At 45.1% G+C, this 202,732-nt stretch overlaps 2 protein-coding genes and 1 long non-coding RNA gene across 3 annotated transcripts; all 3 read right to left on the bottom strand.

The window, feature by feature from the left end:
- Positions 1–27,706: 27,706 nt before the first annotated feature.
- Positions 27,707–169,896, bottom strand: LOC119177636 (uncharacterized). The gene is made up of 2 exons (XM_037428905.2): positions 169,537–169,896; positions 27,707–28,411 (listed from the first exon to the last, which is right to left on the bottom strand). Exons 1-2 carry the CDS (start codon positions 169,629–169,631, stop codon positions 28,078–28,080), a joined length of 429 nt encoding a protein of 142 aa, XP_037284802.2. The 5' UTR covers positions 169,632–169,896; the 3' UTR covers positions 27,707–28,077.
- Positions 36,720–57,213, bottom strand: LOC142781549 (uncharacterized). Its single transcript, XR_012888395.1, has 3 exons — positions 57,141–57,213; positions 52,283–52,374; positions 36,720–36,877 (listed from the first exon to the last, which is right to left on the bottom strand). It is a non-coding gene; the product is annotated as an uncharacterized LOC142781549 (long non-coding RNA).
- A 3,692-nt stretch (positions 169,897–173,588) lies between the features above and the next one.
- On the bottom strand, positions 173,589–195,581 carry LOC142795340 (uncharacterized). Its single transcript, XM_075886041.1, has 9 exons — positions 195,260–195,581; positions 192,289–192,345; positions 191,867–191,987; positions 191,230–191,382; positions 187,276–187,422; positions 178,963–179,182; positions 177,897–178,061; positions 177,066–177,400; positions 173,589–174,195 (listed from the first exon to the last, which is right to left on the bottom strand). The coding sequence occupies exons 1-9, from the start codon at positions 195,579–195,581 to the stop codon at positions 174,045–174,047; spliced, it is 1,671 nt and encodes a 556-aa protein (XP_075742156.1). The 3' UTR covers positions 173,589–174,044.
- Between the last annotated feature and the right edge of the window lie 7,151 nt (positions 195,582–202,732).

Here is a 202,732-nt window from a genome sequence, read left to right as displayed (position 1 = left end):
ATGAAGGCAGTCATCGGAGAGCTGTGCACAACCGTTATTGACGTGCTAAATCTTCCATAGCGTGCTGACCTACTGGATTACGTAGGGGCTGGTGGTACTGACGTACTGCATTGTCGTGCATAGGCATGTGCATAGGCATGTGCATAGGCAGGGGTTTGCAGAAGGGGGCTTCTTTTCTCGTCGTCTGTGATTTAGATTTCTTTTTTCCCACCCATTTTTCAAACTGTTTGTTTTTACTTTCGTGCTGCTTAAGCTCTAGACTTTGTTCACATTTTTGTCTTTTTTATTTGCCCCATGTTTCTCTGTTGTAATCCTCACAGGCCCAAACTGACTATGTTCATTGCCTCTCCAGTTTCGTATTTTGCATATTGCAAGTTTAGAATATTACAAGCTTATCTCAAGTTGTTACTTTTATCAACCGACATAGCACTCATTCATCGAACAATCTTCATCTCATACGTCAGATCCTGAGAACATACCCTTTCTCACTTACCTTGATGAAATAATTTACCATCTAATCGTTCACGGATCATTATAGTGTAAACTTAAACGTCGCTCACAAGCTGAAAAAATGCTTAAACTTTATGAAAAAGGATATTGTCAAAGTATGAACAGGGAGCTTAATGAATTTTGGCATTTTTTATCAGTTGTCATCTCGTCATGGTATGTTGAAACAAATTGTTTCCTTTTTAAAACAGAAACAAACAGGCTTTTCGAAAAGTACATTCTCACAGTTTCCTCCGTTCAAGACCGTGAATTGTCGCCCTAGTTTAACCGTAAGCTAAGAAGGCTGAAGAATAAAAAAAAAAAACAGACATTTCGAGCAAGCAAAAACCTCTAACGACTCGCGCGCATAGGCAAAACATCGCACTACAGCTAAGGCATACGACACCACCTTTGCCCAGACTAAGCGCTATTTTTTCTTACATTTCACTCTGCCTCAATTTTTGCTTAATAACCCCAAACAATTTTGGAAGATTATCAATCCGAAACAGCATAAACCCTCCGTATATCTCGAAGATGGTACTGGTAATGCCAATCCCAAAGCCGCAGTGGCGAACACTCTAAATTCCATGTTTTGTTCTGTTTTCACCAAAGAAATTCATAATCACCTTCCTCGATTTGTGCTCTTAAATCACCCCATTATGCCTTAAATTACAGTTTCACCCGAAAACATTGTCAAATTAATTTACTCACTAAAGGTACTTCATCTGCAGGACCCGATGGTATCGACTCTAAAGTGATAGAATTACCAAGTGCATAACCAGTTATTATTCTGTCCCATAATTTTCAACAGTCATTGTGATGCAGCACCCTGCTGATGGGAAGTTGGGTAAGATTGCTCCAGTCCCTAAGAAAGTCCCCTCGAGCTACTGCCCGATCTGTCTAACAAGTGTTTGCTCGAAAATCAAGGAACATATCATATATACCCATACTGTCATTTTTTCTATCTTTCTGTGAACTTTTTCAATCAAGGTACATGGGTTTCAAGAACTTTTCGCAGCAAAACCCAACTTGCACTTTTTCTCCACGATATCCATGTTGGCCTTGATCAGAACATACCCGTACACGCACTTTTCATTGACTTTGAAAAAGCTTTCGATAAGGTGCCCCACATAAACGCTTGCTATTTTCTCCACGATATCCATGTCTCGCGACTCGACTTAGATCCTCAAGTTTTCCGTTGAATTAACGAGTTCTTCTCTAACCGCCCGCAATTTGTGCATGCAAATAATTCATCATCAAATTTAGTTAGATTTAGTATATTTCCCTAAGGACCCCAACTCAGGGGGTGTTAAATAAGGGGTGGGATTACAAGAAAAAATCTAACAGTGATGATTCAATTAACATTGCAGATAATCGGGGATGCGTTCTTGAAAAGCAGATGATGAGGCAATGTCGACGATGTCGATTCAATTAACATTGCAGATAATCGGGGATGCGTTCTTGAAAAGCAGATGATGAGGCAATGTCGACGATGTCATAGGGTAGGCCGTTCCAGTGTGAAGCTGCTCTGAGGTATAATGAAACTTTATTCCCTGTATTATCTGGAGTGCCACAAGGCACTGTATTGGGTCCACTCGTTTTCTTCATTTACATCAACGACCTTCCCAGTAACATTTCTTCAAACATACGCCTGTTCGCCGACGACTGCGTCATTCATCGCCTGATCATCGACGTCACCGATAACTTTGCGTTTTAAAGTGACTTACTAAAATAAGATAAATGGTGTAGTGAGTTGTTAATGGTCGTGAATACTAACAAAACATCCCTGGTTTTATTTAGTAGACGACATAACTATCCGGCATTCAAATATTCTCTTAACGACAGCGTCATCTCCCCAGAACCTAGTGCTAAATAATTGGGTATTACTCTCCCTAACAACCTCACTGGGGCTACTCACATTACCAATATTATTAATGCCTCTAACCGTACTTTAGGCTATACTACCTGAAACATAATACATGCGCCTCTCTTCCGGTGAAATTACTAGCTTATAAAACACTAATACGTCCTAAATTAGAGTATGCTTGTTCTGTCTGGGATCCTACTGAACGCGTTCTAACCGATTTAATAAAATTAGTACAAAACCGAGTGGTACGATTTATTTATTCTGATCATTCTGACACGACTTGTGTAACTAATCCAAAGAAGAAGGCAGGTCTAACTACTCTTCAGACTCGGCGCCAAATTGCAAGGATTTCACTCTTTTAGAAGTTTTCTTCATGTCCTACGTAACTGTTCTCCCATCATCAATCCAGATCATCGCATTGATCAACGCATCAGCCATGATGAAGCCGCATACCCTCCCCCTGCCGATACTGCACCGCATCTGCAATCATTCTTTGTTAAGACTGCCATCGACTGGAGCAATATCTCCCCAGACATCGTCTTTCACATCAGTCATGCTAATTTCAAGGACTACGTTGAGTCACACTTTGTAAATATTATAACTTGTTTGTTTCTCCTAATCATGGGAAACCCTGTGATGGGTACGGGGTCTTTGAATATTTTAAATAAAGAAATAAAGAAATAAATAAATACCGCGTAACACTATGTCATTTACTAATCTCTCAAATCACACACGGCAAGGATGATGACGTGCCTTTGGCAACGATACGACCACCTATTGAAACGTCGGCCAGGCTATTTCAGGCATTTATTCCTGCTCAGCCTCTAGAAGAGTGACAAGCGGTCAACAGTTATAGTTTTGGCATCACTACGATTATTATTATTATTAATAATTTTTCAGTAAGTAGCAGCATTTTCGTTCGTGAGGCAAATCACTGAGCTCTGGACATCGTGGTCGTCTCGCGGCAGCTTCGCCGAATTCGATAACCTGGGCTCCCCTGAGGCACCTGTGACGTATCTTTGTAAAGGCACCTGTGACGTATCTTTGTAAAGATAGGTAGGCGCGTCGCCATCCGGAGTTGCGTGGCCCTTTCGAGGTTTGCTTTCTTTCTCGTCTCAACACTTCCTCAGCGCTGCACAAAAACCAAGAATAACACTGAAAGTGTGCCATTTTTTCATGACCCTTCCATCCTGTCAACCGCTCTGTATCTGTAGCCCTGTCTGCAGTCACTTTCGAGCGCGTATGGCCATATCCTCTGATGTCCACCCAAGTTTCGACAGCGGAAGCCGGATCCGAACGCATCCAGTCGCTGCGATAAGAGCCTGCCATCGGCTGGTTTATGAACTACCCGGCCTCTTGCTTCGTTTCTGCTGTTTTATTCTGTTCCTCTTGCTCTCTTTCTGATCTCTTCGTAGAGGGCTGCCCTTATGTGCAGCTTTCTATTTCTTGTTTCGCTACATCGAGTCGACACTTGATGCGTTACGTGTTCGACGAATCCGCGTCCCAGGTTGCTCCTTGGTGCACCGAACGCAATCGTAGACGGCCGTGGCTAATGGTTTTCTGACGTTGTAAGGGGAGATGGCCGAAAGAGCAACGCGCCTCTTCCACTGCCTGCTTGCTGCTGCGTGAGCTGCCCCACTGGTTTCGCTACACCCTCACCCCTAAAGTCTTCGTTCCACTCTTTTTTCTCGCAGAAAAGAGTAAGCTGCACCCCCCATTGTCGTAAAAGGCCCTGAAGGGTGTGCAGTCACATTCATGTTTTCTTAAGACTGCTGGCAGTCTACTGTACTTTATGCACCACAATGACACACATGTCTCGTACGTGGCCCATCCTTGCATACTCAAGGGAACAATCGTCACAAGCTACACACATATCGCAGCTCTGCTTGACTATAGCAGGAGTGCGTGGGAAGGAGACAAGAAGGGAACAAACATTGCATGCTTACACCAATCGCACAGTGTTTAGGAAGAGTACAAAAATTCAAAGGCCAAGAAAAAAAACACTCAATAGGAACTACATAAGGATAACAAGATAACTATAGAGTACTCATGCTTTCACAAACGCTGATAATCACAATGACCCATAAAAGCACCATTCCAATAATTAACGCAGCGTAAAAATTCTTTGAGTATCTCATCATGTGACTTAAAAAGTGTGATATCTCGGTCGTGACTTGGAGTAACATAGTAGTTGCAATATAAATGCTGCGATGCAGTTATTGTAGAGTTAGCATAATAAACCTAAAAAGAAACAATATGTATGCTTCACGAGAGCCAAAGATTGAAGGTTCCAAGAAATCAAGGGGGCACCTTCTTGATTTTGGGAGGGGCACCCCCTTAGAATGGCCATTTTTCGCTCTCTATGATATGACGAAAAAAATTCGGGGGGGGGGGGAGCATGCCCGGTGTGCCACCCCCTGGCAACGGCCTTGATTACATGTGCTTGTGAAGAACAGGGCGGTGATCACTTTTTTGAATGGGTGTGTCTGTGCTAAGTTCTAACCGCCCCATAGTTGTCGCTGTCGTGTAGAAGCCGTGAAGCGTACTGCGGAGGGCGCGAAAGGCAGCAAGTTATGAGTGGTCAGAAGTTGTTGACTTACCAGACCGCTGTCATTGGCGTGCCAAGGTTTTGTATTATGGGGATCCTCACTCCCTCCTGCCCGCATTTCCTCCCCTTTCCTTTGCATTAGTTTAGTCAGAAAGAAAGAAAGCTTCAGAGTACATGTAGAAATGAAATTGAAGCGATGGCGTGCTTTTTACAATGAAGTGCCTGAGATTCTTGGCTTTCCGGTTGTAAAGGCGGGAAGTAAAGTGTTCTTGGAATGCAAGGTCTCAGATCGTCAAAAACTTGCGCCCCCACAACCCATCACTTCAAATAAGACTGCTCAGATACGACAAAGTGATGATATAGGGAAGCCCCCTCACCCAATCATCTAAGGGGTGGGGGGAGCCTAGTCTTGCCCCCTCCTTTCTATAAGACGGGAAGGGGGGTGGTCCCCTTAACGCACGCCTGTGGTGGTATCTGACCTGCAGTGCGAGGATATCTCCTTTCATGATTAAGGCGAGAACCTCAACAAGCGTGAAATAAGTTGACCGTCGGTGGCGACCATCCCGCTGAGTGGAGGACGAGTGATGCAAGAAATCATCATGTGATGACATGATGTCATCATGATGTCACAGCGAAAAAAACCGTGACATCATCGGGACGACACAAAGTCTGCCGTCATACGAAAGCCACGCGATGCCGGCCTAGCGCCCTCTTTTGGACGGTGAACGAGGACCGGAGAGCTCACGACCTCAAGAGAAGAAAATGAAGAAGGCGCGTGGCATGGCTCGTGTTCCCTTGTACATCTTGTACCGAGAGGAAAATGAAGAAAGTGGCTTTCGCCTTCGAGCCATCTTAGGTGAACGCACAGGGGACCCTGGGAGTTTTTCTTTTTAACACTAATAGGGGGGGAAAAAACTTTTTGGAGTCGCAGCAGTGCAGCTTTAAAATTTTGATTCGTGTGGGTTTCACATGCACTAATACGAACTTCTTCGCAGTGCCGCACCACAAGAACCTATTCTATTAAAACTTGCACTCCGATGAGAGCTTCATGCATGTGAGGCTCTCCCAAAGTGTGCCTTTGTCTGAGCTAAACTTAACCATATATACAGACCCTCCGAAACGAGTTCCAACACTGGGAGTAGAGCCCGATCGTTTCCTGAAAGGGTTGCTGGAGAGCTTTCCATTTTAAAGCAGCCTTTATGCTGTGCACAGTGTCTTTCCGCTGGGCATCGACCGTCTTTGTAAAAGGGGACAGAACCACAAAATTCCACCTGCGTTGGATTTCTTATTCTTGCGTTCTATATACCATCAAGTGTAGAGCTCTTTCTCTCATTTTTTTTCTCATGGTACGCAGTTGCATGAAAATGATTGCTGTGTATTGTTGATGTACATATAATATTCGACCCGTATTTGCAACAGCAAATCACGCAAGCTTTGATCTAATGAAATACACGCAGACAGGAGGGTGACTGTTCAGCAGTCAGAATCGCAATATGTTCGTCCTCAACACAGCCATGTGCTGGAATAGGACGCTTACGAAAATTAGCCTGCCGATTCGGACGATGTTTCCAGAGCGAAGTCAGTGGTGCGCCTATCGTCATGTCCGCTACGCTAGATGGCACTGTTGGTGTAACTCACTTTATGTTGAACACAATATTTATCAAGACTAATGAACAACGATGCCAAGGAAAGTATATACGGGATGTTTGTAGTAATTGTAACGTAAATGTGAAAGTAGAAAAGTGGATGAAAAGATAACTTGCCTCTGGCAGAGACCGAACTTGCAACCTTCAAATAACGCGTCGGAGGCTCTACCAACCGAGCTACAGCGGTGGTAATCCTGTCGTGCACTATATAGGGCACCTATACAGGGTGTTTCAAGAAATGCGTTGACTATCATTAAGAAATTACTGAGAGGAAGTATCTGCGTGCTACCTGTGGCGTTTCTTTCACTGTGGCAGAATCCATCTTCAGATGCTTACGAATGTTAATTGCGGTAGTAATTATGGAAACTAACGCAATTAACTTTTTTGACCAGAGGAAGTAAGTGGTCGAGTCAAATGGATGAATTCAAGTCCTTCCTGCAAATATTTCATAGCGTTAAAATTTCTGAAAGGTGCCCACTAATAATCACTACAGAGCGATGAAATCTGACTTATTTAGCTGGCGAAACTGAAACCGATGCACCAAAGAGTACATCTGCCATTCAATTCGAAAACGCCCTCAATGACGACAGTGTTTCCCTCGCACCTGAAGAGGAGGATAAGCGCGCGTCGATAAGGGGCCACGCGGCAGGAAAGCGCTGCCACAACAACAAGTATGTGGACCGGGTAGACGGTCGGTAACTGTGAGGGAAACAGCCTGTGCCACTTTTTCAAAGGTGTTTTATTTCGTGTAAAGAAAGGGCCAAATTGAGCTTTTAGACTGCAAATTACCTTATAGTCACCATGTTTTGACACCACTCAACACTAGCAGACGCGACATCACAAAATATTGATATTTTGGTTCACAATCTTAAACGGCGTACCACATCTTGAAGAGACAGTGTGTGTGTGTGTGTGTGTGTGTGTGTGTGTGTGTGTGTGTGTGTGTGTGTGTGTGTGTGTGTGTGTGTGTGTGTGTGTGATACACTACGCAATTTAAAACTATGAATCCTAACCGACTAGGCAACGTGACTTAGCCATATTAACCAATTAATTTTAACTCGAGGAAGCTAGCCAAAAAACAGCTAAGTCGCCAATAGTTCTTTCCTGCCGCCATCAGTCTTAAAAAAGAAGCCGAATTGGTGCAAAGTCGCCAAACCTGGCAACACTGGCCAACAGCGCACAATTTGCTATGAACACACCTCACACACATAAAAAAAGGCAGCACGTCACTCTGAGTGAGACGTCTGTTCCTTTGCGTCGATAACTGAAGCCGCTAGCTATTGATTGCTTCCAATCCTGAACAACCGGAGAGGCGAAGCGATCTAAGCCACGCGAGGGAGCGTTTCTATACAAACCTCCGGAATTCTTGATCCATACCGCGACCACTGTGTTGTGCTGGCGTATATATGTTTCCTTTCTTTCTTTTTGATGCTTGTATGCGGCTGATTTGGCCTCACATATGGCTTTGGGGGCGTTTTTCTTTTTTCTTTGTTTTTCCGGCCCAGATCGTCTGTAGGTATTCGAGAAGCGTGTCATCAGGGTTCGTATATGAGTGGTGGTAAAGCTAAAACACACACGCAGGCACTGATCCAAACGCTTGCAATGATCTGCCTTTGTTTGCATTCTGACGCTATCGGCTAAAGTAAACTTCTTGATGGTACTTTTTCACGGAATGCTTGCTAAAGCATTTATTTATTTATTATTATTACTATAATTAGTATCATTATTATTAATATTTATTATTATTATTATTATTATTATTATTATTATTATTATTATTATTATTATTATTATTATTATTATTATTATTATTTGGTTTGTGTACATAGAAGACACAATTATTTATTATTAATACTTGGTTTGTGCACATAGAAAACACGGAGACACAGAAGAAATAGGGAGGGATCAGGCTGACAACTGCCACCTATAGGGCGAAAACGCCTGCCTGCTCCTTCGGGAAGAGGAGACATAGAGGAAAGGAAGGCAGGAGGGAAGAAGAAAGAATAGATAGGAGGAAAATAAAAAAAGAAAGCAAAAAATCACACACGTGCAAACAAATAAATAGTCACATAAAAAATGTCATACGAAAAAATCCTAGTCAGGCCTAGAAGCACACCCTTCTGAGAACAAGCAATTGTCAAGGCTCGTGCACCTAAGTCCAATCAGTTCATGGTCCCTTTTTTTAGTAGTGCACTTATGGAAGCCTTCGCCGAATAATGCTTATACAAAATTGAAACGCGTAATGGCTCAAACTGAAATGCCACAACTGCTCTTCAGATTGTTTGATAACAAGGTTTCAAAAAAGACAAAATGACGTCCAACAACAACAACAACAACAACAACAACAACAACAAGAACAACAACAACAACAACAACAACAACAACAACAACAACAACAACAACGACGACGACGACGACGACGACGACGACGACGACGACGACGACGAAGCAAATGTTTTGTTTACATTGGAAAAAATTATGGGATTGTACGTTAGAGCCAGTTATTCCATCATTATGATAGAAGTATTGAATAACACACAAAGACAAGAACATATTGGAAGTTTGTGATCGTATTACTATGTTCGACCGTTCAGCATTTAGACATTTTGTGCAAGTCTAGCAAGTAAAAATGTTTGTTTACAGGCACCTTTCCATTTTTTCGCTTCTTTTTACGAATTGAATGTTTTGAAAAAGTGAAAAAATTGTCAAACAGGGTGTTTCTGAAGCTGACGTTTCGATGATTGCCCACGAGCACAATTTCCTCTGAAGATTTAAAGAAATATAAATTGGGTGCAGATAGCACATAAACATTTTCTTAAATTAGGGCTTCACGGCAGTTTGTTTCATACTGCCGTGAAACGACCTTTTCAGGCTGCTCTCACACTTAAAGAGAGAGGGTTACTATATGAGAAAAGCTGAGAGGTTATATGAGCGGACTCTATCGGTGATATGATCCCGCTGTATGAATTGCACTATGCCCATAGATTGTGCTCATCCATCATACGCCCTATATGTGCTTCTAATATTTTTTTCCTCGTTTATCCTCTTTATTTTTATCTTTGTGTGTATCGCGTAAATTACTAGCATCATGTTGGGATAGCCGGCTCTGGCGTAACCTACCTTCCAATATTTTTCCTAAATATCAATAAAGAAACGGAGAGGTCAGCCTGTATTATTTTCTGACCTGACACTCAGTGTTAGGTAAGAGTAGGGGCCGGGTAGTAAAAACAGTAGAGAGCAGGTATTGATGGTGATGGATGGAAACGTTGAATGCCCAAGAGTTACTTAGTCTTTTTTTTTTTTTGCGGTTCCATCTCACGCAAAAGGTTGTTTAACGCTTTGAAAATATTGCCCCAATGACGACGTATGACTCAGAAGAGAACGTTATTTTCTGATACTTTTAAATGCGAAGTATTTCTTAGCGAACTTCGGCGACATTAAGCGTATCTAACACATCAACAGTAGCTCACGAGGGGTGGGGGTAAAGGAGGGATTAAAAGGATAGAATTAAAAGTTAGAGAGATAGAGAGGAAGGAGATAGTGAGGCACAGGGACAGCAAACGACGGAAGCGAGAAGAAGATAGGAAAGATGGAAACACGGTCGCAGGAGTCCAAGGACGGGGCACCACTGGCGAGAGCTCTTGTCGGCGACAGGAGATGGCGTAGGGCGAATCTAGTCGGCCAGAGCTACGCTGTCGTCGTCGTCGGGGACCGGCGTCAGGAGGTGGTGTAGGACCAGCCCAGCCGGCCAGAGCTGCACTGTCGTCGGAGATCGCGAGGGCACAACCAGTCGGCACGGAATCCAGCGAGCGAGTCCGTAATCGCTGCACCACGGCGCACATGCACGAGTCCAAGCTGTACACTTCTATACCGGACACTAAGCAGCGCTCAGGAACGTGTTATAATTTGTTCACAACAAAAACGACGTTGATGCAGTGTGAATATTTTGCAATGACTGCGATTTCTAGATTTTTATTCATGCCTATTGCGATTGCATGAAGTGTTTAAAAGAGCCGTTTATTAATATAATTAATGGCTCTCTCTTTTTTTGTGTAAGTGTGTGTGTGTGTGTGTGGGGGGGGGGTTACTCATAAAGAGCATTTGCGCATAAGTAATACAGTCGATAATGAGGTAGCAGACTTGGTCGCTGTTTTCAGTCCACTGTGCCCGTCCGCTGTGCGCTCGCCATTCGGCTTCACCGTGAGTGACACCTTCCGATCGCTCGTTTTACGAGCTTCCTCTCACCTCGCCACCTCAACACCGCCGCCACTTCGCCGTTCGGGTGAAACGAGACGCATGCATATTTGACTAGGCGCGTCGGCCGTCTGTCCGCCCGTTCGATAAACTTTCAGCGGCCGTGTGCTGCGCTCTGCGATGCGAGATAAATGTCGATGCATGTCTCTTAATGTTTCGGCACATTCCGTAGCGACTGTCGTTGATGGCGTTTTGGTTCTACAAGTTGAAGTACAAGGACAATCACACGTGGAGGCGGATGCGAAAAGATGGCAAAAATACAAATTATGCCCTTGGGCGTTTCAGTTTCCGAGAAGCCTTGTTTCGACATTCATTCGCAGTCTTTACCGCGATCTTCTGTTCCAGGCTAAGCCGCAGGTCGCGGGATCGAATCCCGACTGCGGCATTTCCGATGGTGGCGGAAACGTTGTAGGCCCGTGCGCTCAGATTTGGGCGCACGTTAAAGAACCCCAGGTGGTCGAAATTTCCGGAGCCCTCCACTACGGCGTCTCTAATAATCATATGGTGGTTTTGGGACGATAAACCCCACATATCAATCAATCAATCTTCCGTTCCACGTGCACGACGAGTTTGTTTATTGCTGTTCGCAAGGGTATAGAGGAGTGTCACTTCACAAAATTCTATTTGCTTGAATGTTTACAACTTTTTAAATGTTTTATCAGTGTGTGTGTGTGTGTGTGTGTGTGTGTGTGTGTGTGTGTAGCATCTTTACTCTCGACATGTTTCTGTTATAAATAGGTAACACGTTTTTAACGTTTTTACATACCTAGATGTTTCTTTTTGAAAGTGAATGAATAAAAAATGCACATTGGCCACTGAGGAGATTAGTAGCAATGCGGCAGTTTGGCCACATTTTGAAGAAAACGTAAATTGCATGGGAAACACGGACGAAAAATACCGCCCATACACGCACACAGCCAACCAATTTATTGTTGCAATACCACAGCTACTTACAGCACCACCTAATCGGCTCATATCAGTACGCAGAAGTTCGAAGCACCCAAGAGATGATACGTTCAAAATGACGTTATCACACTCACCAAATCATTTTTTTAGCAATCGAAGGCATGCCTGTTTACTTTTTGCGATCTATTGTGCCTCGATAATCTCTCTTGTCAGCCGATGTTCGCCTTAATCAACAATTCTGCGCGTGTGCAAAAACGAAAGACAGCCACACCTTTTACAATGTAGCGCTAAAAAACCTCCGGCCACTTCCTTGAAATTGCAAAGCGGTCGTTGCTGTAATGATCGCTTATCTAAGCACTCTTTCAATTGCAAAACCAAATTCGTTGGAAGTAGCGGCTGCGTGTCTTTATATATGTGGGTCTTCTTTCGTACGTGTTTTTTGTGCGCTTTTAGCTTCCTTCAAAAGTAGTATTTTAGGTGCGTTCGGAATTCACAGTAGAGGCGTGTCTTTCACATTAGAAATTCCCTTTGAAAGAACGGTTCATCGACTTAAGCCTTCTTGTGATGTGCCGTTGTGGTCGTCGGATATACATGGGAACCTAGGCGGCATATAGACTGACGACCAAATACTCTGGAGACCAGCTGGGGCTGGCTGACCGTTTTCTTTATCCGTGAAAGCTCTTCGAGCGCGTGGGAGTTCGGCACCGATCTACTTCGTCTTCTTCGCGCGACGGCGCTAGACACGCGCTGAGGGTCTTCTGCTATCGCTCGTAACATTACGCTATCAAAAGATTAAGCACCAATTACGTACAATGACATCACACGATACTTTTACCTTGAACACATTTTCCGCCCCCAAATCCCAAGCTTAACAGACTGCAGGCGCTAACCATGCGCTTAATACAAACGCACACGCATGTATGTACATACCCAAACCTTGCCAAGCTTCACGTTTCCCAGCGACACGTGCCCCTCGTGCAGACACACGGTGACACTCGCACACAGAAACGCTTATCTCGACTCAACGTCAAACACGTGGGAGGGGTCCCTCAGAAGCCTACTTCGCGCCGACCAGCAATGGGCCGTCCAGCACGCCTAAGTAGCGGCTGCCAGGTATACTTCCCTGTCGGTCCCTACGTGAGAGACACCCGCTACGCGCTGAGCACGTCCTGCAGGACAAAAGTAATGTTTTTCCATTCCATTGCATGGGTGCTAGTTTTACTCACCAAGAGCTAAAAAGAAATTTTACCGCACAACTTTACGCACTCCAAATTTGTAAAAAAACGTGCAGGCCTGCGCGGAAGGCGCAACACGGTCACAGCGAAAGCTATAGAAGAGCAGCGCCTTTTAGAGCCTCTTCTAAACACTCATTGGGTATCTTCTGCAAGCACACTTGCTTGATGCCCCGTACGGCATTATTAATAAGAAATTTAGGGTAGTAGGCCGGCATTTGCTATGCTATTTTTCGTCATTCTTCGGAGAAGCGCGGTATCCGCTTAACTATAACGAGGAATATTGTGCCAATTGTTCATGCAGTGGCTGAAGACGATGAGGAATTATGCCTGAAGTAGGTATGCACCACATTTTATAGCTGAACAAAAACAAACTCAAAAACAAACCCACCCGTTACGCTATTCGTATTGTGCAGTGAGTGCTTGTTCTTTCGCTGTTTGAAAACAATTTATAAGTCGTATTAACGCGATTGCTTTCCCGACATCAAGGCTGTCTAAAGCAAATTCGCCAACAAGTCCCAAGCACCAGCGTACCCGGGTTTGAGCCCCACTGTGTCATTGGTACTAGGATTTTTTTTAATTTCGCACGATGTGTTACGGACGGTGGTGGCCGCGGTGGCGGACAACTACGGCACTGCGCGAGGCCCGAGTTGTAATCTCACTACAGATTTCGTTGTAAAAAAAGAACTGTTGGTATACTCTGACTGGTGTCTGCAGACAAGAGCACCCGTGAGCACAAAATACAGGTCAGTTTCGAAAGGCAGTTCATTAGGCTTTCAAAAACCGAGTACTATCGTTCGGCCCTGATGTCCGAGGCCGAATCGGCACTACAAAATATGAAAGCGGGCACACCAGCAAAGGGTGACATTGGGCCGAATGGACTGAAATAGTGTCATGCGGGCATGAAATTAACCAGAATTGAAAATATTAGCTCCACTGGGCAGAAGTTGATGAAATATCGAAGTTATAGTGGCGTGCAGTGGGGTTGAATGAAGTGTGAATGACTTGGCATATCACTGAAAAAAGAGGGGCAGCGGGAGAAGTAGTGGTGACTTGTGGGAGGAGTGGCACATGTCCTTAGTGGGATTTACCCACTTTCTGGGGGTAAATCCCACTACCACGTATACGATGTACGACGGCGTTCTGACATGAAATGCTCGACCAAGAACAGCTTCGCGGCTATGAAATGTGGCGAATGGGTATACGGCGTGCCTATCGCGTTCTCTACTTTCAGTAGGTTCGCCTAGTGGTGTCTCCACTTTTTCGTGCTAAGTGGCATGTAAGGCCTACTAGCTGCAGCGTCAACGGTACAATGGGGGAGGACGAGAATAACACTAAGAAGTAGTTGAATGAGAATGCACATTGAAAACCATGCGTATGTTCGTCGATCTTTCCTAATATTGAGATATTTGTTATTGAGAAATAAAAGAAACAAACAAAAATTTCTGTGAGCTTTTGAAAAAGTTTTATGCCAAAGAAAAGAGTAGTATCCGTTTAAGTGAAGCGTATGTCACGCGTGACAACTGACAAAAGTTTCAATTAATCAACAAATTATGCCTTGAAAATAGGGTTTGAGCAGTTTGGCTGTTCAAAAATAGTATAACATATTCCTAGATACTGCGGCCCTCCTATACATATACATGTATAATAATATAAGACAGTGACAAACAATTGTATATGAACCATCGCAGCAATGGAAGCAGATACATAACCCGATGATGGTAGTTTTCCCGCAGTGGCCACATAATTGTTGCCACTATAAAAGCACGAGTACACTTTGGCTAGTTCATTGAGTCAAGCTGCATATACTGCTGGATTGTGGGTGCCATGGTCAATACAGTCAAGTCGCAGTGAGACCACGCACGCCATCGTCAGTGCAGGTCCTGACCAGGTCATCTTCAGTACGGTGTGCCCTGCATTCTCGACTTACAGCAGGCCTCCAGCTTCGCAACTATAAAGAAATGTGTCAGGCAATAAAATGAAAAACAAACGAGAAAGGCGCTAGATGGCATTGACACGTTTATTCGTTTTTCTTGAACATACTATGCCATGACGGAGTAGAAACAACAACTTTACAACCACAGTTACAAATAGCGACACAGGCAGATGAAACAAACAGTGACTTGGACCCCGTCACGTGTGACGTCAGCAATTGTAAAGGCCGCGACGAGAGAGCCACCAAGAAGCATCCTTGGGCCAAGCATACAAAAATACATTCACAGCTCTCGTCTGGGCGGAGCTGTTCATTTTTGTTTATTCTCTCCCTTAGGGTACCTGTGTGTATGTGCAAGTGCGATTTCGCGTGCATGTCACGTGGTCTATAGAGCAAGGTGCGAGTGTCAGGATGCGACGTTTAACAGGAGACGCACATGGCGACACTGAGCAAGCGATGCGTCACTTGTGCGAAAACTGTCAGCAGATTATCAACAGAATTTTATTGTGTTGAAAGAGAAAATCAGCCTTACAACTACTCTCTTAAGGCGAAAGCCCCAACTGCGTCATTGGAGGACGGCCTTGAAAAACGTGGCCTGTGCTACAAAAGTTCACGTGGCCTTGATAAAAATCAGATAAGAGAAACTAAGGTTGATGCCGTAACCAAACCTACGTATTCTGCGCGTCAGTCACGCATTCTACCACAGAGACACGGCAGTGTTTGAAACGACTCTGAGAAAACGACATATACAGTCGTCATGTCGGGCAAGTAGTCATGTTAACAGATGAACTATTGTGCAGCAGAAGCATTAAAACATTATGTAAGTTGTGTGACGAGAGAGTCGTTTAAGCTGCCAACCCGCTACCAAAGGCGGAGGTATAATTCGTTATCATTATCATCAGCAGTTACAGCATCATAGTCTGCTCACGTGACCCTTCAAGCATCAATGAAAGTGATGTCACGCCGAATAGGTTTCACCTTCCACCGGAGGAACCACGTGAGCGGTTCTTTTTGAACTTGATTAAAATGTGCTAGAGACAGTGACAGGAAGTTTATCAGAATTTGATTAGGTCTGGTTTGCACTATTCTACGAGGCTTTCAAGGTAAGTGAATGAAATATATTTTATTCGGAGATGGGTGCAGCTCTTGGCGGCTTGACAAACGTATCATGCTTAGAACAGGCGTACAGAGGGGCAGTTTCACGGCACCGTACTGCGCTCACTAACAAAAAGGAAAGACGAACATGGAGTGAGCGATGCCGACGCTGTAGCTCTCGCAAAGTACTTTCGCAAACCCATTCGCTTTCCAATGCAGTGACGCTCCGACTACGTACGCAGATGTTTGGCATATGCATAAATGAAGAGGGAAAAAGATGTTAGCAAGAGGAAGCAGCCTCGGAGAAATCGTTGCCTCGCGACGTGATTTCACAATGATCGAACACCGCACAAAAGGAAGCTACCTTCTCCAGCGAAGAGGGAATAGCGATCTGCAGCAAGAAAACGGCGGAGGGTGATTGGGCGCTGCTCGATGAACCACCACAAAAGGAAGGGCCCTCACTGCTCGCGGCAAGGAAGCGCCTGGCTTTCGAGTGTCGTTTTCCAGGGGAACAAATTTACGGGCGGTGTCACGCGATATCCCAGTGTGGTGTTCCACCTCTGGTTGCCAATGCTTTTTTTTCTCTGCTCATCCAGCTTGTCCCATCGCGTTGCTTCCGAGCAGCTAGAAGTGCCTTCGTCTGGCAACGTTGCCTCGGGACCGGCCGCGACAAAGGCATTGGTTTTACGGTCTGTGGGGGTGTCGCTGGCGGAGCGTAGCTTTTACGAGCTCGTAAAAAAATCTGCATAACTTTGCCCGAAAACCGGCGATACGTGCTGATGTTCTTTTTTTGTTTTGTTTTCTCGTGACCTTCGTGGGCAGCGCCGAGGACACGTTCGCTGAAATTTGAATAAATTTTTTTTTGCGACATGGGCGAGTCCGGATGTCGGGACTAGCATCACCCTTCATGTTCACTTGTTGCGAAAATTACGCTTGGCCACCTTCTTTACGTGTTTTTAAGCTCGATGAACACAACTTACACCACTGAAGAAAGTTAACTTGCAATGAAAACAGTATATTACTCGCGAATAAAAATTTACGGCGTTTCTTAATGCATCGTCGTTAAATACTTCTCACCTTCCCCATTAATCAACGTGCTTCTTTACGCGACGGTTAACTGTCTAACGTTTTTCTTGGTGAATTATTGAAGTGAAATCCTCTGTTTCATGTGAACATGACCTTGAAGAAAAAGCTTGTATGAACTAAAAAAAAATGGTTACGGATATAAAGTGGATGGTAAAAAAGCCGCACAGCATGGCCGTTTCCTTCGAGTAGATAACGAACCCTGCGAGTACCTGCCGTGTCCATAGGGTGGACATATGAAATTAGTCTTAGTCGAGGCATGCGCCAGCCATAACAAATTGACCTATCATTGCAGACATGGAACGGCGAAGCTTTAAACGCAAATGGGGAGAGACCAGGTCTGAGCGCCGTAACAGAACACATAGAGAAAGATTACATGTGCTTTCTTACTTTGTAATATAACCTTAAACTTCAAAAATTACTATTGTTGACTTTTTAATATAGTAATAGTTACAAGAACAACACCACCACAAAAAAAAAAAAAACTTACATACGCTGCGGGGGTGCTAACACTTTCTGTAAAGTTGCTTGCGCCTCGGGGCGCACGTGTTTCGCGCATAGGCCGCATTTCGGGTTCACAACTATCGTGCACGGTAGGGGGGTGTTGTGCTCGCGAGCGTTTATCACCACCACCGTCATCAGCATGGTTGTTAGAACGGTAGCACCGGCAGTGACGCCTGGCGGCAAGCCTAGGTGGCGGCACACGATAGAGAAGTGGGCCTCCTTTTGGCGGTTGGCGCTAACGGTTCTCTCTATAGCGGTGGGTCCCCGGTGCGCGGCACCGCGGGTTGCGCGCCGGGGGGCCTTCGTGGTAAGTCAAGCGTTGGCGAAGCCGCGTTGAGTGTGTTCTTGTGTTTATGTTTCTTGGAATGTTTTGTAATTTTGTGTAAGGTTGTTCAGCGTGTTGATCACAATTGATGTTATAACAATTCAGCTGACGATATTGCTGTTCTAAAAGCAGTTAAATAAATGTGTGTTGTTTTGGTTCAGTTTGACAGCGTATAGTGTGTCCGTTTACTCCAAGAGCGTGGCGCTTTCGATACACAACGAGACCCCACAACGCACGTGCCTTGTGCGCTCGCATAACAACAACGTTAATTGCGGTTAAGGTGATACGTAATGGCTCGCACAGCTGCGGCAAGTATCGTACATACTGTTGATATTTTCTTTCGCGTGACAGGATAGTGTGTGTGGCATCTTGCTCAGTCAGATTAGTGCTGCTGGAATGTCAAAGCCTTTAAGCTTTTTTTTCTCCCCTTTATCCCTTCCCCAGTGCAGGGTAGCAAACCGGATGTGCGTCTGGTTAACCTCCCCGCCTTTCCTTGCATCTTTATCTCTCTCTCTCTTAAGCTTTTTTTTTATTCTCTCTAACTGACACATTCTCTTTGCCGTATCACTCGCTTCTTTGTATGTAGCGGCATATGTAGCTTTCACTTTTGCCTAGCACTTCTTTTCTTTGATCAACTTTTACCTTCGCCCTCCTGAAGTATTTATTTTTCTAGGATCTGTCGGCTTGTTATGACAGCCCCGAGCTGTTTGTTTCTTCCGGGATAAATACAGGTTCTCCCCCCCCCCTCCCTCCCGCGAATTCCACAAATTTCATTTTTCTGTTCCCCGCTAAAGTGCGTTGGGCCGGTAAACACTGAACCTCCGAGCAACGGTGTGCACGAGGGAAATAGATCGAAATAAAATAAAATAAAGAGCACGCAAGACAGAAACTACCGTTGGGCTGACGGTTGTAAACACTTGCAATGTCAACCGTAGACGGAAAGAGAAAAAAAAGATATCGGGGAAGAGCGACTACGCCAGAGAATTTGCTCAGCGTGCCCGATGATATCATGGAAATAAATAAGATTTAAAAAATGTGGATGCGGCTGAGCTGCAAGACATTCTCAGTGCTTCTTTTCATTGGAAAATGTCCTCTGTGCAGCAGTCTTCCTTTTGTTGTCCATTTTTCTCGTGTCTGATCAGAGTTTGTGCTTGTGTTAGAAACATGCGCTCTATATATAAGCATCCTATAATAATTGATGGGTTTTAACGTCCCGAAACCGCGACATGATTGCTCTCAACATCCTAGACAGAGCTTCATTGTGAGGGGGATGATCGTAATAAGATAAAGGTCGAGTGATAGGGAGATAGACTATTGAATTCCCCGTGACGCAAACGGGTAAGAATGTCAGCTGTTTTTTCGAACATTGAATTGGACTTCGTAAGCATTCCTGGGTCCGGCACTTCTGCCTTTCAGTACACTTTTTTGTTAAATTAGGCGTGAGAAGGAGATGTAAAACATGAAGTTTGGAGAACTATAACGGGAAAAACTGAAGTGAGAAGTCAAGCGAGTTTTTATTGGGGGAGGCACGAGGAAGAATGCCATCGATTGGACAGCGCACATAAAAGCATTACTTTTTTTTCTGCGCACTTTGCGCTTTTCAGTTCACGTAATTCCTCAAGCAAACGTCAATAAAACAGGCAACTGGAGACGATAGCTGTGCCAATACCACGGAAGCACACAAACGAGAAAGAGAGAGAGAGGGAAAGAGAAATCGCGAAGTCTGCACTTGATGGCACAAGGCTGGAGGAACGAACAGCGGAGCGTGTGTGCGAACCATTGCTAAGGATCGCCAAAGTTTCGCTAGAGATGCTCTAGACATCAAGTGTTGCTAGTCTCGACTATTCTTCAATTTCCGTCGGTTCCCCACAGTTCGCACGTGTCACGTTGTATCGGCGGGAACACGTCACTTTGCTGCTAGTTATGCAGTGCTACGTGTTTTAGTCACGTGGTGTTGCGGGAGTTCAGTCACTTGGCTAGCTGTTGCGCGATGTCGCATGATTTTAGTCGCATGGCTAGACGTTGCGTGGTAACGGTGGGAACATATAGTTCATATAGCTCACATAGTTCTGACAGGAACATGCGACTTGTTATTACGCGATTTATGGCGGAAACATGCGACATTACTAGCTGGTACGTGATGTCTCACGATATTAGTCATGCGAATAGTTTCGCAGAATTTTTGTAATTGTATATATAGTCCCGTTACTAGATAGTGCCTGATGACTCGCGATTTTAAGTTTCGTCACTGACGTGAGCAGTTGTTACGTAAAGTTATGTGTTTTAGTCGCATGTCTACGCATGTTAACTGGTGTTACATGCTTTTAGTCTCTTGAATAGCCGCGTGATTTTTGGTCACGTGACTGGTTGCATGATGTTGCTTGATTTTAGTCCCGTCACTGGTTATATGATGTGGCGTGATTATTATGTCACGTAACAGACTCGTCTATGATAGTAATTGTATTCTATGTCGCACAATTAGGCGCACATGTTGCGATAGTGGAGCTTAAGTTGAAAAAGACGTAGCCAGCGGGTCCGTTATGATGCTATTCGCACTGCCCAGCGCAACGAAAAACTCAGAGATCCGCTCTTAGAAAACAGGAAATAAAAGTTATAATAACGAAAAATGACAGCAAAAGCCAAAATGGAGGTCTAACGCGTTGTATAATAGAGTTAATAGATTTAGATACAACTTCGTTGGTATTTTATTTTTTCGCATTTGCCAATTTAAAGTTGCCATCATCACGCGCCAATATCCTACGCAGACGTCACCTATATATAGAAGGGAAAATCACGGACGTTCGCCCCGAACACTTGGGTGATTGTAGAAGCTTTTGTAATTGATTGTGTAGACTCGTAAATTATATATTATAATATATTGTAATATATTATAATACATTATATTATAATATATTATAATGAATCGTATTATATTATATCATCTAAATTTGTTGTAACGAAGTGGTGACATTCTGGGAGCGCCAAAGTAAATTGGATTTACGCACGTGTCAGAAATCGGAACTATCATCGCTGTATATATGTTTTCGACTGGGCTGGAATTCGAACCATGTTTTGATTTTTTTTCTGATATTTAGAAAAAAAGTAATATTTTGCTTTTTTAGGTAGAAAAAGCACTTAATAATATGAAGTTTGCTCTGACACAGCGAAAATATATTCGTCTGTGACATCGAAGTGTCTGTTTTGTAAGCACGTATTTGTGAAATGGATGATAAAGGCCAATGGGATTCCTTTAAAGAAGTCAACAACCGGTTCAATAACGCTTTCTGTCGAAGCACTATGTTGTGCGGTATGCTTCTCGTTTACAGCAGTAGGAATAACTGCAAAACTGTGGTCCACTTTTGCTAGCTTACTGTGCAAGAGTAAATCAGTGAAAAGTTCACTGCAACCTTTCGAAAAAAGTCAGGCGGGGCAAGCGTGCATGCATGTAGTAATCGTCTCATTGCAGAAACGATGAGCATAACATCTGTAGGACATGTCATAACAGAAGAGAGGTCATGACATTTATTGCCTTTACGACCGTATATGTATGTAACTGCTAATGCCATCTTCCACGGATTGACGTCACGTGTTGCGTAATGTCCAGATTGATTCATTTTGTGGGCTAAATGGCAGGCCGGCATTCGACAAAGGCTTTTACAAGAAAGGCTATACGAAGTCTCCAGGACTAATATGCTTCGCTAATTGAAGAACATGGGTACACCGTAATTGCGAGTACGGGAATCTTTCGGTGTGAACCCTCGCGAGAAATATCAGCGTTACCTAATGCTGTAACCTACATCACCATTCTAGGCATACGAGAGTTGCGTACAGCTAAACAATTTGACCAGATGCGGTGTGTAGAGATACGTCGTTGCGTTTTATTGTAGCAGAGCTGTGAAAGCTTTAACTGGATGTGTGAATATCAAATTCGCAGTACCATTCGTGGCCAGGAGATATACGCATCAGTGACGTCGGCAATTCTTCTAAGTTTGCATAACGTAGACTCTTTTAATTCGCAGCCGAGTTCCTTTATCTTACGCAACGTATCAGCGCGGATCAGTCACAAAACTTTGTGTTACGCAACGTATTAATAAATATGTCATTATGCACACGGTTGGAACGTGCTGCGTCGGTAGCACGCAGCGCGCCATTCACATGGGATACCATTTTATTGTGAAGGCTGAAGTGATCGCTCGAAACACTGTCAAAAACAAGACAAAAAAAGGCACTCTGTGTACCTAACGCTTTTAGCAATAGCTCTCGCGAGACAGTAATTAAATAGCTTATAGTCCATTCATATCAACTGTTCTTTGCCGATCGCCTGTAGTCGTCACAGCCATGCTCTGAGGCTTGGTCACCGGGGTGTTATCTCTCGTTCGATTCACGTTTACTTCTATTTAATACTTCATTCACTTGCATGCTAGAATTTATTTTATTAGCTGTGTTGTTCATGTTCAGGAATACTTAATACACCTTCTATTCTCTATAAATCACCTTAGTTCACATATAATTCACCTTATGTACTGATTATCGCTAGCCATATTCTTATTATACACATTTGGATTCTTTTACACTACCTTTGAGGTCGGCCCACCTGACTTTTAATATCCATGGTGTTCGCGTTGCCCAATTTTTTAAAAAGTAATGAGCAATATAAAGCTTTCACCTTTTTCATCATCAGTGACAAGCATATGGGTGTGAATACTGTAATTGTTTAACGGCCACCAATGTAAAATCAGAGACACAAACGATCGCCTTAGACTGCAGGGACATTTGTGTAAGCCAATAGTTGGATGCAGTTTCGAGCAGACGCGGCTTGCCAGTGTCGCCATCCGCGTTGTGGATGTACAATAGCACAACAATTTGTCCCGATGAGCACTCGTGTATTGCGGTCACACATGCGTCGGTCGCAAGGGGCGCGAGTTGGAACACACGGCACACTGATCACACAAAGTCGAAGAGGAGCACACACACACACGAGTGTTTCTTCACGAGGCGCAGGAGAAAAGGCTGCGGCTGAGGGCACGTCTTCTCGCACCGGGTCCCTCGACGCGCGTTCTTGAATCGATGTTGTGGTTGGTTGATTCGCACACAGCTGAACTTGCCTTAAAAATTCGAGCAAATGGAGCTTTGTGCGATGGATGTACACTATCGTATGTTGCAAAAACAATACCTTATGTATCTTTATACCCGTGTTGCGCACGCGACAGCATCAGTCATCGACAGATGTCGTATTGTAATTGTAGAGACGCGTCTGCACCAAATAATATCCGGTAAAGACACGCAATCGCATTTTTAGTCCTGCCAGTACGGGAAACCTCGTTGGCAAAATATGTGTGGCTTTTCATCTTATATGACGTATTCGACAAGTTCAACGGCTACAACGTTCAATGGCAGCTGAGGTAGCGCATGTCTGCCTCGTCGTTTCAAATTATTGCCACTCTTGCCACCATATAGCAGGAAAAAAAAACATAAACACCTGTTTAACCTTTTTTGTATTTACGTGCGTCAATGAGAGACGCATATGACCCTGGCGTTGACATGAATTGTCGCTACTACATCAAGTTCAGCAAGTGAGAGATATATCCTTTAAAATGGTCTTGCTCTCATTAGCAGGGATGCCGTTGGATGAAATTGAAGAGGCATGACCCAAGCCAAACGTAACCAACGTACTTATGTCCTTTAATATTGCCCCCAAATTTGTTGCTAAATAGAACAGGAGTGGTATTATGAACAATCTTTACTATTTATCAATAAATAAAACAATTTTCAATGAGTAAAACCAGAAACCTAAATGTAGCCAGTAAATAGCCATGGTGCCAACTGGAAATTTTTGTCGCCAAACGGGTCGAAAAGTAGCCAATTTGGTTCAAAGTAGCAAACAACGGCAACCCCGCTCATGAGCATCTGTGCGCGCACGCTAAAGTGAATCCGAACGAAAGTGAAATGCCTATGTTTGTGAATACCATGCATATTTCTTTGATTTGCCCTACTATGCAAGGTGAACTTTTGTTTGACAATATGCTAAATAGATAGACAGCATACTTGTTGTATTTGGACATACTTACCTCGTACTCTGCGCATCACTTGCGCTTGAGATTCAATAACGCTTTGCGTTTAGGACGTTTCAATAAGAAATGCTTTTATTAATTAGTTTTCGGTGCATTTTTCGATTGGCGAATTGCAGTGTTGAGACTGCGAGGCGCAGTGTTGAGCGAAGTCACAGAGTTGAGACACTGATTCCCAAAAGTGTGCGATCAATCACATGGGCGTCTTTGTTGCTTATGTGTTTTAAAACAGAAAAATGGCGGGTCCTTCAAGATATATATAACAAGGATGCATTATTCTGACAGGTACAATATTTATCAAAGCCCGAACCCGGGCACTCTCACTTTATTTTTTCAACTTGATTCGCCTTGCAAGTTGCCATCAACCATTCTTTGATATATGTGCCGCAAAGTAATGATTTAGAAAGTTAATTGGTGAACCGTAGTTCATTGCAGTCGATTTGGCAGCCACGCATTTCGGTTTTTCATTTCTAACTATTTGTATCAAGTTTTAGTATTCTCCATGAAACAACCCATGTGGTTCCCACGGCTACGACCTGGTAATTACAATTTCTTCCATGGTCGTTCGGTAGCACTTTACAAGGAAGCATACCAGCTCTGCACGTGAGAGGGGCTGTGGTGTGACTGCACTTAGTTGACCGTGAGAAAATTTCGGGTGAAGAAGCGTGAAGCTGCCGAATGATTACGGTGCCAAGTAATATAATTCCCAGCAATAAAAACACAAACACACCTAATTATTGTTAATAACGAAACAATGTGTCGAACAACGGCACCTTAAGTATAAAGGACACGCCTTGAAAGACGTTTAGCACTGATCTGAGGTACGAGAGAGTTCTGGACCCCGGTCCACCTGAGCTAAAGTTGTTCATAAGAGTTCATCATTCCAGCCATCCTGATGCTGGACGTGCTAGCTAAGGTGGTCGTCCAGCGGTAAGCAGAAGGAATCATTTGATGAATTTATCTACAGCGTTTACGTTATTTCAGCCATATATACCCGTTGTTTCAGGAAAGCACATGCACTCGAGGGCAAACGGGGGGGAATGTTTCTGCCCCACAACAATAATTGATGTCTAGCTCGGTCGCGCTTACTTTCTCAATAAATGTGCGTTTCTCAATTTTCGCTGACGGATACGCACGCCAGTCGCGACAGCGCGAGAAAAGCACTCGATATAGATGGCGATTGGTGTTGAGTGGGAGGAAAAAAACGCCCGATATGCGTAGTTTTGGTCTTAACATTTCGAATAGCGCAACGAAAGAGAATAGGACCTTGTTCAGAACGACGGAAAATTGAGTCAGTTAACTCTAAAAAAACAAAAAAAAAACAAACTGTGTCATTTTTCGTTTAGAGTTGTGGCTGGCCACGTATATATATATATATATATATATATATATATATATATATATATATATATATATATATATATATGTAAATGAACGGCTATTTGGGCTAGTTGGTGAAATGTTATTGTAATAAGGTTGCAGTGCAAGCACGAAAGTGCAATAAGAAAAGTGAACGGAAGGCGAGGAACGGAAGGCACAGCGCTCGTGTTGTCATCTGTGCCTTCCGCTCATAGCACTTTCGTGCTTGCGCTGCAACCCTTATTACAATGAAGTATGTCAGATTGTGTGAGTTGGTAATTCATGATAATTGAAGTACTAGCACGCAGTTTTAACAGGAACGTAGGCGCATTCTATAGGAGCTAACTATTAACTGCAAGGCAATGCAGGCCTTGGCAAGGTGCGCTTGCCCTTGTTCCTTTTTAATCCATCTTACGTAATTGCGCACCGCTTAAAAGAGATACCAACAGGCCCAAGCAAGTATCCCTGTTCAAGTTACACCCTCATACTTAAATTATCTCTTTAGCGACACACGCTAACTATCTTGTGGGTCAGATGAATCTGCAGAAAAACGCATAATGATCCCCTTTGAGAGTTCACGTGCCCTTTTAGAGAGAGTAATATACGTGGCAAGCCATAACTTTCAAAAAAAAAAATGAGTGAGAGCGCTGTTTCTTTTATTGGCATGTTAACAGAGGTTCACTCTATTTAGGAAATTCAGACGTGCTAACACAAACACGAGATAAGAAGACAACGCAAACGCCTGGGTTTGCATACAGATTATATTTTATCGTGTCTGTTTGCACGCCTCATTTTTGTGTACAAGGAGGTGTTGTTAATTTGTTATTAGCAGTAATGAGCGAGTGAGTTTCTGTCACCCGTACACATTTGTGGGATGAAATTACCAGCTATATTTGGACAAGCTACTGTGTCCCTTTCGAAAATGGCAGACAAAGACCTAAGTTGTAGAGAATAGGCACATCAATTATTCGCACCACTGGAAATTTTCTTAGATGAATTCAATCGAGCTTTTTACCCAAGTTCGGTACATTAACTATAACTGTCATGTGGATAAAAAAAACATGGAGCAAATTAGCAGGGTACTGAGCATCGTATATGTGGGCTATGACAAATATGCATATTAGCCGTTACGTGAGAACACTCTCACGTCCTAATTAGCATAGACCAGCTGCCATGACGCATTGAGCTTAACACTCGTAGTACAAAGGGACACAGCTCTCCACGATAAGGGCGCTTAGAATGCGCAAATGAAGTGTGTAGGAGCTTAAGCATTCAGCCTTTTAATTAGGCATGCAACCGCACGGCAAGTCGTTCACTAAGTTTGCTCCTCGTTACAACGCAGGACACCCACCACAGAACTGGGCTACATGCGCAGGCTGCCAAAGTATTTTGACTCACCACGTAGTTTTCATATTTCAAAACCTTATTTGACTAGGCGTATATGTGAAACTATAGGAAACGCCTTGAAATGATTACTTCCCTAAAAGCCCTGGCACTTGGCGTAGGGCTGAAACGAGTCTATTCAATTTTTCCTGTGACGCCGAAACAAGAAACCTTATTGACGCAAACTGTAAACTCATTCTTGTCACCGAAAATTTATCATTGAAATGTGCTGCCTGACTCTGAGTGCACGAGCAAAAAATTTGACTTGTGAAAGTGTGAACAGGACGCCTCTATAGCTGTAGCAGCAATTTTCATTTCGAATAGCCACACACAAGTGAATGTTTCTTAACGCAAACAAAGAAAGTAGAACTTTCGTTTTGTTTGCTGAAATAAATGCACAAACAATCTGCAGCCATAGCTGCAGCAGCATCTGCAGCATCTGCAGCCATCAGTGAGATGCTATCTTCGCCAATAGAAGGAAGACCTCAGATATTTCGCGTACATTTGTCAAGGGATAAGCAAACGAGGCGTACAACGGAACTCGCCCTCAATCTGTAAACAGGCGCGCTCGCTCGCCAAAGGTCGTTAAAGTTGGACACATTGTTTGCTCAATGCGTTCAGATCTCCGAAACGCTCAACACTGTGTGGCAAGAGACAAGCTTGCGAGTAAATAGGCATTGTTCCGACACTGCCCGAAAAGCAAGTTTGCACTTTCCATAATCACGAAATCGTCGTACGCTATTCCATTATTTGTGCCAACAAAATCCAGCCATTCCTATATAATGCAGGGCGTTTGCTTAGCGAAGGCGACCAGCCCACTGAAAAGGGCAAACGACAAACTTTGCGAAATTGGTCTTAATACCTCAACTGAACTGCTGGATAGAAAGATGCTTTTTACAAACATTAGAAGGATCAAAAAATGCTGGTACGTACAGTACTTCGCAATCTCAGGACAGCACAACCGAACATGGCGAATTATTACCGCCGGAAAACGGGGTCGGTGCATGAGCGTGCCTATGAGTTTGGTGAGCAGAGCGTCCTCTTTATTGATGTAATACCTGCCATAAAAAGAAGCCTCGTTAAATGCTCAGGAAAACTTTTAAGCAATGTAAAAAAAAAAAACAGTGAGGCACCCGAATTACGTATAAATCTGCAGCATGCTTTAGCTAAACTCCGGATTCACCATGTGTCTCCAGACTGTTCTCGTGTGACCAAGGTGCAGCATACCGCTCGAGACGTACGACGGGGCCTATTAGGCTTACGGAAGTTAGCTCTTGCCAGACGTGGTTCATAAGCGCAGGGAACACTGTAGGGACCCGGTACGTTACGACTGTGCCTCTGCGTGCATCTGGGGCAGGAATGAGGAGCGCATGGGCAGCTCCCAATCGCTAGACGCCCTCCTGGGGCTGTGTGGGCTTGGCGGGCCGGCACTTGCTCTTGTAGATGAGGAACAACGTGAAGAGCGTGATGATGGCGCCCAGGGTTGCCGCGATGCGAAGTCCCGTCATGGGGTCGTAGGCGGCGTAGTACTGAGACCGGGCCGCTTCGGGCGTCAGCGTGGACGTGGTGTAGAGCGCACGACCGGCGTGGTACAGGTACGGCGACGGCGTCGAGCTGCTCGGAAAGCCGTCCGACGCCGTCACCGCGTCCGACGGCAATGGGTCACTGGCTTCCTGGACGTCCGTCCAGTTGGACCCGCTCGCGCCATCCATCGGAGAACGCCTGCGTATAAATAAATAAATAAATAAGTATTTATAAGTATGAAAGTTGATGATCTTTAACATAACAATATATAAGCGCTTATAACCTTGCGGCATATAGCCATATATATATATATATATATATATATATATATATATATATATATATATATATATATATATATATATATATATATATATATATATATATATGCCCCGCCACGGCGGTCTAGTGGAGGCTAAGGTACTCGGCTGCTGACCCGCAGGTCGCGGAATCAAATCCCGGCTGTGGCGGCTGCATTACCGATGGAGGCGGAAATGTTGTAGGCCCGTGTGCTCAGATTTGGGTGCACGTTAAAGAACCCCAGGTGGTCGAAATTTCCGGAGCTCTCCACTACGGCGTCTCTCATAATGATATGGTGGTTTTGAGACATTAAACCCCACATATCAATCAATCAATTTTCAAGCGTGGAACAACGAATACGCATGAAGGTGAAAACCGACCAGTATTGAAAACATGTGCGTTGGTATGTGATCACTGTGGGTTGGTGTATTTTGGACGCTTATATAGGTATGACAAAGGCATTGTGCTTATTTGATGCTGTTTTTCGTATACTTGTAGATTTTTGTTTATATCCTTTCAGATGCACGCGTTGCGAAAATGCAACAACGAACCCCGAGTGACTAAAATTGAATGATCAATGCATTAATAGTATAGGCTCAATAAAATCCACTGATATGATCGTCACGAGACAGGGTTGTACACGCGTGCGCCACAATAATTAATCTCTTTTTCTCTTACTTTCGCTCCCACTTCCCCGGTGCAGGTCTGAGTCTACACCATGGTGTAAGAATAAGTCTATACCTAGCCTAGCTAACCTTTATTTTATTCTTTTTCTCTGAATGAGATGAAGAAAAAGCTTTCATTTGTCGCGTACTGCCGTGATGGTCACGGGCTTTTAGAGGTTGAAAGATTGAATCGAAGTGTTACTTGATGCATGTGCTTTCTCTTAGTGTCAAGCTAGTCCTTTTTTTACGAGTACATAATTTGTTGGTGCCAAGTCCATACTATGAAAATGCGCGCGCATGGCTTTTTAGTTCGAAACACGGTTGATGAAGCTGCATTTTGTACAGTTGTTCATGAGCGCACGAAAATATGCGTAATTTTGGTCCACATTTCGACGGAATTTTTGAATATAATCACCACGCAGAATGAATACTGCGTACATTCTGCGTGGTGAAAATTGAATAGGTCGTTTTAGAATGCCCTCTGCAACGTGATGAGAGGCACGTGAGGCTTAACTGAAAATCAAAAATTTGCATAATTGATCTTAGTTCATTAACAGACCGCAGAATAGAGAATGCCCCAAGGAGCTCCACATTACGGCTAACCACACGTTATTTGTTTCATTCTGCTGCAGTTTGCCATGCTTTTATTTTTTAATCGCCAATTCTTGAGTTCACTTTTAAACCTTGGTCCTTGTTACGTAAAACGTACAGTACTCACGGACACAAACGCCACATCAAAGTTATCAAGTATAACGACTGTAATTTAGTTTTTAGTATAATTCCTCGAGAAACTGCGTCATGTTGCGACGAATCTGATCTCTGAAGATAATGTGGGCATTGATGTATGCGTTCGAGTTGAAATTACGCTGATATGACCGCAACTGATATAGCAGAAACGAAAGTGTGGGCGTTACATAGCCCTAAATTTCCCTTTTTCAATCCGTGAGTATTGTACAAGCATTATTCTTCCACGAACCTACAATAGAACTCCGAAATCCCAGTACATCTGTAGTTCTATGTAGAAAAGTATTTTGGTTGGGCAGTGCATAGCCACAATAGATGAATAAGGCTCTCGATACTCGTCTAAAAATAAAAAAAATTCTACGTTCTGCAAGAGGATCGATATTGTATAAATCATAGCTCTTGGAACTATGACCAAAGCAAGTATTTTTGCACCTCTGCTGACGAGCCACTTGCTCCTGTAGCATGACCTTCAACAATATTTTTACCCCGTCGAACGACTAGGGTATGGAACTGCATTTCGAGGAAATAATAGTTCTTCGCGTCACCAAAGGCTTCGGTCCCTTAAAATTTCTTGTTCGATAGGCTATAAATTTTTAACTGAGGTCTGTGAATTTAAGTATCTAGGTGTCACTATAAAATGTAATTTAAGTTGGAACACCCATAGTATACCAACACATGCTCTAATGATCTTCACAAGCATTGCTTGTTACTTCACATACTTATCGATTACCCACCACATGTTCGGCGTCTGGCTTATGAACACTTGTTCCAGCCTTAGCTTGAGTGCGCTTGTATTAGGTGTATGGGACCCGTAACATTTGTATCACCACGCTTGCAAAAATTCAGCGAAAGGCTGTAATATTAATATCTGGTGTTTAACTTCCAAAAACAACCGTATGCTTATGAGCGACGCCTTTGTAAAGGGCACCGGAAATTTTGACTGCCTGGGATAATTTAACATGCACCTAAGTGGCGTTCCCGTTGCCGTCGGGGATGTTACCTATAGACATGCAAAAATCAAACGACAAAATTTACACAGATTAAATGACACTTCAACCTGGGTCCCCTGCGTGGCAGTCAAATATGCTACCAGACACACACACACTTGAAACTAATTTGCAAGAAGACCCTATACAGGCCTCATGTCGAGTAGAGAAACACGTTAACCCACGCAATAGGCAGAAGGGCAAGATTACAACCACTCATCACACAACGCTCATTGGGCAACGATTGTGTAGGTTAATGCTTTCCACCCACTGCAAAGTGTTCAGCCATAATTATTTATCGTCATCAGTGAGATTCAGCATCAATAAAGTGCACAAGACACCTTACAGACGTGTAGCGGGTACCTCGCTTATCTGCAGACTACTTTACTTGAGAAATGTGGGCATACCATATTGGGGTGTTAAACCAATGTTTTCTTTCTCTTGTATATTGTGACGTGAATTAATCAGGCCATGAAGCGTCGTATGCACCAACCCAACCATTTTCATGCCTATGCATCTACCGTAGCACTGTTCGTTTAGTCGTTATACATGCGAAACATAAAGGTTAAGGGCTCGATATGGCGGCAGTGAAACCCATCTGTAGAAGGTCTATAAAAAGACGAATAATAGCGCATTGGCTGCTGTCCTACTTCACGAAATATTACACCATCTCCCGCTAATGGAAACCATGCGTAGATGCGAAGCAGCGGGCACTAATGCTTACACTGGCAGCGGCGTTAACACTGACGTTCATCGCTGCGTTGCGCAGGAGAGAAACCTGGTGAGGCGCAAAGCACGCAGTTATGTACCAGTCTTTCCTACTGAAACATGCCAATCGCTGCTAATGGGCAATGAGAGACGGAAGAAGTGGATTGGACACAAAGTCACAGTCCGCACTAAGACAATGTGCACGCTGCGAATTTTCAATGTTCAACAACGCACAGGAGAAATCTCCCACTGGCACTATCATGGAGGTCAAGATCCAGTGTCTATATACACGTGGTGGCCAGCGAACGGTTGTGCAGTGCGAACGGTAAATTTTTTTTTCAATAAAAAAATCTAGCCAGCAGACGCTACCTGCGTCGGCGTTGCGAGGTGAGAGAGGGGTGGGGGCGTAGGAAAGGAGGGGGAGTGGGTGCGCATGTGCATTGGGCGTGTGATGATAGTAAAGAGGGATGCCTAGAGGAGATGAGGAACGAGCGTTAGCTAGCAGACGCTGCCTGCATGGGCAATGCAAAGCGATAGAGGGGGGAGCGTAGGAAAGGAGAGAGAGGAGGGAGAGGACGCGCATGCGCAGTAAAGGTGGTCACGCCGCACACGGGATTGAGTTCGACCCTAAGAAGCTTCGCATCTAAAATTATTTGGGAAAAGCCGAAACTTGAAGCACAGTTGGCCTTGCTCTAACAGGACGCAGCGCTCAGTATTCGCATGAGGCAGTATCATACTGATCGGTGAATATTTATTATTCTTTCTACACTGCAGCGTAAAACAAAGGGGCCGCCGCGGCGGTGGTTCTCGCGGACAAGCGAAAACGTTATTTGCGTTCACTTACTGTTTGCCTTCGCTTGGAATACAGTTACTCTCAATGGCCAGGGGTTATCTGCCTATAAGATACGTGCTCGGCCCTTGTCCGTGACTAGGAGACAGAAAATTTGGTTGCAAGATTAGACTAAGAGGTTTGCAGCTATAACGTCGCATCTGGAAGCAGAGAACCGGCTAGATTGACGGAACATAGGAGAGGCCTTTGCCCGGTAGTAGGCGTAGCCATGACGACGATGATGATGTAGCTTGGTTTATTTACCATGCAGGTTATTGCGCTCTACTATATTGACCCAATTATTGCGGAATCAAATCCCGGCCACAAATGTCGCGTTTAGATGGAAGTGGGATGCTGGAGGCCAGGCACTTAGATTTATGCGCATGCAAAAAAGAAAAAAGAAAGGAAGAGAACAGAAAAGAAAACCCAGATGGTAAAATTACCGGAGCCGACATTGCGGCGTCCCTCGTAATAATTTCGTATAGCCATGGAGCGCAAGACCCCGTTATTATTGTTAGGTTGTTAGGGACGCAAAGCTCCAGCAATGATAATTACTATAACGGTTTGGCTTTTGTTTCCAGAATGATACATCCATATAACTGTCATCAGCCAACCTATCCTATTGAACTGATATTTTGCTCACCCTATACATGGAACCCTTGTGTGAAGTATGTTATAAATAAATATGTAAGTATCATCACAATGGCACACCTTTCGGCGCTCGGCGTGACTTCTGCGGTCCTGTTCCCAAAGCAGAATGATGTGGCAGGCTCGCTGCAGTTAAGGGCTTTGCGGCACTGCAGCAATATAAGCATGTGCTATGGAAGCAAATTGACATGCCAGTGAATAACAAGACCCACTGCCGGCTTAATGTTTCGGGCTCCGAAAGGCGGACGGGCAGGTCAGCATGTGCTCGTGGGGTCCAAAACTTTTCGTGATTGACCGTACCGGGTGAGTTTAGTCAAACGACAATCTGCTAACGCCTCTGATAATGAAAGCCAGACTTTTGTTGTAGTTGTTAAGGGGTACTTGTCGTAATCGTGTTCTCGCATCAGTGTTAGTGCAACTGTAGCAGACTGACAGAACCATTTCTTTTACACGTTGATGTGTGTCGTACTTCGCAAAGAAAGCCAACACGATTCCGTGAGGAATAGCAACTCGTGGTATCAAAGAGAAACAAACAAGGGCCGTTCATTCGCGTCGCTTCGCATATACTGTACTTTCTTCATATGCGCTGGTGTCTTCTTAACGCGGCCCATTGTGCGGCTGTCTGGCCCCATTCGATTATTCCCGGCGTCAGACACTTCTCACGAGGACGGGCGAGGCCTGCCGCTTTTGACAGGGACGAACTGGCGCGCTGCCGCCGACTGTTGGGGCGGAGAATTAGTGCCCGCGGGACGAGTGGTCGCCGGCCACCTGCTTAAGGTGGAGCACCGGTGTGAGGCTGGTTTTGGGGGTGGAGAAGGGGTGAGGGTGGCGAATCCGATGCCGTGCTATATTTAACCCGGGACGGTCGATAATTTTGCCCGCTGGAGAAAAAAAAAAAAGGGGGGGGGGGTGAAGACCTGTTTGAATGCGCCGGCGGCGGCCAGCCGCGAGGAGCGAGCGGTTGCGGCGTCCCGGTGAGCGTGCCCCGCAACCCGCTGTTCCTCGGTGAGGCAGTGAAGGGAAGGTCCGGACACGGCGTAAGAATACCTGCAGTTGCGTGCAGTACAGTAGCGGAAGAAAGCGAAATCGCGAGACGTCTAGAGAACGCACGCAAGGTGTCACAATAGAGGAGTTCGCGAAAAATGCACAGATCAGCAAAATTGTTGTGCTAAAGCTGCTCCAAATAGTAGTCAGTCACTTGACCACAAACAGAGGGTCAGCAAAGATGGCTCGAAAGCGTCAGTTACACTACTTGACCTAAGTAGTATCTGATGCTTTTTATGTGTGTGTTCTTTTCCTATGCTTCCCTGTGTATATTGTTATTTTTGTATATCTCTTGCAATAGCGATGAGAGATCGCAACTTATATCTATTGGTACTTAAAACCTTGAGATGGTTATGTATATATTTGTTTACTAGAAATAACGCTTTATTACCGTTGTATGTGTTACAGTATTTGCACATGTACCTTATGTATTTTTGTATATTTTTGTATTTTTTCTGTATCCTGCAAAATTCTTATGTCAGCCTGTCTGCCTCACTGTATTTGGAGCAAAGGCCCTTTGTCAGGCTTTCAGCCTTTTGCCTTCGCTCCATTTTCTGTACTGGCACAGAAAGAAAGAAAGAAAGAAAGAAAGAAAGAAAGAAAGAAAGAAAGAAAGAAAGAAAGAAAGAAAGAAAGAAGAAAGAAAGAAAGTTACAAGTATAAAAGCCTCGCAATGTTGATTTCTGGATCGCGAGCCTCAAAATAGTTCGCATATACAGAGGAGTGCTTTAGAAAAAAGAAGGAAAACAATGAATAATTAGGCTTTCGTTCAGGCAAGTTCGTGCGTGCGACATCTGCAAACAGCCCGAAGGACGAGGACGCAAGAATTGTCCTTCCGAGTTTTCTTACGTTCTTGCCTTTCATGCTGTTCAACTTTACATTGGTTAAGCGTTGTATAGCGGGTGCACTACTGACGAAGGCTACCTATCGAAAAGTGAAGTTCAATACGAAGATGATTCTACAATTTTTTATTATGTCCCAAGTCTCAATTAAGGAAGAGTGTATCTAGAGTGTATGTGTCTTAAACGTCCTTTCTTGTACCGTTTATAACGTGCAGTAGTTTTAGAGCAGTAGGTGTATCCATCTGTAACACGGTACAGTTATTCTGCCTTCGCTGTGTTCACAGTGGAGACGGAGGAATCACAGCTGTATTTTGCTGATTGGCGTGGTCGAATGCAACATTGAATTTACCCGAAAAACCGCGGAGAAAAATGATGTGGCTAAATGCCGGCAAGCCATGTGCGCCACAGACGGCTGAATCGCGTCACACTGTTGTGCGTATATAAAAACTGTATCGGCTAACTTATTGGTCTGAGAATCCGACTGTTGCCTATCACATTGCTGCCGGTACGCTACTAATTTATATTCAAGCGAGTTGCATTTGGTCTATGTATACTTAGGTACGTTTTGACGCGTAATTTTAGTCGCGGCATTTAATGTGCACACGAACAGACACAATTCAAAGAAGCCATGCTATAACAAAAATACTGCAAACATGCACCTAGCCTTAGTACACCGGCCTCAAGCATTTTCACCTTCATCAAAAATGCGGCCGAGATTCGAACGCGCAACCTGTGGGTCAATAGCACCCTAACTACCACCCTGACGGGTTTCTGCGAAAACGAAGGAGGGTGTTATTCTCTCCCAGCGTATCTTTGCCCTGCAGTCACATGCCCGTACTGCCTTCTCTCGCGTGACTCTGACGTGCGATAAACTGATTTGACATCGTTTTCTGCGTTTGTGACTGCGCAAGCGAGATAACAGCGTGTAGTCAAAAGGTGCGAAACATTGGCTGGGTCAACGTCTAGTGCTGACATTGGACGTGTTTTATGAAGAAATAATTGGCGAGGAGGATCGAGCTCGCTAAGAAAAATACTGTCTCGCCTTTAACTCGGCGGCAGTGTTTCGATAAAGTCTTTAGGTTTAGGGGCCCTTCAAGGATGAAGCTTTAGCGGCTAGAACCGCAGAGAAGCGTTCATGCTTGCTAGACGCAGACTGCAAAAAAGTTCGAAATTCCAAACAATTACTACGCGACAAAGCGAGCACTCTCATCTAACAATTTGCGCAATGACAGACATCGCAGCTCAACGCGCTCATATACTCCGTGGAACGTGCGTGCCCGAGTTTTTCTATAAGCGCGGTTGATATACCATCTCCCGTCTATTCTTGCGCCCATGGATCGCGGAGGCGGTCACTGCACGCAACTGCGGCTGTTGCGTGGCGCTGCATAGGCGGGCTTTCTACACGCTGCGCCGCGGCTGCTTCGGAGATTAGGCTCCCTATATAGGCTGTGCACGCCATCGTCGTACGTGCGTCGTGATTAAGTGCGGCTCCTAATTGAAAGGGTCTTTAGACAAGACACTTCCCGAAAGGGAGCTACCGTTCTCCGTTCCCTTCTCCTCCCCCTTTTCTTCTTTTTAATCAACGCAAAAGAGGGAGAAAGAACTTCGCGTCCGTCTTCTAGTAGCTTTCTCAAGATCGAACAAGCATTTATAACTTGCACCATTTACGCCTCGCTAACATTCATGGTCAGGTTAGTCACCGTAGTCAGGCGGCGGCGCTTTCTAAGGCGAAAGTAGGGTAACCTAGCGAAAGCATCTCATGTCCGTTCGTCCGTCCGTCCGTGCCTTGGCATGGTTTCAGGAGTCGCCTGAGCGCGCCAACGGATGTCGGTCGTATCGTTCATGTCTCGCGTCGGAATACAGCGCTTTGCTTGCGTCCTTCGCTGTGCTCAGCATGTCTACAAAGACAAGAACAACAAGAGAGAAGGCAGGGAGGTTAGCCAGGCACATGCGCGGTTTGCTACCCTACGCTGGGGGAATGGGAAGGAGGCAAGAAATAAGGGAGACGCGTGCATCATTATCCATTTTGACTGACCAAGTCTCATTGGCCAAAGGCATTCACCGGACAACGGCCGCTGAATAAAATAAAAATGGGCAGATCCCACGTACAATGGGAATAGGCGATTTGCGAAGAGCGAATGAGGAGGGTTGACCAACGTTATGAGGCCGACGTAAATATTGCTGGACAGGACTTCCATGTCATGATTATCATGTTTGGACGCGTCCTTTACCTTCGTCGTCTATTCACGTCACGTGATACGAAACTTGGTATATGTGGAGCTAGCGAAACGGCCTCGAGCGCGCTATGAGCGTAGCTTGTAGTCAACTTTTAGATGACACGCATATCATGTTTAGGTGTGCCATTTACCTTCATCCTCAATCACAGTCACGTGAAACTTAATTGGTATATCTGAAGCTAGCGAATCTTATGATTATCATGTTTGCACCATTATATACCTTCATTGTCCATTCACGTGCCGTAATGCCAAATTTGGTATATTTGAAGCCAGCGAAACGGCTGCGAGCACTTCATGAGCGTGGTATACGTTGTCAAGATACTGAGGGAAACAGCGCAAAAAAAAAAAAAAAAAAAACGGGACGGAGAAAGATTGAATACACGACACAAGCATGCTTGTGTCATGTGTTCAATTTCTCTCCGTCCAGTTTTCTGCATTGTTCCCCTCAGTATCGTGTACCAACTGGCCCTTCAAGAAACCCTTTTGTATGTTGTCATGTTCTTACATGAGACGTGTGTCATGATTATCATGTTTTCGCCAGTCATATACCTTCTTCATTCAATGACGTCACGTAACACCAAATTTCGTATAAATGAAGCTACTGAAACGACCATGAGCGCCCAATGAGCCTGGCGTGTATTCATGTTCCTGCATGACACGCATGCCATGGTTATCATGTTTTCACTAGTCCTATACCTTCGTCGTCAATTCACGTCACGTAATACAAAATATGGTACATGTAAAGCTAGCGAAACGATTGCGAGTGCGTCGTGAGCGTGGCATGTAATCATGCTCTTGCATGGCACGCATGCTATGATTTCCACGTTAGAACCATGCCACTTACGTTCGCAATGCAGTCTTATCATACCATACCAGTTTCTTTATTATGTTATATAAATGAAACCACGTGCCGCAAGAGCAGCAAAACTATAAAATGCAAATTATGACATTCAAGACATACATGTCATGATTTTCATGTTATGACTAGCCACTTATACTCACCATACAGTCATGTTATGGCATACCGATTGTGGCAAAGATATCATTATCGAAACGGCCAGGAAAGAAAAAATTATTAGATAGATAGATAGATAGATAGATAGATAGATAGATAGATAGATAGATAGATAGATAGATAGATAGATAGATAGATAGATAGATAGATAGATAGATAGATAGATAGATAGATAGATAGATACGCTCAATGTCGCCGAAGTTCGCTAAGAAAGGTTTCGCATTTAAAAGGCCGAACAAACCTTGGAATTTGTTCTGGCCCTGTAGTATTCAGAGCTTTTTCACTAAGTGAAGATGGAAGGCCATCAGAACTGTTGATTTTGCGTATTGCTCACCATCGGAGTGTCCGGCTAAAATGCAAGATACGCGAGTCCAACCAACATCACAGGATGCTGACGAAGAACATCGCTAAGAGCAAACGAACATTCCGCCAGTCTACGGTAAAGACGAAAAGGCCTGTCGGCGTCTCGTCCCTCATAATCAAATGGTGATTTTAGGACGTTAAAATTCACATACCAATAAATAAATAAATAAATAAATAAATAAATAAATAAATAAATAAATAAATAAATCAGTCAATCAATCAAAATGCCTGTGCTGAGCCGGTTATACAGCCACCGAAGCTTCTCGGGCAACTTCAACGGGAGTTCAGCTGGAAATTCATTTCGGTACTCGTGTGGCGTGTGTGATTGTCTGCGGTTCGCAATACACATTTCCACGAACTCTGGCGCGCTTGACAACGCAGCACAGCCTGACGAGTAGCGAGCGGCACAGGTCCGGCTCGAGGTGAATCATTGCTGCTCCGAGCAAGTGACGGTGTGCGGGACGTGTCGCGACTCGTTGTGCTCAGATTCCCCACCAATACCATGGGGTTCAAAGCCGCGATACGATTAAGAGGCATGTCATAGTGGAGGGTTCTGGAAATTTTGACCACCCGGTGTTCTTTGACGTGCGCTAACATCGTGCAGTACACGGGCCTCTTCAGCATTTCGCGTCCATCTAAATGCATCCGCCTTCGGGTCTGCAGCTGAGCACCGCGCACGTGAAAGGGCTCCCACTTTTAATATTTCTTTTATCCCGCCAGATGAACTTTCAGCTCTGCGTCGCCTAGAGTGTGACCCGTTTGATGTCTTGCTACTGCGCATGATGCGCCCCGCCACGGTGGTCTAGTGGCTAAGGTACTCGGCTGCTGACCCGCAGGTCGCGGGATCAAATCCCGGCTTCGGCGGCTGCAGCATTTCCGATGGAGGCGGAAATGCTGTAGGCCCGTGTGCTCAGATTTGGGCGCGCGTTAAAGAACCCCAGGTGGTCGAAATTTTCGGAGCCCTCCACTACGGCGTCTTTCATATCCATATGGTGGTTTTGGGACGTTAAACCCCTTGTTGGGACGTTAAAGCATTTGTTGTTAAACAAATCAATCCATTACTGCGCATGATGTTTACTGCTTCTCAAAGGCTCCAAAAGAGCCCGGAAAGAGCGGGCGCTTTATTATCTTCTGCCATGCACCGCACTTCCGGCGCAATTCGTGACGCTCGCAGTCTGGTCACTTGTGTCGTGGTGAAACAAGCTCTTCATTGGTCCATATGTGAGAGATATCGCTCTTGAATATCCGCTGCTTCGCCATGCAGCCGCACGCCCGTTCTGCCTTGTCTCATACAACCACCATGGGCGATCACCTTATTTCACTTGTTTTGGGGCAATTTCGACTGCGCAAGCGGGGATAGAAGCTTGTAGAACGACATCCTCGTATGCGCCACGCTTAATGCTGTCATCTTTCACGTGTATTATGACAAAATAAGTGGCGAGGAAGAGGTGCAGAAATGGTAGCGAAAGCGAGAAAGAAACCACCGTATCTGATTTTTGAACTCGGATGTACTCAGGGAACCCTTATAGACATTGCAAATTTGGTTCTGCCATACAATGATCGCGTGAGGGCGCGTAATTGGTCGGTCAATCAGTTGGAACGCGCACCATCGGCAGCTAATAACCTCAAATAAATCGTGACAGTTGCTGCACAAAGATAAGGAATGAGGGAACCATGCGCACCGGCTATCCAAAGATGGCGACACGTTGCGCAGTGCGCGCGGCCCACCTGTGCTCTTCAAAAGGGTAAGCCTGCGGGCTTGATTGATTGATATGTGGGGTTTAACGACCCAAAACTATCATATGGTTATGAGAAACGCCGTAGTGGAGGGCTCCGAAAATTTCGACCACCTGCGGTTATTTAACGGGCACTCAAATCTGAGCATACCGGCCTATCATTTTCGCCTCTACCGAAAATGCAGCCGCCGCAGCCGGGATTCGATCCCGCAACCTGCGGGTCAGCAGCCGAGTCGCTATAGACCACCGCGGCGGGGCTAGCCTGCGTGCTGCCCAGGACAGAGGTGCCTTGACTGCCAGGAAGGACGGATGCTGTCACCCGAGCTGGCTGATTGCTGCTTCCCAAGAATCATGGTCACTGCGTAGCTGTCTCGTATCTTTGGCCGACCCTCACGTATGCCTTGTTCGGTTAAATAAATTGTTTCTTTTCATATGAAGAGGAGTCGCTTGCTGGATTCCGTGCCGACCGGTTGTGTGTGCGCGCGCGCTTGCGATCTCCGGCGTCAGCGTAGCTCTGGCCGACTGGGCTCGTCCTACGTCACCTCCTGACGCCGACGACGTCGACGACAGCGTAGCTCTGACCTACTGGACTTGCCCTACGCCATCTACTGACGCCGACAAGAGCTCTCGCAAGTGGTGCCCCGTGCTCGGACTCCTGTGACCGTTTTTCCATCTTTCCTATCTCTCCTATCCCCTCAGTTTGTTGTCGCTCCTTCTGACTTACCACCTCACGTCTCTTCCTCTTTTCTACACCTTTACTCCTACCCCTTTTTATCCCTCCTCACCCCCATGCCTTGTGAGCTACTGTTGAAGTGTTGCTCACTGAAGCAGACAGTTACGAGGCTCACTTTTCTCTTCCTTTCTCTCTTAAGAATCACTTCTCTCTTTCATATGAAGCCTCCATCGGCCCTTGCATTAACTATTAACTACGGACGGGATTCAACAAGCCCGATACCCACAAAAAAAAAGAAAAAAATAGCAAAAAATGCCATCGGGAATATGATAATTTGCTTATGCCACCTGACAGTGAGGGTAAACTAATGACGACCGCGTGACGCAGGCTTTACTTTTGGAGCACCTGGCATGCCAGTGGCACTTGAAAGGCCGCGCCGCGTGGTTGTCGACTGATTGTGGCTGAATTAAGTCAATTTCTGTGGTTCGTGCGGCCTTTTCCCGGATTGCGCGGCTTCAGACAGATGTGTGTCGGTTCGCCTTCATTTATCGGAATCAGCGTGCCACAAGCCACACTTCATAATTTTGCCAACAGCTCTTGCTCGACAGACCAGTTGCTTTTTTTTATATTTTCGCTGTGTTTTCTGTAGTTCACGCGCGTTTTTCTTTTTTCAACATACTGGACTCGTTATCCTCCCTTTGCCTTGCCTCTCTGCACATATTTTACAGGCTTATTCTAATGTGTGTACTATACGTGCCACCTGGCCAAACCGATCAATATGCGAACAGAAGCCAATCAGAGCGCCCGCGGTGAACGAGGAGCACTTAGTTCAATAGGAGCAGATAAGGATTTGTTGTGTACAAATACATTTCATTAGAGCCGACAGAGTGGTTTTTTAAATTGATAAGTGATCCCCACATATACGCCCGTGATTCGCAAATTTCTTGTGCATCTATTTTTTTAAAAGCTTTTCCGTTATATTTTATAAACGGAGTGATTCACAACGTCTGCGATGGGGAACCAGAATTGTCATCTCATCATTATGAGTCATTCGTGGAGCGATAACGGTTAGACCACAAGAAAGCGCAATACTAAATGCTGAACGCTGGGGTCGACTGCATCTGATGGATGGCATGCAGCGCAAGTGGGAGCGTTTCGGAGGGCGCGCTGCGCAGCCGAGGAAAGAACGAGTCCTTCGTTAGCGATTTGCAGAAGAGGGTCGCTTCGTGTTTGTCGGAGGCGTCATGGGGTGGTAACGCCTGGATTATTTTTACTGTCTTTATCAAGCCCTTAGGGGAAAACGTCTGCAACGTATGTCCTAATAACTAAGATAAGTGTAAAGGAATGATTGTGCAGCCGTTCGCACGTACTCACAGGCAACAAACACGGTCAGGGCACGTCACGATTCTTTGGCTGAGTCTGTATAAATGGATCTCGATGATAACTCCAATCTAGACCCTCCTATCCGCACCATCAAAGCTCCAGTTTATTAAGTGCAGAGGCCTTTAAGGGGGCCGAGCTAATAATAATACCCGAGGTTTTACGTCTTAAGGTCATGATATGATTATGAAACGGCGTAGTAGAGGGCTCCGGAAATTTGAACCAGCTGGCGATCTTTAAAGCGGACTAATATCGCACAGTACAGGGTCCTCAATATTTTCGGCTCCATGGAACTGTGACCGCCGCAGCCGGGATCGAAGCCACGAACTGTTGTGTGATGTGGTATGCGGTCCACGTCGACAGCTTGGCGTAATGCTCAGTGTGTAGCATACTGAGCGCGTGCTCGCGCCAAGGAGAAAACTTCTTGTTCTTTGAGTGCCATGATGACGATCACTTATGATTATCAAACGTAACAAAAACAAACTAGTTTGCTGGGCGTAACAAGGAAAAAGCACAGATAAAATAGAAAGAAAGAGGAAGCAAGCGGGAAATAAAAATAGAGACAAATAGAAAAAAAGGAAAAGAAATGAAGTGAAATAAATAGAGAAGATGAAATAAATCGAAAAAAAGAGAGGAAGAAAAGAGGAAAATGCATGGCAGTGCATGCAGCGGGCGACGTTTAGGGCTTGTTTTGCACTGTAATATTTTTTTACGACTCACTTTTCATATCTGAATAGGCATAATAGACCTTCAAGTTTTTACTGAAAACACCAAATTGTTGGGTGACCATGTCAGGCCCTTCTAAAAAGACTAAGAATATTATACTTACATGGTGCGTATGCATGGTAGGAAAGAGTCTAAGTTTACAAACACAAAAAAATCACAGCATATCTACCCAGTGAATGATAATGAGTAGGCGAAGCTCCGGAGGTACATCGATAAAACTGTGAATCCTCCATAAATCTTGCCTAGTCGATCATGTAACGACGGCAAGTACGCGCTGCAGCCGTTTTCCGAGCCCTTCGCTCCGCCGCCTTGCCTTCGTCGCTCATACTCAAAGCACACAGACTGCCGGCGAAAGAGGAAGCACACCAAGATCGAACGCGGTCTCCTATCAGACGAGAACACGCATCGGAGCATAAAGTCCCTGGATATTTTTAGGGAAGTACCGCCATTCTTTCAACCAAGCCGCCGCGCCGCGCATCCTCCTCTCCCGCCTCTCACCTCTCGGGCCGTGACGAGCATCGCGCGTGTTATCAGCGTGACATAGCATTCTTGATAGGAAAGTGGCGCGAGCCGGCTTGTAGGGCCGGCCCCCGCATGGTGGCTGTTCGGGAGAGGATGTAGATTAGGTTTGGACACTTAGGAGAAGAGGGTTGGATGGACACTTTGGAAAGGATATAGATGAGAGTGTCGATACTTTCTCTATATGAAGGGGTTTTAGTGGAGCGCGCGCCGCAGCACCGTCTAGTGAGCGCTCCGAGTACTAGCGGTGGCTACTACAACGTGGGACTCGCCTACGCCTTAAGGAGCGTCGCTCCTAAAACGATTATACATTCACAACCAAAAGTACCAACGCGCAAGGTAAAATCACTTGAAGTTAAGAGGCCGCAATGACAACGGCAATACATCAAAAGAAGTGCAGCTGTTGTATTCACAAAGGGCGCCCAGCACCAAATAGGATAGATCGCTTTATCGAGAAAAAGGTCATGCGCGGGTGATAAAAAAAGAAAGGTCCCGTTTATACAGTGTCTCGGCAGACGGCGATATCTCGGAAGTCTTTCAAGATGGATTACCACAGAGACGACATAACTGCGTGGCACAGCGACAAATGGGACGACGGCACATTTGCGGTGGCTTTGGCACGGAAAACAGGAAGATGTGGTCTCGGATCTCAATCCTTGTCTTCTCTGCGTGTTCGGCATGTCGAAAGGAGCGCTTCGTTTCACTTAGAGACGCATTGTACGTACATGTGTCCGGTGCATGCTAAAAACGCCATAACATGCTCTCTGGAGGGTGTACGAATAGCATTATGGGTAATCCTTCTCGAGTGCCGAACAAAGCGGCTGAGTTTGATCGCACGGCCACCTCCCGATGAGACAGCGTTTTGCAAAAAAAAAAAAAAACCGCTACAGATCGTTCTCTTGACCTATACAACGCCGGAATGGAACCATTTCTTTGTTGTTCAAAGCTGCGTATAGATGCTGTCGTATGCCGCCTTTTCCCGTCTCTTTGTACATACACCGACGATCCAATCATTTGCTCATCTTAGACAAGGAGCGTTTGCTTTATCACTGAGATGAAAGCGGTACTATGATGTGCACTGGAGGCTAATAAGCGTGTTTTTTATCACTGATGGCAAATGAGTGCTAAGTATACAGCGAGCGGATCGTATGCTATAGTACCCGGGTGAAGTTTTGTGCCTTTGCCTTATGACAGCACTGTCTATATTTATTTTAAGAAATGTTATGTTTTAGCATTTTCTCCCCTATGTTCCTCATCACCCTGACTTTCCTCTACTATAAATGGCTATATTTCTACCTCTCCCTTTCATCCTCCTGTCATCTTTACACCCCCTCACTATATACTTGGCTATAATATCCTTTAATGCCTCTCTCATTTTTTCCGTCAGCCTCACCCTGACGATCTTTTTCAACCTCCCTGGTATACTATATATACAACACACAATGCTACATAGTTCTTTTTCTCACCCCTTATCTGCTATATTGTACTTGGTTGGTTATGCTATGGCTCGCCCTCTAACATTCTCCTTTTTCTGCCCTGCACACTGTCATCATTCCTCCTTATTCTCACTTCCTTTCCCTATCTATTTGCTAAACTACACTATACAAGGCTTTGCTATGCTTTACTCTCTGCCATCCTCGATTACTTCTTCCTCACCCACCCACTTCCCCTTCTCACCTATTCACTATATTATACCATGCATGAATATGCTATGCATAAATCTGCTTGGTACATTCCCACTTCCTGTGGCGCATGCCCACCCAGCTTTGCGCGGATGGTCTCGTAGCTTTGCCAACAAAAGCACCGCTGTTAAAAAAATCTTGCGTGAAAAGTTGCCGGTTTTGCGCGGAACTCTCAGCACGGTCACAGCAAAAGCTGGACAAGTGGCCTTTGAGGGCACGCCTTCCTAAAACACTCTTGCATCTACTACAGGTACACTGCATGCATGGCACCCACTACACCATAAATCATAGTAATTTTGTGAACTATACGGAAGCACACACTACGCAATTGTTCGGTCTTCAGAAAAGCATAATACCCACTACACAGCTGTAAGGGAATAAGTTGATGCTTTATTGATGCTATGGCTGATGACAATAAATAATTATGGCTGAGTTTTTTGTAATTGGTTGGAAGCACTCAAGGATCCACTTACACAATCAGCATTTTGTAGCACCTGGTTATTTTGCTCTTTTAAAACTCTATATTACATTTGTTAACGTGACTCTTTCTTCGACGTGAAGCCATCATAGGTTCTGTACGCAAAGCATGTCCGATCACCGGCGTGACTCTATGGAAGAACACGGCACTGTCATGCAAAAGACACGGGCTCGAATCCCATTCTTCCAGGATATTTGTTCTTATTTTGTTTTTTTTATTCCACATTATAGTGGTCACGAACACCGGTGGCGGACAGCTACAGCGCCAGAAACGGCCCTTGTTGTGACCTCGAAACAGTTTCTGCCGTAAAACACTTCTTCAGAGCGTATTGCGGCTAATTGGAATGTTGGACATATTCAACCCTTAACTTTTAATATATATGACAGTCATATGACACGTGCGATTGTTGCCGAGTGATTTGACCATATTTTATGTAGTGCGAGATGACCAATGGGCAAGAGAAGAAAATGGGATAATTTGTGCCATGGCAAGCCCGTCTTGAGCTGAAAAAGTTTGGCACACGAAAACTCATATATCAAATTTGTTGATTTAACACATTCGTGATTTATCGTGTTTCACTCTCACGTAGAAAACAATATGTCGGCCAAACCAGCACGTGCACGAATGAGTTTCTGAGACAATACAATTACACATCAAATAAACAGGCGCTTAAAAATTTTTTCACAGCATGGTGTTTCTCGGTTAATATATGTAAAGAAGGTATCACCCGCCTGACTGTTTAAGCCGAGCTTATCGATGCGCTTGCTAATTTGTGTAAAGTCATTGTCGCTCAAAGAGTTGGGCACTGCGAGTAACCTTTGCATCCCCCCTCCCCCATCATGGGAAACCGAGCCCACGCCTTGAGACCATTTTTTTTTACGTGCAAACTCGGGCCGGGAAAAGTACAAGCCGTACCCACCGAACACTGATAACGGCAAGCGATGTCGTGGGTTGCTGGTAATCTGATCTCAGCCAAGGCGCATCAGCATTTATACACTTGATATCGAAGATCACAGACCCATCGTTGGTGGAAGCGTTACTTCCAGAATAAAATCAACCGTTCTTATTGCGCGCCCAGCCTTATTCATCATCATCATCATCATCATCATCATCATCATCATCATCATCATCATCATCATCATCATCATCATCATCATCAGCCTGACTACGTCCAGTGCAGGACAAAAGCCTCTCCCATGTTCCGCCAGTTAACCCGGTCCTGTGCTTGCTGCTGCCAATTTATACCCACAAACTTCTTAATCTCATCTGCCCACCTAACCTTCTGTCTCCCCCTAACCCGGTTCCCTTCTCTGGGAATCCAGTTTGTTACCCTTAATGACCAGCGGTTATCCTGTCTACGCGCTACATGCCCGGCCCATGTCCATTTCCTCTTCTTCATTTCAACTATGATATTCTTAACCCCCGTTTGTCCCCTAATCCGCTCTGCTCTCTTTTTGTCTCTTAAGGTTACACTTACCATTTTTCTTTCCATTGCCAGCCTTATTAGTAGATTCTAAAATAGTCTGGAAGGTTCTCAGACACTCTAGCGTGGTTTGAACAAAGCAGTGGTTATACATGTAACAGACCGGTTACATAAAATATAAAGAAGTGCACGTGGCAATATTAGCGAAGTGTGAGGAACAATGACAAAAGTAGCTATGAACGTAACTGCTCGTGTTGCCCTCTCTTGATCTTCATAGTGGTCTAGAGCCCGAGAAGCCCCGTGAACTTCAGGAGCAATCAATGATCGCGCTAAAGGGATAATTTTGCATTAGGACAATTCTGGGTTCTTGCTTGTTGTCGGCGCGGGAAAATATCTTCTCGTGCATTACATTGCGTCTTCATTATCATTACTTCAAAAGTGCCTGTCTTCTGCGAAAAAAGATAGCAGGGCATGAAAGACGTTCTCTGTGTGGCTATAGCTACACGCTTTCTCGCACATTTCTTTTTGTGAAATGAAGCATGCGAACGATATATCCCAGCGAATATATATGAATATGCAAAGTAATTTATGTCGCTTGTCTGTAACTGTGAACGTCCGAATCGACAAAGTAAAACGTCACATATAGTTTTTGTAATCACGTTGCAGGCGTAGTTTCACTTGACGGCAACTCGTTAAGGTTAACTGAACGTAGTCTGTGCATTCGTCATGTTAAAAGGAGAAAAAAAAAGGAATTGAAAAAGTCAGTTTCGCCAAAAGGACGAAGCAATGAATGCGATAGCAACACATTGGGCTGTTCTATGAATTAAGACTAGGAGATTTAGGAACCATACGAAATGTAGGGAACATGGCCTATTCTGCTTGAATTGAAAGTAATGCAGTAACCACAGCATCTAAACAGATGTTCTTGGTAATACTTAACTGCGTGACGTCCGACAGGAAACCAAGTCCAAGTTCGGCATGAAGAAACATGACAGGCTACAGTTTTTCACGTCGAAGTACATTAACGTTTAAAATTTCAGTGACTCATCAGCACATGCTGTAGGCACAGCGTATGGATATTGTGTAACAAGAAGTTCATGACGTCAGCCCGCAAGGCTCGTGGTGAAATGTGCACTGTTGTGACGACAAAGCCGTGCGAAGTTTTAATGGCGCAAGCGTCACCAAAACTTGTCTGGGGCAGCGAGTTGAGTTTGTTCGTCTAAAGCAATAGTGGCTCTGCGCATTTCAACGGGAACCGAATCCACAGGCACTTGATTTCATGTGAGCGATTTTTCCTGCTGCTTCAATGTGAAAGTGGAGCCACAAACATTTTTAAATGTCCCTTTTGTCCAACTGTATGTGCTTCAGTGAGCCCACACCTCCATTGCTCAAACCACCGGGCATGTCAATGTTTATGAAACGCTTGCATGGATTCTCCAAAGTGCATGCTTTGTTCAAGAACGCTTCTTTTAAGCCCATTGACAATAAACTAGTGGCAAGCGGTGTATATACATAGCTCGCCGTCAGGGGAATGGACAGTATACGAGCGGCGTGGTCTACTTGGTTATTGCAGTGTGCTGAAGAGTAAGGGGTTCGCTGGTTCGATTCCCCATTGGGTGGGAGAGAGAGAGAGAGAGAATTTTATTTGCACTGAAATTTTTCTTTTGATTTAATTTTATTTGTGCCTTTTAGAGATATATACACACTTAAACATATTTGGAACATGACGGCGTCTGCAAAAACCAGCAGAAAGTTTCCATACAGTTACTATCGCAACAAAATAGGACAGCACGAACGCAAGTCCGGTGCTGGAAATGGTCGATGCGTCCTGCCGGCTTTTGACCCCCTGCCTTGCTTCTGGACGGCGTACATCCTCTCCTCGTGGCTTCTCCCCCTTGGAGATTAAAATTTGTCGCGTTGTTCGGCAAGCGTGCGTCAACAGACCTGCGGGCGTTGACATTCTCTGGAAGAAGGGCAATCGTCCGTCGTTGCAATTCCTCGGCATGTTTGCTCTTCGAAGTACTGTACCAACGTTCCGCGGGCGACCCGCTCCAAACTTCGCAAGCAAGCACAGAATCGCAACGCAACTAGAAAAAAAAATACAAAATACAGAAGACAAATACGCCGAGAGAGAGCAAAAGAGACGCACGCGAGGTCCGCGCAGGAAGTAGCATGAGCGCCGATTGCCGCGAGCGCGGAATGGTGTTTAGAGAACGCTGGCCGCTGAGCCAGCAGCCATGCAGGCGCGCCACGCGTGCGTGCAACGTGCGGACACACGCATCCCCCAACCCCCCTCTCGAGCTCTCACACTTCAAGCTTTGTTTCCCTTCTGCGCAGCTGGCCGTTGCTGACGCGCGCCTCTCCTTTGTTTTGCCGTTAGGACTATACGAGGTCGTCGCCGCTCGGCGGGGTGCCGCGAACTCGTGCTCCCCACGCCGACGACGTCGTGGCTGGCAGTTTCCTCTCTCCTCCTCTTCTCTCCTGCGTAAATAAGCGCAGACTCTGGAAATATCCCGCGATGCTATGGCGACCGAGATGAGTGGTGCCGTCCGACGCCTTTCGGGGGCGATTGACGCCCACGTGTCTGGAGGAGGCAGGCGGCTGTCATACATATATAGGGCCACGTTTGTAGAGCACAGTATACCTAAACTCAGGAGGTCTACTTATCCCACACTTGAGCACGCAGCGGTGCTACTATATAAAAAAAGAAGCACCAGTGATGATTTTTTATTTTGTGCATAAGCGTGGTCACACCATGCTGCGCGGATGAACGACGTATAGCGACAGTTTGTTTTCTAACGAAGCTTTCAGTTCAACAGGGGCATCGTGGCTGGATTTGTAATGTACATTAAAGAAAGAGTTGAAAAGAGAAGACAAGTATGGTGTACATGATAAAAACGACTTGTTGGATACCCTGCGGTGGGGCTTTCAATGCAATTGCTGAACGAACCCATTCGGAAGCTCTAAAAACAGTGGTGTCAGGACCTCTTCATCCTCATACGAACACCGAAATGTGTGTGTGTGTCTGCGTGCGCGCGTATGTTGTGCGGCACATCAGGGTTACCGGCTTTAAAGTGGCGTGGCTCATTATCGCCATAAATAGTATACTCGCGGAAAACCTTTCTTGGCAATGAAGGGAAAGCTGCGGGGGCGGAGCCGCAGGTTGATCGCAGTTACAGAATGCGACATGTTGCAATTACACACAATAAGAAACTGAGGGGAAAACTTTCTAAAGGGAAGGGAAATTGACGGCATTACGGGCTGAAACTCGATGAACGCTGAGGTATTAGTACACCAGGTTTTTACGCATGCCGCACACGCTACATGATTAGTATTAAAGTGCGCGCTGACAGTGACGGATGCCTCCTTTGGTAAATTTCCGGGAGGCAGTGCAATTCTGAAACATGGATCCCCTTCTGCCTTCATAACGGCACCCAGCTAAAGAAAATATGTGCCAATAAACAGGATAGGCGGGAAACAGTCAATAAGGGCGCCATAGCATGACTGGAAGAGAAAGATGTGAGCCTGCGCTGGCGGTAAGGGGAAGGTGGAAGAATGGGTGGGTTGGTTCGTCGTACTTGAACTCGTACTTGCACTGAACTTCAGCTGGGATTTATTGGCAGAATACATCAAATATGTATACTTGCGCAAGCATGCTATCATGCCATGCATTGCTGTCTGGCAGCTCAGGCTGAACGGCTTCTGCGTGCAGGGTACTACGCCATTCAACTGTCATCTATAGCTGAAAAGCTATTAAAGCATATAAAGAAAGACTGCATGGAACTCTGATGCTCATCCAGAATCTAACACCAGAAGATACGACGTGCATGATTTTTCCCACCCACTAAAAAAAAAGTTTGGCGAGAAATGTTGCGTGAAATTGGTGTTTTCGGTGCCAAATAATAAGTTTCAGCGGCTTTGCAATGCAGTCAATCCTTTCAAATCACACACCACTGTTCGCTCAACGCCACCCAAAACACCGTTTGTACCCTGTGAAGCGAGGGTTGTTTACTTAATACCATGGCCCTCTAATGTGGCAAAATAACGTTATATCAACCAGACGGGGCGCTGTCCTAATAAAATGCTAAAGGAGCGCCATTAATTCTGCACAAAAGAATCTAGGGACACAGTGGTATTCACTGCCGCGATTGTCGATGCTCACCTTCGTTTGATCAACGTGAAGTGGAAAATGTACTCGTCACGAAGTACTCAAGAAATAAAAAATATCGCATTGTATAACACGAGCTGGAATCACATGTATACCAGCACCCCTTCGTTGACTTTATCAGAACATAAACGTATTTTTTTTATTGAGGCGAACGGTCTATGAGACCTTGGTTTGTGACATTTCGATGGCGCTGTGTAATTTTGGCGTTATGTTCAAGTGTTTTTTTTTATGTATGCGCATGTCTACATAGTTCATGCATCTTGAAAATAAAGTTCGAACAAAAGTTAACGCTCTGCAGCTCCTCTTGTGTCGGTCTACTTAGGCGTTGTTTTCGTTTCCGTAATGCGTTATACCAGTTCAAGTACAGGGAAGGCTCATCGCAGCCCCCCGCCCTGCTTGGTCAATGTATGGAGCAGATTATTTTGCCCCCTTAATAGGCGAGTAGCGGGTGGCCACCCCCCTGCCACTTTCCCCTTCCCTCCAAGTGCGCACGCTTACGCCTGCACCATCCATTTGGATTGCGTAAGTGTGCCTGCCTACGGAATTTGTAGAATGAATAGAAATTTCACCCCCGAACGCGAATACGATATGTAGAGTTGGATGGTTGGCAAACCCATGTTGTGAGCTGCACCATAGTAATGGTATGCGCCTTACGGAGTGGGAACTACATGCGAACGATAATGCAATCTGTCTCGTATGTTATCTTTATAGGAAGTTGCAATAAGGAGCCTCTACGGGTATCTATGTTAAGGCTACTAACATAGCATGAATTGCCATCTTTATGAATGTAAGTTCTCAGCAGTGGCCATTTTAGACCCCAACTTCACAGAAATTAGGGTTTTTACTTCCAAGTTTAACTTCAGCCGAGATATAGCGCGTTCGATAAGGTGCACGCGCTCTTACCCAGTCCTCTTCAACGGCAAGTGCACGACGCCTCCAGAATTTGGGTGTCGGGCCGTAGGAGTCACCAAACAGTCGCCGTTCCAGTATTGCATCTGTGTGCATAAAAAAACCAAAAGAAAACAGAAACTATTGTGTAAGCTATTATCAATGCTACGGCTGACGTGGCCAGCCAGCACTGCGAGAGCGCGCGCATTAAATTTTGAAGGATTCATAGACCCCGCTGGATGTAGAAAGCAAGCCCCGCCGCGTTAGTCTAGTGGCTCAGGTACTCGGCTGCTAACACGCAGGTCGCCGGATCGAATCCCGGCTGCGGCGGCTGCATTTCCGATGGAGGCGGAAATGTTGTAGGCCCGTGTGCGTAGATTTGGGTGCACGTTAAAGAACCCCAGGTGGTCGAAATTTACGGAGCCCTCCACTACGGCGTCTCTCATAATCATATTGTGGTTTGGGACGTAAAACCCCACATATCAATCAATCAATCAAATCATCGGATGTAGAAAGCAATGTACCAGTAAGTGTTCCACCGTAATGCTTAAAATTCATATTCACATCCATGCAGAATATAGCTAGCCAGTTCAACACGCACTTCGCATTCACGTTTAAAGTTATTAAAAAAATAGAGCACATGACGTCTGTGCAATCATTGGGCATCCCGGTGAATATTCCTGGTGAAAGAGGTATCTCGATGCTTACGTGCAAGATATACTCTGACTGAATGTGCCGTATATGCATGCTCTTCTGCTTGACCCATCGAAAATGTGAAGCGTCATCGAGATAGCATTCCCTTGAAGTGCTTTCTAAAGAAATGGCGCGGATAAGCAGTGAATGAAGTGTTTATAGTGAGACGATGGCATACAAATAGTGTAAATCGTCCCACACCTAACATTACCTCCTGTAGTTTCGGATAGCTAAATAATTGTTGGGGTTTAACGTTTCAATATTGTGAGGGTCACAGTAGGAAAGGACTCTAGAAATTTTCACCACCTCATGTTATTTTATTTTTCATCGTGCACCTAAATCTAAGTATACACGAGCCTTAAGCACTTTCTTTCGCCTCCATTGAAGATGTGGCCGCCGTGGCAGAAATTCGATTCCGTGACTTTCGTTTCTGCTGTGGAGCACTTAAAACGACTGTAACGGATTTTCGAACAACTTCCCCCGGCTTAGCAAAGTGATGCTTTGGGTTATAGTAGGTTTCACATTATGAAGTGGGAAGAGTGCGATATTCTAAATTGAGATATGAATATTCTGTCGTATCTACTCGAATTAAATGCGAAGTATTTTTGCCACATTTATGTTACCTGACGTGAACACTCGCGTTACACTCGCATAATTTAATATAGGAAGAAGAAAATGAATTTTGCCTTCCTGGAAAGGGGAAAAAAATTACCCCTCACGGTACAATCATGAATCATGGTGATGCTACAATCGAGTAAATACAGTGTATCTTTTTACCTCGACCATTTTGATTCTTACTGTTATTTAGGCATGAACTGTTTGCCAGGCAGTTCATGCTCATGCTCATTATGCTGCATAAAGCTCATCAGCGTTTATACGTGTTTTGGGTGTATGTGCTGGAAGGCAGTGCTGCTTGCGATCATTGTTGCAGCGTGCTAAGACACCTGCTGCGTTAGCCCGACGACAGATTCTTGTCAGAACAGTCAGTGCTCGGAAGCCGACACGATCTGTCTTCGCACAGAAAATCAATGATCTTTGCGTGGTACTGACCTATTGTACAGATTATATCACCCCAGCTCATTTTATTTTCATTTTCGTGCGTCTATTTTGTTCTTTGCTTTCTTTCCCATCTTTGCTCCCCATTTTATTCTCTTTATATATATATATATATATATATATATATATATATATATATATATATATATATATATATATATATATATATATATATATATAGCACGTACAAATGTTCGTTAAAGGGACAGGGGCTCTATATCAGTCAGCCACAGACCTAATGCTAGCTAATAATATTCCTTCCCTTCAGGATCGTAGAAAGAAGTCCCGCCTTGATTTTCTGTCTCTTTTATATAATCGCAAACTTTCCCTTGATCCAACCCCTTTTCTTTCTCCATTAAACACAAGACCGACAAGACATCACCAACCAAATGCACTAACTCCGTACTTCGCGAAAACGGACACGTTCAAATTTTCATTTTTCCCACGCACCATTTCAGACTGGAACCAGACAATCGAATGTAGTACTTGCGATACTGAGTAACTGTGCACTGTTTTGTTTTTGTTTTGCGTGTATTGTATTTCTCTTTGCATTACACCATGCCCTCCTGCTTGGACCGAAGTGTGGTCCGCAGTATGTATTAAATAAATAAATAAATAAAATTGATCAAAATATATTTCAGCAAAAACTGGAAGAGCCCAGAGAAAAAAGCTGCTTCCACGCAGCTTGACGAAGCTCTGGCCACCCTGTCGACAGAAGCAACAATTATTTGTTTGGTAGCTCCTAAATACAAACACGGTGGATAATTTTGATGTTCGCATATTTTACTATATACACACGCATACAATACACAATTATATAGTGCCAATGGAAACATTTTACAAAAATATTTCATGGATGTGGCCATTTAACTTGAGTTATCTCCATGCTTCTGGGCTCGGGCTATGACAAGTTGATTACTGCACAGCAGTAAATATAGATAATAATTACCGACTTTCGCTGCCCAAAAACTTACATTAACTGATTCACAATAATTAAAAAGTCGGTGAATACCATTGAGGTATGTAGTTGTAAATCAATGGCACGTTTCGTAGCCAAGAATAGCGCATCAGCCCTAGAGGTATCTGTTTCCATGTAAAGAACATTGGAATTTGGATACGACGAATGTATAGCTGCATATGACGCACCGACCATAGACTTACGCGTTTCACGAAAATCTGGGCATGAGCCTTCCATTTAGAAATCCTAGGAAGGTCGTTTGAATATGAATATCTAGAACGAGCTCTGTGACTTTCATACTATATACACATAATAAATGTCTCATTCCCCAAGCTTCCAGAGAAAGCGCAGCAGCCGCTGCTGTGCAGAATGCAAGGCGCTTTTGCACTATAAACTTGGTAACATATAGATGTAATTTTGTGCACCTATAGTAAACGTTTCCAACTTTAGAATGTGTACGCTCTAAACATGATAAATTTTACTATAGGTGTACGAAATCACGTCTGTTCTTTACCATGTTTAGCTTGTACAGCAGTATCCGGCGCATCACACTGGTTGCTTCATAAAGATCGGGGATCTGGTGGTGGAAGTCTCGCAAATCGATGACGGACCCTCATTGTGGCAGTAGATGTCTAGAGCACCCGCGTGGTTGCTATCGCAACAAACTGTAACATAATCATAAAACATGTGACATCACGCCCACTTGATGGTGGCAGTTAATTGTCTAGGTAGATATTTCTCGTGAAAGATTTTAGTGCACGGTTGTCCAGAAAGTACCTGGAGTAGTAACGGAAGAGCGCTGTGACTATATAGGAGAGATGGTACTCGCCTTTTTTTCGAGACACCAAGTTGATGTTCGTTTCCTGAAAGTGGCTTGGTAATAGTGCAAGAGATGCTTCGGCACAACAACTGTCAGCCAAGCACGTCAGGCTGAGCCCGCTCACTGCTTCGCAGCATATACAGTTCACATAGGAGTTTAACAAGGGGAAGTAAGGCGTGCCACACATTGCTTAAATGCTATTCACAAGTGCACCAGTGCACCAACAGGAATTATGAAATTGCCTCGGCCGAAATTATACTTCCTTACTGTTTACCAGTGACTGAGTAACCTCAGTCACCCACTCGAATAATTAGTGGAGCAATGAGAGAGGCACTCCAAGAATTCAACAGTGATATTGTTGACCTTTCCAATTGCAGCTTAACAAACTATACACTATCAATAGCAAAAGCATGTGCGACGTTGGATCAACAAAAAATGCGAATTTCTCCTAAATCAGTGTTTAACGGTTGTAATGAAACTGGTGAATGTGGAGGTTAAAATGCCAACTGCCGTATGAAGCATTTATTTTGAAATGAAATAAATGTTTCACATAATACACATAAAGTACGTTCCCAGACAAAACGGGAATCAAGCTTTGTCGAACATTTTACGTCCTGCAAGCTTTTGCCGTTGGTAGTACATCTATTGGGCTAGCTTTTACAGGGCAGCTTATACAGGCTATATGCGCTTGTCCCGGCAATGAAAAGCGTCGCCGTTGACGTTGCTGTCGATGGTGGTAGCACTGAAAAATTAATCGATAGATATGAAAAAAATGAAGTGAGAAAGAATACCCTGGGTAGAATGAGAATTGAACCCTCTGCATGGCAGTCGGATATTCTACTACTGATCAACGCTGGTGCTTAAAACAAAGTTGAAACTTGTTTGCAAAAAGATTCTATGCAGGTGTCATGTTGCACAAAAAATATCGTTAACCTATGTAACATCACCTTACAGAAGAGTGAAAATAACAGCTAGTTATCACACATGTGCTCTTTATGCAACAAGTGTGCGGTTTAGTGCTTCCCACCCACTGCAAAGTGCTCAGCCATAATTATTCATCGTCATCAGACACGTGCAGCATCCACAAAAACGAATGTCCTTGATGTGAAGCAACAAATAAAGTCCACATAAACAGATCTTTAGCGGGTGCCTCGATTATCAGCAGAAAGATGAATGCTGACGTCGTGCGTGCTGTACTACTGCTTAACAATTACGATTTATGGCGTAGCCAATAATACAGTGCAGAAATCTAGAACTCCAAACATTGTTCATAACCTCCTGGTATAGTCAATATCTGCAGTCAGTGCCCGTGACATTGTTGATACACAGAAATGTAATATATTTACACATTTTAAGGCGAATCATCTTGTGCACTGGTGGACTGTTCATCGGAATGCACGACTGCTACCACGATGGCGCTGCACCGATTTAATGAGAACGATTGTACGTGCATAATAGCCGCATTACGCACCGAGTTCTCTTTCGCTGCAAGTGTCGTGGGAGATAAATAATCTGTCTCGCTTACTACGTTCCTCGATTGTACCACTTCGCATGTCTTTGTCGCCGAGAGTCGCCTTTGTCCCACGACGTTGACATTTTTGCTGCTCATACGCCATGAACAGGCGCCTCCAAAAGTAAACGGCGCACACGAGCTCTTGCCGATCGGCCTCTCCTGGCACTAGCAGCTGTATGACGAGCTGCGTAGCATGGAAAATAAAATCTGTGGCATACTTCGGTGTGCTTTAAATACTGCTGAACTAACGGCTCGGGTGAAGACGTTAATAAACGCAGCAGCGTTTATTTTCGGATCGTTGATGAAAAGAGCCTAGTTGTCGCTTCGTGATCCGACGACTCTTGTTTAAATATTTCCGGCTCATGAAAAAAAAAAATTCAATATAAGCAGTTGGTTCGTACGTACTGAGATGCGCACGATCACGGTAGTAAAAAAAAATATCTGCTTACGATTTTCAATAAGAGCAAATATTGACCGTGTACATTAATTGATTGCAGCTTTTATTTGCTAGAACAAAATCTGTAGCCTTAGGTTTTACAAGCAAGAAAAAGCCTCTTAATTTCCCATATAGATTAGGGAATTCGGAAATAAATAAAATGCTTTGAAGTTGCAGTAACATCCGACCTGAACTGAGAACAACACATAGCGGCTATTTGTTCAAAAGCACAATGAAAACTGTAGTTTGTCAAGAGACCACTAAGGAACGTACCTCTTGAGGTTTAACTAACCACGTATTAAACAATAATTATACCGGCACCTGAAAGGGCCGACATAATGTGGAGTCCCCATCGCAAATTTATCACAAATAATTGAGCGAGACGAAAATTTAGCAGTCAGATTTGTATATTCAAGTTATTCCAGGCATACCAGGGTAACCGATCTGCGTAAAAAGAGCTGAACTGTGTTGTCTTGAGCAACAGAGAATAATTTCCAAAATAAATTTTTGGTATAATTCATATCATGATTATTATAAAGTATCCAGGACAGAACATATCCTCGAACCCCGAAGACACTGCTTAAGAACTAACCACAACAAGACAATACGGCTGCCTAAAAGTCACGACAACGTTCATAAAACTTTTTCATCATCAATAGCATACTGGAATAGTCTACCATCCTTTGTGGTGAAATGTGATTCGGTAGGATATTTTGCTCAAGAAATGAGTGGTATTTATTGATCTAATTAGTGTATTACATTTTTGTAATGTACTCACATAGCATTGTATCGTTGAAGTTGTTGTCAACATGCCACCCAGTATTTAGCTGCTTCTTTGGGATGTGTTCGTCACTTTCGACATGCACGAAAGTAATCATTTTATGCACTACCAGTCTTGCTCATAGACCGAGAACGTCTTCAGTATATTGAAATACAATAAATAAAAAAAGTAGTTTTTGAACGAGGCTGCTGGCTGATCTATAAAATTAATAATCCAAATTTAAATCGGTGTATTTGAAAGTGTTAAATTCCGCACAAACATATAGAGATAAAAAAAGCTTACGTTTTGATTGCTGCCTTGAAGAAGAAAAGGGCTCTAGTCAAGACGTTGGGGCTCCAAGCGACAATTCGTGTTTAAGAAGTAACGAGTATGGTAATATGTGTTGCGCGTGTATCACGTAAACGCCTCCAGCAGTAAGTATACTTGCCCCTGATGGTACGCTCACAAACATCTCCTAGCGTTGACTGTTGGAACGAGCGATCCTTTGCCGGAGCCGGCGAAAAGGCAGTCGTAAAAAATTGCCCGCAGCTTCCCTCGGGGGAACACTGAGGAGGATGCGGAGCATATAATTGGTTAATGGGGTGTTAAAGTGCGACTTACTTGGGTCGATGGCTAAATTGGTTAACGTGGTTGTGAAATGGGGTGTTAAATTGCGACTTACTTGGGTCGATGGCTAAATTGGTTAACGTGGTTGTAGGAGGGTGTGTTAAATGAGTGAACACGTACACACGTATGCGAAAGGGCGGCGCTGGTCGAAGGGACGTCGATCATTGTGTTTGTGGATTCGTTGGAATTCATTTCACCGCGACCTTGGACGTCGACGCGCCGTACAAACCAACAGACGAGCGGCAACTGAGCGAGCGAGCGCCGACCTTGAGTATATATACAGCGCGACGGCGCATGCACTGTCAGCTGTCGAATGTTCGAGAAGGGGGAGAAGCGCAACGGCGCATGCGCGCGCGTCAGCTGCCGATGTTCTCGAAGCGTGACGGCGCATGCGCGCTACATTATACAGCTAGCGAATGTTCGTGAAGAGGAGAAGCGCACGCGGTGTGTAGAGGAGGAAGGGTGCACAGATGGTGGAGGAGTGAAGCGCGCGCGGTGTGTAGATGAGGAAGGGATGCACAGATGGTGGAAGAAGGAGGAGGAAGCTTGCGGACGGCGCCGCACTACAAGCCTCGAGTATTAGATGCTCCGCATCTAAAAAACATATCGCATGACGACCAGAAGGGACGTTTTGCGCTGCTGCCGCGAGTTCGCGGAGATGTGGTTCGACCACCGCTCGCTCGCTCAATTTAGTTTTCTGGAGTACGTGAACGTTTGAGCAGTTTTAGTTTGGTCTATATAGGCGCTGCCTATACGTCTAGTTAATGGAAGCGAAGATCTCGCGCCGTGGCCTCTGTTTCATCATATAAAACCAGGCGACGCTGCTGGCGTCTTTTTGCCAGCTGCTCTCATCACATTACTTTCCTAATCTCTTTGATGGTCGGCAACGTTGTAATCTGCTTTCGTGTGCCCCATCGCGTTTTGAATTTGCCAACTCTTTCGACATGGATATGTCGGAAAGATTTGCAGTGGAACAGCGAAATAGATCGGAGAAAGAAAAAAGGACTCGAGGGTACGTGCACATAATGAAAAGGAAGAACATTCGTCGTTCCTTCATTCCCGTGTGTCACCGTTTCCATTGTTCAGAATGAATGGAAGGGCTTTGCGGCTGCAGACAAATCTTGGCTTCCAGAAAAAAGGTAGACGTCCTGATTCGTGACATTATGACCGCCGTATACGAGGATTTCGTAACGGCATTATCCGTCATAACTGCAAAAGTGACGCTTATTTAGTATAGTGACCACATTATTGTCTAGCAAAAGAAACAAATGGAGTTCTGTTTACTATTTTGCTGTTACACAGATTAATCTCCTTCCCTTTCTTTTTGCCATCTCTCCCTCTTTCTTGCTTTTACAAATTTTCAAATTCTGGCTCGTTAATGTAGGAAACGTCATGCTCAATAGAGACAAAGCGAGAGGGAGGAATGTTGAGGAAAAAATATCCCTGCATTAATAATGATACCTGGGGTTTAACGTCCTGAAACGAGAGTATGACCATAAGGGACGCAAAGGGAAGGGTTCGAAAGTTTTGACATCACAAATGCACTGACATCACATAATACACGAGGTTTTATCATTTAGCCTCGATCAAAATGAGACTGCCATGATCCGGGATCAAACTTTCGTGTCAGCATGCAGCTGAACACCGTAACCGATACACCCGTGGCAGATATACCTGCATTACAGCTGGTAAATGAACATGCACAAAATAGCAAGAAGACTAAGAGTGCTCATGAAAAGGAAACGTCAGACAAGCAAAGGTAAACGCTGGAATAACGCAATCATAAGTTCTACATATGATAAACATGGTCCTACAAAAGTTCGATGCGACATGGGGCTGAAGTAGCAATCGTTGTGCACGTGTAAATGCGCCGAATCCGGTGTTGGGCCCGCCTCGCGATACCTGCAAACTTCTTAATTTCGTCTTCCCACTTTGTTTTCTCTCTCACTCTCACACATTTACCTTCTCTTAAAATTAAGTCGGTTATACTCTTGATGACCAGCGGTTATCCTGCCTACGCGCTACGTGTCCGGCTTACGTCCGCTTCTTCTTGATTTCAACCTTGAAATGTTTTCGCGTTTCATTACGGACAGTCGTTCAGTATGGTTCGCGCTAGGCCGAGCAGCAGCGCTTTTGGGCACACTTCAGCAGCTGTGATATGAGAGCAGATGCTTCCAAGACCTTTTTTAGCGCGAAAGGTTTTTGTAAGAGCAAATACCTTTCGCGGGGTGAACAAAAAAATTCATAGTTTGCAGCAGTGTCGACACTCCACTTGCCCTCCTTCTCTTAGGAACTCCCCCCCACCCTTTCTTGCAGTGAGGTAGCCAAACGGCGTTCACATGTTATCTCACTCTCCCTCTGTTCATGCTCATAATGTTGTAGTAACCATGTCATTAGCTTGTATTTAATGACATCGATGCATAAAGATTCGAACTGTAAATCATATATCGCGATCGCATTGCAAAACATAGCATGCATTGTTATTCTGAAATAAATAGACTAAGTTTTGTGCGCAAGTTTTTATAATGCTTACATAAAAAGCCCTACTAATTATTTCCAAGCAATGATCACTTTAGCTGAAGGCACTATGTCGAGAATGTGAGGCCTTACTTTCAGAGTTCGAAGCGGATAATAACTTCGGTAGGTAACTCAGGAATGTGCGTCACCTACAAGGGTACACTGTACAGACATTGCCTGTACTACAAAACAAAATTTCATGCCCAAACACCTGCTTAATCAAATCGCTTACCCTGCGGCAAGTGGAAAGATAAAGGCACGTATTTGATTGGACGATAGTGAAGTGCTTACTAAGAATTACTTGTGCACGCACGCATGTCATCGGGCGTTTTAATCAATATTGCTGTTTGCATCCGGTACGTGGTGAAAACGCACTCGAATGAGAAGCTTGTTAATAACATATAGAAATGTGCCCTAGAAAAGAACAAGCTTTTTTTTTTAGTTCACCAGTGTTTCTCTGCACGATACGGCCACGTCGCACTGCCATTAAATTTTCTCCCAGAAAAACAAACAAAAAAGTATACACATGCTGACTGATATAGGCCAGGATATATATTACTTCCTCGCACCCGTTCAGAACAAGACACTTAATCTCAACCCTCGTCGCCAGCTGCCGCAGAAGTCTGCGCAGGGCTGCGCATTTAGAGACAAGGCAGCTGGCAAAGACACAATGAAAGAGCACTTGCCGGAAATATACAATAACAGTCTGCCGTTGAACGCAGTGCCCGTTCAAGAAAGGCTACGTGTAAAATAAACAAACAAATCACAGCATATCGGCAGAGTGAATGATGATGAGTGGGGTGAAGCGTCCGTCGTCCCGTCCGCGCTTCCGTCCGTCCGTTTGTTCTTGCTTCCGTCCATTCATGCGTCCATCCGTCCATCCATTCGTCCATCCGTCCATCCGTGCGTCCGTGCGTGCGCCAATGCATCCGTCCTTGCGTCGGTCCGTGCATCCGTCAGTGCGTCCGTCTATCCGTCCGCCAATGCGTCCATGCGTCCATCCATCCCTGCGTCTGTCTGTGCGTTCGTCCGCGCGTCAGAACTGCGGACAGACGATAGACGGTGGCAGCCAGTGGATGATTCACGGTTTGCCGATGAAACCCTCCGAGGCTTCGCCCCACTTATCATCATTCACTCCGTGTATATGCTATAAGGTGGTTACTACATACATGCAGACACAGCTGATGACCAACCCACACCTTAAGCAGCTTCGCCCCTAAAAGTGCTCGTCGATAAATTTAATGCCGTAGCTGATAAGAACCAAATACAGGAAGCGCATGAAACCGGGTTATGGGGTTGTCATGATGGGATGAGCGGATCATCGAATCAAACCGCAGACGGCCGTAACGTGCAGCTACAACATGGAGTAACATAAAAAAAGTCACAACTTTATCGCAAAGGCGAATCAATGAACGTGATAGCAACAAATTGAAAAGGTCCCAGATCGAAACGTGCCCCGTATTTCTCACGCACAAATGACGCACGAAGCGTACTGACAGGTACAGACGAACGCGAATAAGACTCTCAGTTGTTACTTCGCTGTGTCTGAAAAGCGCGCCCTTTTCGCAAACAGAGATGTGCAATGATTGCAGTTACCTTTGTGTGCCCGGTAACTACAACAGAATCATTCCGGTGAAAGACTAAGGCCAGCCAAGACGTACGATCCTCCCCACCGCGAGATAAAAGCGCGCTAGTAAGCGTTCACCCCCCTCCTCTTCTCCGCGGGGCAAAGTACGCGTGGGCGATGAGAGCGCGCGCCGCCGCGTCGTGACGATGTGGCCACGCACGCTCATTGCGCCTTCTTGCTGGTAATGCTGAAAATACAATAGTTTTTCTGAGGTGCCCGTCCCCAGGAGTAAGTAGTAGATGTGAATTCACTGCTTTCAAGGAAAAGCACGAGCTAGTTATCTACTACAATACCTCTTGTAGTGCATTACACGTCAACGTGTCTTTGCGACTGTGATTGTGACTTTCTTATCCGTCTTTATCTCCTCTCATGCACCTGGTCGGGTAGGATTTGACATGAATCGGATGTGAGAGGAGTGAACATGGCGTCCACGCGCCGGCAACGTTGTCACGCTCTGTGTTCACGAGAATTTAAGGCAATGAAGAAGTACGGACAGCAGCGGGGAGACGCGATAAAAGGTGTCCGATAACGTGCCCGGCGTGCGTCGTGGTCTTCGCTTGTTTCGACTGCATGCAGCTTGGATGCTGCTAGCTGTACAAACGCCATCATTACCTTCTAATGTGAAGTGCGTATTGCATTCATCATTGAAGCCTTGAACTAACATTCCTCGCATTGTGCTGTTCGCCACAGATAGCTTTTTTTTTTGTGCTCTTCACTTCGTGTATTATATTCGTGAATTGCTTGAAACGCAAAAAAAAAAGACTGTTTACAATACTGTGTAGCACGTTTGCGAGAGAATCGTTTCTTGGCTCTAGAAAGTGAGTCGCCGTTCGCGTTGTTAGGTTTTTTTTTGTGCCGGTGCATGCATTCGAATTCAGTGCATGTACGAGATGGGATGGAAGGTGCAGATATGTTTAGTATCGTTATATGTGGCGTTCGAAAATTGCTTGAAGCTCCACTGAGCGCAATAAGGGAGAAGTAGTAAATCTAGAAAAATGTTTGTTAGCTAAAGCTAGGGTGTAATCTTTGAGCAAACACCCCTGTTTTTTTACCAACTTGCATAGCATCTAAAACTGCTTTGTTCTTGCTGCGGAAACTGTTTGTGACTGTTTTTCACGAAGGGACGTTTGTGAGGTGAGTAGGAGAAAATTTGTGCGAAGGCAGCAAAGAAAACATAGCCAACATTTTTCTCTTCTGTGGATGGTTGATGCTGGAGTCAAGTGCTGCGGCAACTACTGCCGTGTTGCGTTGTGCACTGTATGCGTATTTGTGTGCATTTATTGCAGTTTCACTGTTCTGCAGGTCTTCTTATGGTGTTGCCTATATGTCATGTTCTTGTGTGTAATTCTTGCAGTGCAATGAAACTGTCTCTTCATGCCCGCATTCATCAAACATTAACAAAATGGGCATGTGCTTACCAAGAAAATCACTTGAAAATGAAAATTTTCGCTCCTCCAACGATTCTTTTTATATTTAAAATGTGTGCATAGAGACATAGTGCCGTCGTGTGCTTGACACTCTGGCGGTGCAGATTACACGAAGTCGATCAATCCATGCAATGACACGTTAAAGAAATAAAGTTTGGCTTCAGAGACGAGCATGCACATAGAAGGTTCTCGGAGGCTGTATAATATATATATATATATATATATATATATATATATATATATATATATATATATATATATATATATATATATATATCGTATAATATTGCTATAAAATAGCCTTCGAGACATCTTTTTTGCGGTCTCCTATCTCTGAGGCTGCAAAGGTTCCAAATGGCCGTTTGGAGCGCTGCGAACACAAATCAGCCAAAGAGGAAAGGCCAGAGAGGAAAACCAGGCAATGGTAGAGTGTATATCAAAGGACATTCAGGAGTTAGGAAGAGAGTGCGAGATCATTATACTAGGAGACATGAATGCGCACATAGAAGATATAGATGGGTATACCGACCCGACAGGCAAGATGATCATGGATATGTGTGAAAAGCTTGATTTGATCATTTGCAACAGTACCGAGAAGTGTGAAGGGCAAATAACATGGGAGGTAGGAAGGCTTCAGTCGACGATAGATTATGCACTGATGTCACATAGGATGTATGATAAGCTCAGGGAAATGCACATAGATGAAGGTGGCTCCAGAAGTCTGGGTAGCGATCACAAACGTATCAAGCTAAGTTTTGGAAGAGCAGTGAAAGTGGGAAGGAGACAAGATGAGCAACTACAGGAAAATTTTTATCCAGAAAGGCAAATTGAAATAGCCACTAAACAAATTGCGAAAGTAATCACGGAGGATAATAAGACAGTGTGGACATACACGAATCTAATTAGACTCTTTGAGATAGAGCTTGCTAAGACGCGTGACAAGTCACCCCGGAAAAGAAGACACAAACCCAAAAGTTGGTGGGATGAGGAAGTTAAGAGAGCCATAGAAAAACGTCAGGAAGCCTCTAGGGAACACAGACATGCTAAGCAGCGGGGTGAACCGACAGATGATGTGGAAAGAAAATGGATAACCTTTCTAAGCTGTAGAAGGGATGCATCCCTTCTGATCAATGAAAAAATTAGAAGGAAGCTCAGTGGCTGGCAGAAGTACATAAAAAAGATAGAAAGGCAGCTGCGAAATTTTGGAACCATCTAAACTCCCTAAGAAATGAGACGAGCCTAGAGCAGAACTTTATAACTACAACCCAAGGTGCTAGGCTAGAAGGGGACGAAGCTATTGAATATATAAGAACAAGGGTGACAGAAAAATTTCAACAAAGAAGTACTTTATGCACCACAATAGACAAGGACGAATCAAGTGGTGCAATGGCTCCATTCCCCGATCTAAAGGGTACAGCCACATCCATCCATCCATCCATCCATCCATCCAGCCACAGGGGTCTATGGGAGTGTCCCCTCTTAACTTTTATATATTTCTACAATGTACCACACTTAGAGCGGCTCATGTGCCTCCTTTTTGTACGATTCGGCAGCATTGAGTTACGCCACGTTCATTCGCTGGCTGCTACTTGTTCAGTCATGTGAATTCTGTTATAGGGAAAGCATCTCCTGTGTGGGAGGTATTCTGAGGTGACTCTGCGCGAGATCTCACGAGATTATAGCTTCGTACTTCTACATGTTCCAGCTTCTTGGTACTCTGCTGTTGTTTGTAAGCGCTGGGGCCAGGAACATCGTCGCTGGCAGTCTTATCGACACCTACCTCGTGAAATAGACAGATGTCGCCAAACGTGATAACCTCTAAATACGACGCCAGTATTTCTTGATTGTTTTGTGCAACCTGTCATGATCCCGTATCGACTTTGAGCCACATTTTTCGGCCAAAGTATACAATAATGATAGTAACTATCGATGTTGAACGTCTGAAAGCTAAGATATGATTATTAGCCACAGCGGAGGGCTCAAGAAAATTCGAGCACCTGGGTTTTTTTTATAACGCGAACCTAAGCACACGCTTCCACAGCCATTCGCCTTCACAGAAATGCGATAGCCACGGACGTAGGACGGAATTCGATCCAGCGATCTTCCAGTCACAGTTCAAAACTATAACGACTAGATTACTGACGCTTAGTCGCCAAAATATACACAAGGTCTTTCAGCGCTCATTGTTTGCCAGGAACAGCAGGAAGGGGGGGGGGACCATATTAGGACGAAAGTCTGTCTTTATCACACGATTTACTGCAATGTTAGCTTCCTATTAACTTGAGTGTGATGTTGCAAAAAGTTTGGTTCTTGATAAGGTTACCGTCTTCCGCAGCACCGTGCGGCCAGGACCCTCACCAGGCTTTGCACAAATGCATGAGTGCCCATATCGCTCGCGTCTTTACCATTTTTGTAGTTGATAGATAGCGACTACATTAGACGGAACGCCCACCCGAGAAAGCTGAAAAGCTTTCTTTGTTATTCTTTTCCCAGTTCCCGCTCACTTCCCAACATTTTTCTCTTGCTTACCTCGCGTCGTAGAAACATGATCTGTGCACTTTGACAGGCATAATTGATGAAGTCCGCTGCGTGAAGCATATATAGTTAGGCCTTTTACGTCTAATTTGTAGCATATTTTATGTGATTTACTGTTTCTTAATGCTCTCTTACTTACAACACAGCTAATGTATGTGTCGCTCGTGCTTTCATTTTTGCCTTGAGACATCAAGGTAAACTTGGGTTCTTTTTTATTTAGTTCTCACAGCAGCACATATTCTGGTGCTCTTACCTCGCTGCATTAAGCCATGCGTCTGGCTACTTCCTCTCACCCTATCGAAATGCGTATTACGAGCATATTTGCGCACACTACACAATAATAAAAGCACAAAAGAGATGCAGAAAGCTTTAACGAGTGTTGTCTGCGTAAGCAAATAGCTGAGAGGTTTCAGTAACCTATACCCACTTTAATAAGCAAGCGCCAGCGTTAAGTCCATTTATTTTTTACTAAGATGAGGATGTAGTGTTCAGTGTTCTTTATGCGTAGTTCTATAAAGATCAAAGCCCTAAATAAGTCACGTTAATTGAAGTAGGATGAAGGTGGCTACGCGTGTATAGGCTGGTTAGTAATACGCTTATTTTCACCAACTTCTTTGATACTGAGAGGCGTAATTTTTGGAAGCTTAAAGGTGTACCAGTGCAAGATATTTATCGCAACCTTGACTCACACAAACACTCACACATCCTCCCGAGTAACACACACGACACGCAGCGCTCAATGTTACTCGGGTGGATGTGTGAGTGTTTGTGTGCGTGTTTGCGAGAGTCAAGGCTGCTCTAAAATCTTACAGTGTAACGAATAACCAACTAACCCGACAACTAGTTTGTTGAGCTAAACGTGCACCTATGCGATTTTCGAAGCTGAGTTTACGATAAAAATCTCTCGACTGCAGAGACGGCTTTAATCAATATTATCATTTCAATTTTTACGTCTCAAATCAAGACACGGTCATGAGACACGCCTTAACAAAAAGCTCCACAAATTTCGACCATCAGGTGTGGTGTGCATTGCACTCAAATCGCACATGGCTTTGAAATTTCGCCTCCGTCGAAATGTGACCGCCACGGCTGGGATCGAACCCGCGACCATTTGGTTCGCAATAACTATTGTTCGACAGGGGCGGGCCACTTCTGAAGCTTTTGAAATGCATATATTTTATTTTAACTATAATATTTTGGTTGTGGATTTCAGTTTAATTCAACTTTTTACTTTAACTTTAATGTGAATTTTCGTATGGTACACCTACTGAGGCCGGTACTAGAGTATGCAGTACAAATTTTGTTGACTTCACGCAGCACCATGAGGACGTCACGTATATATATATAAAAAGGAAATGGCTGCTCGCACTTACATGCATTCCTCGATAGTCTGCTCTTTCAGTGTGACTTCTTTTTCTTTATTGATGCAATGCAAGGAGATTTTGGCGCAAAAATAAGGTTGCGGCTACTCCTATACATTTAGAGGTGTCCAACAAAAAGCACGTGGAGTTCAAGTTTCCAAGCGTAAGAGGTCTACAGCACATAATTATAACAATACAGTGTGCAATATAAAACATGTGATTTAAAAAAATGTATTTAACAATGTCAGATATGTGCATATGCGGTGATGTTAACAAACTGAAGAGTAACCAATGCATATACAGCCAACAGTCACATAATTGTCAACATAATAGTCTACAGTCACATAAATATGTTTGTTAGGTTAAAAAAAGAAAAAAAAACACTAATATTGACCAAGAATGCCAGTGTCTTCAAGAAAAACTTTCAATAATTTTTCTGCACTCTTTTGTAAACCTCTTGTTGGCGACGGGGCCAAGAGACTGAATGGTTTTCGATCTAAAGTCATTAAATATGACTGAAGTCGCCGTCTGGGTGTTACTTGATCTGGGCATTCTAGAAGGAGGTGACATATGTGCTCATCTACAAAACCACAATCACATTCAGAAGTTTCAGCACACCCAATTTGTGTAAAAATGCTTGGTGTAGGGAGTTCATATTCTAATGGGTCCATAAAGGTGTTAAGATAACGGAATTTTAAATTCAATTTGCAGTTCTATATGATATGAGAGAAGTGGTTATAAGATGGAAAAGAAGAGAAAAGTGAGCCCCGTAACTGTCTGCATCAGGGTGCGGCACCTCAACAGTAGCTCACAAGGGATGGGGGTGAGGAGGGATTAAAAGGATAGGATTAAATGTATATATAGAGATAGATGCGCTGGGACAGTGAGCGAGGACATATGAGTGTTAGGAGAGGTAGGAAAGATGGAAACACGGTCACAGGAGTCTGAGGACGGGGCACCACTTGCGAGAGCTCTTGTCGGCGTCAGGAGATGGCGTAGGGCAAGTCCAGTAGGTCAGAGCTACGCTGTCGTCGGAGATCAGCGTCAGAAGATGACGTAGGGCCAGCCCAGTCGGCCAGAGCTACGCTGACCTCGGAGATCGCGAGGGCACAACCGGCCGGCACGGAATCCAGCGAGCGAGTCAATCTATATGATATGAATAGGAGTTTTCTTGAGTTATGCAAGGTATATAGGTATAGATGATTAAAAAGCGTCACACACCAAAGGATTCGGTCACCCACCAAATTGCGGTTTTCAGCGCAAAATAGAAGTAGAGGGTATATTGTACGTATATAAAAATGGCCTGTAAGAGAATGTTTCATAGCAAAATGAGCCCTTGAAGTAGCTGGCTATGAATCTCGCCCACCACAGGTGACCGCCATTTTGCCGTGGTATGTGTGACGTCACGCGCTACACGGAGCTGAGCCGTCGTATTTCACGTGAGTGTCAGCTGCTGCAAATCATTTAGTTTTAAATGCCAAACTTAAGGAAGCTGTAGGAGTTTCCCTATACGCACAGCTGACCACGCAACAATATCGACTGGACTAAAGATATTCGCGAGGCAGCGGCTCGTTACGTCCCAGCTCGCGAGTGCGCCAATATAGTGAGACTATCGCGGTGCTCACGTGTTCATAAAAGTGTTCGTTATAAATTAAGTCTTCGATCAAATGCGCGAGCTTCGCCAGATTCTTTGCGAACACGTACGGATCAACTGTGCACACGAAGTTCCAATTTGTAGCTATCGCATTCGTCGCTTCGCTTGTAGGCCGACATTTAGTTTTTGGCTAAGCCGTCCCACTTTTCAGGAGGACGGAATTTTCGGAAAGTGGTATAAGCCAACATCCCCTAGATTTCTAAGGCCTTTCCAATGGTTGTGTGACGTCACCCAATGTGTCCCCGTGGGCGCTGCGTTCCGCTATTCCTAAGCGTCGCGCTCGCTTCTACTTGTGTTGTAAGAATCTGGGATGTGTGCAAAATTCTGCGTCCTGTCTTAACCTTTCTCGGCCACAAGTGAAGCATTCTGCACCAAGTTTTGCTCTTTCAAGAAGAAACCATATGGCACCTGATAAGCTTTATATATTCAGGCGCAAAAAAAAAAAGGGGCGGCTGTGGTAAGTGCGCTACACATGAAACACACTTTGCGTAGATATAACCTGCGAATAGTTGTTCCGTCATTAATATTTAGCTGTGGTATACGCACAAAGTCGTTCAGAGAAAGAAAAGAAAAACGCCACAGTGTTACGCGTGAAACCAGCTTCAGAGGCGGATTATCTGCAATGAAAGAAAATTACATTTTTGTTTTTTACTACTTGTGTTTGATTTCTTGCATCGCATCGTGAATTTGAGATTTTTTTCCCCCTCAATAACTTGCTACATGCGGCATTGGAGGATGGTTGCAAACATCAACATTCATAAAACATAACACAGAGACCAAACCAGGCGCAGTGGCAGTAAGAGCAAAATAGAAGTTATTTTAACTATACTGTGAGAAGCTAGGATATCCTTCCTAGAACTGTTCATTTGCATATGCATCCCGCTGCTCAGTGAATATTCACGAGAAATGTATGCTTCTTCATCGCCGTGCTTAAATATTTTTCCTTATTTACAATAATTACAGCTGTTGCAGCTATTAAAGAAGATTTACACGCCCGACAAAGCAATGTTACAGTTCTTCTCGTTCGAATGCATGGTTGGCGTGAAATCCTTGCGTGAAATAGCTCGAACAGAAAAAAAGCGCAGCTGCCGGACACTTGGTATGACGTAGCACGCTGCGAAATGAGGATGTGAAGAGGCGTGAAAATATTTTACAGGGTGTTGGAGAAGCCGTACCTTCAGTTACACATTGTTTTGTGTCAAAATACAGACAGGAGCCAACTTCACATAACTCAATAAAAAAAGTGTAACAGGGTGTTGCCGATGCTGTTGTGCCTATAAATTTTAAGGTTAAATAATTGTTTTCTGGTAATATTGGTTGTATCAAAATGGTCAGTTTGATTTAACGTAATTCAAGCCCCCACACCGATTCACGTTCTTAAGCCTCAAAAATTAATTATTTTCAACGCCTCGCTACATAACTTGGTTCCATCACACTTATTTAGCGCTGTTACAACTTTTATCATTACTGTGCCAGAAACACCTATATTTTCTTCCTTGAGAGTCATAAATATATCTGACTTGTACATCATTGCGTTCTTGTATATACTCTATCTGCTCTTCAGATACTATATGCGGCTTTTCTATTATGAACATACCCGCTATAACGGAAGAAAGCACCGTATGCACAACTATATTTTATCAAGCGCTCGTAATAAAGCTTGAGCTTGTGAGCGGCATTCTCGATCATTTGAGCATGTAGCTATAAAACGCCAGAACACGCTGCACTGCGTTTAGGTTCTGAAATATATGACCCCACGAGCCATTTCGTCGTAAATACTCCGGGTCATTTGTGTTCAAGCATGTCGCTTTTCATTGAGAGAAGGATCTACGACGTGAAGGATGGCGGCTGGTCTCGTGGCCTGCTCTCGAAGGGACTGTAAATCGTTGAGTCCACAAGACCTCGTTTTTTAGACATTATTGATGATTGGTCTGCGCTGATACTAAAAGAGCAGAAAATGAGGTCAGTGGTAACCCGTGGTCGCTCAGGCAAACCAGATCACTAAAATAAACGGCCCATTATTATATTGATGAACATGCTTGGAGATACTTGTGGTAAAAACCAACTTACGTATTAATTTTAATTCTAGAGTTTGTCCTGCAGAATGTCACGCAGCCACTCAAGCGTTCACCTAATGCCACTCTAAGGCAAAACGAAGGCAACATTCCTTGTATTCTAAGTCCATTGTATTGATTCCTTCTCCCACACACTTACGTGCGCACTTACAAACACAAACACACACGCGCAGACACAATCGCACGCGCACACACAGACACGAACACACACGCGAATACTTTTCACGTTTAATGAGGCATGAAAGACTTTCACCTCAATAACCACGACATGATTATCGACCACGACGTTGGGGGGGGGGGGGGCTTCAGTCTTTTGTTGTAACTGCTATACTTCAACATTCACCGCAGTCTTAGTACCCTGGCGGTTTCGTACTTCTCCCCCATCGAAGTTCCACCTTCGTGGTCGACTATTGAAAACACACCTTCCTTCTTAGCAGCGCCGTTGTGGGTGGGTTTTCACCACAATTGTTGAAAATCGGCCGCCCAGAAAAGAGAGAGAGTGAACTCGCAGGCCCCTTATGTATTCGTCCAAAAACAGCACGAAAGCAAAAGTCGTCGTCATCGTCGTCGTTTTCTTTTTATTCTAACTAGCTGTATTCATCCTCCCCCGCACCCCCTTAAAAGTGTCTGAACGAAACGTGGTTTTACATAGCCCCCAGGATCGGATATGTGAAATGTGACCATTTTCTCGTGGTAAGGGTTGAGTCAATTGATTACAAACTCACAAGTAGCGTGCAGAAAGCATCTAAATTGATGGCCTGAAAAAACAGCAACTGACAATTCGGGAAACGCAAACACAGAAGTAGCCACTATTATCGAGACTCCAGGACACGAGACTCTCTCTCTCTCTCTCTCCCGAAACAAGAACGGCACACTGCGCGGCTCGAGATAAGGCCCGTCGAGCCGCAGTAAAATCATCAGGATTAATATGAGTGCGTGCCATGGAAGTACTCAGACATCACGACCCGTCGAAAAGGAATTGCAGCAGCCAGATGAGACGCTAAGTGGTCACTGGTGTATAAGAGCTTTAACAGTGAAATAACGGTGACCTAGAGATGACTGCACGCTGAAACTTGCCTTGTCTATTCCTCTCTTTGAGCCCTCAAAAATGTCACCCGATGCCTAACTCCATTCAAATATCTCTGTTAGGTTTTCCCGAACGGCGTCTTGTAATTTCAAATGCGAAGCATTTTTTTTGCGTACTGCAAGCACTTTTGGCGTCTATCTATCTATCTATCTATCTATCTATCTATCACTGAAGTTTTACTATGAAAAACACCATTATATGCTCTCATCACAACATGACTCAGCCGACTAAGCTAAAATTTCCTAAAACGTCCCAAAACCACTATATGATTATGAGAGACGCCGTAGTGGAGGGTTCCGGAAATTTAGACCACCTGGGGTTCTTTAACGTGCACCCAAATCTGAGCACACGGGCCTACAACATTTCCGCCTCCATCGGAAATGCAGCCGCCGCAGCCGGGATTCGAACCCGCGCCCTGCGGGTCAGCAGCCGAGTACCTTAGCCACTAGACCACCGCGGCGGGGCGCAATGAACTGGTTATAGACACATCTACAAATCTTCAACATATGTCTGCGCGTGCAACATTTACACGTATATTTAGCGTTACTTCATGACGTGCCACTCAGTAGAAAAATTGCAACACGGTCATCTGGCGTGATTAATTGTGCCGCAAGGACAGGAAACGTCGGGAGAGAGCAACGTGTACTTACGGAGGCTTTTAAGAGCCCTTTGAGTTTTCTGCATAACTGGGGAAAAATATACATAGCATGCGTATACTCGCTGAACCAAGCGCGTATTTGCTTTCTTTGCCTTTGTATCTCATTACCCTGTTTTTCTACAAAGTCGCGAACTTTTGCTGCTTTATATTTTTCTTAATTTACTGGGCAACCATTATATAACTCCTATAGGCATGAATATGATGTAGTGTCTTCAAATGTTGCAAATTTGCATAGAATAAGTTCAAGGCATTCAGTATTACACACCAAAACATGAAAGTGTACCAATGTGTTATTTCGTGTGTGTTTAGGCACTGAGTTGTAATTAGCATGGAATTAAATGTTTAACTATTCTGCTGTCAGTAACAATCTCATTTTGGCATGAAAATCACCGCCATATCCACAAAAGGAATGTTACAAGGGATTTTTCAGAAATGATCGGGTAAACCACAAATCTTCCGCACATATCTTCTACCATCAAATAGACGTGACACTGTTGTTATATATCCTGAGATTTCACATCATGGTCTTGGTGGTGAGCCTGAGCTGCTGCTGCTGCGTTGCGAGTTTACTGCGCTGCTACCTTGGCTTCTGGGGTGTTCGTGCGGGTGAGCGGTAACGAAGAGTGCTCACTGCGTGAGCTCCGGGCGAAGAGGGAGGAAGCGCACGTGCAGAGAGGGGCGTGCCGTCTAATACGTGCTCGTGAAATCTCCAGAAAGTCGACGCTTGAGCCGCGGTGCGCTATCTATGGTCAACATTGTTAGAACCACCGGAGAGGACGCCTTGAACATGGCCTCCGAGATGGCGAGTGCGCACGCTGCGCGCCAGCAATCTCGTAGGCCAGGGACTTTAATACCTTGAGCGCCGGCTCGTGATCTAGTGACAATTTCTGAAATCACTAGAGAAGTGTACACGCCGCCGCCTCCGTCGGACAAGGCGCGAGCATAAGAAGCTTGCCAAAGAAGCTCTAAAAACGATGAAATCATGGGCTACAAATGTGTGCAATTCGATTTCGATTACATTGATTTAGAGAAAAGAAAATAATGATTTTGATCTTGGTTTTGAAAAGCTGCCCGTCGAAGGACCCGTCGAACAATGTAGTACCTTTTTTAAAATGATTGGCTACAGTCATACGCAGAACACTGAGGTTAAGTCAACTGTGAAAAATAGCAAGGTGTGCGTGTAAACGTTTTATGGCTTTGTGAACTGCTGCAAGCAAACTGTACATTGCCCGGCCGCGGTAGTCTAGTGGCTAAGGCACTCGGCTGCTGATCCGCAGGTCGCGGGGTCGAATCCCGGTTGTGGTGGCTGCATTTTCGATGGAGGCGAAAATGCTGTAGGCCCGTGTCCTCAGATTTGGGTGCACGATAAAGAACCCAAGGTGGTCGAAATTTCCGGAGCTCTTCACTACAGCGTGTGTCTTAATGATATGGTGGTTTTGGGACATTAAACCCTACGTATGAATAAATTCAATCAATCAAACCGTACATTGACATGTTATTTGATCTGGTTTCAATGTGCTATTATGTGTTTTTTTGCTGATTGTTCCTTTGGGGTACCATTCATTATTATTTCGTTTTTAGCTGCAGAACTTTTAGATATGGAGTAGCCGAGGTAATATGAACCTCCTCAACCTCTCCACAGTAAAACAGACAGAACAGAACAGAACATACTGACTCTGTAGTAGGTTCAATTCGTAGAACGAGTTACGTATCTGTATCTTGCTCTGTTTTCGCCACAAGTGGATACAACTTACAAACAAGTTGCGTACGCAAACGTATCCACGGCCACTGAGAGATATAAATCTCTCATTGGCATTTTACTAAATTTCTGTTCGCCTTTCGTCAAAAAGGTGCTAAGAATTGACAGCATTCTCTTTCTCCTGGCCTTAATTCCTCGCCGTCAGGTGCTATTCTCTCTGAAGCCTGCCAGATCTACCGCCTGAGCATGTCAGTTGCCTAAGGTTCTTTTCACCGCGTGGCACTGGCAAGCAGCTCCTTAATCATATCTGACAGGTGCGAAAATGCATCACTGAAAAAGGAAGTGAATGAAACACTCAAATAAAAGCACAAAGAGCGAACGCCGATATTATGGCAAATGAAAAATACGCAGTAAAAGAGCAATCAGGCTCATTTTTTTGTGAGCGTAAAAAAAAGCCAGATGAAGTGCGAATGCCCAATAAAACGGCTCCCGCTCCCTTGTCTATATATCCGCGGTTTTGCGAGTAATCAGCAAGACGAATGGTTCTGCAGTTCCAGCAGAGCCGCCGCCGCGATCGAAGTTCTTCGGCTGCGCGCTTGGCGCCAGCACCTTCAGCCCCACTCCGAGTGATATGGGTGAGCGCCGCCGGCACGAGCTTTCTCCGCAAGTGAATGAAATTCAGCTCGTTCGGCAGGTGCCGGGGCTGTCAAGGCACGAGCGACGTTGGCTGTATCGGTGGTAATCCATAACTAGCACCACCTTCCACTTAACGAACGAGTTACCTTGGTCATCCTGTTTGCTATTTTGCTTCTCGAGATTGTCAAAGCAGCAAACTAGCTGGATGTACGGAATCGGAGCATTCCAGGAAGTATTGAATAAAGTATTATTGAAATCATTATTTATTTTTTTTATAGTAAGTATGCCTTCATGTGAGCTAGCACTGGCTCCGATGTCTTTCTGGTACACATTCGGCTGCTCTCTGTAATTGCGTGTTTCCTTCACATTGGCGGTGTTACCCTACACTCCCCTTTAGCAGCAGAACAAATGATTTGATTGAGATAGTAAGCGTTCTTTTATTGCCATACGTATGCAGAAATATTAGTGTTAAGCTGCTCTGCCAGAGGAGGTATCTATACTGAAGAAATGCGATTACACTTTATCCTGTCATATTGCCGCCAGGATCTCATAAAAACAATTTGTCGCTAGACTTAAAAGCCTAATTTTCACATTTATTATCAACAGGTGACTATTAATAAATTCTGCCCGTATTGTTACTACGGCTACTTTCAGAGAACTGTTCTATAATGATAAGAAGTGTAAGACGCAGGAAATATTGCAGGTTCATCCCTCCTGAAAAAAAAAAAAGAAAACTGCTTGTAAAAAGAACTGCATCGATGGCGCGATCCAAAATCCGAGAACCCTCGAGCCTCGTTTTTCGTTTTTCGTTTGCTCGTGCGATTCTTCTGGTGACTTATAACTCGACCCGAATCCAGGAAGACTTTCAAGATATATATATATATATATATATATATATATATATATATATATATATATATATATATATATATATATATATATATATATATATATATATATATATATATATATATATATATATATATATTCATCCCTCCTGAAAAAAAAAGAAAAACTGCTTGTAAAAAGAACTGCATCGATGGCGCGATCCAAAATCCCAGAACCCTCGAGCCCTCACAAACTTCGAGACAGATCTAATGCTTGTAAGGAAGCTATGCAACAGAAAGTGTAAAAAGCTACAGAGGCAACTGTCGTCTGTTTTCTGTTTTATTTTACTACCCCGAGTACTCTAAATCGTTAACCACTTATTCTAAACACACTACCCAATCAATTGTGCCATGCATGACATGCCCAACAGCACAGCCGGGAGGCCCCCACTACACGCGTAATCCAGAAGGGGGCAAGGAATTCGCATGGCGCCCGCTTACCAACCTCTGCCGCAATACGGGGCACCCCTCTTTTTACGACGAAATGTTGACAGGGCGCCCAGTAGTTAAAGGCTTAGAACTTCCTAAAATGCCCGCTCACCAGCCTCTGCCACAATACGCGGCACCCCTCTTTCTACGACGAAATTTTGACGGGACTCCGAGTAGTTAAAGGCTTAGAACTTCCTAAAAAAGCTCTTGTTTGCCCCACACCGAACCACCAGTGCCAGGAGGCGCCGTCTGGTCGGAAGGAAGGGGTTATGAAAGGAAGCATACACAGACCGCTGACATCAGAAAGGTGAAGGGGAGAAGGGGGAGAAAGATGAGGGGGGAAGTGGTAGGAAGAGTGGAAGGGGGGCGCCCGAAGGGAGTCCACCGTATATTATTTTTCTCTTCTATTCCTCTTTTTTCTTCTTTTTCTTTTCTTTTTTTCCTTTTTTCTTTTCTCTTTTTTCTCTTTTTTCTTCTTTTTTTCCTTTCTGTCTTTTTTCCTCTTTCCTTGCCCTCTGATTTGAGATTGTATAAAGCTGAGCACCAACAAACTCTACCTTTATTCCTGATGAAGGCCAGACTCTAGGCCGAAACGTCGAAATAAACCACGTTGTGACCGCTCACGGAGGATCTACTGGACTATATATATATATATATATATATATATATATATATATATATATATATATATATATATATATATATATATATATATATATATATATATGAAAACGCAAGAAAGAAAAATGATACAGAAAGAGTCCGGCCCACGGAATCAAACTTCCGACCTCTGAATTTTTAGCGTGAGACGATAGCCACTGAGGTATGAAGAAGCACCCCTTTCAGCGTTCGAACGGCAAGATATCTATACCTACCACTTACCGCTGGCGATTGGCATCTTGGGGGGACTATCGTGTTTTCAGCATTACCAGTGAGATGGCGCAATGAGCGCGCGTCGCCAGATCCTCACGACGCGGTGGCGCGCGCTCTCATCTCCCACGCGTACTTTCATCCGCGGAGAGGGGACGCTCCCGCGTGCGCTCGCTTATCTCGTGGCGGGCACAATAGTACGCCTTGGGCTTTCACCGGAACCATTCTCTCGTAGTTACCGGGTCAACAATTAAGGTCACTGCGCTCGCTACACGGTCTCCGTTTGCGTGGAGTGCGCGCTTTTCAGACACAGCGAAGTAACAACTGAGACGCTTATTCACGTTCATGCATCTGTACCTGTGAGTACGTTTCGTGCGTCGTTTGTGCGTGAAAAACGCGACGAATGTTTCGATCTGCTTACCATTCTTCGTTTGACCTTCCAATGTATTGCTATCGTGTTCATTCCTTCGCCTTTGCGGCAAACTTGTGACCGTTTTGCAGATGTTTGTCGAGGTTAGCTGCGAAACATGCCTTTTTAGCCAGACGCCTCTGCTTAGTGTTTCTTTTTTAATTAAATGTATGTAAGGAGTTCTTTTACTGAAACACGCATGAATGAACGCACGCGGGCGCACTTGCCCTACTTGCGGGTGCACTTGCCAGATCTTTGTCGAGGTTAGCGGCGAAACATGCCTTTTTAGCCAGACGCCTCTGCTTAGTGTTCCTTTTTTAAATTAAATGTATGTAAGGAGTTCCTTTACTGGGACACGCATGAACGAACGCACGCGGGCGCACTTGCCCTACTTGCGGGCGCACTTGCCAGATCTTTTTCGAGGTTGGCTGCGAAACATGCCTTTTTAGCCAGACGCCTCTGCTTAGTGTTCCTTTTTTAAAATAAATGTATGTAAGGAGTTCCTTTACTGGGACACGCATGAACGAACGCACGCGGGCGCACTTGCCCTACTTGCGGGCGCACTTGCCAGATCTTTTTCGAGGTTGGCTGCGAAACATGCCTTTTTAGCCAGACGCCTCTGCTTAGTGTTCCTTTTTTAAATTAAATGTATGTAAGGAGTTCCTTTACTGGGACACGCATGAATGAACGCACGCGGGCGCACTTGCCCCTCTTGCGGGCGCACTTGCCAGATCTTTGTCGAGGTGAGCTGCGAAACATGCCTTTTTAGCCAGACGCCTCTGCTTAGTGTTTCTTTTTTAATTAAATGTATGTAAGGAGTTCTTTTACTGAAACACGCATGAATGAACGCACGCGGGCGCACTTGCCCTACTTGCGGGTGCACTTGCCAGATCTTTGTCGAGGTTAGCGGCGAAACATGCCTTTTTAGCCAGACGCCTCTGCTTAGTGTTCCTTTTTTAAAATAAATGTATGTAAGGAGTTCCTTTACTGGGACACGCATGAACGAACGCACGCGGGCGCACTTGCCCTACTTGCGGGCGCACTTGCCAGATCTTTTTCGAGGTTAGCTGCGAAACATGCCTTTTTAGCCAGACGCCTCTGCTTAGTGTTCCTTTTTTAAATTAAATGTATGTAAGGAGTTCCTTTACTGGGACACGCATGAATGAACGCACGCGGGCGCACTTGCCCCTCTTGCGGGCGCACTTGCCAGATCTTTGTCGAGGTTAGCTGCGAAACATGCCTTTTTAGCCAGACGCCTCTGCTTAGTGTTTCTTTTTTAATTAAATGTATGTAAGGAGTTCTTTTACTGAAACACGCATGAATGAACGCACGCGGGCGCACTTGCCCTACTTGCGGGTGCACTTGCCAGATCTTTGTCGAGGTTAGCGGTGAAACATGCCTTTTTAGCCAGACGCCTCTGCTTAGTGTTCATTTTTTAAAATAAATGTATGTAAGGAGTTCCTTTACTGGGACACGCATGAACGAACGCACGCGGGCGCACTTGCCCTACTTGCGGGCGCACTTGCCAGATCTTTTTCGAGGTTAGCTGCGAAACATGCCTTTTTAGCCAGACGCCTCTGCTTAGTGTTCCTTTTTTAAATTAAATGTATGTAAGGAGTTCCTTTACTGGGACACGCATGAATGAACGCACGCGGGCGCACTTGCCCCTCTTGCGGGCGCACTTGCCAGATCTTTGTCGAGGTGAGCTGCGAAACATGCCTTTTTAGCCAGACGCCTCTGCTTAGTGTTCCTTTTTTAAATTAAATGTATGTAAGGAGTCCATTACTGGGACACGCATGAAAGAACGCACGTGGACGCACTTGCCCTACTTGCAGGCGCACTTGCCAGATCTTTGTCGAGGTTAGCTGCGAAACATGCCTTTTTAGCCAGACGCCTCTGCTTAGTGTTCCTTTTTTAATTAAATGTATGTAAGGAGTTCCTTTACTAGGACACGCATGAATGAACGCACGCGGGCGCACTTGCCCTACTTGCGGGCGCACTTGCCAGATCTTTTTCGAGGTTAGCTGCGAAACATGCCTTTTTAGCCAGACGCCTCTGCTTAGTGTTCTTTTTTTAAATTAAATGTTTGTAAGGAGTTCCTTTACTGGGACAAGCATGAATGAACGCACACGGGCGCACTTGCCCTATATACCATGGGTATGTTACGCCTGTGTGGCACTACTGAGAAAAACACATCTCGAGATATAGCTGCATGTCTGTTCATAACGAGGCGAAAACAGCGCACACTTTGCGAGCATGGACCAAGGAAACACAGCGCCTGTGTCATAGTTTTCCTTGGTTTGTACTCGAGAAGTGTGCACTGTTTTCGCCTCGCTACTGAGAACTAAAGGGGTAGTGGAGTCTGAAAATGATAAAACAACAACTACACCAACAACGAAATTTGCAGATTCTACGTACAGTATAGGAATCGATGATATGCGAAGTGCGAATTAGGAAGGTTGCTATGTCACTTTAAGATCAGCACAACGTTACGATGAGGACGTATATTATGTCATACATAACTTACATGTCATGATCGTCATGTTTGGACGTGTCATTTACCTTACTCCCCTTTTCAAGTCTCTTGATACCAAATTTGGTATATGTGGTGCTAGCGAAATGGACCTTAACAAGGTGAAATGGCCGCGAGCACGCTATGAGCGTAGCATGTAGTCATGTTTTACATGACACACATACCATGATTATGATATTTGGACGTGTACTCTGCCTTCTTCGTCTATTCACGTCACGTAATACCGAATTTGGTATATGTGGAGCTAGCGAAACGGCCGCGAGCGCGCTATGAGCGGGGTTTGTTGGCATGTTTTTACATGACTTGCACCTCATGAATATCATGTTTGGACGTGTCATTTCGTGTTCCGTGATACTAAACTTGGTATATGTGAAGCTAACGAAACGACCGCGAGCGCACCATGAGCGTGGCATGTAGTCATGACTTACATGACAAGCATCTCATGATTTCCACGTTAGGGTATGTCACTTATGTTCGTCATACGGTCATGTCATACCGTGCCAGTTTTGCAATATGTCATGTGAACGAAACCACCGTAAGAGCAGCAAGACCATGAAATATAAATCATAACATTCATGACATACTCATCATGATTTTCATGTTATGACTAGTTACCTATGCTCGTCATACAGTGATGTTATGCCCTACAGATTTTTGTAACGATACCATTATCGAAACGGCCAGGAGAGCTTAAAGGCGTAGGTGGCTAGACAGACAGACAGACAGACAGACAGACAGACAGACAGACAGACAGACAGACAGACAGACAGACAGACAGACAGACAGACAGACAGACAGACAGACAGACAGATAGACAGACAGACAGACAGACAGACAGACAGACAGACAGACAGATAGACAGACAGATAGACAGACAGATAGACAGACAGATAGACAGACAGATAGACAGACAGATAGACAGACAGATAGATAGATAGATAGATAGATAGATAGATAGATAGATAGATATAGACATATAAATATAGATAGATAGATATAGATAGATAGATAGATAGATAGATAGATAGATAGATAGATAGATAGATAAAGATAGATATAGATAGATGGATAGATAGATGGATGGATAGATAGATGGATAGATAGATAGATAGATAGATAGATAGATAGATAGATAGATAGATAGATGGATAGATAGATAGATGGACAGACAGACAGATAGATAGATAGACAGATAGATAGTTCAAATATGTTACATAACGTGTGTAAATGCGAGATTATCGACGGTATCTCGGATCACAAGGCAGTGCTAGTTTCCTTGCAGGGTTCGATTGCGAAACGGCAATTCGTGGTCACATCCTTTCACGATTTTAACCGCGCTGATGACGTTTCCGTTCTCGACTGTTTAGCCGATAAATTTGAACAATTTTTAGCACTCGCCACACGCAACGATGTTGATGCTTTAGTTGGTTTCTTTGAACAGTTGGTGAAAACTTGCACTCTGGAATTTGTACCGATCAAAACAAAAAAGAAAAATACTAATGTTCCCTGGATGAACCGTGACATCTTGCATCTTTCACGTCGGGTACGTAGGATGAGGCAGGCGAGGTCACGCTGTTCCTCTTATGATCACTGTAGATTTCTTCAGGCAAAGGAAGAACTCCGGGTCAAAATAAACGCCGCAAAAAACCATTTCTTTCGAATAGAACTACCGAACCTGTTATCCAATAACCCACGCAAGTTTTGGTCATCAATATTGCCCCGCGATGCCGCATCAGCGTCATTTTCCATTGGCAATGAAACAACCAATGATCCTGCGGAAATTTCCGAAGCTTTCAATAGGTTTTTTTGAGTCTGTTTTCACTCGCGACGACCTTGAAGTTCCTCTTTTTCATAGTACAAGCTCATTCTTATCAATACCGAACATTATTATTAGCGAAGAGGGGGTTCTCAACCTAATATTAAACTTAAACACTAAGAAATGCAAAGGTCCGGACGACATTCCCAATGCGTTCTTGGTCCGTTATTCCGATTGGGCTTCCAAATATCTTACTGTCATATTTCAGAAATCCCTTGAAACTGGCATAGTGCCTAGCTCATGGAAACTGGCAAAAGTAATTGCGTTATTTAAGTCCGGAGAAAAGCATATTATTACTAACTATAGGCCAATATCACTGACTTCCTACTCTTGTAAACTACTGGAGCATATAATTTATAAACACATCATGGACTATTTAGAACAACACAACCTATTATCTCAGTTTCAGCATGGATTCAGGAGTGGTTTCAGCACGGTTACGCAATTAACAGAATTCGTTCACGACATTTCTTGTTCACTTGATTCCAGAGAGCAGGTCGACGCCATTTTCATCGATTTTTCCAAAGCATTCGACACGGTATCTCACACTAAACTGATATGCAAACTAACTGCCATATTAAACAACCCTGTCTTGGTCAAGTGGATAGAAAACTTTCTTTCAGATCGCGCGCAATTCGTAGAATTTAATGGTTCCGTATCCAATAAATCTAACGTAACTTCTGTAGTTTGCCAGGGCTCGGTCCTTGGACCACTGCTATTTCTGATCTACATAAACGACCTGCCTGGCAACATCAATTCTAAAATCCGTTTTTATGCGGACGATTGCGTACTATATGACACCATTAGCACACCGCAGTGTCACCAAAAACTAAACGAGTCGTTTTCTAGGTTTTGCGCGTGGTGTAAAACGTGGCAGATGTCCGTAAATTTCCGCAAAACAGTATCCATGTCTTTTACTCACAAACGTTCCCTGTCTAATTTCACGTACTCATCCGCTGACATAAACCTCCAAAGAGTTACAGAATATAAGTATCTTGGCATTATTTTCACAAGTAACCTATCCTGGTCGAAACACATCGAACACATCGAATATGTATGCACAAAGTCACTTAAGAAACTGGGTTATCTTCGACGCACACTCAGCCAAGCACCGAAAGACACCAAACTCCTGATGTATAAAACACTAATCCGACCGACACTCGACTACGCATGCTCCGTGTGGAACCCTTACCGAAAAGGCGAAATTAACAAAATTGAAGCCGTTCAAAAGAAAGCCATCCGATTCATCTGTCGCAGGTATGACTGCGCTTTTTCACCAACCACAGCCCTCGTATCTCTAGAGCTAACCACCTTAGCTGCCCGTCGTGAAATTGAATCACTAACCTTTTTTCACCGCATCATTCACTGTTCATATCGCCTGTCATCGAACAAATATGTCACATATGCAAGCCCCACTCAGACCAGAAGCAATCACACCCTTAACGTTTCCCCGTATCATCCCCGCACAGACACGTTCAAATATAGCTTTTTTCCGCGAACAATTGAGCGTTGGAATTTGTTGCCTGGCCACGTGCGCTCTCTTGACTTGCTTACATTTCCTTCTAAAATACAACTATTGTAAACTACGTACATATACCACTTTGTTTCCTTTCCCCCTTTGTACGAGTGCACTTTTGTACTTAGATGTGTATATTAGGTCGATCTTATGTAACCCTTTACCATGCCGCTAAAACTGTACACCTCCTTCTATGTTGACTATCGAACACCTGGTTTCGTCGTTACTGTGTTTTCTTTCTTTCTTTTTGCTTTTGTTTCATTATTGAACTTGTTCGATGCACGGTTTTGTGCGATGTACCCACTCCTGCTATAGCCCCAAGAGGGGCTGCGGTATGTTAAAATAAAAAATAAAAAAATAAAAAATAGACAGATAGATAGATAGATAGATAGATAGATAGATATAAATAGATAGATATAGACAGATAGATATAGACATATAAATATAGATAGATAGATAGATATAGATAGATAGATAGATAGATAGATAGATAGATAGATAGATAAAGATAGATATAGATAGATGGATAGATAGACAGACAGACAGACAGACAGATAGATAGATAGATAGATAGATAGATAGATAGATAGATAGATAGATAGATAGATAGATAGATAAATAGATAGATAGATAGATAGATAGATAGATAGATAGATAGATAGATAGATAGATAGATAGATAGATAGATAGATAGATAGATAGATGCGCTCACAGTCGCCGAACTTCGCTGAAAAATGCTTCGCAAAAAAAAAAAAAATAACCGAGCGATCATCCGCACTCTACAGCTGTAGAGAGTCGCGACATTCAATCCGCGAAACGATTGGGTCGCTCCAACAACACCTCCCAGCGCGACGAGGTGGTTTACGCCGAATGCCTCTCGGCTTAGAGGAGCGGACGCTCCGGGGATCTTGTCAGCGCGCACACACTTGCTGCCTGCCGGTGAAGCGTTTACTGCCTCTGCAGGAGGCGAGCACTGTTTGCGCTGAGCCGGCGCTGTTTGTCTCTGAAGACGTCTTATTTCGCGCCTTGGCTCATCGTATACGGAGTGCGCCCCTTCTCGCCGTCGTCACTGTGGTGCTTCTAGTTTCCCCGAACCCTCGTACGTTGTCTCGGTTCGTTACCTCTGCGAGTTGCGATCACTGGGCAGAAAATGCTGCAGCGCTGAGTGGTGCTCCAACGAGCTCTGATGTTTGCGCACGCGTTTGCTTTACTACTCCCCTCTTCGAGTCTTCCTTTGAGCGACAAGGAATCTCCTTTTTTGTGTGTGCTTTGGAATGAGCTAGTGCTAAAGCACCCGAATCGATGGTACTGCTCACCTTTTTGTACAGTGAATGAGCAGACGACTTGTGTCACGCGTCACAAGTTTGTAAAAGCTGCATACGTTAAGATCTATTTATAAAAGAAATGCGAATAGATAAATTCTGCAAAAAAGTTGCTTCAAAGTGTGGAGCATTTTGGGGGTCCAGGCTGTCGTGCGATGTTGTCGACGCGTAGCGTAACGCAGGCAAAACTACACAACGTACATATCCATCTGTAGCGTATTGAGCACGCACTCTTCTTGTTAACTTCTTCTTCCCAGTGACATTAAGTGCGGACAATACTACAGCTAGGGAGATGCGACAACACAAACGACGTATAAAAATTGAAAGAGGAAGCAAGCGAGAAACAGAAAGAGAGAGAAGAAAAAGAAAAAAAAATAACAAGAAGGTCAGAAATAAATCGACAGAGAGAAAAAAAAAACACAGGAAGAACTGAAAAAGAGAACAAGAGGGAGAGGAAAAAAAATTCACAGAATATCCACGGGGTGAATGATGATGAGTGGGCGAAGCTCCTGAGGGGAAATCATCGGTAAAACCGTGACTGTTCAGTGAAATTTCGCCCACTACATCATCAAGAAAGACGTGAGAAACACTGTGTGTGTATATGTACGGCAGGGTCCTCGCGCCGTTGCCATGACGCTTGGGCCTCTCGTTCTCGAACGCTGGGATCTTGGCGGCGGCGTCGCGCAGCCAGACGACACGCTTCGGCCTCCCGCTCTCGTACGGCACGATCTTGGCGGCGGCGTCGCACAGCTTCACGGAGCGCTTCTGCCTCGCGGTCTCGCACATCGGGATTCTGTCTGCGAGCATGCGCTGCCGCCACTCGGCGGCCTTATCTATCGGGCAACCCCGAGCGCGCGCCAACAGCGAACGGATTTTATTACAACGCTCCCCGCCATCTAGTAAACAATCGCAGAACTTAACTAGAGGTAGCCACGCCATCTAGTAAACAATGCAAGAACTAAACTAGAGGTGGATGGACAGACCTACGCCTTAAGGAGCTTCGCCCCTAAAAACGAAGGCAGGGACGGCTGCCCTGCTCCGCCCTTCCTTCAGGCTGTAGGTCGAAAATGACATAACCTATTTTACAACACATCTGTGATGACCGAGGTTTGCCGTGAGTTTGTAAATAGCAAACTATTATCTCTGTGAATCGGCACATGCTCAATGACCATTCACGCAGTTATTTAACGTGAGAAGCTGAAACATGTCCACCAGCTCTGCTGCGACCGAACCTTGCGCGACTTGACGCAGGCTGTGCCATCCCTCTCAGTCTTTTGGCACTGCTAACTATAAAAAATAAATAAAAAAGTGCTACATTTGAGAATGCGCCTTTATTGTTTTTTTAAATTCTAAGAACTTCGAGTCATAGAGAGAGAGATTCAAGGAAACGCAGGGAGGTTAACCAGACGCATGTCCGGTTTGATACTCTGCACTGGGGGAAGGGCTGTAGGGGAGGCTGTGTGTGATCCCCCAACTGTGAGTGATATTTTGCATTAACATATCCTATCTCAAAGTATCATTCTATAGGAGATTTTTCGTCGTGCTGATTACAACACGCAGTCCTGTAGATGAACGACAGGTATTATCCAGAACTCAAGTTGATGAAAAAAAGAACAATAAATGATAACATTTAGCGAAATGTTGAATTGATTGTGACAACGTAATGAGCATGTATATCAATAATAGGCCTGCCATTTTTTCTTTCACTGCTAAAACGAAGCTGAAAAAAGAACGCTTGTGGCCGCCTATGTAGCTCTCTTTCAGAGGATAGACCTTGTAAAGAGAAGATTACTTCAGATTTCACGCATTGTGCGAATCGATTTCACGCGATGCAGACTGCAGTCACCGAGGAGTACCGGCCTATGGCGAATAATAATAATAATAATAATAATAATAATAATAATAATAATAATAATAATAATAATAATAATAATAATAATAATAATAATAATAATAATAATAATAATAATAATAATAATATCTCCCTCATCCAAGCCGTCGTTCGCCAAGAAATAGCAAATCCTCTGTTGACGATTCCTACACGCCGCAATATTTTGGACCTTTTGGTGGATGACGTTACCGTTACAGCCCTCATAGACACTGGTGCACAAATTTCAGTCATGAGCGCTGCTCTCTGTATTAAACTGCGAAAAGTGATCACGCCTCCTATTAAGTGTGTAGTAATGCTTGCCGATGGGAGCACATCTGCCGTTCTCGGCATGTGTACCTCTCGCGTGTGTATTGCTGGGCGCCAGACCGTCGTATTATTCACCGTGCTTGAGCAGTGCCCACATCACGTGATTCTTGGCCTCGACTTTCTCTCTGCGCACTCCGCTCTTATCGACTGCTCGACGGGTCTTCTTCAGTTGGAACTGCCTTTTGACGCTGCTGTTGCCCATGATGCTCAAAGTCGCCTTTGTGCCACCGAGTTCCTGCATCTTCCGCCGCAAGCCGCGACTTACGTGCAGCTCGTGTGTGATCCGCCTGTGCGCGATGGTGAATATGTCGTTTCACCTATTACCGACGTTGTGCTAAAGCACTCCATTGCTGTCCCGCACACCGTGGTGAGAGTACGCCACAATCAGACCCATCTGTCTCTTTTGAACTTTGGTTTCTCCACGCATGTGCTGCCTGCTGGTATTAAACTAGGCGTCATGTCGTCGTTGCAAGAGTGTGATATTCCTGAACTGTCGGCTCAGCAACCTACTCCGCACGTCAACTTGCTCACTGCGCCCAACCTGTCAAGCATTGACATTGCCAAAATGATAGCGCCAGATCTTTCACCCTCTGAAGCACAAGACCTCCACCGTCTGTTGACATCCTATGCGGACATATTCGATCTTGACAACCGCCCTTTAGGCCAGACATCAGTTGTGACCCATCACATCAACACCGGCGATGCCAACCCAATTCATCGCCGCCCTTACCGCGTCTCCGCTGCCGAACGCTCTGTCATCCAGAAAGAGGTCGAGAAAATGCTCGCCAAAGGCGTCGTCGAACACTCATCTAGTCCGTGGGCATCCCCGGTCGTGCTTGTCAAGAAGAAGGACAACACATGGCGGTTTTGCGTCGACTATAGACATCTCAACAAGGTCACTAAGAAGGACGTTTACCCTTTACCAAGAATAGATGACGCCCTTGACTGCCTTCATGGCGCAAAGTTTTTCTCGTCCATTGACCTTCGATCTGGTTATTGGCAGATCGCTGTTGACCCACGGGATCGAGAAAAAACAGCATTTGTAACCCCCGATCGGTTATACCAATTTAAAGTAATGCCGTTAGGGCTTTGTAATGCGCCGGCCACCTTTGAGCGCATGATGGATTCCCTTCTGCGTGGCTTCAAATGGTCCCCTTGCTTATGCTACTTAGATGATATAATTGTTTTTTCACCGACGTTCGCAAGCCATCTAGAGCGACTGTCCAGTATTCTCCAAGTATTTCGCAACGCTGGTCTCCAGCTGAACTCCTCCAAATGCCGTTTCGGCCGTCACGAAATAACTGTACTTGGTCACCTCGTTAACGCATCTGGGGTACAGCCCGATCCGGACAAAATTCGCGCATTGACTCAATTTCCCGTGCCCTCTTCTCATAAGGATGTCCGGAGCTTCCTTGGTTTGTGCTCCTATTTTCGCCGCTTCATCCGAAATTTCGCCGATATTGCGCGGCCTCTCACCGAGCTTCTTAAAAGAGACGTCCCATTTACTTGGAATTCGCCTCAGAGTGCTGCATTTTCGGCGCTCATTGCAGCCCTCACGACTACGCCAATATTAGCACACTTCGATCAGACTGCCCAGACAGAAGTTCGTACGGACGCGAGTGGCCACGGAATTGGTGCTGTTTTAGCTCAGCGTCAGCATGGACGTGACTGTGTCATCGCCTACGCCAGCCGCCTTTTATCCCCTGCCGAGAGGAACTATTCCATCACCGAAAGAGAGTGTCTTGCTCTTGTTTGGGCTGTCGCTAAATTTCGCCCGTACCTCTTCGGCCGCAGTTTTACGGTTGTAACTGATCATCATGCACTCTGCTGGCTTTCCTCGCTAAAGGATCCCACGGGACGTCTCGGTCGTTGGTCTCTACGCCTCCAAGAATACACCTTCTCGGTCGTGTATAAATCTGGTCACCTCCATCAAGACGCCGACTGCCTGTCACGGTATCCAGTGGATCCACCAGACGCCACAGAGAGAGCTACGGAGGCTTGCGTCTTATCAATATCAGACTTTCTCGATATTGCTTCTGAGCAACGCCGCGACCCGGATTTACTTCCCATCATAGAAAGCCTGAGTTCCGCTACTCCACCCACTTCTCTGAACTTGTATTTCCTTCATGAAGGAGTTCTCTACCGCCACAACATGCGCCCTGATGGTCCTGACCGCCTTCTCGTCAAGCCTTCCCATTTGCGTGTAGATGTTCTCCGACAGCTTCACGATGAACATGCCGCTGGTCACCTGGGAGTCACCCGCACTTATGATCGCGTCCGGCGCCGTTTTTTCTGGCCACGCCTATATCGCTCTGTGCAAAAGTATGTCGCCAGCTGCGACCTTCGTCAACGTCGAAAACGACCAACATCGCTTCCAGCCGGCCTTCTTAACCCTATTGAGATCCCTGCTGAAGCCCGAGGGAAGTTTATCGTTGTATTTCACAATCATTTTGGCAAACGATGCTTGGCGCCTCTCTGAAGGCAACAGTGCAAGGTGATGGCAGGGAGCACGTGCGAAGTGTCTGATGTGCGTTCTCAGGACTTCTACAACAATGTGAGTTTGTATCGGATAGTCATTGCGGTAGCGTAGGGCTCGACCTTCTCGGGCCATTTCCCACTTCTGCATCCGGGAACAAATGGGTTGCCGTGGCGACCGACTACGCGACACGTTACGCGATCACCCGCGCTCTTCCAACCAGCTGCGCTACCGATGTCGCCGACTTTCTGCTACATGACATCATATTGCATCACGGCGCTCCTCGACAGCTCGTTACTGACCAAGGCCGATACTTTTTATCTCGCGTCGTCCAGGATATCGTACGTTCCTGTTCCACGAACCACAAGTTCACAACGGCATACCATCCACAAACTAATGGACTTACAGAGCGCCTGAATCGCACTATCACGGACATGTTGTCAATGTATGTTTCTCCGGACCACCGTGACTGGGACGCAACGTTACCCTACGCCACCTTCGCTTACAACTCCTCCATACATGACACCGCAGGCTATTCCCCGTTCTACCTTCTTTATGGACAGGAACCCTCTTTGCCTCTTGATACACTCCTTCCCGCTGGTTCAAGCTCCCCTGTCACATACGTCCGCGATGCCATAGAGCGAGCCGACGCAGCACGACAGATTGCCCGAGAACGACTCATGCTTTCTCAAGCCTCTCAAAAAGATCGATACGATCGTCACCACCGCGAAGTTTCGTGTGCACCAGGTTCTCTCGTACTCTTGTGGACCCCATGTCGTCACATCGGCCTCTCAGAAAAACTTTTATTTCGCTATGACGGACCATACAAAGTCCTTCGCAAGATCACCACCGAGATACAGCGAGTCGTCGACGAAGCGCACTCAATGCCACCACCATCCACTGTTGTGCACGTCGTAAGACTGAAGCCTTATGTGTCACCCAACACTCCCCTTTCGTGACAAGCGCTGGGTTGGCGCTTTAACGCCGCGGGGTAGTGCCACAAGGCAGTAGTGGGATTGGGGCATAAAGCGGTAGAGGGTCCCTGGCTGAAAGAAAAGACTACGAAGTGGATAGAGACTGGTTCCAGCCCGCCAGTGCGCCAGGCATTGTCATCGCGTGCAATCGTTGTAAATATCTGTAAATATACGTTTCCTTGTAAGATTAATAATAATAGTAATAATAATAATAATAATAATAATAATAATAATAATAATAATAATAATAATAATAATAATAATAATAATAATAATAATAATAATAATAATAATAATAATAATAATAGTAACAATAACAACAACAATAACAATAATAATAATAATAATAATAATAATAATAATCAAAGGTTGCTCATGATCCGATGTGAGATTACTACACACGTTAAAACACATAGGTTAGTTTTGACGAAACGAAGTGTACGCTACAGTGCAATGAGGTGCATATCACGAGCAATGGTTGTCGGCATAGTTCTGCGGAGTCGTTCAACGCTTCAGTATAGCCTGCTGCATCATAGAAGTAGATGTTTAATGTTTGTTGCATTGTTATCAAGGTGGTTACCAGCACTACAAAGAAACTTCGTGTTGTTTTGTGTTAATTGCTTTATAAAGACATTTTGCCAGAGTAGTTTAACGGGCTGATGTGATCTTGCAGTACCTGGCTGTCACAAAGAATGCTTCTGTTCAATTCCGGTAAGAATTATGATTTCTATTATTTGCGTCAATCAAAGTTTTTATGTTGCACAAACCACCTCAAGCTGTCGTGTGAACCTTTATGAATGTGCTGTAGCCGTTGCTGGATTGTGTAGACCATGTATGGCACGTACCCGAATTTTATTGGCCGTAGTCAGCGTTAGTGTTCCATCCACACGTGACTGAAGGAAATAGTATCATGACGTGCGCTACAAGCACGTCAAGATATCCATTTTATTACCTGCTAATCACCCCGTGTACTCAGATTTGGGTGCACGAAACGCTTGACCGCTATTTCCCAACTGTTCAAGTTCCTGGCAGGAAAGACGTGGGGGATGTCAGTAGGCGCAATGATGGAGCTCTACAGGGCCCTGTTTCTCGGTTTCCTCAGATATAGCTTGCCCGTGCTTAGCAATACCTGCAAGACAAATATTCGTGTTCTACAGACAGTACAAGCCCAAGCACTGAGAGTGTGCCTCGGTCTGCCCAGATGTACGTCAACGGAAGCAACAATTGCAATTGCTGGTGACTATCCGATACAAACTCACATTGTTGTAGAAGTCCTGAGAACGCACATCAGACACTTCGCACGTGCTCCCTGCCATCACCTTGCACTGTTGCCTTCAGAGAGGCGCCAAGCATCGTTTGCCAAAATGATTGTGAAATACAACGATAAACTTCCCTCGGGCTTCACTCCTGCATCTAAACCATCCATACCACCTTGGTGTCTTATTCGACCCACAGTGCATCTTAGTGTACCAGGGATCTGGAGGAAATCTGAGCTTTCGTCGCCCATGCTGAAACAACTGTCTCTTCTTCTTTTGCACGAGAAATATTCAGACAGCATACATGTATACACCGATGGTTCCACGAACCACCAGTGTTTGTCAGGGGCAGTATTTATCCCAGCAAGAGGTGTCACCATCAGCTTTAGGACTGACCACTCCACGGCATCTGCAGCAGCGGAACTAGCTGCTTTGCGCGCTGCACTTTGTGTGGTCAATCGGGAACCACCGCAACAATGGTCGATTTTCAGCGACTCAAGGGCTGCCCTACAATCTGTGCTCTCAGCACTGCGTCGCGGGTCATACGAACAGCTTGTTTTCGAAATTCGATGCCTTCTCTACACTTCACACGAGAAAGGGCATCATGTGACGCTTCAATGGCTGCCAAGTCACTGCGGCATCATAGGGAACGAACATGCCGATACTGCCACGCGGGCAGCCCTTGAAGGAACACGAGAAGAAGCCATACCACTTTCGAGGACCGATGCTGCCAGTAATCTTCGACGACTTGCGCGTGAGATCACGTTTTCACTATGGTGCCCACCAAGCATCGATACGAATCGTCAACACCACCTGTCCTCTTTGATGGCTCTTCGCATGCCCACTGGACTCGACCGAAGAGAAGCCACCCTTCTTCATCGCTTATGGCTAGGAGTGGCATTTACAAAATCTTACTCCTTTGTCATAAGAATGGCCGACAACGCTCTCTGCGATGCCTGTCATTGCGAAGAGATGCTACACCACATCCTGTGTGACTGTCCGTTGTATGAAATCCAGAGACAGTCACTGGCGTCCGCTTTTGCGCGCATCGACAGCAGCCAAATGTCTGTGGACACTATTCTGTCAAGTGCCCGAGAGAAGACATTGCAACAGAAGGCGACGAAAGCGCTGTTGAAATTCCTACGCGACACCGACTTGAACAAGCGACTGTAACAGCAATGCCACACACTGCGAAAGACAAGACTGGACTATGACTGAGTGTGCGCGCGCGTGCTGCCGAATGTGCTGTTTCTCTCTTCCCTCTCTGCTCTCTTTCATCTCCCCCATCCCTCTCCCATGCGCAGGGTAGCAAACCGGCTGCCTATAGGCTGGTTAACCTCCCTGCCTTTCTTTTCCCTCTATTTTCCTTCCTTCCAGATTTGGGTGCACGTTAAAGAACCACAGGTGGTCGAAATTTCCGGAGCCCTTCACTATGGCGTCTCTCATAATCAAATGGTGATTTCGGGACGTTAAACCTCACACATTAATCAATTACCTGCTAATCATGTCGACGACAGCGAAAGTGCTCAGACGCAGGCAGGCAGGCAGGCAGATTAGATAGATAGATAGATAGATAGATAAATAGATAGATAGATAGATAGATAGATAGATAGATAGATAGATAGATAGATAGATAGATAGATAGATAGATTTTTTCACCGCAAGGGCAAAACAATGAATGCGACAGCAACAAATTGGAATGTAACGAGAAGAACGGCAACCAGATCGAAACGTGCCACGTGCTGCTCCCCCCCCCCCTCCAAAAAAAAAAAAGAGAACGCATATAAAGAACGCACAAAGAATGAGCGAGAGCTAAAGTTCCCAGCTCAACACTCAACGCACTGCTCAAACACAAAGGACACGTGAAACATATGCGCACAGGTATACGTCGCTGCGTTTGAAAAGCGCTCTCTTTTCGCAAACGGAGAGACTGCAGCTAGCGAAGGGACCTTTGTGCGACCTTTAACTACAACGCAATCGTTCTGGTGAAAGCCAAACACGTACGATTCTCCACCGTGCACTGCAATATAAGCGCACGTACGCACGGGCGGCCATAGGGCAAAGTACACGAGCAAGCCGCCGATCGCGTCCTTTGCGCCATCCCACAGAAAAAGCTAAGCACGTGCTGATTATCTCCCCAGATAGGCATATCGCCCGTGGTAAAAGGTGTATATAAATAGCTCGCCGTTACTATAGGCCATACGTACGACGGAGGACGTGCGCTTGCGTGGCTCAGTGGCTAACACCACGTGCTGCAGAGCGAGAGGTCGCGTGTCAGAAATATTTTTCAGATTTTTCTTTGCGGGTTATATGCAGGGTGTTTCAAGAAATGTGTCCACTATTGTTTAATAATGTATAAAGAAAGTATCCTCGTGCTACCTGCAACGTTTCCGTTACTGTGGCAGGATGCATCCTCAAATGCATACGAACAATAATTATGGCAGTAATTATAGAAATTAACACAATGAATTTTGAACCAGTGGAATTAAGCGCGCGAGTCAAATGAACGAATCCTTCCCGCGAATAGTCTTAGCCACTCGGAAATTTCTGAAAAGCGGACACTGGTAATCACCGAGGGACAATGAAATGTAGCCAATTTAGCACGCGAAATCGAAACCGACGCACCAAACTGTGCATCTACCGTCTACTTAAAAAGCACCCTCAGTGACGACACGGTTTCCTTCACCGTTATCAGCCGTCAATTTACATACTTTGTTTCGTGGCAGCACTTTCCTACCGCATGGCCGCTTATCGACGCTCGCCTATCTTCCTGCCCCGATGCGAGTGAAACAGTGCTGTCACTGAGGGTATTTTCGAAGTGAATTGCAGAGTTGTAAGTGCGCTGTGTTGCGTCAGTTTAGGTGTCATCTGCTTAATTAGTCATATTTCATTTCGATGTTCATGGCATCCATCCTAGTTTCGAGGGCGTCACGTTAATGGCTACACCACTCCAGAGACTGTGTTTTGGAACAACGGATGTTTTTTTCGACCTTTTGAAAAGACACTGCCCCTTGCTTGCTGATAGTATCAAGGTATCAACGGCTGTTTTCAAACCAGTCACTCAATGCTACAAGTTTTCCTATTCTCAGCGAATTCCCTGTCATAAGTTCAACAATACCGCAATAATCACCACCAGCGCCGTTTTCATCCGGAACTCGACTTTCATCGAACCAACCGGCCCACCACCTATGCATCCCTGCTCCCGTGCAAGGTACAACAGACTTGAACCAGTCCGTGCAGCAGCTCGTTCCCACTGACGTGTCCTCAATGAGTCCGCCTACTAGTCAACCAGACTATCTGCGCGATCAGTGCCCACTAGGAGCCAGACGACGACCTAGACCACCCCAACTACATACGCAAAGCACCTCGTGAACCAGTCCGCGAAAGACTCGGCGACAGAAAAACAAATCAACAAACTGGCTGGGTAAGACTTCTGCCAAAAAGGCGATCACCCCAGTGCATTCTTGAAGTTGAAAAAAAAAATCTGTGAAAAAACGCATCTGAAATGAACTTTTCCTACGACCCTTAGTGCATACTTGGCAGCTCGTGTTGCGCGGGGCTAAGTGTTTCTGTAAAAGCAGCCACGAGTGATATATCGGCTGACAATATCACTCAATAACATGACATCTTTACAACGGCCTTCTTGAATCTTGCCCGGGTAGTTCAGAACCATTACCAGCATGCTTTGAAAGACTCTATAAACAAGGAATGAGAACTGTACGCGAGGGGTGACCTCAGTACGCATGCAATTGCCGAATTGGAAAGATAAGAAGCGAGGAAGGTATAGGTGTGAGATTTTGACCGAAAGTTTAAGTTGCTCCGTGATGGCGTGCATTGCTCGTTGGTTCCAAAGCAGGTACTAACGGCAGTCCAGACTGATACGTTTCCTGAAAATAGCACACCACCGTCCACCAACGTAGTGTTTACCGTAGCTGTGGCATTGCATGCACGCGTCCGCTTTAGCTACGGGAGGTGCGGGGTTCGATCCCCAGTGCCGGCCGGCCACTGGTTTATAAACAGGGTACAGGTGGGCTTCGAGGGGCTGTGACGCGTCGCCCCAGTGGTGAAGCTTACTCTGCCTGGAGGACTCCCAACCCATAGCGTGAGACCCGCTACCACCAACGTAGTGAACCGTTCGCATGTAAGCTTAACTAAAGACTAACTGCTCGTTTTCTTATGGGGCCTCACCTTTTGTCCTGCAACTGGCGGATATGATGATTTTCATTGCTAAGTATTTAGAAAATTATTCACGTAACATGTGCCAACGAGAACATTTCCATAACCATCCGTCCACTGCGACAAACAGCCTGTTAAGTTCAGCAAAAACCGCTGGACGCCTCCAGCCCAACGTGACAAATATCTAGACATGTATATTGAAGCCGTCCAACGCGACGTCTTTAAAACCTACGAAAAGCGAAAGTCGTTTAAACATATTTTTTTTTACAGGAAAGGAAAGCTATTGCGTCCCTGCATGGTTAAACACAGTGATACCGTGATAAAGGCAGTCAACAAAATGGTGCCGTTGTAGCTATGAGCAAAATATATTATATGAGCGAAGCCCATAGACAGCTCAAAGTTCCGATTGTGATCCCACTGAAGGGTTGAAAGTAGTCGTACAAGATGCTATCAACGATCTCGTGAGAGCAAGTCAATAAGGCGATAAGGCAGTATGTTCACTCGTCCCACTCGGTCCCGTACCTGGCAGATTATATTTATTGCTTAAAGCACATAAATAAAACTGTCCACGGCGCCCCATTGTTTCAGTCATTGGCACTGTTACGGAGAAACTTTCACGTTACATTGATGTAATAATCGCTAGTTTTCCATGCAAATTTTCGTCCTATCTCAAAGACACCAACCGTTTTTGTCTGACATTGATGACCTCGTGAAACCAGATGATTCGCTGCTCGTGACTTTAGACGTAGCTTCACTGCATGCCAATATACCCCATAACGATGGCATCTGTGCAGTAGTTCATGCGTATGAAGAGTCGTTTGATGAAAAAAACCCATTGGAAGAAACACACTATAGCTACTTCATTGAAATTTGGTTTTGTTCAGTTCTAACTGTTTTGCTGTGAATAGGTTGAGGTCCATACTGCCTCAGCTACTCCATATTAATAAGTTCTGCAGCAAAAAAAGAAAGAATAATGCTGAATGGTACCCAAGAATGAACAATTCGATTAAAAAACACATAATAGCACACCGAAATCAGTTCAAATATCATGCTAATGCACAGTTTGCTTGCAACAGTTTACACTGTCATGAACTGTTCACACACACACACACCTCCCTTTTCTACTGTCAGTATATGCAATAACACATTTCATATATATAAATCCCTGGCTGCCTATCACAGGCGCTTTATCCAGTACAGTCTCCACTAAAAAGTCTGCCAGGATGATGTTCGTCTTTTTCTGAAGATGCATCTCAGGCCATGGTCCGAGTATAATTTCTTACAGCTTAAAAATTTCAATTTGATATCTCTGGTTATGTTCAAGTAAGGGGAACATAAATGGGCACTCACATTAGACGTAATTATACGCTAGTATATTCAGGTCGGTTCTGAAAGATGACGTCATTTGAAATCGGGCGTTAAAGCCTCTTCATTATAAGTTATTCATATATGACATTCTTCTTATATGGCCCCATGGTGGATGTGAACTTCTATTACTCATAGCTCATCTCAACACTGTTCACCAATCCATTTCGTTTTCTCATGAGTATACTCTCGATGTACCGGTAATTTTCTTGACGTCACGGTTTTCATACCTCACGACAAGCTATAACCACTAAACTTTACAGGAAACCTACCGACAGGCGCCGTGATCGTCGCTTTAAAAGTTCGCATGTAAAACATTGCGAAACCAGTATACCTTATAGCCAGGTGATCCGCGGAACAGTCCGACTTTTCATGAAAACTGAACAATTACGCGAAGCTGTAATGTAGCAGGAATACCCATCCCGCATTGTTGAGGATGCCGTTAAAAGAGCCGATGTACCGAATTGTCAGAATTTGTTCCGCGCTAAAGCCAATAATCAGTTCAGGCACAAATCAATCTCGTCCTGGCAGAATCAGCATTGGTGTCAAATGTTTCTTCAATTCTTAAAAAGCATTTCACCATACTGACGCAAAGCGCCAATTTTAAAGTAAGCTTTCCAGAGCCGCCTCGGGTAGTTCACAGGTTGTCTGGCAATTCGCACCACATCCTAATTTCATCTTAAACAAGGGATCCCGTTGCTGTCGGTTGCTGGCCTTGCAAGAAGCCACGACGCAAGGTTTCGCGCATATGACGACGTCACACATCGCTAAAAGCACTGCTTCCGATTTTTTTCTACAATATTAAAGGTATACAGTTTCACGTGTGACGCTAACAAATGCATCTATTTGATCGAATGTTTTATCTGCAAATTACAGCGTGTACATTGGAGAAACCAAAACGCCCTCCAGATAGCGATTTAACAACCGCAAGTGTCATGCTGCCGGTATTCCTAACCAGCCGATATCAAAACAAGTGCGAATTCCGGGCCACCCGTTTGATACTATTACTGTTACAATCATTCAATCTGGTTTCCATTCCCACCATGAAAGAGAGCTTCGAGAATTATATCTAATCTATAAACTCGATTTCATTGATTGATTTTGGGGGTTTAACGTCCCAAAACCACGCTATGATTATGAGAGATGCTGTAGTGGAGGGCTCCGGAAATTTCGACCACCTGGGGTTCTTTAACGTGCACCAAAATCTGAGCACACGGGCCTACATTTCCGCCTCCATCGGAAATGCAGCCGCCGCAGCCCGGATTCGATCCCGCGACCTGCGGGTCCGCACTAATCTATAAACTTAAAGCTGTTATTTGTGGTAGCATGAAAGTGCTGGCACGCTACTTTCTGCCCATTTATAGTTGCTCTTGACCTTACCCGCTGTTTATATGGCTAGCTTTTTAACGCAGATAGATTAGTCCCCTATTTCATTTAATTTTAGTTGTTCGATCATGACCGGATGTTGCGCATGCACTGATGTTGATCGATAATGTGCCCACAACGAAGCTTATGAGTATTGTTTGTGGCCCCACCACGGTAGTCTAGTTGCTAAGGTACTCCGCTGCTGACCCGCAGGTCGCGGATTCGAATCCCGGCTGTGGTGGCTGCATTTTCGATGGAGGCGGAAACGTTGTAGGCCCGTGTGCTCAGATTTGGGTGCACGTTAAAGGACCCCTGATAGTAGAAATTTCTGGAGTCCTCCCCTACGGCGTCTCTCATAATCATATGGTGGTTTTGGAACGTTAAACCCGACATATCAATCAATCAGTATTGTTTGTGCAAGTGACATATGTTGTGTAGCTTCATTCTTTACTCCGTTTTCTTGAATGACCATGCGCAGATTCTTTTCTTGCCTCAGCACGCGTATTTTTTCCCCACGTGCTTTAGAAATCTCTTGTCAGCAAGTAACAGTGCTATAGTATACGTCATTGGTTGTATTATATTACGTTACTGTCGCATGTGCACATGTGCATCTGCATCACTCCGACGAAGGCCATACCGCGGCCGAAACGTCACTCTTTTCCAGAACAATTTTTCCTACGGGCCTAATATATATATATATATATATATATATATATATATATATATATATATATATATATATATATATATATATATATATATATATATATATATATATATATGGGGTGTTTCAAGAACTGTGTCCAATATTTTTTTTTTCAAAAATACCAAGAAGAGGTATCTGTGTGCTACTTGCGGCGTTGCCTTACTGTGGCAGAAGACATCTTCAGATTGGTACAAACATTATTACGGCAGTAATTACAGAAATTAACACAATTAACTTTTTCACCAGTGATAATAGCCGGTCGAGTCAAATGGGCGAATTCAAGCCCTTCCCATGAATAGTCCATAGCCACTTCGAAATTTCGGAAAAGCGGCCACTATTAATCACCGAGGAGCAATCTATGCATTGAACTTAATTTAGCTGGTGAAACCGAAACCCACGCACCAAACAGCGCATCTATCATTCACTCACTTCGTCAACACCGTTAGTGACGATACTGTTTCCCTCGCATTGGGGGAGAAGAATAAGCGAGCGCCGATAAGCGGCCTCGAAGTGAAGTGTGTCAGTTAACGATTGATAACGACGACAAGGAGGAGGAGGAGGAGGAGGAGGAGGAGGAACAAAGGTTTACTTTTCGAAACGGTGTAGTGGTGTAGGTTCCACGTACACCCTAGGTGGGAGGTCTCCTGATTCCATGAACCCTCTGGCCTTCGCTGCCTCCTTGGCCCTGGCGACGAGACGTCGTTGTTGGTCCGGGTCCCCTAAAGCGAGCTTGGCCTCCCACGTTTCGAAAAGGTGTTCGCTTTCTTTACCAGCGTCGCAGGTGTTGGGCGGAGGCGATAGATCTGTATTTGTATTACATGGGCACTCGAGGATCAGGTGGGCCAACGTGTCAGGTACGGTGCAAATCGGGCAACATGTTCATGTAATGTTGGGTTCAATCGGTGCATATATATATATATATATATATATATATATATATATATATATATATATATATATATATATATATATATATATATATATATATATATATATATATATATATATATATATATATATATGCACTGCTTTCTCGATGGGTCCAAAAACTGTGATGTTATTATGATGTTAAAAAAGCGGGTGTATGTTCTTCAAAGAAAACAATAAATTGTAAAGGTTCGTGCCGCTCAACGCACTTCCGTCCTATTGTACCCACGGAAAAAAAACAAACAAGAACAGATGCGATGAAATGATCTTGGTGCGGTTCATTGGACGTCTTTTCTTGTAACGTTTTCTCGTCGAAATCGGCTGCGACGCCGACGGTTGAGAAGCGGCGCCAAACACGTCTCGCCTAAAGATCTGAGCGAGGGAAGCGATTAGAATTGAATTGCTCCAGCCGTAAAGCGCGCCGCCGGTGATTGCACCGGCGAGGCGCATAATGAGAGCGAATATGGAGAGATGTTCGCTAAGCCGAGTGTCGAAGAAGGGCGCCGTTATGCGCGCATTCGTCTCCAGAGGCTCGCGTTCTCATCTATTAGAAACGGCATCGATTTTTCTACGCGGCCCCGACAAGCGCGCGGGTCGACCGGCCTGCAGCGGACTCTGTGGAGATGTTGCGCTTCCATGCCGCGCGACTCGCGCACGCACATGTGTGCCCAATCGATACGTCGGGCTTCCTTCACGGCTTTCCCGGAGAACCCACGTAGAAATGCAAGGCAGCAGAAAAAGGAGCATGTCTTTGGCAGTCGCACCCCGAGCGGCTTTGCAACTGCGGAGTCCGCCCTCTTTGCTTCAATAAGGTTCGCAACGCTCGAGTTGAAATCCGCGCCCGGCCAAATCCTCTTACCCAAGCACCGAAAAGACTCGGTCGTTCCGCCGACACACCCTCCGCAGTCTGAGTGCGTGTCTTTTCGTTTTCAATAAGGCGCGGCTGGTGGCAGGTGCTGCCGCTGTCACTATAAGGGGCCAGCACACCGAGTAGCGATGCATTTCTTTTTATTCAGTTTTTTATTTCGCTGAATTTGTCCTATTGACGTCGTTGCCAAGGTGCTTTGAACTGCAACACAGAAAGTCGGCCAGAGGCAACATCTGTATAACTAAAACATCCTATAAATAAACATCGAATGACTCACAAAGTTTGAAACTCTTTTATCCAGCGGTAATTCAATACGTACGTTTAGGTTTTGTGAAGGCACCGGTATCAAAGCAGATGTTTAAATCATTGTTGTACGAAATGTGACAAAATCAGCTCTTAACCACAACACAAAAAGGAAATTCTACGTCGGCGGCAACAGCAGTTGACTTTCCCATTCACACTTTTCTTCCCCTGCCCCGTGCAGGGTAGCTGGTGGTGCTCAGCCCTGGATAACCTCCCTTCCTTTCCTTAAAATGCCAGTCAACAAACTCTAACTTTTTTTCACACCTTCCAATGAAGCTTGGTAATTAGTAGAGTGGGCCGGCGATCACGTTTTCCGAATATTGCAGCGCTGCGTGCCGCGCATTGCTTCTATATATATTTCGAAAAAAAAAACGATTCCCGCTCACTTTACCTACTTCTGACCGATCTTCATTTCACGCGCAAGGGGTAAACAACAAGAGGGAAGGCAGGGAGGTTAACCAGGCACATGCCCGGTTTGCTACCCTACGCTGGGGGAACAGGAACGGGGCATAAATATGAGAGAGAGAGAGGAAAGTGAACAGAGAGAGAGAGAGAGAAAGGAGGATTGTCAGTCAATCGGCTGGCGCGTATGCAGCGCTGGCACTACACAAAAGTTAAAGGTGGTCACATAGGCCTGTAGTCCTCAAAAAGCACAAGACAGCTTTGACTGCTGACTGCTTTTTGAGCCGACGAAAGGCTATGACGGTGTTCCAGTAGCATCTGCACAGAGAGTGGCCGATCGTCCGATTGTCGCAATGCGTCCGAAAGCTTCTGTCTTTCAGAGGCAAATCGAGGGCAATGGCATATCAGATAGTCGATGTCTTCTTTGGTGCAGCAGACGTCGCATTCCGCATTGTCGGTCAATCCGATGAAGGTTCTATATGCTTTTGTGAAGGCAACCCCCAAACAAAGTGACGCAAAGTCGCCTATGGGCGACTTGACGTACCACGCAGCTCGCCGATTGGTCTAAACCAGTCCCGACGACGGGCTACGCCTTTCCCTCACAGTGAGGGAGAAGGGTGGGGAGGCTGTGCGAAAATTTGAAACCAGCTGAAACCTATGTTCTAATCCCTGTAACTTTCTTAATATAGCACGTATACGAAAACCTTTTGCGGCAGCATGTTCACAAAGTAAAACCGCACATGACATACTTGTCTGTATAATAATTTTTGGACGAAGTGTCTCTTGACACTCTTATGAATATTGCCGCGGATTTCCGACGACTTTAGTTGAGCGGGAACACCTTTTCCAACATGCTCGCTTTCAGGTATACGGCATCATGCACTAGTGCCTCATCGAACAAATCTCTCCGAGAACACTGCGTGTTTCGTCCCGCCTCATGTTTCATTAATATTAGTGCTGCTGAAATACACTTCCCTAGCTGCTTTGTCGTTCTCACCCTGCTTTCACCACACAAAGTTTCTTTTCCTAGCAACTGTATTTTGAAAAAGACGTCCACACAGCCTTATCTTGTTCTCGTTAGAACACAAAACTAAGTCCAGGCATTCGTGAGAGTCGTTAACAAACTGCAACACACAGACAACCAGCTATGAAGATGTTACAAAGTGAATGACTCAACATGACTTAAAAAAGAATGGTTCTTGTTAAAATAAAAACAGAAAATAGGCTGTTTGGCAACGAGTGCAGAAACAGCCTCAACTTCTTTTCGAGGCCGCTTTAATGCTGCTTGTAGGGCGTCTCATATTTACTGCTTCGTTCTCTCTGCGGTGCATTACGGGGTCATTTATAACCGGGTGCAGTGAAAAATTTTCCGGCTAGCGGCAGTGACGCCAGAAGCGCCACTCGGGCAGGGAGGGGACGGCAATTGTGCTCTGCGTCTTCTCGACGTCGCTTCTCCGCAGTGATGCTCAAGCACGTCTTTGAAAATGAAGAAAGGAAGATGATAGGCGCAGGACATCGCGGCGCCGGCAAGAAGAATGGAGGTCATTGCGAGACAAGAAACGGGCAACGAGAAAGGGAAAGAGACGACACAGGAAGTGTGGGATATTCCGTGACCTCCGCAATCTTTCTCTCAAGCTGCGGGCATACTGACGAGATGCATGTAATACACTTCCACACACGGAAGACACACAAGAGAAAACCGCAACTGTTCATTCCGCAACGTAGTTATGAAACACATATGGGCGGAGGGGTCCACTGTTTAAGAGAACACCGGAGTGCGTGTCGTCTGCTCGGGGCCACCACCAGTCGGCTGCGGCAACTATAGTTTCTGGAAGGAAGAGCGAGTGCTGTGGGCGGCGCTCGTTTGTCGTCTGCTACAGTAGCGGCTGCTCTTCATCTCGTCCCGAAGGGTGGCCTAGGTCACAGAAATCTTAAAAATAGTCGCTTTCTTTTGAGCTAGAAGGAAAATGACGAGAATGATCTGTAATGACCTAATGTCACCAGACACATCAGCTGGATGACCGTCTTTCGTTCGCCTTCTCGTTAGATCAAGAATTGCCCGCTTTGAGAAAGCTTTCCGGTGACGTCTGTTAAAGACGCTTGTCACATGCTTTGTTGAGCTTACGCACTGCATCACCTCGAATCTGCATTAGTGCGCATCAAATACGCACTCCACAAGGAAAAATATTCTTTAACATAATTATCGTATAAAAAGACGACTGTAAAGAAAAAGTCACGCTTCTTTAACCGCCAAAGCTATCAATGAGGTTGGATTTTACATAATATATTTTTTTTGGGAGGGGGAGGGGCTTAGCAACAGCTTTTCATTGATTTGTGGGGTTTAACGGACAGCTTTTCACCTGAACGTGGCCATGCAGCGTCGAATTTCAAAGCGCGAGCACGGCTTGCTTCGCGACCAGCTGAAGCACTGACGAAACTGTAGCAGACGACAAACGAGTGCCGCACACAGCACTTATTGCTCCTGCAAGGACTTTGGCACCTTAACTACAACATTCGCAACATATATATATATATATATATATATATATATATATATATATATATATATATATATATATATATATATATATATATATATATATATATATATATATATATATATATATATATATATATATATATATATATATATATATATATATATATATATACTTTATGAAAGAGCGTACATCTGTATACTAAAACAAAGTGGTTCTTCTACTGACCAAGGAGGGAACTAGACCGTCGCGTCTGGCTTTATGAACATTACGCACTATATACGAGCGAAAAGCGCGTATTTTTTTTTTCCCCATCTCAAGCCTCGATGTCACGGCAGTGGCTCATTGCAGCAGCGAGATAAGCGGTCCTGCAACGGCGAAATCGCGTTGCGGAGCGGCCCCTCTATCGTGTGCAACCAGAACTCGCTGCGCTCTTGTAAAGCTGCCAGCTAGCTCGCCCAATTCGGTGCACTGTATGGAGCACACAACGAGTATAGCTACTCATCTCACTCCGACGGAAAAGCTAATATTCGTTCGTCTGGCCGCTGTTCGTCTCTACTCGTGCATTACCTTCCTTCAGGTTCCCAGGCACTCGTTCGTACGCCTAAGCTTGAAATTTATGAGCCACAGCATAGGCGTAACTCGCTGACATCGCGCCATCCTCTCCAATCTATACTGTGCGCGTATATCTCGGCTGCACTTCACAATAATGCAAGCTTAGAATCACACGCACCTAGTCAAGCCAAATGCATGCGCTGAATTAAGGCTGCATCCTTCCCTGCACTGTACACGTGAACAAAAAAGCAAATAATAAAAAAAAGAGCAGAACGTTTGCTTTTACAACCATGTCTGGCTGCAGGAGGGTCGAAACAGTCGAAATGGAAAAGCAGAACAGATGATTTCCTGATGAAGCCACTTTCAGTGCCAGCGACTGTTGAACAGCTTGCGATGTTCGGTGGCAGTAGATTTCTCATTCTGCACTTCCATTTTCACGCCCGTATAGGCAAGAGGTTCCCGCGGCTCCTTCTCAGTTAACTTTTTAAGTGCAGAGCACTTTATGGGGGCAGGCTGTCGTATGGTGTCGTCGCCGCTTGGAATAATGCAGGCAAAAGCACAATACATTTGCCAGATGTAACGTATTGAGCACGCGCTGACGCGAAAGAGAAGCATTCTTCCTCTTATTCTTGGAGCGGCTTCATGACGACATAAAGCGCTGGCATTAAAACGATGGCTAGGGATACACGACAACATAAACCACCCTTAAAAATTGAAAGTAGTAGAAAGCTAGAAATATAATGAGAGAAAGGAAGAAAGTATGGGTAGAAATAAAGAAAAAAACAGAAACTAAAACTTAAAGGAAAAGAACAAGAACGAATCAGACGAGGAAAGAAAGAGGGAAGCAAAGGAAAACAAAGAAAGCTGCAAAGCTCTGCTCTTCCTTCAGGCTTGGTGACACCAGAGCGAAACAGGCTATTTGTTTTTTTCTTTATTTACTGTCCGTTTACGTAGTCGGCTTCTGTAATTCAGTCAGAACGTCCCAGTAGGTTCGATTCGTCGTCACAGCAGGCATATTATGATAAAACGTGGGATGCGATAACGCTTCCATGTTGAAAATTTGTGACATGGTCGAAAGCTTCAGCTGGTCGATCGAACTAAATATACCCCTTGCGTGGTAGGAGCCTTGAGCGTATACATAATCGGGCCCGCAATTATTGGTGGCGCAAACCGATGGATGAATAAAGGAGTGCTATGCAGAAGGATCGAACAACGAGGCGAGAGCTGAACACGGAGATTCGAAAGCGCTTAACCTTATTTTTCGGCACACGCGCAATCACATTGCCAAAAATAAGGCTGTTCAACAGGCCATGCAAAAAAGAAAAAAAGGTTTTACCGTTGTTTATCAGAGCTGCCGATGAACTCCCACCGAAGGATATATTAAAAGGTTCCGCCAGTTCCCTGGCTGTTGTATTTTCGCTTCTACCCAAGACGTTGATCTCTCGAAAAGATGGAGCACATGGGCAAACTTTACAATGAGTGGGTGAATGCGTGTTACGTCTACTTTTATATTTTAAAGCTCGCGTTTCCTCCCATGATCGTTATCACTTCCCACAAGGCAATTCCATGAACGACTTATTGAAAAGCTTCGCTGGAAAAGAGCACAACGAGAGCGTATACATATAATAACGCTATAAGGGCTCAGGGTCCCCCAGCTGACTTTTACAACAACGTACCAGCTCACCTCGTGCCTTCAATAACGAATGCGGATACATGCCGGGCTAGAGTTAGGCTAAACTTATAGTGAGGCTGTGGCATAAGAGGTATGCTAAGCCTGCTATAGATAAGCGAAGCTTACCATGCACATTTATAAAGTACAAAACGTGTATCAGCTGCTGATCAGTCGCGCTATAAAAAGCAAAAGCAAGTGTGGTATCTGAAGTGCAAACGCGTTGATTGTGCGTTCATGGGGAAGGCTTGGCAAGCAGGAAAGAATAGTGTTTGTAGCTCTTCGAAAACGCTTTTTAGTTATGCAGTGACCATTACTGCCTCATGTATGCTACTGTGTACGTTAAAGCTTAGTGTTGGCTGCGGCGGCTGCATTTCCGATGGAGGCGGAAATGTCGTAGGCCCGTGTGCTCAGATTTGGGTGCACGTTAAAGAACCCCAGGTGGTCGAAATTTCCGGAGCCCTCCACTACGGCGTCTCTCATAATCATATAGTGGTTTTGGGACGTTAAACCCCACAAATCAATCAAAACTTAGTGTTCTGGCAGCGCGCATCAAAATAGAGAGAGAGAGCACAAACAGACGAGATTAGACAAAATACGTGAGCGCCAATGTATATTGTATATTCTTTTCCTATGCTAGCGTCGTCTTTGTTTATAATGCTCGCTTTCGCAAGCCATCACAGCTAACCAACTAACTAACCAGTGCGTCTTAAGCTTTGCAAAGTTCAGAAACTAGTACGTAAAAACTGCGTGTTTTTTCTTCGCCTTTCACTGCTTCGCCGGCATCTTCGGGAACCAACAGAAGCGGCGTAAGCCACTTTCGGGCCGAAGCGGCTGACAAACAACTCGGACAGAATTTTATTCCAGCAGCGTCGTGTCGAGGATACGCTGTGCGTGATGGGCACCGCCTTCGAAAAACCGCCGGGTCGTCTTAGCCTTCGTGGATGATCTCGGTCGTCCCCCATGTGCGCAGGCCAGTCGAGGAAACAGGCCGTTTGCCTGAGTTATCGCATGTGTTGTGTGCTGGCTTTTGCGTGAGCGCGGGGTTTCTTTCCTTTATTTTTCTGGCGTTTCAGTCACATGCAAGATGAGAGAGACAAGGAATAAACAAAGAGAAGGACGTTTCATGCAACGGTCGCTTCTGACAAAGCAGCAATATAATGGGGTAAGGCTTTTGACGCCAAAATCTGACCACTTTTCGGACTTACACGGGTTTGATTTCTAGTTTACGGTCTGCAGGTCAAAAGAGAGTAGTAGCAGTTGCGTACATCTCTTTCGTTACAAATTATACATCGTCTTTAAATGCACGTATTCTGGTTAGTTCGTACCACACGACCAACAAAACGCGTGACGAACAAACGAAATTCTCTATGCTGGTCTTGTTATGGTGTTCGACTGCTGACCCAAAAGTCGCGAGATCGAATATTCACCGTGGAGGCCGCATTTTCGACGAAAGGGAAAACGACCCGTGTACTTAGATTTAGGTGCACGTTTACTGTCTACGTTTACGTGTCTACTTAGGGCAGGTAATAACCGCAGAGCTGAACCACGAGATTGAAGTAACTAGAAGAATAAAAATGGTGTGGAGCACATTCGGCAAGCACTCTCAAATTATGACAGGTAGATTGCCACTATCCCTCAAGAGGAAGGTATATAACAGCTGTATCTTGCCGGTACTTAGCTTCGGAGCAGAAACTTGGAGACTTACAAAGAGGGTTCAGCTTAAATTGAGGACGACGCAGCGAGCAATGGAAAGGAAAATGGTAGGTGTAACCTTGAGAGACAAGAAGAGAGCAGAGTGGATTAGGGGACAAACGGGGGTTAAGGATATCATAGTTGAAATCAAAAAGAGGAAATGGACATGGGCCTGGCATGTAGCACGTAGATAGGATAACCGCTGGTCATTAAGGGTAACTAACTGGATTCCCAGAGAAGGGAAGCGGGTTAGGGGGAGACAGAAGGTTAGGTGGGCAGATGAGATTAAGAAGTTTGCGGGTATAAATTAGCAGCAGCAAGCACAGGACCGGGTTAACTGGTGGAACATGGGAGAGGCCTCTGTCCTGCAGTGGACGTAGTCAGGCTGATGATGATGATGATGAAGAAACCAAGGCGGTCGAAGTTTGTGAAATCCTCCGCTACGTCATCCGTCATAATAGTATCGTGGTTTTAGGATGGTAAACCTCAATAATTATTTTTGTTACAAACAGAGGATACAACACGGCGCTGTGTGGCTAGATGCGCTGTGAAAATCGCGCTGTAAAAACTGTTACGATGTAATTTTTAATGAATCTCAAGGATTTTGTCTCACTCTTATATATTTTGCCCATATTAACATGAAAATTGTTTTGGTTTTTATTATAACATGTTGCGTACTTTTGTCAGCTGTGGTGTTCAGCCCGCCACCGCCACTGCCTTATGTAAATATAGGGGTGAGGACTTAGTCAAGCGGATAGTCGCATGTATTATCACCTCCCTTATCACTGTGTATTAGGGGAAAATAAATTATTATTATTATTATTATTATTATTATTATTATTATTATTATTATTATTATTATTATTATTATTATTATTATTATTATTGCTGATGAGCTTACCTGAATAGTGCTGCTTCCACTAAACCCATTTTTTATTTAACTAAACGTGGTGCTATTTAACTTTGATAAATACTTCCAAAACGTGCATCTTGAGGAAGCAGGGGGACCTGCGCAATCGAAATGATGGAAACGAATCCTGATTATCTTGCTGAAACAACGGGGATGAAGCAGGCGTCCAGCGAGCATAAGCTACATTTTCGTAGGGAAACTGTAGGGAGAGAAAGAGAGAGAGATAGTGGTAGAGGAAATACAGGAACGTCAACCAGAAATGTTTGATTTGTTACCCCTCTACAAGGGAGGTGGGAAAAGTTGCGCGAAAAACGGATAAGAATGCTCTATATCGATAGCGAAAGTCATGGCAACAGAACTGTCCAAAATCGACACGCCTAGCGAGACAGTTGCGGCAGAAACAGCTAACACGGTGTATTCAGGATGCCACCGGTGGCTCCTTTATTTGCTTCGAGTGTTTGCGATGGCAGCTCGATTTCCGTCTTTGTCGTCTTACGGGTTCGTTTTCTCACCACGCGTGCTTGCTTGACGAAGAGGCCTATGACTGGGCTTGAAACGTTGCTGTTTTACTGTCCATGTCACACAGCGTACTTTCCGTGTCTCGTATTTCATTTCATTTCATTTCATTTTATTATACTGTCAGCCCTATTTGGGCTATAACAGGGGTGGAAAAAAACCAATATACATACAGAAAAATAGGTACTCCCTATACAACTTCTATTATACATGACAATGAATGACAAGAAATAGCCAAAGCACTCTGCTCTTGAGGACATAGAATAAGCAAAATATTCGCGTGTTTTATGGCAACAATCGCCACAAGTATTGTCGGCGTGACGCAGTAGGGCAACGCTGCAATGCTTCCTTCATATTGACACATTCTTTTTGTGCAGTGATCGCCAGTTCACCTGCACTCCGCCCTATGGCGTACTTCGAACAATTTCTTAGCGCAATACAAACGCAACATATGAAAATGATATCCATAAGGGACGGTTGTCCCATGTGTATTTTCCTTGTGTCTTGCGCTTTTCACGAGCCATGTAGTTTTTGTCCATACACATACGCACGAACTAAGCATTAAAAGTTTCATTACACACTTCAGTTTCGTCCTCCCGAAAGTCCCAAAAGAGCCATGAATAGAAAATAATTTACAATTATTTCCACTCATTTTATTATATAATTCATCAATACTTAGCACATTCTCCATCAGCATTTGTAAAATGGCGTTAAATTAAGAAATAAAATGAAATTGGAGGCGTGAAAGACGTCGTCCTTCAGTGGACGTAAAGTAAGCTTATGTTCCTGCTGCTGATGATAATTATAATGGCGGCGATGGTGATGGTGATAGAAGCAGCATTGCACCTTCGTTGAATACAGTGATTCTTGCAGACGCGCAAGTCAGAACTTCAATCATTGTGGTTTCTTGTATTGTTCTTCCGTTGAATAACACCAACCTTGGGCGCAGTATCGTTTCATATAAAGTGGTGGATAGTGAACTGTCAACCCGAGCCAAATTGTGTTAGTGCAGAGTAAGACCAACAAAACTTTACTAAGAAGGTATACATGAATCATTTGTTGCAGGCTTTCAAAATCTCTCAAAATAAATTTGATGTCGTTCAGTATGCGAACATGAATTTTAGATTGACACTATTCCTCAAGAGGAAGGTATATAACAGCTGCATCTTACTGGAACTTACCTACGAAGCAGAAACCGGGAGAATTACAAGGAGGGTTCAGCTTAAGTTGAGTACGACGCAGACAGCAATGGAAAGAAAAAAATGATAGGTGGAACCCTAACAGATAAGAAGAGAGAAGAGTGGATCAGGGAAGGGTGTTAAGGACATCATAGTCGAAATCAAGAAGAAGAAATGGCCATGGGCAGGGCACGTAGTGCGGAGGCAAAATAACCGCTAGTCATGGAGGATCACAGACTGGATTCCAAGAGAAGGCAAAAGGGTTAGGGGGATACAGAAGGTTAGGTGGGCAGATGGGATTAGGAGGTTTGTGGGTATCAACTGGCAGCAGCAAGCACAGGACCGAGTTGACTGGCGGAACATGGGAGAGGTTTTTGTCCTGCAGTGGGCGTAGTCAGGCTGATGATGACGATGCAAACATGTATACTGATAGGACCTTTAGTGTTCTGACAAAGACAACTTTCTCTTCCTTCATTTTGACATGTCATCATTATTACGTATTTAGTTTTCATTGAGGAACATCCACTGTTTACTTGCACTCGTTTGTTACTTTCTCGCCGTCGTTCATGGCGTTTTTCGCAACTGCAACACGTTTGCGTCCTGAACCTTTACTCGAATACAACTTCGGCATATATATTTAAGCACTATTGCGATTAAGTATAACACTTGATGCGGTGAATGTTTCTCGCAGAGTCATGAGCGAACCTCGAGCAACACTGCTTCGAGCTCTGCAGTTCTGTTAGGTACCGACGGTATTTGGCTAATGATCTGTCGCATGACTAAATCATGATGCGTCTGTAGTTTACGGGTAGTTCATCTTTTTAACAGCCACATACATCAGATAATGAACTCAACACCATTTTTTATATGTATTCATGTTGATGCTTGCATGATCTACAATATAAAAATTCCAGGTGTACGATTTACACACTGAACGACTTTGATGCGATTCGCTTTTCATCCTTCCCAACTCGCGAGAAGAAAACTCCCCGAGGGGTCGTTCTTTGAAATTGCGGCACGGAGCAGACGTCACTCAACGGCTGTTATTTTGAAAATCGCTCGGGGCGGACCCGTTTCGCTTTTGACATCACTCGCGATGCTGTTGCACGGTTCCTTTTCGCAGTCGTGCTGTCCCAGGGATTCGAGCGAGCAAGCGATTCCGTCTCCTTTTCACATCAGTCCTCTCCCCCTTCTCCGTACTTTTTTGAGAACTGCCGCTCGGTGCCCCGCGGCGCTCCACACTCACCGGTCGGCTCGAGTTTCCATCTTTCGAGCAAGAGTAAGCGATAGGGTGTGATGCAGAAAGGAATAAGAAATCACTCGAGCGGATCCCTTTCGACGTGAAGGTTGTGTTTGACGGCCATCGATACTTGTTCACACGAGGCTTACAGGTCTGGACGCGTGGATTGCCCCGTAGCTGATCTACTCGGCACATTTTTGACAAACGCGAGGAGCGAGATGTGCAAGCGAGATCATGACGTTTAAAGAACAAATAATAATACGTAAAGAATAGAAAGGAGAATATCTAGGTCCCAGACTGTCAGCCTGACACGCATATTTATTTCTCATCCTGCACTTCACCGAATTCCTGTTTTCTGTAGTGGCCTAGAAAAACAAACAAGGGACCAAGTCCTCAGGGACGGGTGGAGGAGAGGATGTCGTGACGCATTTAATACGTTCCAAGGATGTGACCGCTAGTAGACTAAAGTTTATTTTGGCTACCACTGTTTTCCTCAAGCTATTTTGCAATATGTAAACACATCGTTCTGTTTTTTTTTCTTCTAGGAAATTGCCCTACAGAAAGGGAAAAAAGAAAGGCGTAGAAATGTGCTATTGCTAATTTTAGTCTTATGTAACCTAGTGCACGCTCAACATTACGTAGAGTCGGATATTCAATTCACAGCAACCCAGGCTCTCGGGAGCAGGAAATCATCAGAGGTCGCATATTTATAAGTGAAATGAGTCCATATATTTAAATGAGTCCAAATGAGTCCAAATGAGTCCATTATTTTAAATGCCTGCTGCATAGCGAATGCAGCACACTGAAGTGTTCAATTGTATCACAAAAGGCACATGATGGACTGCATTGCAAAAGTGTAGAAAGGTGGGCTGGTTGGTAGTTCATACCGAATTGAGAACGCGGGAACACACATACGAGACAAAGAAACACCCAGCACGAGCGCTCACTAACTTCTAGGGGCGAAGCTCCTGAAGGCGTCACCCGATCGTCCTCTGTAGTAACCACCTCTCTCGGGTATGTGCTACAGGAGAGTTTAGTTTTTGGAATGTTCCCTAGATGGCGGTACTTGTATATAATCAATATATAATGAAAAGATACGAGATAATGGTACTTGGAGTGTTCACTAGGTTGGACGGACATACAGACAGACAGACAGACGGACAGGCGCACGAATAAACAGATCGACCCACGGTTGGACGGACGGACGGACGCTTCGCCCCACTCATATATATATATATATATATATATATATATATATATATATATATATATATATATATATATATATATATATATATATATATATATATATATATATATATATATATATATATATATATATATATATATATGATTCAGAAAAGAAATTCTTATTCTTATATATATATGTGACGCTATGATGAATGGGTGACGTGGCCTGGCTCATACACCATGTTTATTCTGTTCTGACTACTTCTTTCTCATCTTCTACCAATCATCGCTTCATACGTCACACGATTCCCCCTCCCCCCGAAAGAAGGCATGGATTACGAACAAGGAAAAGTACACAAGGAGAGGTTGAGAAGTCACAAATGTCAAAATGCACAATTGGTTTCATGGCCCCGTGGTGTTCCGTTAGCTCGCAAAACTTCAGGAAAGAGTGGATCAGTCCGGTTAACGCAGGAGTTCTGGTGGGCGAGGCTGATGGTTGCGTCCTGGATAACACAAGAATGCTTTGGACGTGGAGATAGCGGAAATCACAGCCGGCATTCTTGTGAAGAACAAACGAGGTTCGAACACCTTGCAGAATGGACAGTTCGGATATCGTAGGCATGGGATTCTTCGTCGTGGCACAGGTCGTGCAGGCAGCTTGCGTGCGCGTTGATCGAGGTTGATTGGGCGCTGCCTGTGTTTCTGCCGAGTACAAGGGGTGCTTTTGTGGCTTTTGGAGATTTTTCTATGGCGATGTCGCAGATGGGTTGATGGAAGGCACATTCTTGATCTTTGGTGGAGAATGTATCCACGACGATGGGCCTTTTTGCAATGTTCTTTGAGCCTTAAAAGTGGTTTCGATGAGGTTTCCTTTCGTCGTTGACAATGTTGAAGTATACGTTGACGTTGTAGTTTCTTGGTTTCGTCGACTTGCTGGTGGTGTGACATTGATTGTGCTGTGTCAGGATTCTTAGCAAGTCCTTCGCAGGCTTCTACGACGTGAACCAATGCAGATATTTCCGGCACAAAACAATGTGCGGGGTTTCGTGCACTTGAATCTTCTGTATTCATAAATCGTTCATTGTTGGTGGTTGCCTGAAGATTACTTGTGTCATCAGAAGTCGCACCTCTGCTTTTGTTTTCATTGTTGGCAGTGAGGTTGTATACTGGATTCTCGTCACTTCGATCTTGTAATTGATTAACACTAGACGCTTCTGCAAAAGACTTTCCTTCACAAGATGCTGGTTGTGAATGCTTCTGTCTTTGTGGCACTGCTGAGCTGAATGCCAAGTCGGTTTGCAAAGTACGCATGCGGCATGAAGTATTAAATGCATCTCGGTCATTAATAGCGGATTCAATTCTTTTATGCAGCGGTGAGTTGAGCATTGGTGATATATCCGCGGATGAGGAACCAGGTGGAAGGTTGGGAACACGACCACGTGGTCTTTCCGTGAGCATGTGGCTAACTTCACCTGATGGGAATTGTAAATTCATGCTCTGTGCTCGAGTGCGTGAAGGCTGCTTATGACTGCGATGACTGTGTTTGAATGCACTGAGAGTGCGTGTGCTAATCGAATCTTCATTATAGTCTTGAAACCAGATGATCATTCCTTCTTTTATCTTTTGCCAAGACTCGTCGTTGTCGAATATGTGGGTGAGGTAAAACTTAAATGCCTCACCAGTGACATAGTCGCTGAAGTTCGTAACCATCTCCCGTTCCGACCACGATGCAGCGGTAGCGTGGAGCTCGAACAGGTCGAACCAGTCCTGTACAGGTCCATCGTTCACTGCTCCGGTGTACTTGGGGATGGGAAGGTCGGTCGATGGTTCTGCCATGAAGCCGGTAACTGCTTGCGCCTGAGATCACCTCTTCTGTGGTCGATATTCAGTTGAGGCGTATTGCTGGTGGCTTCGTGAATGATGTGTGGCTGGTTGATGACGTGGCCGCCAGGTCATCATCCTGCCGATGAGCCAGGCCACGTCACCCATTCATCATATATATATATATATATATATATATATATATATATATATATATATATATATATATATATATATATATATATATATATATATATTACTGAGAGATCGTGCTGTGTGGTTATTTCGGTCTTTTGTGTGTTGCCGCGCGCTCCCACTTAGCTGAACGAACATGACGTACTGTTCACACGCCCTTGACGATATAAACGTTCAAGCAACAATGCACAATAAAGCCTTAGCAACGCAGAGTAAAACCTTAGGTTACCTTACGATGGGGCAACCCACGCCCACGATAAAGAAATACCCGTTTGCGACACACTGCTCTGCGTTTTGCTTTGGCAGATGTTGGCGGATTAGCAGAGCTGCGTTGTCAAACTTACATGCAATTTTATGTTTCTGACCTGCTATCGAGGTTACTGCCGCTGGTGCAAGAAGCAACGTTTTTGTTTATATCTCTGCTTCTTCCTTTCGATTTTTTTTCCTTTTTTGGTGTTTTAGTGACTTTCTTCGAATTTAAGTATGTTTACCAACTTGCCCATCAAGCAACACTCCTTAGTCCTACATTCTGTCACATTACTTGAGGCTGCTCAAAGCATCCCCACCTGCACCTGACAAACACAGGCATGACACCAACACACACGTTGGAGCAGTGGGAGGGAGAATGTCCAGGCCTGATCTCGTCAAGAATCAATCGCTGATCGCCCATGTTGAGTGGGCAGATAAGGCCAGTTTTAGTTTCAGTGTTCAGTTTATTGAGTGTATTTGGGTGGAGGGTCACATATAGAGAGATGTATACAGAAAAAAAGTCCCTTAGTGTGAACATTGCAATGAGACCTATTGTTATGGTTTAGTTAAAGAGGAAAGGAAAACACGAGCGGAATCGCGGGAAACAGGCGTGACTATCTGTACAAAAATATTAGGCGTGGCATTATGGTATGCAATTATAATTCGAATATTTGACATAAAATACACTTAAAAATAAATTCATAAAGTAAAACCTAAGAAAGTGCAACAATGTAATCGTTATAGCAGTGTACACTAATAAATATTTCACAACAAAAGTAATGAGAGTGTATAAAGGAAGCGTCAAAAAAAAAACGGCAACGGCAGTACCTACGCATAAATCAGAAATTCGAAGAATAATGAAGATAAAGGTGAACCAACTGTTTAATGGCATTTAATGAGGGCGCAGTTTTAGTCCCCAGAAGCAGAGTGTTTTATACTTTGATTGTGGAGAAGCTCACTGTTTTTACTCCGTAATTTCTACGCGCCTTGGGCAGTACAGTATTGTTTTGAAGGGAGAAACGTGTATTACAAGAGGAAGTTGTAAATTTATTAGCTGCAATGTACAAAAGATTCGGATTATGTGCCAGTAGGTAGGAAATTACAGCTAAGTTAAAAACAATCATATATGATATAGGAAGAATATTCAGTGAGGAAAATAGTGAAGATAAATGAGCGTGATGATTACTGCGTTTTTTATGGCACCCTTGACAAAGGCAATCAAACGACACAGTTCATAAAAGTTTCTCCCTTCTGTTGTGTTCTTGGCAGCCCCGTTTGTTGGGAACCCAAGCTTAATCGAGACAATCAATCTCTTGTTATCGAGCAGGGGCCACGCGAAAAATGTATACACTGACAAATGACGACAAAGTATAAAATAATGAGCTAATTTTGACGTTCGTGAGAAACGGACACGTGCTATGTTCACTCGCGTTACATTGGCTTCACTTGTCTGTGTGTCACAAAAAAAAATGAGTGTCTCACTCCATTCCCATTTTTTTCGTTCATTCAATGCTTCGCTTTTTTGTACTTTCTTTCAGTAGGGTATATTGTAAGCAACACTTTTTTTTTTGCTTGTGAGAAAGACAATTACGGGAAAAGGAGTTCTGTGGAAAGACGTTTACTGCTGCTCACTTTAATTTCATGGGGCACGAGTGAAGTAACGCTGCATAAGTGTGATGTCAAGCTTTTAATATGTAACGACACTGTCTCGCTCTAGACACGATGTGCGCATCGGCGTACGCGATTCATTTTGCGGACGTCATATCGCGAAGGCCATGGTGAGGCCCTGTCATTTTTGTTTTAAGATATTCCCTACGTTGTCTCCTGAAGTTGCCCTCCCACGTGAACACACACAAAAGTAAGAAATGGCGGGAGAATAAAGAAACGTGGTCGGATTTCATTTTCGTCACGTCATCTTCTCCTCGGCTCCTCTGCTCACCTAGAGACTGTCCAAGCAGGCTTTTCGTACGTTTTTTTTTGTACTTAATGTTTGGTAGTCGGGAGTCGGTACAGGCTTACATTAGAATGCGACCTCACGTCGTAGCTCCAGCGTGCAGGTTGGGCCGATGAGATGGTTTGCGCCTCTTGATAAGATTATGAGACGTCGTCTCTTCCACCACAGCATCAAACGCAAGCACGTTCTCGCCCTGAACGGAGCACTTGAGATGTTGAACTGGTATCGGCTAGGATTTAAATTACCGAAAGGGTTCGTGTAACATAACGTGCACTATGTTCATACCTCGCTGTTTCTTAATTTTTGTTTGCACGAACAACTCGAATCGTATTACACATTACTGGGGCAGCGAATCAGGGCCTGGTTATAGCTGTGACGTTGTAAAAGTAACCGTGTCGCTGCAAGGGTGAAGCAATGAATTTCATAGTAATAACGTGGAATGTTATGCTGGGAACGGCAAGCACATCGAAACGTACAGCGCGCTGCTCATAAATGACACCCGAAAACAACGCACACTAGACGAGAGTGAACTAACACCGTTTACCGCTTGCCACTTGACGCTCTGCTTAAGCAAAAACGATGCACAAGAGGTAATCACAGGCACAGATGAGTGCAAACTAAGAAGTGTCCTAGTTGTTATACTTCGCCGTTTATGAAAAGAGCGCTCTTTTCGAAAACAGTGCCTGTGCAGCGAGCGAAGTGACTTTTGTGGACCCGGCAACTAATAGCGGTGTCACGCGAACACTTCTAATCGCAAAAAGGGTGATCCGGATCGGTTTCCTTGATCGCGATGAAGTTTATGCCCGCTGCTACACTGCCCAAGCTAATCCGGTTCGGGCTTGGATCAGATGAAATGCACCAGGTGGCACTTGTGTGCCGTAAAACATGTCGTTGACAAAACTCAGCGTACGATATTTCAACAGAGCCATTTATCAGCAACTTGTTATTCGTTCAAGAACCACTCGAACGTCAAAAACTTTGCGTGCCACTCGAAAAAGTAATTTCATAAGTCTGTCATTCGGTAGAGTTTTCTTTGCACTCAGCTGCTGTGCGAGAATTTCAATCTTCACTTTTATTTCTGATGGCACCTGCTCGTAGCCGTCCAGTCGCAGCGAAACGGCAATCTCGTTGTACAAGCCACAGTTTGACTTCTCACGCCTCAAGCCCCCCAGTTGCTTCTGCCAGCGGTTAATTACTTTAAAGGTGTCCTCATTCGACCACGAAGTACGCTGTGACGTAGTCGACAAGCTAGCGTCACCCATAATCAATTTGCTTCGAGGTGCTCAAACAACTGCGATATTGCGAGGGTTGAACGTGTCGTCTGCTTATCGTCTGTTTCTCCCATAACTATATGTGGTAAATACGAATCTTAAACTATGCAATATTTCGGATATTTTTTCAATAAAAGATTTTGAAATTTCTTCTAATAATAAATATCTAGCTTTTCAAATCTGTTTTTACAGAACTATGCTTGATATTTTTGTTTCTTTTGCTTTCAATGGACTCGGCCATGGGGTGCAGACGACACGAAATCGCGATCTCTCAGCCATATTGCGATGTGCATATCGCGATAGTCTTGATACCAATCGAGCCTGATCCCGATTAAAAGTGACCGTGTAACAGCACCTAATCCGTATCGTGGTTAATCCAGATTGGTACTGATTGCAATTAAAATGCCCGTATGACACCGGTAGAACGCAATCATTCCAGTAAAAGCCGGAGGCATACGATTATCCCAACCAAAGGATAAGTGCGCGCGCACAATCATCTACCACCTCCCTCCGCGGGGCAAAGTATGCGTGGGAGATAAGCGTGCGTTGGCGTATCGTGACGAGCTAGGCAGCGAGCACGATGGCTTTTTTGTTTCTTGAGTTTTCATTATAGATACGTATACATATAAGATGAATGACAATGGGGGAAGCGGCGGCGCAAAAAAAAAAAAAGCAGCCGAGACTGTCCATATGATTGCTATCGCAATCAAAGAAAAACAGCAGTGATGCCAATGCAGGCATTACTCGCTTACCCCTAAAGAACGCAGAATGAAAGAAAGAGGCCAATGCTGCAGCACACATAAAGCATGGCAGACCACGGTAATGGAACATGCCCTGCCTTCGAAGGCTGCCTTATAGCAATTCGACAAGGCGCGGATAATTCCGTTGGAGCATATAGGCTGCTTATACGACGGCCAAGAAGATTCTGAGAGTTGTCTGAGTACTTGCTCGGCGGGAAAGCCAAGCTCGTAGGGAAACAGCAGTCGCTCGGAGGAGAAACGAAGCTTGTTGCGGGAACTTCGCTTGCGGACAAGCTGATCAAAATAAAAGGATATCTATGGTTGTCCCAGAGCACGCTAGTCGGCTCACACACAGGATGCAGTCGATCAGGAATCGATGGCCGGGCGGGGGGGGGGGGGGTTCTATTTCGCGAGGAAGATCCGGTTTACCCATTAGCGTGGCCGATGCTCGCGACTTGCCGGGGCCTATCTCGGGAGCCAAACGGGCAAGAACACGCCGAGTTGCTTTTACTAGCTGTACCGGCTGTTGTGTTCGCTTCCTCATATAGCGCTGTTGTCCTACACGTGCCCTATTGTATGCTCAATCCTCACGTGTGATGCTTCCTCTGATCACGTACCGCACTCCTGCGACTCGTTGCCCGTGAAAAGAAGGCTGATGCGCCTGGCGAAATGCACCGTTGCGCAATGGATTAGCCGCGTTCTATTACTTACAACGTTAATATTTATGCCACCTCAGCATCCGAGCAGAAAATGACGTGTAAGCAAATTTCCAAACAGCCGCTCCCCCGCAAAATCTTCAGGTAAAACAAAAACGAGAGCAAAAGAAAACCAACAGTGAAAGCCACTTTGTGGTTACTTCTTCCCCTGTGCACATCGCGACTTCAGTATATGGGGGTACTTCACTGGCGATTATTACTATCTTTGCTTACATTTTGAACGAAAGTGTCCAGAGAAATATATGCTGAGCGGCTCGCTTGAAAAAATATTCCAACTACGTCGTAGTTAATTAAAGCTTCCACGTTGCCTTGAGTTTTCGCTGTTCGTGGAACGTTGTATTAGCTATACGAGGCCACCTTGCTGAACACAAGCCACCACGATCATAGGTAAAAGCACTGTTACTCCTGCGTGGCCTGAATAATGAAACATAAAGAACAAACCATTGCAAGTAGCACGTTCACGTAGTGTGACAAGAGAAAAAAAAAGAGCAGGGTACGCAAGACTGGGCTGCCATTCTTGTCATTTGTCAAGCACTACGACGGCAGCGACAGCAACAGATACGCATCTAGAATACGAGGGCACAAAGGCCAGCAGCGGGGAGGGGAGAGGTCGACAACAGTGTTGCCAGGATTACAAGAGCCCTCCGTCTTCCGTGTCTAGGATCACTGGCTTTTACGAGGCTGTCTTGGGCCGCGTCCAAACAACAACCCACGAAAACCCCGCAGAGAGCACTTAGTGACAGGTGACCACGTCGTTGCGCCAGTGCTGCCATCGATCACACGGCCACTCTTCCCATTCCTTCTCCGGAGCCACAACGTTGCTTATGCGATTAATGTGGTGACTTCTTTCGACGTTGAAAATCTGCGTTGCGGATTGCATGCCACAAGCTTGCGAGAGGAATAATCTTTTAGCGCCATGTTCACAACTGTGTAATCCACTAGTTTTCGCTATCTGTATTTTCACGTGGTCTTGACGGTGCAGAAGACTTCAGCGGGATTCGAAAATGGGTAACTCTTTATTTGGCCCAAGAAGGTTCTATACTATGTCTTCTGGAGTGGAGGTGCACCCCGATAAGTGACGCTGGTCGCCGCCATATTGGAAAAAGAAAGACTCGGAAGCAGACGACAAAGTGCGCTTCGTAGCTCCGCCCTCGCAGTGGCCTTTGGAGACTGTGACATGCTTTTGTAAAGCAGTTAAAGAATTTACAAGGCCATGGTGACTTTGTGCGTCGTTTTTGGCTGCACAAATTGCATCAAAAAGACGCCTGGGATCACTTTTCACGTGTAAATATTCTCGCTTCATTCGCTGACGATCGCCTCTTTTTTCGCGTATTTCGTTAAATTAGAAACAATATCAAAGGTGAACATGCGTGTAATACATGCGTATAATTGTAAGGAAGGTAACTTTAGCCTTTAAATGCTCGCTGACACGACGTTATCTCCGAGTTTTAAGTTTATGAACGAAGGACTTGCGATCTGTGGCTGCCCGTGTCAAATATTGGAATGAGTAGGACGTCTGAATGCCCTTTGAATTCCAAGTTTTCTGGTGTTGTCTTACAAGGCAAGACTGACGGCGTGCATGCATATTTTTTTGGCGAGTGAATATCGAATCGGGTGCGTGTTTATGGAAGAATTCACAAACGTAGAGAACAATTCCATGCCGTGGTTATCCGTGTTACAGGTTTCCGAAAGACAGTGCGCTGCGTTCTGTTTTGGAACGTGCTGTTCGACGAAAGCTACGGCTACGGACTACGGACGGTGGCCACCTCTGTTCTATTCGCTTCAAAGAATGCTGCTTCGACAGAACGGGGCAGACAACCTGACTGCGGCCTGGCAGTGCACCTTTGATTTTTCCTGCTTTCCGAGCGCATATCTGCAAAAACCTGTTAGTTTCTACATACTTGACGTAGCTGCAATAGAATGTAGTCACAAAAATAAGCAATTGCGTCTAAATCAAGATGAGACACATTTGAAATCAGTTCTATCTTGCCGGTGAAACCGAAACCAAAACACCGATAGACGAAGTTGCCAAAATGAGTGAATGGCGTTATATCAAACATCAAGCTACCTCCTTTCTAGGCTCCGAAGACTGCGCTTGCCATGACAACACATGTCGCCAACGGAAGTTGATTAATATTATGCATAACTAACGCCACTGCAATCGTTCTTAGAAACAGTTCATTTGGGGTACGTTTCCTGGAGTTCGTTGGTTGCACGCGACATCGGTGCTACGGTTTTGGTTCCGCCTGTAAATTGGTTGAAATTGGATAACTCTAGAAAAAGTACTGGTGACTCCTAGTTTACTTAACTACCTTTGTTTTCTAACTTTAGCTTTAGTTATTTCAACTTCCTTACTATATTCTCTAGTAATCTGCCGACACACACACAAGCACATATATGAAAGAAACGAGCAAATGTCGCGTTCCTTTTGATCTTGAGAGTCTGGAGGCACATTTCTTAACACACCCAAATTATACTCTAACCCCTTTGGACCGCAATAGTGCGCCAGCAAGCTAAATATGCGAAGCATCCCTCGACAACAGATTGATCTGAAAGCAATAAGCTGGCAATGGGTGCATAAATTAATTTGTTTCATAAACAAGAAGAGCCATTTATTCGTCAGTGTAACCTAAAAGTGGTTTTCATCGATTTTTTTTATCGTAGAACGGCAAACTGACATGCGCAACGCGCGTATTCCATTGCGGTCTATGGCGGTTCCGCCCTGTTTTTACTCTATAGCAATATGGCCGCCGTCGGCTTCACTTGCTCCCGTTGGCGGTGGCCGGGACTGCCACTCCAGAAGTTCTATAGAACCTCCTTGATTTGGCTGGATTAGTGGCCACAAAACCAAAACCTAAACTGCAGGACAGCAATGCAATATGCAGGAGAGCAATGCAATGCAATATAAGCGGCGAACAGAGTGTCGGCCACCAAAAAACTCACAAGCGGTCTGGCGCGTCGGCATTTATGCATGTATTATCGATTGCTGTCGGTCGCGTACGTTCTGGGACTAACTATGTATTGTTCGTGTCGAGCACGTAATCGCATCGGAATGTTTCAAGATTAACTAGATAGTACCCAGTCATTCTGGCACGCTCTGCGTGAGGCAGCAGATGTAGATTGCTACAGCGGTAACATGAACACTGAACGAAAAGAGTTTGTGTAGCATCGCCCCCCCACCCCATCTGAAAAGGCATCGTCCCGATGCTTGGGGTGAAGTACAATCAGCAATATGTACGAAAAATAAAGTACAAGAATAAAGAAACAAATTACAGTCCACAGGTTCGTTAACGTGCGTGAAACGGCTTGATGCGCACGACATGGACGACTTCAGGTCGCACATGGCACCATTTAGAATTCTCAATGTCGTCTGGGACGTCCTCGTATTCTAGAGCCATTCTAGGGCCATATAAAATCAAAGAATTTTATATGGCCCGAAGTACCTCCGGAAAAATTTTTCACACATTAGACGTTGGTGCAGCGGCACCCAGATCCCAGGCACGGTCATCGAGCTGGTATTCTACTGGCGACATCAAAGATTGTAGTGATGACTGATCGGTCTTTTGTTGGCACTAGGCGCGCAGATGGGTGAATTGTCGGGTTTCATTGGCATGATGTAGGTAAGCGGTGATGTCGATGCTTTCCTCGTTGTCCTCATCGGTGGTGTTTGGTATAGCATTCCATCGAGCGTCGTTGCCGTGCTCCATCCGCAGACCAACTTGTACGGCGTCATCTGCATCATTTCCTGCACAGCCGTTATGTATGCGAAGGTCACGTACGGAAGGATGGCCTCCCACGTCTTGTGCTCGGCGTCGACGTACATGGCCGGCATGTCGGTAATGGTCTTCTTTAGAGGCTCGGTGAGGCCATAGGTACGTGGGTGGTATGCGGTGGCCTGGCGGTGGCTTCTCTGGCGATATCTCAAGATCGCTTGAGTTAGCTCCGCAGTAAATGTGCTACCTCTGTCGGTAATGAGAGCTTCTGGGGCGCCATGACGCTGGGCGATGTCCTCAACGAAGGACTTGGCTACTTGGTTGGCACTGCCTTTGGGCATATAGGGCCTTTGTGTTGGCATAGCGGGTGACATAGTCGGCATCTGCGGTGATCCACTTGTGTGATAATGATTGGCGTTTCCTTCGAACGAAAGATTAAATATCATGCGGATTTGAGTCAGCTAGACGACTCTCGATTGCACTGGAAAAACCTATGACAAAATGAATAGCTCACATCTTGATGAATAACGAATTCTTGCCTAGACCAATGATGAATCCCATTTGATGCATTAAGGTAAAATGGCCTACCGAAATCGGGTGCTCGAACAAACTTATTGTGAAGGATTTGCATCTTCAAAATCATAAGCAAGGGCATTTGTTCCTGTTTTTTAGAGAATAGCATGGTGCCTACTCGTAAAACGTAGGCAACTTCAAGTGGTTAGAGTCCCATCGCCACCAGCGTTCTTACAGTTGAGACGTGACGCAACCAGTCAGACAATTTATACATTGTCTGTAGTGTTGGGACTGACGTCTCAAGAGTCATTGCACTCGGAGAAGCTTACGCGATTCACGAGCTGGCAAAGCGTTTTCGAATGCACATTTCACGACATCATTCACAAAATCTAAGTAGTTATGCATGTAAAACCAGTGTGAGTGGAAGAGTGGTGGCACGAAAGGTGGCATGTTTCGTCGTCGGCGGCGGCTCACTTCAAAGGGAGTGGCGCGCCTGATTAATGAGCATATTTATGCGGGAACACATGGAGCACACGTTGCGTGGGCATTCGGAGTTTTAGTACCGTGGAGCCGGTCTCTATGTACTCCGGCTCGGAGCTCAACGTCAAGCGAAATGCTCCTCTCTTTCGGAGCGCGCACCGCAATGTCGGTGCAGCACATCGTCCAATTACGAGCCTCTCCTGCCACTCCCTCGGGCGGCTCCAATTATGAAGTTCCAGACCGCCGCGCAGCGCGAAGCAAGCGTCGTCACGCTTTCTGCCTCGACAGCGAGTGCGTTTTGTGTGTTCATTAAAGAGGAAAAAAAAACCCAAATAGATACGAAACACGCGTTCACAAATTAGCGGCTCGGAGAAACGGCTCACGTACCGGTCATATGTACACTCTCAGCGGACGGCGGCAAAATGTCTGAGCTCGTCTATGAGCTGTCGCGTCTGAATCGCTGGCGGAAGTGTGTTAATGAAAGGTCGAGACTTAAATCACGTATTTATCCTTGTTGTTCGAGGCGTGATGATGTTTTACTTGACCTGGACGAAATAAAGCGAACTTGAGAAATCCCGAATAAGTGCTGCTGTCCCTCTCGTCCGTAAGCTTTTGCCTGTGGGATTCGATGAAATGAGAGAGCAAAAAAATTAAGCGCTTCAAAAATTTCCGCAGCGTCTAAGCTTTAATTAACTTCATTACTCTGGAGTGTGACATCGAAGAGCAAAGTCTTGGAGTAAAAATCACGAATATTCATGCCTGTGGTTCTGTTTACTGCTATCCGAGCACAAGAAAAAAAAACAGTCGTTTCGCGTGCGTTTATATAAGCTGTTTCATTGTTTTATTATGTAGTGGCTTCAAAACAGGACACGTTTAATGTAGTTTTCATTCGGAAAAGACTGCTTAATATTTACACCACATGACTGTATTTCGTATTTCGGAGAAGGTGTCCCTCTGCAGATACACATTATTAGGCACATAGTATACCTAAAAGAGGCACATTTAGGGCGTATCACACGTACAAGCATATCACTAGCGCAGTTCAAATCACACTTGGGAGTATTAAGGAGCGTGAAGTACTATTTGGAAGTAGTAAGATTCGTGCTCGTTTTTACGTGTTATCGTTCTTCTGCGCACCCCCGTTCAAAAATGAGTGACCAACTCGCCCAGCAGTTCGTACTTCGCAAATAAAAAGACATGCTAGCGAGAGAGGCCATGTGGGCAAGCGACAGAAGCTCCTTGCGACAAATGGCACGCCAGGAACTACGTAGAATGCGCTGTTAGAATGGTATAAGAAATAGCTTTTAGCTTCGCAAAGGTATAGGCTGCGATAGTGTCTGCATGAACGAGAGAGTGAGAGTACATCTGCGAAACCCAAAGAAAAATACTAAACTGTTGGCTGTTATCCATACACTAGCGACACTCGATTTGTGAGAGCTAAATTGCTGTTAGAACTTTAGATACGAACATGCGTTCGGTACTTGAAGCTTTTGCTATTTCGATGACAGCAAAGGTTTGCGTTAGTGGCCCTTCCGTCAACCTGTACAATCGAGTGAAGGTGTTTCCAGATACACACCTGTACTTGCTCATTTCATTTTCGACTTCGCTCTTTTGCTCTTGGCGCCGTATTTTTCCTATTAAGTGCGGAGCACTTTAGGGGGTCAGCTGTCGTGTGCTATTGTATGTTGTCGTCGTCGCTTGGTGTAACGCAGGTAATACCACATCTTGCATTGCCAGCTGTAGAATATTGAGCGCATTCTCGTGCCAAAGAGAAGCCGTCTTCCTCTAGTTCTTCGAGTGCCTTGAATATGATACGAAGATAGGAAACATGACAACATAAACCACGTATATAAACTAAAACTGAAAACAAGTGAGGAATAGAAAGAAGGAGAGAGGAGTTCGTCGGCGAAATTTGTGGAGCTGAGTCAAGCTCGCTCATGATATGTATTCTGCACGTAGAGCTCACTCGGACTCACACTCACCGAAATATTATTCGCCCGGACTTACTCAGACTCACGGTTTGATCTGAGTCTGAGTGAATCCGAGTGAGTCAACAATTTTTTTTTCTTCTCTCCATATGTCGGCAAGCTGAGTCGCGAGTGATTTTACCGACCTATGGGAACATAGAAGAAAAAAGCAATAGCAATAAAAATATAAATAAACAGAAATAAAAACACAGAAAAACCAGGAAAAGTGAACAAGAAAGATAGAGAAGAAGGCTGTTCAACTCCACACTTCCTTATCGATTCGGTGAGATTGGCCATGAACAAACTGTTTGACTTGTCGTCGCGGTCCAATTTGGGAACCTGTCCTTTCATTCGCGCACTGAAATGTTTCTATGCTTGCATAACACAAAAGATTATTAAGGAGTTCGATTGCAATTCAAACTAAGGAGAACAAGAAAACTTCGCTAGTTCACGCATTTGAATCTCGTAGCTAATCGATAGGTTGAGAACTCGTATTCAGCCTGTGTTGGGTGTATTACGACGCTCATTTGATTGAAATGCGCTGCTGTTCACTGAAGCAAAGAAATTACTAGCGTATGCGTGTATAGTCGTGATATGTGACAGTCTCCTGTGCTTCTAAATTTATAAGTATATCTTTTGTGCTTTATCTGTGACGCAAAGATCAGTTGGCAGCGCATATAAAGGTCCCCCCCCCCCCCGCCCACACACACTTTTAATACAGGTCGTATGACTAAAAAAAGCGTAGTTCAAAATATAAAACTATTATTAGTCTTTCGTTAAATGACACATACGTGCTTGTTTTTCCTGCTAACTTATCAATGCTGGTTAAGCATTTCTTGGACGTAAATATTTGCAGAAGCTTAAAAAGTAAATGATGGGATAACATTGAGCTTTCTACTGATTAATTATCTCAGCGCAGAAAAGCTAGATTTTTATTTTTTCTGTTATACAGTTTCCATGATAAGTTTCTTAGCTTCGTTGGGCAGTGCTTTTTTAGTTTTAGTGTTGGTCAAATGAATGGCTCTGCAAAATATCATTGAAGCATGCGCACCCACTCTTTCACCGCAGGAATTAGAGCGGAAAGACGCGATCGACTGACCTTAAAAAGGAATATTAGATGGATAAAGAAGTAGAGAAAAAGAAAACACGCGAGCACATATGCGGGAGAATCGATAGGTCGAAAAGCACTGTAGTTATCTGTCTGTGCGTTGTGTTCAGCAGGCCGCGGTGACCAGTCGGCCCGAAAACGAAAAAAAAAAGGACAAAGAGGATTCCCGGGAGCTTGGTCGGTTTCCTCAAAACGTATCAACTTGTGCGGAACCGATTACAAACGGACAATCGACGGGGACAGAATGGCGGAGTAACTCGTATAAAAAGGAGGCAAGAGAAAAAAATAAAATAAAAAGAAAATCAAGACGGCGCTCGAACCAGATTTGGACTGGGGCCAACACATCCTCGCTCTGCTTGGCGTGCATGGTCAAACAGGGAAAATGTAGCGCAGAGATAAAAGCAGAAAAGGATCGTAGGGTAATGAAGGGGAAGAAAGGGAGCGAAGAAAAGGGCCGCTGGTGCGGCAATTTCTGCAGCGCTGACGCCACAGTTAGATACGCCACGTGCGAGTGGCGGCAGCATTCCGAAGATCTTAGGCGTGCACCGCGTTGGTGGGACATGCGCCTGTTATCGCTTCCATCCTATGCCCTCCCTTTGGTACGGTCACCCCCGTGGCGCCTCCGTTTGGTGAGGGTAGAATCACTGACATAGACGACGAGCTGTTTTCGCTCCGAAGGACGCCACAGAAATCATCGCTCCGGTAGCGATCGACACCTATCTCCTCGATTCACCATGTAGCTCGTACAAGAAGAAGCAGAAGAAGAAAAAAAAGGAGGAGGGGGAGATGAGGATGAAGGCGGGCGTACGTCGCCTCTCACGCAGTTTCCTGGGAGCTCCTTCGCGTTATCGATCTTGGCTCAGCCGGCCCAGAGCTACTGCACACTTCGAACGCGTGTGTCACGTCACAAGAGCGGTCGGGAGGTGCCTTTCTCTTTGTAGTCGTAACGCTTGTTGGGACCAAGTAGCTCCGGTATGTCATTCTTACTATAAACACTAACTCACTTAATTCGGGCTGCTACGTACGACAGGTTTGGTACTTCTTAATTTGCCGTGGTGATTTAGATCGACCAGGCATACCGAAATCATCGCCGGCAGCACCGTAGCTGACGCTTTGGGCTCTCGAATAAAAATATACGATGAAGAGATGCTCGCATTTTGATCGAGGCAAACTGCTATAGAGGCTAGTGTACTGCGGGATGTCAGTGCATGTAAAAGAACACCGGATGGCCGAAATTTTCGGAACCTTGCTCTGCGGCATTCCTAATAATTATATCGCGGCTTTGGCGCATAAAACCACAGAAATCGTCATCATCATCAACGTCATCATCATCATCACCATCACCATCATCATCATGTTGTTGTTGTTGTTGTTGTTGTTGTTGTTGTTGTTGTTGTTGTTGTTGTTGAGCGTACGTGGTAGGGTCAGCACGTGTCCGTGCAAAAGGCTGAAACTGGACAGAGAATGATCGTCACTCGATCAGAAAACGGGAACGAGTAGAGACGGGGAAAAGAGACGGAAATGGTAGCAGCAATAAATGGCCCACTACCAGTGTCTGGCACTTCCCACGAAACAGTTTCCAAAAAGTCCGTACCTTAAAGCCACAGCCGAAGTGGTTATTGCTAGCGTTAAGAATAGCAGACACGATTCATTCTTAGGCGTATAGCTTGACTGGCTGAGCAAAATTGGTCTGCCACTGCTATATAGCACGAGAACAAATAAGTAGGAATGAGAAAAATAATTGCTGTTGTATCGTGACAGTAATAGACCTCTGTGATCGCCCTGTTTCGTAAACGCGAATAATCATTTTAGCTTCAGCTGTGCACTGAAGCGTACGGGCTGATCGTAAAGCACGCCATCTGAAGATCGCCTCGTATTCTTTAGTGGGCGAGTGGCGTTCTTCGCTGGTTTGAGCAAAATAATAAATTTGGCTGCTTGCATTCGGCGTTTGTTAACTTCAAACAGCCAATATAAACAAAAAGGTTTCATACAAAAAAAAAAGCAACGCTACTTCGTAACGCGGAAAGTTTTGGCGGTGCTACGTGACTCTATCACAATGGGCGCAAGCTCTCTGATCAATAATGGCTAGTGAAAATAAAGTGCTGGTAATGAAGTCACAGCAAAAAAGAGAGAGAGAGCGAATTGAGTCGAGGCGCAGAATGATCAGCTGCTCCACGGAGCTTTCCTAATTGGTCGTATATAGTTATTGAAATGTGGGCAAGACGAAGGCAAGACACGCGTCTGACTGTCCCAGAGGAAGAGCCTTGACTTAAAAAAAATAAAAATGAAGTGGGGGAAGTAGGCGTCAACAGCCGACAATTCTTTACTCTGTTTCTTTTTTTTTATTTGGGTGCCCTATATCGACTTGTCAACGCAGCCTGTGCTCCCTGGGCTCAGTGAGTACAAGCTGCTCTCAAATAAAACGTTTACTATTAATTTTTTTTATAAATTCAGATTGGGCAACCTCATTTAACTAACTATGTAGCTCATAACGAAAGCCTATATATATATATATATATATATATATATATATATATATATATATATATATATATATATATATATATATATATATATATATATATATATATATATATATATATATATATATATAAGCTTATATATAAGCTGGCCATACCGAGGAGGCGCTGAATATACTGAAAAGCCGCGCGGCCCGAGGCGCCGGTATGGACACTGGCGGTACAAATGGTCCGCTTCACCGCAGTGGAAGCACAAAGGCCGGCGATCAGGAGTGCGCCAAACATCAGATTTCCGAGGCGAAGCACGTCTGTCGTCAAGGTAGTGCGCTGGTTGTTCCGCAAGATGCACAGGGTTGGCGTAAACGAGGGGTGGGGGCGCGCGTGTGTTCTCGTAGTACCGTAGAGGCTGCGCCGACTGAAGTGAAACTGTAGGAGGTGCCTGAACAAACAGCGGGGAAGAGGAAGCTGGGCGCTTCAAGGCTTCCGCATAAGTCGCACGGTGGTAGCCAGCCGAGGCCGGTGTGGCGTTATCCAGACTCACAGGGTCACGCAGGGCATGATGCAGCTCGTCCTTGACGATAATTGCAATAGAACTCACCGTAGGTAGTGGTGGTGTGGCAGCCTTTTGCAGCTCCTCGCGTACTATAGAGCGGATGAGGTCGCGCAGACACTCGGTGTTGTTCCCAAAAGTCGTGGGAACTTGAGCAGTGGACGTGCTCACTTGCCGGTCATACAGGGTGGATCGATGCTGAAGCATCTTTTCCATCGTGACGGCTTCAGACAAAAACTCGGCGACCGTGCTCGGAGGGCTCCGTACAAGGCCAGCGAAAAGCTGTTCCTTAACTCCCCGCATCAGGTGACGCAACTTCTTTTCTTCTGTCATACCTGAATCAGCCCGTCGGAACAGGCGCGTCATATCTTCCACATAGGTCATGACAGTTTCGTTGGGCATCTGGATGCGGGCCTGGATCGCTCGCTCCGCTCGTTCATGGCGATCAGCACTTCTGTAAGTGTCCAACAGCCGGCGGCGGAATTCGGGCCACGATGTCATCTGTTCCTCGTGATTCATGTACCAGGTACGTGCTCCATCCTCCAAATAGAAGTACACACGCCGTAGTTCGGCCGTGCCGTTCCAGTCGTTCAAAGCAGCCACGCGTTCGAAGTCGACCAACCAGTCCTCGACGTCTTCGAGCTCGGTGCCATGAAACGGTGTCGGAATCTGTGGACTTTCGAGGGTGTACCGAGTCACCGGGGGGTTTCCCGTTCCTGTTAAAGTGGTTTGAACGGACGTGCTCATCATACTGGTGTGAACTGTAGGGTCAGCTTCGGGTGGCAATCCCCTGATCCTGCGGCTTGTCCGATGAACGGGAGTGTGGGCTCAAACTGGGCTTGTGGTGCTGCTTCCAGGAGGGGTCTGAAACATCCGTGAGGGGCTACCCAGCACCTCCACCAATTGTCACGTCGCTCCAGGGGATGTCGACAAGGTCTATTGATGTCCGAGACACAGGGCTCTAACCAAGTGCGTCGGTTGGGCTTGTTTGCTAGAGCGGGGGTCCACGCGCACTTCTTTCTTCTTCGTGGTGTGAGCCTTCACCTTGGCATACGACCCACTACTAGAAGTAGGTGGCAATATATATATATATATATATATATATATATATATATATATATATATATATATATATATATATATATATATATATATATATATATATATATTGTTACGTGAAGGAGACTGACTCAGAGGGGTAGTCACCGATGTATTTACAGACGGTTAGGCGAGCAGCGCCAGCCACACAGATTAGCTCGTGCCAGTCTATCTGCTTCGTCTTCTTCAGCTCCATGCACTGGCACGTAGCATGACCCCCGGCGGCGGAGGCACCGTCCCGGTGCTTTAAAGGTCGTTATCTGACGCATTATTGTAGGGCTTGATCCGCGAGACGTGTACGATATCACTGGGCCGCATAGTAGATGATGATGGGCAGATGGGGCTGATCTCGTAGGTGACAGGTGTTACTTGACGCAATATACGATAGGGTCCCGTGTAATGAGACAGAAGTTTTTCGGATAGGCCCAGCCGACGATGAGGGGACCAGAGTAAAACGAGGGTACCGGGAGCGAAATGTACGTCTCTATGTTCCGCATCGTACCGACGGCATTGGTTGGTTTGCGACGCCATCAGCCGAGCGCGAGCGAGCTGACGGGCATGATCGGCTCGCGCAATCGCGTCGCGGGCATACTCGCTGGTGGACGAGGTGTGAGCTGAGATGACTGTGTCCAGTGGTAAAGTCGGCTCTCTTCCGTACAATAAGTAGAACGGCGAAAAGCCCGCTGTGTCGTGACGGGATGAATTATACGCGAAAGTTGCGTAGGGTAAGGCAAGGTCCCAGTCTCGGTGGTCGGGCGACACGTACATAGCGAGCATATTTGTTAAAGTGCGGTTAAATCGTTCCGTAAGGCCGTTTGTTTGAGGGTGGTAAGCGGTTGTCAGTGTGTGTTGCGTCGAACAAGAACGCAGAATGTCGGCGATGACTTGGGATAAAAATGTACGGCCACGGTCTGTGAGAAGCTGTCTCGGCGCACCGTGAATCAATATAACGTCCCGTAACAAGAAGTCAGCGACGTCGGTTGCACAGCTGGTCGGTAGAGCTCGCGTAATAGCGTAGCGTGTAGCGTAGTCTGTGATAACGGCTATCCATTTGTTTCCCAATGTTGATGTGGGAAAAGGACCAAGCAGGTCTAACCCAACACGGTAAAATGGTTCCGCGGGTATGTCAATTGGTTGAAGATGGCCAGCGGGTAGCAGCGATGGTGTCTTACGACGTTGGCATAGGTCACATGTGGCGACGTATCGGCGTACCGAACGAGCAAGGCCTGGCCAGAAAAAACGGCGCCGGACGCGCTCGTACGTGCGGGATACGCCAAGGTGTCCAGCCGTGGGAGCGTCGTGAAGTTCGGTGAGAACACAGCGGCGCAAATGCTTAGGCACAACAATGAGAAGGTCGGGCCCGTCTAGTCGGAAATTGCGACGGTATAGCACACCCTTTTGAATGACAAAGTAGCGGACGGAAGCATCATTTGTGGAGGATTCCATACGGCTGATGATGTCAAGCAGCTCTGGATCACGCTTCTGTTCTTCCCCAATATTAAGGAAGTCGGACACTGACAAGATAGAGTTCTCCGTGGGCTCGTCAGTGTCCTCAGGATCGTCGACAGGGTACCGGGAGAGGCAATCGGCATCACGGTGTAGGTGGCCAGATTTGTAGACCACCGAATAGGAAAACTCTTGCAGGCGCAAAGCCCAGCGACCAAGGCGGCCTGATGGATCTTTCAGAGAGTTCAGCCAGCAGAGTGCGTGGTGGTCGGTAACTACCGAAAATGGGCGTCCGTATAGATAAGGTCGAAATTTCGCCACCGCCCATACAAGAGCCAAGCACTCACGCTCTGTTATCGAATAGTTACGTTCAGGGGCGGATAGGAGGCGGCTGGCATATGCAATAACGCAATCATGGCCATGTTGTTTCTGAGCCAGCACTGCACCAATGCCATGCCCACTTGCATCTGTACGGATTTCCGTAGGGGCAGCAGGGTTGAAGTGTGCCAGAATCGGAGGGGTAGTGAGAAGAGCGACGAGAGTCGAGAACGCAGAAGCCTCTTCGGAGCCCCATGAAAACGGGACTTCTTTCTTGAGGAGCTGCGTAAGCGGCCTCGCTATGTGCGCAAAATTTTTCACGAAGCGTCGGAAGTAGGAGCATAGTCCGATAAAGCTGCGTACATCCTTCGCAGATCGTGGTACAGGAAAGTTTTTGACGGCGCTGATTTTTGCCGGGTCTGGTTGTACACCGTTGGCGTCTACTAAATGGCCAAGCACTGTGATTTGATGGCGTCCAAAGTGACATTTGGACGAGTTGAGCTGCAGGCCAGCGCGACGGAAGATTCCCAGGATGGCTGAGAGGCGCTCTATGTGAGTTTCAAACGTTGGTGAAAAGACGATGACGTCGTCCAAGTAGCACAAACATGTGGACCATTTGAATCCTCTGAGCAGGGAGTCCATCATTCGTTCGAAGGTGGCTGGAGCGTTACAAAGGCCGAAGGGCATGACCTTGAACTGATATAGGCCATCGGGGGTGATGAATGCCGTCTTTTCACGGTCCATTTCATCTACCTCTATCTGCCAGTAGCCGGAACGAAGGTCTATGGAGGAAAAATAGTGGGACCCATAGAGGCAATCAAGCGCATCATCTATTCGTGGCAGAGGGTAGACGTCTTTTTTGGTAATTTTGTTTAGGTGTCGATAATCCACACAGAAACGCCATGCACCGTCTTTCTTGCGGACTAGCACTACAGGAGAAGCCCAAGGACTGCAAGATGGCTCAATGATGTCCTTGGCGAGCATTTTGTCGACCTCACTTTGGATGATGTGACGCTCGGCCGCCGACACCCGATATGGGCGCCTATGAATAGGATGCTCATTACCAGTGTTTATGCGGTGGCTCATACCGGTAGCTTTCCCCAACGGACGGCCGCTGATGTCAAATACGTCGATATAGGACAGCAGAACCCGGTGGAGCTCATCAGTCTGCTGCGGTGTTAAGTTGGAAGCGATCATCGAAGTAATAGCGCTGTCGGAGCAAGTGGCAGACTGATGTTGAGCGTGGGGTTCAGAAGGGGCGGCCATCGCAAAAACATCTACCGCATTGTCTTCTAAGGTGCAGAGCAACGCTAAAGAGATCCCTTGCGGCAAAACTTGAGGTGTCAAGCTAAAGTTGACAACTGGGAGGCACGTAGAATTTCCTGCGACGGACAGAATGGTGTGCGGTAATGTAATGCCACGGCTTATGAGAACATCGGTGATAGGGGTCAGAACATAGTCACCGTCGGGAACTGGTGGTATTGAGACGAGCTCTATGTAGGTCAGTGTCTGTGGAGGGAGGCGCGCGTGTCCCGTTGTGCAGAGGCGACTCGGCCGTTGTGTAAGAGGTTCTGTTGCGGGCAAGTGTAGACGGAGCGTACTGGTCGAACAGTCTATGAGGGCAGAATGCGCGGATAGGAAGTCGAGGCCTAAGATTACGTCGTGGGGGCATTTATCAAGGACGGTGAAGAGAACAACTGTGTGTCGATCCGCAATGCTCACACGAGCGGAGCACATTCCAACGATAGATGCTATGCCACCATCCGCAACACGGACGAACTGGGTGGTCGCAGGTGTGAGAACCTTCTTGAGCTTGCGGCGAAAATCACTCGTCATCACGGAAAGTTGGGCGCCGGTGTCGACAAGAGCAGTGACATGTAGGCCGTCTACTTGTACGTCTATGAGGTTCCGTTTTGTCGGTATCGTCAAAAGAGGATTTTCGGTCAGTCCGAGCGATGCAGCGCCACCTCCGGGGGCTGCAACGCTTAGTTTTCCGTCGGAGAACCTCGTGGGAAGGCGGGGGAAGATGGTCGGCGGGGCTGTGGAGAACGAGACTGGCGACGTTGGGGGGATGGAGAGCGGGAGTAGCGGCGTTCAGAAGCAGGTTCCTGGGCAAAATGGTCGCGGTTGGTCTCATGGCTATCGCAGGACGTGCATATAAGGGACGAGAGGACGGTTGTGCAGGAGGACCCCCGGTTGTGCAGGTTGTGCAGCGCCAGCCACACAGATTAGCTCGTGCCAGTCTATCTGCTTCGTCTTCTTCAGCTCCATGCACTGGCACGTAGCAATATATATATATATATATATATGTATATATATATATATATATATATATATATATATATATATATATATATATATATATATATATATATATAGGAGTGTATTCGGGGCGCTTTAGGCACCACATTTCCACACAGAGAATTTCGAGCTATTCTTGTAACTCGTTTCGTTTCACAATGCCACCATTACATATGCCTCGGACTCACTCCATGCGTAACTTCTATAAGATAGAAAAAGAAATAAACAAGTATGCAGTGTAACCACAGGGCAGAGTCACGGGGTGAGGCGCAGCATTCTCACCTGTCCGCGACGACGCCTGCAATGTTGTGAAAGGTCGAACACCGAAAATACACAGACTATAAAAACTGGGCTTCTCCTCGAGACGCCAGTGCGCTGCAGTATCTGATAGTTTTGAAGCACGGCCGTCTTGTTATTTTTGCGCAACGTGTCGTCCTGTTTATCGCCAGCTTTCCCCCCCAAGAGCCACTCGTTATCCATCGCCGTACGCAAGATGGACGGCACTTCTAAGGCCACGCGTGGGAACGTACAATTTTTTTTCTTTTTTTCTTACTTCTAGCATGGGACACTCGCGACGCTGCTGTGAGCTGAGTCGCGGCAAAAGAGGGGAAATAATATGGCCGTGTAACGCGGGGACGAAAACAGGAAAATGGGATATTCCACAAGCCGAAAGTGAGCGTAAGGTAACGGGAGGAAAAGAAAAAGAAAAAAAAACAACAACCCGTGGAAGAGCACATATGAAAAAAAAAAGAAGAAAGAAACGTGAAATCTTCGTCGCCTGGGGGGGAGGATCACGTTGAGAAAGAGCCCGATGAAAAATGGCACGCCAAAGGAACGTCGTTGAAAAGGTGAACATGGCGCTAAGAAGCAGTTGCTCACGGCTCTGCTGCGCTTTGCTTCGGTATCTTTGATATCTGCGCGACAGACGTGTGAGCATCCCTTCGGACTTTTTCGCTTCGTTCTCTTGATATATACGCCGCCTTTCTGTGGTTCTCGCCAGAAACCGCAGTAAACAAATAAACACAATTCATCTGCAACGCGGGACCTGAAAGTGCCTTTCAAGATAACGCCTCGGCGCGAAGCCCCCTTTTCCCGAGACGATCTCCTTTTTTTCCACTACGCAGGTGAACTGACTTTCACTGAGGGACATCGGATAGCGTTTTATTTGTGCATCTTGTCAGAACACGTGATCTGTACTCGGCGTGTCTCAACAATATAAAATAGAAGAAACTGAATTATTGGAAAGTTCTCGCTGCTTATATGGCTCTTCCAATTTGTCTATAACGCTACTTTGATAGCCATCGAAATACACGTTGCCCGAAAGCCACAGTAATTATTTTGTAGCGCGAAACAACACAAAAAAAAAACAACGACAATACAACTAACATCAACAGACATCGCTCTTTCTTGCGGTGTCATTTCGTACTAAAATAGTAAAAATAAATATAATGTTAGTAAATAGTTCTACCGAAGGCATTTGCTCTTCTGAACGCGAAGCATCTGACTTAAGATGTAAGGTTAAAGTAAAAGAAAGAGGAATTTTACTTGCTGCACTAGGAGCAATTCCTTGCCGAAACAGACCACATGAAAAGCTGTGTGCGAGGTCTTATGACGAACAGATCGCGGTAACATCCCCGTGGCCACCTTCTAGAAGTATGAGTGCTTTTTGCTGGGCTAGTCAGTTCGTGTTTATGCACTAGCCAGAAAAATGCGGCTGTTTCTACGTGATGAAATAACGAGGGCAAAAAAAAAAAAAGCGTCATTCACGCTTCCCTTGACCTTTGCCCCCGTGCTGGCATCTTGCGAAAACCGCCATATTTTTGTAGCTTGTACATGAACACGAATAGCCTTATTTTACCCGACGAAAGACCAGCGTGTCTCTACGAAAAAAAAAAAAAGCATGTTATCGTTTGAAAACTATTTCACGACGAAACCACTTCAAAGCAAGCAAATACACGTATAAAAAATAAAAAAATAAAAATAAAAAGCAAGCGAGACGTAAGCGAATAGACAAAAAATAGAAAGAAAAATACAATTAAATAAAAATAAAGAGATTGTTTACGAAAGAGAAAGAAAGGAAGGATACAAATAGGGAAGTGAAGAGCTGCCCAGCTCCGCACTTTCTTCAGGCTTGGCACCTCTATAGGGAGAATCTGCCTTGATGTTTGCTCAAGATGGCTGTTGCACACGGCTGCCGCTTGTGTTGGGGAATGATGCATTTTTTATGCGCTGCCGCCGCATTCTGTCAGACACAAAATTGTCAAGTATATGTTCAATGTGAAGTGAATAGATTATTCATTATTTATTTGATTTGTATACACAGATACACAAGGACACAGAGGAAAGAGGGAGAGAGTAAGCTGGCAACTGCCACCTGGAGGGGCACAACGCCTGCTTACTCTTTCGGGAGAAGGGAAGAAACTGAGGAAACAAAGATTACAGGGGAGAAAGAAGAAAGAAGATGAGGAAGAAAAAAAATTACAAAGACTACGATGAGTATTAGTGGAAAAAAGCATAAATAAAATAAAAAAGACCGTCTATAAGCGGGTGGCCAGATCCGCTTGGTTCATAAATGTAAGGAGAGCTCGGTGGGCCTGGTCGCGTCAGGAAGCACAACCACTCGGAAAGAGGTAGTCGTCTAGGGTTGCGCACTGAAGTCCCAAGAATTTATATTCCTTAATCAGCAAAGACCGCTGCGTAGCGAACGTGGGACAGTTCACTACGAGATGCTCAAGTGTTTCGCAGGATCCACAAGCTGCGCGCAACAGACTGTCCACACGCCTTTGACGGTGTAATCGTTCACGCACCAGCACAGAACCAACTCTTAGTTCGTACAACAGCGCTTTGGAACGATGAGGCAAGCCACGGCCACGAACACGGGGAGGGAACGATACATTCGCCACATGGTGGTCTGGGCGCTGCTTTAGGAGGTGCCGGCGTATGAGCAGACGAGCGTCGTCCATCGTACATGGAATTCCCAGACAGTCACAGCCATCATGGTTGCACGACGAAGCAAGGCGACCCGCTTCTTGATTGCCCGCAATACCCACGTGCGAAGGTACCCACTGTGCAGCTAGGCATACCCACGTGACAGAATATTGTTGATGGATTCCATGATGCTGCTTAGAATAGGACTGTCGGTCTCCTTTCTGGTTCAAATGAAGTCATCATGCTTGCAACTAGAGAGGCCAGAAAGATCTACAGCTAATTTTGCGCTGCCACATTTCGAAAGAAAGAGTCTATTTTCTTGGGCTGAGACATGTTCGCGTCCTTCTGAAAAAGCGCATAGTGAAAAAAAAAAAAGAAAAAGGCAATCACAGAACAGGAAAAGCCGGACGCTGGGAAATGTATTAGGGGAAAACTTGAACTCTCCGGTGAATTGCAAATTCTTTCTTGGGTCCGATAAGAAAACTTGCTTGACAGCACGTTTCTCAGGATTTTTTGTCCACCTACTCAGTTCGTTAAGCGTTCTTGTTATTTGAGGAGTTACGCATAAGATTTACATAATATTTGTGTTCGTTCGCAGCTGAGCAGATCAAAATTTTCCCGGAAAACTATAGTTCATTCGGATACCGAAGCCATTGTCGCGAAAAGCAAAAAGCACACGTTGACCAACACGTCCACGAACAGGGGAGAGTCTTCTAAAAAGGCTAACGATACGAAGAACAAAAGCGAAAGTCTGTGCTCTCATGAAGCACTCATTTGAATGGCTGACTTTTGATACAATGCCTGTTTACACCAGACTTCTTTTTTTATTTTTAGTCGTTAGCAATATAAGGCTCTCACCTTCATAAAATGGAAAGCTCCAAGACAGTACGATTTCACTTTCCTGGTGTTATAGAGCGTATAGTGCTGTCTCTAAGCAGCTGTGTCAACCCCCAAGAGATCTCATACAAGTAGTGAAATCAGCTAGTTGGAACATACTCAACACGATCAGCGCACAAAAAAAAAAAAAAAGCACAAGAGACCGAAGAAAGTGCACGACACAAGCACTACCTAGTGTATACCGCATCTCATGTGTTGGTGATCTGGCCGTTGTCATTTAAAATGCATGAATGCATCCATGATGATTACGAACCATCATGGTGTCACACATTGTCCCCGAGCTAAAGCAACTTCTTGTTTGTTCGTCTACATCTCAGATTTCTATCGCATACTTTAGTACCAGAAGCTTACCGAAAAACTTAGATGATACGGTTGACTTCCCCACGCTAACAAGTCATCACTTTTCGCTCATATGTGTGTCGTAAACATAGTCAATTGTAACTGATGATAATTTGTTTTCTTTGCCGAGTTATTACGCTGAATTTTTTCATCGCCTGGATGACCTTCATGGTGGCGCAGCCATATTCATTTCTAAAGCGTTATCATATACAAGACGTACTGATATCGTGCCTCCTGTGGTGAAACGCGAATCGGTCTGGCTCGAGTTTCACCGTGGCTTCTTTCCATTTAAATGAATTGTCGTTGGATCAATGTATCTCTCCCTAGTATTGTCTTACGGTGACTTTTGTGTTGAACTTAATAATATTCAAAATTCGTTCCTATCATCGTCTTACGGTGACTTCTGTGTTGAACTTGATGATATTCTAAGCTCGTTTATGTCCGAAAATTACAATGTGATAATATTAGGCAACATAAACATTAGTATTACCAATATTAACGATAACTTTGTGTTCAATACTCCAACTGTTTCATGAGGCATGGTTTAGAATCTCTTCTGGATTGCTTCTCCTGGCAGGAACACACTTATTGATCATACACTCAGTAACGTGATGTCTGTTCAAAGGGCTGGTGTGGCCAATTTCAATCTGACAGACGGTTATTTGATTGTTATTCCATTAAATGCGCCCACTATTAGCAAAACTAAAATGGTTAATGAGTGTGATTACGATTCTGCAAATTTTGTTGATATGGTATCATGCTCCGACTGTGGGGATTTATCGCAAAATTATTGCGTCAACAAAGCGTTCAATGCCTTGACCGAAAAACTTACAGGTTTCATAAACCCGTGTACGTCTGTGTCCATCACCTCACGTTGGTACTCAGCTCCTTGAAACCCAGGGATTACGCGAGGACTGCTGAACAGCATAAATAAAAAACAATCTTTACAGAATAGTAAAACTCCAGGCATTCAACTTCTGTTCGGGCGCACTTTAAAGTGTATTCACAAACCTTTTATTGTCCTGGTTAAAAACAGCCAAACGAACCTACTATCGAAATAAAGCGCTTGCAAATAGAAATGACAGTAGAAAAAAAAACTGAAACGTAAGTAAAGATTTTTTACATCTTGATCAGCCAGACACACTTACAACAAAATTTTTGAACGGCTCCAGCACTCTAACCAACCCCATCGTTATCGACAATTCGTTTAATGAATCATTTTTCAACAACTCTGTATAGACTGTCACTACCTTGCTTTCATTAATTGCCTCGCTTGCCTTACTCTTTTTTCTTGAAACCTACATCAGCTGATGAAGTTCTACGCACTATAAAAAGTTTGAAGACAACAGGATGTGGCCTAGATTCAATTTATCTTTCCAAAATCAAACTTTTTGCTCCCGATTTATCGTCTGTGCTTTCAGATCTTATCAACACCGCATTTCATTCTGACGTTTTTCCTACTATTCTCAAACAAGGAAACGTAACGCCTATATTTAAGTACGGAGACCGAAAAGTTTTTTCTAATTATCGCCCAATAACAATCTTTCTATTCTTTAGTAAGTTTATTGAGAAGATCATTGTTAATCGCCTTACGGACTACCTAACAAAATGTAATTTTTTCTCACATAAGCAGTTTGGTTTTCGTACTACCGAATTAGCACTAATAAAACTTATGGATAGCTTATAAGAGTTTATTGACTAAATCATTTGATACCATTAACCACTCTAACTTCTTTTCCCTGGGAATCAGGGGGCCTAATTTAGGCCTTCTACAAAGTTACCTCACTAACAATACCCAAGTTGTCAACTACGGCGGCGTTTTATCTTTTCCAATAACAACTAAACAGGGAGTTCCACAAGACTCAATTTCGCGATTTCTCTTGTTTCTCATCTACATTAATGACTTACCATCATCACTTACTTTTTCTGACCGCATCGTTTCTGCTGCTGATAGAAGAATACTTTTCAGTGATAAAGATATCACCCAGATGCAATCAAAAATAAACAGAGATGTTGATAATATTGTTTCATGGTGCATTAATAAATGATTTCAAATCAACGCTATTAAAACAACATTCATGTTGTTTCACTCACACAAAAAACGTGACAAGAAAATTGGAATTATACACATAGATAACCACGTCATTACCATGTCAAAGTTCATTATTTATCTAGGGGTCACATTAGATCCTCACCTTCAATTTAACTTTCATATAAATTATATCACAAGAAGACCTCCTTTGGCATGCGCGTACTCATTCTCTTAAGACATTGTTATCAGCAACACATTCTCAAGTCACTTTACTATGCGATAATTCAGTCATCTTACTTACTGCATTTCATCCTGGGCCAAAACGTACAGCACTCATCTGGCATCCATCATTCACCTTCAGAATATGGCAATCTGGATCATCACTCATAACTGACACACTGCATCAGCAGCACCCCTCTAGAGCACTCTGGAAATTCTCCCTATCATCTCCCCTTTTCAACACAAACTTGGTATTTTATTATCCAGAAGTAGAACAGATGGCATTCCCACTGAGACAACTTCACAATAGTGATAACACATGGTTTCCTGAAAATATTAACATTCTGCTTTCAAAAGCAAACACTGACTACGGCGAAGTGACAGCGTTGTTTACAGCAATTTGATCCCAAAATTCAATTCCATATTATTATATCAAGCACTTCATTACGTTATTTCTGGCGCCATCTAAAACAGTTTGTACTACCCACACGCATCACCTGATCATATTTGTGCATTTATATGCAAATTAGTTTAAATATACTTGTATCTATGTATGTGTATATGCTCATTGTGTATGTATATCCATTCGTAAGTATTTACATATATGCTAGTTTGTTATATTGAAATGGTTTCTTAGTTTTCTATTTTCTTTTTATGTTATTTATACTTGTTCTAAAAGGACAGTTCTCACAGGTCCCTGACAGTTCTTACTATGGGACCTCCTCCTGTTGTATGCGCATTTTTTTTTCATTGTATTGTATTAAACAAACTATTGAATAAAGTTTGAAGATTGGAATGCAAACCATACCATTGTATTTGTGTGCTTTGGTGCGTTCTTGTTCTCAAAAGTAAATCCGGACATGTCTGTTCTAAGAAGCGAAGGGAGAGGTGTCATCGGGTGTGGACTACGCTTTACAGAGAAATCGGCATTCTTTTAACTATATATCGTCCGTAGCGTCGATTGCTGACAGTAGCCCAAACTCCCCGACGAGACAAATGGTCTCAGGCTATCTGCTTTAAGATCTCCTTTTATTTTTCCTCTTGGGACTATCCTTTGACGAAGAGTCACTGCACTATGTTTCTTTCCTTCGCCTTGCAGCGTAGTCCCAACTGAAAGTCGTTATAGGTCCAGTAATTACTACCAAGCGAGTAGACACTGGTTTCATCATGATCCGCGGTGCTTTGAAGCTCATTACACTTCCTTCGTTCCCGGCGGGTGCACAGGAACGCCTAACTTGCATCGGGGCCAGAACTGAGGTGACGATCAAGAAGCCAACGCAAAGCATTAAGGAACTGACGGATCTGTAGTCACACGAATTCTGTAACTCAAACACCTTTCAACAACAAGAGTTAACCAGTTCAACTCCTTTTGCACGACACAAGGTTTAACTTGTCGACATGCTTTTATCATTACATATTCACCATCAGTTTTATTTTCTGTTTACCTTCACTCACGCTACAGTACAGTCTTTACAATTGATAATCGGCTTTAATGCTGAATGGTTCCCTCCCGTGACCATCATTGAGTGTCTTCTTCCACGAAGAAGGGCTTTTCTGATTTCGCCTTAAAATTTTGCGAATATTTTTTGTTAAATGGGCCAGAGCAACCTTCAATAGATAGCTTAAAAAGTGTTGAGGACATTACGAAAGGCTCTAGATGGTATGAGTTGATTTGTCTCGAAAACAGTATAGATACTAAGTGCTCGGGAAATTCCTGACACCATCTTGAAAAGGTCACTTTAGCCGCCCCTTTCTCGCGTGGAGTCCGATTTTCGAGCTACAAACACAAGCGCGTAGTATATCCACGTAACCTACAGCCGCCGCATTACTCAGCTCCACTTACAGCCCAAAAGTGCAACTCGAGGGGTCGAAAAACCCACGTATCTTTTCCTTCTCCGTCAGCTTAGTTTTCCCTACGAATCGCACAGCTGCGTTAAAGTGGTTTCCTCGTAAAACCAAGTTCCCTCGTCGGCCTCTGTCTCCTTCGGTCCAAAAGCACGGCAACGGGCTTTCAGGCCGAGCAAAACATGCAACAGCGGTGATAGTGCGGAGGCTCCAAATTCAATAAAGTTGGCACGCAATGCCGTTCCACTTTGCGAGTTCTCGTCGAGGCTGGCGTGCCGACCTCTCTGTATACTACGTGAAATGTTGAGCAGCGAGAATTTCATGTCCCTTTGAACTCCTATTCGAAGCTTCTGTATTTGCCTTTGATGTTTAAGTCCATTCTCTTGCCTTCAACTTTTAGGATCTGCCAAATGTAATAGGCGTCGCAATACCCCCCTTCCCCTCCACCCCCCTTTGTTTTTTGGTCTCACCGGTACTTCATTGGTGGTACACATTACTGGATATCAAACTCTCTGCTAGCTCCACCATTTCTTGAAGGGAAATGTTTTATTCAAATGAAATATTTATTATGTTTTTATAAGAATTTTTAAGCAGGTTTACATCCTTAGAACGGTGTCACGTCGAAATAAAGCATGTATGTCAGAAGTTCTTTCGTTGTTCGGGTGCGCCATCTTTTATTTAAAACTTTAAAAAAAGAAAAGAAAAGTAACTCAGCCTGGAGCTACCCTGCCTAAAAAGTACTGCCTTATTATTATACAAGGAAAAATTCTTTGGTGTGATAGTATGCTACAATGGGCATAGGTCCGCCAGAGGTCGTAAAAAATAACATTGGTACCTGACAAAAACGTTTCCATAAAGATTGTTCGTTGAGAACGCAAGGTGTTGTTGCTTTCAAAGTTACTGAGTACACCTCATCGATCGCTTGCGTCGCAGACTAATTGCGAGGAGTACACCCTGCCCACGGAGGCACACAGATTGCTGGACGTATCAGAGATGACCTGCGACTCTTTCCTCATTATCGATGCGTAATGGAGTTACAAATGAATTAGACACCGCTAACTGCCTGAGCATCAACCGGCTTCGGAGATAACACATGAAACTAGACAGCCTCGCACGGCACGTCAAGGCTTAGCACACGTTAATGATCATTGCTTGCGCATATGTGCCAGATTTGCCAGAATATAGCGCCCGGATTTCCTAGTAGCTTAAACAAGTATAAAAACCCATTAAATATAAATGTATAGACATCAGTTGAAAAGAAAAATGGTTGCATATATCTGGGCATGTATTTACAACATTCTTTTAAGCTAAAATTGTCCCCGAGAGTAAACTTCAGCCAATCCTGGAGCTAGACATGTCATGCGGAAAGATGGTCGGCCTATGGCAAAGAGTGTTTACGAAGATATGCTTTGTTGATTCGGCATCTTTAGGCAAATTGTCTGGTCAATTGTGCGCTTGGCTTTCTTAAAGCATCATCAAAAGTTTTCCTACAACTCAATTAATTACAAGACGATTTAAACGCTCTTGGAGTCCTGAGCATGGTTGTGGATATTTCTCGAAGTATCTACTTGACGGATTAAGTAAAGAGGTGTAAACTAAAGAGCTTGTTTTTTTCTTTGTTAGATGAGATATTAATTAGAATGAAGGGACAACGAGGCCAAGGAAAGTATAAAATTATCATATTAGTAGTAATTGTAAACATGAAGGAAAGAACCTGGACAAAAAGATTCCTGCCGTGGTCTATGCGCCGGTGACCTTTGAAAACGCGTACTAATCTACAGCGGTGATCATTCCTATATCAACTTTACGGGGTAAATATGTGCATTTAAGCCTGGCAGTGTTCATCAGCGCCGCCAGTAGCCATGACGGCGAGTGTGCAACACTTTCTAGACGAATCGCGCTTGAAGGATTGTCACTTACAAATTTAGTTGTGCACTGTCAAAGAGAGGCAGAGAAAGAGCCGACGAAAATGAAAAAAAAAAAGTGTGGCCAATCAGACACACGTCCGGTTAGCTACCCTGCATTAGGGGACACGAAACGAGGAATAAGAGAGATGAGCGAAAAAACAAACTATGGCGCTTCTTCGAAAAGCACGTATCAACACGACCACTGATCACAGTGGTCTGCAGAGGTGCACTGCTGAGATTCAGGTTGGTATTCTTTGCATGGTGCCGTTATTACATACATTCGTTTCGCGAACGAAAGAAGGGAACTTTAAGGGTTCGTTTCTTTATTTGTTACAGCCCTAATTAAAATCAACAAGTAATGAAGCCAAGTAAGGTATTGGGTGCATCAAAATAAACACGAACAGCGACAAGCCTTCGTGATGGTATAGTGCGCTCCGTCCACTTATCACCACAAACTAGCACGCATATGTGCGTAGAGCTGCCGAGCAGGATGCCCACGCTTTTCAATTGTGAGAGCTGGACGGCGCACACTATACCATCGCGAAGACTTGCCGCTGCTCGGGTTTTATTTGAGGCTGATAATACATTTATTGTAGTGTTTTACGCGTATATAGTAAATATTGTTACGCGGGAGATTTATTCACTGAGAGCTGGTCTTGCTAACGGCTTAAAGAGCACACAGTCATGCAGGCCAACGGGAGAACCTCGAGAGTCCAACCCACAACAGCCACGTTGTCGTCTTCTTCATTTGGGTGCCAATTCAGCTGTGTCGGGGCGACAGTTCCATATACGTATCAATATAATAAATACGCGAAGATATTAAAGTGGACGGAACGAGAACTTGCCACCTTGGAACAGACCTGCGACCTTCGGGTAACGATTTCAGATAAGGCGGAGGTCGTCCTCTGTATAGAGTACTTATATGCAGGCAAGCATGGAAGTGTTAATCAGCGCCGCTCGCAGTGATGACGGCGAGTGTAGAACGCTATTCTTTGTTCGCCATTTATGGAGACGTAGCACGCATGTGACCTCTATGTTAATTGGGTGGACAGCGGACTAATAAGCCCTAGCACGTACCTGAAGGCATCAGCTTCTTCGGAACTAAGCCTTTGCTATGAACGCCAAATTCATCATGGTCTTTGGGTGAAAATCTGAAGCATCTTTCTATAAACTGCAATATTCTATTGCGTTCAGAGCGATATGCTTCCCAGCATATTATATGTAAATATTGGTACGTTTAGAGAAGGAAACGTGGCTACGTTATCATTTTCTTGAATGTTATTGCAGCCTCCGAACAGCAAGCAACTGGGGCACTCGACGGGCATCGAGTCCTTGGCGATGAGAGTATTTCATTGTTATTTGATTCTTAACATTTCGCACCTGCTGTGCTGCACTTGACACAAACAAAAGGGAATTATGAAAAGTGTGCGACATGATCTGCAACCCAGCTTAGCTGTTTTAGTTCACGCCTGCGCCGATATTTTTGTTGGTACTTCTTTTCTGCTGCCTAAAGCATTTTGGAAGAGCTCGACTGTTGTCGTGATTGTATTGTCTTTAACTTTTGATGCATTTTGACCAAAAGCAAGCCGTCGCGGCGCGGTCAAAGCCCTTTCATTTCTTAGCACTCTCCACGTGGGAAAGCAATAAAGATTGATCGACCCGGAGAGAATTGAAGCACGCTGTCTTCTCGCCGGGAGGTGTTAATATTGCGTGTCGTCACAGTTCCTAGGCGTATATTAGCCACCACCATGCACGCTCGCCGAAACGGCATCGACTGTCTTGGAACTCAAGAGCGGCCAATCGATGAAGCTGTGCCGGCAACGAAATCTCTCGGCGATCTCGCACAAGCAGCGTCGAAAGCACCGAGTGTGTTCTGGAAGCTGTTCAAGAGAGAAGGAACGCGCGGGCCCTACGAGTCGCGCATATTGTATCTCGGTTATTATTATTATGTTTACTCAATGGGCAGACAAGGTACAATCGGGTTGTGGAGCCGAGTACAATGACACTCATACGAGGTGGTAAATGGGGAACGCCATTTGGCACCGAAACGCAAGATTACACTAAACTCCGTCGTAAAGGTATTTGGATAAGGCACTTTTTAAGGGCGAAGCCCCTTAAAACAGCTCCCGTTCGTCCCTCGTCGTAGTGCGTAACAAGTCTTACGTTTTGACCTGCAAGGTGGTGCCGGCGGGAGATTTTTCCTGTGCGTTGTTGAACAATAAAAAATTCGCAGCGTGAGCGTTAACTAAAAGCCGAATTCTCCTGTGTCTCATTCCTCATCAGCAGCCATTGACATGTACATTAAGCACTATCTGACAAGAAAGGGTTGCTGCGTTATACTCGCTGTGCGTAACCTCCTTGTTTTTGAAAAGCTTTAGCGAGCGTTCGGCCGCAGTGTCATGAATACAGTGAACTAGTATATACCATGAACTCGAGGTGGTTAAAGGTGGGAAGTAGACCCGACCAAAGCGCAAGCCGTAAGAAAGTGTGCGTGTGCCACCTTTCGTTTAGTCCTTTGAATGTCCGCTGGATGGCGGTGCTTCTATATGCGGAATATATGATGAAAAGATGCGAGACGGTGGTACATGGAGTGTTGACTAGATGGACGAACGGACACACAGACTGATGCATGGACGGACGCATGGATGGCTGCACGGACGGATGAACGCATGGATGGACGCAGGGGCGGATGCATGGACGAACGCAGGGACGGACGCACGGATTGACGTGTAGGCGTACGAACAGTCGCACGCATGGACGGGCGGATAGATGCGTGGACGGTCACACAGACGGACGCATGGACGGACGGAAGTAAGAACGAATGGACGGACGGATGCTTCGCCCTACTCTCCATCATTCACCCCGTGGGTATGCTGCCATTTTTTATTAAGATCTCGGAGCTTGGAAGCGCTCTGCCGCCTGTTCAGAGCATCGCCGCTTCACGTGCACTCGCACTCTTCTTCCCTCTCAGTTCCTTCACCCAGCCCGAATGGAGAAAATGATCACCACTAGCAACTAGCGTATAACAAACGGACCCAGACACGGCTTTGTAAGTTACATTCGTAATAGAATATTCCCGGCAACTACGATGTAAGACATATCGGTGAAGCCGGCGTACAAATAAAAAAAAACGAAAAGACGGAAGCGAAGTTTTGTTAATTAGACCTCTGGTACCTCTGATCATATCGCAGAGCAGTATGGCAGTGCTTAGCAGCGTCAAATAAATGTCTGGTCCCTAAACAAGACTTCAATTAAACATCGGAGAGTAAAGAAAAAAAACACCTTGGTTGGAAGCTTTATCTCGACCTTTATTTTCAGTTTTTTTTATAACCACATCCTTATTCCCCAGCGTGTATATATATAACTGACGTAAGCCTGCTCGTCGGTAGGCCCAAGTGAAAGAAACGTTGATTGATATGTGGGGTTTAACGTCCCAAAACCACCATATGATTATGAGAGACGCCGTAATGGAGGGCTCCGGAAATTTCGACCACCTGGGGTTCTTTTACGTGCACCCAAATCTGAGTACACGGGCCTACAACATTTCCGCCTCCATCGGAAATGCAGCCGCCGCAGCCGGGATTCGATCCCGCGACCTGCGGGTCAGCAGCCGAGTACCTTAGCCACTAGACCACCGCGGCGGGGCAAGTGAAAGAAACGTCATCGCGCGTCAATTTGCGTTCTCGCTTTAGTGTGCTCTCTTTCCAGGAACGGCTCCACTGCGGCAGTATCAAACGGGTCAATAAAAACTATCTTCACTTCGCCGCGCAAGTGGTGTTGTCCTGTCCGCTGGTCTCTCTGTCTTTCCTGCTCCTCCTTCTCTGCCCTTTACTTGACTCGATTGTTCGCCCTCCATCTAATACGCCAGGTCAATACGAACACGGCTGACACAAGAAGAGATACGCAAGCCGGCGAAACACGCGCGCCCGGTGCTCATTAGGCGCTGATATCACGAGACGCACTCGAGGAGCGAAAAGAGAGCGATTGTTCCCGATCTGTCTCCGCTAAGAAAATTGGGAAGTGGAACTAATTGAAAATCTATGCCCGGTGCGTGACGGTCCGCATTTGGCGAGGAATTTAACGGCGACCGTTAAGCTCGGGCTTCAGTGAATATAAAGTTGTTCCTTCACGGCCGATAGGGTCGAGCAACACATCCAGGTCCCTTTATCCACGAATTAACATTATCAGTGGTTCGGGAGAGCAAGAAGTGATAAAATATATTTTTGGTACATTACAGGAATGCCGAGGTTGCCATAGAACCGATGGAAACAAGGGAGAGGGGATAAGATGAATAAGAAATACACCTAATGATTGACGACTGAGTCTTGTCAGTTTGTGAACGTGTTCTATAAGTATGGTTCTGACTAAGTGCTTCATATGATGCTTAGCACCTTAGGTAATTACAGGTTGATGATACGCTTCATTCAGATACTTCCACGTTAAGATTTGTTTGCAGATCGGGAACGCTATCCTTGCTCATCGTTTACAGATTTTGTTTTAAGTCTATAAGTTTCTATTTTACATGATTTGTATTCTTCTAAAACGAGATAGGAACAGAAACAAGGTTATAAAAACATTGAACACCATGGGTGGGATGGCAGCTGCAAGTATGGGAGGGAGCGTTGTTAAGGGAAGAAATTGAATTCATTTGTGTATTTTGTGTGAATTTTTTTTCTCTACAAAAAGAATGATTCCCACGCATCACGTCACGAGATGTCTATCAGTATGAAAAAAAAATAACCACTACGGTGGCCCCCAACGCTCCCTGGCTTTGATCATTTTGATGAACGCCGTGATTCCTCCAATAAAGTTGAAGAAACGTGTGGAACGAAAAAGTTAAAAATTGAGAAGGCATTCTTCCCCCGGATGAGGAGTCATTACTTTCTTTTCTTTTCTAATCAGCAGATGTGAAGTGCTCGCGAACGAGCGTTGTTTAAAACTAACATGATGAAGTGCACGAAGAAGAGGGCATAGCGATGGCGGTATACGTACTCAGCCGACCGCAATATCCGTTCCCGACGACGGCGAGCTCTCAAAATGTCGGACGCTGGCTAGGAGAACAACGGGCTATGACAAATCTGTAGAAACAGCCGTACATTTAAGCAAGAGCAAGCGAAACGCACAAAAGATGTGTCAAAAAGCCTTCGGCCACGTTGCTGAAATAACACGAAGTGGACGAGCTGGCAAAAGAAGCAGCGATGGAAGAAAGCACAGAACCAAGAAAAGTTACGGCACTGGGATTAGGCTGAATCGAATCAAACAAAAAAAAAACGGAATAAAAATCGGGGTGGGAGGCAGTAGAATACTCTCCCTGATGAGCTTATAATGCAGCCAACTTGTGTTAAAAAAATCTACTCACGCTCACCCTGTCCAATGCCCTTCTTTCAAATTATGCAGAGGTGCACTCTCGCAAATAAGTTGTGCCTCATGAAACACTGTAACATGCGCTATAGCATATGGCTCTACCTAAAAAAATAAAGAGTGTCGGGGGGGGGGGAGTATAGTTATTACCGATGACTAAGGCTTCAATGCTATTTTCGTATCGGTGAGCGCGTGGCTTTAAAACACAAAACATGAAGCGATAGAGACAAAAAGAAATAAAAATTGTGTGGTCACAATTTCTTTAGGTAGGGACAGCATAGAGTTACAGAGGGCTTTTTTTTAAGCGCGGATAATCTTAGGGGGCATGGCTGTCGTATGCTGTGATCGCCTGCTGTCGTCGTCGCTTGGCGTAACGCATGCAGTACTACATATAGCCTAGCCAGCTGTAGAATATTGAACGCGCACTCACACCAGAAACAAGTCTTCTTCCTCTTCGAGCACCTCGTTGGTGATCTTAACACGTGTTCTTTCTCTTGTTCTGCGAGCGCCTTGATAATAATTTAATGAAAGCAATACTACATATAGCATAGCCAACTATTGCATATTGAACTAGTGCTAGCGCCAACGTGAAGTATTCTTCCTCTTGATCTTCGAATGCCTTCACGACAATATAAAGCACAGACATTACTTATGGCTAAGCAAACACGACAACACAAACGATGTAGGAAAATAGGGAAATGAAGCAAGCGAGAAATCAAAAGAGAAAAAAAGGAGAAATAAAAGAGGAAGAAAATAGAAATAAAGACCAAATATCCCACAAAAGAAAACAAGAAAGACAGCAATGTTGAAAGAAAGAAAGAACCAAAGAAAAAACAAACAAAGCTATGCACCACATACACAAAACATTTTTTTTGCACAAAATTGGCAGAGCTGGAACTCCCGAATGCGAATGTGCATTTATAGATGAAGACGTATGACACCTTATAGACTGCTTACATCATGACACGCCGAAACACCGTTTTAAATGGGAGCTGCTGGCATTAGACCGCAGACCATTTAGTATCAAGAAACTTCCGGGCCCGTGTCCAACTGGAGTTTTACAGACGCACGCTTAAAAAGCGTTAAAAGATTTTTTTACAAGACAGCGGAATCGCTGACAAGTACTAAGAAATAACGACCTTTCCTTTGTATCGCACATGTCATACTCTTTATGCACAGTATCATACGACACCCATCATATGTGTGTGCTGAATTGAACATCTCTATAAGGACCCGACGTGTGCTCTGCTGTTTTCTGCTAGTTGGATTGAATTTCGACGAGGGACACTATAGAGACTCCACTCGTTGACTTTCAAACATTTTCTTACCGTTGTGTTGTGATATGTGCGCATAAGTGTCTTTTTGCATATGTGTGCTCGAGTGTTCTACTTTTTATGCACTGGTTTATATGATTTCCTTTAAGATATGCGTTCGGCTTTCACTCAAGGGCTAAGGAGTAGCCGGTGCCACACTTGTATGCCAACATCTCCTTATATATCATATCAATAAAAAAGAGCTGCACAGCTCCGCATTGACTTCAGGCTTGACACAGTGCGTAGCTGCCTCAATTTTTGTTTTCGCCGGTAAGATTCACTGATCCGCATAAAAAAAAGAAAATTGAAGGTACATTTGAGTCGAAAGCAAGAAAAAAAGTTTCACTTTCCGGTCCCCGTTTAAATAAATTGATGCGCTCAAAACTCATCAGTGGCTTCGTTAGGTTAGTGGTTTCGGGTAACTCGAAAGAAACTGTTTGCTAGCGTGAATTATCTGGCGCAGATTAATTTTCTTTCAGCCTTCATGAGTCTTGCATGAGATGGCAGCGAGCAGAGCAGAGCTTTAGCGCGCTGACTTTTTGATCATCGGGCCCGGAATCGCCGGCGTGAACTGTCGCCAGAGCTCATTAGGTGCCGCCACGTTTTCACTTTCATTTGTGGGATATAGGACGCTTTTTAGATACCCTCAGTGGTTCATTCGACTCGATGGGCCAACCACAACGCCTCAGAACAGAAGCACAACATGAAGGACACTGCACTTAATGTACTGCCGTTATGTGGAGCAACAAGCTTCGTCACTGAAAGTGAGGCGGCCCATTGGAGTCAGAATAGAGAGTACACAGTAGTCACGCCTTGTGTTAAGTGCTTTAAAAGCCTAAAGCATTTACTTCATTGCTTATTCGCCATTTCGACCGATCGGTTACTGCAACACCCACAGAAGCAGATACGGAGGCTCATCAGCCATGCAGCGAATGGTATACCGGATGCGGTGTCGTACGGTACACCTGAATACGCAGTGTAAGACCATATGCGAAGTGGTGTGTCGGGACGGCGGCATAAGTTCGAGTTATAGTGATGTCGTACAATTTTCCTGGTACGACAGACCGATGTCAAGGGAACCATGGGAACATGAATTCAATGCCCATAGAAAGAACAAGAGGTGACCTAGATCTCATATTTGCCTACTGTTTCGTTGACCCGAAAGCGTGTAAAAATATACCCTACTTCTACCGATGGCTCATGCTCGCTTTTATGGATACAAACAACAGTGATGCAATTGAAGTTTGTTATATACCATCCCTGTCATTAATGTGATGGACTACCATTTTGTAATATCATTGTAGTAGTTGAACTCGCGTATTCACACTGACAATCATCGTTGGATGGCTTCCACCACAAGATGTTTTTAAATATAACGAGAAAAAGAATATTTCTGGAAAAGCTCCAATTTGGTGTGTGCGTTGAGGCACCATGCTGCAATCTTTACTTCAGCAGCCGGTACACGAACATTTCATGCTGAGTACGTTCCAACCAGAGGTGAGCAAGTCAGGGGTGAGTTCAGACCTCCGTGAAATTTATCAAACGTCATCGAAGTAAGTGAGCAGGTTGATCTCGTAACTGAGCACATATACTTTCCGATACTACATTTTCCTAATGGCTGAGGCGCGCACGTATGTGAGCCCCTCGCGAGCATATAGAAATATATTATTAAAAGCGTTGCTAGCACTTTTGCGTCAAAAGCAGCTGTTTTCTACGAAGCGGGGAGAACATTTTTTATCGAAGCAAAATCCGTTCTGGTCTACTTGTAAGAGGAACGTCGCAAGGTTAATCGCATTTTGAGGTTAGTCTTTACCACTTAAAAATTGTGCTCGTTGACCGTACGGTCTTGGACGGCATCACGAGGTAATCTTATCAGCTCTAAGACATTCGTGTTCGATGACGCTTCCGAGTGGAAATCCTCGGAAGATACCTTATGGAAACAAGATTTCCTTGCGTTTGTCGTGCCGCCTTGGAAAGCAGTTCTACTGACAGTAGTCCATGCACGTTATTGATTGTCGATATCAAAAGAGAAAGACAAGGAAAAGCACCACACACTCGGATAACTGTGGTTCTACACAATGAAAAATCGCTCAACTTGCTCTTTCTGTCAGCGCAATATTCCGGTACATCACGGGAAACAACCGGAAGATAAAAAACAGCAAAAGTGCGTCCGGAGGGGCACACGGAAAAGACAAAAGGGTTTTCGCGAGAGAAATGTAATTACGCCCTGACAAATGGCCGCGCCGAGTGAAAACACAAGATATCTTGCTCACTCATAGGCGACGTTTCTTGTCTCTCTTTTTCCCTTTCTCGTTCGTCGGCACTGGTCTCTCGACGCCACGAGTACTGCTGCTGCTTCGGAGACAACGGCTGGTGCATGCGATTGGCTACTTTATTCAGGCGCTTCCTTGAAGAATAATTGCCGAAAAGCAAGGCGTGTGAGCTTATTTGTCATGTCTGTCTTGAAATACACGAACGCGTATGAAAAAAAAAGTTCGCGAGTTCTTTTTTTTTTAGAGCGCTTGAATGATAGCGACCAAAAATACTGCGCCGATTTATGTTTTATATATGTGCATTTCATATTGCTAATTCCAATAGGAAGTGTCCTAACTTTTCTCTATTATGAGTAACTCACTCACGCGTAGAAACTGGAACAAGGTCTAACCGCCTAGTATAAAAATGTCAGTTTCTAACGTTGTAATAAGACTTTTGTAATAAGCTGTTCCCTCCTGCTGATGAACCCGCCGTCACAAACATGAAATAACGCTCCAACGGTGAAGACGATGATGGCAGTGGTATATGGTCGCATTGGCTTTATTCCGCCGTCTCGCCTGCAGCTGTTTTTTCGTTTACATTTTTTCGCGTGTGTGAGTACGTTCTTTTCTTACTTTTGAATACAGCTTGTCGTGACACGGATGACTCATCAGCTGTGAAAGACAACGAAGAACTTTCGGAAAGGTGGCGAAAACATCTGCCGCAAGCCTCCTCTTCGTAACAAATATTGTTCTTAAACTACCAGCCGCACGAACGAAACAGGAGGCCACTCTTGAGTGCCACATAAATTGTTATAGATAATAATATATTTGAAAACAACACCTAACGCGTTGAAAAAGTCAATTTATTTATGCTGCTCTCAGAGGTAGACGTTAGTTGAACTAAAATCAAAACGAACATTTCACTAAATAACAAAATCTACATGACTAACATTTAAACGACCCCCTATTGACGTGATGGCAGTGGCGGAGTCATAAGATGACACGATGAGCAAGTTTTAGAAAGCACAGCTGCATTTGCAATAGTTTACGGACCGAATGAAGACGAAACCACCTCGAACAAGTAGCAAAGTTCGGGCGAGTTGTTATTCCATTTCGTAAAGTAATTACGGAGCAAGGGAAGACGTAGAAAAGCGCGACGAACAGTGCACTGACGAAAGTAAAGCAACTTGCCCAGGTCACTGCTCTGAGGTAGTAGCTCGCTACCTTTATGTTATCTACAAAAAAAACACTTGATTAAGGCAAGCTTCCTGATGACTGGAAGGCACCTAATGTTGTGCCCGTTTTCAAAAGTAGTTGTAAATCAGATGTATCAGATTACAGACCAATTTCTCTGACACCGATTTGTTGTAGAATACTTGAGCATGCTTTTTTCTGCTTTCATGAATCACATGACTTCAATTAGGTTTCTTAATTCTAAACAACACGAATTCAGACGGGGTTTTTTCGTGTACTACTCAATAATTGAATTCCATCATAATACAGGATCGGCTTTAGAAAACAAAGGACAGATTTATTGTTTATTTTTGGACTTCAGAAAGGCCTTCGATACGGTATCACGCTCGAATCTGATTCAAAAACTGCAGAACTTGACGATAGATCAAACCATTTGTCGATTGATTACGGACTATTCAGCTTCAAGAAAACAGAAGGTTGTTCTAGGTGGATCATGTTCATGTTTTGTTTCGGTGAAATCAGGGGTACCTCAGGGTTCCATGCTGAACCCATTTCTCTTTCTTGTATTTAATAATGATATTTTGAATGTAGTCGAGAGTTCGACGAAATGCCGTCTGGTCAGGTAAAGGCATTGTTGAAAAAACAGGTCACTGACCAATGTCAAATAAAAAACAAAGACGTTTCGGGATCCGTACGGATCCCGAAACGTCTTTGTTTTTATTTGACATTGGTCAGTGACCTGTTTTTTCAACTGATATTTTGAATACAATTAGGTGTAGTATTTGAATGTTTGCAGATGGCTATGTGTTGTATACTGAGCTGACCGACCAAACGGATTCTACCCAGCTTCAGGATGGCATTAGTTACGTGGATGTATGGTGTAAAAATAATGGCATGGTGCTAAACATTAATACATGTGTTCACGTCAGTTTCACTAAAAGGGTCAATAGGTTTACAAATTAGTACACCTTAAACAATCAAGTTATTAGGAAAGAACACAAGTACAAATACGTGAGTGTCACGTTTTCTGAGGATGGGGGATGGTCTGAACACATTTGCAGCATTCTCAGCAGAGCTGGAAAAGCCCTAGGCTTTTTACAAAGAAATCTTCAACGTGTAACGAAGGAGGTGAAACAGGCCGCATATTATGCCTACGTCAGACCAATACTAGAATATGCTTGTCCTGTGTGGGATCTATTTCACAAAGTACATATTCGTGCACTAGAGCGTATTCAGTCGATAGCAGCAAGATTTGTTCTGGGAAAATACGGCCGAACTGAAAGATACCAATGTATAAAAAAGAGAACTTAATTGGCAATACTTGCAAGATGGAAGACGTAATCTAAGATTGAAACTGTTTTATTTAATCGATCACAAGAAAACAAGCATTAATCTTTCAGAATGTTTAAAACCAGCACATTATCAATCCTCTCGTCATGACCACAAATTTTAAGTACGGCCGTACAACTGCAGATCTAATCTGTTTAAGCGTTCTTTTTCTCCACAAGCCATTCGAACTGAACATGTTACCAGCTGGTTTAGTTGGCCGCAAGACTGCGGATTCATTCGATGGAGCACTGTTGCCCCCGCAATAATGCCTAAGATGGCGCTGCGGGTAATGTTCCAAATAAAGAAAACAAAACGAGCAGTCATCTACTGCTGCCCACCCTTCCTGTACACAACCTACGCAATTAAATTTTTTTCATCATCGTCATCGCTCTTCTGGTTGTCCCATGTTTTCATTTGCACTGTAAGTACTCTACGAAATCAAACAAGTAGACCGTGTTATGTATAATTCACAGAAGTATAAGGAAAGAATGCAGCCAGCTCGGCATCGCAGACACCGACGAAACAGCGATGCTGGTGACCTTCTCTTCGTCAGGCTGATGCATCTTTTATTTGCAAGTGGTTCATATGTGCTGTATCACTGCTCTTTATCACACGCTATTTCTTAAGCTCTATGGTGGTAGTACAGTTTCATTGCATATTGAAGATAGCCCTCTTATAAGCAGGTTTACAAAGGAGCCTTCATTCAAGATGCTCCAACGTGTTGTACCACTGTGTTTTATCAAACACTCTCTCTCAAGCTGTAAGGTGGAAGTATAGCCACAGCCTTTTATACCAACAAAGTACCACGTGACCATGGTGCGACTATAATGGAAACGAGCAAGTAATTAGTTGGGCTAACAGTTGCTTTCTTCCTTTTTTTTTTGGTGGAAACTGTTTGCTACGGAATTTTTTTTTTTTCAATTTCTATGCCACGGAATCGTTTATGATCAAGGTAATACTTTTTGATGGGCCACACGTACACTTTTTGCGGCTTAAACCTGTTTGTTGGGCAAACTTCTGCCTTCAAGTTTAGTAAGGCCGGTGGTCAGTCGTGGGATTTAACCTATGTCTGTGGCGCATACCCTTTATGATGCCCACAAGCGTTACCCTTGATCCAAGTCATGAAGGATTCGGCTAAGAACCACCTCGTTGTTACAACTGGGAGCCACTTTTGCGAATTACCAGCTAAGTTCATCTTTGAGGAAAAAAAGGAACAGCCATGGCTAAAGATGCTTACACGTAGCATAACAAGCATCATTAATTCGTAAAACCCAGCGCAGCAGATCGTATAACCAATACGCTCGACCGAGAGAGACACGCACTATAGAAGCGTGAACGAAAAAGAGAAAATGTAAGCGAGGCAGCGACGCACTAAGCTCCTTCGTTACAAACTTCTCATCCGATGGCGCAGTTCCCGCTTTTTTTTGCGACTCCTTTGCGACGCAGACTGCGCGACAAGCGTGAGGTGTGCCATCATTTATGCAAAGCGGATGGGTTCGGGACGGGAAAATTCCCAGACCTGTGTCGCTTTTTGTTTTGCCCGATCTTCCTGTCGTTTGTCGGGCCAGCGACAAGGCTTTATACATTTGAATGGCGCCATGCATCGCCCTTCTGGGTGGCAGCTACTATCACTCTATTAGTGCAGGCTTATACGCTTTACTTTCTAAGCACTTACACTATTTGTTCTTATTTGTTCTTGAGGACTTGAACTGCTAGATGCTGCTGTATTTATCCCCTTCAGCTGTGAATTATGATGTACTGTATGTCAGATTCGAAAACAATAATCCAAGGCACTCTATATTTCATTCCAAAAAAACAGAACGGAGTAATCTGTTGCTTTATATTTGTTTCAGCAAATGCATGTAATTAACCTGTAAAAATATATTATTATTCTGCAGACCAGCATTCTCTATTAAAAAAAGAATGAAATCATATATGTGCACATTTATTTTTTGGTTGCAGGCTTTCTGAAAAAAAAAATAAACTGATGCTTCTGACGTTGGTTCTAGAACGCTGCATGTCGATTGACCGTCGAAAATAGTAATGGATTCAACAAAGTGATAAGTAATGGCCATAAGCAGACATAATGACTATGCTGAAGGCTGAGTAAGCAGAGAGTCTTGCTTTTTTTTTTTTGGCCATAGGTTGACACAACTGACATAAACAAGTTTCGTACACTAGCGTAGCCACCGCCGCTGGGATTATAGAAGACTGTTGCACATTATTTCTTTGGGAAACAACAGGTACGAAGCAAGAGATGATGCTATCAAAGTGTAGAAAAAACACCATTTTACATATAGATTGAATAGTTAATGTTCGCATGCATTATAAAAAAGGTGACACTTTGAAAAAGGACATAATTCTTCTGATAATTTCTCTTTTGCAGTTGGAACAGTTGTGTCATTTTATTAGAGCCTAGGCAGTATACCTGAACAAACATAATACGTGAGTCCTTGCAAACAATAATTATGCCGTAGTGAGCACTGCGATTGCCTCCACGGGAATTTTTTCATTCCTTTCAAATACCATAGATGCACTTCTAATTCTAACGCAACGCAAGGTGGCGCCTCAAATTCTGACGAATCGCGCAATGTAGCGGAAAGGCTATGAAAGAAATAATCGACTTTGTGCTACAAACGAATGGTTGTCACCGTCCGTTTCAAAGGACATCGAATTTATACTAGACGCTTAAAAGGCCCCTCGATAGACATGTCTTCCACATTAAATAATCAAGAAAGTTTTGCATAGATAAGCTTTCTGGGCAGAACTTGTTCACACACGTGACTTTATGTAATAGTATTTTTAAGGGCCCCTAAACAACATCTGAAAATATGTGAGCGTGAGCGATTTTAAATGAAAAGAAGAGAAAAGTGAGCCCCGTAACTGTTTCTCAGGGGGAGGACACCTCAACAGTAGCTCACGAGAAGGGGGGCTAAAGGAGGGATTAAAACGATAGGATGAAAAGGGAAAGAGATAGACAGGGAGAGAGGAAGGAGAGGGCGAGGCACAGGGAGAGCGAACGACAGAAAACGACGGAAGTAAAGAGGAGATTGGAAAGATGGACACGGTCGCAGGAGTCCGAAGACGGGGCACCACTCGGCGAGAGCTCTTGTCGGCGTCAGGAGATGGCGTAGGGCGAGCCCAGTCGGCCAGAGCTGCGCTGTCGTCGGAGATCGCGGGGGCACAACCGGCCGGCGCGAAATATAGAGAGCGAGTCCTCTGGAAATATGAAGAACTAGCGCGTTATTTTCTCCAGGTACTTCCCGGATCGCGAAGCAATTTGTGACGCCAGCAGTTTGTTCACGTGACGTCAGGATGAAATAAGCTCTCGATTGGTCGGCATACGAGAGATGTCTGTTGTGCATTATTGCATGCCCTGCTTTGGGAGCAGTCACATTCCCATTTAGCTTCCTCTTGCATGAACTGATTTCATTTCGTTTTCTGAGTTTGCAAAAGCGGAGATAGCAGCGTGTAGTCGAGGAGCACGAAATTGGCCGAACGCCTAATTTCTCGTGCTTTCTGAAGAAATTAGGAGCGAGATGAAGATGTAGGAAGGGTGTTAATTTTGAAGGCTAGAAAGAAACTACTGCTCGCCTTTGAACTCAATGCGGTTTAGGGGCCTTTTACGTCATAAACTGCTATGGGTGCCTTCTATACTCTCATGTAGACCATGCCGTAGACGCTCACATCAAAAGTTGCCTATCAAAACTGGTTATAACAGAAAGATATCTTTGGTACTGTCTGGCATATCAACGTCTTCTTGAGTGTAAGTATAGCGTCTCCGTTGGCAACCAGAATTAGTGCACTGGTACGAGATTCTTTTAGCATATTTGCCACGGGTTATGCACATACGGGTGCGTTACCTTAAGTACTATCTCCCGTGGAAAGAACCGTTATTTTTTCGTCTAGCTCGAGATCACAAGCTTAAGAGTACATTACTCGTACGAAGCTAAAAGCGTCCACTGCGGGCATATTATAAGCATGGAACATCTATCATTTGCTAGAGAAAGTTCACATACCCTGCGTATGTATTTATGCCTCTTGTTCTACCATAATACAAGTACCGATAGCTGACCGAAATAAAGGACAATCAGTAATTGACGCTTCAGTCTACGCGATAAAATAAACAACAAGCGCGCTAATGCTTCTACGATGCGAGAAAGTTTAGCCAGGACATTTCGCGGAAGAACCATTAAATGTCTTGCCATAAAGTTTTATGGAAAAGCCATAAAATTTAGCCAGGGATTTCGTGGAAAAACAGTTAAACTTATAGAAGCAAAATATCTGCACTGGCTGAGCCAATGACAACTTACGGGCTCGTTTTACTTATTTTTTGACGAAATAGCATCACTTGTGTTTTAGAGAACACGGTCCATGCCACGAACAGAACTATGTGTTCACTATTCGGCGGACACAGCTTGCTCTCTCGGTGACTTCGCATATGTATCTGTCGCTAAAGATGATTGATTGCATTATTGCTATTATAGTGTAGTGGCCGCACAGTGACGTTTTCGTCTTTTCATCACAATTCGTGATGCCAACAGTCTGTTCCCGTGATGTTATGAGAGAATAAGTTCTAGATTGGTCCATACACGAGGACTATTTGTTCCGATTTTCCACTACCCTGCTTTTGACAAGCAGTGGCCCGCTCGTTCAGCCTTGCATCCCTTGAATATCGTGCGCGATATATAGACTCATACAGCTTTGTTTTGTGAGTTTTAGACAACACAAGATGCCAAAAAGCTCAAAATCCTGATAGGCCCAATGCTTAGTGCTGAGATGGTCAACAAATAAGTAGGGAGGACGAGATAGAGGTGATAGGGGAGTGTAGAGGAGAAAAAGGAAACACTCTTGCGACTTTACACTCGGAGCGGTTTACGCCCCTTGAAATGTAAGGACATTTTTGCATTTCAACCTCATTTAAATGCGACCGTAGTGCCCAGAAATCGAACCCGCACCCTCAAGCTTAACAGCTAATTACCTTTTGTGGTAAGGTGCCACTGCTGGTAGGAGGATGAAACTAGCTTGCATGAATGTAAGTGGAATGTGAATGTATCAGCGCTATGATAATACGTGCGGAGTAAAAATATCGTGCCAAACAGAGCTGTATCCCTGAGCAGCATGTAGGAAAGAAACAGCGCAAGCAGGTGATTATTGTTAAAATTGATAGCATCGACAAGAGCTATTAACAGCCGTTGTATTAGCGGCAAGAATAAAACGATTTGATAGAAACTTGAAAACTGGATGGAGTTGTTTCAGGTAGTTTCCATGTCTCTCTGCAGTACCGCCATGAAAAGTTCAGAGCTGTTCATTCAATCATGTGGAGACGCGGGAAAATTTGTCACTTTGGTGCCACCATAATGAAAGCGTGCCAGTGCGCATCACTTGCTGGGAGCAGTTCTCTTAGCCCCGCTCGTCTATACCAGGTGGCGCAAGGCTGGAAGATGTTAATGATCGGCGCATAATGAACAGCCTGCGTGAAGCAAGAACGACGGCCTTCGGTCTTTGAAATGAAGAAACGTTAAGCAAACAGCAGAACAGTGGATGTGCCTCACTGGATGACTTGGGTATATGGCCATACGCTCTAAGATGTGCGAGCTGGAAGACAGCCTAGCTCGAAGGGTCGATGAAATAAAATCAGTGATAACTACTTTTGACACCTAGTGGAAATCTATGAAATAGCTCTGGATGAAACAGTTGGAGCGAGTGCCGACTACGGTTGCTTGCTAATTGGACGTAATACTGGATCAACAACGTAGTCGACTCCAATGCGTGTACCGATGTGCTGATGATGCACCGTGGAATCTACATGGTGCATCATCACAGCTGAAGGCTGAATGTTTAGTTCAACTGTTACCCGTGCTGAAGCTTTGCGCCTTCATCGTTTGCTAAAATATTACAACTTGTCTCGCCACTTACCTTCACGCCACTATTACTCGTTTGCTCGAGGCGTTAACGTGACGTTGATAGGTGCAGTCACTCACTGTGCATTCGGATAATAAATGTGCATGTGCGTGGTTTTTCAGAGCCATGGTCGCGTATCTTTCACTTGTTGGGTAGTTTACGATACTGTCTTTAAACGCTTATTCCTCCTCACTTTGCCGCTTCTTAAGATATAATGAATAGCGTAACCTAGAGCTAAGGTCTTTCACTCAATCTGTTTTGTTGCAAGCGTTGTTACTCGCTTTGGAGAAAGTCCTCCGACTCAGCGCCCGTCTTCGATGCTACGCTGGTATAGTTTACGACGTCATGCGCTAAAGCGCCGAGCTTCCACTCCAGAAGCCTGAACACGTGCCTCCTCGCAGTCGGTGAAAGCGCCAACTTTCTCCTTCTAGCAGGAGAAGATAAAGTTGGCAAATACCCGGCTCACCAGCCAGCCGGAGTCGGAAAAGAAGCGCGAGTCCTGAACCCGGAGACGCTCCTTTCCAAAGGGGCTAATGGCCGGTTTCGCAGCTCATTACGAGCACGAGAGTGAGTGGCCGTGGCAGGAGAGGGAAAGGGCTGGTCCCTCGTTTCTCTTGGTTTCCGACCGTAACGTTCACTCGGTGCCTTGGAATTCCGCACGGCATTTGCGAGTTAGCAGAACGAGGCGCTCGGAATTCCAAGCGTGCGCATTTATAAGAGCTGGCCACGACTAGTTTACTTTTTGCCTGCTCGGGCATAGTGCTCTCGCTTGTTTGTTTTGAGCCCCGACGAAACTGATTTCAATAATGCGCGAAGTGCCAGGAATTCCTCGGGGCGCGGTCTTTCTGTTGCCGTTGGTTCGGAGTGCTCGCCAGGGTCGTGGGAGCCCGCAGCTGCCTTCTCTTTTGTTTGATTAGAGAGCCTCATCAGATAATGACTGTCGCCTTTCGTCTGCGCACTCTCCTTGCTTCCACGACGACTGTGCCGTTGAGAATGTAGCACGCGCGGGTCAGCCTTCGCCCTTTTCCCCTAACGACCGGAAAGGAATGCACTGTGGGGCGAGCGAGCGCTATAGTTGCGTTGTTACAAGTAGGGTCACTTGCTTTCAGAATAGCAAGTGCAATGCACCCACATACACACGCAAAAACACAAACACACTGCAGTATCTCGAATTAAACAATGTGTTCACAGGCAGGCGTCGACAGAACATCGTTACATCTGCCCACATCCGTTCCAAAAGAAACAACAATAATAACATATCGCATTTTGCTGTCCAAAACCACGATGTATGCTTATGAGAGGTGCCTTAGTAGGAGGCTCCGGATATTTTGACCATCTGGAGTTCTTCTGAGCCAACTAACATCGTGTAGTACACGTGCCTCTATAGCATATCACCTCCATCCAAATGCGGCTGCCGCGGCCGGAATCGAACCCGTGACCTGCAGCTGAGCACCGTAACTGCTACATCACCATGGGGGACAAATAAACAGAGTGAGATTTTTTCATTATTATCGTACTATTACTGTCCGATATTCCCAAATTAGTGTGTAATCCCCCCCCCCCCCCAAAAAAAAACACGGAGGCTTGAAGAAGTATTTTCTTCTTACTTTCTCTTCTTAATTACAGTGCACTTGTAGCACCTTAATAAAGTCCTTTGAATGATTTCGTTAAATTTATTGAAGACATAGATTAAAAAAAAAACGCGGCAGTCTAGGAGAAAAAGTAGGTGGATCCCGCAATTGAGCAAACCGCCCAAGGTATGCGTGTCGCATGATTGAAGACGATATGTACACACGCGAGCAAAAGTGTACGGACCACGCTAGAGCGTGCCGTAATCGCTTTTCATACCGTCTAGTCGCGAGACGTACGTCTGCTGTCGAGAGAGCTGCTTGACGGAAAAGCTGTCCAAAGCATTACCCTGGCGGAGTTCGTCAGAGAAAGGCTCTCAAGAGTAAGCGCGTCTTGCCACTGGACGGCGCCGGCGACAGAGGTTAACCAACGATATCGGTCGGTAGAGTTTTGTGATGGTAGTAGATATATACATTTATATGCAGTGGTAGTGGTGGTAGCAGTAAATTCTGAAACTTGTGAAATACTGTCTGTTAACATTCCCTACGAACATTTTCTTCACTTTTTCCTTTTTTTTCATTCCTTACCTGTACCCTGTCTTGCGGCTTGACTGTGTTTCCGATTGGGTCCGTGATTTTAGCATTGTGTCATAGGAAACTTATTGTTTTCACAAGGAATATTTTGAATAATCAGCCTAATTAAGAACGCACTAAAGTACTTTTTTTGTTGAAGCAGTGCAGGCGGGACGAGGGAGAAGAAACAGGAGTACAAAATAGGCGCCGATTCGCAACTACCAATGCAACGCTTGCAAAATGTGATAACACAAGTGTATCTGTATCATCCGTGTACTTCGTGTGATGTGAGTTTACGTTGAAGGGCAGCAGATAGTTTTGGCATGTAAGATTTTAGATACATTACCTTAGCAAGTAAAACAAAGACGCCCCATATTATTTGTTACCGTTATTTTGGAGAACTTTACGGGCGACGTACCAGCCTACACGTTTTCAGTGGTTTGTAAGCAAAAATATTTCGACTTAGATGCATGAGAGAAGTTTTTAGAGTTATACAAATTTACGCCATCATATACACAATTTCAGCCACAACTACCGTACGTGTCCGTAATTCCTATAGTTACAAGGAAGATGTTGGTTGTACTTATCGCAATGCAGAATTGACTCATTCATCAATAATATGAGCCCCAATGTGGAGGTCTCGTTTATCTTCTTTCTCTATACTTAAGACAAGAATTGTGAAATATTACCAACGCCGGGCAACGCGAATGCATTTCGTCGAAAGTATATGAGAGACCAATTTTGAAACTGATGCTGGTCTCGGTATTCCTAATGATAAAACATGGCCTCAGCGCTGAGTAACTTCAAGTCCATAGCTGTGAAATGCACGTGCTTAGATATAACCTACAACGGCATAGCATTGAAAAGATAATTAGAATGTGGAGCAACCAGGTGGTCAAAATTTCCGGAGCCCTCCACTACGGCGTCTCTCATAATCATATGGTGGTTTTGGGACGTTAAACCCCACAAATCAATCAATTAGAATGTGGAGCAAGTGTTTTAAGTCCAGCACTATTGTTCATTGTTAAGCGTCCCGTTCCGAATCGCCACGTTTTTCTGTGTTGTTTGAAGACTTTACATCTCTGTATTTATATCTTACCAAAAAGACTGTGTCCTATAAGTATTTAGCTTTTCTTTCGGTACCTTTAGTGAACACTCTACGGTACAGATGTACGAAAATGATACAGAACTGTGCAGAAGTATGGCACTGGTGTGTAACACTGTCTTGAAGCAACACAACCACTGAAGTAGTGATCGTTCCTCCATTGAAAACTGCGCGCAATGAAGACACGCTTTTGCTGAGGGCTCAGCCTCTCCTGGTAATTGCTGCCATTAGTGCATATGGGTTACAATACATTGATGAGAAATTAAGGTGCTTGCGCTCCTTGACGGTCAGTTAACATTCTCGTGAAATACTTTACGAGCATTGATTGAACGCTTCTAAGATTAGTATTTATTACGACTTGATGTTCACATTAGTTTGATTTCATTTATTGATGGTTTTATGAAATCTCGGCCAGTATTCAGAAAAAAGCTGTAGCACTAGTATGGTTCGTACGAATAAATTCAAAACAATACTGATGCCTGATAAATTACTGGCAAAAAGAGCCACGTAATGAGAAAATATCTTGAACTTGGTCTCTAATGTATACATACTTTTAAGCTTCGTCATTATATTTAACACGTACATAAACGACCATACGTGTTTTTGAACCTCGTAAGGTGTACGTCAAGTCGCCGTAAAAGCCAACCCTTCTTTGTATAAAATATCTGCTGCTCAAACGAGGGTGTACGAAGTGTTTTTCATATGCACGTGTAGCAGTATGGTAATCGCACAGCACGGCCAACCCACTTTTTTTCTCAGTTCCTAAGAAAACCTTTGGAGTCGACGGCTGACCTGTGCGGACATGTGATTTGAGCAACACTGTTTCTTTGAGCCATTTCGCACTTTTGTTGTGTACACACATTCTGCAGTAAATTTATAGAATAGAATTAGTCAGAAGCAATGAGTGCTTAAGAGCGCCGACTCAAAATATGGTTTGAATGCAATTTAAAGGGTGATTTAAAGGGTTCCTGAATTTCGTATCGCTCTGCATTAATTGGTGGACGAAGCGTTTCTTCTCTGGTAATTTCTGCAATTTTAGCTTTGGCTGCCTTTCGGCAAACGTTCATTCAAAGGCGACGTAAGAAGCTATGTATTCTGTGCATTGCGTCAGAGGCGGATAGCAAATCTGAAAGTAGCAGTTTCACACATAGCACGACCGGCGAAATCCTGTCGGTCCCGAGGGGATACTCACGTTCGCTTTGGCTTGTGGTCTCCTCCTAATCCACGACTGTTGACGATCTGGCACATTCCCAAACCTTTGTTACCGAGTTTGTCGAGGCCTCGCATCAAAAGACGACGGCCGGCGCCGTGGAACAGGTGGCCGCCGCCCGCAAAGGGCACAGCGCTCTCGACGGTCGCCGGAACCACATGCTGCTCCTTGCAGGCTTCTTGCTGAACGCACTCGGTGAACACAAAACAACCAGGCCGCAAAAAAAGGTTGCGGTGCGTACGGGCACTTGCACTACCCACTTCACCTGACGCGCATCGCCGCTTCGACTCGAGCCTGCGTATCCGAAAGCGCGTCGTTTCGATCCGCTTCGCGCCGACACGACTTTCGCTTTGCCGCCGGAGGCTCGGAGTCGTGCCTTGCAAGACCCGTGCGGCTGCCGCCTGGTGGTGTGCGCCGGCAGCACGACGGAAATTTGCTGTCGACTAATGCGACGCTATATAAAAGGGGGGTGGGGACGCTCGGTTCGTACATTGAAGATGTACGAGATGCTGTGTCGTCTCACAAATAAAACGAAATTGCTCCTTTGCGAAACGACATAGCGTCGGGCATTTTTTTTTTACGCAGCGAAAACTTGCAGTTTATGGCATCACATACTTCCCGAGACAGTACTGAATGTTTAAATCTAAATTTACTACACACAAGTTATTTCTAAGTAGGCAGGGCAATACTGCACCGCCAAATAATTTCGCGACGTGGTATATAGCTCTCGGTATATGTGTGCTTTACTGCATGTATTTGCTGGTGAAGTCTCAAGCAAGGTTAGGAAGCCGCACCCGTTTTATGCCCCTCTCGTATCGCGAAAGTCTCCCCATAGGCCAAATAACAAGGGTCTTATTTTCAAGCTAGCGTGTGTAGTGGAAATGTCGTGTAGACATTTACAATGCCATGTGTTTTAGTCATTAAGAAATATTTAAATCATCATCGATAGCTCCGATACTGCTGCGGTTCACGGCGTCTTAGCAGTCATCAACAACAAGTGTGTCGCGAGCACAAACTGTACAGTAGCGGAGAAAGAGAGAGACGGAGAAGGGCTCATTCGCAGAAATACGACGCACATAATGGCATTGTGCGATGACAACATGAGTTTAGCGCTATAATTTTATCAAACATTTATTTCCTTCGAAATAAGATGCACTCTAAATCGTGCATCATGAGTATTGCGAAATAAGTACCGAAGTACAATGCAAGACGACACTAGAAATTTATTACTGCGTTAGAGTGTGGCGGAAGGTGACAACGGGGCGCCTGTGACACGTACAGTATCGCAACACTACGGAGGACGTCGAAAACTTAGTGCCGTGAGCCGAGAACAGGGATACGGAGTTCTGAAGCTGCCACTGCCAGCTTCAAATACATGTAGTAACATTCGACCAGAAGTGAATAAGTGCAAGTATTGCCACTAAACACAACAGAAGTGCATATACTCGATAGCGTACACATCCCTGCAAATGAGAGCCGAAACACAAATGAGCGGATACGTGACGCTTGAAATCTGTAGGGGCGCGTATACATGAAATGGAATGACCCAGCATGTGTGGTCGTCAAAACCTCTCATCTGGTGTACGTGTCTTTGAAGGCTGGGTTCATCAATTTTCCATATGTGTACCAACATGCCGAACACCAGACTTTTCTGCGTATGGCACAGGCAGGGAGGGGGGGGGGGGTTATACCGCACCACGAAATACGGAATACCATTTCGCTCGCTCCGGGTCGTCCCACTTCGCGCTGCACATGGAAAAAGGAGGAGGGGGCAGAAGAGTCCTCTGTATTCCATGGAACGGCATAGGCTCGCACGACACGCAAGAAGAAGAAGAAAAAAAAAGATCGATCGTTCCACGTTAGCGTACCACAGGTTCCGGCGGGCGACTTGCGCAATGTTTGAAGTGCGATGCGGTGTAACTGAACACAGGCGAAGTTCGCATGAGCCACATGACACAAGCAAATCGTTTGGCTGGCACGAAAGACAAGTGCCCACTGAAATGGGCCGCTGTGCCGGGAAGCAAGACTTAATGGGTGTTGTGGTGGTCGTGCACCGAAAGCTGACGACGCATTATACCGCTACATTGGTACTGATGGCGCGCACCACGAAAGGCAGTACTATACAGCGCGAGGACCTTTATACGCGGCCTGTGCTGACCGCAGCACCCCGAGGCCTCGTAGGCGCAGTGTCCTTGAGGGGAGCTATCGCAAATAATTAATGACGAGGTAAATCTCTATGCGCCTAAATTATTCCTGACGGGAAAGCGTTGAGATCGCCACTCACTCAGTCGAGAAGGGCTGGGTGGGCACAACCTAAAGCGAACTTAATATAAACGCGAAAAAATATGCGCTTTACACGAGGCGTCATTTTGGCTCTGAATCATTATATATTTCATTTTTTTTTATTAGTTTCACTTCGGCAAATTACACAGAGGTGGTGATCAAGGTAAAAACAGTAATGGGACAGCTCGAGGTCCCTTTAGGCCCCTTATTACACCGTGACAGAGAGCTCAAAAATCATATTACCGAATGAGTTTTATAGTAAAAATATACAGTAATTGTGCAATACAGTAAAGAGTAATCAATAATAAACTACGATATATGACAATGACACGTAAAACAATTACAAAGATAAGACAAAATCATATTAGTTTCTCTTGAAGACGCCTATAATTATATTAGTGGCATACATGTGGCATTTTTTTTTTCAGAAAAAGCGAAATGCAGAGACCGTAGCTAGGTTAAATTTCACATGAGTTTAAAGCGCGCCTTAGTATATTTAACTTATAAAATAGTGGGGGGTCGAAATGGCACATATCCCGAGTTGCAACACGAGCGCAGGCCGTTTCTACTAAATTAATGAGCCAAACGCCACACTTGTCTCAAAGTGAGCCAAATCCATTCAACCAGCGCTGCGTCAACAGTCGTGACCAAACCAGCCAAAATGATTTCATCCAATCTGGTTCATTTGTGTCGTAACTGGCTTGCAATTGTGCTTACGTTCCACGGCTGGTTTTTCTAGGGCGAGTTGGTACCTAATGAAATACATCGTGATGTAGGGCAAAACTTCAATATAAAGAGTAAGACGCCCACTTTCCTAGTTCTTTTTGCCCCTTAGTGTTTCTTTTCTAGTTTAGCGCCACAGCATCGTGTCTTTCTTTCGCTCCAAGACATATGAAATGAAGGTAATGGGCGCGGATTGATCCCCTGAAGAAGTGATTCGAAGCGGCATGGCATTAAGCAAGCACAAAAAATAGGAAGACTTGAAGCACTTTTAAGGCATTCAGTAGATTCCAAGAACAAAAACAAAAAGAAGAAACGTTGCCGACAGTCCAGAATTGTGCGCCTTTTGCCAAGAAGGGCCACTTGCTCTTTATGACGGCACCAACGGAAGCACAATAATAATGTATAACTTTATCGCAAAATATTGCTATATATATATATATATATATATATATATATATATATATATATATATATATATATATATATATATATATATATATATATATATATATATATATATATATATATATATATATATATATATATATATATATATATATATAGCCCCACCGCGGTGGTCTAGTGGCTAAGGTACTCGGCTGCTGACCCGCAGGTCGCGGGTTCAAATCCTGGCTGCGGCGGCTGCATTTCCGATGGAAGCGGAAATGTCGTGGGCCCGTGTGCTTAGATTTGGGTGCACGTTAAAGAACCCCAGGTGGTCGAAATTTCCGGAGCCCTCCACTACGGAGTCTCTCATAATCATAGCGTGGTTTTGGGACGGTAAACCCCACAATTTAATTCAATATATATATATATATATATATATATATATATACTCCAATTTACAAGAGCCAAGCACAAATTTTGTTCGTGCATACCGATGAAAGTGGGCTATGTAGGTTTCAGCCGCAGTATACATTTGAAGTATTTAGGGTACAGGAACAGACTGACAAAATATTGTTGGAGCGGGCACGACCACGTCGTTAGTAGCAAATATTGCACTTTTCTGAGTTCTATTTAGAGTGCTCTTGTTTTTTTTTAAAAAAATAAATAAACGCCATCTCTGTGAATGTGAGTACAGGTGAAAAAAGAATTACACACATGAGTTTGACTAAATGAATCAATATGTCCATAAAATGTCCATGATCAAAGAAAATAAGAATGAAAATTATCTGTGCAGCAGCTCGTGAGAAAGCTCATGAGTCTCGCTTATTGACCCCCTCCAACAACTAAGCAACAAACGTGTGTCCAAAGACTTCATTAGATTGAGAATACAATAACAGTGTGATCGAAGCTTTGTAAGCACAATGTTACGACGTATTCGAGAGTCCTGCGGTATATTCGTGGTATTTAAGGGCAGCCATCTTTGCTAAAAGCGAATGAACACCATAAGCGGAGGAAACGTTGTCCTCACAGGTGAGGTATATATAAAATGTACATTCAATCGGGATTAAAAAACATTAAAAACGCGCTGATGGATCCTGTTAGAGCAGTAGCCTGTGTTCGAGGAACTTGCAGCGTTCTTCTCTGCTGCTGTCGTTGAGTATCGTGAGTCTGTTCGGTCTGATGTCCACCACTGGAAACGCGTAGCCGGTGACCCGTGGCCATGAAGCATTGTTCACAACTGGAAGGCGACTGGTGAGAAAAAGAAACGATAATGTTTTACTGTTTTTGTGGATTATATATAGTATTAAACATTTTTTCACTGCTGGAACACTAAATTAAAGTGGAGTAGAGTGGTGTACTGCGCGATCTAGTAAGTAGAGTGATGACGGTGCGAGCTAAAGAGTGGAGTGGCGTACCACGCGAGCTAGGGAGTATATAGACTGGTGTACTGCGCGAGCTAGTGGGTAAAGTGGAGTACTGCATGAGCTAGTGAGTAGAGTGGTGCACAGCGCTAGCTAGTGAGTAAAGTTGTGTGCTGTGTGTGCTAGTGAGTGAGTGATGTACTGCGCGAGCTAGTGGGTAAAGTGGAGTACTGCATGAGCTAGTGAGTAGAGTGGTGCACAGCACTAGCTAGTGAGTAAAGTTATGTGCTGTGTGTGCTAGTGAGTGAGTGATGTACTGCGAGAGCTAGCCAGTAGAGTGGTGTACTGCGCGAGCTAGTGGGTAAAGTGGAGTACTGCATGAGCTAGTGAGTAGAGTGGTGCACAACGCTAGCTAGTGAGTAAAGTTGTGTGCTGTGTGTGCTAGTGAGTGAGTGATGTACTGCGAGAGCTAGCCAGTAGAGTGGTGTACTGCGCGAGCTAGTGGGTAAAGTGGAGTACTGCATGAGCTAGTGAGTAGAGTGGTGCACAGCGCTAGCTAGTGAGTAAAGTTGTGTGCTGTGTGTGCTAGTGAGTGAGTGATGTACTGCGCGAACTAGCCAGTAGAGTGGTGTACTGCGCGAGCTAGTGGGTAAAGTGGAGTACTGCATGAGCTAGTGAGTAGAGTGGTGCACAGCGCTAGCTAGTGAGTAAAGTTGTGTGCTGTGTGTGCTAGTGAGTGAGTGATGTACTGCGCGAGCTAGCCAGTAGAGTGGTGTACTGCGCGAGCTAGTGGGTAAAGTGCAGTACTGCATGAGCTTGTGAGTAGAGTGGTGCACAGCGCTAGCTAGTGAGTAAAGTTGTGTGCTGTGTGTGCTAGTGAGTGAGTGATGTACTGCGCGATCTAGCCAGTAGAGTGGTGTACTGCGCGAGCTAGTGGGTAAAGTGGAGTACTGCATGAGCTAGTGAGTAGAGTGGTGCACAGCGCTAGCTAGTGAGTAAAGTTGTGTGCTGTGTGTGCTAGTGAGTGAGTGATGTACTGCGAGAGCTAGCCAGTAGAGTGGTGTACTGCGCGAGCTAGTGGGTAAAGTGGAGTACTGCATGAGCTAGTGAGTAGAGTGGTGCACAGCGCTAGCTAGTGAGTAAAGTTGTGTGCTGTGTGTGCTAGTGAGTGAGTGATGTACTGCGCGAACTAGCCAGTAGAGTGGTGTACTGCGCGAGCTAGTGGGTAAAGTGGAGTACTGCATGAGCTAGTGAGTAGAGTGGTGCACAGCGCTAGCTAGTGAGTAAAGTTGTGTGCTGTGTGTGCTAGTGAGTGAGTGATGTACTGCGCGAGCTAGCCAGTAGAGTGGTGTACTGCGCGAGCTAGTGGGTAAAGTGCAGTACTGCATGAGCTTGTGAGTAGAGTGGTGCACAGCGCTAGCTAGTGAGTAAAGTTGTGTGCTGTGTGTGCTAGTGAGTGAGTGATGTACTGCGCGAGCTAGCCAGTAGAGTGGTGTACTGCGCGAGCTAGTGGGTAAAGTGCAGTACTGCATGAGCTTGTGAGTAGAGTGGTGCACAGCGCTAGCTAGTGAGTAAAGTTGTGTGCTGTGTGTGCTAGTGAGTGAGTGATGTACTGCGCGAGCTAGCCAGTAGAGTGGGGTACAGCGCGAGCTCGTGAGTAAAGTGGTGTACAGCGTGAGCTGATGAATGAAGCAGTGCGCTGCGCGAGCTGGTATATGTTTATGTCGATAGGTAGAGTGAAGAAGAAACGACACACAGAAGACATGGGAAGTTGAACTTGCTTGGACGTATAAATAAGAATTCGGCCTAATGCATGCAGAGTTATGCGAGTAATGCCTCTCGTACTGTGACTCTGAGCAAGTGAAGAGCTTGCAAATGATGAACTGGTTTTACTCATCTGAGACACTACAACTGTGACCGATTCATAAAGGAAGCAGTATGCTACCTGGTACACATGTGCAGTGTTTGCCTGGTGAGAAAAATGGGGATGCCTACAGCAGCGTATATTGTTCTAATGGAATACAAACATGATGGGAAATCGGGAACATGATGTAACATCGGGTGCCCTAGATTGCACATTTAGGGTACCCGATGGCTCTTTTGCTTTAGTGGCGGGATCACTTTTGAAGTGTTTCTAAGGTGGTCATGCAGCTGCTGGCAGCGACGACACCTTAGGGCCGCAGCCCGCCAAGAAAGCTAGATGTCCTACCCTACGTCCACACCTTGTCTTCAAGCCTTCTAAAGCTTTGCCAAAATGTTGAATTGGATGTGGTATTCTCTGCGCCTCTGAGGGCACCCACACCTTACATCTTTTTTCCTTTCTGATGCTTGTGTGTGTGAATTGATTGCCGCTGTTTTGATACGGTGCCGTCGTTATTGATTTTTCCGCTGGGAATACGTCACGTCTAAAAATAGCATGCGTTACAAAATGCGTATATGTTTAAGCGATTTTGTTCTGCTATCAGGTGGACTGATTTTAGTGCTTGTGTTGTTTCAGCGCCTGTGTGCGCTGCCATATGCCGTACTTTCCACGATGTATTCTTCCCGTACTGCTTTTTTTTTTTGCACAGTGGCTTCCCAATGACGCAATTATAATATAGTGAAATCCCCATGCGGGAACAGCTGTCACATCGGCCATGCATTGATACACTTGGAAGCATGAAATGCTCTTCACAATTTCTCTAGAGGAGAGTTTAAGCAAGCACTAGTACTTCGATACGCAGCCCTTAGATGTGTTCTTTTGCAACGTGTACATACCCAGCGGCTGCGAATGAAGTCCAAATGTAGATGAGGGTGACGCTGAGCTTGAACCTGTCGTTGCCGTCCAAGTCGAACACGTCGTCTGGAAGGAAGGTTCCCAAGGCGCGCTGCAGGTCTTCTTCAAGCTCCAGCCATCGCTCCACGTACGCGTCCGTGGCCGACGAGGCCGATCCTTCGGGACGGGGGAGCACGAAGCTGCTGACGCGATTGAACTCCTGGGCCAGGAACTGGCCGTAGAAGCGCACGGGACATGCGTGCAGCACGTCACTCAGCATTGTGGCTTCTGCTTCGTCCTCGTCAACACCTGGACCTAACAACCCCGCCTGCGCCGCCTGGTTAAACGGCAAGTTTCAATGCTTAAACGCTTGTTTGAGCAGCGACAAGAATAGCGGAATAAACTGTTTTTTTTATGTGTCAGTGAAAATGTAAGCACGCTCGTAAGCAACGTGTAGACATCTCAGTAGGTCTCAGCTACGTTACTGAAAGGGCCAATAGATAGAGCTGAAACACTCTCTACTAAACTCGTAATACTATATATCGTGTCATGCTTAGCCACCAATGAGTAATGCGTAGAACACTTCATCTCGCAACTCGTTACACGATATTCGGACACCATTTCCTTCACGGTACCATTTCGTTCCGAGTGTCATTGAATAAGAGTCGTTTCACATCACTACTAGCTATTGTAAATGTGGGTCATTCTTTCACGTGATTAGTCCCCTGAACGTGTTCAAAAATCTATTATTATGTATTACGAAAGTGTAATGTAGCAGTTTGGGTCGGTACATTTTGCTGGACAAGATTGCAAGACAGCATTGTCTGTGGTACCTTTTGGTAGTACTCAATTATTTCCATCGCCGTTTCCAAGCCAAGAAGGGTGAGGAAAGCTGCGGAAAAATGCAGCTGTGCTCGAGCGTAGTCAGGTCTCATCGTGTCTGCCAGGTTGAAGATGTTGCCTTTCGTGTGGCCGACGAGCAGGTCGATGCGGTTAGGCTGCACGGTGATGGTAAATAATTATATGAACAGAACAACAGTCAGCTAGTCGATTATTGTACAATGTTACGTTTAAATAGTTCGTAGCTATTAAACAGGATTTCAACCAGGAATTCTCGGCGAATATCAATAAACTCTTCATTCTGGACTAGCATATGAATAAAATACAGTGATGCAAATCATATATAAACTGCTAAGTCATTCTATCTTCGTTACTATTTTTGCACTCCCCATTAACTAAGGTAAAAAAGTTTTACATTTTGCAAGAGGCCTACCGTATGTGCTCGCCCAGTGCCATCACGCAGCGCTATTTGGCCATCATTACATTAGCTCTTGTACCATAAAATACCACCTCAAAATTAATATGAGCACAAAAAAATGACTGCATGATCCTATAGCTACGTCGTGAAATAATGCAATACCGTGCTTGTGTGCAGCATTACATTATACCTATCCATCACACAAGCACAGCACAAAAGTATAAGGATATAAAGCTGGCTGCTGTTCATACAGCTTTGCTCATTCAAAAGCATCAAGTAATTCTGACACTCATGTTGTAAAAAACGTGCCACCGAAAGTGTCTGCTCTCTATCACTAATCTCAAGAATATTTGTTTACCATGTTTAATATTTCTCCTGCGTTGTCTACAATCAAGCGTCGCGCGTGCTTGGTTCTGCCGCTGACAGCACTGTGAAATTCAGCTAAATTTCTGTTAAAGTCACGGTTACATACAAGTGCACAGAATGTCTCCAACATCATATCGCACTGACATCTCGAATACCTCTAAACTGTTAGGCTGGAGTGGAGATAAATGACTGGGCATGTGCATAACTCTGTCCCTGTCTTGAAATTTCTCGAAGTCAATATTCACATTAAATTGCACATAAAATGGGTGACGTACGATGGCTAGTTCCTTGCGGTTGTAAGGTGCGAAACGCAGCAGGCGATTATTGTAGGAGGGGAAGAAGATCGGTCTTCCATTCCAGCCACTTCTCACGACTTTAGCAGCACTGGCATTTCGCGCGCAGTCGAAAACCGAACGCGTTTCGTTCGAGTCGCAGCCTAGTCGTTCGCTCAAAGTCGCCAGATTAGCTTTGGCGGTGATGGTGTTATCGAAGTACCTGCGTGAAGGAGTTTCATTACTGCACCGTCAAAGTTCTTCGTTCAAAGGAAAATAATGGCAACTGCTGGAGGCAGCCTTACATTCTAACTTTACGGAATAGATATGTTTCTAAGCTGATGCGGCCGCAAGCCCTTGCTTAAATGCAATATCGTTTTTCACTGGGTGCTTTCTATTGATACGGGCATGGCTATCGCCAACCAGAAAGTTTCTGATTGTACTCCTGCAGTGAATTTATTTTTAGAAAAACTAACTGTCGCACTGACTGCATTTTGTCACTGCTTGACAAAAAACAAAAACAAAATCGCGATACATGTTACAGGAATGCCCTTACACCCTAAGTCTCATGTTATCATGACGATAGTTATTGCGCGAAAATAGAACGACGACAAAGAGACAAGAAGAACACGAAAGACACGGGCGCTCGTGTACTTCGTGTCCTTCTTGTCTCTTTGTCGTCGTTCTGTTCTCGTGCTATAACTATCGTCATGTCACACCAACTAGCCCAAGCTGCCACACTTTTTAGTCTCATGTTAACGTCACGAAGGATCGAGGCTGCTAAGGCGAAGAACAACGCAGTAAAAAAGAAAAACAGATAGCACAGGTATCACTTATTGTGAAAACCGATATTGTATGAAGCCTTTGACCAGCATCTAGCTATGGAACACTACCGAGGTGTATCGCATTGCGTTGCCACGTACTACGCTTACGCTTACGTAAGAACTGTACTCGTGTGTGTGGAAAGCAAGTCTGTTTGAAGACTGAAGCAAAGCGATAAACGTAATTACGTATAAGTATCTTAATTATTGAGATTTTACGTGCAAAAAGACATGTTTCTGACGAAACATTGTAGGGAAGAACTCAGAAAATTTCGACCATCTGGCTTTTATTATCGTATAGCTAAAGCTAAGTACACGGGCCAGTTTCGCCTCTATCGTTACAAGACCAGCATTGTCGGGATCGAACTTGCATCCTTTTGTCAGTAGCCAAGCACCTTAACCGCTATGGCACAGCGGCGGTGGTCGCGACGACGAAGATTGTATTATTACGTAAGACCCGGGGTACTTTAGTGTCGGTTCGCCACACACCGACTGCTGACCTCTTAACGAGGTTATGTGTGGAGCGTAAGTGTGAAGGCATGACGTTCATGCCGCGCGGCTGCTCCGTACACGACAGAAGGTCTTTCGCTCGCCTTTCATTGGGTGTTCGAAATCCAGGAGCGATTAAGAGTCGGGCGGAAGGCCATCCACTCTGTGCGTAGCAGCCGCGCGGCTTGAGCATGAAGGAACCACGAGCCAGAGAAAAACATTTGGAGACTATACCTGCAATTTAAGTGTTTTACTATATCATGATTTTATAACAATGGGAGCATAACAGTACTAGAGCGACGCCGACATTTTTATACGACAGCGAGGAACCGTTAAGGTTTGACGTGGTATACGCCATTCGTGTCACACCATTTTTAAGTAGCGCTAGCTGCTGCATAGAAATGGCTGGTGAATGTGGACCTACCAAGAAGGCTTTACTGCTGTCAGTCAAAATTTCTAATGCCATTGCGAGTTATGGCTAAAAAAATCGGAATGACGCACACACGAAACGTCTCAGAGTTAATTGACCGGGGCATGAGGCTTTGGCATGAGAGAAATGGGCTTGCTGTCACCGCCTAAACAATCGAAGAAGGGAAGAAGGAAACAGAAAGAGAAAGAAAGAAAGAAAGAAAGAAAGAAAGAAAGAAAGAAAGAAAGAAAGAAAGAAAGAAAGAAAGAAAGAATTTAAGCTTGTGGTTTTGGTATTGATCTGCGGCGCTACAAGTCACTAGTTCGAACGCGCAATAGATCACTCATTTATTTTTATCACAGTTGCCCGAAACAAGAGGAAGTCCGCTAGGGGGCCAGGCAAGGCTGGTGGGCCTCGCATGGGCTCCGTATTCTACGAAGTTTTTGTCGAACCAAGACTGCTTTTTTGGTGCCAAGAGTGGTCTCTCTTGAACTTCAGCAAGTTGCCGACGCTGCTGGTGAGTGCCTCAAACCTATTTGTTCTTGAGGAGCTTTGCAAACATCAACTCTTGCTGAGCGGGGGAACGCCGCCTCGTTAGCCCTAACGCCACCGGCACCGGCGTCGGGCTCACGCTTCGACGCGCGTGCACAAGTTCATTCGGCAACGCAATGGCATACATGGTGAGTGGCGCGGATTCGCCTGCCACAGAATTCAACCCAGAAGAATGGAGTGTAGTCCTGAATGCCTGACAACGCTCACCTCGACAGCAGTCAAAAGAAACTGAAGGAACGCAGTCAAGTAAAGCGGCGTCAGCTGCCGAAACGCCAGCACGCAAAATGGAATCACCGCCCAGCGTTTCCTCAAAGCTCGACAACACAGCTGTGGCGCGTCCTCGCTTAAAACGACTGCCACGGTCCAGTCGATGACTTCAAGATTGTCTTTCGTCCGAGTGCGGGCGTAGTCACTTCATGGCTGAGGAGCTTCCTCCGTCAGTCAAAATGTTTGGCATCCTCTACGCCGTTTTCAACTTTCGACCGAAGGCGGAAGCGTGCCTAAACTGCAGACAAGTCGGCCACCGACGAGATGTATGTCCTTTGCCAAATCGCCTCACTTGCTCAAGCTGCGGACAGAAACACCCGGAGGACTATCCCTGCACCCCGCAGTGCATCATCTGTGGGGACGCTCACAAGACGGGTGACAGGGCATGCAAGCAACGCTTTCAGCGTGGCGTCAGCCGTCTCTCTCGGCCACGACAAAGGTCGCAACAAGAGCACCAGCAGGAGCAGCCCGAGTTCCAGCTCGAGAAGCAGTTTTTTTTCAAGCATCGACGATAGAAATCGTAGCAGCAGAAGCAAGAGTCCTGGACGAAACCGTAGCAGCAGAAGCAGGAGTCCTGGACGAAACCGTGGCAGCAAAGGCAAAAGCCCTGGACGAAGTGCATCACAAAGCCGCGACTTCAGCAGCAAACCCGAAAAGGTGAGCTGGGCAAAGCAAGCCTCCTGCTCCTGTTGTATGCTCTCTGACGCTAAAGAAAATTCTAAAACTCAGGAGACTGTCGAAGGTCTAATGCGAGAGAATCAAGAGTTAAAGCAACAGTTGGCTCTGGTGCTGGAACGTTTAAGTACATTTACAGCTGCCCCACCCGCGTCTTCTCCACCCCTATCCACCTCCCCCTCTGTCATAGAGCCTGATATGGCAGCCGAGTCAGGGACCGACATTATAGATTCCTCTCCACAGCCAGCAAAAAAGAAAAGGACAGAGCAACTCGAGTCATCGGAGGACGATTTTAAAAGCACCAGTCAAAAAATTCGGAAAGAACACCGGGGACTCAAACAAAAGGTTGATTTAGGATTTACGCAAATTGCTGAACGCTTCAATAAGATAGAGAGTATTCTAGACGTGTTAGTTGCTCGACTCGAATCTCTCCCACAATCTCAACCCTCTCCAGCGCCTTCGCAGACATAACCCCCTCCTGCACCCTTGCCTCATCTTCACCCTCTTCACTCTGCATATGGCAATGGAATTGCCGTGGATTAAGAAACAAGCGAGACAACCTCTCACTTTATATACAGCGGTCTACACGGGTCCCTGATGTCATCTCCGTACAGGAGCCTTTAAAAGCTTGCAAACTCCTCGGCTATCAGGCTGTACATTCGCATCCTAGCTCCCCATGGGCTACCACATATATACAGAGGAATATCTCGTTCATAGCGCATGACCTTTCCGATCTTTACAGTAACTGCCTTCTTCTTGAACTTCTCCCACGTCGTACAGGACAAGGCACATATTTTATTTTGAATATTTATTCTCATCCTAGAGATGGCCTCACTGCTGTTTTTGAAGCAATTGATAGGGCCATCCAAATAGCAAACTCTGCTCCCATAGTTGTAACGGGTGACTTTAATGCCCCGCACGTAGATTGGGGTTACAGGAGAAACACTCGGAAGGACACCAGCCTTCTTCAATACATTCAGCGAAACAGGTGCACTCTAGTCACTGACTGCATGCTACCAACACTAATTGGCAACAGTGTGAGCAGAGATACCACCCCTGACCTTACTTTCACTAGAAATGTGCGACAAGCTAACTGGACACACAGTGGGGTCAACCTCGGCAGTGATCATTACATCCTAACAATTACGCTGCCCCATGCCAATTTTCGTCCACAGTTTCATTTAAAACATATTGTTGACTGGGATATATTTCGCGAAATCCGAGACCGAAACCCGAAAAAAGAAATTCAAGACTACAAAGACTGGGCGTCTCAGCTTAAACAGGATGTAGCTCTTAGCGAAAAAGTAGCCCCGGCAGCACATATCCGAGATCCAGTAGACAGAAGGCTACTCCACCTATGGGAGGCCTATCAGAGCTTGGAGAAACGATGGCTCAAGCAAAAATATAATCGTAAACTAAAACGCAAAATGTCACAAACACTCCAGCTTGTAACTGAACACGCGGCCGAACTTTCATCGCAGCAATGGAACCAGATATGTAACGGGCTCGACGGTACTCTACATATGAAGAACTCTTGGTCCCTGCTTCGCCATATGTTAGATCCATGCTCCTCGCGATGTGAAAGTAATAAGCGAATTACGAAACTCTTGTTTGAAGTAGAAAAACAAGGGCAAGACATTGAAACTGCTCTTAAAACTACGTATTTCCCTGGCCCAAGGTGAGAATCGTTACCTACCTACAATGGAGCTCCCAATGCAGACTTGGATGCACCAATTGCAGAGGCGGAAGTTTGGGCTGCCCTAAGCAAACTTCGTACCACATCTGCTCCAGGACTAGATGGAATTACTAACAAAACACTCCGAAATTTAGACTCCAAGTCAGTGGCAGCTCTTACCAATTACATGAATCAACAATGGGAGCAGGGCACGCTGCCCCAGGAATGGAAGTCAGCTAAGGTGACTTTCATACCCAAACATAATAAGCCGTTAGACCTTAATAATTTGAGACCGATCTCTCTTACCTAATGTACAGGAAAACTGATGGAGCATGTAATTCTCAATCGTCTTAATCGCTACATCGAACAAGAAAAACTGTTTCCCTCCACCATGTACGGCTTCCGAGCGGGACTCTCCACTCAGGATGTCATGCTGCAGCTTAAGGAGGACGTGCTAAATCCTACTTTTCCACACATCACCAGAGCCATCCTTGCATTGGACCTGACTAAGGCTTTTGATAATATTTCTCACTCCTCGATTTTGCAATCTCTTAGTGAACTAAACGTAGGCTTTCGCACGCACAGGTATGTCTCTGCCTTTCTCAGCAATAGGTCCGTCTGCCTACAGTTGGGCACTTTCAAAACCGATTCCTTCATGCTAGGTAGCAAGTGAACGCCCCAGGGATCGGTTTTGTCCCCGTTCCTTTTTAACGTTACTTTCATACCGCTAGCGCGGGAACTTGCCAAACTTTCTTCCATCAATCACTCCTTGTACGCGGATGACATCATCATCTGGGTCAATACTGGCAACCATGGCGAAATCGAATCGAAGCTTAAGTTGGCCGCTGACATTGTTGTTAAACACACCAACAATATTGGGCTCACCTGCTCGGCGGCTAAATCGGAACTCCAGTAAAGTAATTGACTTTCAAAGTAATTGACTTTAAAAAGCAAGATACATGTCACATTCAAGTCATGCTTGATGACACCCCTATTCGCAGGGTCAATAAAATCAATATTTTAGGCCTTAATATTTCCGACAATGGCTCAAACGCTGACACCATAAAGTTAATCCGCACCTCAGTTCAAAATACAGCTTCCCTCATTAAGCGCATATCCAATCGTCATCGCGGCATGAGGGAAGCAGACACATGCCGCCTGATACAGGCCTTTTGCCTATGCAGAATTACCTATTCTATCCCCTACCTCTATCTCTCACTTACGGAGATCGAGCAACTTAACAGACTCATTCGTAATACCTATAAAACTGCGCTACATCTCCCTAAATCAACAGTCACGGATAAGCTACTTCAACTTGGGGTGCACAACACTCTGGGAGAGCTTGTAGAGGCGCATCTTTTCAGCCAATATCAAAGACTATCACTCAGATAAACAGGACAAGTACTCCTGCGCTGACTTGGAATCAACGTTCCTGGTCACACCACGGCCACGTACGCAGTTCCCGTCACTGTTAGCAGCAACCTATTAATCCCGCCACTCCCCAAAAATACTCACCCAGAACACAATCAGGCACGACGGGAAGCTCGAGTCAAGTCCCTTCAGAAGCGCTTCCCTCCTAATTCTCCCGCAGTCTATGTAGACGCGGCCGAATATGTAGATCATCGAGCTTTTGCGGTAGCCGTCGTAGATGGATTTCAAAAACTGGTCGCTAGTGCGTCCCCTCCAAATTCGACAGAATCTCTGGAAGCAGAGGAGGCGGCAATTGCTTTAGCCATTGTTCACTCCTCCGCTGAGTATATTTTTTTCTGATTCAGAAACTGCAATTCGTAATTTCGCCACTTTCCAAATTCATTCTCCGGCTGCTGAAATTCTTGAATCATCTCTTCCGCCTGATCGCCTCATCACCCTCCTCTGGGTCCCTGCGCACTGTGGACACCCAGGCAACACGGCCGCTCACACCCAAGCCCGAGCACTCACCAACCGGGCTCACAGCGACCTGCCTTCGCTTCGAAGTGCCAGGGATCGACTCCTCAGCTATCACGATTCACGCTATTTTACCGAAATTCCCGCCTAACGTATCCCCCGTGACATAAATCCCTCTACAGAAGTGACTAGGCTTTGTGGCGCAGACTTCAAACGGCCACAGTGACGACTCCTTTTCTTCTCTCCCTTTTTACACATGGCGAAACCTCGCCTCATTGCAACTTATGTCCCAGCACCAGAGCCGACTTCCAGCACATATTTCTCAATTGTCCAAACAAACCCAAGCCTCCGTGGCAAGGGTCAGAACACCAGGAGCGATGGGAGGCTGCTCTGCGCAGCTCGCAACCGGGTTTACAGCTCCGGACAGCGAGCTGGGCCAGAAGGGTCGCCGAAGCACAGCAGTGTCCGGCCACCTAGAGCGGCCCGAGGCCTCGTTGTCATCCTGATCCCACTTCCCCAACCACACCCCCCCTCAAATGATTCCTTTGTGAATCAATAAAGTTGATTACCTACCTACCTACCTGCCCGAAACAAGGTGCGGGAAATGCCCGCTTCAGGTGGCCACGGGTGTACGCGTATACGCGTGTATTGTCACGTGCACTTTTTCTTTATCAATCGTTTTTTTTTTGTCTTTCTTCTTGCATAGATCAGCTTCACAGATTTACTCTGTTACATGTAATACCAGTGAGAGCTAGCCACACCTATGATCGGATGTATAGGATTGCTCCGATCAGGTTACATGCGTGACGAGAATATCTGTGGACAATCTAGAAGACACGCAGGAACTACTGATTACGCTGGAAAGATTTACAACCCACACGTCAAAGGCAATTTCTTTCACCTGCCATTCGCTTATGTACGATCAACGTCCATGCTCGCTGTTATCGTTGTGCGGCGAGTGTGTTTCTTGACTGGCTTCAACTACTAACGGTCATGATGCTACATTTTTCATTTAGAATCACGTGAATAACGGCTGGTTTTCATTAAGATTGTGTCAAATAAAGAAACAAGACCTCAATATTTTTTTCCTTCATTCAGTCCCTGCGAAGGTCTCGTCCGTATATACGGGCAGTCTTGATGCCTGCAGGCAATATGAGAAGGCTGTCCTAAAGCTTTACGCGCTATGCGACGCCATCTGGCGAAAAGGGAGTTCCACACTAGCAGTCGTCGCTGTGAGCGTTGCTCACTAACGCTCTCAGATTTCGTGCACATAAATACCTGATAATGTGAACGAAAGGGGCAACTGCCACCGTGGTTTATTTGGGAAGAGCATTGAGTGCGCAATCCAAAGGTTTGGAGGTTCAATACCTGCCAGTCGGAAGCTGTTTATCCCTCCACTTTACTTTTTCGCCATCCATATCACAAATAGTGCAACACACTTAAAACGGCACAGTTAACGTCCCCTTTACTTTCCTTGGTTTTTATTAGAAAGAAGTGCAAATGCTATATATAAACAATGCATATTTGCGGCCTACATGTCGTACCTTGTAAATGGTGTCTCGTTGATGAGAATAGCCCTGCTGACGCTGAAGACTTCCCGTTCGTGCAGCAGGTAGCCAACCGAGGACGCCCCGGCGTTATGTCCCAAAGCGACAACGTTTTCGGCATCGCCGCAGAAATAAGGCGCGTATCTGTAAACAGTAATGCAATGGGTGATGGGCTCATTATTAGGTAGGTATACTGAAGCTATTGTGGACACTGTGTAGTTTCCTATAAGTATACTGTGGTGCTAGTTCTCATGGAAGCTACGGCGCATGGCGGTTCAGCCAGCTTGGGATTGGTCGGTAGTCTAAACTTCGCTCCTTCGGCTCTGTTTGATGCGATGTGGCCTGGAGTTGCTTCCTCTCGAGACGAAGTTAAGCAAATGTTCGGAAGTTTTCCTTACTACCTTAACCTCTTAGGCTCATCAGTACATATCGGCTCCCGAAATTCGGAGTCATCCATTTTTTTTTACCCAAAAGAAAAGCCAAAACAAAACAATTCTCAAAGTCAGGGGAGCGTTCGAAGCTACAAGCCTGAGTAATAAATAAATTTGTGCACTACTTCCCACTCCCCTGGTGGAATTTTCGATGGAGGCGAAAATTCTGTAGGCCCATGTGCTCCGATTTTGGTGCACGATAAAGAACCTGAGGTGCTCAAAATTTCCGGAGCCCTCCACTACGGCTTCTCCGGGCTGGCCTCCGTAAGAGGTGCCCAGTCCCCTTCAGCACCTTTAATAAAGTTAATTTTCTCTTTCTCTCTCTCTCATAATCATATCGTGGTTTTGGGACATTAAATCCCACATATCATCATTATACTATATCTGGCGTGCTTGAAAAGTCGAGTGGTTGAGATGCTCCATTAGGATCGTAGCAACCTGTATTAAAACCCCGCCTCGCCAAGAATTTTCGGTGCTGATAATTTCTCTCCTCCTTCTTTCTATCCATTTCTTTGTACCTTTCTATCTTTCTCGCTTTCTCTATTTTTCCTGTCTCTCTGAGCCTTCACTCAAGCCTCTCCTACACGTCATCATCATCATCATCAGCCTGACTACGTCCACTGCAGGACAAAGGCCTCTCCCATGCTCCGCCAGTTAACCCGGTCCTGTGCTTGCTGCTGCCAATTTACACCCGCAAACTTCTTAATCTCGTCTGCCCACCTAACCTTCTGTCTCCCCCTAACCCGCTTCCCTTCTCTGGGAATCCTGTCAGTTACCCTTAATGACCAGCGGTTATCCTGTCTACGCGCTACATGCCCGGCCCATGTCCATTTCCTCTTCTTTATTTCAACTATGATATCCTTAACCCCCGTTTGTCCCCTAATCCACTCTGCTCTGTTCTTGTCTCTTAAGGTTACACCTACCATTTTTCTTTCCGTTGCTCGCTGCGTCGTCCTCAATTTAAGCTGAACCCTCTTTGTAAGTCTCCAGGTTTCTGCTCCGCAGCTAAGTACCGGCAAGATACAGCTGTTATATACCTTCTTCTTGAGGGATAGTGGCAATCTACCTGTCATAATTTGAGAGTGCTTGCCGAATGTACTCCACCCCATTCTTATTCTTCTAGTTACTTCAATCTCGTGGTTAGGCTCTGTGGTTATTACCTGCCCTAAGTAGACATAGTCTTTTACAACTTCAAGTGCACTATTACCTATCTCGAAGCGCTGCTCCTTTCCAAGGTTGTCGTACATTACTTTCGTTTTCTGCAGATTAATTTTAAGACCCACTTTTCTGCTCTCCTTGTCTAACTCCGTAATAATGAGTTGCAATTCGTCCCCCGAGTTACTCAGCAATGCAATGTCATCGGCGAAGCGCAGGTTACTAAGGTATTCTCCATTGACTGTTATCCCTAACTGTTCCCATTCTAGGCTTGTGAAAACCTCCTGTAAGCACGCGGTAAATAGCATTGGGGAGGTTGTGTCCCCCTGCCTTACACCCTTCTTAATTGGTATTCTGTTGCTTCCTTTATGAAGCACTATGGTAGCAGTTGATCCCCTGTAGATTTCTTCCAGAATGTTTATATATACTTCATCTACGCCCTTATTCCGCAGTGTCTGCATGACGGCTGATATTTCTACTGAATCAAACGCCTTCTCGTAATCTATGAAAGCTATGTATAGTGGTTGGTTATACTCTGAGCATTTCTCTATTACCTGATTGATAGTATGAATGTGGTCAATTGTTGAGTAGCCTGTTCGAAATCCTGCTTGTTCCTTTGGTTGATTGAATTCTAATGTTTTCTTTACTCTGTTAGCAATTACCTTTGTAAATAGCTTGTATACTCCTACACATGCCTTGTACTAAAATCCATCTCCCTGTACTTTCACCCATCAATGTCATTGCACTCCACGCCAGACGAGTGATCTGAGAGCTATGCAGAATATGAAGAAAGCGCATGCCGGTTCATGAAGATTCTTTGTTTGCCACACACCTCGACCAAAACAACTTTGCGTTGAAACGTTCCACATTTCTTTTCCAACGCTGCATTCCATTGAAGTATTGCATCAGTGCTTATTTTATTTGAAGAATATTCTAAATACACTTGGCATCTTCATGATCCTCTATTTGATTGGAGTACCAAACAGGATGCTATTCAATTCGTTAGTCGAAATTCTCGAATATTTGCGCACCCCTATATTTCATTACTGCGCTATAATTACCAGTGACCTCTACTCGGAAATATTAAAGCGGCAGTGGACACTTCACAAAGAGGTCTTCATTTCTACCGTATGAACTGACCACGTGTATCTTCTGATCAAAACGTTAAATAATTCCAGTTTTTTATAATTGATGTGTAATCGATGCATTTACGAGGCTATTTTGAAAACATTCTTTCACGGCAATGAGGCGGAGACAAAACGAGAGGACGAGAGAGAGCCGTACGGCATTAGTCGAGGCTCGTCTGATTATGGCCATCAATACTTGATAATAACCACAGAAAGGGCACAAAACGGGCTGAGGCATTGTTCTGCCGATATAGCATGCAGACAAAACAGTCTCCGGACGACATTAGCGCCTAAGCCCCTGACAAGTGAATTAGCTTGCGTTGTGCTGACTTGCTCCAGTCCCGCGTCGATAGCTTGCGAAAATCACTGCTGACACCACCTATAGCGCCTACTCAACAATGTAATATTAACACATTGTTAAAGTGGTCATACTCTTCAATCTCTAGGATTGAAAAACAATGCCTGTCAAGTTTATAGTCAGCTATAATAATTTTGTAATTATTCATGCGCTGAAAACATTTATGGATTCCCTCAACTCGCCTATTGGCAGTTCGCTCCCTCTCATGACCTCTCGTTCCATTCTGCCTCCGTTGATAGCCCCGCCACGGTGGTCTAGTGGCTAAGGTACTCGGCTGCTGACCCGCAGGTCGCGGGATCAAATCCCGGCTGTGGCGGCTGCATTTCCGATGGAGGCGGAAATGTTGTAGGAAATGTGAAAAAACGGCACGAATGGACGAAGCTGATCGACCATGCTGTAGAGAGCAGATGGAAACAAGAGCTGCTTCTACTTCGGCGCCAAAAACGGCGTCCCCAAGTGCGCTCTGCAGGACAGCTCCACGTTGAAGAGGGAATTAGTCTTCCAGACTACGTCAGGACAACGCTATCCCTGGGACCAAAGTTCGCCGTGGAAAGGAAAAACTCACCTGCGGAACTGCTTTCGTTAGTGCGGAACGTTTCAAGGGCTGCCCCGGACAGTGAATCTGAGAGGTGTGTTTCAGAAGGTGTTGATGTCTGCGCTCGTCCTTGTCTCTTATGTTAGTTGTCTGAAGTTTTACGCGCCTAGAAGTTTTATATGGATTACCAACTAGCCCAATCCCACACTTTACTTAAGTACATTTCTAGTTCTTCGGGCACTGTTAATTGTAGCTCCTTTCCCCCTTTTTTGCTTGTGACGCTCATTTCACTTGCCCTGTGCCGGGCACGGGCACTGGCTTACTGCATTCGTGTCGGTCAGCTACCGCTGGACGTTCAGGCTGCGTTCGGGACCCTGGCTCCATCCGTCGGTCACGGAAGGCGGGTCTGCAGGATTCTGCGTTCGGAAACCCTGCGACAAGCTCGAATACTTCGGGACTTTCTGTACGTTCAAGTGGACCGCGGTCCTGGTGACAGGTCTGCAAGGGTGAAAAAACGGCACGAATGGACGAAGCTGATCGACCATGCTGTAGAGAGCAGATGGAAACAAGAGCTGCTTCTACTTCGGCGCCAAAAACGGCGTCCCCAAGTGCGCTCTGCAGGACAGCTCCACGTTGAAGAGGGAATTAGTCTTCCAGACTACGTCAGGACAACGCTATCCCTGGGACCAAAGTTCGCCGTGGAAAGGAAAAACTCACCTGCGGAACTGCTTTCGTTAGTGCGGAACGTTTCAAGGGCTGCCCCGGACAGTGAATCTGAGAGGTGTGTTTCAGAAGGTGTTGATGTCTGCGCTCGTCCTTGTCTCTTATGTTAGTTGTCTGAAGTTTTACGCGCCTAGAAGTTTTATATGGATTACCAACTAGCCCAATCCCACACTTTACTTAAGTACATTTCTAGTTCTTCGGGCACTGTTAATTGTAGCTCCTTTCCCCCTTTTTTGCTTGTGACGCTCATTTCACTTGCCCTGTGCCGGGCACGGGCACTGGCTTACTGCATTCGTGTCGGTCAGCTACCGCTGGACGTTCAGGCTGCGTTCGGGACCCTGGCTCCATCCGTCGGTCACGGAAGGCGGGTCTGCAGGATTCTGCGTTCGGAAACCCTGCGACAAGCTCGAATACTTCGGGACTTTCTGTACGTTCAAGTGGACCGCGGTCCTGGTGACAGGTCTGCAAGGGTGAAAAAACGGCACGAATGGACGAAGCTGATCGACCATGCTGTAGAGAGCAGATGGAAACAAGAGCTGCTTCTACTTCGGCGCCAAAAACGGCGTCCCCAAGTGCGCTCTGCAGGACAGCTCCACGTTGAAGAGGGAATTAGTCTTCCAGACTACGTCAGGACAACGCTATCCCTGGGACCAAAGTTCGCCGTGGAAAGGAAAAACTCACCTGCGGAACTGCTTTCGTTAGTGCGGAACGTTTCAAGGGCTGCCCCGGACAGTGAATCTGAGAGGTGTGTTTCAGAAGGTGTTGATGTCTGCGCTCGTCCTTGTCTCTTATGTTAGTTGTCTGAAGTTTTACGCGCCTAGAAGTTTTATATCGACGTATTTAGACGTACTTACAGTGCCCCGCCACCTTTCGTACGCTTTCTGCTCATAACGCGGTTTCGCACAGCCTCCAAGACCGGTGGCACGTTCGACCAAACTACGACGTCATGTGACGACGCCATCATGGGAAGTTATGTGGCGGTGAATTCATGTGGACGTCAAGCAGATTTTCCCATCTGTGTGGTTACGATTTTATAATCATTCGTCCGCGACACTGCCTAACCATGATGGTCATATTTTGGGTTTGACGTCTAAGTGTTTTGCCTTAACATTAGGACAACATGAACTGGTTATAAGCCAGAATAAAAAGTCATTAGCTTGGAATTTGAGTGTGTCATGGCGCGCAGCTACACTTGCATACTGGCACACATGTTTCTTATGTGAGTTGGACGTATTGGTGCTTCACCCACAAAAACTGTTATCAATGCATGGCGCACACCGCGCTCCATGCAATGCTTGGGAAACTTCGCGATTGTTTGAGTTCATTCTGCTAACGTTCCACGCAGGACGCGAGTGGTCATGTGTATTTGAGAGCTTGTGCCGGCACCAGTGATAAGGTTCTAATGTTTCATGCCCTATAAATGCCAACGCGCCTCACCGCAGATCAGTTCATTCGATGCCCGGCGCTGTTCTCTCGTTATCAGTGTGCACCTTGAATAGGTGACCGGTAACATGGGCAATCGCAGGAAACTGTGGGATACGACGGCTTCCGGTTCGACGCACCACGCGGGTTAGCAGCGGCAGCGTGCATTTTTGTACCGCTTTGTTGAAAAAAAAAAAAACACCTCTTCGTGCGATGTCAGTGCTTTTGAAGTTGTTTTTTTGTGTTTGCTAACCATGACTGTGACGATGACAAGCTACGAAAGCCATGAACGGTAGGGAAACTTTTTATCGCACTAAAATGATCTGCAATGCTTTTATGCTGCTCGGCGTTACTGTCAGTTTGGCTAGCAGATCAGTCGATATAGAAAACAGTTTTCATTGTATGATACGTTACTGCAGATAAAAAAATCACCATTTTGAAGATCTCAGGGATGGAGATGGCCGTAGCAGTGTGCTAATAGTTCATTTCGGGATCGCTACTTCGGCCGACATCGTCGGTCGGTCGGCATGAAGCGCAGCACTTATTGAGTGCATTGAGGTATCTTTTTTTTTTTTTTTTTCTCGCCTTCTGCGCGCTATCAGATGCATTTCTTAGTCGAAGCCAGATTCTTATTTAAACGCTGATCTTGATCAAGCTGCGCGGCACGGCTGCACATAGACAATACAGACAGGCATGACGGCACCGAATAATCTAAACTCTGCGCTTGTTTAACGCACTTCTTCCTTTGAGTGCCGTCCTGGCGCACAGTTTGACCAGGATAAACGCAAATACACTCGTCCAGCACTCCGTGTAAACTTACTCTTGGGTAAAGCTTTTTGCCTTTTTTTGTCATATATATGGGTGCAATGGTCGGCACTCATCTCGTATGGCAGGTAGATCTTACCACGAGTTCCCATAATATATTTGCTAGGCGCGCCTGCGTGACAATTTATTTATCAATATAATATTCGCAGCAAATTCAAGCGTGGGCTTTTTTTAGTGTGGAACACACACGTATCTGTGATGAAATGGTTTTCGCACACTCTGGCTTCAACGTTCCGTACTGAAAGGCTACCTGTCGTTGTGGCTCTCTTCACAGCCGTGGCCCACCTCAATTTTCTTTCTTCGTCTTATGGCAACCGATGCATGCGTTTGCCTTTCACGCTCAATTTGGAGCAGCCAACGGCTCAACAACCGACCATGGTTTATGAGGACGAAGATAAACGGGCGACTGCGCACGCAAATCCCGAATATTGTGAGGCTTGCGGCGAAGCGGTTCATCGTCGTCTACTCTTCTCAAACCGGAAGCCGGTAGCAGATGGTGTGTCCCACAATCCCTCGCTCTTTTACTGGTCACCTATTGCCTGTGTTTTGCTCTTTTCATTTTACGGGCACAGGTTCGCCAAAATAAGGAGTTGCGTCTAGAACACCCTGACTGCTGCCATCGCCAACGTTTCGATTATGTGACAAATATGCGATACATTCCTTGTCGAGTGATACCGACATGAAGTCACCCAGAGCGAAAATACCTTGTGATCACCGGCAACTAGGAAGCCTCAAGCATCGTTTGCATGACTGCATCTGCGCCTACCATGGGCCACTGAGGAAAAAAATTCTCGACATTACCTATTCATTAACTATTTATTAACCAATTAACTATTCCGAACTATTTACCAACATTTACTAACTTTTTATTTGATATCTTTAGGAATCTTGATTAAAGATATCTAGTTGGAGGAATACCAGCCTTATAGCATAGCTATAGCCTCGCAAACTGGGACACCTCTATAAAGCGAGAAGAGACCAGGGACCACACGTCATTTCGTCCAAGACAATGGCAAATGCCGGCAAATATGGCACTCCTATGCGAATTATTTGCTTAGTGGTGCGCATGAAAATTTACCATGCAGCGAAGTGTTGTATAGTTCGGCTAGTTGAGATGGTAATTTTTTTTTCTTTTTTTACGGGAAGCTGGTCCGTGAGTAGCTCTTTCCGGCCTTACTGTGAAAGATAAGTTAGGTGGCGTTGTACCACCGCCTAACCCGGCTTTCACAGATTTGTCACTTTGTCCATTGTCTAGGTTATCACGAAAAGTTAGCACCGTTGATCAGGCTTCAAAAAATTTTTGATAGAGCTTTCCCAATTAAAGCATTATGCCATCAGAGAGGAGCTGTGTGTGCTCCTGTATTAAACTGCTGCTGATGTGGACTGGAGAAGTAAATGCCCTCACTAGCACGATTCTTGATTGCACTGCCGTCCTGGAGGCAAGTGGCTGGTGACCGAGTGCCGTCGTAGAGGGCACTGGTGCCGATGTTGGCTGTCGCGCTGGCGTCTCGAAAGCGTAGGTCTCCCACTGGCGGCTGTGCGAAGGTTACTCCGCGGAAGGCGTACACCAGGCGCCCCTTGCAGCTCATGACGGAGCCCAGCACGGTGCCGAACGGGCCCTGGATGAGCAGCTCGTCTTTCTTGGGCGACAGGTAGCGCAGTAGGAGAACCGTGGCCACGGCCAGCATCAGGATGGAAGCCACGACGGAAACCAGACAGGCCGTCATGCTCCCTTGGAGTGATGCGCTGTTTGTGATTGAGCGTTTAGCGAATGGTGACTTGGCAACGTGCGAGTTCGAGCTAATCACGATTAATCAGCATCGTTAAGCGCGAACAAAGAATGATGCGCGTGTTTGCGCCTTTTCGCCCAAAACATTTTCCGCTTAGCGTTGGTGGAAAATCCCCATGAAAGCTATGCAAGCATTGCAGTTTTTTCAGAGAGGTAAAAGCCGCTCTTAAGGAGATTTGATTGATTGGTTTTTGGGGTTTAACGTCCCAAAACCACCATATGATTATGAGAGACGCCGTAGTGGAGGGCTTCGGAAATTTTGACCACCTGGGGCTCTTTAACGTGCACCCAAATCTGAGCACATGGGCCTATAACATTTCCGCCTCCATCGAATATGCAGCCGCCGCAGCCGGGATTCGATCCCGTGACCTGCGGGTCAGCAACCGAGTAACTTAGCCACTAGACCACCGTGGCGGGGCCGCACTTAAGGAGATGTGGACGAAAAGGCGGCACACAACCGCGCAGACGTTACATATAATAAGTTAATGCACCCAAGTCCGCAATCAATAATACTTGGCACATGTTAGTGGCTTTGGACTCCTGCACACTGATGCGGTCAGACACCTGATGCTGTATGTAGTGACCAGCTCGCAAACAAGGCTTTTACTGAAAGTAGTGTGTGTGTGTGTGTGTGTGTGTGTGTGTGTGTGTGTGTATATGTGTGTGTGTGTGTGTGTGTGTGTGTGTGTGTGTGTGTGTGTGTGTGTGTGTGTGTGTGTGTGTGTGTGTGTGTGTGTGTGTGTGTGTGTGTGTGTGTGTGTGTGTGTGTGTGTGTGTGTGTGTGTGTGTGTGTGTGTGTGTGTGTGTGTGTGTGTGTGTGTGTGTGTGTGTGTGTGTGTGTGTGTGTGTGTGTGTGTGTGTGTGTGTGTGTGTGTGTGTGTGTGTGTGTGTGTGTGTGTGTGTGTGTGTGTGTGTGTGTGTGTGTGTGTGTGTGTGTGTGTGTGTGTGTGTGTGTGTGTGTGTGTGTGTGTGTGTGTGTGTGTGTGTGTCTTTTTTATGACGAAAGCTGTAACGAGATGACAATTGACAGCCGATTGCGATGCGTTGTTAGCTGCCGCCATGAACGCTATTGCAGGAAATGAGAAAATTTATCCACGATCGCGCGTGGCAAATGAGTATTCTATATCACGGAGCCACACCGCTGCTTGTAACTTCTTCACGAAAAGGACGTAGTGCTGATGCCCATGTTCTGTGTGCTCTGTATTCTTTGTGAAGTGCTATGTCCTGTGCGCCCTCCCTTCGTCCCTATCAATGTGGGCCTTTCGTGATGCAATACTAACTCGCCCACCAAGCCATGCACGCAAGAAGTCACGGCAACATGTGTGATATAGCATGGCAGGGGAGTAAAACAACAATCAGGCGTCACAAAATTCGAATTGCGTAACACGTGGGTGGCTTAAAGGTCGCCACCCATCGCAAAGCACTCAAGCATTAATATTCGTTGCCATCAGTCAACGCTTGAATGCAGCGCGTACAGTACTTTACAGATGGGTGGCGGATCTCGAGATTCTCTGCAGAATCTTGAATAATGGCACAGCAGATATTTTCCTACTGCGGAATATTATATTTACAGCGCAGTGAGTAAGAGGCCTTAGAAAGGTCGTTCTTCCAGCTGTCGCTGTGACTGCTGCGTGTTGCGTGCAAGCCAGGCGTGCACGTCTTTCTTATTGTTTTTTACCTTTCTTGTAAATGAAGTAAATTAAGGTTTGCGTGTAGGTACCATTGCGAGGATCATTACCGCGGACGCTTATATATTGCGTGACTATAATATGACCGTTTGTGTTAACAGTATCGTAAAATACAATAGCCCATTTGATGTCTCGTTATTTTATTCCTCTTCCCACCCTACTAGAAGCCTGACGTTCGGTAACTTTAACTTGGCGCCAAGAAATAACGTTTATGGTGAGATATTATTGCAATTCACAGGGATAAAGATCTGGAATAGTTTGCCCACTGAACTGAAGACATCACACAATGCTGCGGTAAAACTAAAAAATCAATTCTTGAGCAATCTGTAAATACTTCTTTTTTCTCTTTGGTGGTAAGCACTTACATTTGTATAAATATACACTGGTGAATCTTGTAAACCTAGCATTTTTTTTCCTTCTAACTAAAACTTGTGATAGTTTGATGTTCTTTATGTATATTAACTAATGTTTTTTGGGTGTGTCCACGAAGTTATCTGTCACAACTTTTTGTATGCACACATGCAGTTTTGTTTGGTGCGACCAGATTGTTTAAGAAGAGAAAAACTTCTTCACTCTGTATATGTGTATATTTACAGTGTCTGTATATGTATTATGTGTAATTGATATTTCCCGCTTCTGTCCATTACTTTTCTCATTGGACCCTACACTAGCCTCAGGCTATGGGTCCAATCAGTGTTTGTAAACCTCATGTGACAAATGATAATGAACGTTCAATCAATCAACTACAGGTGTAGCAGGGTTGCCATCGGTGTCACATTGGCTGCATGACGACCCCATCTGGCGACGAAAATTTCAGATTGACGCCATGGCTCCACTCGCTACTTTTAACTTCTGTTCTGGCGCATTATGTGGTACTGTAGCGAAGTCACAGCGAAAGCTGCGATAGTGCCCTGAGCCCATTGTGAGCTGCCGTGCGGCAACTGCTGCAAGTACTCTTCCATGGTGTACTAAGCCATAAGTCGTCACAATTTCTGTGAAGTAGAAAAGTACGCATTAAAGCATGATTCTTTACTATGTAGTGAACTGAGATATCTCGTACACATTTCTAAGGCATTAAGCATGTTTTGATGGCGCTGTAGCTGATCGCAATGAATTATCACGGATAAGCTCTTTGGGTTCGGAGCATTGAACGACCCAGTCGTGGCGCGATTCTCACTGAGTGACGCCTGGTCCTTATTTTACACTTCTATTCCTTCTCGGCAGGGTGCTCATATAGGCTCTTCTTGCAAAGGGCTTTCCAGCACCGGCATGTATCTGTCGTGGAGTATACTCGGCTGCACTGTTGTAAATTGTTTGAACTTCCCGCACGAATAGCGTGCGTATCGAAGAATTTCGAAAATGACGACGAAGAAGAGAACGCTTAGTGGAGCATATCACGCTCGTTGACATGGATGCTCGGATTCGCGTCTTTTTCAATTGGCACCTTTAGAGGCCGATATACGATTTCCCACATCGAACCCGGGTCTCTTTGAGAGCCCGGTTTCAAATCGCCTTGGACCCTGGACGTTTTCCTTTCTCGTTGCCTGGGATAGCGGCAGACACCGATGGAGGGCAGTTACGCCACCAGAATCGACTGTTGTTTCGATCTGGTAACAGCTTTCCCCGCTTCACTGTAAAACTAGCTGCTTCAGCAATTCACGTTCTCACTGGCATGTTGGCTGGAAGCTCCTCAAGTTACGCTATATCTGGCAAAAACTTTGTCTGTTCTCATAAAATACACAGTGCGCCGTAAATCATCATTATTTTTCTTTGATTTCCAACTTATTTCTGACTTGAAGATCAAGCAAAGAGGTAAAGTTGTTTTCTTACACCCGCGTCTTCCTTATTCGAAATGTTATAATTAGTTTTTAATGATACATGTCTGTTATTTGGTTGTGAATTTTACAGTATAATTTAATGATATCGCTACTTTGTCTACTTCTCTAATCCACCCAACGGTAACCCTAGGATATCGCCAGAATAATTAAAATTCTTTAAAAGAGAAATGTTGGAGTCGACGCTTCGGCCACAGCATAGAGCCAACACCTGTTCGCCGTAGAGCGTGTATCCGCACGACGGACCGAATCCGTCTTTTCCGCGATGGACGGCGCATCACGTGATGCCACGTCACGGATTCCTGCCATCCGTGCCGGGTGCGCTGACGTCACAGACGGGAAATGCCAAGCTCTTTTTCGCAAATGGATTCGCACGGAATAACATAACTGATTTAGCTGAGGCCACCATTACAGGTCTGGCAGGAAGCACCGATTTTTGTTTTTCTCGTTTGGTTTCGTAAATTTAACCGTGGGCGGAAGCATAAATTTTCAATACTTTTCCTGGCGATGGTTAAGTTTTCGATTGTCAGACTGGTTGTGCCATGTGGAGAAAATAGGCATAAGCAAGCATTCGCACATTATGAACTCTGATATTTGGTAGCACTCGCGCTATCGCAGATCGCTGTGCTCATGTTCTGCTAATAGCAGCACTTGCTAAGCCTAACAGCTCGCAAAAAACGAGTACGGTGCTCGGAAACAGTACCAAGTTGTCATGTATACGTTGCCACCGAAGCTTGAGGAAACAAACGTAAAGCCGACACACCCATCAGTTTGGGAATAACAGCCCACGCAATGCGCGACGAAGAACTTAAGACTCGAAGCAGGCAGCTCTCGCTTCAGACAGTGTCGCCATGTTTTTTTTTTTTTTTTCGCCAGCGCGTTCGTCTCCTCGCCTTGTCCGTTGTCTGGATGTGCTTCGCAGCCTGACGGGGAGTGGAACGATCGTCCGCGGAACAGATTTGCTGCGCGGATATGTCCATCGTGTGGATATACATGCATAGCGTGCCGTGCTTTTGTGCGCCTTGCGCACTATCCCCCCCCCCTTCCCCACACGACCACACCTGAAATTGGAGCACGAAAGTCAGTAAGCTTGCTTGGATCAAAAGCTTGCTTGGATCAAAAGCTTGCTCGGATCGATTTTCGCCACATGGGAGTCTGTAACAGCCACTGAATATGTGGGTATTCCTCCATTCCGCGCGCGCGCGCGCGCACACACACACACACACACACACACACACACACACACACACACACACACACACACACACACACACACACACACACACACACACACACACACACACACACACACACACACACACACACACGACACACGACACACACACACACACACACACACACACACACACACACACACACACACACACACACACACACACACACACACACACACACACACGACACACACATCGCGGTAGCGTGCGACCCATATAGACACCGACGACGACGAAGAAAGAGAAGAGGCTTGACGCACACAGGCTCCACTCTTTTGCTGCAAAAGGTCAGCTATTCTGTCTTCCGGCTCTCTGAATTTATTCAGGGGTTGCTTTCGAACACCTTGGGATTCCGTTCGACACCGACTCGAGGCTCTCTCAGTGGCCATTCGGCCGCAATTACCAGTCGTACTATAGGCCGCCGGCTGCCGGTTCCAACATGGCTGGCACATACCCGCTCGGGTATAACTGAGCCAGAGGCCGTTTCTGTACAGCCTCTAATGGCAGGCAGTCACCCTGGTCCGGGGAATTCGCCTCGATCGAATGGTTCGACATTTTCGCCGGACGGGGACAGGGCGCTGCTCGATGTAGAGTTGCAGAATGCGCCAGTTACTTCCATTCCCGCAATCCCCGACGTTCCCGACATCCAGTTGCCCGCTGCAGCGGGTGAGGCGCAAAATGCAAGGCTGCCTGCCGAGAGTGGTCAAATGACGCAAGCTTCTTTTCATCGCGTGTTCGCACATCAGAAACAGATCCACGATATTTTATTCGATGCCTCATGTAAGGTACCTAATACCCATAGGTCCCAGATCATTGGTTTGCTCCGACAAATTGTACAGGAGTGTGCTGATATCCGAGCAATTGCAGAAAACCAGGCTGGGCGAATGGACGAACTTCGTCACCAGTTGAACCTGTCGAGACATTCGGCTTCTCTCGGTGCGGCACTCTCGGCTCCTCGGCCTGCCCAAACGGCCGTGACTTATGCGGCGGCAGCTGCGCGGAGCATGGCGCGTCCTACCGCGGTCCCGCCCGTTTGGCCTGAGACTTGTTCTCGCCCTGTACTGCCATCGCACTGGTCTGAAATCGCTGACCAACACACAACGCACACCACCAGGCGAGAGCAAGAACATATGTTTCTAACCCCACTCATTCCGTCTACCAATCCTGCCAATGAGGTCACAAAGATTATTAAGTCAAACATTGACCCTATTAGGGAAAACATTGGCGAACTGACTATCAGAAAGACACGTCATGGATTAACAATATTAACAAACGACCATAACGCTATTACTAGGTTAAAAAGTGCACTTGAAAAGAACGCAATCACAAGCATGTCATTGTCAGTCCGATTGCCCCAAAAGCGAAAACCTCGCGTCAAACTAACTGGTGTAGACTCCGATATTCCAGCCGCCAACATCATCTCACAGCTAAACATGCGCAATCCGAGCCTACATTTAGACCCGACCACATGCCGAGTGGCAGTATCGTACAAGGAGCGATCGGGCAACTTCACACATGTGCTCGAAGTGGATCCTTCCACCTGTCGCTCACTGCTTGCTCAGGATCGAGTTTTTCTCGGTTGGACAGCATGTAGCGTGAGTGAGGACTTTCATGTGCCATTGTGCACATATTGTGCAACGTACGGCCGTACAAGAAAGTCCTGTCCTGTCGCCAACGAACCTGACAAAGTGGTGTGTACGAAGTGCACGGGTACATATCTTGGCGAAGCATGCACTCTTAGAATGAACGATCCAGGAATTGTTTGCAACGAATGCCAAAAGGTCGCAAGACCTAGTTCTCATCCAACTGGACACAAAATGTGTCCTATATTACGATAACGTGTCGCCCGCATGAGGGCCAGAACAGACTATGGATAATCCAGGAGGCGTGTACATCAAAGAAGGACGCAGCGGCCTCTATAACGTGCAGTGTTATTTACGGTTTCCTGCATTAGTGCCCGCATCCTTTTCGACTCATTTATATGGACCACATGGAGGTCGCTGCTTTTGCCACTATTCTTCTAATTACGGCATATTCATACACGAAATTACACCATATGACACACACTTACAAGTAACTACACATTCCACAAAATTACACTATATTTCTTTCCTCAAGATATTTGCTGGTTGCGCGGGTCACACTGCAATACATGAAAAAAGGCTCCTTACAGCTTTTCGCATTTTTGTTTTAGGAAAGGCGTTGCGCTTGTTATTTAAAATTGGTCAGAACTATCATGACTCACAGCAATAACTTAAAATTTTTACAAGCTAATCTAGACCATACACGTGATGCGACAAAATTATTGATAGAACACATGACGTAACAACA

The sequence above is a fragment of the Rhipicephalus microplus genome, chromosome 2 (genome assembly GCF_043290135.1).
Source record: "Rhipicephalus microplus isolate Deutch F79 chromosome 2, USDA_Rmic, whole genome shotgun sequence".
Taxonomy (NCBI): domain Eukaryota; kingdom Metazoa; phylum Arthropoda; class Arachnida; order Ixodida; family Ixodidae; genus Rhipicephalus; species Rhipicephalus microplus.
This window is presented reverse-complemented; position numbering and strand designations above follow the sequence as displayed.

What these genes read in the sequence shown, in the direction of transcription:
- LOC119177636 (XM_037428905.2), bottom strand. Translation starts at nt 169,631, where the DNA reads ATGCGAGGCCTCGACAAACTCGGTAACAAAGGTTTGGGAATGTGCCAG. An exon ending in GACCACAAGCCAAAGCGAAC is followed by an intron (nt 28,412 to 169,536) that starts GTGAGTATCCCC and finishes ATTTATACGCAG; the next exon opens with GCGTTCTCCGATGGATGGCG.
- LOC142795340 (XM_075886041.1), bottom strand. Translation starts at nt 195,581, where the DNA reads ATGACGGCCTGTCTGGTTTCCGTCGTGGCTTCCATCCTGATGCTGGCC. An exon ending in CGCAGCCTGAACGTCCAGCG is followed by an intron (nt 187,423 to 191,229) that starts GTAGCTGACCGA and finishes TACTGTTTACAG; the next exon opens with ATACGCGCCTTATTTCTGCG. An exon ending in TAATTGAGTACTACCAAAAG is followed by an intron (nt 177,401 to 177,896) that starts GTACCACAGACA and finishes CCGTTTAACCAG; the next exon opens with GCGGCGCAGGCGGGGTTGTT.